General features: G+C 42.2%; 1 protein-coding gene and 1 pseudogene across 3 annotated transcripts; both read right to left on the bottom strand.

The window, feature by feature from the left end:
* Positions 1-62,107: 62,107 nt before the first annotated feature.
* On the bottom strand, positions 62,108-236,237 carry LOC137331560 (SPRY domain-containing SOCS box protein 1-like). Of its 3 annotated transcripts, none has more exons than XM_067995435.1 (3): positions 235,927-236,237; positions 165,357-166,195; positions 62,108-63,343 (listed from the first exon to the last, which is right to left on the bottom strand). In XM_067995435.1, the coding sequence occupies exons 2-3, from the start codon at positions 166,048-166,050 to the stop codon at positions 63,216-63,218; spliced, it is 822 nt and encodes a 273-aa protein (XP_067851536.1). In that variant the 5' UTR covers positions 166,051-166,195; positions 235,927-236,237; the 3' UTR covers positions 62,108-63,215. The 3 variants fall into 3 exon arrangements, with proteins under 3 accessions (XP_067851536.1, XP_067851538.1, XP_067851537.1); XM_067995437.1 differs by having other exon boundaries at positions 236,045-236,237; XM_067995436.1 differs by lacking the exon at positions 235,927-236,237 and adding an exon at positions 174,766-174,926.
* A 22,083-nt stretch (positions 236,238-258,320) lies between these two features.
* Positions 258,321-258,450, bottom strand: LOC137331786 (U1 spliceosomal RNA; annotated as a pseudogene).
* Between the last annotated feature and the right edge of the window lie 24,201 nt (positions 258,451-282,651).

Genomic DNA, 282,651 nt, shown 5'->3' with positions numbered 1-282,651 from the left:
TATCTTTGAAGAGTAAATGAGCAATAGGAGGGCATCAGTGATTAAGCCTCTGAGGTGCACTGCAGGAAAAGCCATTACAGGGGAACCGCTGCCTACAGTGAACAGATAGGAGTTGAAACAAGTGACGATGGTCCAACAAAGGAAGAGACGGTGGAACAGGATAGTCAACCACATCAAACATTGCTGAGAGATTGAGAAGGACAGCAAAGGATCTTGTTAATAACCTTGACTACGGCAATCTCAAACTGAAGAGATTCAAACACAGAGTGGTATGAGAGGTAAGCACATGACCATCTTTATCTAGTTTTCTTTGAGGGCACATACCTGATTTTAACAACAGCTTGTATGTGTATTGTTAGCACAGCCAGGTGTCCCAGGGCACTTTATAAAGGGGGTGGGGGTATACTCATGCCCTCTACTTCAGCGATCACAAGCTATGTTCTTTATTTTAGCCTTTTTCAGTTTTCTTTTTTGCCCAACAGTAGACTCTTGTTGAGTATGTTATAAGGTGGATCCTCACATCCAGGAATTGGCCTCCTCTCTGCTCCGAACCCTCTGCAAGGTATTGATGCCCTTTCTGATGAGGTGGAGATGCCGGTGATGGACTGGGGTGGACAAATGTAAGGAGTCTTACAACACCAGGTTATAGTCCAACAGCTTTATTTGAAATCACAAGCTTTCGGAGGCTTCCTCCTTCGACCATCACCTGGTGTTGTAAGACTCCTTACTTTCTGATGAGGAAATTAGAAGGATGGTAAGGGGAGAGAGAAGCAAAGGCAAGGTTGAAGAGGTAGGTTCTGATGAGGCTTTAGATCAGATGATAGGAGAATTCAGAGTGTTGTGTGATTACCTAAGGCTCTGCTGCTGCTTGGGTTTGTGGATCAAGTTAGAGTCAACAACAACTTGCATTTATATTGCATCCCAAGACGCTGCACAGGAGCATTATCAAACAAAATTTGACATCAAGCCACATAAGGAGATATTAGGACATGTAAGCTATAGCTTGCTCAAAGAGGTAGGTTTTAAGGAGCATCTTAAAGGAGGATACAGAGGTACAGAAGTGGAGAGGTTTGGGAGAGAATACCAGAGCTTAGGGCCTAGGCACCTGAAGGTACGGCCTCCAATGGTGGAGCGACTAAAATCAGGGATGCGCAAGGGACAAGAATTGGAGGAGTGCAGAGATCTCTGAGGGTTGTAGGGCTGAGGAGGTTACAGAGATAGGGAGGAGCGAGGTCATGGAGGGATTTGAAAACAAGAATGAGAATTTTAAAATCGATGCGTTGCCAAACCGGGAGCCACTGTAGGTCAGCGAGCACAGAGGTGATGGGTGAACGGGACTTGGTGCAAGTTAGAATATGGGCAGCAGAGTTGTGGATGAGCTCGTTTATGGAGGGTGGAAGATGGGAGGCCGGCCAGGAGAGAATTGGAATAGTCAAGTCTAGAGGTAACAAAGGCGTGGATGAAGGTTTCAGCAGTAGTCAAGTGCAAGCACTGACATAGGGCTGAAAGCAGTTGAGTGTAGGGGCAAAGGTATGAAGAGACTTCGAGATAGGGATGAGGATTTCCCCTCTTTCTTTTCCCTCACCCCCATGTGTTTTGATACAGGCCATTTGTGTTTGCACTAGAAAGGTTGGGAGAGAGCCATGTGAATTGGAAATGCCTGTGTTTTTTTCCTCTCCCTTTTGCTCCCCCACAGGGGGGATGCAGGCTTGATGTTGACTCTGTGTTTCCCTGCATAATGTGGGGGAGACTGAGAAATCATTTTAGTGAGCGAGATTCAAACATGCCCTTCTAATCTGGGTCATTGCACATTAGTGCTCCAATGCTTCAGAGCACCTGGATTTAGTTTGTTTTTTGGAAGTGTCCTTTTCAAATGGCTCAGGATGGAAGCAATATATGAATGCTCTTTGCTAATCAAGCCCAGTACCATTACATAAGCTGGTAAGAAGCCACATGACAGTACTTGCTGGACAAAAAAAGTGATTTTATACTCATGTCCTCTGGTTCTGCGGTCACAAGCCAAGTTCTTTATTTTAGCTTTTTTCAGTTTTCTCTCTTGCCCCAACTGTAGACGCTTGTTGAGTATGTTATACACTGGATCCCCACATCCAGGAACTAGCCTCATCTCTGCTTTGAACCCTCTCCAAGGTATTGATGTCCTTTTGATAATAGTGTGCCACAAATGTGGGCTCACCAAAAATCTATAGAGTTAAACTTTCTTGTTTTAGCTTAATAATTTACATCACAATTAATATATTACATGTACAAAACTTTTCCAGTTACTTTCCTTGTTTTTGATTCCCGACTTCTTCAGCTCCAATTTGCTGCTATTTTACACTGAGCCTATCAACAATGGGCCAGAATTTGCTGTCAAAAATAACGGTGAGGCTAATGGTGCTCACCATTATTTGTGCGTAAATGACCCATCAACTTCAGGTGTGATTAAATGTGAATATCCAAAAGTTGCTGTCCGAGTTGCACCACTCCACCGTTAGCTGCGCGAAACCAGCATTTCGCAGCTGCCTCACCATTGACATGCATTGAAGTTATGTCATGAAGTTGCTGTATTTGTGCGGTGGATACGAACTAACTAGCAGTGCACATACCCTTTTAACGATGCGATAATTGTTAATTACGGCCAATCAACCTCTCTGGCACTGAAAATTAACTCTTACAAATTTGGAGTCTCATTCCTTCAGCTTTTGAATTTTTCAGGGCGATTTTAGAAATGTCAAATTTTTAATTTAAACATTTTTTTTCTTACTTTTCCTTTCTGTCTCATTTTCTCTCTCATTCCAATCTTTTGTTCTCTCTTTATTTCTCTTTCTTTACCTGATTTGACATTGAATTCATCCACTCAAATCACCCTCCTTCTCAGTCGTTCCCGTGTTTGTTTCCCAATCCATAAATCTCATTGGTTAAGGAGATACCCTGTTGGTTGCCCTGTTCACTCAGGTCCCAGATGCCCTGTTTCCCTCACTGTACCATTATCAGGGGCAATTCTAATAACAGCAGATGCTGTTCGATGCCCTGTTACATCAAGATGTGGAGATGCCGGTGATGGACTGGGGTTGACAATTGTAAACAATTTTACAACACCAAGTTATAGTCCAGCAATTTTATTTTAAATTCACAAGCTTTCGGAGGCTTCCCCCTTCCTCAGGTGAACGATGTTTCACATCGTTCACCTGAGGAAGGGGGAAGCCTCCGAAAGCTTGTGAATTTAAAATAAAATTGCTGGACTATAACTTGGTGTTGTAAAATTGTTTACAACTGTTACATCAAATTATGGCCCAGTATGCGACAGGAAAAGTGTTACGTGAAGTAAGTGCAACACTGACAGGAAATGCATGCTTTTCCATGACACCTTTAATATATTACTAGCAAATCTCATGGTGAGTCAGAAGATATACTGAAGAATTACATCCGAAGTGTGACAGGAAGTACGTGTGATGCTTGTGGAAGTGCAAGTCCTATGCAAGACTTTTAAATAGCATAAATCATAGAATCATAGAAATTTACAGCAGAGACGGAGGCCATTCGGCCCATCGTGTTTGTGCCGGCTGTAAAAGGGCTATCCAGCCGAACCCCACTTTCCAGCACTTGGTCCGTAGCCCTGTAGATTATGGCACTTCAAGTACACATCCAAGTACTTTTTAAATGCGATGAGGGTTTCTGCCTCTACCACCCTTTCAGGCAGTGCATTCCAGACCCCCACCACCCTCTGGGTGAAAAAATTTCTCCTCAGCTCTGCTCTAATCTTTCTATCAATTACTTTAAATCTATGCCCCCTGGTCACTGACCCCTCTGCTAGGTCCTTCCTATCCACTCTACCTAGGCCCCTCATAATTTTATACTCCTCAATTAAATCTCCACTCACCCTCCTCTGTTCCAAAGAAAACAACCCCAGCCTATCCAATCTTTCCTCATAGATAAAATTCTCCAGTCCTGGCAACATACTCGTAAATCTCCTCTGTATCCTCTCTAGTGCAATCACATCTTTCCTGTAATATGATGACCAGAACTATACACAGTACTCAAGCCTAACTAGTGTTCTATACAGTTCCAGCATAACCTCCCTGCTCTTATATTTTATGCCTCAGCTAATAAAGGAAAGTATCCTGTGTGCCTTCTTAACCATCTTATCTACCTGTCCTGCTACCTTCAGGGATCTATGGACATTCACTCCAAGGTCCTTCTTCCTCTACACCTCTCAGTATCCTCCCATTTATTGTGTATTCCCTTGCCTTGTTTGGCCTCCCCAAATACATTACCTCACACTTCTCTGGATTGAATTCCATTTGACACTTTTCTGCCCACCTGACCAGTCCATTGATATCTTCCTGCAGTCTACAGCTTTCCTCCTCACTATCCGGCAGAAAATGCTGGAAGTGGGCGGGGGGGGGGGGTTGGCAGAGTGGCTTTTTTTGGAAAGTAAAACTGGGCGGTTTAATTAGTTCCCTCACACGGCCAATTTTCTTAGTCATGACCCCTACATTTAAGTCTAAATCATTAATATATACCAAAAGCAAGGGACCTAGTACTGAGCCCTGTGGAACCCTACTGGAAACAGCCTTCCGGTCACAAAAACACCCGTCGACCATTACCCTTTGCTTCCTGTCACTGAGCCAATTTTGGATCCAATTTGCCACTTTCCTTTGGATCCCATGGGCTTTTACTTTTCTCAACAGTCTGCCATGTGGAACCTTATCAAAAGCCTTGCTAAAATCCATGTAGACTACATCAAACGCACTACCCTCATCGACCCTACTTGTCACCTCCTCAAAAAATTCAATCAAGTTAGTCAGACATGACCTTCCCTTAACAAATCCATACTGACTGTCCTTGATTAATCTGTGCCTTTCCAAGTAACAATTAATACTGTCCCTCAGAATTGTTTCCAATAATTTGCCCACCACAGAGGTTAGACTGACTGGCCTATAATTACTCGGTCTATCCCTTTCTCCCTGTTTAAACAACGGTGCAATGTTAGCAGTCCTCCAATCCTCCGGCACCACAACTGCAGCCAGGGAGGATTGGAAAATGATGGTCAGAGCCTCCGCTATTTCCTCCCTTGCTTCTCTTAACAGCCTGGCGATTTATCTACTTTTAAAGATGCTATTCCTCTTAATATTTCCTCCCACACTATGTTTATCCCATCCAATATACTCCTCCTCCTTAACTACAATGTCTGCATCGTCCCCCCCCCCCCCCCCTTTTGTGAAGACAGACGCAGAGTATTCATTAAGAACCATACCCACACCTTCCACCTTCACACATAGTTTACCTTTTTGGTCTCTAATAGGCCCTACTCTTTCCTTAGTTATCCTCTTGCTCTTCAGGTTTTAATACAACATCTTTGGGTTTTCCTTGATTTTACTTGCCAGTATTCTTTCATGCCTTTTCTTTTTGCTTTCTTAATTTCCTTTTTAATTTCACCCCTGCACTTTCTATATTCCACTAGGCTTTCGGCAGTATTGAGTTCTTAGTGTCTGACATAAGCTTCCCTTTTTGCCATATCGTACCCTGTATGCTCCTTGTCATCTAGGAGGCTCTAGGTTTGGCAGTCCCACCCTTTCTCTTTGTGGGAACATATTTGCTCTGTTATCGAAAAGAAATCTGAGATTCTTACAAAGGTTTAATCTTTGCATTGGAAACCGAAAATAATTCTTTGGTTATTAACCAAAAATTGCCTAAATTTATTTATTTATATATAGAAAAAAAAAACTGAAGATTTTTAAAAATTTGGAAAAGTTAAAAAGTGCTGGGCAAATTTGCAAAAATTGAAATAATTCCACCTTATGCCATAGCCCAAAAGTCCCAAATCCTCAAAAATTCTGGCAGATAATCAATAGTGCACATAATCAGATTGGTGATAATCGAGATACAAAACTTTAATATTACAAGTAAAATGAAGTAAAAATATAAAGAACTTGCATTTATATAGCGCCTTTCACAACCTCAGGATGTTCCAAAGCGCTTTCTAGCCAATTAAGTACTTTTGAAGCATAGTCATTGTTGTAATGTAGGAAATGTGGCAGCCAATTTGCACACAGCAAGCTCCCACAAACAGCAATGAGACAATGACCAGATAATCTGTTTTTTAGTGGATGTTGTTTGAAGGATAAATATTGGTCAGGACTCTGGGGAGAACTTCCCTACTCCTCGAAATAGTGCCATGGTACTTTTTTACGTCCCCCTGAGAGGGCAGACCAGGTTTAACATCTCATCCAAAAGACAGCACAGTACTCGCTCAGAAATGTCAGTCTAGATTATGTGCTTAAGTCTCTGGAGTGGGACTTGACTCAGAGGCGGGAATGCAAAACACTGAGCCATGGCTGACACCTGAAAATGAACAAGCATAGGTTGATGTAATCTTCCAAGACAGTAAAGCAGAAATTGCTTGAATCAGATATTTCAAGGACCACCTCATGATACATGTGATCAATAAAGATTATTGTTAACCGTAAAAGTTACAATACATAAACCCAAGCCACTTAAAAATACTTTCAAACATCATTTATCATTTGGTTTCATCCGATCAGCAATCGAATAGCTTAAAAGTTTTTTTGAACAGCCAGTTTATCTTCCTCGGTCGATTCAATAAGATAAGGACTGGTCCCCTTACAACTTAATGGTCCTTAGCAACAACCTGTCAAATTCAGGAAAATCAATATTAGCAAATTGTGCAGTTTTATAAAAAAAATCTGCAGGCTATGTGCAAAATTCCATTTTTACAAGACAATTCTCCAATAAATACATATACAGAAAAAAATAAATAGTGTGTAGAAGATTCAGCAACAGTTTAATTTTGTTAATTGCTGGGTTTTTGGGTATACTGGTCCACAGGTAAATACTACGATTATAACAGCTATCTAAAATATATTAAAGGGTTATGTGTGTACTGCCTTTACATCCAGGAAATGTCATGTCACTTTATTTTTGTCATGACTAGCTGTCATGCTTAAACTATATATAACCTGCCATACAGAAGTCAGCCAACGATAGTGGTCAGATCCCTCTCCACCATCCATGACCCACCAACCATCACCCACCCACGTGAAAATGCAAAAGAAAAGACAGAAGAGACGAATAACAAACAGACAGAAGCAGAAGAGGAGAGAACCAGAACAAGGCAGAGACAAAAAAAACAGAAGTGGAAATAAAAGCCCCAACAATTCAAACCTTCCATTACATTCTCACCATAATGAGACAGAAGCTGCCGAGATTAGACTGGAATCCAGATTATGCTGGATCCCTATCTACAATGCCACTTGAATTAGCTGATCTCAGAGGGGCAGGCACAGGGGACTGCATTTGGCCTGAATTGGGGAGGGAAAATTGACCAGGGTTCCTCCTTCTGGTCATATCCAGCAACCTATGCTGGAAGCATCAGGTGAGAACAGGATAAAATAACCTGCCGACACTGAATGTGATGTGCTACACGTGAGCGACAGGGTATCAGAGGGCAATCAGCATCTGTGGAACTGTACTCCAACAAGTCAGGACGGGAGGAAAGGGGAAAAAAAGGGTGAAAAAAGCAGTCCTTCCTGGAAGTTTTAATTCATTTTGACTAAATTGGCAGTGTGACAAACATTAGGCTTGCTATTATCTGTCATCCAATTAATCTGGAGAGGATTTACTCTTAATAGAAACATGAAACAATTAAATAAATAACTTTTTCAAGACCCTCATTTTTTTTCCAAAAAATAATCTACTGCTCCTTTGAGTCTGCACTGAATTAAATAGACATATGTATTCAATATGAATATAGCTAAGTCTGAGTGAATCAGCCAAATAAAATGTTATGAATATTATGACACCGGGGCTAAAACGGTAAAATTATAAGCACGTGTTGCATAGACTAGGTTTGTATTCCCTCGAATATAGAAGATTAAGGCGTGATCTAATTGGGGTGTTTAAGATGATTAAAGGATTGAGAGGGTAGATAGAGAGAAACTGTTTCCTCTGGTGGGAGAGTCCAGAACAAAGGGGCATAACCTTAAAATTAGAGCTAAACTAGGGGTGATGTCAGGACACACTTCTTCACACAAAGGGTAGTGGAAATCTGGAACTCTCTCTCCCAAAAAATCGTTGAGGCTAGGTCAGTTGAAAATTTCAAAACTGAGATTGATAGATTTTGTTAGGCAAGGGTATTAAGGGTTACGGAACCAAGATAGGTAAATGGAGTTAAGGTGCAGATCAGCCATGATCTAATTGAATGTCGGAACAGGCTCAAGGGGCTGAATGGCCTAGTCCCGTTCCTCTGTTTCTAATGGGAGTAGCATGCAGATGGTGGGATACAGTGTCAGGGATACCGGTTGCCCTCTGCTACCTTGCCTAAATCACTTTCTGTTTCGTTCCCACTCTAAGCTCTGCTGAGTGGAAAGGCACTGAATAGAAGCTGCAATGTCTCCCAAAGGGGTCAACGAGAAGTCAAGAGGGGAAAATCATGCCTGGGCAATCCCATAGAGGACAATGGTGGCTCCCAATCCTCCACTGCCATCACTGTTTTGGCAGTGGAGGATTCAGACCTACCAAATAGTAAAAGGAATAAAATCTACAGAAAAAAATGTAGGGGGTTGGAAGAGTGGGGGGGTGACAGTGCTGCTGGCGAGAAATCCACAAGATCCATTATGAGACCTATTTAAGTAAAATTTAAACATATTATCAGCCTCACTGGTCACTAATGCAGTCTTGAGAATCCCAGCAAAATATGGCATGCTGCAAATTTGGCGAGCTAGCCTGCGAATCTGATTTTGAGGCCTGTACTTGTCCTCAGTAAGGCTCCATGCCATCAGTGGAACTTCACTAAATCGGAGCCTATATTTCAATGTCCAGGGTAGTAAATGGCACCCAATTAGAAGGCTAGGCAATGAAAGTTAGGATTTATTTCCTCTCCAATTCTCTCTCCTTGCCTCTCTGTTCCTGATGGTGTCAAATTTTGCTGGGCATGTTCCATCTGCAGTCCTCCAGCAGCCATTTTTCAAATATGAAAATGGGTAGGTTATTTAACCATGGAGGCCATCACAGATAAACCTAATCTTGTCGTCATCTGGGGTCTACACTTGCACTTCGACTAGTAGGGTTCAGAGGTGAGGGGGGAGGGGTAGCCCTGACAGGTTTTCCCCTGTCCAGCACAAGGACAGAGGTCATCTGTAGCATCCCAACAGCTCCCCAGCACTGACCAGGGTTTGAACCCAAGAACTTCCTTGTCTGAATGGCTCAATAACACAGATGCAGGGCATTAATCCACTGAACTAAGGGGATGGGCGAGCGTAAATAGTTTTAAGAAATGGAGGGAATCTTTTTTCCACAAATGCTGAAAGAAAACACCATCGCAGGCACAAAAACCTGCAGTACTTTAACTACTGAGTAAAATCATGCAACCATACTTACTTTGTAAGGATAGCTCCAATTACTTTCTCCAATGGCATTAACTGCACGGACCCTAAAGAGGGCCTCAGAATTGACATTCAAAGCAGCAGTCTCAAAAGAGGAGGCATCTATTCCAGAAAACGTCACACCTACTTGCTGAGGGGTAGGTAGTCCATGATTGCTACTAATCTCTTGCAATTGTACATCAAAAGAATCCACTAGGTCATATTCTGGAACCATCCAAAAAATCTGGAAGAATTAAGATGCACATTGTTTTATATCCTGCAACAGATTTCTGGAGTTTACCATTATACTTCGTTCAGAATGAAGTCCCATAATTTAATAGATAAATTAAATTGTGATTACAATCTTAAAGTGAATCCTCAAATAAATAGCACATTTAAATTTAAAATGTGACAAATGAACTACGTATGGCCCTTATTAAATTTTACAATGTTCAAAAGTTCAAATCCTGAATATGTATGTCACCCACTTTCTGGCACTTGAATTGCTACGACCTACATTATTCTGGGAAACATTAATTGGATATTGTTGAGAAAAACAAAAACAATCAGAGCTTATCTGAATAAACTACAATGAAAATAACCATTTCAAATTATGAAATGGTAACACTGCAGATGATGGGTGAATTATTAAGGTGCGATAGGTCAGTGCTGAGGAATGGAACAATTCTCAACATATTTTTAAACCAGGGTCAACATGAAGCATCCCAGGTCAACTATACCATGCAGTAAGTGTATGGTCATATTCCTCGACCATTTCCTTTACTCCAACCCCAAAAACAGGGCTGGTGCAGGACATGGCAACTTTCCATTGCTGTAGCACAGGCATGGACTATCAAGAAACTCCAAAGGTTTAGACAATGTGCTTTGATAGCCAGATATGAACATATCGGAACATGATATGAGCAAGGATTGATAACAGAAAATCTAATCCATCAAATCCATACTTTCCACAGAGCATTCATTCAATAAGCACACAGCAGAACTAACAAGAACCATCTCAAATTATATACCATATTACAAAGAAACGGGTGGCCCTAATATCAGTGAGGAAAAAGTGTTATCCTAAGACATGCAAATAAAAGGAAAGTATAAATCTACTGAACTCCATGGGGTCGATTTTCAGATGGCCGAGCGGGTGCATTCGTGGCGGGGGGAGCTGCTAAAATTCGGGATTCCCGGGGCGGGTCCGGAGCCCGGCTCCAACCCGCCCACTTCCAGGTTCCCCAATGACGCGCTTAGATACGCGCGCAGCCCCCGCATGCGGGACTCCCACCGGCAATTAAAGCTGGCGGGATCCCACTTAAACCAATTAATTAGATAGTTCAGGTCATTTGCAGACCTGATTGTGAGAATGTTTTAGGAGGGGTGGGATTTTCAACTCAATTGAGCGTGTTTCCCGTACTGGGGGAAACACTCCCAGTTGAAATGGACGTGTTGCAGCCACCAGCCTGTGGGAGCTGCAAAGATCCATTTGGGGGTGGGGGGGGGGGGGGGGGAGACCCTCACTCATTGCAGGAGGCCTCTCTGTCACTTTGGACAAAGTTTGGCCTCCACCACCCTCCTCCTAACACAAAAATTCACAAACTTGGAACCTCAACTCCAGTGTGCAGACACATTTACCTACCTTGCGGACCCCCTCAAAACGTACATCTTGAAGATGGGGGCCGCCATAGCTGCAGTCATGACCTCATCGGAGGATGAACATCATCACCAGCCTCCCTGGCCACGCCGTCCACCTCTGACACGTGTAGCTCCACAACACAGTGCTGTGACACATCCACCTACACAGCAGGAGGGAGGGCAACCGCAGAGAGAGATGCGTCGCAGAATGCACTACCCTCGCCATAGGGTCTACAGACCGAGGGTCAGCTGGGCCTCTCTGAGGAGCAGTGCACACGGAAGCTCAGAGTCATTCAACACGTAGTCGTGGACATCTGCCGAGCTGCTCCCGGCTGGCCGGAGCACCATCTTCTTACCTGTCGCTGTCAAAGTCACCACTGCCTTCAACAACTTCTCCTCTGGATCCTTCCAGGGTGCCACCGGGGACATCACCAGCGTCTCTCAGTCGTCTGCACAAAAGAGCCCTGCAAATACACCTACACCCACTCTGCAGTGACACAATGGGTGGCATCAGGTGTGGGTCTTCATGGTGATCCTCAGGAAAGGGAATTATTGCACAAACCAGACAAGATTTGCAAAGACGTGACAGTAGTGGTGATAACAAATTTTAATGTGCTTGGCAAAACAAACAAAACTAAATGAAAAACATGACATTCTCTCATACACCCTTGTGCATTCCCTTTGTGCTCACAAAACCTTAGCCTTACGTTTATGGGAACCCCTACGTGGTGCTACCCGTGTGGCTTCAGCAGAGGTAGTGGCAGGTTGCTCTTGTCCATGCCCTGACCGATGAGGTGCTTTGTGCGGACGCCCTCTGGGTTTCGGTGCCCGTGAGGGCCCCTCCAAAGACTGCTCCACCTGCACCTGTGCAGGGGCAGACTCGGCCACCTGGAGAGGAGGCAGCATTGCGGGTACTGGTTGAGAGGGGGGGGCAACGGGTGAGACGTGGAAGCGCTTTGAGTGGCGTCTCCACTTCCATGTCCCATTTCGCCATCATCCCTCTCCTGGCCCAGGCCCACATCACTCCTTCCACCCTGCTGGACGACAGTTTGGAGGATTTGTGTGAAGCCTTGGAAGGCCAGTTGTAATATATCTGTCGGCCTGTTTAAGGCAGCAGAATGTTGTTCACCCTGAAACTATTTGAAGAAGAGCAGTGAGTTTTCCTAGTCCTAGCCAACATTCTTCCCTCAACCAACACCACCAAAAGCACAGATTAACTGGTCATTCATCTCATTGCTGTTTGAGGGACATTTCTGCGCACAAAATGGTTGTTACAATCAGACATAATAAAAATGACTGCAATTCATTGTATGTGAAGTATTTGGGATGTCTTTAAGTGGAAGTTATTTCTTTCTTATAAATGGACTTGCCTACCATTCCTTTCTGGGTCTGATGAAGGATCTGCTCCCCTTGCGTTAACCTATCTTTTCAGTTGATCAGAAGCAGTCTGAAAGGCGTACCTTGCTAATCTGTGCCCTTTAATTGAACTCCTGCCTGATCTGTCATTACCTAGCAACCCTGGATGCCTGGTTTCCTCAGTGTGGGTTACATTTGACATCTGGGATGCTCATACATCAGGAAATTGTGGGCAAAATATCCCCACCCCCCAATTGTATACATTAATGAAATTCCCAAATGTTTCAATGGGAGCTTTGGACAACATTTCAAAGCCAGCCTGGAAATCCAATTTGGACACACAAGGGAAGGAAATCAGGCAGAACCAGACTTCTGCCCAATTTATCACCCCATTGCACCCTTTTGGTACTCTTTGTGGAGCATAATGGAGGGCACAACAGCAATCAGTGTCAGTTCCAGAAACTGAAACTGCGTTGAAAACTGTGCTAAAATTGATTAGCTATAGCAGTACCTTTATGCCAAAAGAAGCTTTCATGTCACAGATGTTGATGTTGAGATTTTAATTATCTTCCTCTCAAGTATATTCCCTGTGGGTCCCACCACTGGTAATAATAATTGTCTGCTTCCCCAATCTGCATACATGTAAATTTGCATACATGGAAATTTCAAAGGGTTGCCCAGCCACCAAATTCAATTTGATTTAATCAGCTTCAGAATGCAGACAGCACTAATGACAAAGGCTGGCCACCTGTCATTGAAACTATGACTACCTCTGAACAATTTATGTATTGGTTATCCTGTCAGAGACAGGTTGTGCAACTACAGCTATCCAAAGTCAATTTTTAATTCACATTTTTCCTGTCTAACTCAAATTATTTATAAAAATAAATCATATTGAGAATTTCAGTATTTTAAGTTCTGTTTTTGTCACAATTTCTGTCTCCCATTTAGGCCTTGCACTAAACTGATTGGGTATATATGTTTTACAGATACTTTGCTGGCCTTTACCTGAGCCGTGCTTGATATTCATATGTTAGATTTGATTTCAGCATCTCATAACTTTAGAAACATTGCATCGTGCCTCCGTAAACTTGAGCTCATCCAAAACTCTCCAGCTTGAATCCTAACTCACACCAAGCCCCGTTCACCCATCACCCCTGTGCTCGCTGACCTACTTTGGCTCCCGGTCCACCAATGCTTTAAATTTAAAATTTTCATCCATGGGTTCAAATCCCTCTATGGCTTCATCCCTTCCTATCTCTGCAACCTCCTCCAGTCCTACAACCCTCCAAGAACTCTACGTTCCTCCAATTCAGGCCTCTTGTGCATCCCAGACTTCCTGTGTCCCACCCCTTGGGGGCTGTGCCTTCAGCTGTCTAGGCCCTAAGCTCTGGAATTCCCTCCCTAAATCTCTCTGTCTCTCCACCTCTCTTCCCCTTTAAAACATTCCTAAAAACCTACCTCTTTGACCAAGCTTTTGGTGACCTGACCTAATTTCTCCTTGTTTGGCTCAGTGTCAAATTTTGTCTGATAACGCTCCTGTGAAACGCCTTGGGACGTTTTACTATGTTAAAGGCGCTATATAAATGCAAGTTGTTGTATGGTCATGTTAAATGGAGAAAGTTATTTTGTATATGATGCAGAACTTAGCATTTGGCATTAAATACAAATTGTTGATGTTAGTCTTAACAAGGTGAGAGAAAAAAACACTGTGGCCCTGCATGGCAGACTTTACAGGTCATTTGTCAGGTGTTTCTTGCAACTGAACAGCTGCACTACCACTAACTGTCACTAGAAGAAAAAGAACAGAAAAGGGGGTCCACAGGGACATACCTTCATACAGTCCAGGAAGGCAAATATCACTTAATTGTGCTGAGATGCCTTAGTGGTTAAATGCATCCTGTGGTTGCTTTGAGCAATACTATGCAGAATTAGCTCAATTCTGCTGTGGCAGTGACAGAGGCATAACAATTTGTACCCCAAGTCCAGTAAGACAAACACTCAATTACTTGGGATCAGGCTTGGGCTGTGATTCACCCACAGTCAAATATCCTTGTCTACACTTATCGGTCAAGAATTGCCACTGAAGAGCTGGCAACGACTGTAGAACTATGTACCAGCATGAATCACTAGCTTCAGTGAAGGAGGGGTGAAAATTAGAAAGTGGTGTAATCAATTGCTTGACCGAGACACTAACAACATCAGTGTGTTTCTTGGCTGTGTAGCTATATAACACAAAATTAGTGAGCGTCTTGTTTCATCACTGTCATTGGCTGATGATGATAATTGATCATTTCCAATTGATTGATGCTTTTTAGCAATCAATAGTGCTATTGTGACATTTGAAATCTTAGTATCTTTTAAGCAATCTCTCTGCAACTAATCATATGACCAACCTGGTTGCTTTGTGTTTGATTGACAGAGCTTTGGATCAATGTCTCTAAAGGCACATTAAGTGGGGTCAGGGATTCATTGGGTTTCTGCTTAAACAATAATGACTCATTAGTTAACTATGTGACTGTTTTAGTGGTAACTGCTGTTCATTGGATTTGAGGGCTGTCATTAGCCTGGAGAGAAAATATGACTGAAAAATAAATCACAAGGTAGATTTTCAACTTGATGCTTGACGCCTGTTGTAGAAACCCCTTGATTTTCCTTTCCAAAATCGGGCGTTTTTTTTAATAACAGGCGTCCGTCCAGCTAGCAAGTTGAAAATCCAGCTCCACATGTCATAGTTTCATGGTAGCTGTGTTCATTGGTCCCCGGTATCCATGTGACCATAACAAAGAATGGCATCAAAATGCCCCAAGATTAATTTCAACTGATATTTCTTGGGCTACAAAAACTTCCCTTTGAAAATGTTAACAGAATATAAATTGGGAGCGGAGAGTTCAGCACTTTCCCTTTATTATGAAATTAATAGGGATATTGTAGCTAAGCAATGGTATAGCAGAAATATAGTAAGTATTCCTTTTAAAATTTATATCCATGAGCAATACCACAGATAAACTAATTTTTATTTAAATGCTGCAAAAGTAGCATTTGAATGGGCCACTTTTAAACAAAAAGCTGCCACTGTAGATATTTTGAAGATCCCAACTGAAGATACTTTTTGACTCATTTGAAATCCAAAGTGTACTGCACAACTGAGGTTGTGAATTCTACTTCAGGAACATGAGGGCCAATATTCCAAGGCTCTGCTGGAAGCAGGAGCTTTGGAGCTCGATGTGCCTGGCTTCCCGACCAGTGTTTTGTGGGCACAAATAAAACTGACATACTGACATGTACTGTTGTTTTGTCGGCAAACAAGGCAACCAATTTGCATAAACACCAATGAGATAAATGACCAGTTAATCTATTTTGCTGGTGTTGGCAGAGGGTTGAATATTGGTGAGGGCGTGGCCTTGGTTTGATGTTTCATTTGAAGTATGACACCACCGAAGATGCAGCACTCCCTCACTACTGTACTGAAGTGTCAGCCTAGATTACGTGCTCAAGTCCTGGAGTGAGGCTTGAATCTGCAACCTCCTGACTCAGAAGCAAGAGTGCTACCACTGAGCCAAGCTCCTCTCGGCAACAGGAGTAAGCATTCCTGGCTCTTGACATTTGCCTGTGGTCCCCTTCCCTCCCACCCCACCCTCCCCTCCCCCTTGCTTTGTTCAGTTCTATAAAGGGGTTAATGTTCTTCTAGTTTTGGTTATGACAAAGGGACTGCATCCAAAATGTTAAACCTGTCTTGTCTTTACAGGTGCTGAATAGTCTCTCATGTATTTCCAGCATTTTCTGTTCTTATTTCAGAATTCCATCATTTGCAATTTTTTCACATTTTATTTGTGAGTTTTGATTTTAAGTTTATGAATATTATTCTTTATACTGTAGAGGATTACCCTTTCTATTAAGAAGCTTCTGAAAAATGCATTTGCAGCTTACCTTGATTGTACTTCCCTGCACAATATGATGGTAAATAGTAGGTGGCATTGGTGCTTCAAGATTCGTACAGTCTCCTTGGCTACTCTTTATGCTCTTTATGATGTTTGCTTCTACACTTTTCCCATTTTCAAGGCTTGCAGCACTTTCTTCATTCTCTGGGAGATTTTCACTATTGTTTTCCTGAGAATATTCTGATGGAGTTGTGGATACTTCTGCTTCCTTATTTTCTGGTTGCTTTTCCACAGGATCATCTGTTTCCATGTTCTTGGTGAGCAATGAATTCTGGCCTTTCATTGATTCAAATTTTTTTGTAATTGGTGAAAAAATCTGGTTCACTTGAGCTGAAATGTTTTCGAAGTCCAAATCATAGTCCGTGGAAGGTCTTGTCATTAGTTCTTTTGCTGATATATTAATATCTGCCACTTTGTCCCTCAACCTTTCTATCAACTGGTTAACAGTTTGCAAAAGCACAAACTCATTCATTTCCTTTACTGCTTCCTTGGCATACTGAATCAAACCTTCTGTATTTAACAAATGTTTAGATGTTGTTTCCATAAAGTTGTTTATGTTCCCTGTCTTCATAATCAGCTCATTCTCATATAACTCTCTAACCTGTCTCTCTTTCTCCTTGAGTTGATCATGTAGAAGCATGAATCCATCATCTACCTGCTTCTGAAACTTGATTTTACTCGCTTGAAGGCTGGATTTAAAAATACTCAGCCTCAGCAAATCATTATCACTTTCATCCTTAGCTGAAAGACAACAAGAAATAAATTTGAAAAATAAGAAGTTTTAAAAATGTTTAAATTCAGCCACAGCGGGAGCTATAAAACTCTCCCTCTCCGAGAGCTGCTTAGGTATGTGAATGTAAATCTATAGCCAAATTTCCAATAACAGTACACAAAGTAAATCATAATATGTAAATTATTGTTAAATGTATCCAAATTTATTGCCTTGAAAATCTTGTCAAACAGAAGCAACAGTTTGGCAGAAGTTTTTTTGCCCAAGGAGCATCAGAACCAATATGGCAACAGATATGCTTCCAGCATTTCAAGCCTGGGATGTTGCGCTGCTAAATTGATCATTTTTACCCCATTTTATGTCTGAATAACAAGCGAAACAGGGCCCAACTCTCCTCCAATTACTCTAACGCTCTCCTAACCTGCCTTCCATCTTCCACCCTCCATAAAACTTAACTCATCCAAAACTGTGCTGCCCATATCCTATCTCGGCCGGTCTCACTTGCCCATCATCCCTATCCTCGCTGACTTACATTGGCTCTCTATCTCCCAGTATCTCGGATTTAAAACTCTCAACCTTGTGTTTAAATCTCTCCATAGCCTCACCCTCCGTGTCTCCATAGCCTCCTTCACCCCTCCAAGAACTTTCCATTCCTGACTCTGGCCTCTTATGGATCCCATCTCCATTCACCACCCACGATTAGCAGTTGTGCTTTCAGCCACCTAGGACCCAATCTCTGTAATTTCTCATTATACTCTTGTATCTCTCCACCTCATCCCTCTCCTTTAAGACCCTCCTTGAAGGCCACCCCTTTGACCAAACTTTTGGTCACTCCTCCTAAGCTCTCCTTCTTTGGCTCAGTATCCATTTTTCATTATGTCGCTGTGAAGCACCTTAGAATATTTTTCTATGTTAAAGGTGTTTTCTATAACGCAAGTTGTTGTAAGTAATGGCCACTTGGAAAAGGTACTGACTACCAATGCCCATGGACCTGTACTCCAGCAACATTCGCTTTACTGACAAGGGAAACAGAGGAAAAGTTGTGCCATTTCTTTTAAAAATACAGCCTGTTTTGATGTCTTTAAAGTAATAGTAAAAGAAAGCTAATTGTGTCAAAAATACATCATTATTCTATTGATGATTATTCTGGGCACCGCACCTTCGGAAGGACATACCGGCCTTGGAGGGAGTGCAGCGTAGGTTTACTAGAATGATACCCGGACTTCAAGGATTAAGTTACGAGGAGAGATTACACAAATTGGGGTTGTATTCTCTAGAGTTTGGAAGGTTAAGGGGTGATCTGATCGAAGTTTATAAGATATTAAGGGGAACGGATAGGGTGGATAGAGAGAAACTATTTCTGCTGGTTGGGGATTCTAGGAGCAGGGGGCACAGTCTAAAAATTAGAGCCAGACCTTTCAGGAGTGAGATTAGAAAACATTTCTACACACAAAGGGTGGTAGAAGTTTGGAACTCTCTTCCACAAATGGCAATTGATACTAGCTCAATTGCTAAATTTAAATGTGAGATAGATAGCTTTTTGGCAACCAAAGGTATAAAGGGATATGGACCAAAGGCAGGTATATGGAGCTAGATCACAGATCAGCCATGATCTTATCAAATGGCGGAGCAGGCACGAGGGGCTGAATGGCCTACTCCTGTTTCTATGTTCCTATATAAGGATATTGTAGTTTATAGTATATAAGGTTAATTAGATTTCATATTTCAAGTATTGTACCAATAAATTATTAAGGAAAAACATTGGATGAATGTTGATTCTTTCACCCCAAACAACAATCAGTGGGGGAAAACCTTGAAAATAGGATCAACTACAATTAGTGAAAATTGTTTTTTCTTAACCAAATACATCTTTAGAAATTACACAGCACCTACCTTTACCATATTTTGCAATAATATGAAACAGATGAATTGATTGATCCTTGAAAGCATCTACTAAGGAACTTGTTGGGTGATCTTTGTGTTTTTCTTTACTACAATCCTCACATATGGGAACCTTGTCAGCCATGCAAAACATTGTCAGGTTTGAATTAGGATGTTGGAAACACTTCATTTGATTCTCCCCATCTGTAGGTTCAGTAAAATTATGGTCTGTGTAGGTTTTGTTGTGTTTCTTTAGGCACTCCTTGCAAAAATTTAGATCACAGGTTTCACATTTCTTGACTGCCATCTGTTTAGTTTTGTTCTCACAAAGTTGGCAATAAGTTTGCCTTTTGATTGATTTATTCTTTGACAGTTTCTTGGCCCGGTGTTCCAACCTATTTATCACCTCGCTGAGCATAAAGTTCTCTGGGAATTTGACTTTTTCAGAGCTTGTAAAATAATGTTTTTCTTCACAGACTGGGCACGTGACAATGATGTGTTTTTTTTCACCCTGTTTGGATATCTTCTTCTGCTTTGCAATACAGTGCTCACACATGTTGTGATTGCATGGGAGTAATTGAGGTTTAACATACAGCTTCTTACAGACTGGGCAAGTAAGTTCCTCATATATTGGAGGTCTTCCATTTTTCCCTTTTGGATCCTGATTGGCTGATCCCGGAGAACTATTTGGGGTGGAAATAAAAAACACATTTCATTTAGAACATTCTTTAAATTGATTACTGCATCTTAGACTAAAGACTGCAATAAACCTCTTTTTCCTTTGGGCCTGAAGTCTGTACATTCATGATCCATAGAATAAACAGTTTACCTTGTTTATGAATTGTAGGAAAGTAAAGCTTTATGTTTGTAAGGTAAATTAACCATAATAAAGTCCTCACTTGTAGCCAAGGAAACTATGTTCAACCTAAATTCTTTCTAAAAAATGTAAATGACAACTGAAATGGCACAATGGATTCAGCAAGCTGTCCATCCACTTCTGAAACCAACAAGATGAAAGTTTCTTCTTCCTGCCAGCTGTAAGGGTCCTAAGTGAAATGAGCTGTGTCAATCTCAACCCAGTTTCTAATGGGATGAATCCACCTCACATAACTGACCATGATGCAGCTTAATTTGCTAATTACACTCAGAAGGGCCTTTAGAGTAACTAGTGTAGGATGTGGAAAAATTCATATCGGTACAATTGGGAGTACTCTTCTGAGGTTGGCGTCAAGACACATCGGCAGGCCAGGGTAATCTGAGCTTAACACTAACCGTGCAGTATTACTTCCAATTAGTTTTATCAGTTTTGCTCTTCTCAGCATGTATGTTATAGAAAGAAGGAGGAACTGGAATTTACATTGCACCTTTTATGACCTCAGGATGTCCCAAAGCATTTTACAGCCAACAAAGTTTTTTTTTTAAGTGTAGTCATTGCTGTAATGTAAGGGAAACACAGCAGCCATTTGCACACAGCAAGGTCCCGCAAACAGCAGACATAAATGACCAAATAATCTGTTTTTAATGGTGTTGGTTGAGGGATAAATGGCACCAGGAGAAATTCCCTGCTCTTTTGCAAATAGCACCATGGGATATTTTACATCCATCTGAGCAAGCAAGCAGGGCTTCAGTTTAAAATCTCATTCGAAAGACAGCACCTCCAAAAGGTCAGCTCTCCTCTCAGTACTGCACTGAAGTGATAATGTACTCAAGTCTCTGGAATGGGGTTTGAACCCACAACTGTCTGACTCAGAGGTGAGAGTGCTACCACTAAGCAATTGACAAATGGGTGTGCTATTCGTTTAATCCATCCCTGCAAAGCGATAAAAAATAAATGTGACTATCAAAATAAAAAAATAGGATAACACACCGCTTTAGTGTACTAATACATTGCATTATATAGTTGTAGGATGTGCATAAGAACATAAGAAATAGGAATAGGAGTAGGTCATATGGCCCCTCGAGCCTGTTCTGCCATTCAATAAGATCATGGATGATCTTCCACCTCAACTCCACTTTCCCGCCCGATCCCCATATCCCTTGATTCCCTTAGCAACCACAGCCCTCTGGGGTAGAGAATTCCAAAGATTCACAACCCTTTGAATGAAGAAATTTGTCCTCATCTCGGTCCTAAATAGTAGACCCCTAATCTTGAAACTATGACCCCTAGTTCTAGGCTCTCCAGCTAGGGGAAATAGTCTTTCAGCATTTACCTTGTCAAGCCCCCTAAGAATTTTATTAGTTTCAATGAAATCACCACTCATTCTTCAAAACTCCAGAGAGTATAGGCCCATTCTACACAAACTCTCCTCATAGGACAACCCTCTTATCCTAGGAATCAATCTAGTGAACCTTTGTTGCACCCCCTCTAAGGCAAGTATATTCTTCCTCTGGCAAGGAGACCAAAACTGTACACAGTACTCCAGAAGTGGTTTCACCAAAGCCCTGTACAATTGTAGCAAGACTTCCTTACTCTTGTACTCCAACCCCCTTGCAATAAAGGCTAACATACCATTTGCCTTCCTAATTGCCTGCTGTACCTGCATTTTAACTTCTTGTGAATCATGTACAAGGACATCCAAATCCTTCTGACTACCAACATTGCTTAGTCTCTCACCTTTTAAAAAATATTCGGTTTTTCTATTTTTCCTACCAAAGTGGATAATTTCACATTTCCCCACATTATACTCCATCTGCCACCTTCTCGCCCACTCACTTAACCTGTCTATATCCCTTTGCAGCCTCTTTTTATCCTCCTCACAGCTTAGTTTCCCACCTAGCTTTGTATCGTCAGCAAACTTGGATAACTTACACTCGGTCCCCTCGTCTAAGTCATTGATATATATTGTAAACAGCTGAGGCCCAAGCACTGATTCTTGCGGAACCTCACTAGTTACAACCTGCAAACCTGAAAATGGCCCGTTTATTCCTACTCTCTGTTTTCTGTCCATTAACCAATCCTCAATTCATGCTAATATATTACTCCCAATCCCATGAGCCCCTGTAACAACCTCTTTTGTGGCATCTTATCGAATGCCCTTTAGAAATCCAAATATACTACATTGACTGGTTCCCCCTTATCTACCCTGCTAGTTACACCCTCAAAAACTTCTAATAGATTTGTCAAACACGATTTCCCTTTCATAAAACCGTGCTGACTCTGTCTAATCATATTATAATTTTGCAAGTACCCTATTACTATCTCCTTAATAATAGATTCTAGCATTTTCCCGATTACTGATGTCAGGCTAACTGGCCTATAGTTCCCTGCTTTCTCCCTCCTTTCTTGAATAGCGGGGTTACATCTGCTACCTTCCAACCCACAGGGACCATTCTAGAATCCAGGGAATTTTGGAAGATCACAACCAAAGCATCCACTTTCTCTGCAGCCACCTCTTTTTAAACCCTAAGATGTAGGGCATCGGGTCTAGGGGATTTGTCACTTTTAGTCCCATTAATTTCTCCAGTACTTTTTCTTTACTAATCTTAATTACTTTAAGTTCCTCACTCTCATTAGACCTTTGGTTCCCCACTATTTCCGGTATGTTTTTAGTGTCTTCTACTGTGAAGACAGATACAAAATATTTGTTTAACATCTCTGCCATTTCCTTATTTCCCATTATAATTTCTCCTGTCCCTGCCTCTAAAGGATCCATGTTTACTTTGACTAATCTCTTCCTTTTAACATACTTGTACAAGCTCTTACAATTTGTTTTTATATTTCTTGTTGGTTTACTCTCATTTTATTTTCTCTCTCTTTATCAATTTCTTGGTCATCCTTTGCTGATTTCTAAAACCCTCCCAATCCTCAGGCTTACTAATCTTTTTGACAACATTGTAAGCCTCTTCTTTTAATCTAATACGATGCTTAACTTCTCTAGTTAACCACGGTTAGGTCACTTTTCCTGTGGAGTTTTTATTCCTCAAGGGAATGTATATTCGTTCAGAATTATGAATTATTTCTTTAAATGTTCGCCATTGCTTATCTACCGTCATATCTTTTAATCTAATTTCCTAATCTACCATAGCCAACTTGCCCCTCATACCTATGTAATTGGCTTTGTTTAAATTGAAGATCCTAGTTTTGGATTTAACTATATCACTCTCGAACTCAATATAAAATTCTATTATATTGTGATCACTCTGCCCCAGAGGATCCTTAACTATAATTAACCCTGTCTCATTGTACAATACTAGATCTAAAATAGCCTGTTCCCAATTGGTTCCTTGACATATTATTCTAGAAAACTGTTTTGAATGCATTCCATGAACTCATCTCCAAACTACTTTTTCCAATTTGGTTTGCCCAGTCTATGTGAAGATTAAAGTCCCCCCCCCACCCCGATTATTGCATTACCGTTGTTATATGCTCCCCTAAATTCCTGATTTATACTCTGTCTAACTCCATAACTACTTCTCGGGGACCTATAATCTATTCCCACGATTGTTTTCTGCCCCTTGTTATTTCTTAGCTCCATCCATACTGATTCTATATCCTGATTTTCTGAGCTAAGATCCTTTCTCACTACTGTCTTTATCTCATCCTTTATTATCAGGGCTACCCCTCTCCCCTCCTTTTCCATTTTGTCTGTCTTTTCTAAAAGTCAAGTACCCTGGGATATTTAATTCCCAAACTTGGTCACCCTGCAACCATGGGCTCGATTTTGCCAGGCCTGCGGGTTTCCGGCGGGTTGGGTTTCGGGAGCGTGGTCAACACGCTCGGTGAAATTAGTGGGTTGCCCGCGCGATCGTAGCAGGCAACACACTAATAGGAATCAATTACCTGCTCCTCCGGGGTCCACGCTGTTGGTCTGCGCGTCGGGCGGGCTGCGCATGCGCAGTACGATCTGTCAGCTGGAGGCGCTCTATTTAAAGGGGCAGTCCTCCACTGACAGATGCTGCAAACAATGGAACAAATTACAGCATGGAGCAGCCCAGGGGGAAGGCTGCTCCCAGTTTAATGATGCCTCACCCCAGGTATCATCAGATGGGGTGAGGAGGAGGGCGAACACAGAGATCTTCCACCCGGCGGGCGGGAGGACGCGGCCAGCCTCTGCCACCAAGAAGGCCTGGCTCGAGGTGGCAGAGGGGGTCACCTGCGCAACCAACATATCGCCCACCTGCATACAGTGCAGGAGGCGCTGCAATGACCTCAGTAGGTCAGCCACAGTGAGAACACGAAGTCTTTCCCCTACACTCCATCTGCCACAACACTGCCCCAACCCCACATCTCCTTCGGCACCGCCAACACTACTCTGTCACATCACCCCTCATACCCACTCAAACCCCATCCTCATCTTACCTCCACCTACTCACCTCGCCAGTACTCATCCTGCCACTAACACGCGACCCAATCCTCATACAATCTCATGGCTCTATCCCATACTCACCCTCTCGTGCATCTCCCTCACGGCCAGCCTCACTCAACCTGCCACCACCTGTGCTGCAGCCACAGGGCATGCATCACATATGTGCAGTAGGCAGCATAAGGCAAATGTTTCGTGAGCATGAAGGGGGTGCACAAGGGTGTCGGAGGGTTTGCCATGGGTGTTACCTATATTGAATTTCAGAGCAACAAACAGCACACATTATATTGGCACCACCACTGCCATGTCTCCGCGAATCCTGTCTGTTGTGTCCAATAATGCCCGCTCCTGGGTATCACTATGAGGACCCACCACTGATGCCACCCATCGTGTTACTGCAGAGTAGGTGCAGGTGTATTTGCAGGGCTTTTCCGCGCAGACGACTGAGAGACATCGGCGGTGTAGCCGGCTGCACCCTGGAAGGATGCGGAGGAGAAGTTGTGGAGGGCAGTGGTGACTTTGACAGCGACAGGTAAGCAGTTGGTGCTGGGGCCAGCCGGGAGCTGCTCGGCATGAAAGAGCCTGCAGATCTCCACGACTACATGTCGAGCGGATCTGCGCCTCCGTGTGCACTGCTGCTCGGAGAGGTCCGGGGAGCTGCGCCTCGGTCTGTGGACCCTGTGGTGAGGGTAGTGCCCTCTGCGATGCGTCTCTCTCTGCGGTAGCCCTCCCTCCTGCTGTGCAGGTGGGCGTGCAACAACACCGTGTTGGGGGGCTCCACGTCTCTGCGGCGGACGGCGTGGACTGCGAGGCTGCTGGGGCTGGTCATGCTGTTCGTCCTCCGAGGGTGTCCACGCACCACCCATCTGGCAGGTGTTGGTCTGAGGGGTTGTGCAGGGTAGTTGGGTGGTTCCTCGGACTGGGGCTGCAGTTTCGTGTCGGTCTGTCCTCTGGCTTGGCGGGGGGTGGTGGGGGGCAGGGGTTGCCCTATGTGACGCGGTGGCCTCCTGCGTGGGTGAGGGCTCTCCCCCGTGGGGTGCACCTTGGCACCTGCCACAGGCTGCTGGCTGCAACACGCCTGGTTGGAGAGAGACTGTTTCCCCCAGTGTGGGAAACACTCTGCGATGCAGGTGAAATCCCACACTTCCTCTTTTGACAGCTGATTCAGCTCATTAACTGACCTCAACAAGCAAGGTAAGTACTCTCAAGTGGAACCCCGCTGGCTTTAATTGCCTGCGGGATTCCCACCAGCGGGGGCCACGCACGCAGCCCCGCACGTCATCGGGGAACCCGGAAGTGGTCGGGATCGCGGCGCGATCCGGTCACGTGACCGCATATCGGGATTTTCGGGGCCCCCCCCGCTGGAAACCCGACCCTAAAATCGAGCCCCATGTCTCAGTAATGCCTGCTAGATCAAACCCATTAATCTCTATTTGTGCCATTAATTCATTTATCTCATTACACATGCTTCATGCATTCAGATATAGCACCTTTAATTTTAAGTTTTTACTATTTTTCCCTGATGTGACCTTAGTCACTAATGCCCTATTACCTTTGTTAAAATCTCTGTCCCTTCCTGACACACTCTGCTAGTTTTTACCCAAATCGCTACTCTGCACTACAGCCTTGACTTTTCTCTTTAGACTTATAAATTTACCCTTACCTGAACCCTCCTCCCATCTTATTAGTTTAAAGCCCTATCTACTGCCCTGGTTATTCGATTCACCAGGACACTAGTTCCAGCCCAATTTCAGTGGAGCCCGTCCCAATGCAACAGCTCCCTCTTTCCCCAGTACTGGTGCCAGTGCCCCATGAATTGAAACCCCTGCTTCCCACACCACTCTTTGAGCCATGCATTTAACCATCTAATCTGTTTGTCCCTATGCCAATTTGCATGTGGCTCATGTAGTAATCCAGTGATTATTACCTTTGAGGTTCTGCTTTTTAATTTGGATCCTAGCTCCTCAAGCTCCCTCCGCAGCACCTCATTCCTAGTTCTACCTATTTCGTTGTTTCCTACGTGGACCATGACAACTGGATCCTTCCCCTCTTTCTCCAAGTTCTTCTCCAGCTGCAAGGAGATGTCCTTAACCCTGGCACCAGGCAAGCAACACAGCCTCTGGGACTCTCAGTCGCGGCTGCAGAGAACAGTATCTATCCCCTGACTATACTATCCCCTAACACTAACACATTCCTTTTCACTCCCCGCACTTGAATGGCCTCCTGTACCACGGTGTTGTGGTCAATTTGCCCATCCTCCCGACAGTCTTTGTTCTCATCCTCACAGGTAGCAAGTACCTTTCTTCTTTATTCATTCATGTGATGTGGGCGTCGCTGGCAAAGCCAGCATTTATTGCCCATCCCTAATTGCCCTTGAGAAGGTGGTGGTGAGCCGTCTTCTTGAATCGCTGCAGTCCGTGTGGTGAAGGTTCTCACACAGTGCTGTTATAGGAAGGAAGTTCCAGGATTTTGACCCAGCGACGATGAAGGAATGGCGATATATTTCCAATTCAGGATGGTGTGTGACTTGGAGGGGAACGTGCAGGTGGTGGTGTTCCTATGCGCCTGCTGCCCTTCTCCTTCTAGGTTGTAGAGGTCGCGGGTTTGGGAGGTGCTGTCAAAGAAGTCTTGGTGAGTTGCTGCAGTGCATCCTGTAGGTGGTACACACTGCAGCCATAGTGCGCCGGTGGTGAAGGGAGTAAATGTTTAGGGTGGTGGATGGGGTGCCAATCAAGTGGGCTGCTTTGTACTGGATGTTGTTGAGCTTCTTGAGTGTTGTTGGAGCTGCACTCATCCAGACAAGTGGAGAGTATTCCATCAGACTCCTGACTTGTACCTTGTTGATGGTGGAAAGGCTCTGGGGAGCCAGGAGGTGAGTCACTCACCGTAGAATACCCAGTCTCTGATCTGCTCTTGTAGCCATGGTATTTATGTGTCAATGGTGACTCCCAGGATGTTGATGGTGGGGGATTCGGCGATGGTAATGCCGTTGAATATCAAGAGAAGGTGGTTAGGCCCTCTCTTGTTGGAGATGGTCATTGCCTAGCACTTGTCTGGCGCGAATGCTACTTGCCACTTATCAGTCCAAGCCTTGATGTTGTCCAGGTCTTGCTGCATGTGGGCACGGACTGCTTCTTTGTCTGAGGGGTTGCGAATGGAACTGAACACTGTGCAATCATCAGCGAACATCCCCACGTCTGACCTTATGATGGAGGGAAGGTGGGCCTAGAACACTACCCTGAGGATCTCCTGCAGCGATGTCCTGGGGCTGAGATGATTGGTCTCCAACAAACACTTCCTTTGTGCTAGGTATGACTTCAGCCACTGGAGAGTTTTCCCCCTGATTCCCATTGACTTCAATTTTACTAGGGTTCCTTGATGCCACACTCGGTCAAATGCTGCCTTGATGTCCAGGGCAGTCACCTCACCTCACCTCTGGAATTCAGCTTTTTTGTCCATGTTTGGACCAAGGTTGTAATGAGGTCTGGAGCCGAGTGGTCCTGGCAGAACCCAAACTGAGCATCGGTGAGCAGGTCATTGGTGAGTAAGTACCGCTTGATAACACTGTCGACGACACCTTCCATCACTTTTTTGATGATTGAGAGTAGACTGATGGTGCGGTAATTGGCCGGATTGGATTTGTCCTGCTTTTTGTGGACAGGACATACCTGGGTAATTTTCCACTTTGTCGGGTAGATGCCAGTGTTGTAGCTGTGCTGGAACAGTTTGACTAGAGGCGCAGCTAGTTCTGGAGCACAAGCCTTCAGCACTACAGCCGGGATGTTGTCGGACCTGTTAGACAAGGGCAAAGGCTGAGGCTCCTCCACCACTGCATCTGTGGTCCCCTTACCTGCCCGACTCACAGACACATCCTCCTGTCCCTGACCACTAACCAAATCTAAACCACTACCTAACCTAAGGGGTGTGACTGCCTCCTGGGTCAAAGTGTCAAGGTAACTCTCCCCCTCCCTGATACATCGCAATGTCTGCACCTCAGACTCCAGCTCAACAACTCTAAGCAGAATTTCCTCGAGTCGGAGACACTTACTGCAGATGTGATTGCCTGGGATCTCGCTGCTCTCCACAAACTGCCACATGCTGCAGTTAAGGCACGCCATCTGCACCGCCATCTCTACCTAACCTTGTTTTATTTAATTAATTAATCAAAGTTTTTATGTAATTAATTGTTTTGGTTTATTCTCCCTTTTTATTTAAACTAATTAATTTATCTACTTTAAACTAATTTCCCGCTCTTTTCAACTGTTTATTTTTAAAGTTTTTTAACTAACACTATCAGACTAACCACTAAAAACAGTAACCGCCACTAAAGACAATAACCATTAAACACAATAACCATTAAAAACACTTATTGTTAATAAGCTAGATACTTACACTGACTTACCCTCGGCGCTCCTCTGTGATGCCACGTTTTGTCTTTCTCTTGATTTGTTTGGATTTCATCGCTCAGGTCCGCTCTCCCCGCTCCATTTATTGATCGCTCAGGTCCGCTCTCCCCGCTCCATTTATTGATCGCTCAGGTCCGCTCTCCCCGCTCCATTTATTGATCGCTCAGGTCCGCTCTCCCCGCTCCATTTATTGATCGCTCAGGTCCGCTCTCCCCGCTCCATTTATTGATCATTCAGGTCCGCTCTCCCCGCTCCATTTATTGATCGCTCAGGTCCGCTCTCCCCGCTCCATTTATTGATCGCTCAGGTCCGCTCTCCCCGCTCCATTTATTGATCGCTCAGGTCCGCTCTCCCCGCTCCATTTATTGATCATTCAGGTCCGCTCTCCCCGCTCCATTTATTGATCGCTCAGGTCCGCTCTCCCCGCTCCATTTATTGATCATTCAGGTCCGCTCTCCCCGCTCCATTTATTGATCGCTCAGGTCCGCTCTCGTCGCTCCATTTATTGATCGCTCAGGTCCGCTCTCGTCGCTCCTTTTATTGATCGCTCAGGTCCACTCTCCCCGCTCCATTTATTGATCGCTCCGGTCCGCTCTCCCCGCTCCATTTATTGATCGCTCCGGTCCGCTCTCGTCGCTCCTTTTATTGATCGCTCAGGTCCGCTCTCGTCGCTCCATTTATTGATCGCTCCGGTCCGCTCTCGTCGCTCCTTTTATTGATCGCTCAGGTCCGCTCTCCCCGCTCCATTTATTGATCGCTCCGGTCCGCTCTCGTCGCTCCTTTTATTGATCGCTCAGGTCCGCTCTCGTCGCTCCATTTATTGATCGCTCCGGTCCGCTCTCGTCGCTCCTTTTATTGATCGCTCAGGTCCGCTCTCCCCGCTCCATTTATTGATCGCTCAGGTCCGCTCTCCCCGCTCCATTTATTGATCGCTCAGGTCCGCTCTCCCCGCTCCATTTATTGATCGCTCCGGTCCGCTCTCCCCGCTCCATTTATTGATCGCTCAGGTCCGCTCTCCCCGCTCCATTTATTGATCGCTCCGGTCCGCTCTCCCCGCTCCATTTATTGATCGCTCAGGTCCGCTCTCCCCGCTCCATTTATTGATCGCTCCGGTCCGCTCTCCCCGCTCCATTTATTGATCGCTCAGGTCCGCTCTCCCCGTTCGATTTATTCATCGCTCCGGTCCGCTCTCGTCGCTCATTTTATTGATCGCTCCGGTCCACTCTCCCCACTCCTTTTATTGATACACATCTGTGCCATTGATTCTCACAGTACAAGTTCCTAATCTCATCCTGGCCCTTAGAGTTGGCACAGAATATAATCATTTGTCACTAGTAGAATGAGTTACCAAGATTCCTGGTGCATTTTAGGTGTTCCTCACAGTTTTTGTTAAGCACACAAGTCTCTTCTAATTTTTTTGCTCAGAGCCTGATAGTTAATGTACAATTGGCCTCATTCCAAGTAATCTGATACAATGTACACAGAACAGTAACAATGTCCAACTATCCACCGGATCATCGTATGTACTTTATAGAAGCCAAGAACCAAATCAATTAACAAATCAATGCTACAAAGACCAATACCATAGTATTTTTTGCGGTATTGGGTACCACATTACTACAGAAAAATGCTATTAAAGGGATCATGCAAAATTTGACTGCTGAATGCAAGGGACTTGAGTCTTAGCAGACTCCTGTACATACATGCTTTGAAGCTTTCAAAGTATTACTTAAAGGTGCATAATTAGTTATCAAGTTCAAAAGGAGGAATCCCAAAATTAAACAGGTTCCAAATCAAGGTGAAGGAACTTGAAAGGGTACAGCAGCATAAGTATAACATTGATTCACTTTAGAATTGAATTTCAGCAAAACCTTCTGTTCATAGAGCACAATGGATGCACGGTCATGATTGAAACAAAAAAGTTCCTCCCAAACAAATGGCAATGCTCATCCAAATCTTAGTCCAGTTGTCTGTCCATGAAATTTGTTAGCATTAATGAAGGATTTAAATCTTCATAAAAATCCAAATCGCAATCATACACTGCTGGATATGATCAGTTCTCATGACATCTACATAGCCTAACATTAAACAAGGAAAATTGTGACATTTGAGAGAGGTTCATTTATTTCAGATCTAGAAATGCTTCTCAGATACCCCATGCAACATAAATAAGTACTGTGAAATTTAATCGCAGTACCTTTCAGTTTAAAAAAAACTTGGCAAAATTGAGCATAGAAAAATGTGCTCAATATAATAATTACTGTTTCATTTTTTTTGCTGAATATGGTCTATAGAATCTAAGACAAGATTTTCATAGAAAGAAAGACGTGCATTTATATAACACCTTTCTTGACCTCAGGATGTCCCAAAGCGCTTAACAGCCAATGAAGTACTTTTTGAAGTGCAGTCACTGTTGTAATGTAGGAAACGTGGCAGCCATTTTGCGCACAGCAAGGTCCCACAAATATCAATGAGATAATGATCAGATAATCACATACACAAATCACTAAAAGTAGCGATACAGTTTAATAAGGCCATAAAAAAAAGCAAACCAGGCACTGGGGTTCATTTCTAGAGGGAGAGAATTGAAAAGCAGACAAGTTATGTTAAACTTGTATAGAACCTTGGTTAGACCACACTTGGAGTATGATGAACAGTTCTGGTTTCCATATTATAAAAAGGATATAGAGTCACTGAAGAAGGTGCAAAAAAGATTTACTAGGATGATACTGAGAGGTTATACCTATCAGGAAAGATTGAGCAAGCTGGAGTTCTTTTCTCTTGAAAAGAGAAGACTGAGGGGCGACCTGATGGAGGTCTTTAACATTATGATGGAGTTTGATAGGGTAGACGTAGAGAAGATGTTTCCACTTGCGGGGGAGACCAGAACTAGGGCCATAAATATAAGATAGTCACTAATAAATTCAATAGGGAATTCAGGAGAAACTTCTTTACCCAGAGAGTGTTAGAATGTGGAACTCACTACCACAGGGAGTAGTTGAGATGACTAGCATAGATGCATTTAAGGGGAAGCTAGATAAACACATGAGGGAGAAAGGAATAGAAGGATATGCTGATTGGGTTAAATGAAGTAGGTTCGTGTGGCATAGATCTGTTGGGTCGAATGGCCTGTTTCTGTGCTGTACATTCTATGTAATTCTATGTAATCTGTTTTGTTAGCAATGTTGGTTGAAGGATAAATATTGGCCAGGACAAGCAAAAGTAAATATGGTCATTACTGCTGGAAGTTTGAAAACAATTAGGCAAAGTGAAAGATAAAATCATAATCAATGGCCTGTGGCATAGACAGACACAGCCTGTACACTCCCATTGCATTTTCACAAGGGACTAATTGGTCTTATTTCCACCTGGGAAAAGATATTCTTGAGCAAATTGTCAGTGAACACTCCAGGGGGTAATTTCAACCTATCCCGCTGGGCGGGAGTCGGGCGAGTTCAGGTCAGCCGCCCATTTTTAAAATTGGGCGGGGTGTAAAACGGGATGCCAACCTGATGCCACCATTTCCCAGTCCGGTGGGCTATGTCAAAGTGACCGCGTCCATATCTCCAACGTCCGACGCAAGACTCAGTCTTTTTCTGCAGCAGCCCTTCACTGCGAAATGTCTCCACCTACTTTAATGCTGAGGATATGGAGACCACTTGAGGTCTTCTTCCTTCAAGTGAAGAAGTAAGTATCTCTTTGTTCCTTGTGTATTTCCACAATCATGTTTCTAAACTGTATTTTCACCATTACTATTTGTACACTACTATTGAAAAAGAACACATTGATTCCATAAATCAACAGGACAATTCTTACCACCTCATTTTGAGCTTTTGAAACAAAAAGCATATTTACAACTAGCATTTATGATGATTGAATATGTCAAATTTAATTTTTATTACCGAAGTTCTTGGATTTTTCCTGTTATTTGGGGAATTGCATTACTTAGTTTCATACAGTTTTCTACGGAAACTATATATCAGTTGTTTTGAAAATGATCAGTGTAATGTGCAATTACTTACTGAATGTAACAATATTGTGTCAGAGCGAATCATGCAACAAACTATGCAGACCTACTTAAATTGGAATTAAACATTCATTTTATCAAACTAAATTCTATTTTTCCAACTGATCAACATGAGGTACTACTTACTAGCAAATTTCTTTCTCCTCATATGGAGATTTCCAGCAGATATAGTTGGTAATGCTGTCCCTGCGTAGCCCTGGCCCTTTAATACTACCAATTAACCAATCTGTTTCTTCTGCCACTTCTTCATTACTTCCCAGTGAACCCTTGATCTCTTTTAAAGACTCCTTGCTACTTTCTAATAGCCTCCTATCCGCAAATGCCTCTTTGTTAAATGACTTGCTTCCTGCGGCTTCAATTATCTCCTTTTCATTTCTCTTTACTTCTCTCCTGCTACTTCCCTTGATTTCTCTCAAAGACTCCTCACTATCAGCCCCGTGTATCCTCCTGGATTTCCTTTTGGTATCTGGTGAGTCCTGCTTGATAACTTCTTTCCTATTTTCATCTGTTGCTTTTTTTTCTCTCTCCTGATTCCTCTGCCATTGATTCATCTGCCATTGATTCATCTCCGTTGAAACAGAGACAGACTATAGAAGAAGTGAGGAAACACTGCACAAAATAGCAGTCAGTTATAAATATCAACTCTCCTCTTAATGCCAATAATCCTTAAGCTGCTGACTGCAAAGAAGAAATGAAATGTAATATACTAAAATTACAGATGAGTTATCAGCAATCTAACCAGTATCACAATCGATCAATGATCCCTCAAAATTTAAACCCCCTTGAGTCCACAATGTTCTAAACCTTACTTATCTGGACCTCCAATCCCCTGCTCCTGAGACTAGACCATGAGACTGATGTGGACCTGAGACTGTGACATCACAGACTGACCACTCGGTTGCAAACATCACAGAATGTGCAACATCACAAACTGGTCACAAGACTGAAACATACATCACAGAATGTGCAACATCACAAACTGGTCACAAGACTGAAACATACATCACAGAATGTGCAACATCACAAACTGGTCACAAGACTGAAACATACATCACAGAATGTGCAACATCACAAACTGGTCACAAGACTGAAACATACATCACAGAATGTGCAACATCACAAACTGGTCACAAGACTGAAACATACATCACAGAATGTGCAACATCACAAACTGGTCACAAGACTGAAACATACATCACAGAATGTGCAACATCACAAACTGGTCACAAGACTGAAACATACATCACAGAATGTGCAACATCATAAACTGAGCACAGGGCATCAAGGAGACTGGAAAGCCAGACCAGAAGGCTGAAACATTGCACAGACCAATCACCTGGATGACGCAGATTACAAAATAAACATGAATGAAGGAGGCCATTCAGCCCACCTTAGTTCATCCACCCACTGCAGCATCCAATTGTTTCTTAAGCAAAATCCAGGGTTTTCCTCTGAACTACTCCACCCAGAAGTCCATTCCACGTATTGATCACTCTTTGTATGAAGAAGAACTTTCTGATGTCAGTCCTAAATTTGATTTTCACTAGTTTAAACATGTCTCGTTGTCCTATCTCACAATTTAGCCTGAAGTAATTTTCCAGATCTACCTTTTTGTGCCATTGACTATCTTATGTACCTTAATAAAATCACCTCTCAGATGCCTCCATTCAAGGCTGAAAAGTTCAAATTTCACCAGTCTTCTTCATACCTTAGACCTCTGACACAAGGGATCAGCCTCATGGTTCGTCCCAGAGCTGTGTTCAGTGCTTGAAAGTTTTATTTGTGTCTTGGTGAGCAGAACGGGACGTAATACTTCAGATGGTCTGAACAGAGCAATATACAGTTTGAGTATGACTTTTATTCTACTATTTTGGCTAAATAGTTCAGCATTTTATTTGCTTTGTTCATTGCTGCTTTGCAATGGTTGGACATCTAAGCCCCGAAATTCCACACTGCTAATTATGTCGGCCGATGCTTTGCAGAGCTGAATCTACCATCGTTTGCAGGCTCAGCTCAATCAAATCCTGTGCAAAATGGGAGTTTTGAGCTGGGGGTGCTCGGAAATTAGAATGCAGTCTTTCAAAAACCAAAACTGGCAGAATATTTTTGCAAAGGGCTGGGGAAGCAGCAGGTAAGTAGGAAAGTCCTTGGCTCACTGAGTTGACATGTCATGTAGCTGCACTGGATGGCTCGTGTGGGATTTTATCTCACTTTTCACTGGGGCAACCCAGTGTCACTCTTATCGGTCAAACAAAAGTAGGCAACAAAAGCCATTTAAGGAATCATTAAGGAGCCAAGTGCCACACCACGTTAACTAGTTCTGAAATAAAAGCTGAAATTTAGAAAGGCATTGATAAAGAATGGGATATTATCAATGCTGATATTATTAGATACAATGAGAAAAGTACTGTGCAAAGCACGAAAACTGTGCTGTGAAAGAAAACCTCCTATTTGTTTAACTTGGAAAATAATAATGAGTAACAAATCTGTAAATTATTTGTCATCCCAGATGCTTTCCCACAGGTTGAGTCGACTGAGGCAGAATGTAGCTGAGCCATAAAGACCAGGAAGGGGCCAAATCCAAACCCTGCTGGAAGTGCTCTTGTGGATATTGAACAAGGACTTGATTGTGAAATTGCGACATCATCCGAAAACATGACGTCAGGTTCCACATGTACGCTGTCGACTCCCAGCTCTACCTCACCACCACCTCTCTCAACCCTTCCGCTGTCTCTCATTTGTCACACTGCTTGTCCGACGAGCAAAAATTTCCTCCAATTAAATGTTGGGAAGACCGAAGCCATTGAGGTAAATTTTAACCCCCAAGAACGGGTGGGTTGGGAGTGAAAATCCTCTGTTTTCAGAGCGGGATCGCATCCTGGCTCCAAAACGCTTGCTTCTGGGTTTAACCCAGGCAGGATTGTCTGCGTGTGGAGAGCAGACACCGGGAAGTCCAGCCCCCACTTAAAGCCAGCAGGCCGATATTTAAAAGGGCAATGTACCTCATTGAGATACTTGAGGTACATAATATTTTGTGTATTGGAAAACTTAAATGAATCTGTTTGGGTTTCCCATCACTTCCGATTCACGTCAGGTGAAAGCAGGCGGGAAGGGCCGGATCCATGAGGCGAGTGCCTTTATTGCACTGCTGGTGGGCCAAGAGGAGCGGGAGTGCTTCCAACAAGTTCACCTGGCCAACAAGACCCCTGTGATCGGTTGACAACCCCCCCCCCGACCCCCGATGATGCCCCTCCCCCGATGGTGGACCACCACCTACCTCCGACTCTTCACCCGACCTCCAGTGACCTCCGCTCTTCTTCTCAGCCCCCCCGATCTCTTCCCCAGCCTCCTGATCTGCTTCTCATCTCCTCGATCTTTTCCTCAGCCCCCCCAATCTCTTCCTCAGCAGCCCCCGATCTTTTCCCTGTCACGCCCCCCCCCCCCCCGCCGCAATCTTCTTCCTGGCCCCCCCCTCTGATCTCCTCACCAGTCCCCCACCCCGATCTTCTCCCCGGCCACCCCCCATTGATTTTCTCCCTGGTCAACCCTCGTTCTTCTTCACCAGCCCCTCTCCAAACCGATCTTCTCTCTGTTCCCCTCCCCCCGATCTTCTCCCCGCCCTCCCTCCCTCTGATCCCCAGCTACAGCCGGAAGTGTGATTGATGGGCCTTTGATACGGTCGCGACCTGCCGCCCACTTACATTCCAGGCTTCACACCTGAAAATCTTCACCCCCCCCAACCCGCTCCCTTCCATGCGGTTACCATAACCTGGCCACCGATTCCATCCCTCTCCCTGGCCACTGTCTGAGGCCAAACCAAACCATTCGCAACCTTGCTGTCCTATTTGACCCAGAGATGAACTTCCAAACACATATCCGTTCCATCACCAAGATCGCCTACTTCCACCTCCGTAACATCGCCCATCTCCACCCCTTCCTCAGCTTGTCTGCTGCTGAAACCCTCAGTCATGCCTTTGTCACTTCTAGACTCAACTATTCCAATGCTGTCCTGGCCGGCCTCCCATCTTCCACCCTCCATAACCTTGAGCTCATCTAAAACTCTGCTGCCCGTATCCTAACTCGCACCAAGTCCTGTTCACCCATCACCCCTGTGCTCGCTGACCTACATTGGTTCCCGGTCCGGGAACGCCTCAATTTTAAAATTCTCATCCTTGTTTTGAAATCCCTCCATATCCTCGCCCCTCCCTATCTCTGTAACCTCCTCCAGCCCTACAATCCTCCGAGATCTCTGCACTCCTCCAATTTTTGCCTCTTGTAAATCCCTAATTTTAATTACTCCATCATTGGCAGCCATGCCATCAGCTGCCTAGGCCCTAAGCTCTGGAATTCCCTCCCTAAACCTCTCCGCCTCTCTACCTCTCTTCTCCTTTAAGATGCTCCTTAAAATCTACCTCTTTGACCAAGCTTTTGTCCTAATATCTCCTATGTGGCTCAGTGTCAAATTATGTTTAATAACACTCCTGAGAAGCGCCTTGGGACGTTTTACTACACTAAAGGCGCTATATAAATGCAAGTTGTTATTATTAGGCGTTATTTTAGCCTGGAGCCGGGAAGAGGGCGGGGTGGGGGGGGTCGAATCACGGATGGGAAACCTGGAAGTACGGGTTTCCCGGACGTCCTTATGATTTTGATGTAAGGACATTTTTTTTTGTCGGTTTCCCGTCTGACAGGCTGGTTTCAGTCAGACGGGAGAAGAGCAAGGAAGAGGTAAGTGAACAGGTAAGTGTTAGATTGTATGGATGGTGGGGGGGGGGGGGTCATGGGTGGGCATGGGGAGCACCGGGAGGGCAGTCATCGGGGGGAGGGGTCAGTCATCGGTGGGGGGGGGTTGGGATGGGGGTCATCGCAGGGGTTGTGAATAGTTGTGGGGTCACGATCATCGGGGAGGTCGCGATCGTTGGGGAGGTCGCGATCGTTGGGGGGGGGTCACGATCATTGTGGGGGGGGTCACGATCATTGTGGGGGGGGTCACGATCATTGTGGGGGGGGTCACGATCATTGTGGGGGGGGGGTCACGATCATTGTGGGGGGGGGGTCACGATCATTGTGGGGGGGGGGGTCACGATCATTGTGGGGGGGGGGTCACGATCATTGTGGGGGGGGGTCACGATCATTGTGGGGGGGGGGGGGTCGCTGCAGACAGGCTTGATGGGCCTGGGGAAAGCACTCCTGCTGCTCTGGGCCCACAAGCTGTGCTATAAAGGCACTTACCTGCAGCTTCGGGTCTTCTCACCTCCTCTCGTGGTGTGAAGAAGGCCCTGAAATCCAGGCCCCAGGGGTTGAAATCGCAAAACCTTTCAAAATGGAGGCCTGCAGCCTCCTTGAAAGGTTTTAGTGACCAACCCACCTCCTGAAAGCGGGTTGGTTGCCTGCACTTCGTCCCGCCCCGGTGAAAACTGGAAATAGGCGGGTTGGAGGTGGGTCTGAAACTGTTGCAATTTTTAAAGCCCCCCCCGCTGCCAACCCACCCGTTTTTCCCATTTAAGATCCTGCCCATCGTCGTTGAAGCTCCCTGAAGTCAATAGTCTGCTGACACCCACTATCCTCATTCACACGTGAAGAAATGCTACTTGGACAAGATACAAGGTGGCGACAGGCGTCTGTGGAGCAATATCTTAGCAAAGAGTCAGCACCTTCAAAATAGGAGGAGACGAGGAGAGAAAATTGGTGAAAATTGGAAGAGAATAAAAATATAAATATATCATCCTGACATTCATTTACTGATTTTTCATGTTTGGCCACTTGATGGCGACTGTGACCAACTCTATGAGTTTTGTGTATGAAAGTATTTTGATATTAGTTTTACTCCAGGTCAGTTTATGACAACAGTATCTATGTTTGACGTATTGGGGATAACCTGCCTGAATGCTGCCATAGAGATAGGGTTTCCAGCAGAATGGTAGATAATGGGCAGAAGTTGTCGACTTCACCAAATCTTGATCCATCCATACAAATGGACCACAGGCATCATGTGTGGAGATAGCTAAGTGCACCTGACAATTCTAGATTTCAACCCTATGTAATTCATATCTGACATACACATTTTAAAATTCTTTAAGTATTCTCTATTCACTGGAGGATCCTGCCTCATACTGGGATATGTTTGCACAGGCAGCAGCTTCTCGCCAATATCTCACCCAAATAGTCATTCTTCATGTGATTCCAGACAGTGAATGACAGCAGACTATTCAACTGTAGGGGCATCAAAGTCGATCCTCATCCTGTCTTCAACTGGCATTCACATTTTCCAGCAGGGGGGTCACTTGATAGTGATCAGGAGCAGGCACTCTAGTTGATTCAGCAATTGTGCCCTGGAATGGAAAATTGCAAATTGCACTCCATTATTTAAGAAGGAAGGGAGGGAGAAGCCAAGAAAGTACAGACCTATCAGTTGTGGGGAAGTTAGTAGAATCTATCATCAGGGACAGAGTGACTGAGCACTTGAACAAGTATGAGCTCATCAAAGAGAGTCAGCATGGATTTCTGAATGATAGGTCATGTCTGACTAATCGAGATGAATTTTTTTATTCATGGTAGATAAGGGACTGTCTATGGATGTTGTCTATATGGGCTTCCAGAAGGTATTTGATAAGATTCCACACAAGAGATTATTAGCAAAATTAGAAGTGCATGGAATTGGAGGTAACCTGTGACATGGGTTAGTAATTGGTTTAGAGATAGGAGACAGAGAGTAGGGATTAAGGAAATGTAATCTGATTAGTGGGATGTGACAAATGGTGTTCCCCAGGGATCTGTACTGGGGCCTCAACTTTTCACCATATTTATTAATAACTTGGATGAAAGAATTGAGAGTTGTATATCCAAGTTTGCAGATGACACCAAGTTAGGAGGCACAGTATGTTATGGAAATGGGAATAGGATGTTGCAAAGGAACTGAGTCAAATTAAGGTAGTGGGCAAAACCATGATAAATGGAGTTCAATGTGGGGAAGGATGAGGTCATCCACTCTGAATCGAAGAATGAAAATCGGTATTTTTTCTAAATGGTGAGAGACTCAGAACTGTAAAAGTGCTGTGTGTGAGTTTAGGCAACATTTCCTATGGTGTTAGTTCGAGTGATCCAGGTAAAGGTGCAGATGGAGGATGAGAGCACAAGAAGTGAAGAGGATACATAAAATGTCAGATCATGTACCAATTGCTGTAATGTTTTAATGAGTCTCGGTTGCAACATCATAAATATGGAATTTTACCCATTGCCGCATAATTTCCCAGACAATTTCCTTCCCTATTAAAGGGAATGAGAACTTGTATCACATACTTAGTTGCAGGAACAATATTCTGCCTGGTGTGGACACATTAATTTAAACATAAGGTGAGAGAGAGATTATGGCAATTTCTCTAAGCCTTCTGTGCTCAAGCATTTTACTTGAATCTTAGGTATTCATTAAAAATAAAAGATATTGCATGAATATTCTGTTGGATCACTTTAGGGTTTCAAATTATATTAATGAGGAGCGTTATTACTTCATGTCTTTCAATTTAGAGCTTTCTAATATATAATTGAACGCTTTAAACCTACAATTTACTTAAGTGATTTAAATTTTGTTTCTTAAATCATGCAATTTTTCATGCAATGAAATTTTTTTTTATTCGTTCTTGGGATGTGGGCGTCGCTGGCGAGGCCGGCATTTATTGCCAATCCCTAATTGCCCTTGAGAAGGTGGTGATGAGCCGCCTTCTTGAACCGCTGCAGTCCATGTGGTGAAGGTTCTCCGACAGTGTTGTGAGGTAGAGAGTACCAGGATTTTGACCCAGCGACGATAAAGGAACGGCGATATATTTCCAAGTCGGGATGGTGTGTGAATTGAAGGGGAACGTGCAGGTGGTGTTGGTCCCATGTGCCTGCTGCCCTTTTCCTTCTAGGTGGTGGAGGTTGTGGGTTTGGGAGGTGCTGTCGAACAAGCCTTGGCAAGTTGCTACAGTGCATCCTGTGGATGGTACACACTGCAGCCACTGTGCGCCAATGGTGAAGGGAGTGAATGTTTAGGGTGGTGGATGGGATGACAATCAAGCGGGCTGCTTTGTCCTGGATGGTGTCAAGCTTCTTGAGTGTTGTTGGAGCTGCACTCATCCAGGCAAGTGGAGAGTGTTCCATTACACTCCTGACTTGTGCCTTGTAGATGGTGGAAAGGCTTTGGGGAGTCAGGAGGTGAGTCACTCGCTGCAGAATACCCAGCCTCTGACCTGCTCTTGTAGCCACGGTATTTATGTGGCTGGTCCAGTTCAGTTTCTGGTCAATGGTGACCCCCAGGATGTTGATGGTGGGGGATTCGGCGATGATAATGCCGTTGAATGTCAAGGGGAGATGGTTAGACTCTCTCTTGTTGGAGATGGTCATTGCCTGGCACTCGTCTGGCGCCAATGTTACTTGCCACTTACCAGCCCAAGCCTGAATGTTGTCCAGGTCTTGCTGCATGCGGGCTCGGACTGCTTCATTATCTGAGGGGTTCGAATGGAACTGAACACTGTGCAATCATCAGTGAACATCCCCATTTCTGACCTTATGATGGAGGGACGGTCATTGATGAAGCAGCTGAAGATGGTTGGGCCTAGGGCACTGCCCTGAGGAACTCCTGCAGCAATGTCCTGGGGCTGAGATGATTGGCCTCCAACAACCACTACCATCTTCCTTTGTGCTAGGTATGACTCCAGCCACTGGAGAGTTTTCCCCCTGATTCCCATTGACTTCAATTTTACTAGGGCTCCTTGGTACCATACTTGGTCAAATGCTGCCTTGATGTCAAGGGCAGTCTCTCACCTCACCTCTGGAATTCAGCTCTTTTGTCCATGTTTGGACCTCGGCTGTAATGAGGTCTGGAGCCGAGTGGTCCTGGCGGAACCCAAACTGAGCATCGATGAGCAGGTTATTGGTGAGTAAGTGCTGCTTAATAGCACTGTCAACGACACCTTCCATCACTTTGCTGATGATTGAGAGTAGACTGATGGGGCGGTAATTGGTTGGATTGGATTAGTCCTGCTTTTTGTGGACAGGACATACCTGGGCAATTTTACACATTGTCGGGTAGATGCCAGTGTTGTAGCTGTACTGGAACAGTTTGGCTAGAGGCACGGCTAGTTCTGGAGCACAAGTCTTCAGCACTACAGCTGGGATGTTGTCGGGGCCCATAGCCTTTGTTTTATCCAGTGCACTCAGCCATTTCTTGATATCATGTGGAGTGAATCGAATTGACTGAAGACTGGCTTCTGTGATGGTGGGGATATCGGGAGGAGGCTGAGATGGATCATCCACTCAACACTTCTGGCTGAAGATTGTTGCAAATTGCTTCAGCCTTGTCTTTTGCACTCACGTGCTGGACTCTGCCATCATTGAGCATGGGGATGTTTACAGAGCCTCCTCCTCCCATTAGTTGTTTAATTGTCCACCACCATTCACGACTGGATGTGGCAGGACTGCAGAGCTTTGATCTGATCCGTAGTTGTGGAATTGCTTAGCTCTGTCTATGGCATGTTGCTTCCACTGTTTAGCATGCATGTAGTCCTGTGTTGAGGCCTCACCATGTTGGCACCTCATTTTTAGGTACGGCTGGTGCTGCTCCTGGCGTGGTTGTGGTTGTCAGAAGAAAGCTATCTTGCTGGGCAATGAGATACTTTCCTACTTTTTGAACTGTATGATCAACTCTACTCTCACCATCCTTCTCTCCTTTCTCTCTTCTTCTACCGTACAGAGCTGTCCACTTAAGGCTACAGAGCAGAAGAGGGAACTGGGGGGTCGTAGTTAATGAAACATTGAAGGTGTCGCAAGGCATAAAGAAATTGAATAGTGCGTTAGAATGTTCAGCTAGGTCAGTTAAATAAAAACCTAGAAATGCAATACTTATTCTATACAGGGCCTTGTTATGACTGCATCCAGAATACTGTGTCCAATTTTGGGCCCATCTAATAATGGGGGATATCAAAGCCCTGGAGAAGGTCCAGAGGAGCCTCATTAGAATTTATACTTAATCTTAGGGCTCTTAGTTATCAAGATAGGCTCGGAAAACGAGGGATTTTTTCACTGGAGAGATGTAGACATCAAGGTCTTTAAAATGATGAAGAGAGTAGATTCTGTTTGGGTGGTCAGGTTACTTGAGCTAAGTAGAGAAGGGGATTAGGGGCATCAGTACAAAATAAGAAAACATAGAGTTAGGTTAGATATCAGGAAATACTTCTGTTCACAAATAATCATTGATCCCTGGAATAGATTGCTGTATGGATTCACTGCAGGCCTTCAAAAGGACGCATTCCTTCGAGTGGAAGATATCTAGAGTTACAGAAGGTCAGATGAGGGTCAGCTGTAATTAGTGATATCAGTTACTGCAGTCTCCTGCAGCTTGCTTCATTGCCTTTGGGACTGGGAGAGGGATTTCCCAGAGTTTTTTCCTATATTAGCCTAAGGATTTTTCTCTTGTTTTTCCTTTGCCTCTCCCAGGAGAATGCGTAACCGGGTTGGGTTGATAATGAATGTAGGTTTTACCATGTCTGCATGTAACAAGCTACATGGATCAGTCGGTCTTTTTTTGACAATTTTCATATGTTTGCATGCTTGGTTGCGATGCCCTCCATAGTCAAATAGCCTGCTTACACTCACCATTTAGGGTCTTTTGAGGGCTTCTAGAATACCACAATCTTATTTGAACTCTGGAGATTAATCTTCTGTGATTTTGTTTCCTAATCCATGTTTTGTTCTGTAGAAAATGGCAATTTCTTCCACGAGCAGACATTACCGTTATCATAAATAAAAACAGAAAATGCTGGAAAACACTCAGCAGGTCAGGCAACATCTGTGGAGAGAGGAACAGAGTTAACATTTCAGGTCGATGACCTTTCATCAGAACTCATTACCATTATCACGATGATTGAAAAGTCATCAGTACAAGCTGGCACGGGCATGGGCTCGATGGGCCGAACGGCCTCCTTCTGTGCAGTAACCATTCTATGATTCTATGAATCATAAGTGTTAGCTAATTGTGTGTCACGGGTGAAAGTAATTGTTAGTGCAATTATTGATATAAGAAAGAACATAAGTACGAAAGGCAAATGTGACATCAAGCAACAGTGACAAGTTATCAAATGCAGCTGCAAAACAGCCTGTAAGAAGGGTCTGATGATTTCTTATTTGTTTTGCTGGACCCTTTCCAAGCACAGTATAAATAAAAGATATCCTTAATCCATACCTTAAAAATTAGGGCTTTTTCCATATTTTAGAGCAAAGAAAAAAGATATAATGTACATATTAAAAGCTTCTACACAGTACAATGAAAGGGAGGGTTTCATCTAAGCTGTGAACATCTTATGGTTGCAAAGTTACATTGGGTTTGAATTTCGGTGGAGGTTCTCCCAAATGTCTGTTGTAAGTTCAGTAGAAGATCCACAGAAAACCTGGAGAAACCGTTTCTTTGGTCTTTCTGCAGATCTTCCGCCAGAGTTACAGTGGAAATTCAACCCCATTATATCTAGTTTAGTTTCTAATCAGTAATCATTTTCTCTCAATTTTCTCCCTTTCTCTCCATAGTTCTATGGATGGTGCCAGGTCTATGCTACATCACCCCATGCTGCCCAAACTGTGAATGTGGTCAGTCTATTCAACTCAGGGAGGACTCACAGCTATTCCAAATCTGTCCTATCCACACGTTCACACATGCACACTTTCCCGGGGGGGAGGAGTCACTGAATAGCATTCAGGAGGTTTAGCTGAGATCTCAGCGCAAACCAGGGATCAAACCTGGGACCTTCCTGGTCCAAATGGATCAGTTCCACACTGGGCCATCAGGGAAAACTCAATTGTGTTTATTCACAAACATGTGTGAAGCATCACTGCTTAACAAACTGTCAGCTTGGCTCATTGGTAGTACTTGTACCCGAGTCAGAAGGTTGTGAATTCCAGTACCATTCTCGGATTTGAGCATATAATCTAAGCAGAGACTTCAGGTCCTGTTCAGGTAGACATCAAAGATCCCATGTCATGATTTGAAGAAGAGCAGCGTGTGCTCCAGGTATCCTGGTCAATATTTATCCCTCAACCAACACTGCCAAAAATTAAATGTAAACAATTTTACAACACCAAGTTATAGTCCAACGATTTTATTTGAAATCTACAAGCTTTCGGAGGCTTCCTCCTTCCTCAGACATTTACCTGAAGAAGGAGGAAGCCTCCGAAAGCTTGTAGATTTCAAATAAAATAGTTGGACTATAACTTGGCGTTGTAAAATTGTTTACAATTGTCAACCCCAGTCCATCACTGGCATCTCCACAAAAATTAAATGGTTATTTATCTCAATTGTTAATTTGGGACCTTACTGTGCACAAGTTAGCTGTTTTGTTTATCTACAAAACAACATTGACACTTCAAAAGTATTGGTTGTGCAGTACTTTGGAACACCTTGAGGATGTGCAAGGCAATATATAAATGCAAGTTCTTTCTTTACGTGTGATGTCGCAGCGATGCTGTATCAATTCTTGCAATTGATTTGTAACATCCAGCAATCTTCCCAGATTGCCTACTCCCAAAGTCAATGTAATCGTGGGATAAATTTACAGCCCCATTTAGAACACAAGTACTAATTGGGTTCTGAGTTGAACGTACAGTTGTTTTTGCATTAAGGTATACTACCACACAGCTCCACATGGTGGTAGTGCTGCATTCAAATATTTATTCCTCACACAGTGACTTGCATATCTGAAGCAGGCTGTTTGGAAAGGTGATAAACAGAGGCCAAACTAGCATGTCACAAGAAGGAGGGAGTTAAAATTGGAAGACAAGTCAAAGCTGTACTATTATTATATGCCTGCTATTGGATGGCTCAAAATCAGTCTTTGTAAAGATCTGGGAACAAGCCATCTCAATTCAGGACCAGAAGACTAAAGGCGAGAAAATAACTTGCAAAATGGAATACAAATAAATTAATGTTCTGAACAATTGTTGCAAGTTTATTTAACTCTCATCTTCACATCTGTGAAAAATGTATAGGTAAATGCTGTCAGTTTAAGCAGCTGTAATTGATAGTAATTTGAAATAGGCCAGTCCATCCCCCGCTGGGTTTCTATCTCCTTATACAACACAGAGCATGCCATAGACCGTCATTTGATACAATCTGACCTTTGTCCTGCTTTGAGGTCAAGGTGCTGTGTAAACAGGGTTCAGGATTACATTTCTGAAGTGAACTCCATCTGCCATGTAGACAGGGTAAAGGTTAGAAGTATGGTTGAACTGAAAGGGCTTACTGTTCTGGCTGGTGTTTGTTTCCGTTAAACTGGGATGCTGCTGGTGCCAGAATTTGTGTGCAAACCACCTGGGTATTGCAGGACAAGGCCTTCACCACCTGATGCTCTCTTTATTTTGGAGGCGATGCAGTCAGAATAACAGCAGACAGGAAGTTCCTCTAATAAGCATTTTCTGCACTGCATCTTTTATTTTTTCTCACATATGGCTACATATCTACAATCTATACTATGAGAGAATTTGTGTCTTGTCTGGTGTTGGCATGTGTCTGCCTATCTTGTGCAATCTAACAGGTCTGTCTATCCTAGATTCTTTCCATCTCACTGGTCCAAGGTATCTCATTGACAGGGCAATTGATCCATGAAGTGGGAGATGTGACCGAGCTCCAACAGATGGGGATGGGGGGCCAGGTAATTTCCTGGGAGAAATGACAAAACAGATAAAAACCCAGATCACTTAGGGGGGAAAAAATTTAGACAATTCCTCTCCTTAGGCAATAAAAACTAGTCCAGGAGATCACATTGACCCTGGTTTATATTACACGGTACCTACCTCTTGTATAAGGTGATCTGTGCCCTAGTCAGAAACAGTTCCAGCTCTCTCTTGAAGGAATACAGTGAATTAGTGTTCACCACATGAACCGACAACCTGTTCCATAGGCTCATTATTCTTTAAGAGAAGAACTGTCTAACATTCAACCCAGCTGTGAGTGTGACCTGCGGCCCTCCCTAACCTATCCAGGTGAAATAATTGGTCCACACAAACACAATCTGGTCCCTTCATTATTTTATAAATCTTGATCAAATCACCCCAGAATCTGCACTTTTCTAAAGTATACAGAAACAGCTAGTTAAGCTTATCTAGATAACTATGGTGTTTTAAATTAGGAATTAATCTTGCAGAACTCCTCTGCACCCTTTCCAAAGCCTCAATATCCTCCAGCATGTGAGAAGGTCAAAGCTGGACACAATATTCTAACAGAGGCTTAACCAAGGACAAAATGGTATGGTTTGTTTTGTAGTGAATTGTCCTGTGAATACAACCTAGAACCTTGTTTGCTTTAGCTATAGCGTCACAGCGTTGGTTGTGAACCTTTAGAGATTGATGCACTATGACGCCCAGATCTTTTGCTTTCACCACTGGCTTCAATTCTGTTCCCTGTAGGGTGCATGTATATTTAGCATTAAACCTGCCCACATGCAGGTTTAATGCTAAATATACATTAGATGTGGGAGTGGTGCTTGAGGACTGGAGGACTGCAAATGTTACACCCCTGTTCAAAAAAGGGGAGAGGAATAAACCTGGCAGTTACAGGCCAGTCAGCCTAACGGCAGTGGTGGATAAACTTTTAGAGACAATAATCCAGGACAAAATTAATTGGCACTTTGAAGAATATGGGTTAATAAATGAAAGCCAGCATAGATTTGTTAAAGGCAAATCATGTTTGACTTGATTGAGTTCTTTGATGAAGTAACGGAGAGGGTTGATGAGGGTAGCGTGATTGATGCTGTATATATGGACTTTCAAAAGGCATTTGATAAACTACCACATTATAAGCTTGTTAGCAAAATTGAAGTTCATGGGATTAAAGGGGCAATGGCTGCGTGGATATGAAATTGGCTAAGGGACAGAAAGCAGAGAGTAATGGTGAACGGTTGTTTTTTGGATTGGAGAGAAGTATACATTGGTGCCCCACAGGGATCGGTATTAGGACCACTGCTCTTTTTGATATATTTTAATGACATGGTATACAGGGCATAATTTTAAAATGTGCAGGTGACACGAAACTCGGAAATGTAGTAAACAACGTGGAGGATAGTGACAGACTTCAGGAGGACATAGAAGACTGGTGAAATGGGCAGACACATGGCAAATTAAATTTAACATGGAGAAGTGTGAAGTGGTTTATTGTGGTAGGAAGAATGAGGAGAGGTAGTATAAACTAAACGGTACAATTTTAAAGGGGGTGCAAGAATAGAGAGACCGGGGAGTACACATACACAAATCTTTGTGGGTGGCAGGATAAGTTGAGAAGACTGTTAAAATCACGGAAGGAGGCCATTCGGCCCATCGAGTCCGCGCCGGCTCTATCCAAGAGCAATCCAGCTGGTCCTATTCCCCCGCCCTTTCCCCGTAGCCCTGCAATTTTTTTCCTTTCAAGTACTTATTCAGTTCCCTTTTGAAGGCCATGATTGAATCTGCCTCCACCACTCCCTCAGGCACTGCATTCCAGATCCTAACCACTCGCTGTATAAAAAAGTTTTTCCTCATGTCACCTTTGATTCTTTTGCCAATCAACTTAAATCTATGTCCTCTGGCCCTTGACTCTTCTGCCAATGGGAACAGTTTCTCTCTATCTGCTCTGTCTAGACCCTTAATGATTTTGAATACCTCTATCAAATCTCCTCGCAACCATCTCTGTTCCAAGGACAACCACCCCAGCTTCTCCAGTCTATCCATGTAACTAAGGTCCCTCATTCCTGGAATCATTCTAGTAAATCTCTTCTGCGCCCTCTCTAAGGCCTTCACATCTTTCCTAAAGTGCGGTGCCCAGAACTGGACACAATACTTTACTTGTGGCCGAACCAGTATTTTATAAAGGTTCATAATGACTTCCATACTTTTGAACTCTATGCCACTATTTATAAAGCCTAGGATCCCAAATGCTTTTTTAACCACTTTCTCAACCTGCCCTGCCACCTTCAACGATTTGTGCACATATACCCCCAGATTTCACTGTTCCTGTACCTCTATTAGAGTTGTACCCTCTAGTTTATATTGCATCCCCTCGTTCTTCCTACCGAAATGTATCACTTCGCATTTTTCTGCTTTAAATTTTATCTGCCACGTGTCCGCCTATGCCACCAGCCTGTCTATATCCTCTTGAAGTCTATCATTATCCTCCTCACTGTTTACTACCCTTCCAAGTTTTGTGTCATCGGCAAATTTTGAAATTGTGCCCTATACACCCAAGTCCAAGTCATTAATAGATATCAAGAAAAGCAGTGGTCCCAGCACCGACCCCTGGGGAACATCACTGTACACCTCCCTCCAGTCCAGAAAACAACCGCTCACCACTACTCTCTGTTTCCTGTCCCTTAGCCAATTCTGTATCCATGTTGCTCCTGCCCCAGTTATTCCATGGGCAGCAATCTTGATGATAAGCCTACCGTGCAGCACTTTATGAAACGCCTTTTGAAAGTCCATATACACCACATCAACTGCAGTGCCCTCATCTACCCTTTCTGTTACCTCATCAAAAAGCTCTATCAGGTTAGTTAAACACAATTTGCCTTTAACAAATCCATGTTGGCTTTCCCTAATTAATCCACACTCGTCCAAGTGACTGTTAATTCTGTCTCGGATTATTGTTTCTACAAGTTTCCCCACCACTGAGGTTAAACTGACTGGCCTATAGTTTTTGGGTTTATCCTTACACCCTTTTTTTTAAACAAGGGTGTAACATTTACAATTCTCCAGTTCTCTGGAACCACCCCCATATCTACGGATGTTTGAAAGGTTATGGCCAGAGCCTCTGCAATTTCCACCCTTACTTCCCTCAGTGACCTAGGATGCATCCCATCCAGACTTAAGTACAGCTAGCCTTTCTAGTATCTCTTCTTTATCAATTTTTAGCTCATCTAGTATCTCAACTGTATCTTCCTTTACTAAGACTCTGGCAGCATCTTCTTCCTTGGTAAAGCAGATGCAAAGTACTCATTTAGTACCTCGGCTATCCCCTCTGCCTCCATGAGTAGATCTCCTTTATGGTCCCTAATCGTGTTTCCCCTCCCCCGTTTACTGTTTACACGCCTATAGAAAACTTTTGGGTTCTCTTTTATGTTGGCCGCCAGTCTATTCTCATACTCTCTCTTTGCCCCTCTTATTTTCTTTTTCACTTCCCCCCTGAACTTTCTATATTCAGCCTGGTTCTCACTTGTGTTATCAACCTGACATCTGTCTTTTTTCCGTTTCATCTTACTCACTATCTCTTTTGTCATCCAGGGCTTTTCTTGCCCTACCTTTCTGCCTTGTGGGAATGTGCCTAGACTGTACCCAAACCATCTCCTCTTTAAAGGCCACCCACTGTTCAATTACAGTTTTGCCTGCCAATCTTTGATTCCAACTTACCCGGGCCAGATCTGTTCTCATACAATTGAAATTGGTCCTCCTCCAATTGAGCATTTTTACTTTAGAGTGGTCCATGTCCTTTTCCATAGCTATTCTGAACATTATGATACTATGATCACTATTCCCTAAATGCTCCCCCACTGACACTTGCTCCACTTGGCCCACCTCATTCCCTAGAACCAAGTCCAGCAAAGCCTCCTTCCTCATTGGACCAGAAATGTACTGATTAAGAAAATTATCCTGAACACATTTCAAAAATTCCTCCCTCTTTTTGCCCCTTATATTATTATTGTTATCCCAGTCTATATTAGGATAGTTGAAGTCCCCCGTTATCACTACTCTATAGCTTTTGCACCTCTCAGAAATTTCCCTGCAATTTTGCTCCTCTATATCCTTCCCATTAGTTGGTGGCCTATAGAATGTAGTGTAATGACACCTCTTCTATTTCTTAACTCCTCCGGGACATCCTCTCTCTCCAGTACTGCAATATTCTCCTTAATCAATACTGCCACCCACCCCCCACCTCCTTTCTTTCTTTCCCTATATTTCCTGAACACCTTGTACCCAAGAATATTTAGTACCCAATCTTGCCCTTTTTTGAGCCTGGTCTCCTTTATCGCCATGACATCGTATTCCCCTATGGCTATTTGTGCCTGCAGCTCACCAACCTTGTTTACCACGCCCCGTCTGTTTACGCACATGCACTGCAAACCAGTCATAGACTTTCTTGTACTCCCTCTTAGTCTGCTCCCACCTAATACTGTACTATTACTTGCTCTAGTTCTATCTGTCTCCCCCGATCATTTGAGCCCTTTGTTTCTCCTTTCCATTGCTACATCCTGGTGCCCATCCCCCTGCCAAACTATTTTAAACCCCACCCCCCCCCCCCCCCCCTCCACCGCACAGCACTAGCGAACCTCCCACCTGTACAGGTCCCACCTTCTCCAGAACTGGTCCCAATGCCCCAGGAATTGAAAGCCCTCCCTCCTGCCACAAAGGCATACGGGATCCTTGGCTTTATAAATAGAAGCATAGAGTACAAAAGCAAGGAAGTCACGCTAAACCTTACAAAACACTGGTTAGGCCCAGCTGGAGTATTGTGTTCAATTCTTTCTGGGCACCACACTTTAGGAAGGATGTCAAGGCCTTGGAAAGGGTGCAGAGGAGATTTACTAGAATGGTACCAGGGATGCGGGACTTCAGTTACGTGGAGAGACTGGAGGAGCTGGAATTGTTCCCCTTAGAGCAGAGAAGGATAATGGGAGATTTGAGTGGGGTTTCAAAATCATGAAGCATTTTGATAGAGTAAATAAGGAGAAACTGTTTCCGGTGGCAAAAGGGTCAGTAAACAGAGGACACAGATTTAAAGCAATTGGCAAAAGAACCAAAGGCGACATGAGGGGGAAAAAAAATTATGCAGCGAGTTGTTATGATCTGGTATGTACTGTCTGAGAGGGTGGTGGAAGCAGATTCAATTGTAACTTTCAAAAGGGAATTAGATAAATACTTGAAGGGGAAAAATTTGCAGGGCTTTAGGGGAAAGAGCAGGGGAGTGGGACAAATTGGATAGCTCTTTCAAACAGCCAGCACAGGCACAATGGCATCCTTCTGTGCTGTATCATTCTATGATTTTTCCAAGTTAAACATCAGTTGCCGAACACAGGCTCATTCTCCCAAATCATCGAGATCTGTTTGGAAAAGAGGAAATAATCTTCTACAGTCCTAACACTCGCACGTATTTTGGAATCATCTGCAAACTTGTGGATCATTCCCCCAACACCTACATCCAGGCCTTTAGTGAGCATAGTGAAGAGCAAAGGTCTTAGCACCGATCTCTGCGAGACACCACTGGTAACCGCTGTCCAAGCAGATCCAAATCCACGGACGACATTATCACCTTAATGCTCCAGCAGAAAGCACTACAACAGTGACGTGCATGTACATGATTGGCTAGTGGTACCAACACAATAGCAGAAATACTGATTATTAACCTTTTCGCTCATAAATAATTCTAACATAGGTTTAGATGCTCTTTAATGGCGGCTAATAAGAAATCTGATTTAACTGTCCTCTAAGACCAATTTAGCTTTTGCTGTTGCAGGCAACCATCCAGCTGCACCAATTGTGTTGAACAGGCTCTTTATAGTAACTTTACAAAAACTTTTTCTTTTTAATCTCATGGATCATATAATAATGTTCTGAGGGAAAGAATCAAATTTGAGAAAGATTACTTCTGGCGATTAATGCACTGAAATTGACTTTAGATGAATCAATAGAAACAGATGGGGGCAGGATATTACCAGATACAAATTACATATTGTATTTGTGACAGCTGATCTAAAAACAATGGTATCTCTGGGCCATTAAGTAATTCAATTTTATTCGAATACTCATTGACCCTTCTGTGATGCCACTAATGCATAAATTACAAGCAGCATAACAGCTCTTTTCAATTACAAATGTGTGAATCTCTTTACTAAGAAAATGAATTGGAATTTGTCATGAAATTAAAGTTTTGATTTTTTTTCTGTGTCTGGTCAATTTTGTCAATTGATAGTAATTCAGTCCTGATATTAATCCTAAATTTGCCTTTAACTAATTTGAACTTTTGTCCCTTTGTTCAATTCTTGCAATTTAATTTAGAGTAATTTTCCAGGTTTAACTTTTCCACATTGTTTGCTTTCCTACTTATTTCTCTGTAAGGTCACACATCAGACCCCTCCTTTCAAGGTTGAAAAACCCATGTTTCTCCAGTATTTCCTTGTAACTCAGACCTCTCAACACTGGGGATCAGCCTTGAGCCTCTTCTCTGCACTGCCTCCACTGCCTGAATGTCTCACTTGTGTCATGGTGACTAGGCAGGTAACTTGGCGGATGTAGAAGTAAACAGTGTTGGCGATGTATAGGATCCAGAATTTAAAGCTCAGCACAGGTCGAACAGGACACGATTATGGATGATACGAAAACAGAAAATACTGAAAACACTCAGCGGGTCAGACAGCATCTGTGGAGAGAGGCAGGGTTTAATGCTTCAGGTCGAGTTGCTGCTGTGTTAGTTGTTCTCAGTAGGGTTGACAATAGGGGTGTTTCAATTGGTCTCTGCCCAAAGGTAGGGAGGGGAAATTAGCCAGAGTTCCTGTTCCTAATCATTATCCAGCAACTCCTGGTGCAAGTGTGCTGTGAGGATAGGATCAGGTTCAGCTGCCATGCTTCTGCAGTCAAACAATCGGCTAACACTCATTGTCTCAGGTCACATCAGACAAATGAGCACTTGGGCAAGATGCTGGAGGGCAGTCGGTGCCTGTGGAGCCATGCCCCGGCAAGAGTCAACACCTTAAGAAGAGGAGAGGAGAAAATAGTAACAGGAAAATAATATTATTTAAAAATCACAGGTTTCACTCCAGTAAGAAGTGGCTGCCCTCAAAGAAACATTCAAGGGCAACAATTTTAGAATAGATTCTGTATAAAGGAAGTTAGATCCTTTTCACAGTAACAATAATTACAATCCTTCAGATATTTTTGTTGTACTGCCTATTTAGAGAGATCTGCGAATGACTAAATCGGAGTGGTATGGCCAAATAATGTGCCTGGTGTATTCACTGGTTTGTAAAATAAAAAAGTGACAATAGGAATTTTATAATAAAATAGCATTATAACATCATCATATTTTATTTAAGTGGGCATCAATTGAAAATGTGACAAGGTGGTAGCAGCAAGATAAAATTATTCTAGTGAGTCATAAACAAATCATTGGCAAAACTGATTTTATACAGATATTATGAAGCATAATATATGGTGTGATATTGTTGTGTCTGATTACTGCCAACAAAGAAATTCATTTCTCATGTTCCATAGAACATAAAAATTCACTGAGGCATTTTCAATAAAATACATATAAAAATACAATAGGGCTTATCCTCCGTTTCCCCAATATTAAAACAATCAGCAATTTGCACTGCTTCTATTCAATGATGCATGCATAATAAGAGGTTAAAAGCAACAAAAGAGAAAGAGACCATATTACATTACAGTTTGTCTGTGGATGAGCTGCAGCATTTGAAAATGGATGTCATAGTTAATTCCCAACGATCTATATCAACTACAAAATATCAGTTACCATAATGAGGCGATGCCGGCAAGCAGGGGCAGAACTGAGCAATGAATATCTGCCTCTTCCTCCTTTATTTTTTAAATAATCTGTAAATAACAGTTATGAAGTCTGCAAAATGACTTGGATAGGATGATCATCAGAAAGCTGATAAGAAAACAAAATTAAAAAGTAAAGCAGACATGCAGCTGGAAATTAGACACAAACACACACACATACAGTTCACTCACACTATCAAAATCTACCCAAACTGGAAACAAGAGGAATCATCCTATAATTTGAAATAACATATTAAACTATCTTCTTCTCCCTAAAGGCTTATAGGTAAATGCACTACCTATTGTAGTTCAAAACCATTGCGACAAGGCTCACTTTTCCATTCACTTAATTAGTTGATAAAACAAAAACTCAATTTATATAGCACCGTTAACAAAGTGAGATATCCTCAGATGCTTCACAGGTGGGAGTCAGACATAGAGCAGGAATTGAGAGAAGACTTAGTGAGATGACTGATGGCATGGTCAAAGAGGTAGGTTTTGAGCAGGCTTTGAGGAGATAAATAGCAAGTGGAGGGATTTAAGAAGAAAATTCCAGAAAACGGGACATGAAGGCTGATGGTGGAGCTGGAAGGGAGAAGCACTGTAGACCGGTCCTGGAGTAGTGGAGAGTGTGAGCTGGGACGTAGGACAGGAAGATGTTGCAGAGGTATGGTGGGTGAAACAAAAAGGATTGTAAATGAGGACAAGGATTTGGAAATCAACAAGAAGGGAGATGGTGAGCCAGTGGAAGTTAGCAATGCAGAGGTTATTGGTAAGTGATGAAATTCTGGATGAGTTGGGCTGGGAATTTCCTCCAAACTACTCCTGTTCCACTGTCACAACTTTGAGAAGTTATGGCGGCAGAGCGGGAGCACCTCCGAGGAAATTTGCAGCTTTGGAGTTTGCATGAAGTGAAGCTCAGCAAAGCAGCAAGGGGAACATTGGAGAAGTAGAATGAGGACAAATTCTCCAGGGTTGCCACTCCCTGTTGTTAACCAATGGCTCTTGCAGTAAAGTGCATCTGTGTGGACGAGGACCAAATTATGCAGATTTATCATTACTCCTCCTTGAGATATATATTGAGCAGCAGATCTTTTATTTCAGCTCAGCACAATGGAGAGTTTAATGGGGGTGGGATGAGACTTAAAAAAAAGGAAAAACTTGCAATTATATCACGCCTTTCGTGATCTCAGGATGTCCCAAAGCACTTTACAACCAATGAAGAACTTTTGAAGTGTAGTCACACATATGTTGTAATATAGGAAACAAGGCAGCCAATTTGCACAGCAAGGTCCCACATACAGCAATGAAATGGTCTGTTTCAGGTGTTGGCTGAGGGATAAATGCTGTCCAGGACACAGGCAGAACTCCTCTGCTCTTCTTTGACTAGTACCATTGGATCTTATACATGCATCTGAGAGGGCAGACGGGGCCTCGGTTTAAAGTCTCATCTGAAAGATAGCACTTCCAACAGCAGCACTGCAGTGAAAACTACCATGGTATAAGTGGTGGGAATCATACTAAATGTTCCCTGTCTCATCCCCCCCCCCCATCAACTCTCCATTGTGCTGAGCTGAAATAAAAGATCTGCTGCTCAATATATATCCCAAGGACAAATAATGATAAATCTGAGTAATTTGGTCCTAGGCACTTTATTTATGATAATGAATGCACTGTAGTCTTCAGCCACAACTGTGATTAACTTTATTACAATGGTTGAATATTTTGTTTATATTTAAGATGAGAAAAGCAATCAATGCTAGAACTACTCAGACATCGACCTTCTTGGCACCAACTGAGCTAGTATATTTTGAAAATGTTTCTAATTCCTCAAATGTAGATACTTCTCTGGAATCTCCACCTTAATTTTGACAACAGTGCTCAAAATTCCTTACAGAGCAGCAGATGGCTGCATTACCTCAACAAGTATGATCATTTCTAATAGTATCTAACAGATATCTGAAGTTGGCACAAGTCATTGTAAAAACTCTGAGATCATTGGAATCTAGAAGCCAGGCAAAGGTCATTATAAAGCAGAGTTAATTTGTTTTCTAATTAAACTAAATTAAGCTTCTAATTAAGTAATTGCTCTCCTGAGATTGGAAATCACTTTCTAAACCTTTTATCATCTGCAGATTCAAAACCTTGGCAACTAAAAAGCACACAAAATGGAGATATAAAGTGGAACATCTTAATTTCAGTAGATGAAGAATAAAGGGAACAAACTGTTATGTTTTATATTGTTGTAGTACAATACAGTAAATAACATTTACTGGGGTTATTATGGTCGGAAACAGTTGATAGTAAGAGATAGTCAAAGAAAAGTATAGTTAGATGATGTGAAAGAATGGAAGTATGGAGTTTACTGGTCATCTACCTCAGGAAAGTGGTGGGGGGGGGGGGTAGAAAGGAAGAGACGAAGAAAACTAAATGGCAAGAAAAGCTATTGTGAGGCCTCTGTTCTAATCTTGTATTGTACTGAGAAATTTCTCATTGCTAGGCTCATGGAAGTTATAACACTTAAATGAAAAAAGGTATTAGAGTGTATAATAGAAAAGGGAGGATATAAGCATTACTAGGATGTAATCAAAAGTCATACCAATAATTTTTATTGCATGAAACCATTATGGATGTGATACGTGTGGGCAGATTATCAAGGACACTATTGTCAAGCAGGTACAGTAGTTTAGTAGCTATGCTAGTAGACTAGCAACCCAAATCTCACCATGGCAAACCTCCAAGAATACTGGGTGATAGAGTGGAAGCAATTGTTCCCTTCTCTCCTGAGCTGATCTGAAGCAGAATTATTGTGCTAGTTTTTCCCACCTGGTTAAGAATGCACAGCATTTTTAAGATATTTATTTACTTAAAGCAACTTAGAGGATCAGGAGTTTGTGTTTTCCTTCAATAGGTAAAAGCTCTACAGCAAATGATTTAAAACCCTGTGTACTAGTACTTAGCATATTTGACCAGTGATTATTGCCAGTTGCTCTCACCCCTGCTTTCTTCATTTTGATCAGTCCTATAAAGTGGCTGGTTTACTTTCTTTTCTAGTTCTCATGAAGAACCTCTGGGCAAAAAGGTTAAGCTACCCTTTCTTATTTCAGATGCTGATGGACCTACAGTGCATTTCCAGCATTTTCTGCTTTCATAAAAGTTTATACTGTTGGGCTCTCAATAAACCTTGGTTTATTATGAACCACATTTACCCTGGAGCCTGCTTCACAAGTTCAGACTGGAGTAAAATAATGGGTATTAAATTTACCAACAAATCACTGAAGGCTGTATCACTAACTGGGAATGTGGTACACTGCTGCTGTTACTTGTGACCCCCCAGTAGCTTTGCTTCAAATTAAATGCAGCCCAACTCGAGCTAGATTTTCATTTCATACTCAACTCTAAAGAACGAACTATTAAAGCAAAGTCAATATAAACGTGATGAATACTAGTCATTTCAAAATATTGTTTTTATTCACAATATATATCAATGAGGGAACCAAATGTAATATTTCCAAGTTTGCTGATGACACAAAACTAGAATTGCGAGTTGTGAGGAGGATGCAAAGAGTCTTCAAGGCGATTTAGACAAGTTGAGTGATTGGGCAAATACTTGGCAGATGCAGTATAATGTGGATAAATGTGAAGTTATCCACTTCGGAAGGAAAAACAGAAAGGCAGACTATTATTTAAATGGTGATAGATTGGGAAATGTTGATGTACAAAGGGACCTGGGTGTCCTTGTACATCAGTCACTGAAAGCAAACATGCAGGTGCAGCAAGCAGTTAGGAAGGCAAATGGTATGTTGACCTTCATTGTAAGAGGATTTGAGTTCAGGAGCAAGGATGTCTTACTGCAGTTATACAGGGCCTTGGTGAGACCACACGGATTATTGTGTGCAGTTTTGGTCTCCTTACCTAAGAAAGGATATATATATTAGCCATAGAGGGAGTGCAGCGAAGGTTCACCAGGCTGATTCCTAGGATGGCAGGACTGTCGTATGAGGAGAGATTGGGGCGACTCGGCCTGTATTCACTCGAGTTTAGAAGAATGAGAGGGGATCTCATTGAAACACATAAAATTCTGACAGGGCTAGGCAGACTGGATGCAGGGAGGATGTTTGCCCTGGCTGGGGAGTCTTGAACTAAGGAGGGGTCAGTCTCAGGATACGGAGTTGGACATTTAGGACTGAGGTAAGGAGAAATTTCTTCCCTCAGAGGGTGGTGAACCTGTGGAATTCTCTACCACAGAAGGCTGTGGCGGCCAAGTCACTGAATATATTTAAGAATGAGATAGATAGATTTCTAAACACAGAAGGCATCAAGGGATATGGGGAGAGAGCGGGAATATGGTATTGAGATAGAGGATCAGCCGTGATCATACTGAATGGCGGAGCAGGCTCGAAGGGCCGTCTCCTGCTCGTATTTTCTATGTTTCTATGCAGAGTGAGTCAATACTGTGGGAACCTCAGTTTGACACATTCTGAAATGTGGAATAGAGGCAACTACAGCAGATTAATTGAATAACTTAGAAGTGTTTTCTAGAGAGGAAGCAAAAGTGTAGTTTTCATTTAAAACACAATCTTGAAAGGAAAATTGAGTGAATAAGAATGAAATGAGGTTATCACATAGATTTGGACCATGGCATTTAGAATTTATATACAAATCCATTAGCTTGGGCAAGATTCAGGTTTAAATGGATTTGATTTGTTACTTAATAAAAATGTAGACAAGTGAATAATGACAAATTCACAGATGAATGTTTGAAATTGAACAAATCTCAGTATAATTGAACTAATGATTCACAAATTACATTTTAATACAATATGTGTGTGCTAACAGATGAGTAACAAGTCTATTCTATTCCAGCAAATTGAGATTAGGTGGCACTCACATATGTTAAGCATTCCATTCAAGGGAAGGACAAGTCTTTGATGGTGAGAGGGACAGTAGAGTAGTACCAGGGAGGCAGGGCTCCCTGATATTAGCCACCTTGTCTGTGGTCAGAGGCAGCATCAGAGAGAACAGGCAGCTGGCAAGGATTCCTCAGATCAACAGTGGGGATGGTGGACACAGACGGTTGCTTCCACTCATTACCCAGCATTCTCAGAAATCTGATGTTAGTATTTGTCACCAACTTGATATTCTAAGATTCAATGTCACTTTGTGTCATTACTAATTGGCAGTCGCAGCAGCAGCACCACTACCTGTGCGATGCGTAGTTGATAAGTGTATCACCCAATGTGGTATTGAGAGATGCATAGGTCTGTTCCTCACTTCAGAAAACCTCAATGTCCTGGGGACAGACTCAGCCAGGGTTCCGCTCCCCATCCAATGGCAGCTGCTGAGTGTGTATATGTATGGACATGTGGTGGTGACAGAATCAATAGTAACTTTCAAAAGGGAATTGGATGTATACATGAATAGGAAAAATTTGTAGGGCCATGGGGAAACAGCAGGGGAGTTAAAAGTGTATATGTATGGACATGTGGTGGTGACAGGATCAGCATGATTTCCTCTACAGTCAAAGAGCCTCACTACCTGTTTGGCTTTACATATCAAAAATCCCCACTTGCTTGAAGCACTGGACGGTTGCCATCACCTAAGGAACGGGATCCCAACAGAACCTCTAAGAGGGCAGGAGAGAAAACTGGAAACATTTCCAGATACAAACACTGGCTGATGACAGGAAGCAATTTAATCTCAGTTTATTTTAATGCCCTTGATTGAATTTCTGCTTTGTAGTGCACCTCCACTCATCCAGTGTCCTGCATGTATATACATATTATTTTCTGGTCAACTACAAATCACTTAATAAATTTGCAGAAATTAAATCACAGTCATTGATCTTTCTTTGTAATTTATGGTCACGAAGGCATGCAATGGCCTGCAGAGATAAAGAATAAATTGAAGTATAGCACTGCCATCAACTCCACATATGTATACATTTAGAGATATATGGGATTCATTCCAGAGATCAGTTATAGATCATTTAAACTTTGCTTTCTTGAATTAATTCAAGAATTATCTTGAAGCATTTAAAATCCAAAAGAAGATTACTATTTTGTAATCACTTCTGGGTATGTATTAAATTTCCATGAAAAACTTTCAAACGGGCAAAAGGCAAGTTTAGATTCAACAAGTTGCTTTTATAAAGCGTCCTTAACGTAGAAAAACATGTCAAAGTGCATCAGATAAAAATGGACACCGGCCGAATAGGAATGCCAACTCTGGTTAAAGGCATTCCAGGAGGTTTGATCATGTGACATCTGCAAATGTTATTTATTTAATAAAGGTTGGGTCTCCTGTAGTGAGCATCTTTGCTGATGGTTACACGCCAGCAGTTGTGCGAGATATTCCAAGAACTGAGAACTTTCGACCACCTGAGAGGGTGGTGGAAGCAGAATCAATAGTAACTTTCAAAAGGGAATTGGATATATACATGAATAGGAAAAATTTGCAGGGCCATGGGGAAACAGCAGGGGAGTGGGACTAATTCGAAAGCTCTTTCAACGAGCTGGCTCAGGAATGATGGTCCAAATAGCCTCCTTCTGTGCTGTAAGATTCTATGATAACCATGAGGCCACCTGCGAGCAGGTGAAGAAGGGAAACAGAGGGTGGGGGAGCAATTTGTGGAGGGGAAACCAGAGATGGGATGAACTTTGATTCCACCAGTATCGGATAGTAACTTACTGAAATTGTACCAATAACTAATGGTAATACTGGTAACACTCAAATTCCCTTAACCAACAGGAGTAGCGTTGATAGTAATAGGTGTAATGCCCCGATATCCAACCTGTAACTTGTAGTAATCCTATAACCTGCTGATATTCACCCTGAAAGTACAGCCAGAATCCCCCTGCACTGCACAAGGTGCAGTCAGGCTCCCCAGTCAATGCCACTTTTAACAGGCCCTATCTCTCTCCCTATCTTCTTTGACTTTAATTTGGGATCAGGTTCCGTGTGAAGGTGACAATTCTGGGCTGGAAGCCTCAGTCAGAACCGATCTGTACTTGGACTTCCCATGTCAAAATCAGCTGGCACAGACCAACCTAAACCGAGATATTGCACAAAAAGCAGTGGGCTCGCTGTTTGGGGCACTTCTCACAGGGCACATCGTCCTAAACTCAGCTCATCACCAACTCCCTGGGCTTGGAATCAATAAAGGAAAGTTTTCATAGAATGATAGAAATTACTGCATAGGAGGGGGCTATTTGGCGGGAAAGTTAAAGCGGAAGATCTGCGACCAGCAGAGTGCAGGAGACCCATGCACAATTCTGGGAGATTCCCAGGCAATTCAGGAGGATTGACAACCTTACGGCCCAAAGGAGGAGATATTAAGAGGGATAACCAAAAGCTTGGGCCAAGATGTAGATTTTAAGGTGGGTCTTCAAGGAGGAAAGGGCGTTCGAGAGGCAGAAGGATTGAGAGAGGGGACCCCAGAGTGTAGGGCCTAGATGGCTGAACACACAACCGCCAATGGTGAGGCAAAGCAATGCAGAAGAGGCCAGAGTCAGAGACATGCAGACTTCTTGGGGGGATGTATGGCTTGAGGAAGTTACAGAGATAGGGAGGGGCGAGGCCATGAGGGGATTTAAACAGGGTCCTGATCACAAAAAGATTGATCAATAAGTGGACTGGAGATCCAAGTAGAATAGTAAAGGAAAATTCCTTGAAGCCATTTAAGAGACAATTAGATGTTGTGGTGGGAAAGGTCTTTCTGTAGGTTTTTTCTAGGTGGATGGGTAGAATGACCATACTTATGCATATTTATCTTGTGACCCTTATGGCCAGCTAATCCACAGTAACATTTTCTACCAGTCTTGAATTGACTTGCTTTCTTATTGGCAGCCTTGTTATATACACACACACTTATTCTGCAAAGCATGGATTAGAAATAATTAATTCTAATTTGGACAGTAAACTTTATTAGAAACTTCTTCATTCAGTTAATTCACATTTAAAACTCCGAAGGCAGCACCGTCCTTACATTCGACACCCTGCAACTGCAACAATTTCCAGTTTAAAAACTAAATAAATTGATCAGGCAGACAACTTTAAAATAGATCTAAGAAAATTAAGCAGCAGCATCTTAAAAAGATCTGGTCTGAGCAGAAGTGAAAATGACTCAACTCCACCAGTGAAGGGGCTGGTATGGAGCAGAGTTACAATATAGCCTCACATATTCTGCACAGGTAAACTATTCCACACACATACCAGTACATTGCAGTGAACAAAGTTTTTAAGTTGAATGAAGTAAAACAGTTTTTGTAAAACTTTGTTCAAATTATAAAAAAAGTGACTTGAGCTTTGTAAGAGTGAATATTGTGTGATCTCTCAGTAGTGTTTTTCACAATTCATGCAGAACTTCTCAGGGAATTTTGCAATAAGTAGAAGCTTTTACATATAGGCTTCAAGGCATATATTTACTTTTCACCTGTTAAGAGCCAGATCTCAATCAGCCTAATATGACAGTCATGCTAAAATTACTAGCACAGTAAAAGTATTCAAGCCAATACCGCTGCATTTAAAAACAACTACTGTAATAGCCCCAGTGATGGCATGAGGCCTCTATCAGCTGATCAGTGAATTAAAGAATCTCTTCAAACTGCACGTTCAGTTTTAAATAGGGAAAAAAATACAAAATGATTACAAGGAAATATCCTCAAGCTACTACCTGCTGAATATTACAGGATGTATTTGAACAATGTAGGCTTGTAGGGACAACAGGCTAAAATTACAAATGTATATAAAGAGGTTTCTTGGATTAAGAGGATTTCATAACGAGGTACTGTTTTACTGTTAAAATAGGAATACTTTTAACACTGATTGCAAATAATCCTGTTAATTCAAATAGAATTTCCTCCAATTCCCATCTGGTTCTGCTAAGCATTGGTCTATTTGAAAGTCATAATATTTCAAACAACTGTGGTGTCCTCCACAGATTAAAATAAGATGTAAACTGTAGCTTTCCATCTCTTTGCATTGATTTTCCAGCTTAGTCCCAATTTAATCATTGGTACTGTAAATAATTCTTCAGAGAAACAGGCAACGGTAGGGTCTCTATTTCATGCAGTCGTTCCCTGCCAAGAGAAAGGCGAATGGATCTTCGGCACAGGTCCATTAAAGGCAGTGGCTCCGCTGAAATAAAAAATAAATCAGAATGTTACGAGCTGAATATGAAAATCAGAAATTACAGCATAGAAAAAAGCCATTTGGCACATTGCATTTGTAGTGCTAATTCTTGAACGGAAGCAATCTCTAATCCCATTTCCCTGTACCCTTCTATATTCTTCCTTTTCTAATTCCCTTTTAAATTATGTAATAGTCTCTGCCTCAAGTCACTCTTCTAACCCTCTGAAAACATTACTTCCAACTTCCCCCTTCATTCTTCCAGTGAGAATCCCTAGTTTATGCTCATTACTAATACTCAAAGTGTTCATAATTTTGAAAACTTCCATTAGATCCTCCCTTAACCTTTTCTGTTCCAGTGAAAAAAAGCCCCAGTTGTTCAAACCTTTCCCCATAACTGTAATTGCTCATTCCTGGTATCATTCATCTCTCTGCTTCCCTTTCTCCTGAAGGCATTGACTTATGTTGAGTATAGTTCTATGGTCACTAACTAACAAAGATTCCAGTACTTCAGTCAAATGGCCATTCTTCATGTTTGGCCCTGGTCAGTGAGTGCCCGTGGACTATTCAGCTGTGGGAGTGCTGCATCTGAGCCTCAGTGACATCCATACAACATGCACCTTCCAGTGGGGTCATTCATAAGCAGAATCTGATCTATTATTTCCCTCCCTAGCTAGGCATCCTGATGTCAAATGTAACATCCCTACTGCCATGCCAGGTGAGATTAGCTAAGAGCACAGGATTGAACATGGGCCTTCTTACCACACCAAGTGGTTCAGTTATCTAATGAGCCAGGGGGAGGAGTTCAGTTTTTACCATGGCTAGTTGCTTCGAATTCATTGACAATCTTTCCTAGAATTTTCTCATGATTTTGTTCCCATCAGCAAGGCAGTAAAATCCCATAAATGAGCTGCCAGAATCAATTTCTGTGCAGTGAACATGTGGCATTAGGTGGCTTTTGCATGAAAGCACGTGAGCAGAACCTAACCTTAGGACAAACCTAGTTCCACAAGTGTGCATTAAGACTTAGCTCATAATATTGCCACATTGACATCAAGAGCATCAGAGAGCAAATTCAAAACATTCATTGAAATTCTCTATACTTGATAAACAAAAATTAAGCCAAAAATAAACTTATTACAATGCTCTTATATAGTCCACTCTTTTTGTCTTTGATAAAACAATTTGTGGAATGGGAAATGGCCATGGGCCTCCTGAGCTTATGCCAATCAAATAGTCAGGACTGGAGTCAATATACATTAGATAATCTCTCACCCCCACCCCTATATTCAAAGATGCCAAACCAGCTGGTGTTACAATTAGCTGCAGTATATGCACATTAGTGAAAGGAAAGTTGACCGGGGTTCCTACTCCTGATTATTATACAGTGATCCCTATTGGATATGTGCACAGCGGGTGAGAAAGGGATCAGGGTTGGCTGTGATATCCTCCAGAGTCAGGTAGACTGCTGCCGCTCACCTTCGAGATTTACACATGAATAATGTCATTTGGGCAAGGCAGCAGAGGGTAACTGTTTCAGATTAAACTAATGTCTGCAGAAAAGGAGTAGTGAGGGGGAAGGAGGACATTTGGTAAGAGAGCAGCCAAAACTCTCAAGCAGCAACCAAATACTTATAATTCCAACAAATATTCCCAGTGCCTTGGAAATATGCTCAGTTTGCCATATATCATGCATTGTATCATGTATAAAATCATTGTATTCTATTAATGTCTTCTAATCTTGAAAATCCTTTACACCATTCACAATCTGGAGATGTTTTACATTTGTAGTCGCAAATGTGATTGAGGAGAAGAAATATGGAGACTCAAAGCTCACTTCTACAATCACAGTCTTCGCTAAAGAAACACAATATTGAAACAACAGTTTTCAAAAATGGAAAAAAAGTGAATCCCCAAGCTTAACAACTTAAGATTTCTGAGACCACAATTGGAAGTCATGAATTAATAACACCAAATGAATGTATGTGATTGCTCTGTAAAGTTGCTACTGTAAGGGTTTTTTTTAAAAACCAGACAATCCAGTTTTTGAGCAGGCCATACAGAAATTTCTAACTCTGCATTCAAACTTGAGATTAGTGTTGACGTAAAGCCGAAACTACGCAGCACCAATGCTAAACTTGGAGTTTGAAATGACTTTGAAGTGAAACTGAATGTGACTGCCTTTTCCAGGGAGGCTCGTTCTGATGTTAGGTCAGGCCCTGACTGGGTTCAGGCTACATCTTCTGTATGTTATAACTGCAGCTTTGGTGCTAAGTGAGACTACTTGGCACCAATGCCAAAGTATAGTATGATTGCATCTTAAAAAATACTAGTTATGTAAGGTCAGTTTTCTAAATTAGAAGTCCATTTTCCCCCACTTCTCTCATTGATGAGATGGTATCAATATACTACTTAATGTACTTTTGTCATTATCCACATAAAAAATTATAAATGATACATTTAACAACATGCAAAATAGAATGTCAAAGAACGTAAAGTAATATGATCATGCAAGTGCAAACAAAAACAGTTCCTTCACTGTTGACATATAAAAAAAAATACTGATTTCCTCAAAAAAATTCAATTAGTCAGGCATGACCTGCCTTTTACAATCCATGCTCACTGTAATTGATCAACTCACATCTTTCTAAATGTTCACTGGTTTCCCAGGGCTGGGTTATTGCCCTATACAACTCTGTTGAGCAGAAAAAAATCCTTTATAACTTGTGACAGACAAAGCCCCTAAAACAGTGACAGCTCAAGAATGGCCCTGACGTGTGAAAACACAGGTGTTGTAACTACGCCCTCAGTTAAGCCATTCTTACTATCATGTGTAACAGGCTGGTTGGAGAAGGTTTCCAGGAAAAGATTCCAGACTGCCTGGTGCTTTGACAACTCCAGGAGGAAGGAGGAAGTCTCCGAAAGCTTGTGAATTTAAAATAAAATTGCTGGACTATAACTTGGTGTTGTAAAATTGTTTACAACTCCAGGAGAAGTCAACCTATTACCTGCTCCAATTGGCATATGTCCCCAAAGTGTTTCACCCACATTTGTTGTGGGGAGGATAGCACCTTGCCACGAGAAACAGGGTGGGGAAGAATGAATCTTTTTGCAGCTACTAGGGTCAGTTTCAATAGCTTATGAACTGCAGGGTTGGGGGGGGGGGGCGGAGGAGGAGGAGGAGGGAGGAGAAGAGGACAAAGAGACAGGCCTGTGTCTGCAGTCACAGTTACCCAGGTAAGAGTTCTGTACATGAATACAGACAGCATAAGAAATAAAACAAGAAGCACAAATTCAGCTTAAAGGGTATGATGTAGTAACCACATACAAGAGCAAGGAAGTCTTGCTACAATTGTACAGGGCTTTGGTGAGACCATACCTGGAGTACGGGGTACAGTTTTGGTCTCCTTATCTAAGGAAGGATATACTTGCATTGGAGGCGGTGCAATGAAGATTCACTAGATTGATTCCTTTGGATGAGAGGATTGTGCTATGAGGAGAGATTGAGTAGAATGGGCTTGTACTCTCTGGAGTTTAGATGAATGAGAGGTGATCTCATTGAAACATAAGATTCTGAGAGGGCTTGACAGGAGATGCTGAGAGGTTGTTTCCCCTGGCCAGAGAGTCTAGAACTAGAGGGCATAGTCTCAGGATAAGGGGCCGGCCATTTGAGACTGAGATGAGGAGGAATTTCTTCACAGAGGGTTCTGAATCTTTGGAATTCTCTACCCGAGGGCTCTGGATGCTGAGTCGTTGAATATGTTCAAGGCTGAGATAGATTTTTGGACTCTAGGGGAATCAAGGGATATGGGGATCGGGCAGGAAAGTGGAGTTGAGGTTGAAGATCAACCATGATCTGATTGAATGGCGGAGCAGGCTCGAGGAGCCGTATGGCCTACTCCTGCTTCTATTTCTTATATTCTTAATTCCAGAAACTTCTTACTTGCTCAGTGATGTCCAGAACCTTGGCACCTGGGAGCAACTTACAATTTGGGAGTCTGGATCATGTCTACAAAAGAAACTATCTACTCCCCCGACAATAGAATCCCCCACAACCACCACTCACCTAGTCTTACTATCTGTACTGTTTCCCACATGGGTAAACACCTGCTCCCCAATGCCTTGTAGTCACTCATGGTAACTCTCCTCTGGATCACCCTTTTTGTTCACATCACTGGTACCTAAACAGGTATACCTATTAGACAAATCCAGCATCACAGATGATCCACATTTTATCCTCACCTGTGGCTTCCTGCCCTGTCTGCCGATGGGAACCTGGTGACAATGGACCTATTAGAGCTGCTTCTGGTGCATATCATAGCAACCGATTACTGTTGCACCAGATGTAGCTCCGATAGGTCCAATGTGCACTTCTAGAAATCAGCCAGGATTTAAACATCCCATGCTGTGTTGAGGTCGCCCCATAATGCATATCCTCTGTGTATGTGAGGCTATATCTGTCGCTCACATTCTTGGCTATCCTGTCCTCCTTGTCCTCCTGCGATAAGCTCAGCACCTCCCCCACCCGCCCATCCCGTTGCAGTTTAGGAACTTCTGATATAGATACAGTAGTCCATCCTACTCCCCATCCTTTCACAGAGATGCTCTATTCTCCTCCGATCCTCCTAGTTCATAATGTCACTCATCCCTTTCTTCTCCCCACACTTTCAACCTAGCACCAGCCCTCCCCATTCCCTCAATTAATGTTGGAATTCTCCTTGCCCAACCTCAAAGCGCCATTCTCTGCTTCTGCTCCTTTATTACCATCCATTCCTCCCTTTCCTCAATTCAAGTTGAACTTGTCCCCTTCATCCCATCCCTGATTTCATGTCAGCACTTTCCCTTCCCATTCCTAATTAATGCTGACACTCTCCTTCCCTCAAAGCACCGATCCCAACTTCTCTCCCTTCCATACCGTAGCATCTTCATTGCGATCTATTTCCCCCTTTCATTGCCATCCATATGCCCCATTGAATTGTCAACCACACCACTCCTATCCAAGTCCAATTGCTAATGTACCAGAAAGCAAAACACTGCAGATCTGCTAATGTACCAGAATGAGTTGCGATCTCCTCTCCATACTGTTACTAAACTTATGGCAGGGCTACGGTCTCTATAGAGGAGCTCCTGTTCTCACGAGGCCACGATCCCGATCTACTACTAGCATCAGCATTGAAAGGAGCGTGCGACCCAGTCCACATTAGCAGCCGAACTCAGGTTGAAGGTAGACGTGGCCTGGTTTACACTGATTTTTGTAAGAAAATGCTAACTGGGCCCCCAAAATGCTGACTGTGTACATGAAATGCTTTTGGTGGGCACGTATGGGAACTTCAGTTGGGGCTGTAAATGGTAGCTTTAGGTAAACCAATGCTCGAGAGAATCACTAATCGCAGCATCTTGACTGTAACTTCCCCCTTTCAAACCATTTGTTCATCTAGTCACCTTTAAGTGTTGCTCTTCAATTAAAAACAGGATAAGATGCTGCAATTTGATAAAATCTGGCAAAATACTTCAAATTGGCATGGCCATTTATAATCCAAATGATCACACAGTATTGCATTGCATTGCTCATTTCAAATAGCTTTTACATTTTCTCATCTGATACAGGGAATTGTTTGTCAGCCAAGACAAGTATTAGCATCTAATATGATCAAGTGTTCCTTCTGCGAAGCATTCAAATTGAGACATTTACAACTTTCCACCTAATGTATTGTTTATGGTGATTTTCGCAGCTTTGTGCAAATTTTGATAACACTGCTCATTTACGAGCTGGAAGCATCTACCAACAAAAAGTAAAGTATGTTTGAAACCCGACTTAGCTAACAGGGAGCAATTGGGATCCTACAACCTTGGGGCTTCAGTGCATCTTGGCCAGAGAGGAGGAAGAAAAACAGGAAATCAACCAGGGTTCCCACTCTTGACCACTATTCACTGACTTCAGCTAGAAAGAGTACTGGTGTGGAAGTTGGTGGAGGACAGGATCAGGCACAGCTGTGATGTCCTCTGCAGCCATATAGCCCAGCAACACGCACATAACAAATGCTCATTGGGCAAGGTACCAGACAGCTGCCAGTAACCATGGAACTATAGCCCAGTCAGAGTCAGCACCCTTCAGGAGGAGGGAAAAAATGGGGGGAAAAAAGAGAACAGAAGAAACACGGCCCGAGAGAGCAGGAGGATAAGAGGGGCGGTCGGAGGCGAGTCAGCATGCGGCCCGAGAGTGCGAGAGGATAAGAGGGGCGGTCGGAGGCGAGTCAGCATACGGGCCGAGAGAGCAGGAGGATAAGAGGGGCGGTCGGAGGCGAGTCAGCATGCGGCCCGAGAGAGCAGGAGGATAAGATGGGCGGTCGGAGGCGAGTCAGCATACGGGCCGAGAGAGCAGGAGGATAAGAGGGGCGGTCGGAGGCGAGTCAGCATGCGGCCCGAGAGTGCGAGAGGATAAGAGGGGCGGTCGGAGGCGAGTCAGCATACGGCCCGAGAGAGCAGGAGGATAAGATGGGCGGTCGGAGGCGAGTCAGCATACGGCCCGAGAGAGCAGGAGGATAAGAGGGACGGTCGGAGGCGAGTCAGCATACGGCCCGAGAGAGCAGGAGGATAAGATGGGCGGTCGGAGGCGAGTCAGCATACGGCCCGAGAGAGCAGGAGGATAAGAGGGACGGTCGGAGGCGAGTCAGCATACGGCCCGAGAGAGCAGGAGGATAAGAGGGCCGGTCGGAGGCGAGTCAGCATACGGCAAGTCAACTCATCACAGGCAGATACTGAAAAATTGAAGTCACACGTCAGCAGGTAGGTGATTGGTTGGAGAGTATCACTTGTTGATAGAGAATTAATTTCACACCATACATCCCTGGGTAATGCTGGGTTAAGCTACTAACCAGTGAGGATAGGAAACGAGCTGATGTGGTATCAGCCAGGTCCCTAGACTATAAATCACTGTGGTTGATTTTAACCTGGAACTGGCTTCGGGCACGAGGTGGGGGTTGCGAAATTGCGAAACGCGCTTGCTGGCCTAAGGTGCTTTAACACCTGGGCCTCATTTATATGCTGGTGGTTCACTTCCCACCTGGAATGGGCAGGAAGAGGGCGCAAAGTGATTTGCTGGCAGGTTAAGATCTGGTGGTCACTGGCTGCCCGCTGGCTTCCAGCTAAGTGGCAGGGAGGGGGTTTTGGGAGGGAAGTGGGGTGAGTCCAGGGCAAGGGAGGCCAAGACTTCCCCTGTGGGGCCCGGAGAAACACTCCTGCTCCACTTTGTCCTTCCCACCAGCTGCTGACCTGCTTCAGCCTGGTGGGTAAGTCGTGGTGACTTCCCCACTCAGACCCCAGTTAAAACGCCTATTGACGATGTAGGACCCCAATTAGCATTTGTACACGAGGCTGCCACCAGAGTCCAACGGGTGCCTCAACCGCCACCAAAAGCAACAGCATTAAATCAGAGATCGGCTGGAACAGAGTGGGAAATGGAGCCACTCCATTTTAGCTGCTTGCCTGCTCTGTTCCTGTCCAGTTTGGGGGGGGGGGGGGGGTGGAGAAGGGTAGTTAAAATTCCTCCCAGTGTCTGAACCAAACAGAACTAGATTGTGTTCAGTACTATTCTGTTTGGTGGGGGAGGGAGGGGAATTGGAGAACGGCAGACACACAAAACAATACACTGTGAACAAGTAATCCAATTTAAATACCAACAGCTGCAATTCATATCGAGATGAGATAACAGCTAACAGATGGCGGAGAGTCTGGTCATCAGCTGTAGTGCAGGAAAACAAATGGACAAAGGCCACTCGCAATCGTTTTTACGGACAATTACTAAACCTGTTCTGAATAAAGGTACTAATTAAAATAAACTGAAATCTAGAATTTAAATTGTATGCCATCTGTGAAAAAAATTTCATCAGTTAATATATTATTGGACTGAGATGGTTAATGGGAGTTGCAAAGCAGCAATATGCAAGCAAGTATTTGTACTATAGCACATTAATGGACATCAGGGACATGGATGTCAACTGTAGTGCCACACTGCCAAAGAATAATTATAAGCAAAGTTGAGAGATTAAATATTGAACTTCCCTGGTTTGTGCCAAACACTGCCTTTACCCACCAGGCTATCTGACAGCCTAAAAGTTCAAGTTTTAATCAGGAACACGTGTCATTTATATTTACCGTTTGGCAGAATTTTAAGAGCACCAGAATTAGCTGATGCCTTAGTAACCTTGACATGTAATACACTGAAGAAATGCCAGCACCACACTCAAAATCACCAAATAAAAAGTGTGGGGACAAATATCCCTCTTAAATAATAGTCAACTAGAAGCAAACCATTTCCATCTACTTTCTGTGGGACACATTTTATCCAAAAGTAGACCTATCGCTGGTACTTCAGTGTACAATCGACGTGTTACCATCTGGCATTATAAATGATTAATGTCACATTGCTTGTAGTAGCCTAGTATTTATACAAAAGGTCAAAATTATCATTGGATTTGCTTTCTACTTCACTTTGACATAAAATCTTAATCTCCATAATTCATAAGCGCCATTCAGCCTTTCAGCATAGTCAATCCATTCCCACTTACCAGCAGCTAATTTGAGAGCTAATGACCAAATCTGCCTCAGTGTCTGAGCACAGTATGAATTCTTTGGTCAATATGAAATGAAATTGCTGTTTTTGCATTACAACTGATTTTTTTTATTGTTGGCAGCTTGCTAGAGATGTGTTTGCAAAAGCACAGCATTTAAAAGTAGTTATTTTTATGGCACACTACAATGTGGAAATAAAATAGTAATAGATTCAACAGATTGCAATACTTGATATTTAAGTGTAATAATGAGATTGTTTTTATTTGCTAAATCTCCCAACTCTTAACCAAAATATTAATTGCTGCAGTTAACATGCATTAATTATTGCTAACAGCTGTTGTCAGTATCATGTAGGTCATAAGCCCAGTGGATGTGTGCATACATCCATTATTCATTATAGGGGAAAAGCAATAGAACATGGTCACCACTCACTAGGCATACTTTAGCCCCAGGAGGGGAGCTGCTGAAACGCCTCATTAACAAATGAACAACAAGCAATGGGATTACAATTTCATCACATCTTATGTAAACACTTTTATGGTTCTCCCCAGCACACTGTCCTGGCTGAGATGCAGGGTCCCCACTTACCTTTCATTTTTTTCCCCTGGGAGAAAGAGAGTGGAAGGAAAGCATATGAAAAATGATGAATGCAACTTAGGTGTGCCAAGTATAGGATATTTTATTTTAGAGTTTTAAAATGGTGCCACTAAAAAGAGACCAGTGTACAACGGTGTAACACTCAAGTAAAATATCCTAGTGTTATGAACATCAATCCTAGCAAATTTCACCTCATGAATGGATTTAAGATGGTTGACTCCTGTCTCTGATTTATGAAAATATAATATTGTAAAGAAAATGGCCAAATATTTGTAATATGGAATCATTTGTCTCCTTAAAAGCTCACAGATACCAGCCCCCCCAGATTCCAAACTAAACAAGGGCCAGTGTAAAAACTGCTATTCATGCCCACTTGAGCCATTTTACACTCCCCTAACAATCCAATTCTGGAACTCTTCAGTACATGGAAATGGACTGAATGTTACCATTATAGTAGGTTAATATGATGTTCAAAATTAAAATGTTCAACACTTTATCAAGCAGAGAAGGACAATTAAACATTTATTATAACATCTAAGTACTGTAACAGTTAACATTTCAGATTTGGCTGAAAATATACTGCACTTTCTGATTTAAATAATCCCTCTACAGTTACAGGTGCATTAAAATATTTAAAGCAGAATTTGCTCTTCTTGCTAATTACAAATCAGATTGAGTTAAAATGGCATGTACAGACAAATCAGTGCTACTGGTTGTTATTCATTCTGTAATTACAAGATTAAAGATCTATGGGCAATTAACTGGCCAAATGTTACTAATGCAATTTCCTATAAGTATCAATCCCTGCTGTGCTGCAGACAGATTTCAAGATGCAGTGATACATTGTGACTGACTCGTCCTCAAACAGAACTAAATCACTTTCAAGCTGCATTGTTAGAAACTACTCGAGGGTGTTGGTGATTAAATCAATCCCAGAATTAAGGGGGAAAAATGGCTTGTCTTAACAACACTACACAGAATTCCATTTGGATTGTAATTATTTTTGGTTCCAGAAATCAGAGATACTTCATTCAAACCACAGTTGTAACTTAAATAATCAGGTAACTCTCGATGATAGGTGATTCCTTATTTTGGCTGAAGGGAATACTTTTGGCGAAGGCTCACAAAAATCACATTTAAACACTCTGCTGATTCAAAAAGTCACACTGATGCAACAAAGGGTGCTCTAACCAACATTACTAAAACAGATTATCTGGTCATTATCTCATTGCTGTTTATGGGACCTTGCTGAGCGCAAATTAGCTACAGTGATCCCTATATTACAACGGTAACTACACTTCAAAAGTACCTCAGGAAGTCGCTTTGGGACATCCTGAGGTTGTGAAAGGCGCTCTTTAAATGCAAGCTGTCTTTCTTTCTAATGTTGCAGCATTAAATTGCAGCTGGTCATGTCTGAGATTACCAAACACAATCAGTGAATGTCAAAAGTGGGATTACATATTCATTCCCCAGCAACACCATTCGTCACATAAAAATGGCAGAATAATACATTAAAAAAAACATATCTTGATCTGGAACAAATCTTTTTCCTTGGGCTTGTTTTGTGAAGATGTGGAGATGCCGGTGATGGACTGGGGTTGACAATTGTAAACAATTTTACAACACCAAGTTATAGTCCAGCAATTTTATTTTAAATTCACAAGCTTTCGGAGATTTCCTCCTTCCTCAGGCAAATGTTTCAAGAGCTCCTTGAAGCCTACGCATTTATACATATAGAACAATACATGGTGTTTACAGACTGCCCCTGCAACTGCCCGTTGCCAAGGCAATCACCGTGTTCAGACAGAGAGGTGTCACCTGCAGAACCCCCGAATACACATTCAACAAAAAAACAAACAGGGAAAAAAAAAGAGAAAAAAAAGAGAGAGGCAGAAACATCCGGAAGGCAGAGAGAGCCAGCAAATGACCCATTATATTAAAAACAGATAACATTTGTTCGCTGGTGGGGTAACGTGTAGCGTGACATGAACCCAAGATCCCGGTTGAGGCCGTCCTCATGGGTGCGGAACTTGGCTATCAATTTCTGCTCGACGATTTTGCGTTGTCGTGTGTCTCGAAGGCCGCCTTGGAGTACGCTTACCCGAAGGTCGGTGGATGAATGTCCATGACTGCTGAAGTGTTCCCCGACTGGGAGGGAACCCTCCTGTTTGGCGATTGTTGCGCGGTGTCCGTTCATCCGTTGTCGCAGCGTCTGCATGGTCTCGCCAATGTACCATGCTCTGGGGCATCGCTGCGACAGCATCAATACTCAACACCAACAACAGCCAATCTCCGGAAGCCATCCTACAACTCATCCGCTTCATCCTGGATCACAATGTCTTCACCTTCGATAACCAGTTCTTTACCCAAACACACGGAACAGCCATGGGGACCAAATTCGCACCCCAATACGCCAACATTTTCATGCACAAGTTCGAGCAGGACTTCTTCACTGCACAAGACCTCCAACCAACACTATACACCAGATACATCGACGACATTTTCTTTCTATGGACCCACGGCAAGGAATCACTAAAGAGACTACACGATAACATCAACAAGTTCCATCCCACCATCAAGCTCACCATGGACTACTCCTCAGAATCAGTTTCTTTCTTGGACACACGAATCTCCATCAAAGACGGGCACCTCAGCACCTCACTCTACCGCAAGCCCACGGACAACCTCACGATGCTCCACTTTTCCAGCTTCCACCCTAACCACGTCAAAGAGGCCATCCCCTATGGACAGGCCCTGCGAATACACAGGGTCTGCTCAGACGAGGAGGAACGCGATGGACACCTACAGACGCTGAAAGACGCCCTAGTAAGAACGGGATATGACGCTCGACTCATCGATCGACAGTTCCGACGGGCCACAGCAAAAAATCGCATAGACCTCCTCAGGAGACTAACACGGGACGCAACCAACAGAGTACCCTTTGTCGTCCAGTACTTCCCCGGAGCGGAGAAACTACGCCATGTTCTCCGCAGCCTTCAACATGTCATCAATGAGGACAAACACCTCGCTATGGCCATCCCCACACCTCCACTACTCGCCTTTAAACAGCCACCCAACCTCAAACAGACCATCGTTCGCAGCAAACTACCTAGCTTTCAAGAGAACAGCGTCCACGACGCCACACAACCCTGCCACGGTAACCTCTGCAAGACATGCCAGATCATCGACACAGATACCACCATCACACGAGAGGACACCACCCACCAGGTGCATGGTTCATACTCCTGTGACTCGGCCAACGTTGTCTACCTCATACATTGCAGGAAAGGATGCCCCAGAGCATGGTACATTGGCGAGACCATGCAGACGCTGCGACAACGGATGAACGGACACCGCGCAACAATCGCCAAACAGGAGGGTTCCCTCCCAGTCGGGGAACACTTCAGCAGTCATGGACATTCATCCACCGACCTTCGGGTAAGCGTACTCCAAGGCGGCCTTCGAGACACACGACAACGCAAAATCGTCGAGCAGAAATTGATAGCCAAGTTCCGCACCCATGAGGACGGCCTCAACCGGGATCTTGGGTTCATGTCACGCTACACGTTACCCCAACAGCGAACAAATGTTATCTGTTTTTAATATAATGGGTCATTTGCTGGCTCTCTCTGCCTTCCGGATGTTTCTGCCTCTCTCTGTTTTTTTTCTCTGTTTTTTTTTCCCTGTTTGTTTTTTTGTTGAATGTGTATTCGGGGGTTCTGCAGGTGACACCTCTCTGTCTGAACACGGTGATTGCCTTGGCAACGGGCAGTTGCAGGGGCAGTCTGTAAACACCATGTATTGTTCTATATGTATAAATGCGTAGGCTTCAAGGAGCTCTTGAAACATTTGCCTGAGGAAGGAGGAAATCTCCGAAAGCTTGTGAATTTAAAATAAAATTGCTGGACTATAACTTGGTGTTGTAAAATTGTTTACAATTGTTTTGTGAAGGTACTGAAGAGAAGAACTAGTATAAGGGATCTGATGAAGCAGATTTTTAGTATGTTAAGGGGACATTTACCTGCACGAGTGGGAGCAGGTTCAAGTTAAGTAGATGACATCGAGTGCCTTGAAGACTAACATACTTTAAGCGAACACTCCTTTCTCGTTAATAAGCTCCTCTGGCTTCAAATCAGTTTTGGATCTTCTGCAAGATTGGTGCACTCCAGAGTTGTGATGACAATCTATGCAAGTGTTGAACCCATGATTCTGCATAAATTTAACTTGGATTGTAAAGGTAGAAAAATGAACCAAAACCTCTGCTCACAGACAAACATTATTTAGAATTCTGTCACCAATTCCCTATTAGAAATACTACAGATGGTTCAATTTCCATAGTAATCATGGTGACATCAGACAATTATCCAGAATGGATGCAGACTGCAGCAAATGAATCACAGTAGGATATAGTAAAGCTGTTAAAATAGTATGGTCTATCAAGTAGCTCTTATGAGAGAAAAACTCATCACATGACAGTGGATGGATTTCTGTGTCAATCACTACTACTTCTTGACTCTATGATCACAACAATGAGAAGCAGGTTCTAATTATTTTGAGCAATTTGCTGCTCCGTCAGAGTATTTTTGCTGTGTTTTTTAAAAAGGAATATTCTATAGTAAAACTGTTATTTCATCTGACTAAATGCATTTCAAATGACAAATACACAAATATTTTGTTAAGAATTTGAAGTGCTATTTCAACTATTTATTGTGCTAACTGTATGGTGCTCATTTAAAAATAAAACATTTTATTCACACTGCATTTATATTTAAGGTGTAGTGCAGATCTCCCACATCCAGTGACTACATTCAAGGTTAGGCTGCTGGAATATCTTTAGACCAGGGTAAGAAAGATTCATTTTTCTACTATCTTCTTGGCTGTTGAAGCTCTTAATGGTGTTAATAAATGGAACTTTGTGGTGGCACAACAGCACGTTTCTGTGGTGGCAATGAGTATACTATCTTCATATTGATGTCATGATGCAACCACTGAATACTTGAGAACTGGCAGCAAAGAGGAAGCACAAGCACAGGCTGGCTGAAATGTCGCAACCAATTAGCACACGCACATTCCCTTCGCCACTGGTTTACAGGGGGACCGATGGCATAATTTCATTGTAAATTCATGAGAGGTGCAAGGCCCTTTATAACGGTCTTAAATCAATCTCATTTATACAGGACCAACATACATCCCAACTGTCAGTGTTTCAAATATTGCGTTAACTTGTCGCTGTCTCGCAAGGAAAATCAACTTTTTCCTCCACTGAGATTGGAGGCAGACTGAAGAGCATCAGAAATCATCGATAACACTTCACTTTCTCCTATTATTTGGGCACAAACTTAAGGAAGAAAAAATTAAAATAGGTTGTCGATTTCTGAGAGCTGCAGTTACAGGTATGTCTATCATGTGTTTGTCTCCAAAGAACAAACTTGTATTTATATAGAGCTTATCATCCTTAGGATGGCTCAAAGTGTTTCAGTTACAGGGAGAGTGCGGGTAAGACCGAAATTGGCCAAAGAACCCGGTATAGCCGGGGATGCGGTGGCCCTGCCTATAATGGTAGGGCCTCATTTGTGTCCTGTAGGTCCACCTCCCACCCGGCAGCCGGCCAAATGGGCAGCCAGACCAAAGGCTTCCTTGAGGGGCTCGGGGTGAGCAGCTCCCACCTCCATTTCACTGCCGAGTTTCCTGAGCAGCATCAGTTAATTTCAAATTGGGCTCCCAATTGCACTGTAGGAGCCTGAATTAAATATGTTAATAAGCATTCCACCTCTTCACGGTGGAACACTCAGATGACCCGATATCTGCTGCTGTAAAAATGCCGGCAGGCACGTGAGAGGCGTGTTGTGGTCAGGTTATGCAGATTTCACATTTTCAGCCCCCACCCTCATCATGGGGCGGGGGGTTAATATCGAGGCTAATGTGTTACTTTTGAAGTGCAGTCATTGCTGGCAAACCCAGCATTCAATTTATTCACAGCAAGATTGTAAACAGTCAATCTGCTGGAATTTTTTGTAGTTTTAGTTGAGGGAGGATATTTGGCCAAGACATCAGGAGAACTTCCTGCTCTTCTTTGAATAGTACCGTAGGATCTCATGCATTTATCAGTAAAGGCCTCAGTTTAACGTCTCATCTCCGACAAGGCAACACACTCTCAGTACTGCACAAGTGCCTACTTTGTATCCTCAAGTGTAGAATAGGGTTTGAGCTCACAACCTTCCAACTAAGCAAATTTTAAAATCTTTTCATTTTCCTCAATGTAATATTTTGGGCTTTCCTGGCTGTTGTCTTGTGTGAAGGCTGATTTTCCTCCAGACTGCTTGCGACCACTCTTTTGAAATGATGTACACTGGTGAACATGTATTAAATAGTGCTATTAGAATATTCATCTCACTGCACTTGCATAATTTCCAGTATTTGGAAATAAAATGGGAGTAGTATTAGAATGGTGACGAGTTTTACTTAATTTTAAGAACTGCACAGATTTACAATACTCAGAATTATAGTCATACGAAGTTACATGGAAAGTTACAGCACAGAAGGCAGCCATTCAGCCCATCAAAATGTCAGAAAATGCACTAAATCAGGTGCAAAAAGTTAGTCTACTGGAGCAAGGCATGTCCCATTCAACCCTAGACAACAAATCTAATTCCTTCAGCACTCACATCCATTTCAGTAATTTTTAAATCCATCACTGCTGCAAACTCCACTTTCATTGCAGTACACAAAAGTAATCAAAGTAATAAGGCTGCACTTGCAACTTAAGTTATGATAAGCCCATGTCCCATTGCAATTTTTTCTTCCTTCAACAACTTGCATTTGTTTAGCACCTTTAATATAGAAAAACATCCCAAGTTGCTTCATAGAGGTGTGAGGAAAACATACACTGAGCGAGAGAGAGAGATTAGGGAGGTTTCATGGAGGGTCTAGGAGATGGAGAGGTTTAAGGAGGAATTTCAGAGACCTAGGTGGCTGAAGGCATGGCCACCAATGGCAAGTCAATGGAAGGGATGCACAAGAGGTCCAAGTCAGAGGAACAGAAAAGGTGAGGGCATGGTTTTGTAGGGCAGGAGGAGATTGTGGAGGTAGGGAGGGGTGAGATCATGCAACAATTTGAAGACAAGGACAAGTATTTTAAATTTGAGGACCAGGATCCAACATAGGTCAATAGGTGATGCTGAACAAGTGAGCTTTGGATAGGATATGAGCAGCAGAGCTTTGGAAAATCTGGACCAACATATTTCCTCATTTATATGGGGTGTCCAATTGGGGTCTGCTGGCAAGGATATTTTAAATGAGTCGGAATTTTCTGAGAAAATAACAGCATGTGAACAATGCACACCGTTAATGTACAAATCATCCGGCAATTTGTGGCAAGGAAGAGATACTGATTCGCTACAAGTTGCTGGACCATTTGCACGGCTCTGCTGTTAGCTTCACGAAAACGGCATCCCTCCCTTAACCTTCCTGTGAGTTTCATGAAGTTGCTGCATTTGCACATTAATTGCCCATTAAAACTCGCTGCAGAAAGTTACGTCTAGTAATTAATAGCATAATTACCCTTTTGACGATGTGATAATTATTAATGACTACCAACCAACCTTGCTGGCCCAGAAAGTGAACAATTAAAAGTATGGAGTTTCTTTCTTTCAGGTAGTGAATTGTTGTTGGATACTTAAAAAAAAGTCAAATTTTTAATTTAAAATATTTTTTCTTTCTTTTCCTTTTCCTCTTTCTTAATCCAATCTTTCTTTCCCTCTCTATTTCTCTTTCTGTCCCTGATTTGACATTGAATTCACCCACTCTAATTCACCCTTCTCAGTCCTGCCTGTTTATTTCTCAATCCATAAATCACATTGGTTAAGGAGATACCCTATTGGTCCCATTGTTCACTCAGGTCCCAGATGCTACGTTGCCTGTTATCAGGTCACACTTCTAACAAGTTGTAGGACAACATTTTTTTGAGCTGAAGGGTGCCTGGAAAAAGTCTAACTAACCGGGCATGCCCCGCTCCATCAATTTACATGTTTATAGTGCCTTGTTTTTTTTTTACATCAAAAGGCCTTGAAAGCACTTTACTCAATTAATTACTTTTAAATCTATTGACTGATATAGGCAAATGCGGAAGCCATCTCAAGCAATGTTTTGAAATTATTTTTCATAAATCCACATCGGAATCTGTCCCAACAATTTCATTAACTTTCAGTTTCTCCAAAACTATATGAAATCTTATTGTCCTTGCACTGTCTTCTATAGTTATTGAAATGATAAATTGCTTTCACAGTAGTTTTCAACCTTCAGACCACATCTTGCTGCTTACTACATTATGGTTTTATTCCCTACTCTTCACAACACGCAAAGATCTAAAGTGGCCCCCTGATGGGTGTCTGGTTTGAGATCGCTTCAGACTCGCATAAAGGCTTGACCCTGAGCTCGAGTATCCAGCTAACTATAACCTACCAATGAACTCTGCTGTTGTCCATCCCAACTCTTAAACACAATGCTAAATTATTTCTAAATCCCACATTGACCCTCCTCCACTGTGCACTCCGTGCAAAGACGCTCCAATTCCACCCATGAACGACAACTCAATCATTTAAACTGCGGCTAGTCATTCTTGAAACCGACATGAAATAGGAGCATGTGAACCAAAATCAGTGACATCTGAAACCATTGGTCCTTTAGTCTTAAGGCTTGTAATAAATTTAAAATGGGGTTGCATTGTGGAGGCAAATGCTACAATAGCAGTATTGATTTATATCCAAGCTCAAATTGTTCTCGTTTTGAAGCTTATGATATTTTTTGAACAGTGCTTGTTTCCAGTACTTCATTTATTTATACTTAGCAATCTTTTATCTTCCTTCAACTGGAACAGCTGTACTTTTTTTGAATCATGCGTGTAATCTAGATGCTTGTCGAAGCTAAATTTCATTCTCTTCTCCTCCGAACAAGTTTTTAAACAAAGATTTAGCTACCCATATTCAAAACTGTACCCTTCACTAGTGAATCATCAAGCCTTTGCAAATTCTGTGTGCCATGGCTGGTGGAACAAGCAGGAAAACCACATACATGTTTTTTTTGGAAACGTTTGTTGCAAACTCTTCTTTCCAAAAATATCCTCTAAGGTATGTATGTAACATGCAATCATTCTTATGGAATGCTGCAGCCAGAGAACATCCGGCTCCCCCTTTGCAGCTGCACAAAAGGCACCAAAGGCACATAGCCAGCTAGAAAACTCCTTGCAAAGTACAGGATTGTAGAATGGAGCTGTTTTTAGAACTTTACATGGAAAGGTTATGTCACTCATCAGGCAGAGTCCATATATCATAGACTTCTCTTCACCCATCCCTGATTTTACATGGTATACTACATTCCTTCCCTTGGGGGAAAAAGGACTGCTGATTTATTTTAAATTTTGATCCACAAAGGAGGAGTGACTCTGCTGTCTGAAGGTGAGGTAAGAAGCAAATCAGCAGCATGTAAGTTCAACTTGAAGGAGTCCAGCCTATGAGATTGGTGATAGGAGGATGACAAAAATCTCAAATGCCTTTCCTCAAAAAAGGCTCAACATGGTCCAAAGGGAAATATTTGATGCTTCTGGTCACAAGAGAGCAGTATCTGTGCTCAGCATTCCGAGGTTAACATCGCTGAAATTGGCTCCCATATCTCAAGGGCAGAACTCTGGACCTACATTTTGAGTAGTCTTAATGTAAACTCAGAGCTGGCGGACGGTACAGTGGGCCAAGATTTGCAACCTAACCTATTTGCTCCTATTTCTTATGTTCTTAACCATTAGGGGAAAGTGACCACCTTCCAGGGCTTGAGCAGAAGCTGGAAGACCTCAGCCTCCAAAACATTTCAAACTTTAGCAAATTTCCCAAGAACTTGGACATATAAGAACGGTGGACTAACAGGAGGAATTGACCATGTTTGTGTTAAGTTTGAGCCATAAGTGGCCTTTCTTTACCATGCTACTGGCTAAAGGTGAAAAATTGAAGTTAATAGTTTAGGCATATTTAGTCCTAAAAAACTGACTGGGCACAGGGCAAGCCCAAAGGCTAGCTAAGTGTTTAAACTGTCCTACAACAAATAAAGGCCGCATTTGCTAGCAATGACATTTCACCTAGTGTTGAACTGTTTCAACAACAGGGAAGTGAGAGGTGTATTTGCACACCACTCATCCAGCACTCTGCCTGGAATGTACAGAAAGGAGAGAGCGTCAGCATTAACTGTTGTGAATGTTGAGGCAATAAAGAGGGTACGGCACAGATTCATTCAGATGCTGCCCGGCATGAGGAAATACAAATACAAAAAGACTGCTTTTGTTATAGCAGAGAAGATTACAGGGTGATTTGACAAAGGAGTTTCTTCAGAGCTGCTCCTGCTCTGCCAACGTGTCTTCGCCGCAGGTGTGGCATTTCCACACGTGAATGAGATTCTACCACACTTCGGACGAAGTTGCAGTAGTGAGTGGGGGCAGCTCTGAGGAAATTCCCCATCACTGCTTTCACTGATTGAGCAGGTTTATAACGAGTAGATACAAATGTAAGATTAAATGTAAGAGATTTAGGACAGAGAACAGGAGAAACTTTTATTTTTAAAAAAGGGTTGAGAAACTGTGCAATGTTAATGACTGAAGCAGAGACCATGTCAACATTTAATAATAGGTTAGATAGGTGGCTGAAGGAAAGGGGGATAAAGGGATATTGAATATATCAAGCACATGGGATTAGGACTACTGCTCGCGTGCAGGTTGAACACCAGTTTCTGTGTAGTAATTCTATGCAAATTCTATATGCGTTTGCTTTATGTGAAAAGTCAGTTTATTTTTCTTTACTCCCTTATCCCAGCAGTGATTTATGCTGGGATACAGTTCAAAGTGTCAGTAGCCCTTGGGAAACTTGTCCAGATGGCCAATCACAGAGGGTGTCACAGATAAGATGGATGTTGTTTTCATTGACATTCAGACACGTGCACTTTCAGCAGGGAGTTATTGAATAGAAAATTTGATAATCCTGGATAAAGTTTCCTCCTCTTCCAGCCCACTAACATTGAATCCAACTGCAGCAACAAAACTGCTGCTTTCCTACCTGAGATCGGCTCCAGGAAATCAAACCTGGAACCCTTGCAGGTCTGTACCAATCACGGAATAAACTCAATGAATGAATAAACACTGAATGAGTCCGTCTTCTGGCTTTTGATTGTAAAAAGATGGTCCCTTTTCACCTTTTAAAAAAAAAGTTGCTCCTACATCGAGAACAGAGAGTGGAAGCCAAGAGGAAGAAAAGAGGAGCTCAACAATTATATATTTACAAAAGATGGGTGAGATAAGGTGGAAAACAGAAAAATTAAAGTTAAAATAAAACCAGGATAAATGAAACAACAGGATAAACAGATTCAAATAGTTTAAAATTTATATTTAATTTTTAAAAATGTGAGCTTTTATTTTTGTACTTAAGGATTGATGCAGTAGTAAAGCTAGCCTGACAGCTGTTTAGCTTTATTACTGTAGTATCAGCATCACAGTGCACAGGCAAAACATGCAAACCTAGGGAGGTGGTCATTTCCACGGGCATGCTAGCAGTTTAAAGAAATTAAATGCACCTTCATATATTCAAAATGAGTTGGCAACCGATATCACCCTGTTGGGATTCTAATGTTTGGTGAGGTGAAGTTCTCTTTGCTAAAAAAAAATTCCTAATGTATCATTAACACCAACATTGCAGCAAATTATCTGCAAACAGGTTTCTGAACGCTCATGAGAATATAGATCCAAAAGGGTTTTGAAATATAATAGCTGATGCATTGTGCTACCTGTAGTCAAAAGCAAGGCACTGTTCAAATAAGCAGCTGTGCATCCAAGTCAGATGGATAGCTGCTAGTCATTTAATATTTATAATGTGGTACAGTAAAGATTAAATTACCATTTATGCCGACACTGAACACAATTTAGCAAAGGCAGCTAATTTACCTTGGGCGCAGTGGTGCCTGTTCTTCATAACTAGGTTATCTATATACCATCTGAATTTGGTGATTGTAACAGATCAAAAAAGGTAAAATAGGGTACTTTTAAACAATGGGACAGTAATACTGGAGGCAATAAAGACTACAAAAAAAATGCAAAAAAGAGATCAAAATCATGTTGTCAAGTACTGACTTACAGCTGTTTCCTTCTCTACATCTCTCAATTTCTATCTTCCACATACCATGCGCAGCTCAGGCAACCACATCAAGGAATGTCCATGGTGTGCCAGTCCCTTCAAATTGGGCTTCTCCTTCCTCTGTATTACAAGCAGGTTTCACACTTTTTTGATCAAGAAAGTCAACCTGTAAACTAAAATATCTAACTAGTTTTTGAAGGGAGAGAAGTGAAAGATTAATACACTCACAGCAAACTTCAAGTAAAAGGAGGGAAGTCTAGTGAGTGCTTTCAGTACAAGATTCCCCTATTTGCATTTAAAAAGACACTTTGGGCTTGATATTGCAATGGTGGCAGGTTGGCAGCGGGGGGGCGGGGGTGGAGGTGCACGTGGCATATCCGCATGAACAAAACTTACTTCACAGGCTGGCTACCGTCAGGACCTGCAATGCGGGGGGAGGGAGCGAAGAGGGGGGAGGGAGCGAAGAGTGGGAAGGTCGGGGGGGAGGGGGAGGGAGCGAAGAGGGGGAAGCTCGGAGGGGGGAGTGAGTGAAGAGGGGGGAGGGAGCGAAGAGTGGGAAGGTCGGGGGGGAGGGGGAGGGAGCGAAGAGGGGGAAGCTCGGAGGGGGGAGTGAGTGAAGAGGGGGGAAGCTCGGGGGGGAGTGAGTGAAGAGGGGGGAAGCTCGGGGGGACGTCGGGGGTGGTGAAGAGGGGGAGATCGGAAGGACGTTGGGGTGGGGTTAAGAGGGGGAGATCGGAGAGGGAGACATCGGAGCAGGGTACAAAGGTAGGTTCATTTTGTGTTTTAACGTCCTTCTCTGGTGTTTTATGTAATTTATTTAGTTTCTTTTTCCCTGATCTGGCCCTTCACACCTTGATGCGTTGGGCAAGCCACCCAGGTAAGTTAAAAATCGTTACAATTACTTCATCTGTCACAGGTAAAGTACCTTAATTACCTCAATGAGGTACATTTGGCTCGTTCATAGAATCATAGAAAACTTACGGCATTGAAGGAGGCCATTCGGCCCATCGTGTCCGCGCTGGCTGAGAAACGAGCCACCCAGCCGAATCCCACTTTCCCACATTTGGTCCCTAGCCCTGCAGGTTACTGCTCTTCAGGTGCACATCCAGATTTTTTTTTAAATGAGTTGAGGGTTTCTGCCTCTACCACCCTCTCAGGCAGTGAGTTCCAGATCCCCACCACTCTGGGTGAAAAAAAAATTCCTAATTTCTACTCTAATCCTTCTACCAATCACTTTAAATCTATGCCCCCTGGTTATTGACCCTTCCGCTAAGGGAAATAGGTCCTTCCTATCCACTCTATCATAATTTTGTACACCTCAATCAAATCACCCCTCAGCCTCCTCCGTTCCAAGGAAAACAACCCCAGCCTATCCAATCTGCCATCATAGCTAAAATTCTCCAGTCCTAGCAACATCCTCGTAAACCTCCTCTGCACCTTCTCGAGTGCAATTGCATCCTTCCTGTAATGTGGTGACCAGAACTGTGTGCAGTACTCAAGCTGTGGCCTAACTAGTGTTTTATACAGTTCCAGCATTGCATCCCTGCTTTTATATTGCATGCCTCGGCTAATAAAGGAAAGCATTCCATATGCCTTCTTAACCACCTTATCTACCTGTCCTGCTACCTTCAGGGATCTGTGGACATGCACTCCAAGGTCCCTCACTTCTTCTACACCTCTCAGTATCCTTCCATTTATTGTGTATTCCCTTGCCTTGATTGCCCTCCCCAAATGCATTACCTCACACATCTCCAGACTGAACTCCATTTGCCACTTTTCTGCCCATCTGACCAGTCCATTGATATCTTCCTGCAGTATACAGCTTTCCTCCTCACTAACAACCACACAGCCTATCTTTCTGTCATTCGCAAATTTATTAATCATGTCCCCTACGTTTAAGTCCAAATCGTTAATGTATACCTCAAAAAGCAAAGGACCTAGTACCGAGCCCTGCGGCACCCCACTGGAAACAGCCTTCCAGTCGCAAAAACACCAGTCGACCATTACCCTTTACTTCCTGCCACTGAGCCAATTTTGGATCCAATTTGCCACATTCCCTTGGATCCCATAGGCCTTTACTTTTTTGACCAATCTGCCACGTGGGACCTTTTCAAAAGCCTTGCTAAAATCCACGTAGACTACATCAATTGCACTACCCTCATCGATCCTCCTTGTCACCTCCTCAAAAAATTCAATCAAGTTAGTCAGACACAACCTCCCCTTAACTTACTTCCTCTCTCACTATGTTTATCCCATCCAATATTTCACACCCCTCCTCTTTAACTTCAATTATTCATTAAGTATTAAGCAAAGTATTCATTAAAAACCATACCCACGTCTTCCACCTCCACACATAGTTTACCTTTTTGGTCTCTAATAGGCCCTGCTCTTTCCTTAGTTATCCTCTTGCTCTTTATGTATTTATAAAACATCTTTGGGTTTTCTTTGATTTTACCTGCTAATATTTTTTCATGCCCTCTCTCTGCTTTCCTAATTTCCTTTTTAACTTCACCCCTGCACTTTGTATACTCCTCTAAGCTTTCAGTAGTATTGAGTTCCTGGTGTCTATCATAGGCTTTCTTTTTCTGCCTTATCTTACCCTGAATGGGTCTCGACATCCAGTGGGCTCTAGATTTGGCAGCCCCTCCCTTTTTCTTTCCGGGAACATGTTTACCTTGAACCCCTTGAATCACCCCTTTGCATGTCCCCACTGCTCTGACACTGATTTACCTTCAAGTAGCTGTTTCCAGTTTACTTCTGCTAAATCACTTCTCAGTTTAGTAAAATTGGCCTTTACCCAATTGAAAACTTTAACTCCTGCTCTGTCTTTGTCCTTTTCCATAACTATGCTAAAACTAACTGTATTATGGTCACTACCACCAAAATGCTCTCTCACTGCTACTTTTTCCACCTGCCCCTCTTCATTTCCTAGAACTAAATCCAGAACTGCACCCCCTCTCATTGGGCTTGCTATATACTGGCTAAAGAAATTCTCCTGTATGCAATTTAAGAATTCTGCGCCGTCAATACCATTCACACTGTGTGCATCCCAGTTAATATTAGGGTAGTTGAAATCCCCTATTACTTCCCCAATTGTTTTTGCAATTCTCAGAAATTTGCCTACATATCTGCTCCTCTATCTCCCTCTGACAGTTTGGGGGTCTATAGTACACTCCCAGTAGTGTGACTTCCCCTTTGACTGTCATCCCACCGGCTTTAATTGCCGGCGGGACTTCCGTTTTTGGGTCGCCCGCTTGCACACAGGTGGGTCCCTGGGGAACTCGGAAGTTGGCGGGTTGGAGCCGGCTTCCGAACCCGAACGGGATTTCTTGAGCCCCCCTGCCCCCGACGCAACCGCAATTGCCCCCTTTGTTTCCCTCCTTTCTTCCTCTCCTGAATTATTGACTGGTGGGATATGGTTTAACTGACACCCTCCAGTCCTTTACATGTAATTCTTGACAGTTAGGGGTGGTCGAATATTGAACTACAGAGGGATATGACAGTAGAGCCTGATCTTGTCCTCAGCTGATAACATACTCCCACTTCCAGCAGGGGTTGCTGGACAGCATTCAGAATGGGATCCCTGTGCCATTTTTCCATGAAAGTCTACTGTAGTGCCTTAGTGCCAGCTAATTCAGCACAGACTGGGATGTTTGCTGATCTCAGCTACTCACCGTCTTAAAAATCAGCTGAACCATTGGGAAAAGCTATGCAAGTCATCCCTTACTTAGGAGATGAAGAATTAAAATGAACATATTTTCCAAGCTGTTCTTTTTCTTCGATGAAAGAACAGCAGTTGTCGAACCACATTGGTTAAAAGAGGAGGAGGATATGAAAAGGTACAATATGGAGGATGCGAAGGATGATGCACCATTTGGGAGTAAGGTAACTTGTCAATTTACTATTCTCTGTGCCAAAAGTAATCCAAAGCAGTACATTGAGAAGGGGAAGGGAGGACATGAGTACACGTAACAAATACTTTAGTTGTTCTGGATTAGCTAATGCACTCAATAATTCATTTGAAGGCGCAAATTGGGAGTGTGATGGAATATTGACCACTCGCCTGGATGGGTGCAGTTGCAACACTACTCAAGCAGCTCAATACCATCTAGGACAAAGCATTTCACTTGATCAGGACCCTTGCCATTGGACTCGATATTCACTCTCGTTACTGTGGCTGCAGTATGTACAACCTACAGGATGTAATTCACCAAGCATATTTCAACAGTAACTCCCTACCTGAAGTATGATATTATAGCAATTACTGAAACATGACAAAGGAGGGCAGGAATGGCAGCTCAACATTCCTGGTTACAGGGTTTTCAGACGAGATAGAGAGGGGGATAACAAAGGAGGGGGGGGGTCGCAATATTGGTTAAAGAAACAATTACAGCTGTGAGGAGGAATATGTTAGAAGGATCATCAAATGAGGCCATATGGGTTGAACTGAAGAATGAAAAAGGGGCAGTCATAATGCTGGGAGTGTACCCTAGACCCCCAAACAGTCAGAGGGAGATAGAAGAGCAAATTTCTGAGAATTGCAAAAATAGGGCAGTAGTGGTAGGGGATTTCAACTATCATAATATTAACTGAGATAGAATCAGTGTAAAAGGTATAAAGGGCGCAGAATTCTTAAAATACATTCAGTTGAAATGGAAGTGTTGCAGCCATCAGCCTGTGGCAGCTGAAAAATCTATTTGAGGGGGGGGGGGGGGGGGGGGAGACCCTCACTCATTGCAGGAGGCCACTCTGTCACTTGGGACAAAGTTTGGCCTCCACCACCCTCCTCCTAACAATAAAATTCACCAACTTGCACACTTACCCCGGTGTCCAGACACATGTACCTACCTTGCGGACCTCCTCAGATGTACATCTTCTGGATGGGGGCCGCCGTAGCTGCAGTCACGACCTCCTCGGAGGGCGAACAGCATCACCAGCCTCACCATCCACCTCTGACATGTGGAGCTCCACAACACAGTGCTGTGACACATCCACCTGCACAGCAGGAGGGAGGGCAACCTGAGACAGAGATGCGTCGCAGAAGGCACTACCCTCGCCACAGGGTCCACAGACCGAGGCTCAGCTTCCTGGACCTCTGAGCAGCAGTGCACATGGAGGCTCAGAGTCACTCGACATGTAGTCGTGGACATCTGCAGCCTCCTTCATGCCGAGCTGCTCCCGGCTGGCCCGAGCACCATCTTCTTACCTGTCACTGTCAAAGTCACCACTGCCCTCAACAACTTCTCCTCCGCATCCTTCCAGGGTGGCACCTGGGACATCGCCGACGTCTCTCAGTCGTCTGTACAAAAGAGCCCTGCAAATACACCTACACCCACTCTGCAGTGACACAATGGGTGGGTCTTCATCGTGATCCTCAGGAAAGGGCATTATTGCACAAACCAGACAAGATTCGCAAAGACGTGGCGGTAGTGGTGACAATATAATGTGATGTAAGTTGATCAAAAATTAAATATAAGTAAAAACCATGACAAACCCTCAAACACCCTTGTGCATTCCCTTCATGCTCATGACACATTTGCCTTACGCTTCCTACTGCACATATGTGATGCATGCCCTACTTAGGTCATTGCAGCGCCTCCTGCACTGTATGCAGGTGCGTGATATGTTGGTGGTGCAGGTGACCTCCTCTGCTACCTCGAGCCAGGCCTTCTTGGTGGCAGAGGCAGGCCACTTCCTCCTGCCCGCCGGGGGGAAGATCTCTGTCCTCCCCCCTCCTCCTCACCCCATCCAATAAGACCTGGAGTGAGGCATCGTTAAACCTGGGAGCAGCCTTCCCCCTGGGCTGCTCCATGCTGTAATTTTTCCTATTTTCTGCAGCGTCAGTGGAGGACTGCCCCTTTAAATAGGGCTGCTCCAGCTGACAGACTTTGCTGCGCATGCGCAGTCCACCCTCTGCGCAGCTTTCCAGCACGAAACCCGGAAGCAAACGTAAGTGGCTCCAATTAGCCTGCAATTGCGTGCGGAGCACCCCGATTTCACTGGGCGCGTTACCCACGCGCCCAGTCGACCCCCCACTGCGAACCCGCCGCCCTCCTAATATCGGGCCCTTTGAGACTGTCTTCACAAGAGGGGGACAATGCAGACAATGTAGACAATGTAGTTGACGAGGAATTTGAAATATTGGATGGGATAAATATAGTGAGAGAGGAAATATTAAGGATTTTAGCATCGTTGAAAGTAGATAAATTGCCAGGCCTGGATGAAATGTATCCCAGGCTGTAAAGAGAAACAAGGGAGGAAATAGCGGAGGCTCTGACCATCATTTTCGAATCCTCTCTGGCTATAAGCGTGGTGCCGGAGGACTGCTAACATTGTACCGTTGTTTAAAAAGGGAGAAAAGGATAGACCGAGTAATTACAGGCCAGGCAACCTAACCTCGGTGGCTGGCAAACTATTGGAAAAAAATTCTGAGGGATCCAGTCAGCATGGATTTGTTAAGGGAAGGTCACGTCTAACTAACTTGATTGAATTTTTTGAGGACATAACAAGGAGGGTCGATGAAGGTAGCGTGTTTGATGTAGTCTACAGCTGGTATGTTGTGGGAAAACCATCGCCTTCAAGTTCCCCATCAGATTCACACACCATCATGACTTACGGAAATACAGCCATTCTTTCATCATCATGGGGTCAATGTTGTTGGATTCCCTACTTAACACCATTGTGGGAGCACCATCAGAACAAGGACTGCAGCAGCCCACTACCACCTTCTTAGCACAACTAGGGATAGGCATTAAATGCAGGTTTGCCAGTGTTGCCCAGGTCCCAAGAATAAAATTTTTAAAAATCATGGTTGAAGCTTGAATTTATTAAAATGATAAAATTTGTTATATGAAAGATTAACTTGTCACTACAATGCTGATGGCATTGTCTTCTTTTCTTGAACTTTTGCAAGAGGCTTGTGAGCATTACTATAAATTAAGAATTTAAAACCATGCAGAAAATATTTAGTTAAAAAAACATACAGGAAAGGTGATCTTCCACAATGAGCTATTTAATTACCATGCATAATTAAGAGAAAAATTCATGCAAATAATGAATTAAATCAGTTGTGACATGGGAATGCATTTCTATACTGGCAAAGTCAGAGCTATTAATGAGTACATAATGGAAGTTAAAAATAAACTTAATGTTAAATGCAACTGAAATTTACGTGGCCCTTTTTCTGTGTGCAAGTCAATTTGTGACGGTTATTTAGTTATTTTATTAGCTACATTTGAGCAGCCTGGACTACAAAATTATTAAAATAGAATCTATCATCTTTCTCATTTGTTTAATATAGTATTATGCATTTTTCACTCAACATTCCTTAACCTTAATATTTGTTCTGTACCTGTGTATTTTTTTTGCTTCAGACTTCATCAGTCAACTATCGTCAGAGCTTCTCTGGCTGTCCTCCACACCTCTTACTCATCATGCATGACGGTAATTCTTCTGAGAATTTCTGTACCCCGCACAAGTTGAATATTGTACTTAATTCTAGGCTGACTTCCCTTTTTGTTTCCATGTTCTGCTTCCCAGAATAATAATTCTGGAACCAGTTCCTCTTTTGCTCGGAAGGAGGCCAGTAGGTTTCGGCCTTCTCTGCTTTAGTATTGTTGCTTCAAACTTACTACCTTTCTGATCTATTCTTTTTTTCTACCTTCCAGCTGTTCTATTAATTCTTTCCTTCTTTGTTACACAAGGATTCTCACATTTCTTTTACATTTAACAAGACCTGTGCTAGTGCTGCCAGTCTTAGTAAATCTGGCAAGATTACTTTGGGTTGCCACCAACTGCATGAGATCCACATGACAAGAGCCGCAGTACTAAACAATGGCGCAAAAGCAGCTTTACATTCAACATGTCATGTAGGTTCCCCTTAACTACTTCTTGCTCACCCCTTTTAATCTAGATAATTTTATACCGCATAATGTCCCCTGGTGGCTACTATTGCCAATAGCCAAAAAGATGACTGTGAATTCCATGCCTCCAGTGGAATTCAGACCTGACTTTTGCAATGCTTGAGAGCATTGGAAACCATGTGTCTACTTCTTATTGACCATGCAAGCTCCAAAATCACTCAACAGACATTGGTAAATTAAAAAAAGATGACACCAGCATTTGGAGGTTTCTGGTCTCTACTTTAGTGCTATCCACCACAAACAAAAATGCCTTTAAGTTCTACACCTTCTAAGGTTCTAGCTTCCTTAATTGTGTGTATTCCAGACCTCATGTAGCAGAAAGCCAGTCAACATTAATCAAATTCATGTAGCATTACCTCTAGATGTGAGCATGAGTCATCTGCTTCCACACTCCTAACTTATTACTTACTAAAATTTTACAGCAAACTATTAACAGTAAGTAGTCTACAAAAATTTCAATAAACAGACAATTGTTAAATGCGAGATGGGATCCCCGAGTGATGATAGTGAGTTAGTAGAGGATAAATGGAAATTGCCAGGGATAGAAGTTCTTCATATCAGTGTTCACAAAAAAAAAGAGAAGGATATTGGAGAGGAGGTAAATCTGAATTGATTAAAAGTGAGAGTGGTAATATAATAATAAATAAAAGGAAAGTACTGGAGATGTTAGTTAAGCTAAAGGACAAAGTGCCAGGATCTGATGGGATACATCCAAGGATCCCAAGGGAAATTGGGAAAGAATTAGAGGAGGCCCCAGAGATTATATTTCAGGGCTCTATCGAGTGTGGATGTATGCCAGAGGAGTGGAGAGTGCCCAATGTAACATCAAGTTTTGAAAAGGGAAACAGAGTTAACCTGGCTAATTACAGTTAGTTTAACATCTGTGATAGGAAGAATTCTGGAATCTTTAATTAAAAATTAAATTATCAAATGTCTAGATGAAGAGAAAATAATTAGAAGCAGCTAACACGTATATTAGACAGGATAATCGTGCTCGAGAATCTGATTGGGTACTTTGAGGAGGTGACAGATATTTTGATTTCCATGTGCCAGAAGCATGGTTTAAAATACAAAAAAAAGTGGAGCAACAGAAACAAAAAACATAGAATTACACAGCATGCATGTCTGTCCGCATCCAAAAAAGAAAAAAAAACAGGTAATGGTTTGAGATCCTCTCTCAGTATTCATGCTGACGGACCTGCTATATATGTCTGGCATTTTCTGCTTTTATTTCAGATCTCCAGTACTTACAGCTTTTCTTATTTTCTGTAATGCGGCAGTTTGCTGTACTGTCAGTTCGCCATTAAAATTGTAACATCTCCTTCTCCAAAGATTCCTAATCCATTGGACTCTTCCTCACTTCATTGGCTCTAGAGGGGTGCATGTGCCACCTTTCCTGTGTCTCCCCAGCATGGTTGACATTTTTTAAAAAAAGGCTCCACCCCCTTTTACATATCTCTATCACCCCCAGAATTAATTACTCTAAATACTCTCCTTGCTGCCCTCCCACCCTCCATAAACTCTAATTTCTGCCACATGTATCCTGTCTTGCTTGCCATCACCCCTCATCCGAGCAGATATACTTTGGTTCCTAATCCTGGTCTATAAATTCTATGGCCTGCTGAACCATAATTCTACAGCTTTCTTCAGCCTTATACCCTCACCCGAATGTTCTGCTCCTCTGACTCCTGCCTTCTATTCCTCCCCATCCTTTTGCCCCTCAATTGATGGAAGAGATGTCAGTTGCCTCAGGCCTACATTTTGGAACTCCCTTCACCTCTCATCTAAAAAATCTCCTCAAAACTCATCGCTTTAACCAAGCTTTTGGTCATTCCTTACTAATCTCTCTCTTCTGTAAGGATTTTTGGACATTGGGTCAGACCCCATTTTAGTCTTTTGAACTGCTGGATGATTCAACATAAAGGGTTAACGAGTCCCTTTAAGGATTTGGACATTCACTTGGACAGTACATTTAAAAGCAAGGATTAACTAGCCCTTGACACTACCTTTGGACATTTGGACAGTAGAAATGCACAACCGCAAAGTGCAGTCAGTTTAAACTGGACATTTGGACATCAGTTTAAACTGCAAAAACAGCAAAAGTACAGAAACATCAATAAGCTGTGGTTTTCAATAACAACTGATAAGAATGAAAGACAGAAGCTTTCGTCAATGCTCGCAACAAATGTGAAGGACAAACAACTGATAAGGCACCTGGCTTGATATGGAGATGATGATACAATGGATTCACACAGTTCTTGAGTGGTCCAACCAACTATCCACCTTAATGCTATGATGGGCGAGTGGACAAATTGGGCCTTCTCGCAACTTGGAGCGCACCCTATCAGCTAAAAAAATATAAAGATACGACATTGTAGGAGCTTCAACAGTCAACAGTTGCAGGAGCAACAATTGAACAATTAATGCAGCATGAACTCCTCCAACAATAAACACTCCGATACTTTGCTTCTGAACATTGATAAAAAGAATTCACTTCTGAACTTCGACGAACAGACTACTTCTGAACTTTGACAAAAAGCCTTTGCTTCTGCATTTCGACAAAAAGACAAGCCTTGATGAGAAAACGCAGAACTTCAATACTTTACTACTGAACTGGAATGAAGAGGCAAGCTTTGATGAGACAAAGAACCCTGATGCATCATTCGAGACATCACCAGTTACCGCAGCGATGGACACCCTTTGTCTAGACCCAGACAGCTGCCTTGATGCTTTATAAAGGTTGTATGTGCTACTTGCTTGCTTTGCTTCATGCTTGCTTATGTACTCCTTTTTAAACTCATTAAATTAAGTACATCGCGAACCACCAATTGTATTATCGGGTAGAGTAATCCACGTATTGAGTGCGTTGCTTCATGTTATGTGCTCTTTTTGACTCATTAAATAATCACTTTGATTAACTATGTCAGGGTGGCTTTCTTTGTCTGGACTATTGTCCAGGTCCACGAATCTGTGGGAACGACCCAAATTTCCCTACACTTCCTAGAGCAGCACCAATTTTCCTTATGTCTATTTATGAAGCACCTTAGGACGTTTGTCAAAGGAGGTATATAAATACCAGTTATTATTGCAAGAATGAATATCACCCTATTGCATCCTCAGGATGTCCCACAACACTTCACAATCTGAGTTACTTTTGACTTTAGTCACTGTTATATAGGCAAACATGGCAGCCAAATTGCACACATACAGGAAATGAGGGAATAAGCAGATGATCTGTTTTTGGTGGTGCTGGTTGAAGAAAAGATATTGGCCAAGCTATGGGGAGAATCATAAAATTATAGAATCGTTACAGCACAGAAGGAGGCCCATCGAGCCTGTGCCGGTTCTTTGCAAGAGCAATACAGTCAGTCCTATTCCCCTGCTCTTTCCTGTAGCCCTGCAAATTCTTTCCCTTAAGGAATTTATCCAATTCCATTTTGAAAGCCATGATTGAATCTGCTTCCACCACCCTTTCAGGCAGGACATTCCAGATCATAACTACTCGCTGCATAAAAAAGTTTTTCCTCATGTTGCCTTTGGTTCTTCTGCCAATCACCTTAAATCTGTTTCCTCTGGTTCTCGACCCTTCTGCCAATGGGAACAGTCTCTCTTCATTTACTTTATCTAAACCTTTCCTGATTTTGACACTTCTATCAAATCTCCTCCTAACCTTCTCTGTTCTAAGGAGAACAACCCCAGCTTCTCAAGTCTAACCACCTAACTGAAGTCCCTCATCCCTGGAACCATTCTATTAAATTTCTACACTTCTTTGAAGAATGCCATGGAATTTTATGGCAGACAGGACTCCAGTTTAATGCCTCATCTGAAAGACAGTGCCCGAGACACTTCAGCACATCCTCAATACGGTGCTAGGTGAGGACAGGCTTAGGCCCAGATAGCCTTGCTATTAAGGATTATGCATGAATAAAGTAGACTTGAGCCTGGTACAGGAGAACCTGGCATCAGTGGAACTGAACCTCTGAGGAGTTGAGTTTCATGAAAAGGAGGGAAGGACACAAATTGGTACAAAAAAGGGAGGGAAAAGAATTGTTGCAGGAAGTATACTAACCAGCAACTTCCACAGCATATTCAATCATTCCACTTTTCTGTATTATAAGTTTAGCAGTCTTGTCCAGACATGAATGGAAGAGTTCACCTCTTTCAGGAAGAGGGAGCAACACTACAGCTGTGGACTTTAGCAGCTTAAAGTGCCACCTTCCAAGGAATGCTTAGTAGGAAAAAAGTGGAACGGAGACATTAATGTGCATGTGGCTGACTTACAACTTCACTTGAAATATGTCAGCTGCAACATAGCTGGTGTTAGAGATAAAGTCAGTTGCAATCAGACTGCATTAACTATTATGAGCAATTTGCTGGCCTCAAGATGCTCATATAAAGCAACTATAACAGCTCATTAACTTTCAAATCATTAAGAACAGTTCCCCCACGTGACAAACACCAAATGATCGAACTTCCTGTCCTCACAGTCAAAAATACACACACGCACACACTAGATTAAATCTTGGGGAAATAAATGCCAACAGCCTTTACACGGGTGTGAAAGACAGATCATTTTGCATTTTATCAGTGCAGTCAAAGTAACTAGAGATTTGTGTTTGGCAGGACAACACATTATTCAGCACAATGAACTAAAAAGCTTTATTTTACAAAAGGATGAAAGATTTAAAAAATAGAAATACCAGATTTGTAAATAAGTGTGTTAATAGTTTAAAGGAACACTGCAATTCAGGTTTGTAAACCATACCACATTATGACAAGACCAATTACACCAGCACCTCAGCTTTGTTTTAAATTAAATACATTCTAAAAAATACACTGCAGCATTTAATGTCTACCACAGGAATCATCACAACTGCACTGAAGCAAGGTTCTTGCAGCCTGTCTGAACACTCCCCAATATAGTTACAGTATACCTTTTAAGATAGTGAGTGGCTGGTTCATGCCAACTAGGGAGGTTCCAGCTAGTTCCAGTCATCCATACAGACCAGGCCTGTATGGATGACTGGAACAGTCAGGGCTGCGAACTGAATATACCAGGTTATAAGGTCTATAGGAAGGATAAGGAAACCGGAAGAGGAGGAGAAGTAGCCTTAGTGATTAAGGATGAAATTACTTCAATGATAAGAGAGGATGTAACGACAGGTAAGCAGGCAGTGGAGACTATGGGTAGAATTAAGAAATAGAAAAGGATTTATGACTGTAGTGGGAGTTGTGTATAGGTCCCCTGGTAGGAGCAGTGAAGTGGTAGAATGTATAAATGCAGAGATTAGACAAGTATGTAGCAACAGCAGAGTGGTTTTCATGGGGGATTTTTAACTTTCATATAGATTGGGATAAGCAGACAAGCTCATGTCAGAAAAATAGCACATTTCTTGAGTATGTTCAGGACAGCTTTCTGTAACAATATGTCCTCGAACCAACAAGGGGGCAGGCCATGTGATAGAGTTCAAAGTTGTGTTTAAAAGGGAGAAACCCGTATCAGCTACTAAGATTCTAAATTTAGGTGAGGCCATCTTCAATGGGATGAGATGGAGACTGTCCACAGTAAACTGGGCAAATCCGTTAATGGGTAAAACGACATAAGATCAGTGGGAGATGTTCAAAAATGTATTTAACGTGAACCAGTTTATACCCCTAAGGGGCAAGAGCTCTACTTGCCAAAAAAAAAATAGCCATGGACGACAAAAGAAGTAAGGGACAAAATGAAAAAGAAAAAGCATACAAAAATGCAAAAAATAGCACAGATGCTGGCAACTGGGAGAGATACAAAGAACAGCAAAGGGTAACAAAACAGATAGATAGTAAGAGCTACAAAAAGGGAGTATGAAAAGAAACTTGTACGGTGTTAATGTATCCATGTGATTTATATTAATTAGTGTTAATTGTATTCAGGTGATGTGTATCAATTGGGGCTCTTGTATCCATATACAAGGCAGCTTATCAAGGGTGTGGTGTGTGTAATGTGGAGCTCTGTGAATAAAGAATTGGAAACAAAAAAAATAAACATGCTTTATACATACACAAAGCATATCAAAATCAACAAATTTTTTTTACAATTATAATAGGAGAAAAGGGTGGTCAAAAGCAACGTGGGACCCTTAAAACATGATAATAGTGATGTTGAAAATAAAAATAAGGAAACGGTGGACATGTTAAATTATTACTTTGCATCAGTTTTTACAGAAGAGGAAGAGGATAGCATGCCGGACACCCCAAGGAAACAAATTTTGAATCAGGGACGAGGACTCACTATAATTGACGTATGCAAATTAACAGTAATGAAGAAAATAATGGCACTAAAGAGTGACAAATCCCCAAGACCAGATGGTTTCCATCCCAGGGTTTTAAAGGAAATAGTTGAGAACATTGCGGAGGCCCTAACTATAATCTTCCAAAGTTCTCTCGATTCAGGAACCGTTCCTTTAGATTGGAAAATTGGACGTCACTCCGCTATTTAAAAGAAAGGTGAGAGGGGGAAACCAGGGAATTATAGGTCAGTTAGCCCAACATCTGTTGTTAGGAAATTACTAGTCTATAATTAATAATAGAGTGACTGAACACCTTGAAAATTTTCAGCTGATCAGAGAGAGTCAGAATGGATTTGTAAAGGGTAGGTCATGCCTGATGAACGTGATGGAATTTTTTGAAGAGGTGACTAAAATAGTGAACAGGGGAATGTCTATTGATATTGTTTATATCGACTTTCAGAAGGCATTCAATAAAGTCCCTCATAAGAGACTGTTAGCTAAAATTGAAGCTCATGGAATTGAGGGCAAATTATTGACCAGGTTAGGAAATTGGCTGAGCAGCAGGAAACAGAGTGTAGGGATTATGGACAGGTACTCAAATTGGCAATATGTGACTAGCGGTGTCCCACATGGGCCTCAACTATTCACTGTATTTATTAACAACTTAGATGACAGGATAGACAGCCACATATCCAAGTTTGCCGACGTACGCAATGTAGATGGAAGCATAAAATTACAGAGCGATTAAGTGAATGGGCAAAACTGTGGCAAATGGATTTCAATGTGGGCAAATGTGAGGTCATCCATTTTGGACCTAAAAAGGATAGATCAGAGTACTTTTTAAAATGGTGAAAAGCTCAAAACAGTGGATGTCCAAAGAGACTTAGGGATCCATGCATACAGATCATTAAAATGTCATGAACAGGTACGGAAAATAATCAAAAAGGCTAATGGAATGCTGGCCTTATTATCTAGCGGGCTAGAAAAAAGGGGTAGACGTTATGCTACAGCTATACAAAGCCCTAGTTAGACCACACCTGGAGTACTGTGTTCAGTTCTGGGCACCAAACCTTAGAAAGGATACATTGGCCTTGGAGAGGGTGCACCGTAGATTTACTAAAATGATACCTGGTCTCCAAGGGTTAAATTACAAGGAAAGTTTACACAAAGTAGGGTTATATTCCATAGAATTTAGAAGATTTAAGGGTGATTTGATCGAAGTTTTCAAGATATTAAGAGGAACTGATAGGGTAGATAGAGAGAAACTATTTCCGCTGGTTGGGAAGTCTAGGACTAGGGGGTCACAGCCTAAAAATTAGAGCCAGTACTTTCAGGAGTGAAATTAGGAAACACTTCTATACGCTAAAGGGTGGTAGAAGTTTGGAACTCTCTTCCGCAAATGGCAGTTGATGCTAGTTCAATTGTTAATTTTAAATCGGAGATTGATAGATTTTTGTTAACCAAAGGTATTAAGGGATATGGGGGCTAAGGTGGGTATATGGCGTTCGATCACAGATCAGTCATGATCTTACTGAATGGCGGAACAGGCTTGAGGGGCTAAATGGCCTACTCCCAGTCCTATGTTCCTATGTGTGGAGTTAACTGATGTTATCTAGAGTGGTAGTAGTGTTAGAATTGGGCTCAGTGCCTCTGGGTTAAGGAGGCAGAAAAATGCTAGAGTTCCTACTCCTGTTTGCTATTCAGCAATCCATGCTGAAAACGTGTACATGTGCATATCAGGTGCAGACAGAATCAGGCTTGGTGTTGATGCTTGAATAGTAGAATGGTTACAGCACAGAAGGAGGCCATTCAGCCAGTCAAGCCCATGCCTGCTCTCTGCAAGAGCAATCCAGTTAGTCCCGCTCCCCTGCCCTTTCCCCGTAGCCCTGCAGATCTTTTCCCTGCAAGTACTTATCCAATTCCCTTTTGAAAGCCACGATTGAATCTGCCTCCACCACCCTTTCAGGCAGTGCATTCCAGATATAATCACTCGCTGCGTAAAAAAGATTTTCCACATGTCGCCTTTCGTTTTTTTGCCAATCACCTTAAACCTGTGGTCCTCTGGTTCTCGACCCTTTCGCCAATGGGAAGACCAAAAAGCCCGCCACAGTACTTACCGTCTAAGCTCACATCTCCTTTTTTACCCATGGTACAATCCACAAGTTGATTTTTACACTCCCTTCTTGCATTCCTTTTTTCTGGTCTCCTTTTATCGCTTTGTATAAATCTCCTGGTCCTCATTCACTCTTATATAAGCCTTTTCCCTTCGCTGAATACTAGTCCTAACGATGCTCTGGCCCTTGGTTGCATCATCCCTTTCGCCTTTCAGGGTATATACTTATTTTGCAATCTTCTTCATTGGAAACCATTGTTGGTTCATAGATTTACTAACTCATAACTTTTCCCACCCTATTTTGCCAACTTCTTCCAACTTCTTCTTTGAGGCCATCCCTTCAAAGGTAGCCTCATGAATATCCAAGATGTTGGTTTGTGACCCGCTTGTCTCCTCTAAGTGACTTTAGCTAAATAATGTCAAATACTTAAAAGAAAAAAAGTTTAGGCGTTTCCTTTGGCTGTATGCACATGGATACAGTAACCCTGTAGTGATCATTCTTACACAGCAGCTCACAACACAGTGATGTAATGGTTTTGGATTCTCTGGCTCTTTTTCAGAACTAAATGAGATGCAGCTAAGACAAGCCAAAGCTTTGTTAACAGCCTAAAGTTTTGTGCTAAGCTGTTTTCAAACTATTGCAAGAAAGAATTTCTGTTGGGTTTTTCCACAGGCTTACAGGACTCAACAGTAAATTCAGATGACAGCCGGTTTATGAGACTGTTAACTCAAAAAGTGTGTTCTCTGTACACAGCATAAACTTTCCATTTATAGGGCATCCAGATCAGTCAGTAAAACCGCCTTTTGTATATATCCCCACTCAGTTCAGACAGACAGCATACATTTTTGCATCAGTGATCAAGGACAAATGTGTAGTGGACAAGTAAATGGATTAAGACCAACATTTTTGCGGTTGAGTTAAATGAAGTAGAAATACTATCGGACCCAGGGGCCAAGAGTTTAATGTTAAAAATATCAAGTTTTAAGATCTCACAAAATGCTCTTATTTTACATTGGACCCTTATTTTGAAGGAACACAAAATCTGTACTTTTAACAGATAGTTGCGAAGTTCATATTTAATAAATTAGGTCACTGATCTGGAAGCCTTGGCAGCTAATTTCCTAATGTGATAGTACTAGATTTAGACGGGTTTTATCAACGACAAAACAATAAGGCAATAGTGAACATAATTTTGTTTAAAAAATGGTTTAAATAAACCAATACAGTACCACTCAGATTCAATGCTTTGTGTTTAAGTACACCACATGACCACTGTATGTGATATTGAGTCTGTAGCATACGCACTATTAGAGAAATGAGTCAGGCTGGAGGGCGAGGGGCAGATCACGTAGCCTGGGTCCATGAGTTTGGACAATCTAAAGATGAGATTATACGGGTACTCATTTAGCTCCAATTCTGGGAGATCATAATCCATAATTTGACACCCTTATCCCAGCAACAGAATCGTAAACCCAGATAGATAATTGGGGGATTATGATTCTACTGCCAAGATAAAGACAGACATATTTATAATAGAACTGGGAGAGTCAGTCTCACAGAAATCCAACAAAATCAAGCACCAGCATAAAAAGCAGCTTAAAACTGCAAGCTGGCCGGCAGAAGTGTTCCTTCGTGTTTAAAAAAAAGCCAGAATAGCACTATTCCAGTGAATTCAGGCCTCCATTTCTACAAACACTATTACTATAAATCATATTTTTTCAATATGAGGTCAGCGGAATTTTGAAATTTTCCATATTTGTTTACTTCCTATTACATTATGGCTCTGTGTTGTATCGTAATAAAACACACTGTGACGATAGCACTGTTTGTTTTGGGCAGCAGGTGATGTCTTTCAGAAGTTGGGACAATATCAATGTTTGGGGGGCAGCTGTCCTCAGGGAAAAGTTATCCACTGCAGTAAATTCAATAGTTTTCACCAATTTGACTCAGATTATAACAAAACCACCCTGAAAGTGTCCTCAAAATGGTGCTTGCAACAATCCAGCTGAATTCTGGGAAAACAGATTTAATGCAAAGGTACTTCAGCGTATCACTGTGAAAACAAAGTAACTTTCATTGTTAACATCTGCTTCTAATTAGTGACCAGAGATAGGTAAACCCAGGCTTGTTAAGGTTGAATGGAAGGCCATGTTTTTGTTGACAGGACAAAGCACTGAAAGATAAAGCACTGAAAGGAGAGATAACTCTTATCCGTCCTGTCTCCTTGTTGTTATTCCAAAAATGAAAAGATGCAAGAACTTTCACAGCTAAGAAAGAAAGACTTTCATTTATATAGCATCTTTCACAACCTCATGACGTGCCAAAGCGCTTTACAGCCATTGAAGTACCTTTGAAGTGTTGTCACTGTTGTAATGTAGGAAACGTGAACACCAATTTGCGCACAGCAAGGGCCTACAAACAGTAATGCGATAATGATCAAATAATTGGTTTGTGATAAACATAGGCTAGGACATCAGGGAGAACTTTCCTGATCTTTGAAATAGTTCCATGGGATATTTTGCGTCTACCTGAGAGGGCAGACAGGGCCTCAGTTTAATGTCTTATCCAAAAGCCAGCACCTCCAACAGTGCAGCACTACCTCAGTACTGCACTGGAGCATCAGCCTAGATTGTGTGTTCAAGTCTCTGTAGTGGGACTTGAACCAACAGCCTTCTAACTCAAAGGTGAGAGCGCCACCACTGAGCCACAGCTACCACCACTGAGGAACAGATCTGGCTTTTATTAAGTAATTAAAAATGTGCTTATTATAAGTGCTTGGCAGGTCTAAGGTAAGGACATTGAGCATAGTATACACTTATAATAAGTAACACTCAGCTGATGCAGAGTTGCTATGATGTACTTGAACTGCCTTTGTAACTGTAGATACTAATTCTGTCATTTAACAATATCTATCTATGTACCTTACTTATAATATTAATGCTAAGTGTATTATCATGAGTATTAATAAAGATATGTTGGTTCACAATTTTGTTGTCCGACTTCCTCTTTAATGATTTTGGCAAGAAGAGGTTAACTCATTCACTCAATAGTATCCTGGACCTCTTAAGAGTGGTTGGTTGTGTAAAAGGTTAATATAATTTGGACCAGTTAATGCAAGATGGTTCAAGTGTGCCAAATTCAGGCATCAAGTAATCCCCTATTATCATATTCATATATTAACATTATTACAATGTACTGCAAGAACGAGGTGAGCCAAATGGACATTAATAAAGCTGGAAGAATCAACAGTCCCATTGAAATATTGAGAGCTGGCATCATTCCTTTAAGACTAACAGAAATAAAGATTCCAAATAAACAATCTATTTTTTAAAAAAAATATCAGAGTACCGCTAGTCCATACAAGCAGGGTAATTTTAACCTTACCTGCTCGGCAAGAAGCTGATGGGATCAGGTCAGCCACCCGTTTTACATCCCGTCTGATTTAACTCTCCGTTGACTTGAACATACAACATGTACCTAACCCGAACCTGTTTGTTTCCCATTGGGTGGGTTAAGTTAAAATTATCTCCGTTTATTTCAAGTGGAGCCACCAAAACTAATATTGTGGTAACATTAGATCTCACTTTCACTGGCCTGTACATACTGTAATATTCACCAAGGTACCAGTTTAGGAGATATAATCTGTAAACTACTTGGTGAGCTGGGGATAGAGAGTTGGGTGAAATCAGCAACACAGAAGCATAAAATGAGTATGCTTAGAGTTAGCCCAAAAACATGGCCACACTTCAGATTACACAGTACCAACAAACTAACAAGTACTATAAAATCCTAATTGCTGGATGGGAATTTTTTCATTGCAATGTTACATTCTAGAATAAAAAGTTAGAGATTTGCTGGAACACAACGATACCTGTGGGATGCATTGCTGATATCCAATGGGCAGAACCAAGTAATTGTAAATACATGCATGAACACAAGGACTTAATTAATCAAACATACTGAAGATATGATACCAGACAAAATTTCTCAATTCCCTATTTCCAAGCAAAGCTTCTGAAGTATGTACTATGATGGGAAACCAAGGTACTGACACTAAACGATACAGAGCTGGGACCACTAACACATCTGGAATAACCTGACATTTTGTTTAAGGTACCAAAAACTTTAGCTTTTGAACTGTACACCAGAACTAAAGTAGGCCTGTTGGTGTGCTGAGATGCAAAATATGGTAGAAGAATCAGTTCATCCGCAGTTGAATTGAAGTAACATGTTACTAGATAGTGAAAATACGCTTGGTTACAGTAATATCTGTTTGGAAATATCACAAAAAAGTCAATGGAATAGTTTGTTGGGAGAGTTGTCTTTTTTTTAAAAAAACGTTACGCACAAGCACACAAACTGGAGTTGTGCGAATGCATAATTCAATGAATCTACGAGAACTGTTTACTAATGGTTTACTGAGATTTGACCTGACAGAGATGAAACTGATAGCAGGAGAGACAAAGGTGGCAGGGCAGGAACAAGTAGATTTTTTTTATTCTTCTTCGGAATGTGGGCATTGCTGGCTAGGCCGGCATTAATTGTCCCTCCTTAGTTGCCCCTGAGATGGTGGTGGTGGGCCTACTATGAACCCGTGTTCCGTGGATTATTAGTCCGGTAACATAACGACTAAGTTACTGTACCCATGGATGTAGATGTTCAATATTGTTCACCTGAGCAATGTTTACTTTTACACAGAACTGTTCTCAGATGTTCTCATAGGCTGAGCATTGTCCCCCATTTTGCCATGTAATGTCTCTATCAAGAGCTCTCAGGTCAGTTACGCCATGTGTTAGATCTAGGGCAGAACTCCCTCTATACTGCCACAATCTCAGAATAGCTTTTACTACCAATGTGAATTCTCTGTTTCCTACTCCCAACTTTCCTCCATATTAAATGTCAATTTTGTACCATGGACTCGTGTTCACCTGGGCCCAAGTCCATTACCTGGTTAAACCTCATCACAAGACAGCAGTGCTTCTGATGTACAAAGGAAGTGTGTAAGCATCCAGCTGAACTAGATAGGAGGTTCTGCTTAAGTATTTAAAGTCATTGGCATACAAAACTCAACCAAGTTGAATCTGAACATTAAAAAGCTTAGATTCACATGGTCTGAAAGAAGAACTTGCTGACATCTTAAAAAAAGAGTCCTTTTCTCAGGAGCTTGGATTTGTTAATCTAAATGCAAGAATGTTTCTCATGCCAATAAATATTTACTTGTCCAACATTATTGTTTTGCTTTAATGTTTAAAGCACTGTGATCATCAATAGAACCATACATTAACTAGTTTACAGTTTATGTACAAATAGACTGCAGCAGAGTTTGTATACAAGGTAAAAACACATTTTCTGCGCAAATTATTTATTCAATTGATCCAAATTCAACAACATTTACCAACATTTGTGCAAACTCTACACAAATCACTAAAATGTAGTGGTCAGGTACAAAATATAATCAGAAAGACTAATGGAATGTTAGCCTTTATATCTTGAGGGCTAGAATATAAAGTGGAGGAAGTTTTGCTACAGCTATACAGTTGGACCATATGTGGAGTACTGTGTAGTTCTGGCCACCACACCTTAGAAAGGATATACTGGCCTTGGAAGGAGTGCAGCGCAGATTCATCAGAATGTTACCAGGGTTAAATTATATGAGAAGAGATTACATAAACTAGGCTCACATTCCCTGGAATTTAGAAGGTTAAGGGGTGATTTGATTGAAGTTTTTAGGATTTTGAAAGGAATTGATAGGGTAGATAGAGAGAAACTTTTTCCGCTGGTGGGGGATGTCTAGGACAAGGGGGCCTAACATTAAAATCAGAGCCAGGCCATTCAGGAGAAAAGTTAGAAACACCTCTTCGCACAAAGAGTGGTAAAAGTGTGGAACACTCTCCCACAAAAAGCAGTAGATTCTAGCTCAATTAACAATTTTAAATCAGAGATTGGTAGATTTTTTGCCAGTCAAAGATGTTAAAGGATGTGGAACCAAGGCGGGTAAATGGAGTTTGGATACAGATCAGCCATGATCACATTGAATGGTGGAACAGGCTCAATGGGCTGAATGGCCGACTCCTGTTCCTACAGTAACAACTGGGTCACTATATATGAATCAGCTTCAAACCACAGACACAAAGATAATATAGGTTAGGATTCTTTCGACTGACAGCTCATTAATTACCTTATATGTGCTGTAGGTTTTTAATAAAAGTCTAAATTTCAGTATAGATGAGTGACTTATCCATTAATGTAGAGATGGCTTAAAAATATGGTTGCGATTAATAATTCAGAAACAATTTATGCATCAGACCTTGACAAGTACTGTATTACATTCCTCCAAAAAACGACACTGCATCTTCATTTTAGACAATTTGTGCCCACACCAATATCTACACTCATTAATCATTTACGTGGCACAAAAAAAACTATCGGTAGAATCAGTAAGGGTGGAGCTAAGAAATAAAGGGCAGGAAACACTGGTGGGACTAGTATATAAGCCCCCTAACAGTAGTTATAGTATTGGACAGAGTATAAACTAGGAAATTAGAGGAGCATGTAACAAGGGTAATGCAATAATCGTGGGGGACTTTAATCTTTATATAGACTGGGCAAACCAAATGGGCAAAAGTAGTTTGGAGGACGAGTTCATGGAATGCATGCAAGACAGTTTTCTGGAACAATATGTGGAGGAACTAACTAGGGAACACGCTATTTTAGATCTAGTATTGTGTAACGAGACAGAGTTAATTAGTGATCTTATAGTTAAGGATCCTCTGGGGCAGAGTGATCATAATATAACAGAATTTCATATTGAGTTTGAGAGTGATGTCTGAAACTAGGGTCTTAAAAATTTAAACAAAGCCAATTACATAGGTATAAGGGGCAAGTTGGCTACGGTAGATTAGGAAACTAGATTAAAAGATATGACGGTAGATAAGCAATGGCGAACATTTAAAGAAATAATTCATAATTCTCAAATATACATTCCCTTGAGGAATACAAACTCCACGGGAAAAGTGATCCAACCGTGGCTAACTAAAGAAGTTAAGGATAGTATTAGATTAAAACAGGAGGCTTATAATGTTGCCAAAAAGTAGTAAGCTTAAGGATTGAGAGAGTTTTAGAAATCAGCAAAGGATGACCAAGAAATTAATAGAGAGAGAAAATTGAATATGAGTAAACCAGCAAGAAATATAAAAAGATTGTAAGAGCTTCTACAAGTATGTAAAAAGGAAGAGATTAGAGAAAGTAAATATAGGTCCCTTAGAAGCAGAGGCAGGAGAAATTATAATGGGGAATAAGGAAATGGCAGAGACGTTAAACAAATATTTTGTATCCATCTTCACAGTAGAAGACACAAAAAAATACCAGAAATAGTAGGGAACCATGGTCTAATAAGAGTGGGGAACATAATGTAATTAATATTAGTAAAGAAAAAGTACCGGAGAAATTAATGGGACTAAAAGCTAACAAATCCCCTGGACCTATCGGCCTACATCCTCAGGTTTTAAAAAGAGGTGGCTGCAGAGATAGTGCATACATTGGTTTTGATCTTGAAAAATTCTCTAGATTCTAAAATGGTCTCAGTGGATTGGAAGGTAGCAAATGCATATTCACGAAAGGAGGGAGAGAGAAAACAGGGAACTATATGCCAGTTAGCCTGACATCAGTAGTAAGGAAAATGCTAGAATCTATTATTAAGGACGTAGTGACAGGGTACTTAGAAAATCATATGATTAGGCAAGAAATCGTGTTTGACAAATCTGATTTTTTTTAAAGCGTGTAAATAGCAGGGGGGGGGGGGGAAGGATAAGGGGGAAAACAGTGGTTGAAGTATATTTGGATTTTCAAAAGGCATTTGATAAGGTGCCACATAAGGGGTTGTTACACAAGATTAGACCATTAGACCATAAGAGATAGGAGCAGGAGTAGGCCATTCGGCCCCTCGAGCCTGCTCCGCCATTTAATGAGATCATGGCTGATCTGATTTTTACCTCAACTCCACTTTCCTGCCCTCTCCCCATATCCTTTGAGTCCTTTGCTGATCAAAAATTTGTCAAACTCAGCCTTGAATGCATTCAATGACTCAGCCTCCACAGATTTTTGGGGTAAAGAATTCCAAAGATTCATGACCCTCTGGGAAAAGAAATTCCTCCTCATTTCTGTCTTAAACGGGCGACCCCTTATTCTGAGACTTTGCCCCCTAGATTTAGATTCCCCCATGAGGGGTAACATCCTCTCAGCATCTACCCTATTGAGTCCCCTCAGAACCTTGTATGTTTCAATAAGATCTCCTCTCATTCTTCTAAACTCCAATGAGTATAGACCCAACCTGTTCAATCTTTCCTCATAAGATAACCCTTCCATACCCAGAATCAACCTAGTGAACCTTCTCTGAACTGCCTCCAAAGCAAGTATGTCCTTCCTTAAATAAGGGCACCAGAACTGTATGCAGTACTCCAGATGTGGTCTCACCAGCACCCAGTACAGTTGTAGCACGACTTCCCTGCTTTTATACTCCATCCCCCTAGAAACAAAGGCCAATATTCCATTTGCTTTCCGGATTACCTGCTGCATCTGTATGTTGACTTTTTGTGTTTCATGTACGAGGACACCCAGATCCCTCTGTACCGCAGCATTTTGTAGTATTTCTCCATTCAAATAATATTTTGCTTTTTTATTTTTCCTCCCAAATTGGATGACTTCACAATTTCCCACATTATATTCCATCTACCAAATTTTTGCCCATTTGCTTAACCTGTCAATATCCCTTTGCAGACACTTTGTATCCTCATCGCAACTTGCTTTTCCACCTATCTTTGTATCAGCAGCAAATTTGGTCACAAGACACTCTGTTCCTTCATCCAAGTCATCGATATATATTGTAAATAGTTGAGGCCCCAGCACTGATCCCTGCGGCATCCCACGAGTTACAGATTGCCATTTTGAAAATGACCCTTTTATCCCGACTCTTTGTTTTCTGTTAGTTAGCCAATCCTCTATCCATGCCAATATACTACCCCCAACACCATGAGCTCTTATCTTGTGCAGTAACCTTTTATGTGGCACCTTATCGAATGCCTTTTGGAAATCCAAATATACCGCATCCATTGGTTCCCCTTTATCCACCCTGCCCGTTACGTCCTCAAAGAACTCTAATAAATTTGTCAGACGCGATTTTCCCTTCATAAAACCATGAGTCTCCAAATGTCCTGCTACTACATCCTCAATAATGGATTCTAGCATTTTCCCAATGACAGATATTAGGCTAACTGGTCTATAGTTACCTGCTTTCTGTCTCACTCCCTTCTCAAATAGGGGTGTTACGTTTGCGGTTTTCCAATCCGCTGGGATCTTTCCAGAATCTAGTGAATTCTGGAAGATTACAACCAATGCATCCACTATCTCTGTAGCCACTTCCTTTAAGACCCTAAGATGCAAGCCATTAGGTCCAGGGGACTTGTCAACCTTTAGACCCATTAGTTTACCTAGTACTTTTTCTCTAGTGATCGTGATTGTTTTTAGTTCCTCCCTCCCCTTTGCCCCTTGATTTTCTACTATTATTGGTATGTTATTAATGTCTTCTACTATGAAGACAGATACAAAATATCTGTTCAATTCCTCTGCCATTTCCTTGTTTTCCATGATTATTTCCCCAGTCTCATCGTCTCAGGGACCAATGTTTACTTTAGCTACCCCCTTCCTTTTTATATACTTGTAGAAGCTTTTATTGTCAGTTTTTATATTTCTTGCTAGTTTACTCTCAATTTATTTTCTCCCTCTTTATTATTCTTTTAGTCATCCTTTGCTGGTTTTTAAAGTTTTCCCAATCTTTGGGCTTACCACTAATCTTTGCCATGTTGTATGCTTTTTCTTTTAATCTGATACCATCCTTGACTTCCTTAGTTAGCCATGGTTGGTTCACCCTTTTTGTGGAGTTTTTCCTCCTCACAGGGATATATTTTTGTTGCGAGTCATAAAATATCTTTTTAAATGTTTGCCACTGCTTATCCACCATCATACCATCTAATCTGTTTACCCAGTCCACTTTAGCCAATTCCACCCTCGTTCCTTTATAATCGCCCTTATTTAAGTTTAAGTTTATTACAGTAGTTTCAGACCCAAGGTCCTCGCTCTCAAACTGGATGTGAAATTCTATCATGTTACGATCACTGCTTCCCATGGGACCCTGTTTCGTTACCCATTACCAGATCCAAAATGGCCTGTTCCCTGACGGATTGGTCTAAGAAATGGTCCCTAATATACTCTTATGAACTCCTCCTCAGAGCTATTTTTGCCAATTTGATTTGTCCAATCTATGTGAAAGTTAAAATCGCCCATGATTATTCCAGTACCTTTTTTACAAGTCCCCCTTATTTCCTGATTAATATTTTGCCCTACAGTTAGCTACTGTTAGGGGGCCTATATACTACTCCACCAGTGATTTCTTTCCCTTGCTATTTCTTACCTCCACCCAAATTGATTCGATGTCTTGATCTTCTGAGCCAAGATCATTTCTCACTATTGTACCAATTTCATCCTTTATTAACAGAGCTACCACACCACCTTTACCTTTTTTCCTATCCTTCCAAAGTGTTAAATAACCCTGAATATTTAGCTGCCAACCTTGGTCACCTTGCAACCATGTCTCTGTAATGGCCACGAGATCATACCCATTTGTTTCTATTTGTGCCGTCAATTCATCTATTTTATTACGAATGCTGTGCGCATTCAAATAAAGAACCTTTAATTTTGTCTTTTTACCATTCTTTCCTACCCTGGCCCCATTTGCTAGTGCACTCTTACGTTTGTATGCTCTGTCCCTTCCTGACACACTCTGTTTATCATTACCCCCATCACTTTCCTGTACTACTTCCTTGTCTTTTCTCTTTATCAAACTAAACTTTGCCCCACCTGAGCCTGAGATTAGGGGGTAATATATTAACATGGATTGAGGATTGGTTAATAAACAGAAAACGGAGAGTAGGAATAAAGTAGGGTGCTGCAAAGATCAGTGCTTGGGCCTCAGCTGTTTAGAATATATGTCAATGACTTAGATGAAGAGATCAAGTGTAATCCAAGTTTGATGATGATACAAAGTTAGGTGGGAAAGTAAGCTCTGAGGAGGACATAAAGAGGCTGCAAAGGGATAGACAGGTTAAGTGAGTGGGTGAAAAGGTAGCAGATGGAGTATAATGTGGGGAAATGTGAAATTTAGGAAGAATAGAAAATCAGAATATTTTTTTAAAATGGTAAGACACTAAGAAATGTTGGTAGGCAGAGGGATATGGGTGTCCTTGTACACGAATCACAGAAAGTTAACATGCAGGTACAGCAAGCAGTTGGGAAGGCAAATGGTATATTAGCCTTTATTGGTTGGAGTATAAGAGTAAGGAGGTCTTGCTACAATTATATCGGGCTCTGGTGACACCATCCCTGGAAAACTATGTACAGTTTTGGTCTCCTTACCTAAGGAAAGATATACTTGACCTAGAGGGGGTACGATAAATGTTCACTAGATTGATCCCTGGGATGAGAGGGTTGTCCTATGAGGAGAGATTGTGTAAAATGGGCCTCTACTCTCTGGAGTTTAGAAGACTGAGAGGTGATCTCATTAAAACGTATAAGATTCTGAGATGGCTTGACATGGTAGATGCTGACAGGATGTTTCCCCTGGCTGGGGCATCTGGAACTAGGGATCATAGTCTCAAGATAAGCGGTCGGCCAGTTAGGACCGAGATGAGGAAAAATTTCTTCAGAGGGTTGTGAATTTTTGGAATTCTCTACCCCAGAGGGCTGTGGAAACTGAGTCGTTCAGCACATTCAAAATTGAGAGTGGTAGATTTTGGGACACTATGGGAATAAAGGTATACTGGGGTAGGGCAGGAAAGTGGAGTCAAGGTAGATCAGCCATGGTCATATTGAATGGCGGAGCAGGCTCGAGGCGCCGTATGGCCTACTCCTGCACCTATTTCTTATGTTCTTACATCACTAGTCTCACTAGCCACAATATTCCATTTTTCTTTTTGGAACTGATGGGACACATCTACACTTGAGAACAAATAGGATTTTTTTTTCCAACAAAACTGGTGATGGTAACGAATGACAATGACTGGCACAGCTTGGGGTACACTGTGTGAAGTTGCTTAGCATTGCTCCACTCAAACTATGCAATAAAAAGAATTATTACATCATAATTATGCTGGAATGCACTGCCTGAAAGGGTGGTGGAAGCAGATTCAATACTAACTTTCAAGAGGGAATTGGATAAATACTTGAAGGGAAAAAACTTACAGGGCTATGGGGAAAGAGCAGGGGAATGGGACTAATTGGATAGCTCTTCCAATGAGCTGGTACAGGCACAATGCGCCGAATGGCCTCCTCCTATGTTGTACTTACTATGATAATATTCTGTCTGTTAACACACCAGTTTTAGTTTGAATCCGTCCAAATAGAAAATAAACATGTATATAAGTAAGGGTAGGAAGAGTCCATTGCATCACAGTATGAATCTCAGTATCGGACAGATATAATCGGCAGTAGTGGGCACTGGCGGGGGGGGGGGTGGGGGGAGCACGTACCTTGGGTTTAATAAAGATTGAGCATATTGCAGAATTTCGGGTGGGACAATCCAAGGAGCTGTTCATGAAGTATGTACACCAGTAAAGGATGGGAGGGAGACAAGAGGGGGAGAAGAGAGTGTTTTCCCGTGTTATTTTTAATCTACCAAGCAGTTGCTTAGCTGGTAATTGTTATTACCCATTCATAATGTTAATTAATTTATAAATGTTTTATTAAATCCCCACTTGCTCCGAATTGAAATTTTAAAAAAGTTATTCAAATTGAGCTCTGTATTAATTTTTTTGGGGGAGGGAATGTTCAAGACTGTATATATGTCGGGGGTGGAAAGCAAGCAGTTGGCAACAGGAAGCAGGGGCAGGAAAGAGAGAAAAATTGTGATTTTTGCTTTTTACGGACGTGCTTCATAGATGGCTCCACAAATTGCCAATTTCAGCCATGCTGATCCAAAAAAGAATAATCATAGAAAATTTATGGCACAGAGGGAGGCCATTTGGCCAATCATGTCTACGCCGGCTGAAAATGAGCCACACAGCCTAATCCCACTTTCCAGCATTTGGTCCGTAGCCTTGTAGGCCACGGCACTTCAAGTGCACATCCAGGTGCTTTTTAAATATGATGAGGGTTTCTGCCTCTATCACCCTTTCAGGCAGTGAGTTCCAGACCCCTACTATCCTCCAAGTGAAAAAATTTTTCTTCAGCTCCCCTCTAATCCTTCTACCAAATACATCAAATCTATGCCCCCTGGTTATTGACTGCTCTGCTAAGGGAAATAGGTCATTCCTATCCATTCTATTTAGGCCCCTCATAATTTTGTACACCTCAATTAAATCAGCCCTCAGCCTCCTCTGTTCCAAAGAGAACAACCCCAGCCTATCCAATCTTTCCTCATAGCTAAAATTCTCCAGTCCTGGCAACATCCTCATAAATCTCCTCTGTACCCTCTCTCTAAGAGTAAACTGTTTTCCAATGGGAGGGAGAAATCGCATCATCCGGCTACTTTGCATACCTTGAGCAGTGCTACACAGGCAGAGGCTTAGAAGGTGGTTGGTGTATGGCCCAGGGAAACCAGGAGGACAATAGGTAACCAGAAGGAGGCACTTAAAAGCCCCCAAAAAACAAAATATATATTACTGCTAAATTTGATATTTTCTTTATAATATGCTAATCTGTAGAAATTCAATAAAGAGATCATATTTATAGGACAAATATAAGGAATCTTACAACACCAGGTTATAGTCCAACAGTTTTATTTGAAAATCACAAGCTTTCGGAGATTATCTCCTTCGTCAGGTGAGTGAGTGAAAGGTTCTCAAATCGCAAATAAGATATATATATATCTTATTTGCGATTTGAGAACCTTTCACTCACTCACCTGACGAAGGAGATAATCTCCGAAAGCTTGTGATTTTCAAATAAAACTGTTGGACTATAACCTGGTGTTGTAAGATTCCTTACATTTGTCCACCCCAGTCCATCACCGGCATCTCCACGTCATATTTATAGGAGGACAAGTTCAATTAACACACATCAATTGGAGACACAAATTCTATTCTAAAGTTGTATGACTCAAGTCAAGATCCTGATATCCTGACAGGCACGCTTCTCTCAAAAAGATATTTTGAGTCATCAGTTATTACTGATTTGGCTTAAAACAAAGAAAATGATCTTGCTACGAACAAGGGTACTATAACCGAAAATTTCAAACTATTAATGATTCTGACGACATCCAGGCAAATTACATTTTACTCTTGCGGAATCAGCATCCGAAGAGAATTCTGTACCCCTGGGCTGGACATTTCCATTTCATCTCACAAATCATCATCACAGTAATATTAGCGGCTTTATTGCAGTACTGTACGATACAAGTTGAATCCTCAATTAAAAAGCTATAACGTTACTTAGGTTATGCTCGGTCTTTCCTTATTCTCAATTCAATATACATAATGCACATAATAAATATGTACATGTATATTTTCTCGTTTAAGTTTCAATTATTCAACTTCCCACAACTTTCTCCCCTCCTGAAGGTCAACTTCTGACGGCACAGAGTTTCACAAGTCCAGGAGATTTGGTACTTTACCATTTTCAGGCGCAGCCTAGATATTGAATGATGACAGGCTGCTCCAACTCTTTGGGAGGGGGTAGGGGGTGGAAGGAGGGCTAAAGGGTTAGCTTGAGCATCACAACTGAGTCTGATCCAGTCCTCATCAAACATCCACACATGCACTTTGCAGCAGGAATCTCTGGATCCCTCTCAAGAGTGCAAAGCCCTTGTTGATTTTCCCCTCTCTAGCTCAGGTGCGCTGATGCCAACTGTAGCACCCTTTGCAGCACCCAAGCTGAGATTGGTTAACTTAGGACAGATTGGGGATTGAACCAGTGACCTTCTGATCTATATAGTTCAGTAACACAATTCCTTTATCAGAGTGGATCTCAGGAATTGCAAAACCAATGGTTGCTGGGGGTGGGTCTCCTGATCTATGGGGGTCCCCACAACCTGCAAGTAAGTGGTTCTAGCTTGGAGGAGAATGATGCAAGAGCTCTGAAAAAGCTTTGGGTCAAACAAAACCAACAGATTAGAGAAAACATAAATAAAGAAAACAATACTGGGGAGCAAGTATAAAGGGAATAGAATGGTTACAGCACAGAAGGAGGCCATTCGGCCTGTCGAGCCCGTGCCAGCTCTCTGCAAGAGCAATCCAGCCAGTCCCACTCCCCCGCCCTTTCCCCATAGTCCTGCAAATGTTTTTTCTTCAAGTACTTATCCAATTCCCTTTTGAAAGCCACAACTGAATCGGCCTCCACCATTCTTTCAGGCAGTGCACGCCAGATCATAACCACTCGCTGCGTAAAAAAGCTTTTCCTCATGTCACCTTTGGTTCTTTTGCCAATTATTACAATAAACATTAAAACAGAGCAGTAGAACAATAGAGTCAATTGTAAAATTAAATCAAACTCAGTCAAATATTCATAGTAGAAATAGCAAAATGGTGAAGATACAGCAGTACATTAGATTATTACAGTGTGAAGAGTAACAGTAAGAATTTACAGGTGTCACACATGTGACTAGTCAATTTGAACTTATAATTTCTTTGTAAAAGGTACAGAGGCGGGCCACAAGATTGAATCCAAGTTTAAAAACACCTTAGCTACCCAGGTAGGTTTAAAGAGCTAGGCCTGTATACTTGAGATGCATAGACTCGGGATGGGAGGCTATTTGATCGAGGTTTATAAAATAACTAAGGGACTTGATTGTGTTTACATGCACATATGACGTCACCTGGATAGGTTGGGGAGGACCAAGGGTCACGCTTACAAGTTATGTTAAGGGCAGAACTAGGCTGGATGTTCGGTGGTTCTTGTTTCCTCAGAGAATAGGAGATCTGTGGAACAGGTTTCTGACTCGCGTGGCTTTTTTTTATTCGTTCATGGGATGTGGGCGCCGCTGGCGAGGCCAGCATTTATTGCCCATCCCTAATTGCCCTTCAGAAGGTGGTGGTGAGCCGCCTTCTTGAACCGCTGCAGTCCGTGTGGTGAAGGTACTGTTAGGTCGGGAGTTCCAGGATTTTGACCCAGCGACGATGAAGGAAAGGCGATATATTTCCAAATGTAAGGAATCTTACAACACCAGGTTATCGTCCAACAATTTTATTTTAAAATCACAAGCTTTCGGAGTTTATCCCCTTCGTCAGGTGAATGTATTTCCAAGTCAGGATGGTGTGTGACTTGGAGGGGAACGTTAGGGTGGTGTCATTCCCTGTGCCAGCTGCCCTTGTCCTTGTCCTTCTAGGTGGTAGAGGTCACGAGTTTGGGAGGTGCTGTTGAAGAAGCCTTGGCGAGTTGCTGCAGTGCATCCTGTGGATGGACACACTACAGCCACAGTTCGCCAGTGGTGAAGGGAGTGAATGTTTAAAGTGGTGAATGGGGTGCCAATCAAGCAGGCTGCTTTGTCCTGGATGGTGTCGAGCTTCTCGAGTGTTGTTGGAGCTGCACTCATCCAGGCAAGTGGAGAGTATTCCATCACACTCCTGACTCGTGCCTTGTAGATGGTGGAAAGGCTTTGGGGAGTCAGGAGGTGAGTCACTCACTGCACAATACCCAGCCTCTGACCTGCTCTTGTAGCCACAGTATTTATATGGCTGGTCCAGTTAAGTTTCTGGTCAATGGTGACCCCCAGGATGTTGATGGTGGGAGATTCGGCGATGGTAATGCCGTTGAATGTCAAGGGGAGGTGGTTAGACTCTCTCTTGTTGGAGATGGTCATTGCCTGGCACTTGTCTGGCACGAATGTTACTTGCCACTTATCAGCCCAAGCCTGGATGTTGTCCAGGTCTTGTTGCATGCGGGCTCGGACTGCTTCATTATTTGAGGAGTTGCGAATGGAACTGAACACTGTGCAATCATCAGTGAACATCCCCATTTCTGACCTTATGATGGAGGGAAGGTCATTGATGAAGCAACTGAAATGGTTGGGCCAAGGACACTGCCCTGAGGAACTCCTGCAGCAATGTTCTGGGGCTGAGATGATTGGCTTTCAACAACCACTACCATCTTCCTTTGTGCTAGATATGACTAGCCACTGGAGAGTTTTCCCCCTGATTCCCATTGACTTCAATTTTACTAGGGCTCCCTGGTGCCACACTCGGTCAAATGCTGCCTTGATGTCAAGGGCAGTTACTCTCACCTCACCGCTGGAATTCAGCTCTTTTGTCCATGTTTGGACCAAGGCTGTAATGAGGTCTGGAGCCAAGTGGTCCTGGCGGAACCCAAACTGAGCATGGGTGAGCAGGATATTGGTTAGTACATGCCACTTGATAGCACTGTCGACGACACTTTCCATCACTTTGCTGATGATTGAGAGTAGACTGATGGAGCGGTAATTGGCCGGATTGGATTTGGCCTACTTTTTTTTGGGGCCAGGACATACCTGGGCAATTTTCCACATTGTCGGGTAGATGCCAGTGTTGTAGCTGCACTGGAACAGTTTGGCTAGAGGTGCGGCTAGTTCTGGAGCACAAGTCTTCAGCACTACAGCCGGGATGTTGTCGGGGCCTATAGCCTTTGCTGTATCCAGTGCACTCAGCCGTTTCTTGATATCACGTGGAGTGAATCGAATTGGCTGAAGACTGGCTTCTGTGATGGTGGGGATATCGGGAGGAGGCCGAGATGGATCATCCACTCGGCACTTCTGGCTGAAGATGGTTGCAAACGCTTCAGCCTTGTCTTTTGCACTCACGTGCTGAACTCCGCCATCATTGAGGATGCAGAGGATGAGCACATTATGTTAAACCCTTTTCTGAGTCTTCCCCCTGTTGATAGGAAATAACTGGTGCTTGTTACCTATATACTTTCATGAAAGAACTGCTCTTTATGTGCTAAAATGCATCCAACACTAACCAGAACAGGAGTCAATAGGGAGTTTCAATAAATCATAAATCTTGTTGATGCATTCCATCAGAATATAACACTTAATCTCTTTTCCTTCAATCTCTCCCCCCTCCCCGCCACTGCCCAACCTCAACTCAAAAGATTACAACAGAATTTTACAATATGTTACTGTTTCCGGCTCTGGCCTTGTGAAGCACTCTTGCATATATCTTACACTGCTAGGCAAATCAATTCTAAGGAGCACCTCATTCTGCATTATTAATATGGTTATGATATACAATATCCACAATCCCATTAGTTGACCTCCAACAGAAATTGGAAGTATCTGAAATCCAGTAATTTAACTGTACTGCCAATTCTGAAAGCAGGTTTCAAAAAGGCAGCCAAAGGGCACATGCTTGACAACAGCTGCTAATAAGCCAACTGTGAGCAGACCCCTTCATACATTATTCAGGGCTGAGATGGGCTTTGTGGGCCTAATGCCTCTGTTGGCTCCAATGCACATCATCTAGTCAACCATGCAAATCCTTTCGCATTCAGGCTAGTGCACAACATATGTCTCTGAAAAGCCTTAGCAGTTCCTTCCCAACCAGCGACTAGAGCCCAATGAATAGCTGGTGGAATTATTTCTACCAGCAATTGAGTACAGCTAAAGCTGATCATAAATCCTAGCTCCTGTTGTGGAGTTTAAACACTTCTATTTAAAAGCTTTCCGCATACATAACACAAGCCAAAAGTAATTGGCAGTATAAAATTCAGACAAATAAATAAACAGGTCATTTGTTTTTCTCTCAAGAACCCAATGATATAGAAATAGGGCACAAAACAGATGTCTTAGATATTTAGCTTCCATTTTAGTCACAGGAATCATAAAAAGGTAACAGCAAGGAAGGAGGGCATTCGGCCCATCGAGTCCGGACCGGCTCTATGCAAGAGCAATCCAGCTAGTCCCACTCCCCTGCCCTTTCCCCATAGCACGCAATTTTTTTCCTTTCAGGTACTATCCAGTTCCCTTTTGAAGGCCATGATTGAATCTGCCTCCACCACCCCATCGGGCAGTGCTTTTATATTTTATGCCTCGGCTAATAAAGGAAAGCATTCCATATGCCTTCTTAACCACCTTATCGACCTGTACTGCTAACTTCAGGGATCTGTGGACATGCACTCCAAGGTCCCTCACCATTTATTGTGTATTCCCTTGGCTTGTTTGTTCTACCAAATGCATTATCTCACACTTCTCTGGATTGAACTCCATTTGCCACTTCTCCGCCCATCTGACCAGTCCGTTGATATCTTCCTGCAGTCTACAGCATTCCTCCTCACTATCAACCATACGTCCTATCATTGTTATCTGCAAATTTCTTAATCATGCCCCCTACGTTTTAAGTCCAATTCATTATTGTATACCACAAAAAGTAAAAGGACCTAGTACCGAGCCCTGCGGCACCCCACTGGAAACAGCCTTCCAAGTCGCAAAAACACCCGTCGACCATTACCCTTTGCTTCTTGCAACTGAGCCAATTTTGGATCCAATTTGCCACATTCCCTTGGATCCCATAGGCCTTTACTTTTTTGACCAATCTGCCACGTGGGACCTTGTCAAAAGCCTTGCTAAAAGCCATGTACACTACATCAATTATGCTACCCTCATCGATCCTCCTTGTCATCTCCTCGAAAAATTCAATCAAGTTAGTCAGACACAAACTCCCCTTAACAAATCCATGTGGACTGTCCTTGATTAGTCTGTGCCTTTCTGAGTGACAGTTTATCCTGTCCCTCAGAATTGATTCCAATAATTTGCCCACCACCGAGGTTAGGCTGACTGGCCTGTAATTACTCGGTCTATCCTTTACTCCCTTTTTAAACAACGGTACAATGTTAGCAGTCCTCCAATCCTCCGGCACTACACCTGTATCCAGCGAAGTTTGGAAAATTATTGTTAAAGCCTCCGCTACTTCATCCCTGGCTTCTTTTAAAAGCCTGGGATACATTTAATCCGGCCCTGGTAATTTATCCACTTTCAAAGCTGCTAATCCCCTTAATACTTCCTCTCTCACTATGTTTATCCCATACAATATTTCACACTCCTCCTCCTTAACTTCAATCCCTGTATCATCCCTCTCCTTTGTGAAGACAGAAGCAAACTATTCATTAAGAAGCATACCCACATCTTCCGCCTCCACACATAGTTTACCTTTTTGGTCTCTAATAGGCCCTACTCTTTCCTTAGTTATCCTCTTGCTCTTAATGTATTTATAAAACATCTTTGGGTTTTCTTTGATTTTCCCTAATATTTTTTCATGCCCTCTCTTTGCTTTCCTAATTTCCTTTTTAACTTCACCCCTGCACTTTGTATACTCCTCTAAGCTTTCAGTAGTATTAAGTTCCCGTTGTCTATCATAGGCTTTCTTTTTCTGCCTCATCTTACCCCTGAATGCTTCTGTCAAATCTCCTCTCAACCTTCTCTGTTCTAAGCAGCACAGCTTCTCCAGTCTATCCACGTAACTAAAGTCCCTCATCCCTAGAATCATTCGAGTAAATGTCTTCTGCACTCTAAGGCCTTCACATCTTTCCTAAAGTGCAGTGCCCAGAACTGGACACAATATTCCAGTTGTGGCTGAAACAGGGTTCATAATGACTTCCTTACTTTTGCACTCTATGCCTCTATTTATAAAGCCCAAGATCCCGAATGCTTTTTTAACCGCTTTCTCAACCTGCCCTGCCACCTCCAATGATTTGTGCACATATACCCCCAGATTTCTCTGCTCCTGTACCCCTCAGAGTTGTGCCCTCTAGTTTATATTGCCTCTCCTCGTTTTTCCTACTGAAATGTATCACTTCGCATTTTTCTGTGTTAAATTACAACTGCTACATGTCCGCCCATGCCACCAGCCTGTCTATATCCTCTTGAAGTCTATCACTATCCTCCTCACTGTTTACTACCCTTCCAAGTTTTGTGTCATCTGCAAATTTTAAAATTGTGCCCTGTGTACCCAAATCCAAGTCATTAATATATAATCAAGAAAAGCAGTGGTCCCAGCACTGACCCCTGGAGAACACAACTGTACACCTCCCTCCAGTCCGAAAAACAACCATTCACCACTATTCTCCATTTCTTGTCCCTTAGCCAATTCTGTATCCATGTTGCTACTGCCCCCTTTATTCTATGGGCCGCAATCTTGATGATAAGCCTACAGTGCAGCATATTATCAAATGCCTTTTGAAAGTCAATATACACCACATCAACTGCATTGCCCCCATCTACCCTCTCTGTCACCTCATCAAAAAGCTCTATCAGGTTAGTTAAACACAATTTGCCTTTAAAAAATCCATGCTGACTTTCCCCAATTAATCCACACTCGTCCAAGTGACTGTTAATTCTGTCCTGGATTATTGTTTCTAGAAGTTTCCCCACCACTGAGGTTAAACTGACTGGCGTATAGTTGCTGGCTTTATCCTTACACCCCTTTTTTTTTAAAAACAAGGGTGTAACATTTGCAATTCTCCAGTCCCCGTATCTATGGATGTTTGGAAGATTATGGCCAGTACCTCCGCAATTTCCACCCTTACTTCCCTCAGCAACCCATCCGGACAGGATGAATTATCTACTTTAAGTACAGCTAGCCTTTCTAGCACCTCAATCAATTTTTAACCCATCCAGTATTTCAACTATATCTTCCTTTACGGAGACTCTGGCAGCATCTTCTCCTTGGTAAAGACAGATGCAAAGTATTCATTTAGTACCTCGGCCTTCCCCTCTGCCTCCATGAGTAGATCTCTTTTATGGTCCCTAATTGGTCCCACCCCTCCTCTTACTACCCGTTTACTATTTACATGCCAGTGGAAGACTTTTGGATTCCCTTTTATGTTGGTCGCCAGTCTATTCTCATACTCTCTCTTTGATCCTCTTATTTCCTTTTTCACTTCCCCTCTGAACTTTCTATATTCTGCCTGGTTCTCACTTGTGTTATCAACCTGACATCTGCCATACGCCCCGTTTACCGTTTCATCTTCTCAATCTCTTTGGTCATCCAGGGAGCTCTGGCTTTAGTTGCCCTACTTTTCTACCTCGTGAGAATGTGCCTAGACTGTACCCGAACCATCTCCTCCTTAAAGACTGCCCACTGTTCAGTTACAGTTTTGCCTGCCAATCCTTGATTCCAACTTACCTGGGCCAGATCTGTTCTCATCCCACTGAAATTGGCCTTCCTCCAATTGAGTATTTTTACTTTAGAGCGGTCCATGTCCTTTTCCATAGCTATTCTAAAGCTTATGATACTATGATTGCTGCTTCCTAAATGCTCCCCCACTGACACTTGCTCCACCTCATTCCCTAAAACCCAATCCAGCAACGCCTCCTTCCTCATTGGGCTGGAAACGTACTGGTTAAGAAAGTTATCCTGAACACATTTCAAAAATTCCTCCCCCTCTGTGCCTCTTATATTATTATTGTTATCCCAGTCTCTATTAGGATAGTTGAAGTCCCCAGTTATCGCTACTCAGAAATTTCCCTACAATTTTGCTCCTCAATATCCTTCCCACTAGTTAGTGGAACTATAGAATGCACTCAGTATTGTAATGGCACCTCTTTTATTTCTTAACTCTAACCAAATAGATTCTGTCCTTGACCCCTCCGGGACATCCTCTCTCTCCAGTACTGCAATATTCTCCTTAATCAATACTACCGCCACCCCACCGGCCCCACCTTTCTTTCCTTCCCTATATTTCCTGAACACCTTGTATCCAGGAACATTTAGTACCCAATCCTGCCCTTTTTTGAGCCTGGTCTCCTTTATCGCCACAACATCATATTCCCATGTGGCTATTTGTGCCTGCAGCTCACCAACCTTGTTTACCACGCTTTGTGTGTTTACACACGTGCACTGCAAACCAGTCTTAGACTTTCTTGTACTCTCTCTTAATCTGATCCCATCTAATACTGTACTATTACTTGCTCTAGTGTTATCTTTCTCCCCGATCCTTTGAGCCCTGTGTTTCTCCTCTCCATTGCTACATCCTGGTGCCCATCCCCCTGCCAAATTAGTTTAAACCCTCCCCCACAGCACCAGCAAACTTCCCCCGAGGACATTGGTCCCAGCTCTGTTGAGGTGGAACCTGTCCGGCCTGTATAGGTCTCACCTTCCCCAGAACTGGTCCCAATGCCCCAGGAATCTAAAGCCCTCCCTCCTGCACCATCTCTCCAGCCACGCATTCATCTGCTCTATCCTCCCATTTCTATGCTCACTAGCTCTAATGCTATCTTTCTCCCCCAATCCTTTGTGACCCTTGTTTCTCCTTCTCATCTAATTGAGAGGACAGTATAAATCAGGCTGATTTCTTCCCGATAAATAAAGCAAAAAACTGCAAATGAAACCTGAAACAAAAATAGAAAATGCTGCATTGTCCATCATCCCCATCCTCATTGACCTACACTAGTTTCTCATCTTCAAATGCATCAATTTTAAAATCCGCATCTACAAATCCCTCCTTCGCCTTGCCCCATTTTATCTCTGCAGCCTTCTTCAATGTTACATCCCCTTCTGTATCCTTCACTCCTCTGAATTGGCCTCTAGTCAAACTGCTCACATACAGCCACTTGTCACATTCTATGTTCTGAAACGGTCTTCTGCATGAAGTGAATTTACTTCAGAGATAGGTTTTGGGTTGAAACCAATTTGGTGACCATCTATGCAGGCAGTGTAAATTGAGAGGTGCCAACCCTACTAAGCTTGGATTTTAAAAAGTGGCATTTAGGTGCTACACTAATAACTAGCTTACATTAACAAATGTAACGATAATTCTAAAACATTGTTAGCAGTCATAATTTTAAAGATGTATTTTCAATATCATTCCAGTCAATGTATGGCATACCAATTATGCAACACATCATAAATATATTACTGATTTCTTAAAGTATTTAATGTTCAACAGGTCCCTATTCAGTACTACCCATTAGATTTTTTTCCCCATTTACCAAAGTGGGGTGTTCACAATATTAAGAGGCCATATCAAATTTACACAATCCTCTTGCATGCTTCCATTGTCCATCAATGGAACTAGATTTCTACATTATAGTTTCCCATATATGTAGTAAGCTAAATTTCTTTTATTGGTTAAGTTCAAATCTGACTTTTTGAAAATGCATAATACGCAACTTACCAACATAGATTAATGTCCCCGGACATATTGATTTTAGGTCTAAAATAGCATCGATAAGATATTACTTTGCAGCTGAGGGCATGTCTATATACTTCATGCGTCATTCTCTACTGCAGCCATAAGTACTGGCTTTGCTCAAATACCTGAAGTACGGTGTCAATTTGTCAGATTACGCTTCTGAGATGTGCCTTAGTACATTTTCCTACATTAAAGACGCTATACAAGTGCAAGTTATTGTGGTTAGTTTCAACAGAGTAGCAAAAATGTGTTGTCTTGCAAAAAAGTCTTGAAGCAACCAAGCTTCTCAGCGTGGTGCGCGCAAATTATATCCCTCTCCTTAGCCCCTCACAACTTGCAATTATATAGCATCTTTAGTGTAGAAAATGTTCCCTCTCCTTAGCCCCTCACAACTTGCAATTATATAGCATCTTTAATATAGCAAAATGTTCCAAGGCACTCTCAAAAAGGAGGAAGGAAAACAGACAGATCAGTAGTTGGAAGATTTGGGAGAGATAGATAGCAGGGACATAATCACCAATAGTGGAACAATATGGGAAAGTACAGTATGCCAGAGTTGATAGAGCTGGGGGCTTGAGCTAGGACACAGTGCTGGCGGAGGTTGGATAGGTAGGGTAGGGTGAGGCCATGGAGGGATTTTTCAAATAAGGACATTATGTAATGGGTTAACGTGGCATTAGTCATGCCATCCATTTTTAAGCTAGCTTTTGAAATGAAGATTAATTTCAAATCATGTTTGGATTATATATTCATTATCTGCTTCACTCGTTTCCTCTTGGTTTCTTGCCAGAATGCCGGAAAGAAGAGATCAGTGGCACAAATGATATGATACAGTTCTCAATCTCCACTGCAAAAAAATCCACTCAGGGCACAAGAGATCGCTCCTCCTCCATTTTTCAAGGAAAAGGCTGGTCTCTTCAGCTCTAAGTTATGCGTAAAGAGTGATTTCAATTACAGAACTGTGGGCCACCACTTTAAACACTGAGCAATTATGATGGGGAAAATTCAGCAGTAATGATGTATAACACAGCAGGTAAAAAAGGTACAAACTTTCCCCATTGATAATCACAATAGCTTCATAATGCAGGTTATTACTGTCAGAAACCAAGCATGACCCCATCTCCAACACACAATTTTATTATTAAATGAATCATTAGTAAAAACATTTTGGAAAGAAAATTCCCCATTTGAATCTTTAAGCTGATAAAGGAGGCATGCCCACTCTCAGGTAAGAACATCTGCCCACTATTTGCACTCAGTGTCGACATCAAGGCCTCATAGGTCATGCAGATTTTGTGGAGGGCAAAGCTCCCACAACAATGTGCAGTGACCACAAAACCTCAGGAGCGCACACTGCTGCACCAGTCATCCTGTGATCCCTGTATAACCGGGTCAATTTAGTACCAGTTTATGCTATGGATGGAGGGAGGTATGGTAGTATGCCCTTGAGAAACTGGGGTGAAACTCTAAACTCATTTCATTACAGCCAGATGGAGAAGAATTTCAACAGGAGTACACCATTCTGTTCGCCATGTCAACTCCATCATTTTAATTCCAATTCCTCATTTTTTCTGGTCTCTTAATACCCTTACTTTCCAAGTAGCTATGTCCCTTTCTCAATTGATTTGGCACCTTTAGCCTTCTAGCTCAGTGCATTCCACATTTTCACAACCAATTGAAGAACTTTTCTGGATCTTATTTTAACCATCTCAGTTTGAATTTTTAAAGATTATGGCACTTTGGACTAGATCCCTCTCAGAGAAGAAAGAATTGTTCCTACCACCCTTGTCAGCTCCCTTTGTTATTTTAAGCACTTCAAATAGATCATCCCTTAGCCTCCCTACCCCCAGGGAATATAACCCAAATTTACCCAGTCTACCATCCATACTTCATGCCAGGTATCCACCTGGTGAATCATTGCTGGACATTCTTGAAGGCAATATAACTTTCTAAGCTGGGGCACCCAAACCCAAACAAAATATTCCAGAGTAGGGTTGACCAGCACTTTTTCAATAACATACCACTTACTAGCTTTTATATTTTATATCTTTTATGATCAATCGCAGCATATCATTATTCTTAGATTATTTTTTGCACTTGCCTACCAGCTATCAAGATATATACCCATTCCCACAAACTCTACTCATTTATCCCCAAAATACTTCTCCATGACTGTATTGCCATCCATCATACTTCAGCTAAAGTGTGCTATTGCACATTTTGTTAGGTGAAATTGCATTTGTCATCGTTCCACCCACAATTTGTACGATGGGTAACTGAATTTTGTTCCAATGCTGTCGAGGGATAAATTGAACCTCTACTTACTGCTGTAAAGTCACATCTATGAACATAAATACCCCGCCGCAAAGTCTTCCTCACTAACATCTGGGGACTTGTGCCAAAATTGGGAGAGCTGTCCCATAGGCTAGTCAAGCAACAGCTTAACATTGCCATACTCACACTCACAGAATCATACCTTTCAACCAACATCCCAGACTCTTCCATCACCATCCCTGGGTATGTCCAGTCCCACCGGCAAGACAGACCCACCAGAAGTGGCGGTATAGTGGTATACAGTCAGGAGGGAGTGACCCTGGGAGTCCTCAACATTGACTCTGGACCTAATCAGGTCAAGCATGGTCATGGAAACAGTCTGATTACGACCTAGCGTCCTCTCTCAGCTGATGAATCAGTCCTCCTGCACGTTGAGCACCACTTGGAGGAAGCACTGAGGGTAGCAAGGGCACAGAATGTACACTGGTGGGGGACTTCAATGTCTATCACCAAGAGTGGCTCGGTATCACCACTACTGACCAAGTTGGCAGAATCCAGAAGGACATAACTGCCAGACTGGGCCTGTGGCATGTGGTGAGCGAACCAACACGAGGGGAAAAATCTACTTGATCTCATCCTCATAAATTTACCTGTCGCAGATGCATCTGACCATGACAGTATTGGTAGGAGTGGCCACCGTTACAGTCCTTGAGGATATGAAGTCCTGTCTTCACACTAAGGACACCATCCAACATGTTGCGTGGCACAACCACCGTGCTAAATGGGATAGATTCAGAACAGATCCGGCAGCTCAAAACTGGACATCCATGAGGCGCTGTGGGCCAACAGCAGCAGAATTGTATTCTAGCACAATCTGTAACCTCATGGCTCGGCATATTCCTCATTCTACCATTACGAACAAGCCAGGGGTTCAACCCTGGTTCAATGATGAGTGTAGAAGAACATGCCCGGAGTAGCACCAGGCGCAACCAAAAATGAGGTGCCAACCTGGTGAAGCTACAACACAGGACTACATGCATGCTAAACAGCAGAAGCAACATGCTATAGACAGAGCTAAGTGATTCCACAAAACGGATCAGATCAAAGTTCTGCACTCCTGCCACATTCAGTCGTGAATGGTGGTGGACAATTAAACAACTAACGGGAGGAGGAGGCTCCGTGAACATCCCCATCCTTAATGATGGCAGAGTCCAGCATGTGAGTGCAAAACACAAGGCTGAAGTGTTTGCAACCATCTTCAGCCAGAAGTGCCGAGTGGATGATCTATCTCGGCCTCCTCCCAATATCACCACCATCATGGGAGCCAGTCTTCAGCCAATTCGATTCACTCCACATGACATCAAGGAAAGGCAGAGTGCACTGGATACAGAAAGGGATATGGGTCCCGACAACATCCCGGCTGTAGTGCTGAAGACTTGTGCTCCAGAACTAGCTGCGCCTCTAGCCAAGCTGTTCCAATACAGCTACAACACTGACAACCACCCAACAATGTGGAAAACTTCCCAGGTATGTCCCGTCCACAAAAAGCAGAACAAATCCAAACCAAACATTTACCGCCCCATCAGTCTACTCTCAATCATCAGCAAAGTGATGGAAGGTGTCGATAGCGGCACTTGCTCACCAATAACCTGCTCACCGATGCACAGTTTGGGTTCCGCCAGGACCACGCGGCTCCAAACCTCATTACAGCCTTGGTCCAATCATGAACAATAGAGCTGAATTCCAGAGGTGAGGTGAGAGTAACTGCCCTTGACATCAAGGCTGCATTTGACCGAGTGTGGCACCAAGGAGCCCCAGTAAAATTGAAGTCAATGGGAAATCGGGGAAAACTCTCCAGTGGCTGGAGTCATACCTAGCACAGAAGAAGATGGTAGTGATTGTTGGTGGCTAATCATCTCAGCTCCAGGACATTGCTGCAAGAGTTCTTCAGGGCAGTGTCCGAGGCCCAACCATCTGCAGCTGCTTTATCAGTGAACTTCCCTCCATCATAAGGTCAGAAATGGGGATGTTCGCTGATGATTGCACAGTGTTCAGTTCCATTCACAACCCCTCAGGTGATGAAGCAGTCCATGCCCGCATGCAGCAAGACCTGGACAACATCCAGGCTTGGGCTGATAAGTGGCAAGAACATTCGCACCAGACAAGTGCCAGACAATGATCATCTCCAACAAGAGAAAGTCTAACCACCTCCCCTTGATATTCAATGGCATTACCATCGCCGAATCCCCCACCATCAACATCCTGGGGGTCACCATTGACCAGAAACTTAACTGGACTAGCCACATAAATACAATGCCTACAAGAGCAGGTCAGGGGCTGGGTATTCTGCAGTGAGTGACTCACCTCCTGACTCCCCAAAGCCTTTCCACTATCTACAAGGCACAATTCAGGACTGTGATGGAACACTCTCCAATTGCCTGGATGAGTGCAGCTCCACAACACTCAAGAAGCTCGACACCATTCAGGACAAAGCAGCCCGCTTGATTGGCACCCCATCCACCACCCTAAACGAACATTCACTCCCTTCACCACCAGCGCACCGTGGCTGCAGTGTGTACCACTTACAGGATGCACTGCAGCAACTCGCCAAGGCTTCTTCAACAGAATCTCCCAAACCTGCGACCATGTCCATGTGCCTGCTGCCCTTGTCCATCTAGAAGGACAAGGGCAGAAGGCACATTGGAACACCACCACCTGCACGTTCCCCTCCAAGTCACACACCATCCCGACTTGGAAATATATTACCGTTCCTTCATCATCGCTGGGTCAAAATCCTGGAACTCCCTTCCTAACAGCATTGGGGGAGAACCTTCACCACACGGACTGCATCGGTTCAAGAAGGCGGCTCACCACCACCTTCTGAAGGGCAATTAGGGATAGTCAATAAACGTTGGCCTTGCCAGCGATGCTCACATCCCATGAATGAATTTTTTAAAAAGCACGAAACTGGATTTCATATTGCAGCCCCATGTGAATATGTAATACCAATTTAAGTGCACAGTTCTTTTAGCATTCCAATGTAGGATACTGGTAATGTATAACTAATAACAAATGTTCTCTCCTCATCTCCCCCACAAAGTTGCATCAGTTTAATGAAAAACATTAAGGAACTTTCAAAACGGTTTCTTTCGAAAATGGTTTTACGCTTCTATTTCATGACAGAATGTTATAGTTTATGCACTACACCTCTTGGTGGTCTAGACACTGAAGCCTTGCAGTGTCATAACTTCCAAATTTCAATATGTTCCTTCCTCCTCCTCTTCCCTCTACACCCACACCACCCCACCCCGCCACCGCCCCAGGAGAACAGGAGTGTTAAGCCACAGTTGATAAACCACAACCATAATACAATGTTATTTATGCCACCCATTGTGGCAGAGGATTTTTTCCCCCAGTCAGAAAAATAAAATTGTTCCCTTTAATTGAAATAATGCAAAACTCAATTGCAAAATTCAGAGATTTAAACTAATTTAGAATTATCACATTGTTTTTTTGTCTGTCAAGAACATGGTTTCAACTATTGATGCATTTGTTGTTCATCAAAATTAGAGTACTCTAACAAGATGACAATTAAATCACATCTAGCAAGATACAAAGCAATTATATTTATCTAGCATGCCGCTATAACACATCAATTCTCCTTTATACAGTTTTCTTTGAAATAGTATCACATTCAGATACTAATCCTTAGGAAGCTAAGAATTTAGCCTAAGGGGCTTCTGATCGTACTCTGAAAAGTAACTTCAAATTTTAATTCATCAGTAAACTATTTAATAACGAAAGTCCCACAGGAGCATTTATACTTGTCAGTGGGTATTTTACCAAAGCCCACTTCAATTCTTGGTTGCTGTATATTTTTCTTTGGACGCAAAATATAAAATCAATACTGGGAAATACAGCATTTCCACTTTAGTACCTATCGTTACCATTGAACACTCCCAATTCAGGTACAGCACAGGTCAGGTAAAGTTACAATACTAACTATACAAGTGCCTTAATCATATCGCCTGCAGCGATGTCGTGGGACTAAAAAGATTGGCCTCCAACAACCACAACCATCTTCCTTTGTGCCAGGTATGTTCCAGCCATTGGAAAGTTTTCCCTCTGATCACCATTGACTTCAGTTTTATTAGAGTTCCTTGTTGCCACACTTAGTCGAATGCTGCCTTGATGTCAAAGGCAGTCACTCTCAACTCACCTCTCAAATTCAGCTCTTGTCAAATTCTAAAAGCCCTTCAAGTTCCACTTGCACCATTTCAGTAAACAGACAACTTCTGCTGAACATATAGCTTATGATGAGCAATGCCAACTTTCCTGTCATGTCTGATCTGCTAGGTGGGAAAGTAAGCTTAGGAGGACACAATGAGTCTGCAAAGGGATATAGACAGGTTAGGTGAGTGGGCAAGAAGGTAGCCGATGGAGTATAATGTGGGGAAATGTGAGGTTATTCACTTTGGTAGGAAGAATGGATAAACAGAATATTTTTTAAATGGTGAGAAACTATTAAATGTTGGGGTTCATAGAGATTTGGGTGTCATCATACTAGAAACACAAAGTTAACATGCAGGTACAGCAAGCAATTAGGAAGGCAAATGGCATGTTGGCCTTTATTGCAAGGGGGTTGGAGTACAAGAGTAAGGAAGTCTTGCTGCAATTATATGGGGCTTTGGTGAGACCACACCTGGAGCAGAGTGTACAATTTGGTCTCCTTACTTAAGGAAATATATACTTGCCTTAGAGGCAGTGCAATGAAGGTTCACTAGATTGATTCCTGGGATAAGAGGGTTGTCCTATACTCTCTGGAGTTTAGAAGATTGAGAGGTGATCTCATTGAAACATAAGATTCTGAGAGGGCTTGACAGAGTAGATGCTGAGAGGTTGTTTCCCCTGGCTGGAGAGTCCAGAACTAGGGGGCATAGTCTCAGGATAAGGGGTCGGCCATTTAAGACTGAGATGAGGAGGAACTTCTTCACTCAGAGGGTTGTGAATCTTTGGCATTCTCTCTCCCAGAGGGCTGTGGATGTTGAGTCGTTGAATATATTCAAGGCTGAGATCGATAGATTTTTGGACTCCAGGGGAATCAAGGGATATGGGGATCAGGAGGGAAAGTGGAATTGAGGTCGAAGATCAGCCATGATCTTATTGAATGGCAGAGCAGGCTCGAGGGGCCGTATGGCCTACTCCTGCTCCTATTTCTTAAGTCCTTATTTCTATCACACTACTTCCTGCCAGCATTAAGCTTAGAATAACCGTTCAGCTTTAATCTATGTCTAGTGATTAACTAAAACATAAACCTGCACCATCTTCAGCTTATTCCTTGCACATCTTTTGGTCTAGACATCTGCATTCCAGTTTTTTTGGCTGTTGAATTTCTCAATAGATTCTATTAGAAGATGGCTTCTATTGAGGGGGGGGGGGGGGCGGGGGGAGGGAGAGAGGAGAGACATGGTTGCTCACTACTGCTCTCCGAGCCGATCTCCCATCTTCCACCCTCCATAAACTTCAGCTCATCCAAAATTCTGTTGCCTTTATCCTAACTCGCACCAAGTCTCATTTGCCCATCACCCCTGTGCTCACTGACCTACATTGGCTCCCGGTCCGGCAATGCCTTGTTTTTAAAATTCTCATCCTGGTTTTCAAATCCCTCCATGGCCTCACCCCTCTCTATCTCTAACTTCCTCCAGCCCTATAACCCCATGAGAACTCTGCGTTCCTCCAATTCATGCGCATCCCCGATTTTAATTGCTCCACCAATGGCAACCGTGCCATCAGCTGCTTTGGCGCGAAGCTCTGTAATTCCCTCCTGAAACCTCTCTTCCTCTCCCTCCTCCTTTAAAACGCTCCTTAAAACCTACCTCTTTGACCAAGCTTTTGGTCACCGGTCCCAAAATCTCCTTATGTGACTTGGTGTCAAATTTTGTTTGATAACACTCCTGTGAAGCAACTTGGGACGTCTTACTTGGTTAAAAGGTGCTATATAAATGCAAGTTGTTGTAATATACCAAATTCTATTGGTTAGACCAGTATATGTCTTATCTTGTTCCACAGAAGTAAAATGTTCTTTCCTTCAAAATAACTGTACTGCACTGAACCTTATGTATGCTAAACCAAACCATAAAGAAACAAGCTAATGTAAATCAACACATTTCTCACTTTATAAATGAATATGAAACATTACCAACAAAATAATTGCATGCCTACTTGTCCATTCGGAACTTGTTTCGGAGTTATTGAGATACTGTGTTCAGTGGCTAATTCAAGGACTATGCTGCCCAAACAGTTCTAAATACAGTGATATGCAGACATTGCTGGTTTTTAAAACAAGCACCTGAAAAATCTTCTACCATTTAGGCAAGCTGATTTTCCAAATAATGAACGATCAAAAGTGTTTGTAGGTTTTGTTTGTGGAGCAGTAAAATTTTCCGAGCAGGAGACTGAAGATATATTTCTATGTCTCCAATATATTTGTTGATCTCCTGTAATATCGCACAGGGTAAGTCGGAAAATATGGTCTCTCTGTTACCTGTCCCTAATGTCTGTGTTATGGTCGCTCATCTTCTGCTTCTGTCTCTTCTGGTTTTCTCCCCTCAACTCTTTTTGGTTCTCTGTCCTCCGCTGCTTAGTCTTTCTCCTCTTTCCTTTCAGATGGGAGGCAGTGGGTGATGTGGCAGGGAAAGGGGTCACCAATGGCTACAGGCTGCATTTCAGGAGGGGCTGTGGGGGGTAAACATGGCCTTCAGCCAATCGCTCGTGCTACCATTATCCCTTCACCATCCCATTGCCCCTTCTTCTTCTTACACCCATATTATCTCTTCTGTTTCCTTTCTGAACTATCCCCTCAACACCTGTATCTTGTCCTTCAAACTTGTTCTACTGTTGCTCACCGCACATTAACCGGTAATCGTGGCAAAAGATTTGCTTGCGAGGTCGGGGGGTACACTCCTGCTCCTCCTGGCCCACAAGCAGTGCTCTAAAAAGCACTTAACTGTTGGATCCGTCTGCTCCAGCCTCCCTTTAGCTGCCGGGTTTCCAGAGTCCTGGGAAACCCAGCCGGCCAACATTAAATTCAAATGGCTGCCAAAATCTGAGGAACGGAGCCTCATTAGCATATTCTAATCTCTGACCCGCTGCTGTTAAAAGAGGTAGGTACATTCGCAGCGGGTTGGGGGTCAGATTTTGCATATTTGCCGGTTTAACCACCTCCCCAACCCTCTCCTGCCCGTCGTGGAGGGGTGTTAAATTTCCCCAATTATTTGGTTTCATCATTCTAGACTTTTTTTTTGAAAAATAAACTATTAAAGGCTATCTCCCCTCTCCATCTCCATATGTTCTGACCAATGAAACCAAGCATGCTGAATGCCTTCTTCACCACCCTATCCACCTGTGACTCCACTTTCAAGGAGCTATGAACCTGTACTCCTAGATCTCTTTGTTCTATAACTCTCCCCAACGCCCTACCATTAACAGAGTAGGTCCTGGCCCGATTCGATCGACCAAAATGCATCACCTCACATTTATCTAAATTAAACTCCATCTGCCATTCATCGGCCCACTGGCCCAATTTATCAAGATCCCGTTGCAATCCCAGATAACCTTCTTCACTGTCCACAATGCCACCAATCTTGGTGTCATCTGCAAACTTACTAACCATGCCTCCTAAATTCTCATCCAAATCATTAATATAAATAACAAACAACAGCGGACCCAGCACCGATCCCTGAGGCACACCGCTGGTCACAGGCCTCCAGTTTGAAAAACAACCCTCTACAACCACCCTCTGTCTTCTGTCGTCAATCCAATTTTGTATCCAATTGGCGACTTCACCTTGGATCCCATGAGATCTAACCTTATGTAACAACCTACCATGCGGTACCTTGTCAAAGGCTTTGCTAAAGTCCATGTCGACCACGTCTACTGCACAGCCCTCATCTATGTGACAGAAATAGAAATATGTTTCAATGCTGCACTGGGCATTCCTTTTGCCCATTAAGCCACTGGGGAAGCACAATGCTGCAGATCAATGTCACCTCAGCTTCTCCAACTTGAAATATGCACACAAGCTTAAAATGAGATTTTAGAAGAGGAAGTTATAAGTCACCATAAACCTGCTTGAAATCACACTAATAACCACAGCACAACTTTGAAGTGCTTAGTGAAGCTTGGACTGGTGAAACATTTGAAGTGTCAAAGACAACATGAAATGGATTTTAAAAAGCTGGATTTAATAAGTTAAATTCATCCACTAAACAAGCTTCTCTACATCAAATCAAGCTTTGATTTCAATAGTTTTTCTTAAATCAGCAGTGCTCATACTGCACAGTCTTCGTTAGAAGGCACAAAAACGCTTACATTTCCTGAATGTACAAAAATGCTCAAATTAGCTGTCTCCACAAAATAAAAAATGTTGCAACCCTATGAGCAAATAAAATTATACCACATACATTCCTACAATCATTTCACTGGATCCAATAGTAGACTTTAAAATCAATACTATACACACAATAAAAAAGTTTGTCCCAAAATAAAAACCACAACAACAGACCTTCTTCCCCCTCCTTTCCAATGTAGGCTTTATTGACACTGACCACTCTTACCTCCAGTATGTAGGGAACACAGAATTAAGGAAAGAGCAAAAGAGCTGAAGGGTGCTTGAACATTTGTGCTTAGTTGTTATCACTGTTTCTGATTTGTAAATGCACTGGACATTTTTTTTTCCCCAACATTTTCATTCAAAAAAAGAAAATTGGTTGTGTGTGTTCAGTTCTTTTTAGTAGCAATAATGCTATTTATCAGATATTGATTACACCAGTCTGGAGCACAGTAAAGTGACCTTCATCAGTACATCACGTGTGAGGGGTTTTAATAGAGTCGATGGGGAGAAGCTGTTTCCATTGGCATGAGAGTCGGTAACCAGAGGACGCAGATTTAAAATAATTAGCAAAAAAGCCAGGGGGGAAATGAGAATTTTTTTTTAAACTGAGTTATGATCTGGAAAGCATTGTCTGAAAAGGTGGTGGAAGCAGAGTCAATGGTAACTTTCAAAAGGGAATTGGATTTCTACTCAGAAAGGAAAGATTTGCAGGGCTATGGGGAAAAAGCAGGGGTGTGGGACTAATTTTTAGCTCTTTGAGAGCCGACTCGGGTACGATGGGCCAAATAGCTGCCTCCTGTGCTGTATGGTTCTATGATTCTTTGTGCTGCTTAATTCAAATTTGTCACTAGTGCTTAATATAGAATCAGAATGATACAGGTCAGAAGGAGGCCATTCGGCCCATCGTGCCAGTGCTGGGGCTCTATATAATTAGTCCCTTTCCTCTGCTCTTTCTCCATAGCCCTGCAAATTTTTACCCTTCCACGGTGCTATATAAATGCAAGTTCTTTCTTTCTCATTGCAACTTAAAAATTAAAATAAACAACACTGATGCAGAAACCATGATGGCTACAGCAGCAGCTGTGGAGTGAGAGAGATGTGGCAGGTGGAACTAGTTCAACTCAGAAATTCCACAATGCAATCATTTACAACCATTAAGTATAACTCCGATGAAAAATATATCAGATTATTTAATGCAAGATTTGCTAATTTTGGTTCAATGTAACCTGTTCAGATGGATCAAATTCCAAAGAACAAATGTCCATATATTTAAATCTTGGTCATATCTTGCTTCTAACTGTTTTTTCTAGGCAGAACCATTACACTTAAAACAGTAGTTAAGACTGTATCTTTCTGTGATCTATGCAATCATTGCCATTTTGGGTGACAAGAGGGGCAAAGGCATGATGGAAATCAGTAAAATTGTTTCATCTCACTTCTCTGAAGTCCCTTCCAGCTGGTTTCATAAAATTGTCAGAGGTATACCACATGTTTGGTATTTGTGCAACACACAAAAAAAAAATCACCTCATGCCAACAACCAAGCTTGCAGAATAATCTTGACATTAAATTCCACCATTGATCAATATATTTTGAAGCCTATAATTACACACTTGCTATATGAGAAAAAAGTGTACCGTAAGATTTTATTGCACAAATCAGGACAATTGCACACAGAAGTACTGATGACACACACATATAGTTGTAGCAATATTTTTTTTTTTAGTTCTTTTTAAACAAATGACTAATTTTTCCACCCAGAAGTTCACTTCAATATATAAGTCAATGCTTGCCTTCTTTGAGGCCATTTACAATAAAATTGTACCTTTCACTGGATAATTGGATTCAGTTCAGAACATCTGCAGTGAACTGTTAGCATAATTGGATTGTGATAATGAAAGACAATTTCTACAATGCTTTGAAGTTTTTCCATGCTCTCATACCTGCTAAATTTAAAGACATTGCAGGAATTAACAATGTATTTTAAATAATCATCCGGTTACAGCATAGCTACTTCATTTCAGTTGTAGGCTGCAATATTAAACAGATGCTGAATAGCCACAGAACACCAGCTCCACTTAATACTACTTATTAAAATGGGACATGGGGCGGAAGTTGGGAGTGTAAGTACATATTTTCTCAGCATTCCAGATTTGAATTTTTTGTTGATTCAAGTTTCTCAATCGAAGGTGCCAACTCTTACTGGAGTACAATTCATGGTACCAGCAGCCCTCGAGTATCTTACCAAAATGGTCATTATTCACTTGGGAGCTGAGGCAGTGAGTGACAGCAGGCAATTCTCCTCCCACACCATGCTGGGCACCTGACCTCACACATGCAGACAACCCAGCAGGAGTAACAGGAGCCTTGACTGATCTTTTTGCCACCCATATGCAAGTGCACTGAACCACTTTCAGCACCCACTCTACTATCCTGAACACCAAGTTATAGTCCAGCAATTTTATTTTAAATTCACAAGCTTTCGGAGACTTCCTCCTTCCTCAGGTAAATGTTTCAGGAGCTCCTTGAAGCCTACGCATTTATACATAAAGGCTTCAAGGAGCTCCTGAAACATTTACCTGAGGAAGGAGGAAGTCTCCGAAAGCTTGTGAATTTAAAATAAAATTGCTGGACTATAACTTGGTGTTGTAAAATTGTTTACAATTGTCAACCCCAGTCCATCACCGGCATCTCCACATCATGTCTACTATCCTGAGCTGAGATCAGCTAGTTCAGCACAGACTGGCTAATCATAATTTTTTAAAGAGGTTGTAACAGATCTCTTGAAGCTCAAGGGAAGAAACTATTCCCTCTGATTAATTCGCAGTTTAAAACACTTTAGTAACCCAGATAGGCTCAAAGAGCTGGGTTTGAACACTTTGGAAAAACAGACCTGGGGCAATTTGATCGAGGTTTATAAAATAATGAAGGGACCAGATTGTGTTTATGTGGATCAATTATTTCAACTGGATAGGCTAAGGAGGACCAGGAATCACACTTAAAAGTTATGTAAGGGTAGAACAAGGTTGGGTGTTAGACAATTCTTCTTTTCCCAGGGAATAGTAGACCTATGGAACAGGTTACTGGCTCGTGCATTGAACACTGATTCGCTATATTCCTTGAAGAAAAAGCTGCACCGGTTTCTGGCTAGGCCAGAGATTACCTCGTACAAGGAGGTAGACATCCTATAAAATGGGTATTGAGATCACATGCCTAACGATGGTGTCTATTACTCATTTTATATTTACTAATCAAAAATGCAATCAGCATCATCTGGATTCCTAATTAGCCATATGTATGGTTAATGTATTGAACAACACTGCTCTAACATACTGTGCCCCTAAGATTTTTTTTGAAAAACTAAGGTTATGGGATAACATTTATAGTCTACTCGCATTTTTGTTTTGGTCTTTGCTTCACAGTAGTTTTTCCGCACAATTTTCCTCCTTAGGGTTGCTGCGTTTAAATGTTTAGTTTACATAACCTCTTCTCTGTTCTTTGTTTTTTCTGAGTCCCTGCTACCTGGACCTACACAAGCAGTAAACACTGGAACAAGAAAAGCAAATATCCAGAGAAGTAGTTTTGTGCATTTTTGCAGAGACTCTCAGCAGTCGTTTTTGTAATTTCCATGAGCACCATAAATCTTGTAGACTAAGATCTCCCAAAACTCTTGTCTGTATATCTGTATGCATAATGGACCTTACATAAAATACAATAATTCCTATGGTAGTGGGAATCGGAACATTGGTATTAGAATTAGTGCTGGTGTGAAACAAACATGCAAGCTGAGTTTATATCAACTGCCCATTTTTGGTGGGTAACAGTAAAGGGTAAATTGTGGATGATTTTAGACTTGAGCTTATTTATGCATCAGTGGAATTAGACATTGGTGGAAACATCTCATATATGAGCAGTATATTGTCTAAGTGGGGTGGTTTTAACTATAACAACAAGTTGCATTTATATAGCACCTTTAACATAGTAAAATGTCCCATGATGCTTCACAGGAGCGTAATCAGACAAAAATTGACACGGAGCCGAAGGAGGAGATATTAGGAGAGGTGACCAAAAGCGTGGTCGAAGAGGTAGGTTTTAAGGAGCATCTTAAAAAGGAGAGGGGCGAAGAGGTTTCAAGATGGAATTCCAGAGCTTAGGGCCTAGGTGGCTGAAGGTACAGCCACCTATGGTGGAGCGAAGGAAGTGGGGGATGCACAAGAGGCCAGAGTTGGAGGAACGCAGAATTCTTGGAGGGTTGTAGGAGGTTACAGAGATAGGGAGTGGCAAAGCCATGTAGGGATTTGAACATGAGGATGAGAATTTTAAAATCAAGGCATATACAGCAAAAATCAACCATTAGAAACAGACATGGATTTTTTTTTAAATATTCTGAATCTAATCCTTAAAATATTCACAATTGTGCCAATTAGTACACTGGACTTAAAGAATCATTTGGAAAAACAACTACTGCTGAGTTTTAACTTGACCGCTACATCTCAACACAAAAATGGAAACATTAGTATTGAGTCTCCAGCTAGAACACCAGCCAATGAACCAGAGACAAATTATTACTTGGTGCCAGGACAACAGCCACACAGAAAACTATGACCAACTTGGTTTTGACATACAAAAAATCAGATGAAATTAAAGTTCAAATATGTAATGCAGGGTAAGAAATAAGTTTCAGGTTCTACAGTAAATACGAGAGAGAAAATGAGACAGCGAACGAGCAAATGTGTATGAGAGACCACAAGTAATTACGAAAGAATGAGATCAAGCAATGCAACCACAAGAATGCAAAAAAAAAGCAAGCAAAAACAGGGATCCGGGGGGGGGGGGGGGGGCACAGCAGAAGCTCTGTTAAGATTTGAAATTTATATTACATTCTGAACGGGGGAGTAGGACAAATTCAATAGCTCTTTCAAAGAGGTGGCACTGGCACGGTGTGTCTAATGGACACCTTCCATGCTGTAAGATTCTAGATCAAAATTGGAGAGAAAAGGTTAATGTATAGTTTTACCATAGAGTAGTTATTTCATATACAGTTTGCAGCTAATTTTCCTACATTTCCAGAAACTACAGTCAACTTAAGTAAAGAAATGTTCAGACAGATATTCCTATCCAACCTCACCAATGAAACGCGCACTCCTTATAATGAATGCATTTCCTTTGGAAAACTTTTTGCCCCATTTCTCAGATGGTACAGACAAATTACATCCAATTAATAGGGGAATCTTCTACCTCATGGTGCGTGAGCTGAAACCTTAAAAGAAAAAATGGCCAGCACAGGGATTGCAGAATTTCACAACGCTGCCAGCAGTACAACCCAAAAAAGTGACAGTACCCATTAATGTGACAGAAAGAAAAAGACTAGTGCATGCCCAAAAACAAGACGAATAGCTTTCATTAGCAGTGCCAGAACACCGCTTGCACAAAGGCCAGGTTGCAGGTTCATTTGAATAGAATCAATTCAAAATTAAAAAACACACCCATGAAAAGCTGAACACTTCTCCAACTTCCCATCACAACTGGTTTTAGAACCAGTGAATAGATAGCGTACTAATATTTAAATCAAAAATAGGCTAACAGAAATAGAATATGCAAAGCTTTGCGTTCAGGGAGCAGAAGGTCAAAGGTTACAAACGTTGCTCATTCCTGAAACAGCACAGAGCTTCTACAGTCAAAAACAAATTATTCTCTTTTCAGGTCACCTAAATGCTCGATTTTTAACTAAAGGAACTTCAAGTAACCTTATCAAAATAGCCTTTTGACCCAAGGGGACATTGCACCAGATGAAAAGAATCTGGAATTCGCACTTCTCTACTGGAGGCCATAAAAAAGCCTGACAGATGAGATCATCCCTTTTCATGGTGTTGCTTCGCAGACAGCTCCAAATGTAAATAAACCCACTGAAGGAACAGACCCTCTGTCTGCTGCACAGTTTGCACTTTCTATATGCGCTGGTACCTTTTTGCAATGTGTAATTTGTCATTCTAGACAGAGGTTACATAATGTAACACTGACATATATTTAAAGCATGCAAACATAAAATTAAAAGATTAAGAAAAAATAGCATATGTTTTAGATGTTTCCAGCCCAAAATGTTCTCAAAATTTCCATAAGAAAATCTGCTGATTAGTTTCTAGCTCACCATTCACAGCTTAGCACGTGGAATAAATAACCTTTATTCAGATTTTAACTGTTTTTAGATTTAAAACAACATGAAGTCGGCTGCAAGCAAATAAGTTTTATTGGGTCAAAAATAAAACATTCATAATCATAATCAGATTTCAACAGCAAAACAATTTTGGAAGGAACATACAAAATACTAAGTAATAAATGCCAAATCAAAAAGCAAAATACTGCAGATGCTGGAAATCTGAAATAAAAACAGAAAATGCTGGAGAAGCTCAGCAAGTGAGGCAGCATCTGTGGAGAAAGAAAGAGTTAAAGTTTTTAAGCAAATACAGAGGGGCAGGGAAGGGAGGGGAGGGGAGGAAAGAAGGAAAGAATAAATGACAAAAGGGATGATGGTGCAAGGCAAGGAGGGTGGTAATAGGATAAGTTAAGAAACAAAAGATGGGTCCAGAGGAGCTGTAAATGACAACAGCAGAACCATAACCAGCAGCTGCAGTCCAACAAAAAAAAGTTAAAATATTGAAATCAATGTTGAGTCCAGAAGGTTGTAAAGTGCCTCAATGAAAGATGAGGTGCTGTTCCTCGAGCTTCTGTTGAGCTTCACTGGAACAGGGTAGGAGGCTGAGGACAGAGGGGTCAGAGTGGGAGTGGAACAGGGAATTAAAACGGCAAGTGCCCAGAAGGTCAGAATCACACTTGCGGACTGAAAGAAGGTGTTCAGCAAAGCGACCACCCAATCTGCGTTTGGTCTCCCCAAGGTAAAGGAGACCACATTATGAGCAGCGAATACAGTATATTAAATTGAAAGTAGTACAAGTGAACCGCTGTTTCACCTGAATGGATTGTTTGGGGGCCTGGATGGTGGGAAGGGAGGAGGTGAAAGGGCAGGTTTTGAATCTCCTGTGCTTGCACAGGAAGGTGCCGTGGGGAGGAGAGCGGGTGTTGGGGCTGATAGAAGAATGGAGCAGGGTGTTGTGGAGGGAGCGGTCCCTTCGGAATGCTGAAAGGGGAGGGGAAGATGTGTTTGGTGGTGGGATCACGCTAGAGGTGGCAGAAATGGCGGAGGATGATACGTTGAATATGGAGTCTGGTGGGGTGGACGGTGAGGACAAGGGGGACCCCATCATGGTTCAGGGGAGAGGAAGGGGTGAGGGCAGAAGTGCGGGAAATAGGACGGACATGGTCGAGGGCCATGTCAACTACAGTGGAGGAGGATCCTCGGTTGAGGAAAAAGTAAGACATATCAGAAGCATTGCTGTGGAAGGTGGCATAGTCAGAATAGATGCGACAGAGACGGAGAAACTGGGAGGAGAAGGGAAGAGAGTCCTTACAGGAAGTGGGATGGGAGGGAGTGCAATCAAGGTTGCTATGGGAGTCAGTGGGCTTATAATAGATATTGGTTGACAGCCTATCCCCAGAAATGGAGAGAGAAACGTTGAGGAAGGGAAGGGGTTGGAGATGGACCATGTGAAGGCAAGGGAAGGGTGGAAATTGGAAGTAAAAAGTGAATGAAATTTTCCAGTTTGGGGCGAGAGCAAGAAGCAGCACTGATACAGTCATCAATGTACCGGAAAAAAAGGTGAGGAAGGGGACCTAAGTAGGACTGGAACAAGGAATGGTCCTCATATCCCACAAAAAGGCAAGCATAGCTGGGACCCATGCGGGTTCCCTTAGCAACATCTTTTATTTGGAGGAAGTGAGTGGAGTCAAAGGAGAAGTTGTTCAACTTAAGAACAAGTCCAGCCAGGCAGAAGAGGGCGGTGGTGTATGGGGAATGGCTGGGCCTCCGTTCAAGAAGCAGGCCGTCCTGGTGGGGGATGGCGGTAGAGACTGACTAGAAGTCCCACCCCGCTTCCAGCAAGGTTAAAAACAGTTATGCAGAATTATGCCAATTATCTGCAGATCTTTACTAATTTAAACAATCCGTATCTGGAGCCTAAAAACAAACTGGAATATTGAAGCTTCCATTATCTATCCTCCAATTATCCTAAACAATTTTGCAGGACAAAGCCCTGCACAAGACATCAGCTGTTGCACAACCTGTTAATACCAATCTTCTCCAATCTGACAAATCAACCTCAGCCCAAGATTAAAAATTAATTTTAGGTTTTCGCATTCTACAATCTACTACTATTAATTTCAAGTCACTTTTTCAAATGGTTCAGTCATTCGAATTAAGGAATTTTAATAAAACAGTGCAGCAAGATTTTTTCCATAATTTCAATTCCCAAATGAACAGATAATTCAAAATTGCTTAATTTGAACTAAGAGGAGGATCTAGTTGACTTCATTCAGACCCACAGCAATATGGTTGATGCTTAAGCACCCTCTGAAATGGCCTAGCAAGCCAGTTATACAATCTCGCTACAGAAAGTCACAATAAGAATAAAATCAGACGGACTTGGACCACAAGGCACCGGATACGACAAAGGCAAACCAAGCCCAGACGAACCTGCAAGGTCCTCCTCACTAACATCGGGACTTGTGCTAAAATTGGGAGAGCTGTCCCACAGACTAGTCAAGCAACAGCCTGATTTAGCCACACTCAGAATCATACCTTTCAGCCAACGTCCCAGACTCTTCCATCACCATCCCTGGGTATGTCCTGTCCCAACAGCAGGACAGACCCACCAGAGGTGGCTGAACAGTGGTATACCATCAGGAGGGAGTGGCCCTGAGTGTACTTAACATTGACTTCGGACCCCATGAAATCTCATGGCATCAGGTCAAACATGGGCAAGGATACCTCCTGCTGATTACCAGCTACCACCTTCCCTAGCTGATGAATCAGTCCTCCTCCATGTTGAGCACCACTTGGAGGAAGCACTGAGGGTAGCAAGGGCACAGAATGTACTCTGGGTGGGGGACTTCAATGTCCATCACCAAGAGTAGCTCGGTGGCACCATTACTGACCGAGATGGCCGACTCACGGAGGATATAGCTGTCATTCTGGCCCTGCAGAAGGTGGTGAGCAAACCAACACGAGGGGAAAAATCTACTTGATCTTGTCTTCACCAATCCACCTGTCGCAGATACATCTTTCCAGGACAGTATTGGTAGGAGTGACCACAGTCCTGGTCGAGACGAAGTCCCGTCTTCACACTGATGACACCATCCAACGTGTTTATGTGACACTACCACTGCGCTAAATGGGATAGATTCAGAACAGATCCAGTAGCTCAAAACTGGGCATCCATGAGGAGCTGTGGGCCATCAGCAGCAGAATTGTATTCCAACACAATCTGTAACCTCATGGCCCGGCATATTCCTCAGTCTACCTTTACCAACAAGCCAGGGGATCAAAACTGGTTCGATGAGGAGTGTGGAAAAACATGCCATTAGTAGCACCAGGCGTACCTAAAAATGAGGTGCCAAACTGGTGAAGCTACAATACAGGACTACATGCAAGCTAAACAGCGGAAGCAACAAGCTATAGACAGAGCTAAGCGATTCCACAACCAACGGATCAGATCAAAGCTCTGCAGTCCTGCCACATCCAGTCGTGAATGGTGGTGGGCAATTGAACAACTAACAGCAGGAGGAGGCTCCGTGAACATCCCCATCCTCAATGATGGCAGAGTCCAGCACATGAGTGCAAAAGACAAGGCTGAAGCGTTTGCAACCATCTTCAGCCAGAAGTGCCGAGTGGATGATCCATCTCAACTCTTCCCGATATCCCCACCATCACAGAAGCCAGTCTTCAGCCAATTCGATTCACTCCACGTGATATCAAGAAATGGCTGAGTGCACTGGATACAGCAAAGGCTATGAGGCCCAACAACATCCCAGCTGTAGGGCTGAAGACTTGTGCTCCAGAACTAGCTGCGCCTCTAGCCAAGCTGTTCCAGTACAGCTACAACACTGGCATCTACCAGACAATGTGGAAAATTGCCCAAGTATGTCCTGTCCACAAAAAGCAGGACAAATCCAATCCAGCCAATTACCGCCCCATCTGTCTACTCTCAATCAGCAGCAAAGTGATAGAAGGTGTCGTCGACAGTGCTATCAAGTGACACTTACTCACGAATAACCTACTCACCGATGTTCAGTTTGGGTTCCGCCAGGACCACTCGGCTTCAGACCTCATTACAGCCTTGGTCCAAACATGGACAAAAGAGCTGAATTCCAGAGGTGAGGTGAGAGTGACATCAAGGCAGCATTTGACAGAGTATGGCACCAAGGAGCCCTAGTAAAATTGAAGTCAATGGGAATCGGGGGGAAAACTCTCCAGTGGCTGGAGTCATACCTAGCACAAAGGAAGATGGTAGTGGTTGTTGGAGGCCAATCATCTCAGCCCAGGGACATTGCTGCAGGAGTTCCTCAGGGCTGTGTCCGAGGCCCTACCATCTTCAGCTGCTTCATCAATGACCTTCCCACCATCATAAGGTTAGAAATGGGGATGTTCACTGATGATTGCGCAGTGTTCAGTTCCATTCGCAACCCCTCAGATAATGAAGCAGTCCGTGTCCACATGGAGCAAGACCTGGACAACATCCAGGCTTTGGCTCATAAGTGGCAAGTAACATTTGTGCCAGACAAGTGCCAGGCAATGACCTTCTCCAAAAAGAGAGAGTCTAACCACCTCCTCTTGACATTTAATGGCATTACCATCGCCAAATCCCCCACCATCAACATCCTGGGGGTCACCATTGACCAGAAACTTAACTGGACTAGCCACATAAATACTGTGGCAGCAAGAGCAGGTCAAAGGCTGGGTATCCTGCAGCGAGTGACTCACCTCCTGACTCCCCAAAACCTTTCCACCATCTACAAGGCACAAGTCAGGAGTGTGATGGAATACTCTCCACTTGCCTGGATGAGTGCAGCTCCAACAGCACTCAAGAAGCTCGACACCATCCAGGACAAAGCAGCCCGCTTGATTGACACCCCATTCACCAACCTAAACATTCACTCCCTTCACCACTGGCGCACCGTGGCTGCAGTGTGTACCATCCACAGGATGCACTGCAGCAACTTGCCAAGGCTTCTTCGACAGCATCTCCCAAACCCGCAACCTCTACCACCTAGAAGGACAAGGGCAGCAGGCACATGGAAACACCACCACCTGCACGTTCCCCTCCAAGTCACACACCATCCCGACTTGGATTTATATTGCCGTTCCTTCGTTGTCGCTGGGTCAATATCCTGGTACTCCCTATCTAACAGCACTGTGGGAGAGCCTTCACCACGCAGACTGCAGCGGTTCAAGGCGGCGGCTCACCACCACCTTCTCAAGGGCAATTAGGGATGGGCAATAAATGCTGGCCTTGCCAGTGATGCCCACGTCCCATTAACGAATAATAAAAAAAAATTCCTGTGCATGGGGTATTATTGTACCACGTGTGCAAGACCCAAATTTGGAGCCTCCCAAGTAGCTGCTTATTTGCATTATTCACAAGGCGAGGGACCAGGTAATGAAGGCTCCACTGTACTATGAGTGGTAGTACCATTGCAATCCCATCCCAGATTCCAGCCAATTGCCTGTCTTAGAATGAAGAATAATTTACAAACCATCGTCTGGCTCTCTCTCTCTCTCGGTCATTAAACAGAATGACATGGCATTCACTACCAGGGTTAAAGTGACTAGCAAAGAGTCCATTGCAAAACTGCTGCTGCGTTTATCTACTTTTCTGGAATATCCTGGGGCTCCTGTGCCCTTTACCTTGCAGCGTAGATCAGAACAACACTAACAACTGCTCATGCATAAGCACAACTGCTTGAAATCTCAATTTCTAATGTTATTTCCTGGCTGCTAAACCTTGTGGGTGACTGGGGAAGGTCCATACAAGCCAGAAACTGCATGTGATATAGGCAGGTGGAGCCAATCAGGCTGCCTGTGGCCAGCAAGATGGTTGCTAGTCTTTACTTTGCTGCCATGCTACAACTGGATCTGAAAGCACCAAAAACTTCCTGAGGCAGCAATGCAAAATTGCAGAGATTGCAAGTTCACATGAAAAGAGCAGCATATCACATTGATTATTGCAGTAGAAAAGTAGGCTGCAAACTTAAGAAAAAGAAAATGATTGAATAGGTTTCCCTGCATACATAACCAACAAACTGGATGCTTGCAACCTTAACTGGCAGAATTAAATTATACGATAGGAAGTAAGGAAAGAGAGCAAAGTCCCGTACCTCATTACAGCCTCACACAGATTTAAATCAAAGATTTATTTTCATTAAACCCTTGATGGTGGGTTTTAATGTGGTTTATTCATGACATCTCTCAATGACAATTTACAGGGGAGTTCAATCAGTTTCAATCAGTCTGCAAAGAGGACACAAGGGCACTCATATCAAAACCATGCAATAGGACTGCAAATTTAAATAGAACAGAGCACAAATCATTTACAGATCTAGTGGAGTAAATTCTTTAAATTATTTAATTTTTCAGCTTATAAAAAACTTGCAACAGTTATCCTGTTCTCATGTAGTTACCACTTGTGCGCATGGTGTAAAGTCATCTCAAAATTCAATCTTCTTTTTTAAAAAAATGTAAAACTAAAGGAATAAAGGATACAAAAGGGCACCATTAAAAAAAAGTTGAGGGATACAGTTTAGGTTCAGACACTGGAAAACAGGACACAAATTTTGTAAGCACTGTGTCGCTGGCAAATATTTCCAAAGAAACATTTTACTAAACAAACGCTGAGATTAATGCTTACCCATTCTTAGTGCACTATGAATCCCATAAAATTGCACTTTGAATCCCATAAAGTGTGCTAAGTGTTCATGTATTACAGGCTTCATTTTATTTTGTTACTTTCTGAATGTAGCCATAGTGGACAATGTTGCAAATATAGGTCAGAGGACATACATTACAGAAATTTGACTTGAGGACGAAGGGGTGGGGGAGATACTGTGGGAAAGGACAATTTTTAAAAATCATTCCTAGTAAGGAGCAACAAAACAAATCTAATTCACATCTTCAAACGTTTTTGTCTCTCATTTACCAATAAATGAAAACTTGCTACTTTTTTTTTAAAAACTGCTTTTCCAAAAATGAGGAAAACCTGAAGATAAAAAATGTTTTCTTTCTCCTTTATGAGTGAAAGGTTTGGTTTGAAAATTAAATTTTATATTAGAAATTGAAAAATGCAAGTGTAGGGCTAAGGCTCATGGCCCATAATGCAGGATAGGAAGGTCGAAGAGAATAAGAGGCAATAAAGGTAAATCAGATTTTAAATGCCAAAAGATTGTATAGGAAAGACTGGTGGAGGTAAGGAATTCTAGTTTTGAGGCTTAGGAAAGGATTGAATTATGAATAGCAGATTACACAAGTCTCAATTTTAACATGGTGGGAATGTAGGGAAAGGGGAAGAATGTGTCGGACAGCGTACTTGGAGCTTAGAAGGAAGAGAATCACAGAGGAATAGTGGCCATCTACCAACAAGCTTTTTCTTGTACCTCATTCAGGAGTGCAAGAGTAGATAAAGAGCTTCTCCAGATACGAGATCAGTATTAACATTTTTGGAAAGACTTGGGCTTTATATTGAGTTTAAAGCTGTTGAGGGAAAATAGTGAAATAATGAAAGAGAAGACAGCTTCTTGGAGGCAGCTTTGGTAATGGAGAAGATCTGAGTGTTCCATTTAAGGTCAGAGAGATAGTGAGACCAGGAATGTTGACAGATGAAGAAGGATTAATGCTGGAGTCAAAGACAGCAGGTGATGGCTGTTGGTTACATTGCTGAGACACAAAGAAACCAAAGAATTGAAAGTAGTAAGATTTTCACTGAAAAGGTATTGGAATAAAGACACAGTGATTCAGCCTTTGCTTATAACCTTCAGTTCTCTAGCATTACACTAAAGGCATGAAGGAAAGCAGTGAATGTAGAATGAAATCAAGAGTGGATAGAGTTGGATGATTAGTGAAGGACGTTAGTGATGTAGATAAACATTTGCCTGAGGAAGGAGAAAATCTCCGAAAGCTTGTGAATTTAAAATAAAATTGCTGGACTATAACTTGGTGTTGTAAAATTGTTTACAATTGTCAACCCCAGTCCATCACCGGCATCTCCACATCATGTAGATAAGAGGGAGAAAGAGGAACTAGAGTTAATGGAAAGTGTCAGACGATGAGCAATCAACTACGGCACAGGTTTGAGGGGAAACTTGACAGCTGTCAGCATAGCTGAGGTGAGATTCCCTCGTGTTAAGTTGCTCACAAGTACACAGCGCCAAAGTCTTCAACAAGATCTGGTAATGTATAAGCAAATGATTCACCCAAGTTTTTAACAGCAGAGCTCTAGAAATTTGAAATATAGGTGACAAGATCACCAGTGGAACAGTCAGTGAAAACTATTCTGGCAATTATGAATTGGGGCAAACTCTCACACTGATGAGAGCAACTTCAATAACTTTAGAAAGTTCTGATGCAATGGGCAGAGCATGGTAGTTTGAAGGGAAAGAGGGCTCACCTTTCTTATAGGTACAGTGAACCTGAGCAAACATTTCAAAAAAGAAAAAAAAGTGTGGACTGAGAAAGTTTGAAAAGACATCATAAGACCAGGTTTATACTTGAAGCCACGCATTTTGAGGCTGACGGGATGGAGACATGACAGGGGTAAATCTTAACAGTGGTCATTATAGTCGATCAAAGTAGAGCAATGGGGGGGGGGGGGGGGGCGGGGGGGGAGGAGAAGGCGGTGCTTTACCAGGATCATCACGACGAGGGTTGGAGTAAAAGTGAACTACCGAGATCAATTTTGTTCTTGGGCGAGCTAGCAATTGTACGATCAGAATAGAATCATAGAAGTTTACAACATGGAAACAGGCCCTTCGGCCCAACATGTCCATGTCGCCCAGTTTATACCACTAAGCTAGTCCCAATTGCCTTCACTTGGCCCATATCCCTCTATACCCATCTTACCCATGTAACTGTCCAAATGCTTTTTAAAAGACAAAATTGTACCCGCCTCTACTACTGCCTCTGGCAGCTCGTTCCAGACACTCACCACCCTTTGAGTGAAAAAATTGCCCCTCTGGACCCTTTTGTATCTCTCCCCTCTCACCTTAAATCTATGCCCCCTTGTTATAGACTCCCCTACCTTTGGGAAAAGATTGAGACTATCTACCTTATCTATGCCCCTCATTATTTTATAGACTTCTATAAGATCACCCCTAAACCTCCTACTCTCCAGGGAAAAAAGTCTCAGTCTATCCAACTTCTCCCTATAAGTCAAACCATCAAGTCCCGGTAGCATCCGAGTGAATCTTTTCTGCACTCTTTCTAGTTTAATAATATCCTTTCTATAATAGGGTGACCAGAACTGTACACAGCATTCCAAGTGTGGCCTTACTAATGTCTTGTACAACTTCAACAAGACATCCCAACTCCTGTATTCAATGTTCTTACCAATGGGAGGAGTGAAAGAGATGATTATCAGACAGCTTCGGGTAGCAGTGCCTGGAGAGGTAGCAAAGTAGCAGTTGACTCCTTTCAATGAAACTGCATTAACCATTTCATTTACAGAAGCTACAAGCATAGATAAAGTTGATTTGGGATACTTCAGATTGATCAAGATGCCAGGCATGATGGGCAAAACAATTGAGACGCAGCATAATGATAAACATCATTGTACCTCTAGATGCACCACCAGAATTAATAGGAGAGGAAGAGTGAGATTATGAAATCTCCTATGCCAGCTAGAATAACATCAGTTACTTCAAAAGTTGAATAGGGCATGTGTGCAAGACAGGCTTGGCTGGCATACAATGAAGAATGAAAAACAGGCAGAGAACAAAATGGATTGTGATGAGAATGTATTTCCATTTGGAATGTTTACTATTTACTCAAGCAGTTGCTAGACACTTTTGGCATGAGTGTGTTACATGTTACCAGAAGTAAAGTCGAAGTGGTGTTTAGTTCTTGTATAAATAAGTCCTGGCTTAATCATATGACATGAGTCAGAAGTAAACCAAACTGCAACTATTCATAGAAAACAGAATTCGTCAGCATATCTAAATTCGGCCCACCAGGAAGTTTTAACTACAGTCAACCATCGCTATGGTCAGGCCTGCGACCAAGCTTCAGAGGGAGGGTGGTGATGTACAGGTTATAGTATGGGCCAGAAGCAAAGTACATTGGGCCAGATTTTGTTGAAAACATAACAGCGTCTGTATGACGCACACCATTATGAATGCGTAAATCAGCCAGCAACTTGTAGTGAGGAAGAGATACCCCGTGAATTGCAAATCGCTACAAGTTGCTGGCCAATTTGCACCACTCCGTCAGCTTCGTGGAAACGGCATCTCGCGCTTAACCTACCTGTGATTTTCATGAAGTTGCTGCATTTGCACACTAATTACCCATTAAACTCGCTGCAGAATGTTAAGTCTTGTAATTAACAGCGCAAGTACCCTTAACAATGTGATAATTGTTAATGACCGCAAATCAAGCTCTCTTGCCCAGAAAGTAAACAAGTATGGAGTTACAAGTATGGAGTCTAAAGAATTCAGACTGAACTGTTTGAGATTTTTAAAATGTCAAATTTTTAATTTTAAATTTTTTCTTCTTACTTTTCTTTTGTCTCTTTTCTCTCTGTCCAATTATTTTTCCTCTCTTTATTTCTCTTTCTATACCTGATTTGACTGACTCCAAATCACCCTCCTTCTCCGTTCTTCCTCTATTTATTTCTCAACCTTTAAATCTCATTGGTTAAGGAGAGACACTGTTGGTCCAGTTGTTCACAAAGGTCCCAAATGCCCCATGGCCTTTGCTGCCCCGTTATCAGCTCGCACTTCCAGCAACTTTGTGGGCAAAAAAAAGTTAAAACCTAAACGTGCATGAGCATGTCTAACGGCCCACGCCACTAGATGCCCCGCTCCAGAAAAATATGGCCCACTGATAAAGCTTTCACATTTGATTAGCAAGATCAGATAAATAATTATAATAGAAATCTGACAACTACTTTGTTCCAAAACACAATTTATAGAAAGGCACTATCCCACTGGGCCAGTCAGAAAGTGGAAGAAACTACAATTATTTGAACTGCCTGAAGGTTGTGAATTTGAATCACAGAAAAATGAGCACATTCAGGCCAGAATAAAGAACAATAATTGCATTTATATAGTACCTCATCAATTATGAGAAAACATCAAGGCACATCACAAAGTACTTTTTGAAGTGCAGTGATAAATATGGCAGCCAATCGGCCACACAGCAAGGCTCCACAAACAACAATGACTTGAACAAACTGTTAAATTGGTTTTCTTTTCTGATGTTGGCTGAAGGCCGAATGTTGATAGGATACTGGGAGAATGCTCTGTTCCTCTAAGTGTTATTGGATCTTTAATGTCCATTTGAACAGACAGGTGTGGCCTCATTTTAACATTTCAACTGAAAATACGGCATTTCTGACAATGCTGTACTTCTTCAGTACTGCAATGGAGTGTCAGTGCTCAAGACCTGGAGTCGGGTTTGAAACTAAATATGACTGACTTTGCAGACAAAGACCATAACAGAAGCTGCAAATGAAATCAATGCTGATGCTTGATGCAGCTGTCCAAGTGGCTTATCACTCAGTAGTGATGAAAAGATGGGTCAAAGGCCAACAAAAGAGCTAGATGAGGCAAAAGTCAGTTTAGACATAAGATAGGAAGGAAATGGAATAATCTTGACAAGGAGCACTGTTGCCATGCCAAGATTACAATTTATACAGTAAAGTGGTTTGGGGTGTTAATAATAGAGCAATATCAAAATGACACCAGATGTCATCTAACTGCAAGAGCAAAACTCAAGCAAAGGTGGTCATCTGAGCCCTGAACTGAGATTACAGCCTTTAAAATCACTCCTGCAACTATGTATATTATTAAGTTTGTGGAGAAGGTTTCACTGCATTCTCTCCGCTCGAATCATGGTAGATACCCAGTACTCAGAGAATGCTGTACTGGGAATATCCAACAGGGAATTCAGGAGAAATTTCTTCACCCAGAGATTGGTTACAACGTGGAACTTGCTACCACGACAAGTAGTTGAGGTGAATAGCATAGATGCTTTTAAGGCGAATGCTAAATAAACACGAGAGAGAAAGGAATAGAAGATTTTTTAAAAATTCATTCATGGGATGTGGGCGTAGCTGGCAGGGCCAGCATTTATTGCCCATCCCTAATTGCCCTTCAGAAGGTGGTGGTGACCCGCCTTCTTGAACCACTGCAGTCCGTGTGGTGAAGGTTCTCCCACAGTGCTGTTATGTAGGGAGTTCCAGGATTTTGACCCAGCGAAGATGAAAGAACGGCGATATATTTGGAAGTCAGGATGGTGTGTGGCTTGGAGGGGAATGTGTAAGTGGTGGTGTTCCCATGCGCCTGCTGCTCTTGTCCTTCTAGGTGGCAGAGGTCGCGGGTTTGGGAGGTGCTGTCAAAGAAGCCTTGGCGAGTTGCTGCAGTGCATCTTGTAGATGGTACACACTGCAGCCACGGCACACCGGTGATGGAGGGAGTGCCAATCAAGCGGGCTGCTTTGTCCTGGATGGTATCGAGCTTCTTGAGTGTTGTTGGAGCTGCACTCATCCAGGCAAGTGGAGAGTATTCCATCACACTCCTGACTTGTGCCTTGTAGATGGTGGAAAGGCTTTGGGGAGTCAGGAGGTGGGCCGAATGGCCTCCTTCCATGCTGTAACTTTTCTACGATTCTACATGTTAGTTCACTAAAGTCCCTTTTACACTGGTGGTTTTTTAGATCAGATCCTGGGAGACCAGTGTCCTTGAGCCAGCTCTACTACTAAGCCCAACAGCCTTATCTTAGCCACAGTATGCCAGATGTACTCTTCTGTGGGTAAATGATTCTGCCACCAGGTTAAATGCACTGGATTTATTATAAGCCTTCCAGAATCCAATCTAAATAGGCAGCAGGAATAACAGTGGCTTAACTCGCACATTGCTGCTAATTACTCAGGTTAATTACCTTGATTGACAGAAATAGCAGCATTGTGAATATAAACACTGCAACATCTTCATTTGGGAAGTACATGAGCTACACTCAGCAATTACGTTACTTTGATCATTCTAGCCAGCACCTATCCTACAGGGACGAAGTTGGATTAGTTTGATTCTACATAATTCATCTCAATTTATTAACTGCTGAGATGACTTTTTGCCCCATTACTTTCAATCACATCATTTTTAAAGAATTATTCAGTGCATAGCACTTTCATCTGGAATCAAATTAACCCCAGCAACCCACTGGGCCTTCCCGGTTCATATTTCAATATGACTCCACCTGGCTGTTTGTAATCACTGTGCCAACAATCCCTTTTAAAATCACATCTTCACCAGCAACAGATTTTGGAAATTACTGAAATCTGCCAGATGTCATTCTTTTGAATTTACGTTGCTAAGGAATCATACCCAAACAGTGCACCCCGAGGCCCAGCAATAAGGAAAACAATTTCTACTTCAATTCACATTTAATAAACGCTCGAGAACTACAGTTCACAATCTACATAAAATGCATCATTAAGTATATTGACCAAAGCAGAATAAAGCACTGAAATGGAAATTATGTATTATAAACGGATTGTTGAACATTATTCTTAATTTTTTTTAAAAGGCTTTATAATAGCCAAACCAAACGAGACTCAATAATATTTTTGGAAATTTGTTCCTCCATCAGTGAGAGGACTAACTAAATTCAATGGTTTTATTAAAAGGAGCACTATTCCATGCAGAGTATTCTTCATTATGCTATTAGGTGCTAAATAGATGATTGCAAAATGACATCATCTTTCTCAATTTTCTCCCTCTACTCTTCACCTGACTAACCGGGATGTGGTTGCACAGGTGATGGTCACCCTCAGGTACCTCGTCCAAGTGTCCATTCATGATGCATGAACCCTGACGGCGAGTGTCAGCAGCCTATCTGACTGTAGAGAGCATCACAGTCAAGCCCAATCCTTCTCTTAGTAGTGCACTTCCATTAGGGGCTGCTGTAGAGTAATCAACAGTGGGAATACTGGTGGACTTAGCTTTCACTAATCAGATACACTGCCCCAGCTGAGATTGGCTAATTTAACAGGTCGGATAGAATCTGGAGGCTTCTGGCTTGCGTGATTCACAGACATAGCTTTAACTCCGAGGTAATGGGATGTCTTCATAATATATCTGCAGCATCCTATTTTACTGGGCTTCAGATCACAGAGGCCAGAAGTGCACATTATACTTGTGATGCAATTAAACCAATATTATTTTATTCCATAGATATGGATTGCAATGGAATGCAAATTGTCCATCAATACATTGCTATACACAATTGCAGAATGCATTGTTCAGTACAGAACCTAGAAACCAAAATCAACTTGCACTTGTATTGTAGCAACATGATGGATGTATTCGGCTGAACCCAGCACAGTGGCCGGTTTAGTAGTAAGCCTGTGTCCTTACACTTATTTTTGGAGCTGTTCCTGTTTCAAAAGTAAAGGTCAAGTCTAGTTCTCCTGAATTCTCCTAAAATTAATACCCCAGTTATACTCACCAATAACTTGCTCATCGATTCTCAGTTTGGGTTCCACCAGACCACTCGGCTCCAGACCTCATTACAGCCTTGGTCCAAATATGGACAAAAGAGCTGAATTCCAGAGGTGAGCTGAGTGCGACTGCCCTCGACATCAAGGCAGCGTTCAACCGAGTGCGGCACCAAGAAGCCAGAATAAAATTGAAGTCAATGGGAATCAGGGGGAAAACTCTCCAGTGGCTGAAGTCATACCTAGCACAAAGGAAGATGGTAGTGGTTGTTGGAGGCCAAATCATCTCAGCCCCAGGACATTGCTGCAAGAGTTCCTCAGGGCAGTGTCCTTGGCCCAACCATCTTCAATTGCTTCATCAATTACCTTCCCTCCATCATAAGGTCAGAAATGGGGATGTTCGCTGATGATTGCACAGTGTTCAGTTCCATTCACAACCCCTAAGGTGATGAAGCAGTCCGTGCCCACATGCAGCAAGACCTGGACAACATCCAGGCTTGGGCTCATAAGTGGAAAGTAACATTTGCGCCAGACAAGTGCCAGGCAATGACCATCTCCAACAAGAGAGAGTCTAACCACCTCCTCTTGACATTCAACGGTATTACCATCACCGAATCCCCCACCATCAACATCGTGGGGTTCACCATTGACCAGAAACTTAACTGGACTAGCCACATAAATACAGTGGCTATAAAAGCAGTTCAGAGGCTGGGTATTCTGCGGCGAGTGACTCACCTCCTGACTCCCTAAAGCCTTTCCACCATCTACAAGGCACAAGTCAGGAGTGTGATGGAATGCTCTCCACTTGCCTGGATGAGTGCAGCTTCAACAGCACTCAAGAAGCTCGACACCATCCAGGACAAAGCAGCCCGCTTGATTGGCACCCCATCCACCACCCTAAACATTTACTCCCTTCATCACCGGTGCACTGTGGCTGCAGTGTGTACCATCCACAGGATGCACTGCAGCAACTCGCCAAGGCTTTTTCAACAGCACTTCCCAAACCCGCGACCTCTACCACCTAGAAGGACAAGGGCAGCAGGCACATGGAAACAACACCACCTGCACGTTCCCCTCCAAGTCCCCTTCAATGTTTCTATGTTAAGTCACACACCATTCTGACTTCCAAATATATCGCCGTTCCTTCATCGTCGCTGGGTCAAAATCCTGGAACTCCCTACCTAACAGCACTATGGGAGTACTTTCACCACACGAACTGCAGCGGTTCAAGGCGGCGGCTCATCTCCACCTTCTCAAGGGCAATAAATGCTGGCCTTGCCAGCGAGGCCCACATCCCATGAATGAATAAAAAAAAACTCTGCTTTTCAAAAAAGAGTACAGCTAGGTTATTAACTTTAGGAGAATTTTCCTATTGGGCAATTGAAATGAGTCAGCTTGCCTGAAAACGCCAATATGAGGCAAACACTCTTTGAAAGGATAGTACTGTACACTGGCCGTAAGCAACAGTCTTGCACAAAAAAATATGGAATACTGCTGGGCTACCCTCACCCAAAGGGAAAACACTGTTTTGTGAAATAAATTTCCGTTTCCTAATTAAAATGCCAACATTAAAAAAATTTAATTTCCATTGTCCAGTTTCCCAATTATTCGCCTTCCCAATTATACACCTGAATTTATGCAAGATAAAACCTCGTGCGAGATACTCTTCATTGTACAGCAAATCAACACCAATCTCCTCCCAACTGACACAAGTCAACCTCACAGCCAAGAGAGACTAAATTTAGTTTCCATTACTTGTATTCATTCCGCTGCCTAGGGTATTGCTGTACCATATACCTGAGGCCAGCATTTGGAGAGTCACAATTACCCAACAATTTTCATTATCCACCAGGAGTCCCTTCCATTATGGTGGGTAATGGAGGTTCCCATGTACATTTTTATTTAGACTACTTCATTAAGACTAATGCTAACTGATAGATTGCCAGCACTTCAACATTTGGAGGATGTCCACAAATAAGACTCGCATGGTACCAATGAGACTTTTACTACAAGAGGTGAAACAATTTCAAGTATATTTGGACACTGAAATTTTCTTCTGCTTTACAGCAGAATTAAAGTAACTGGGTTCCATTTAACAAGTATTTAAAATATATGATTTGTTACTTAAAATTACTTCAGAAATTTAAAGCATAAATTGGTGCTTTTTAGATAATATGCAATTTAGTAATTAAAATAGTTGAGTCACAATTTGAAACAAAATCTATCATTCTTTAATATCTATCTACGAGACGTGCCTGGTCACTTTAATTTTGATGTGGAGATGCCGGTGATGGACTGGGGTTGACAAATGTAAAGAATCTTACAACACCAGGTTATAGTCCAACAATTTTATTTGAAAATCACAAGCTTTCGGAGGCTTTCTCCTTCATCAGGTGAATTCGTCACCTGACGAAGGAGAAAGCCTCCGAAAGCTTGTGATTTTCAAATAAAATTGTTGGACTATAACCTGGTGTTGTAAGATTCTTTACTTTAATTTTGGTTACTGATTGCTTGTTTTCCCTAGGCTCCAGTGAATGCATATTACAGTCTGGTATCTGAAAGATAACTTCAAAGGCATTATTTGTACGTAAATTCATTTTGATTGCAAAGCAATTAGAAATCAATTACCACAGACTGCTGGGTTTGTTCTGAAATTTGTTTGATGACACATGCAAGTCTGTTAGTCTCGATTTCCTGAGCTCCCTTCAGACATATCATTTTAAGTTAATAAACTTGCAGTGAAAATACTTTTTTTCCCCCGCTATCTCAAGTTTTAACTTCAAAAAGAGTACAAGAGTATACCCCTGGCCAGCAAACACCCCCTATACAGTAAATGCTGCAGAAATTTGACATGTTAATACAAGAGATACATATTTAATTTCCTTAGTTTCTGGTCAAACTTGAAAAGATGATAAAAAATTAATCTCAGACAGCCTGCAGCAATTCTTCTGAGGCCATTGATGTAACGATGGAGACACTCTGTGGGTCCACTGAAACCCTATATATCAGTTACACTATGGACACTGGTCCAGGGTTTGTATTGCTGAGAGAATGTGTGAAAGGTAGCGATGTTAGTTACTTTTGTATCTAAGAGACGTAGATAAAATTCTGAAAACAACGGTGATCTGCTGTATTGTCTGCCACCATTGCTTACTGGTTTCTTTTAATAAACCTGTTCCATAGTTTTTAAGCCTAAATCACCATCTGATTGAATGTTCATTCTCCTGTTTTCTGAAGTCTAGAAGGTCACGAGAAGACCTGTGATGTATCCAGTAAGCTAATTACAGTATTAGGATTTTTGTTCGACCTTGAACTCAACAGAATACTTGATATCGTGCATAGAATGTCACACTCCAATTCATAGGAAGCCAAGACTTCCTTACGGGAATAATCTTTGGCTCTGAACATGAGAAATATTACATAGAATTACTCAGTCTACATCAAAGAAACAGGCAATTTGGCCCAACTGGTCTATGCCAGTGTTTATGCTCCAGACGAGCCTCCTTTCACCCCACTTCATCTCACCCTATCAACATATCCTTCTATTCCTTTTCCCTCATGTACTTATCTAGCTTCCCCTTAAATGCATCTATGCTATTTGCCTCAACCACTCTATGTGGTAGCAAGTTCCACATTCTTACCACTCTTTGGGTAAAGAAGTTTCTCCTGAATTCCTTATTGGCTTTATTGGTGACTACTTTATATTTATGGCTCCGAGTTTGAACTTCCCCAACCCCCCGCCCCAAGTGGAAACATCTATGTCTACCCTATCAAACCCTTTCATAATCTTGAAGACTTCTGTTAGATCACCCCTCAATCTTCTCTTTTCTAGAGAAAAGAGTATATACAATATGTGGATTATATAAATTGATAGGGATGAGATGGTGGATTGGAAACAATAAGGTTTTTCCAAATGATTGAACTGTGTTGGGTCTTCGTCCGTATCTATCTTGCGATTCATTTCTCGAAGACACTGTACTGCCCCATCGGCAATGGGCAAGGATCCTCTGGCTGGATTACCCCGCTCTAACAAACAACTTGCAACGCCATAGATGCATTCATTGGGCCTCTTGGGTGTAGAAAGGCATGTGTTTTGGAGGGAGACTTTTTTACTACATGAAAGGCGATATATAAATGTGCAGTTGCGGTTGTTCTTTTATACGTGGCATCTTACCAGATTGGTCAGATAATGTTTTGGCCAAGAGCTTTGCTTTCTGCAGGTAGGCATGATGACGGCCATTTTGTTGGGCGGACGAAGCAGCCACCTTTTCACATAGCAAGATCCCACGAGCAGCGAACGAGGCCAGCCAACCTCGGTTCATGGGAACGATGGAGGCGAACCCTTTTTTCCCTAATGCATCCCGGCATCATTGAAGTGATGGTTGATGAGAGGGGATTGAGTTGGGGGGTTTTGAGGTATTTCTCAATTAATGAGCTAAAGTAGTCTATTTTCCTCCATATTTATCTTCTGTTCTTTTGGCTAGAAGCTTCTTCACCCAAGGTGGTTCCTTCTTGAATAAAACTAAGTGACTCTCAGCCATTTATAACGTTGGCTAACTGACTTTGTAATTTTAAATCCATTTGCTGCCCATCCATAATGGCTTTCCCCGCCCAAATAAAATGGTCGTCTGTGCCCCTACCCCCCCAAACCTTGCGCGCTGTCATTTGCTACAGTAAAAATCAAAAAGGCAACACTTCTAATATCTGAAAAATGAACTATAATTTCTATTAATAAGGTTTAAAATACTTAACTACAAGTCACTCAGATTTAGAATTTGAATTGGTACATTTACTAACGATGATGCAATCTTGCACCAGACTTACTAATAGGAGAGAAACAGGTAATCCTTTCGAGGAGTTGTGAAATACAAGTTTCCATTTTACTACTGAAAGATACTTCTCAAAGACAGAAATGCTGAATGTTGCAAGACAACAAAAGCAAGGAAAGGGTTGCTTTTGGTGAAACATTGAATACACAAAAAGGGTGCATTTACACTATAAATGACGCTAACATGTTAGTGTAAATCTAGAGTCAGAAATGACTCGTCTAAATGTATCCTAAAGTTAGCGTTTCCATTTCTGCAAACGTGGAGCAAAATTACTAATATTGTCAAAGAATAGCAATGAATTGTCAATGTGGTTCAGATAATCAAACATGTACTAACCCTGCCTACTTCACAAGGATTTGTGACTAATGGTTTGGCATGGAATCTGTATGGATTGTACATGAACATAACCTTTTTTTGAGAATTAACTTTTTGTGTCAAGTTGGGTACTTAAAGAACAAATTCTTTCACACAGTTAAATTCAGTTACAGCACCATCTCCGAGGGAGAAAGCAGGTGTTGGTTTAGCCGTATATTTGCACTGATATGCACTTCCCTCCAAAAAGCACAAGTCATTTGCTCCATTCCATAATAACATTTACATATATTTTTAATTTGTTAAATTCTAGGTTTTTTCTACACTTAAGAGCTCTTCAATAAATGTCATTCAAGGCAATGAGGAGTGAATTAGTTTTGAAAAAAAACTACAAAACCAAGCAAAAGAAATAAAGTATAAAAATGTTCATTTATTTATGGCAATAGTAAATGGATAATTAATTATATGAAGCTTTCCCTGGTCTTGTGTGTAAAGACAGTCACTGGTCCTTGTGGGCCAAAAGTTCCAGGTTCAAACCCCAGTCTGTGCCAAGCACTCTGCTTTTAAATTGTCGTACCTCTCGCACACTCCGCACACAGACATTTAAATTGATGAAAATAGTTGGAAATGAAAATCATATTGGTCAACAAAAATGAAAAGTGGGACTCAATTTTTAATGACACGAACTCAAACAAGACGAAGATCCAAAGTAAAAAAGACAAGACTAAAATTACTTCTAAAATTTCATCACTGGCCACAAGTTAGCTGATATTACCCAAGGTGACACCTGAAGTGTTGTAACTAGCCTCAATGCACCAGGGCTAGGAAGGAGCAAAAAAACACCATCCCAGTTCCTGCTCTTGATCCCCATCCAGTAACCTCTATCAGGAAGTGTGCGCAGAAGTAAGGGATGTCAGAAAAGACAGCACTGAGTGCAACTGCAATGCCCTCCACAGTCAAATAGCTTGCTAACACTCATTAATGTATGAAGAATGGCTATCTGGGTGAAGTGGCCATGGAAATATGTCCCAGCAAGGAATAGATACCTTCAAGGGAGGAGGGGTAAAATAGATTTTTTTAAAAAGAGAATGGGGAAGGAGGAGGAAAATTGCTTTTGTAATCATCAACTTCAAGTAAAAAGGCATTGATTAGAATGTCCTTGACTATTAGTAATTGTATCAACCTCCACCCCAGTTAAGTCTTCAGATATTATGCTTACAGTAGATTCATAGTCACACTACAGCACATACTGCTCCTGGGATTTATGATATCTACAGCATCGACTTTCCTCGAAATCAATTCCAGACCTCATCAGGAAACAATCATAAATCAGTGTGAATTTATCACAGAGGACAGTCAACATTCTGCCAGCTAGTGCCAACATCAATGATCATCAGTCAGCATTTAAAAAACTGATCAAAAACAGTAAAAAGCAATGCACCTCTTGGGTAAGGGAGGGGGCAGAAAAAGACTTAAAATAAAGGTACACCCATTCATCAGGCTGAAGTGACTATTATAAATCATGAGTTTGTCCTTGCAGTTTATTCATTTAAATCCTGTGATTGAATTACTTCATTGTAGCCACTCACTACTATGCATTATTCTATGTACAGTATCTGCATTATAACATCTCTACCATTTCACCTCTTCATCCTTACAAGAGACTGGAGTTAGAGGAAAGTTCATCTTGCACTCCATCTAGTCTGCAGGTGCAAGTGAGATCCAATAGCACATTTATTAATTAGTCCTTTTCAGTTAGCACCTCAACATTTTCTTTTGACCATTTTGTAATTGCCTCTGTTCTGGAACACTTTTTCTCCTCTCCCCTCCCCCAAGCTTAAAGGGTGAAAAAAATATTATGCTTATGGATACACATTAGTCAGGGGGAGAGGTGATGTATGTATAATAATCAGATGCAGACAGCACTGTAGCCAAATGCTGAATGAGCAGAGCAGTAGTTAAATGAAACCACAATCACATGGAATATGAGAAAAGCAGTTCTAATAAAAAGGGTTATAGGATTTCTAAAAGGGCCCATTTCTAAAAATGTTACTGATGATATGCAGGCAAGTGACAATTAAAGAGAAACAAACAGCATTCAAGGATTTCTGGACCACTTAGATGGGCTAAGGAATGGCAGATCAATTTTAATACAGATAATTGTATGGTAATGTGTACGACAGCAGAAAAAAAATAGCAAACTGTTGCCGGGGGGGGGGGGGGGGAATGGTAGAGGTAACAATCGGGGATGGGGGTTGGGGCAGCAGTGGCCGGTAGAAGTCCACATTTTTGAATGTGGGGTTGGGAGTTACCCACAGTATAAGATACTTATTTTAGGTGGTGGCACTCTCACCTCTGAGGCAGAAGACTGTGGGTTCAAGCCCCACTCCAGAGACTTGAGCACAAAATCTAGGCTGATATTCCAGTGCAGTACTGAGGGAGCGCTGCACTGTTGGAGGTGCGGTCTTTCAGATGAGAAGTTAAACCAAGGCCCCATCTGCCCTCTCAGGTGAATGCAACAGATCCCATGGCACTATTTCGAAGAAGCAGGGGAGTTCTCCCCAATGTCCTTGCCAACACTTAGCCCTCATCACTAAAACAGATTATCTGGTCATTATCACATTGCTACGCGCAAATTGGCTGCCACGTTTCCTATATTACAACGGTGATTACATTTCAAAAGGACTTCATTGGCTGTAAAATGTTTTGGGGCGTCCAGAGGTCATGAAAAGCACTATATAAATGCAATTTTTTTTGGCAAGTGAGCTAAACTTTTGTTTCTACTCGCCACTAAAAATGGGGTATAAGTGGTCTGTATTAAATTGGTATTTGGGTTGGATGCTTCCTGTAAATACAACCTTAATACAGGGAAGTCATAATGTACACTTAAAGCATAAAATCTTTTAGAAAAACAAATATATACAAAAAGTGATCCTTAAATAATCTGACCTAGTTTTTGTGAGTATGCGTATGATGTTAAGTGCAAAAGCCTCTGTACCACATTCAACATTGCACACAGCTCTTGAATTTATCCAGTGACTGGCTAGGCCATACAGACCTACAGGGTCCCAAGTTCAATCCCCAGTCTAAGATGGATTAGTTGACTAAAGTCAGGATGGCAATTGAGGGAGGGGGGGGAGGGGGTAAGAGGAATGTCAGGAATCTTGCTCCCAGCAACTCCAGGATCAGACTTGGCTGTGATGCCCACACGAAAGTGATTTTCGACAGGCTGTTCTGTCAAGATTCACACAAATAATCCCTCTTCAGTGAGATAAAGATGGGCTCAAACATCTATGGAACTATGTCCCATCAATGAGTGAAATACCCTTTTGGAGGGTTGGGGACGGGGGGTGCAGGGGCCATACCCCACACATGTGGTTCTGTTTTAAGAACAGGTATAAAAAGATATCCAAACTCGGGTAAATATCTTTAGCATGAAACAGAGGGTGGAGTTGGAAGACATTGGAAAACGGAGTAGTTCAAAAATTTATTCCAACAATAAGTCAACTTTAAAAAATAACATTGACTTCTGTTGTAAAATGTTTGAAAGTTGTGCATTACAATCGGGAGCTGAACCTTTGGCTTGGAATGAAGACATTTCCTTGCACAGTATGTTTCAGACACAAGGAAGTAGGCTCCTCCCTCCTCCACCATAGGACATGCACACAACCTCAATCCACATTCTACTATTTTCTGTTTTGCAAACCTACACAATACTATCATTTTGAAATTCAATATTTCCTTGACAGAGATTGTGAAAAAGGCTAATACCATATTCTCTACAAACCATAAAATGCATTTGATTTTTTTTTAATATAAAAGGTAAAAGATGTTAAACGTCACTTACGATCAAGTCCATTGATGTATCTCATTGTTATCTCGCAGTGCCCCCAGACTGCACTGACTATTGGGTACAGTTTTTTCCCTTTCAGGCCTCTGAAGGCTACACCTAGATATTGTCCATCCACTATGAAACTCAGTGTTCCTTCATCCATGTCTAAAACCACCATGAAACTATCTGGCAACACAAAAGATTCATCTGGCTCCAAAAACACCGGATAGGTTGGTCCTGGCTGATTTTTACTATTGTGATATAGTTTGTTGCGACCCAAGTCCCAACCCCATGATTCACTGTTGCTGCCAACTAACGAGGTGTATCCCACAGAATGCAATGGAGCTTCTGCTGCTGCTATGCCAACCACTGCATGTGTTCCTCTTTGTCTTGTGGGCCAGTGAATCTGCCAGACGTGAAGCCCTCGTGTGTACCCAACTTTACCACGGATACAATCCGTGCTCTGGGCTACTGGATGTCTGTGAAAGGTTACCTTGTCATCTTCTTTTACAAAAATGTTGAGAGAACGGTCTTCGTTGTTCCAGGCATGTTTGAGCTGGACCTCTAGAGGAGCCGACGGCATGTCCAGTAGCATATCAAGCCGAGTTGGTTTGCAGAAGTCAGGACCCCGCAACTCTCGCTTAACTGGCCTGTAGGCTGGTTCCCTCACATCCACAGGCTTTATATTCCCTGAGATTTTCTGGCCCATTTCTTGGCTCAAAAACCACTGAGAAGGTTGTTTTGGCCTATTGTTACCTCATGTAAGCACTTCACAGTGAGCCAACAGTATGACAAGCAGACTGATTTATTTCCTCCTTTTGCAATCAGAGAACAGCTTCCTTCAGGGAGAACTCCTGAAAATGAAAAAAAAATCAAGTAAGCTCCAACAAGACTTTTCCCATAAATATTTTTTTTCCCTCTTTTCTTCACTAACATTTCATTGACAATCTCCTGTTTTAGGAAATGGGAAACAAAATGATATACTGTACACGCTTAACTAAATCACAGAGCTCCTACTAGATTGTAACTAGCAAAAGAGCTGAAGCAGGATGCAATTTTCCCAAGTTACTGTAAGTTCAGACAAAACTTCCTCTGATGCATAATGGGATACAGGCATTCTCCACCTTTGCATCTTCAAGCCCTCTCCACTTTATACAATGATGAGTCACTGTGCAGAGAACCACTTTTTAAAAAATTCTTGCCAGACAGCTCAGTTTAAATTTCCATTCATATTGTAATATTTCTTTTTCTGTGCCAAAAACCTGTATTGTTTGTTTTCAGGTCCTTTTACATTGAGTCATGTTTTAGGGAAATTTACACATAATCACACTGAAATTTATAATGTAAATAATAAAATAAACTTTAGTGTATGGGAAAATGCCATACTCATTTGAAATTCAAACAGATTATCCGAAACGTCCACACATTTTCAATGTGCACTTGAACTTACTACACTTAAGACTAAATGGACCCACAAATAAGCAAGCCAAATTTAGGCATATGCTCATTGGTACAACTGTCAGGAAAGACTGAACAGACTGGGGCTCTTTCTCTAGAAAAAAGACTGAGAGGTGACCTGATAAAGGTTTTTAAAGTTATGAAGGGGTTCAATAGGGTAGATATAGAAAAGCTGTTTCCACTTGTAGGGGGAGTCCAAAACTAGGGGCTATAAATATAAGATAGTCATTAATAAATCTAATAAAGACATGATCATACAATCACTGTATGTGCAGTGCCCACGTTGCACACGCGCATCACTCAGAATGGATTCTGTATCGTGACTTGTAGTGTAAATAAGAGAAAGGCACTCTTAAGAGGATTAGTTGAATCAGAGGAGGCAACCCAGAAACTACAGTATGAGTTAGGCACAATATGTAAACGATGGAGCAGTGGCAGATGAAGTTTAATACAAAAAAAATGTAAAGTACTGAACATAGAATAGATACATTGCCCAATTCTTTTTCTTCCAGTGAATGGTGAAGTTGAAAAAAAGATCGATAGGTGTTAGAAGACTCTGCACTAGACATGTCAAATCACTAAAAACAATAAACAACAACAGAATACTGAACCTTTTAAACAATATAAATTGGAGCGAGTTATGTGATACTGCTATTCTGGCTACGATTTTACCCATAGCTTTAAAAGAAATAGCAAGTCAGTGCTTCAAAATGGAACCAGTACCTTCTCAGGCTTCACAACTGGCAAGCTAGCATCATCTAGAATATAAAAACAGGGAGTATTGCTGCAGTTATATAAGGTATTGGTGAGAACGCACCTGGAATACTGCATACAGTTTTAGTGTCCACACTTAAGAAAAGACATACTTGCTCTCGAGGCAGTACAAAGAAGGTTCACTCGGTTAATCCCAGGGATGAGGGGGTGGACATATGAGGAGAGGTTGAGTAGATTGGGACTCTACTCATTGGAGTTCAGAAGAATGAGAGGCGATCTTATTGAAACATATAAGATTGTGAAGGGGCTTGATCGGGTGGATGCAGTAAGGATGTTCCCAAGGATGGGTGAAACTAGAACTAGGGGGCATAATCTTAGAATAAGGGGCTGCTCCCTCAAAACTGAGATGAGGAGAAACTTCTTCACTCAGAGGGTGGTAGGTCTGTGGAATTTGCTGCCCCAGGAAGCTGTGGAAGCTACATCATTAGATAAATTTAAAACAGAAATAGATAGTTTCCTAGAAGTAAAGGGAATTAGGGGTTATGGGGAGCGGGCAGGAAATTGGACATGAAGCTGAGCTCGGATCGGTCAATGCCCTGTGGGTGGCGGAGAGGGCCCAGGGGCTGAGTGGCCGGGTCCTGCTCCTACTTCTTGTGTTCTTTAGATTTGTGGTTGGGATCAGATCAGCCATGATCTTATTGAATGGCGGAGGGGCCAATTGGCCTACTCCTGCTCCTATTTCTTATGTTCTTATCTGCTGTAGAACAAAGTCCGCTTGTCTTTGAACAGAAATCAATTACGTTAAATGGTGCTTTAAATCCATGGTGATTTCCACATCCATCTCAGCTCCCCTGAATTTATTGCCCTTCTGTGTTCTCTAAACCTCTCCCTCCATATAAAAACTCTCCTACCCATAGTCAAGGTCACCCTGTTGTACCTACCATCTTCTACAGGTCTCAATCACTGACAAGGCCATTCCTGGTATTCCTCACCGCCCACATCCACCTGCCTCCTTCAAACTCCACTTTACTTTGTCCAGCAAGCTTTTCACAATTGTAAGCAACTTATCAAAAGTTAGGAAGTGTCATTATATCCAGCTCCCAGACTACACTTCTTGGGGAAAAAAAATGTCATTGCAACATCGAAACAATTATATTTTATAAAAGATTAATAAGTTAATTTTTGTATTTATGGAACTATGATCAAGTAGTTATTAAATCCTAATGGTTGGTTTCAAGGGCGAAGACAAAATGTGCACAAGCATAGGATGGGGGAGGAGGGGGAAGTACCCCATAACAAATTTCACTTTCGCCATTGACAGGTTTATGTTGAAAAGGTAAATCGACATTTTTTTCATGCATAAGCCCAGATGCCGAGTGTTCAGCCAGTTATTCTATTGTTTTTGGCAGGGGAGCAAAGGAGTGAGGGAAAAAGGGAAATGACAGCTGAATCTCATCCTGTCCTCACTTCTGCACTTTCCAACACAGGCATGAAAGAGCAATCAGGAATGGGAATCCTAGCCAATTCTACCCCAGCCAAAATCAATTAACTCAGCAATGACCATGGATCAAATCTGGGATCTTTCAAAACCTGCATGGTTCAATGTCACACTGTGAAGTGTATTCGCTTACTGAGTCTTAGGATAAATCATGTACAGAAATTAAAAGGTTTTGCTGAAATTGAGTTTTAAAATATATTTGAAATGTTTCCTGAAAGATAAAGAAAAATGAGCTTGCATTTATAAGGTGCCTTTGACGATCTCAAGATGACCCAAAGCGCTTTACAGCTGATGGAATTACTTTTGAAGTGCAGTCACTGTTGTAATGTAGGGAAATGCAGCAGCGAGTTTGCGCACTGCAAGGTCCCACACACAGCAATTAAACTTTTAGTGATGTTGGTTGAGGAATAAATATTAGCCTGGACTGTCCAGGCCCTAAGCTCTGGAATTCCCTCCCTAAACCTCTCTGCCTCTCTCTTCTCCTTTAAAGACATTCCTTAAAACCTACCTCTTTGACCAAGCTTTTGGTCACCTGTCCCAATATCTCATGTGGCTCGATGTCAAATTTTATAACGCTCCTGTGAAGCACCTAGGGACGTTCTACTACGTTAAAGGCAAGTTGTTGTTGTTGGACACTGAGAACTCTCCTGCTCTTCTTTGAATGGTGCCATGGGATCTTTACATCCACCAGAGAAGGCAGACAGGACCTTGGTTTAACATCTCATCTGAAAGACAGCACTTTAACACAGCAGCACTCCTTCAATAATGCACTCAAGTGTCAGCCCAGATTATGTGCTCAAATCCTAGAGTGGGTCTTAAACCAATGACCTTCTGACTCAGAGCTGAGAGTGCTACCACTGAACCAAGGCTGACATCGAATAGCTGTCAAAAGACACCAGAATTTTTATTAAAACTCTGCTTACACACAGTTTAAAGTAAGATCTGTAGCTCTCAGGCAAGCACTTAAAGGTTGTGCTTTAAAAATATTTCTAACTCAAGTGATTTGGATATGTTCATGAATACTAAACCCCAGATCAAATTGGATCTTTTTTGGTTCAGGTTCTCTTACAGCATTTTATTTAAAAAGATTTCTAAGGTGTCTTTCTCAGGTTCATCACTCAGTGTGATGAGCAGCGGTGGCCCTGTGCGGCAGGAATTACAACAAAGTAAATGGCCATGCCTTTTCTATCTCTATCAGTGCATGTTCCATATCCTTCCATAGATTTGGCTCATTTGATGTATCCATACTTCTTCAGGTATTTGTGCCAGAAATTACGTCTATAGTGAATCAACAACCCCGATGACCTATTCTTTGTTTTCTCCCTGTGCTGCTCTGGTTGGCTGCTAAGTAGTGTAGGAGAATGGTCATGGCAGCCTTTCCCTCAGATGTTTCATTCCCAAAGTTTTTGACCTTCACTTGGTACATTCCTTCCCCATCCCACCCCAATTCCCATTGTATTAGAATTGGAAATTTACCTCCAGTGATTTTACAAGGGCACCCAACTCCCCCCGATCTACTAAACAACCACTAATCTTGTGCCATTGGTATATGGTTTGGATCTGGGTGGTCTAACAGCGATATAGTATAAATCTATAAATTTTTGAAAATTCAAAATTCTTCAGGCCCCGCTTAAGAGATTTTGAAAATCTACTTAATTTTTTGATTTGACAAATGCCTCGGACAGTTTCTTTGTGTCAGACTTTTCAACGGATATAAGATCTGTGATATTTATGAAAGGAATCTTGATCTAACTCCAAATGAATTTCATGCCCCTTGCAAAGACGCTCAACAGATTGGGAAACCTTTACACTGAGGTTTTTTAAAAAATTAGCAAATTATATATCTTAATGACCAGTACAAATCAAAATAAATATTTTTAAGTGCCTTGTAATCACTGAGGGAACAAGTAGGCCTGGAGTTTCCAGACTAACAGATCGTTGAAATTTGGGCATAAATGAGTTATGCTCATAATTACAATAGGCCCAAGTACCCGTGATCTTTTAATTGCGTCCATTGACCTAAATGAGTCCCCACCCACAAAACTGGCCACGTCCCCAGCACCGAAAAGCTGGTTTCCTCCAACTGTGCTAGTTCGGGACCAGGGGTGGGGGTTCATTACATTGCGCCTAGATTCTCAGGCGCACAGGCACTCTTGGTCAGTTGAATCCAGCGCAAAACAGCTGATCAGCAGTGAATTAAAGCCTCAGGCTTGCCCCGTTGCTGCAGAAATCATACATCTTTAAAATAACAAAGGTTCATTTTCTGGCTATTCCTCTGCAGGGTGGGAAAAGTTAAAAATACATCAGATCTGTACAGAGCGATTTAAAATAATTACTTTAAAAGTTGGCAGGCCAGAGAGATAAGTGCTGCTTACCTTGTCGTCTCCAGCCTCCCTCTGAAGGGGATTTCCCCCCCCTCCCACCACCTCAATTATATTGGTTGATTGTAAAATCTCCCATGCATCAGTGCAGTCAGGTTTATGTTAGTTTGGGTGAAAAATTGGGCACAACTTTGCCTCAGTTTGTCTATATCCTCCTGAAGTCTGCTACTATCCTCCTCGCTGTTTACTACATTTCCAACCTTTGGGTCATCTGCAAACTTTGGAAATTATACCCCTGATACCCAGGTCATTAATTTATATCAAAAAGAGCAGTGGTCCTAATGCTGATCCCTGGGGGACACCACTGTATACTTCCCTCCAGTCTGATAAACAACCATTCACCATTACTCCCTGCTTTCTGTCTCTTAGCCAATTTCATATCCACGCTGCCACTGCCTCTTTAATCCCATGAGCTTCAATTATGCCAACAAGTTTATTATATGGTACTCCATCAGATGTCTTTTGAAAGTCCATATGCACAACATCAACCGCACTACCCTCATCAACCCTCTCCAGAAGAGCTCAAATCAAGTTTGTCAGACACGATTTGCCTTTAATAAATCCATGTTGCCAATTCCAATTTTATCAGCTTAATATAGTAAATGTCGATAAATTAATGCCACAACTCTGTTGGCTCCAGGTGCAATCATTGCAGAAGAATTCCAGTTCTCTGTTACACCTGAAGCAGGCTGCATGATTTACTCTAGTTGTACTGCTAATAAACAGCAAGAAAAAAATATCATTCTCGCCAGATCTCATTGGTGCAATATTCCACACCTGGCAGGGTTCTGTAAAATATTCCTAACTGTGAACACACATGGTCTTAAAAATGTATACAATAGTACAACCTACATCTAACAACTTACAAAATAGGGAACTTTCTCAAACTCAGTAAAATTGAACAGCTCAATACCAGACTAATCAATTAAGCTTTGAAAGGAACTTATCACCATGACAGTTTTTGGGGAAAAAAAGCAAACATTTTTGCAACAAATCTAGCACAGCTGACTGCTGGAATGAGAGGATACTTCAGAAAATACATTGAGCTCTTTCACAAGTTTCAGGAATTTTGAAGATTGATAGTAAGCACAAACCATTAATGAGAAACAGGCTCACAATTTTACTCCAATCAATCAGTTTTGATAAAACTTAGGAATGGAGATCTGCTAGAAATTGGCTTCGACTACGTCAAGAGTTCGAGCTGTATTTTTGTTAACCAGATTGTGCAAGAAACAGGGGAACCTTTTGGTTCTGAATAGTAATAGCAGCCAGAAAGATTCCCTTTTCTCCAATTGTCTCCCCTCTTCTCCTGAAGGTGTTGATTCCTTGTTGGAGGATGGTTCCATGGATGCCAGTTACTTACGATAGCTCGCCCACGTGACCATTATTCATGTGTGAGCCTCAACAGTGTGTGTTAGTGGGTTATTTGACAACTGAGAAAGTGCAGGGGTGTCCAGAATATGGCCCGTAAGCCATGTTATAAGTTGGATAACCTGGTGAAGGATAGAAAACTAGAGCCTGGTCTTCAGTTGATTCCAAGACTTTATTCACAGAGCGCCACATTACACACATACACCGCACCCTAGATCAGCTCTCAAGTGGATACAAGAGCCCCAATTGATACACACCACCTGAATACAATTGATATAAATCACATGGATACAATTAACAAGCCGGATCACAAAGCCAAGACAACTCAGTTCTACTTACGCCTTTATTTCTTACCCACTGTTTTTTTTCCCCTCGAATGTTGCAGGTCTGGAGGTTTAGAAAGGGCTGTTCTTAGCACTACTGCCTCATTGGTGTAAAATCCTACATTAAAACACCAGTCCGTTGGTGTCAGTAGCTTAAGATATATGGAAATTAACACAAACACAGATTTAACTGTGGGGTGTGAAGCTCCCTGATGTGCACCAATGAAAACAAAAAGCTTGGACACTCGGCCTTATCCAATTCTATCTTCATTCAATGCCCAGCTGGGGTCATTCAATAACAATCAGGAACAGGACATCTGGCAGAATTTCCCCTCCCAACCTCAAGCGTGACAAAGCTAAACTGTAGCACACATCACTCTCTCGGCTGTCTCGCAAATTTACCGCAAACTGAGGATCAAACGCACGACCTTCTGTACGGGTCAACTAGTCACTACCTAAATTCAAGGAGCCATCCGAGGCGTTCAGCTTCATGTTTTCTTAACTGTGTTTGAAGAAGGGCCTAACTTTTTCTGTAATTTAGTATAACAGCTAAATATGAAAAATGCAGAAAACAATTAGATCATTTTTTCCCTGAAATATCCAATATCAGTTATAACAACCACTGCAGTAACCATTTTGTCCCCCCTCTATAGCTCAGTATACTTGGCAAGAAACCCATATATTTGAGCCAAAGCAGTTAGTTCTTTATTTTAGAATAAGTTTAAATATATTAAACATACAGGCTTTGAATCACTTTCAAATTTGCCGCCCAGTTTTGCTGTAAACGCTTACGTGAAGTTAAAGTTTGTGCATATTTAACCTCTAATGGAGCCCTCACGATCAATGCAGATCAAACAGTGGAGATACAAATAACTTCCTTTCTGCACATGTACACTGCTGCACCAATCATATATCAAGTCCTTGTAATCTGTGTAACCTTCAAAAGCTAGAGCTAACAAAATGAATCTTACAAAACTCATTTTAACAAAGATAAATACTGTGTTTGATTCATGAACGTTTGACATTAGTGCCCTGCAGGACGGTTTTGGATTGCCACCCAGCTCACTGATTAGGGCTGACATGAAACTGGCTTCATCTTTTGGCATTCACTAGGACTTTTGTTTAAAAATATAGTCATTACAGTTTATTTTGAGCAATGGCTCAAATTAACCTATATTTCTAAAACAAATGTAAATGCATATGAATGACCAGCATTACCTTTTGGGAGGTTAACATTAGCACAAGAGATAATTATAAAAACATCCAGCTATTTTTGAACAGAATTAGAAGGTTTATGTACAGCCCTGTCCTCGGAAATAGACCCAACTCATTAACATGCTGCTATCCTGTTGATGAAGCTTTTGTAAACCTAATGGGCGCGCGCGCGCGCGAGAACGAGACAGCGAGCGCGCGCGAGAGAGACAGCACGAGCACGAGAGAGCGTGCACGAGCGAGCGAGCAAAAAAAAGAGTTCTGAACCAACTTAACTTGCAGTGCAGAAGCTGTGAGAAACGTACATCTGTGTAGTGATCAGCAGCAAACAAACAGGGCAGAAGTACTTCCTTGCTCAGTGGGAAGCCAGGCAGGCAGATACAGACAGGACTGTTTAAAAAAAAGCTTGCAAGCTCAACATAGCCATCAGGGTTAATGTCACAGATCACTTTTGATAAAGCCTGTACCTTCCATCACAGTAAAAGGAACCTTCATGTATTAAAAAGCCTTGCTTTCAGTTACAGAGAGAATGACGGCCCAGATGGAGAAGTCTCCAGATGAAGCAAGTACGGTGCCCTGTCGTGAAAGCTGATCCAGCTGATCTCATCACATAGGGCTACTGATTCACTGATCTGGGACTGAAGAACAGATGGTGACGCCCCTTTCTCCAACAACCACACACAGGCTTGCCGCCCAGGTCCACAGACAAGCTTTAAAATAAATTGGTGGCAGAACATTTTTCTTTATGTCATGCACACCCTGGAAACCAATATGCTCACAGAAGTCTACATGTGCACTACACTGATTACTAAAACGGAGACCAAATGGTGTTCTGAAAACTGGGACAAAGATCTTGCAACACCGAAGCCCCACTGCAGGAAGCCATCTGGAGCTGTCTGCACCACAGCAGATTGGCAAGGGTATGAATTGCCACCTTGAGGCCACGTTGATGTGCAGCACAAAAGCCGCCCATTGTTTATACTTTGAGGGGAGCCACAGGCATCTCATTACAGAAGTGCACATTAGGGGAGGGCTCTCAGCCAGCAGACGTCAGGACAGATGGCAAACAATAAAATGAAAACAGAATGTGCACGATGTATTCCAAGTAGCAATATATTATATTCGGAAACAAAAACCTTCTAATTAATTTGGTAAACATATGTTTAAGAATGAACATTAGCCAGCAGTTAAAATAAACTGACCTACCATCTCCCCACTGCCCCCAAAAAGCAAAATTTTGTATTAACTTCAGCCTTTAAAGAGACGACCTTACCTAAAGCTACAGGTTTTAAGAAGACTGGCCTTTTAAAACCTGAAGTACATGATCTTACCTTTAAAAGCTCTTGAAAGAAAGTTGTTTGCAGTTAAATGTGAATTTTATTAATTACTTTGAAGTCAAACAAAGATCATGTGTGATGAGATAGAAAGAAAGTGGAAAAGGGAGAAGAAACAAACATTGTTTACAGTCAATATTTATTAAAAATTAAATGAAGCTGGAAAATCCTCAGTATAGATTCTCTGCAATTTATAACCACATATCTTCAACAAACAAAAGAAATCTTTGCAATAAATGTTTTTTAAACCAGGGTGCTCTGTTAGAAATTATTGTTTTATGTTCCTACACTCACTCCAAATGTTTTGTTACAGTACAAATTTTAAACACAAGAATAGATAACATTTCTGATGTTAATGCCATATAACAAATAGACATTTCTTAGATAATGTATTTTGTTGGGCCACTTATCAAATTCAACTTGGGAAGAACGAGGAGGAAGAGGAAGAGTCAGAGACAAATTATACAGCACATATGGTGCATCACAAATCAGTTAAACTCAATGCCATGTGCAGCTAATCTTTGGAGTGATGCCAAAGCACCTGCAAGGATAGGACAGAGTCATAATTTCATGGGTCAAAGGTTAGGTATCAAATCTATAGCAAATAGTGGGTCACCAGGTGGACTGTATCACATCCCAACCAATGTGCATGACACATGGATAATCAGCATTAATTACACGTTCAACAAATCATCAACTCCACTAATACTTGAATTCACAACACAAGATTTTTAAATTCTTAAGCCAGATGTTTTGAGGCCAACATAAAAGCATGAGAGCTACACTCCAATAATAAACACAGGATTCAATTCAACTGCAAAATAAATGCTATGAAAATGCCCTAAAACCACTCAGGATTCAGTCTTGTGAGTCATATAACTGGATTGAAAGGAATCAGCAAGCTTTGGAAAACTTCAGTGTGCTGACTTGACATCACAGCCCATATTTGCTGCAGGCCCATTTGTCTGGGTCGCTTTTCAAAAATATATTAAAAGTAGCAGCTCAACTGAAAGAGTGAAGCAATTTACAAGGCTTACTGTGAGGTTTTTGTTAGCATAAAATATATTTAATGCATTAAAATTAATATGACTCCATCACTTTCATTACGTAGAATTTAAAATTCTTTTCAATCCTGCATCTTCATCGCCCCCTGATGGTTCAGTCCATTTGGGAATTGAGCCATGTAGAACTGAGCCATATAGACCAGGAAATCTCTCATCTATACTCAACTGATCAGGGAAGCAATGGGGCACTACAGTTGATCAATCTTCCAGACTGTTGGGCAGGGGGAGGAGAAAAATTCTAGTGGTGCTCCCATTGATCACCATCCAGCAACCCCTGCTGCAATGTGTGCATGTTAGGCTATTCAACTCTGATGCCTCTGTAGTTGGTCCTTTATCTTATTGATGTTTGTGGGTCCTTGCTGTGTGCAAATTGGCTGCCTACATTACCACAGTGACACCACTTCAAAAGTACTCAATTGGTTGTAAAGCGCTTTGGGTCATCCTGAGGTTGCGAAAGACGCAATATAAATGCAAGTTCATTCTTTTATCTAGGCCGACACATGAAACATGGCCATTTGAGAGGTTTCTCACAGCATGGCTTGTCTCTGTGGAACTGTACCTCTGCATCAGCCTATCCCTTCAGAAAAGGGAATTGAAAATGGGGGAAACTTAGATAATTTCAACAGGATTAGTGCCCCTTTAAATGTAAATATGTCTAAAGATAGTCTTATTCACTTCCTTCGTGAAAAGTCTAGAAAGAGTTCAGATTCCCACTGAAATGAATGAGAAGCAATGTAGCATGGACTTCAGAGCACTGATGGCTTATGTTCTAGAAAAGAAAAGCTCATTTGTCCAAATAATTTTCTATTAACACTGCAGCAGTATTACGTTTAGATGGATGCTATGCATGACTGAGTTAGAACTGCTAAAATCTCCAATATCATAATATCATGAAGGGTTTGGATAGAGTAAATAAGGAGAAACTATTTCTACTGGCAGAGGGGTTGGTAAGCAGATTTAAGGTAATTGGCAAAAAGAGCCAGGTGAGATGAGGAGAATTTTTTTTAATGCAGCGTGTTATGATGATCTGGAATGCACTGCCTGAAAAAGTGGTTGAAGCATATTCAATAGTAACTTTAAAAAGGGAATTAGATAAATATTTGAAAGGAGAGAAAATTGCAGGGTTATGGGTCTAATTGGATAGCTGTTTGGAAGAGCCTGCACGGGCATGATGGGCCAAATGGCCTCCTTCTGTGCTGTAATATTCTATGATTTAACACTTTAATGAAGATTAGGTATTACACTTTCCAATATGGCATTAGCCTGCTTTTAATTCAGATTGCAGGAGACCAGTATCTATGATTATTACTATGTAGCTGGTGGCTGTATCATAGCTTTTTGCAGGCCAGCAAATGTAAAACAACTTTTCTGGGTGAGCTGGGCAGTAGAAAACATGGCCACCTCCAGCAGTATTACAGAAAAGCATTCTAAAGAGGTTGTGCAATTTAAATAGGCATTAATTCTTAACTGCCTTGATCCAGCATAGAAAACGGCAGGATTTAAATATGTTACTTTTATTCATACATGCACAACCGTTTGCTTTTCATTAGAAAACTAACAGAAGGAGAAAACCTGCTCCTTTGTAAGTAGAAAGGGGAAAGGGAGAGGAGGAGAAAAGCCAAAATGATCACATTCATTATCCACACCAGATAATTTACATAATTGAGCTTTACTAGACAATGTTTTTATTTGTTTACATAGTCATCCATAGAGTACATGACAGCTCCTTTCACAGTTCACAATTATTGACTTTTAATCTAGTTACACTCAGTTAACACCATCCAAACAGACTTTGCTTTTCTATAGCACAAATATATATTATGTGCTTCACAACTTATACACAATGTTCATTTAACACTTCACAATCTCTACAAGCTGAAGATATTTTTTCCCTTAACCACAAAGACACACACAATTTCAGCTGGTCATGAAACACTACAATCTCACTTTGTTTAAAGAGACTTCTTACTTCTTTTATCTCGAGGAAGCCAAGTCTTAGTTGCATTATAACTGAAAGAATCTCCATAAGCCAAGAATCGAATGCAGCCATGATTCTTTCTGTTTAGTGATCCAAATTATAAAATCAGCAATTGTGTTAGTGGAAGGACTACAATGTCTTCCGGGAGTAAATAGGAACTGGAATAGTTTTGGTCATCAATAAAAAGTAGAAGCCAATCCGGGGTCTGTAAAATTTGTAGGACACTTGTGTGAATCACTTCACAAAACATCATATAACAATCTGAATTCCAAATGTACAGTTTAGGGAGGTCACAAGGATGGTTAGTTTTGGAAACGGTAAACACTGGTATAGTAGGAATGTTTTTTCTGAAGTCAAAAATAAGGTAGAATGGAGCAGCTACCTCTCACTATATCTGACCAATAGTGAGCTTACAGTTGACATTGGATGCCAAAAAAGTGGAAAATGTGTTCCATTCTCAAACACGAACATTGCTCAACCTGATGAACATAATGCACAAAAGGAAAATCACAAAATTTGGAAGTGACAAGTTTTAAAGGCGGGCAGCAAAAATAACTCACCTTGAACTTTCACAGCTAAGTTCTTGTATTAAAAAAACGTCCACATCCTCTCCTCCTCTCCTGAAGGCACTGACTGTTGCTGGGGTACAGTTCCAGTTATCCTCTGGTACCTCATTTAAGTGAGGAATTATTCATGAATAAGCCTCGACAGTAAGTGCTGACAGGCTATTCAAGTGATTTCAGCATGACCATTGAGCCCGATCCTCTTCGCACATGCCCACTTCCATCAGGGATTGGTGAATAATAATGTGTAGGACCTCTGGTTGATATTTTTCTCTCCCCTAACCCAGCTGCTGATGAGAAATGTAGCTTCCCTGCAACCAGCCCAAATGAAAATCAGTTTCCTCAGCACAGATTAGGACCTTCATGGTTCAGCTACATGCTGGGTAAATTCACTCAGCCATTGGGGAAAGGGCAGTTTCAACAAACAAGTTCACTTAGAAACAGGTCAGTTAACATTAAAACTGAGCCTATAAAACACAGAACATAAAGGGGAAAGCATTATTAAAACCAGCCTCTTGTTAGTGGGTCTGCCTATAGAAAACATGAAAAAGACACAGCTATCACATGACAATTACAGTCCTGATAAAGGTGGTGTGTGTGTGTAGGGGGGGGGGGTAAAAATCAAGGAAAAACCCCAAATATATTTGAAACAAACAGAAAATGTTGGAAACACTCAAGTTGGTCAGTATCAGAGGAAAAGAACAGAAAAGTTAATGTTTCAGGTGTAGACCCTTCATAAGTTGTGAAAAATGACTTCGCAGCAACCAAAGAGGGGGGTTAACAATAAAATCCATATCCACAGTGGCTTATACTGACAATTGTGTAGAGTTTTCTGAAACATTTTAGATATGTACGATTTAGGTATTTGACCTCCCTCTTCTTTTCTTTCCTTTCCAATTTAAAAGGCTGTTTTTTTAGTTCCATATGGCATTTGATGCTGTGTTTGCATTAAGAACGGATTCAAAACTGGGCATGTGCAAGTTCACATGTACAATTCCAAAAATTTTTATCCATAAATTAATTTTTAGCTGCTGGTTGTTGGCTGGTGGCTGTGAGTGCCGCACAGCCCAGCGACAGGAAACCCACAAACCCACAATATGTTATGGTGCCCATGTATGAGCAAGCTGAGCTGTTTGGCCAGACAGTGGCCAGACAGTAGCCAGAAAAAATGACAGCTAGCAACATGAAGGAACATTCGGTGTGCTTCAATCCTTCCAGAAGCAGAAGTATCACTTCGCTTTAATCTTACAGAGCTGCTGTCAAGTGATATAAATGTCTTGTTGGTAAATGCAACGCAAGATCTTTAAAGGCATCACTGGGGCAACCCAGGCAATTTCTGGTGAATGCACCCATACCCGCAGCTCTTCAAAGCGAGCATTTACGCGTGGCAGACGACGGGAGGTCAAAACTCAAGCTACATTAACACGCTACATTACTAATTTAGCTGTCGAAGGGCTTTTTAAATGCTACCACTTTGGAAACCAACAGGTGTTTGTATCCATAATTTTTAGAAAAACGCATGCATTAGCATCTACTCCAAATATTGCCTTTTCCACATATATACATAAGAAGTGACTGTTACTGCATGATGGAGTGGGTAATAATGACTGGCAGTAGCAAAGCTCACCTATTCCTGCTCTCTTATAAATGAGTTCCACGTGCATTACACCTTGTAACTCTTGAAATGATTTAAGTGCTATAAACTACTCCAAAGTGTCTAATTTTTCCTCAGAATACATTCTGTGAAATAGATGCTCCAATTACTTTTTGCATAGGATCGCCAGATTCTCATCTCAGTTCTGTAGAAAATGTCCACCAACCAATTCCATTTATGACTTCAATACTGTAGTTTGAAACTGCATCATCTCTTCTTCCCCTCCCCCATCAGTTTTTTTTAAACCCAATTCATCTCCCTTAGTCCGTTAATGGCTCACAAACTTAAGACTGCGCCATCCAGGTGGATCTTCTTGAACCCTTTACAGAATGTCAATAACACTTTGGCAAAATCTGAGCTGCATGGATCTTCTTTCATGTGCAACCTCATATTTGATTGGCCTTGGCAATGGCTGCTATACAGTCTGATTACATTTGGTCACTGAATCTGTAAAAATACACTGAAATTGCTGTATAAAAATTTATATCCCACTTACATTAATGGAAATTTTTATACTTGTACAACAAGATCAGAATAGCAGTTTTATTTCTACACAAGTGCATTCCGACAGGCAACTGGTTGGTACAGTGGTTTAAGACACTGGCCTTTCACTTCTTGGATCTAAGTTTAAATTCAGCCCAATCTGATTGGATGAAAGTCTGTTTGGCTATAAGGGTCCTATGTAAGATGAGGAAGTCTCAATGCAGTTGTTACTGGGGCACGAACTGCTAATTTAGCACAACTGGCAATCTCTCAGATAGGCTACATGATAGTCAGTTAGCAAAAAAAAATGGGTGCTCTTGGGATAGAATGCAGGACACTTTACTTTGCAATACATGACCTAGAAAAGTTTGATATTGATGTGGGTGTCTGAAAATGGAAAATTCTCCAACACTAACATCCCTCAACTTGAGGGATATGAATTTCACAGAACAAGGCATATTATAATGCACAACATTCAATAAATTTAACAATTAGTGAGAATAGAGGAAGAGAAAGAAGGATATGAGCTCATACCTAGACATCCAGTCCAGTGTTAAAGCTATTAAGGGAGACAGTGGCACTTTGGATGAGAAGCCGAGATCAGTCTGCCTGACCTAGTGGAGAAGTGTGTACTTAGGGAGGATCAAATGGATCTGGCAAATACTCACCCCCAAAATCCAGCTGGAGCAGTAATTTTAAACACCAGTTTAAGTGGTTTTACATTAAAGGGGTGCCATCAATGAGAGATGCATGGTTATCTCACCATGAAAGGAACAGCAACAATTTGCATTCATATAGAACCTTTCAAGTAGAAATAACCTGAGTACTTTAGATGGGACAAAGTAAAAAGGAACAAATCGTGAGCCATGGCAGGAGAAATGAGAAAGCTGACTGAAAGCTTGATTAAAGAAAAGAGTTTTAAGATGATTTTGTAAAAAGGTGGCGAGAAGTAGAGAAGTTTGGGCAGGGAGTTGCAGGGAGTTGCAGAGAGTGGGGCTCAGGAAGCTGTAGGCCCTGACACCAATGATGGGGGGGAAGGATGGGGATGTTTAAGAATGGACAGGTCGAGGAAGACTTGAGCAAGAGCCCAAGAAGATATGGTGTATATATAATTTTAAATTACGCTACCTGGCAATTAAACAGTTAAAACTAAAATGCTGTAGTCCGAGGTTATGTCGTTAAAAGAATTTAGTAAGAATGCTTTGTTGAAATAAGCTGCTCATGATCAACCAACCTTATCTTAATTACTGTAGCTCTGGTCAATGTCCTGTCTCTTAAAGAAATTAGCCTGCTGCGATAAGCTGCTCTTGGCTGATCGGCCTCATCTCCCTCCAGTCTAAACTCATCAAGCTGACAATAACCAAATCAACCGTATCTTCCCTGACTTTGTTATGTTGGAAAAACAACGCCACCTCAAGGCTCCAGGTGCAAGGGTCAGGCTTGTGCCAATTACAAGACCAATATAAGCACAGGTGATTACTACAGACCTCAGAGAAGAAAATACTGGTCAGGTTATGACTCTACTCAAGACCAGTAACGTGGTAATATTGTTCTGTTCTTATAACTATGACCCGAGCATTGTAACTGTCTTAATTTGTGCTTAGTTTGACCACCTCAATAAAGAATCGCTTCATTACCCATAAAGTGTCAAAGTCAGATTTATTACAGATGGATAAAAGGCCAGAATTGGAGGACCGACTGGTATGGGAGCAGGACTTGAATATGGGACAGGACACAAGGGACTGGCATTTGGACAGGTTGGAGTTTATGGAAGATGAAGGATGGTGTTGGAGAAATCAAGTCTCGAGGTGATCAGGGTTTCAGCGGCAGTGGGGGCAAGATAGAGGAAGAGGTGATCAATGGTGCAGAGGGGAGATTAAACAGTCTTGATGCTGGAAAGGATTTAAAAGTTAGAAGCTCAGATCAGCTCTGGGGCAAACAGGACATTAAGGTTGCAAATGGCAAGATGCAGCCTGAGTAAGTCGGCAGTGAGTAGATGGATTCAGTGGCTGGGGAGTGATGTTTATGATGGAAACCTAAAATTATGGGCTCAGTCTTCCCACTATTCAGCAGGAGAAAATGTTGACTCAGCCCAACTGGCAAAATATGAGAACACAGGAAGTCTTTTGCTTAGACTGATACACAAGTCATAGTCCAGTTATGCAGGGAAGAAAAACAAAAGTACAAATAGCCCGGCATGAAGGTGCAAATTATGCATTAGAATTGATAATAGGCATTACAATCATTCACAAATAATCAATAAGTATGGTATGAACACATGCCACACCACCACTAAAAACAGTATATACCTAATGCATATCTACGTTTGCTGACAACACTAAAGTTAGGTGGCACAATAAGCAGTGTAGATGGGAGTGGAAAGCTGCAAAGGGACGTTGATAGATGAAGTGAATGGGCAAAATTGTGGTAGATAGAGTTCAATATGGGAAAGTGTGAGGTCATCCACTTTGGACCCAAGAAAGATAGATCAGAGTATTTTATAAATGGCGAGAAGCTAGGAATTGTGGATATGCAGAGACATTTCCAGGTCCATGTACAGAAATCATTAAAAGCTAGTGGACAGGTACAAAAATAATTTAAAAGGCTAATGGAATGTTGGCCTTTATCTCAAGAAGGCTGTAATACAAAGGGGTGGAAGTTATGTTACAGCTGTAGAGCTCTGGTTCGACCCCATCTGGTGTACTGCACTCAGTTCTGGGCACCGCACTTCAGGAATGATATATTGGCCTTTGAGGGGTGCAATGCAGATTCACCAGAATAATACCAGGGCTAAAAGGGTTAAATTACGAGGACAGGTTGCATAGACTAGGCGTGTGTTTCCTTGAATATACACAATTAAGCGGTGATCTAATTGAAGTGTTTAAGATGATTAAAGGATTGGACAGGGTAGAGAGAAAGAGAGACTATTTCCTCTGGTGGGGGAGTCCAGAACAAACGGACATAACCTTAAAATTAGAGCTAGGCCGTTCAGGGTGATGTCAGAAAGCACTTCACACAAAGGGTAGTAGAAATCTGGAACTCTCTCCCCCAAAACGTTGTTGAGGCTAGGTCAATTGAAAATTTCAAAACTGAGATTGCCAAATTTTTTGTTAGGCAAGGGTATTAAGGGTTTCAGAACCAAGGCAGGTAGATGGAATTAAGATACAGATTAGCCATGATTTAATTGAATGGCGGAACAGACTCAAGGGGCTGAATGGCCTACTCCTGTCCCTATGTAAATTTCATAAGTCATTGTCAATATAACAAGATATAATGAGGTGAGATTACTTCACTCCTCTGACCTATTGCACCCTACAGTTTAAAGCAAAGCAGACCAGTTTTCTGCTCCAGCATATCAATGTATATTCAAATCAAGCCTATCACAAAGCACAGCAATCCAGAAAAAAATTAGATGACCATATTCCATCTTTACATTTCAAGTTAGAAAGCTAAAATGTGGGGAAAATAGGAATTTTTCCATTTACAAATATACTTTGGTACATAATGGGAGGTCCATCAAGGAGCTTGGTGGTAGACAACATGGGATACTCTGTTTTTTGTAATAAAAAGTAACAAAATTATAGGCGTGGAATTAGAACTCTATATAACAGGTTCAATACTGCTTTAATACCCAACTAGATTTCACAGCATTACAACTGAATATTAAGATTTTGGAAGGTGCTACATTAATATTTGTGACAATCACAGCAAACTCACTTTTGCTGCATACATCTAGTTAAAAAGGAACAGTGTGCCTTCATTAAAAATCATTGAACCTTTAGTGATTTAATGGTTCGTTACTCCAGAACAATCCTACAATTAAATTATGCCATTATTTTGGTTCAAAATACAACCCATGATATTTAGCTCCTATGCAGTTAATCAGTTGCTGTTATTTGCAATAACAGTACCACCACAGCTTAGCTGGTACTGTTATTGCAAATTGTGCATCCCTGACTTGGTCTTCTAGGCTTTATTTTCAAAATTTTGTTACTTCAATTTTTTCAGTTTTCAAAGTTAAAATGTTCATTTCTCAACCTCTTGCACTCTCTGCCTGCTGCCTCTTCTGCCTCCTTTTTAATTTTTAACCTTTTTATTTTTGGACCTACATGCCTCTACTGGGTCTGTCCATCTCCTAGGCTCTCCTCCATCCACCCTTCTACTTGCTTTCCCCCTCCACTAGGCTGCCGTCCTTCCCTTAGCCTACAGCCCTCTGCCCCTGTACCTGCTCCGTCACGTTACTGCATCCTTCCCAGTAGTTGCTGACGGACCTTCGCCAGTTTCACATGCACTTCAGTATTTGGAGTACTATGAGTGCTTATAATGTATTTGCTAACTTTTACAGTTGGAAAATACATTGCAAGTATGCATGTCGCCTTTAAGTGCAACTTTCCAACCCACTGAGGATTAGTGGGGGGGTGGGGGGGGGTGAGGGGTGAGGGAAAATATCACTGCCAGAAATGTTTGGGTGGGGGGTTTGCTGGGGAGGAGATGAGCCAACATAGATATCTCGAGAACTCATCTGTTATCTGACTGGTGGATATACATCACTAGATCAGTTGATATTTTCATGCAAAGAAGAAATATGATTGTATGAATATCGACATGCCAGTGGGAACAGACCTGTGAAAAAGTATACAATCATTTTCTAGAAGGAATAATATCCAACCCAAAATGTCCAAACACTTATGTTTAAGTTAATTTTTGAAATCTGCCCAGATTCTTTTAAGAGCAATCTGCTACTTGCAACAAAAACCACAGCATCATTCATCTGAAATATCAGGAAGGTTTTGTTTAGTTGTAAGAAAACAATGCTGATAATAAATGTGCCTCCTCCAAGGCCTCTATCCATGTAGCTTTCAAAGTAAAAATCACAGCTTGAATACTGATGCTCAATTTAATGTCCACATTAAAAAACTGCACATGGCTAGCTTTTTCCTCATCCACTATATTGGCCCCAAGGGACCAAACAAGTGATCTGTTCTTGGGCCTCAGCCATCACCACTCATCAGCCATTCAGATGCTGCATCCATTTCAACTCCTCCCTTGCAGAGAAGCTCTAGGTGTCGATTTGTCTGACGACGCTTCTGTGAAGTGCTTGGCGATGTTTTTTTTTAAAAAAACGTTAAAAGGTGCTACACAAATACAAGTTATTGTCATAAAACATTTCTAATAGTTTTTGGCTATGACACTACGCAAGTATAGAAACTCAAATGTATGGGTCCGTTAAGGGCAGAAGTATAATTTCAGCAGAAAAATTGTAATCTTGTCACACCTTGACAGACTGAAATTTAAACACTGGATTTTGTTCTGCTCTATACAATCACTGGGACTTTCAGTTCCATATGTTGCTGTTCAAAACCTGTAATTTAAAAAAAATTGTTTTCAGGATGTGGGTGATGCTGGCAAGGCCAGTTTTACTGCCCATCCCTAACAGACTTAAGAAGGTGGTAGTGGTGGGCCTTCTCCTTGAACCACTGTAGTACTTGGGGTAATGATGCTTCCATGATGGTGTTAGCTAGGGAATTCCAGATTTTAACCTAGCGATGAAGACAGAACAACAGTCAGAGCTGTATGCAACTTGGAGGGGAACTTGCAGTTGATGGTGTTCCCATAAAATTGTTGCTCTTGCCTTTCTCAGTGGTAGAGATCATGGTGCAAGGAGGTGCTGTTGAAGGAAGTCTTTAGTAAGCCAAGTTCGACGGCTGGCTAGCAAGCCATTTTTTTTTGCAAAATACAAAACTCACAACTAGCTAGTCTCCAAGGTTCAGCTGCCTCCTTAACAACACTTAAGACCAAATTTGCTGGGTTAACCAAGATCCAGCCAAAAAAATGGATTTTTTTGACCTTACTGGACCTTAGACTGCTATATAAAAGTAACTTTAAAGCTTTATGTCAAAAAGAGTTACACTGTGTGTAGAAAGGCATCACTTACATAGAACGTACAGCACAGAAACAGGCCGTTCGGCCCAACAGGTCCATGCTGGTGTTTATACTCTACACTTGTAGACGAGATTAGAAAAATCTTAATTTTGGATTTGTTTTTAAAAAACATAAACCTAAAATAGGTGAGACAAAACTGAGTATTCTCACTTGAAATGCCTGGCCATTCTCCTTATTGCTTACCCTTAGGAGCAAGAAGTACTTCTGTAAGTTCAAAAGAAAAACACAAATTAAATACCAAATAATTCTAAGCTTTCAGTTGAATTAAAACCATGTGTTTCAATAGTTATTCATAATTCAACTAATATTAGATTATGGAATAGGTTTATACCATACATAAAAGCACACAATGTACCCTCTTTAAGCAAGCACTGGAGCAAAGAATTTCAGCTATGATCACCTTAAACCTCGATGAAGTAGATTCGAAGCAGAAGTAAACACATATATTCATGAATCAAGGCACAAGCCCATTGCTTTTCTATTATTAATGATAAACAAGTACTTGCATTGGCCAGCAAGGCAATACTTATTTCAGGATTTCTATGAACTGCAGATAGTTTCAAGATCAAGAAGAGGAAAAATAGTCTATCAGAACAAATTGGTTACTGCAGCAAAGGATTCAGATACCAGAGGATAAGTTAGCAATATGTTTGTGGTGGGTTGTTGCTTAAGGTAGGGACTCTCCATTAGAACGCCATGTTGGCAAGGTGTTCTGCACCTTTGGTGTCGACCTGCTATTTTCTTCTCTCATGGTCCAGGGCCACAGGACCCTGTCCCCTTTGCCAGTTTTTCATGCTTCCCTTTCTATCTACCTACCCCACACCTCTAAACTATTCACACATTCTCTGTCCTATGTATGTGTTTTATTTCATTGATTTTTATCATTACTCCTCCTACCGTCATTTGCAAATATCACTTCTGCTTTTTAATCATCTCCTGTTTTCCACTTAAAGAAATATAATGATCTGTAAGTGCTTATGTACATCCATGTGCACTCCCTTTGCTCGGTCCCTTTTTAAAAGCTGTTCATTGATAATATATTTCAGTTTTGACAACAGATTTTACCCAAAACATCGACTTATCTCTTCTCTCCACAGATGCTGCCCGACTTGCTGAGTGTTTCCAAAATTCTCTTTGTTTTAGCAGTAACCTAATTTATTCATCCAAAGGGTGATGGATTTGTAGAATAATTTACCAATTTCACAGACAGCATTAAATGGGTCCAAGAAGCAGCTAGAGATGTTTCTGGAGAGGTGATTGAAGAACTGAAACCAATTTTAAAAAGTGATCTTGTTGGGTCAATGGCCTTTATCTAAAAATTCTTGTGATCTTAGTTTCAAAGACATGCTGACAGATTAAATTTGGTCCCTGTACCAGCATACTGAGAGCACTGAGCATGAACACAAAGTAATTCAATAATTTATGCTTGGATCAAGATCTTGAATTTAAATATTATCCTCAGTTCAGAAATAATGTAATAGAGAGTAAATTAAACTGCTCTGCACACTGGAATTCTATCCTCAGATTAGTCCTGGACGTTCTTAATCTAGCTCTCGTTTTCCAGTTCATTGTTTTTCCTATTGGCAATAATGCATTTTAGTTTATGAATTATTTTGGTGCAGTAACAAAGGTTTTATAACATGCAAATTAATATTTCTTATTCACATCAAGTATTGGCTTTGTAAAAAGAATCTACACCAAGCACAAATAAGGACTAATTCTGAAATCAATCATAATATAGAACATTCACCATTTTGAGGTTAGGTCTCTGCTAGTTAAAAAGGGCACCAGCCATCCCTCTTCTAAAGTAGTGAATGCCACTGGCAACAGCCCTCCGGTGCCTTGCTTATGCGGCCATTCTTCAGATGCAAGCCTTGACAATGAGTTTTGGCTATTCAGTCGAGGGAGGGTACCACAGTTGAACCCAAACCTGTTGTCCGGCTTCCACAGCGACACTTTTTCCAGCAGGATTCACTGGACAATTATCAAGGACTCCGACCAATACCCAGTTACCGGCTCTCAAAGAAGATTCCAATCACTAATGATGCCCTTTTAAAAGTACTCAATTAGTACAAATGTGGCATTTTGTGCTTATTACAGTGCCAAAGTATGGTGTCATGGACTGATGTGGGTTCATATCTACTATCCTTTACACTACTAACTGCCCATCTCAGCCATACTGTTGTGGAGAAATGCTTTACAAGAGGCCAAATCACTTCCCCAAAAGGGAGGGAAAAATATTGGGCTTGTGAATCCTAGCCTGCTCTTGCACAACTCCCAATTGCCTGGCTCTATTGTAGGTTTACCTATTTATACCTTCTTTACAATGGCAAACAGGAAGCAAATAAACACATTTCAAGGCAGCAAAGAACAAGCCACTCATTCACCCAGTTGACTGCAGTTTCTGGGGTGGTGGTGGGGGGGTAGCGGAGAAATTGGGAGAAAATCTCTCAAAAACTACATAATAGATTAGCCTAAAAAAAAATCATTTGATGAAATTAGGCTTGCTAGCTTTGGTCCAGCCCAAGACGAGACAGGGCAATGCTTACTCATAGAATTGGCTGGATTAAAGAAAGACAGTTTGGGTCTGAAATCAGACATAGGCGGGGAGGTAAAACAGGAGGAATCGCATTGGCCGCCCATTATACCACACCCCCGGTAATCAGTCCTATTGAAGTCAACGGGTGTGAATATTGGATGAAGCGTAGAACAGGCGATCGATGTGATACAGCCTGTGGTGCGTCCCCACCCATGTCCAATTTCACCTCCGATGTGCGTGTATGAACGGAACTGTTTCACACTATCCAAGTTCTGAAATAGGTCCACTTGCACAGGAACAAATGAGAAATGGGCCCAATGCTAGTGGTACAAATTGGCGTGCAGTAATTGAAAGGCACACTTTTGCTGTTGGGTTTTCTGGTCATCAAAATTCCTGGGCAGCCACCCACAGAACCAGACTATCTGATTCAAAACAGAACAAATGGCCATCCCAAATGAACTAACATTTTGCAGCACTATCTCAGTTCACTTTTACATGCCATGAACATTTCTTTGAGAGGACGGGACCTCGTGCTGTGGATTGAGTGATCATTGCCAACTCTGTTTAGCATAAACACTGGAGTGATCAAACCAATGGGGCATTTACACTGCAGACTGTGCAGCTTAGCCATGAAAAATGAAGATTCATTATTGAATCTGCAGCATGATTGGGTTGAACAGAAGCAATGCAAGGCCACCTCGAGATAATCTCAGATTTGGCTTCATGCCAACTGCAACAATGCAAAGTGAACTTTTAAAACTTATCTTAAATCCCCAACCAATCCACTGGACCATTTCTCATAGCAACATCATTGCACTCAGCTAACAAAATGTTACTGTCATTTGGACATGTCTATGCACACAGAGGTCTTCTTTCCCAAATCAGAGATTGGAACAGAGCCAGCAGTGCAGCTCACATAAGAACATAACAAATAGGAGCAGGAGTAGGCCATACGGCCCCTCGAGCCTGCTCCGCCATTCAATAAGATCATGGCTGATCTTTGACCTCAACTCCACTTTCTTGCCCAATCTCCAGATCCCTTGATTCCCTTAGAGTCCAAAAATCTATCAATCTCAGCCTTGAATATACTCAACGACTGAGTATCCACAGCCCTCTGGGGTAGTGAATTCCAAAAATTCACAACCCTCAGAGAAGAAATTCCTCCTCATCTCAGTCCTAAATGGCTGACCCCTCATCCTGAGACAATGCCCCCTGGTTCTAGACTCTCTAGCCAGGGGAAACAACCTCTCAGCATCTACCCTGTCAAGCCCTCTCAGAATCTTATATGTTTCAATGAGATCACCTCTCATTCTTCTAAAACCCAGACAGTATAGGCCCATTCTACTCAATCTCTCCTCATAGGACAACCCTCTCATTCCAGGAATCATTCCAGTGAACCTTCGTTGTACCGCCTCTAAGTATGTCCTTCCTTAGATAAGGAGACCAAAACTGTACACAGTACTCCAGGTGTGGCTCACCAAACCCCTGTACAATTGCAGCAGGACTTCTTTACTCTTGTACTCCAACCCCCTTACAACAAAGACCAACATTCCATTTGCCTTCCTAATTGCGTGCAGTACCTGCATATTAACTTTCTGTGTTTCGTATACAAGGACACCCAAATCTCTCTGAACACCAACATTTAATAGTTTCTCAGCATTTACAAAATATTCTGTTTTTCTATTCTTCCTACCAAAGTGAATAACCTTACATTTCCCCACATTATATTCCATCTATCGCCTTCTTGTCCCCTCACTTAACCTGTCTATATCCCTTTTCAGACTCTGTGTCCTCCTCACAGCTTATTTTCCCACCTAGCTTTGTATAGTCAACAAACTTGGATACATTACACTCGGTCTCCTCATCTAAGTCATTAATATAATTGTAAATAGCTGAGTGCCAAGCACTGATCCTTGCAGCACCCGACCAGTTACAGCCTGCCAACCTGAAAATGACCCATTTATTCCTACTTTCTGACCATTATACAATCCTCTATCCATGCTAATATATTACCTCCAACCCCATGAGCCCTTACCTTGTATAACACCTTATCGAATGCCTTTTGAAAATCCAAATATACTACATCCACTGATTCCCCTTTATCTACCCTGCTAGTTACATCCTCAAAAAACTCCAATAAATTTGTCAAACACGATTTCCCTTTCATAAAATCACATTGACTCTGCTCACTCACGTTAAGATTTTCTAAGTGCCCCGTTACTACGTCCTTAATAATGGATTCCAGCATTTTCTCGACTACTGATGTCAGGCTAACTGGCCTGTAGTTCCCCGTTTTCTCTCTCCCTCCTTTCTTGAATAGGGGGGTTACATTTGCTACCTTCCAGTCCACTGGGACCATTCTAGAATCTAGGGAATTCTGGAAGATCACAACCAATGCATCCACTATCTCTGCAGCCACCTGTTTTAGAACCCTAGGATGTAGGCCATCAGATCCAGGGGATTTGTCGGCTTTTAGTCCCATTAATTTCTCCAGTACTTTTTCTTGACTAATATTAATTCCTTTAAATTCCTCACTGTCATTAGACCCTTGGTTCCCCACTATTTCTGGTATGTTTTTTGTGTCCTCCACTGTGAAGACAGATACAAAATATTTGTTTAACTTCTCTGCCATTTCTTTATTCCCCATTATAATTTCTCCTGTCTCAGCCTCTAAGGGACCCAGGTTTACTTTCACTAATCGCTTCCTTTTTACATACTTGTAGAAGCTCTTGCAATCTGTTTTTATATTTCTTGCTTGTTTACACTTATATTCTATTTTCTCCCTCTATCAATTTTTTGGTCATCCTTGTTATTTCTTATCTCCACCCACACTGATTTTACTTCCTGATCTTCCAAGCCACAGTCCTTTCTCACTATTGTTGTTATGTAATCCTTTATCAGGGCTACCCCCACTACTCTTTTGTCTGTCTTTTTGAAAAGTCAAGTGTCCTGGAATATTTAGTTCCCAACCTTGGTCACCTTGCAACCAGGTCTCACTACTGCTCGTCTGGAATTACGGATATTAAATTGATGTCCGTCTGGGGCATGAGACAGTTTCTTCCTTCTCCCTTACTTTGTAGTACTATAAAGCCACCCAAATCAAGGATACACACTTCCACAAAAGCAAAATACTGCGGATGCTGGAAATCTGAATAAACACAGAAAATGCTGGAAGCACTCAGCAGGTCAGTTCTGATGAAAGGTCATCGACCTGAAACAAGAACTCTGTTTCTCTCGCCACAGATGCTGCCCGACCTTCGGAGTGTTACCAGTATTTTCTGTTTTTATACACGCTTCCATTGTGAAAAGGTATATAAAAGCAAAAAGAAGCCAGGAGCATTAATCTACTGCCATCTGGTTGGGAGGTAAAATGCTCATCTGTCTAGTTGCCCAATTTACTTTATTTCTGTGGACAGCATTCTCACAGATGCCTGACCAGCAGTTTAACAATAGATAATGGAATTAGCCACTCAGCAACTTTCCACTTGCTTGGCAGCAGTAATAGTGGAATATGCAAGTGTTCTAGAAACTAGTTGATCTCCTGTGGCAAGCTTTCCATTAAAACAGCGCCCTCCTCAATGACAGGATCACAAACATTTGTTGGGACATGGCCCTAGCTTTGCCATATCTACTCTGGTTCAGTGGCGTTGGTTTCTTCTTTAAGCAGTCGGGCAGCGGGAGTAGAAGTAGGCGATTATATATCTACTAGCACAGTAGTGGGATGCTGAGCTGTAACAATGAAACTCCCTTGCATTCTGGACGGGATCTCAATGTCTTACACACCACTCTTTCAAGCTCTGGTGGGCCAAGATGACTTTTGGTTCAATTCCTAAGCTGCTCTTTCCCACAAGAGGCAGGACGTACGGAACACAGGAGTACGATGAGAAACACTTGGCATAAATCAGTAAAACTTACGATCGTGCATTATTACAAAAACAAATTTAAAATAACATGTGTACACTAGCCCACAAAAACACTCCCTGATCAGGGCAAAGGTTTTCCCTTTGCAGCCTGCTACTACCTAACCTTTTGGTGTCTGTCCTGATTATTAAATGCCTCCCACACGGAGCTCAAAAGAGTTTGTCGACACCAAAGTTCTAGGCGTCTTTCTGAATGACCAGACTTTGGTAATAAATTAAAAACAGAAATTGCTGGAGAACACTTAGGTCAGGCTGCATCTGTGGAGAGAGAAACAGTTAATGTTTAAGGTCGATGTCCATTAATCTCTAACATTTTCCAGTTCTGATGAACAGTTTTTAAGCAAGTACTGAGCCAGGGAAAAGGGGAAGAGAGGGGAAATGAATTGCCTATTGTTTGGTCTCTGAAAGAAACCACTTCCCATTTTGGCATATTAATTACCATTCACCTGCTTACAGAATGACATCTTAGCATGGAGCAGTCCCAAAACACACCCTTTAGGCAGCCTTTGCTCACCACATTTTAAAATCACTTGTGTCCCAAGTCATTTCCATGGAGAAATGGCCAAAGAAACCCGAGCCGTGACAGTAGGTTTTCAGATTTCAAAGTCACCAGATGCAGCTGTGATTAAACTTTCCCACCAATATAAACAACCATGACGGATGGCAAAATCAAAGTTGGTGACAGCTATAAATCCTACTGGTTCCTCATCGTCTAATGTACTAAATGGTAATGGGACATGTATCAAAACTGCAGTAGTGAGGGGATGAAAAAATTAAAATTTTAAACTACTCACGCGCAAATGTTGACAAATTTACCACATTAATGCCCTTATAGAATAGCCTACCTATACCAGCATATACAAATTATTCATTTTGTTGATATTTTACTAATATTTTTATAATCATGTAGCTTTCACTAATAAATGTTAAAATTTCCATAAAGGATGAAATAAATGAAATAATTTCAACATACATCTGATTAGTGTCGTAATTTACTACAAGCAGCAGTTTAAGATTCTAGGTATTGGAACATGGCATACTCCAGTCCTAAAGGCAACCACATTCAGTTACCATTGTATAGCTGTCTGAAGTGCCTTAACGACCAACAACCCGAGAATAGTTTTTTTTTTAAATATAAAAGATGCTGTCATGTTGCAGCTAGATTCCATAAACTGATACCACATAATGGGCCGGATTTTACTCTAAAAATAACGGCGAGCCTAACAGCACTCACCGTTATTTCAGATTGGTAGAGGAACTTCCGGTGACTGCCCATGCGCAGTTAAATGCAGAAATCTGCAAGTTCCTCTGCCAGATGCCCTGCTCCTCCAGAAGCTTCACGGGAAGATGATCTCGCCGGCTGATTCAACGTTGAAATTAATGCAACAGTGTGAAGTTCCTCTTCTGCCCTGATGGAAACTAAGTAATTTGGCCAGAAAAAGATAAGTCAAGTTCTTTTTTTAAAGTGCAACCAAAATTTTAACGGCATGTTAAGTCTTAATGACTACCAAAAAACCCCTCTGGCACTGAAAATTTAATTTTACAAGTGTGGAATCTCATCTCTTCACATTTTAATTGTTGTTGGAGATTTTATTAAAAAATTTTTTTTTTTTTACTTTTCCTTCTGTCTCTGTTATCTCCGTCTTTTAATTCAATATTTCTTACCCACTTTATTTTGCTTTCTGTAACTGATTTTACATTGAATTCACTATTCTAACTTACACTTTCTGGTTCTGTGTCTGCGCTGCTTATTAACATGCTTCAATCTGATTGGTTAAGAGGATACACAGCAGCTTGCCCCATTCACACAGGTCCCAGATGGCCGGGAGAGGGCGTCGCGCTGGATTGAGGACCTGATAAGAGGAACTTGCCATGCAAAAGCTCATGAAAAGTCTATGGGCAAGTCCAATTCTAACTAGCGGCGGGCGCCATTCGTTCATCGCTCAAAGCAATATCCTGCTCACTGTAATTTTCCACAGTGCAACAAGTTTTACGTTGAGCTGAAATGGCCAAAATAATTAATCTCTCAACGTATTAACGATGTTGGGTTCTCACACTAGCATCATAACCCAACAAGCATTGATGTGCTTATAATAGCCTTATTAGCAATCAAAGAGTTCCCCGTGGAGTATCCTTAATATGCACCATGTATTGGCACATCTGGATGCTAGCTCCCATTTAATTGTCCTAACTATGCACTACAACTTGATAGAAAAATGACAGCCTGCAACAGAAGTGAGCTAAGTGCTTTTCAGTCATCCCACCTTCATCAGAAATCAAACGTGATCCAGAGGCAATTAAAACAAGGGTCTTAGCTAGGAGAACTTATCTAGTGGTTTACAGGCCCCCAAATTTTAATAGATAGCTAATGGAACTATTTCCCAATATTCCAATTTCTGTCAATGCTAACACTTCTATAAAAAAGAGGGGTAAGAGAGGGCTACTGACAAATCCCTTTAATTACTTAGCATGGATCATTTTTTATAAGGAGGTCTGAAAGCAAAAGGGTTTGCAGCCAGAGGTAGGAAGTCTAATTGGGACAGGACAGTAAGGATGCTGGATTTTATTAAAAGTTTAAAAACATTTCAGCCTTGTCGGAAGTTTTTTTTCTTAAAAAAGGTTTAAAGTTAGAATTTGATTCCACATTTGATCAATTACTGTTGAATCATATGAGAATTGATGTTCAAGGCAATATCTTACATCATTGTAAATAGCAGAGCCATTTTGTACGAGTTAATCTGGAAGGTACTGGCTTCTCTTTCTAAATTATTTACACAGATTAAGTGCAAAGAGGTTGCTAATACATAAGAAAAGGTTCCAGAAAGATCAAAACAAGCCTCTGCTAGACAACTGCATGTTATTGATTTTATCTGGTGGGAGCACAGTCGGTACAATGAATAATTCATCCAGCAGAAGCTAAATCAATCGTATCACCATTTTTTCCAAATTTAAGTCTGAGAACAGATTGGTATATTGAGTGAGAAGTACACCTTACAGATCTATCATTTATGAAGCTTCACTTACAAATTTGACATAGCTATAATAAACAAAATTGTTCCACAACCCAGGGATGCTGAGACAAACATCTGTGCCGAGTCAGTAGAGATTGGCAAACTCATGGCATGCTACAGATTTGACCTAGGGCTTTCCCAGGGCACAAATCCAGCTGCATTATGGAGCAGTTAAGAAAAAGGAAAATCAGCCTCATAATTCTACACTCAGATCATGAGTTAATGCTCCTACGTGGTGGGAAAGGCAAGAAGTGCACAGAAGTTATAACTAATTTCCAAAGAAATGGAAATATTATACTAAACTAGCAAAAAGCATTCTTTGGAGATAAGCATTAAAAAAGTCAAACTCCAAAAACTCACTTCCTGCCTTCAAATAAAAGGTACCACTATGGGAGCCCACGTGGATTCCAACAATGCTGGTCTTTCTGTAGGATATGCGAAACACTATGTTCCAATCCTACTCAGGGCCCCCTCTGAAATTTTGACTTTTGATGTTGCTTTCTGTTCTCACTCTGATCGAGAATTTCATTAACTATGCTTCCAATTTCCATCCTTTCCTCTCCATTACATGGTCTCTCTCAGATTGCTCCCCTCCCTCGACATCTATTACAATTCCACTGACTCCCACAACTACCTGGATTATGCATCTTCTCACTCAGCTTCCTGTAAAGGCTTCATGTCTCCATCACCATCGCATTTTCTGCAATGACTGCACTTTCCGTACCAGAGTTTTTGAAATGTCGTCCATTTTCATCAGCCAACATTCCCCCTCCGTAGTGATTGACAGGACCATTGACTTTATCTGGTCCATTTTCTGGGCATCTGTTTTCACCCCAAAGAAAATCACAACAATCACCCAGTTTGCCAGCTCATTTCCTCCTTCCATAACCTGATCTTACCAAGTACATCACCCCCTTCCCTTCCTCCTCTCTACCTCCAACCTTTCTGGAGTGGACAAGGATGTCTTTTCCATGACATCCTAGTCCACTACTCCCAACTTCCAGCTGCTTTTCCCAGCACCTATCTGTTCAACTACAGGAGATGCACCATTCTGTCCATTCACCTCCTCACACATCATTGTCCAGGGACCCCAAACACTCCTTTCATGCAAGACAGCAATTCATATATACTCCTTCTGCCGTCTCCTCTATATTGGGAGACTAAACACAGATTAAGTGACCACTTTGCAAAACACCTCTATTCTGTTCATAAGTGTGGCCCTTAGCGCCCTGCAGCTCACAACTTTAATGTATTACTGCATCGCGGAGATGATGTTTCAGATCATATTGAGTAGTTCGCAGGTCATTTATAGAATCATAGAAAAAGGAGCAGGAGTAGGCCATTCGGCCCTGCTCCGCCATTCAAAATGATCACGGCTGATCGTCCAACTCAGTACCCCGTTCCCGCTTTTTCCCCATATCCCTTGATCCCTTTAGCATTAAGAAATATATCGATCTCCTTCTTGAATCTAATGATTTGGCCTCCATTGCCTTCTGTGGTAGAGAATTCCACAGGTTCACCATCCTGAGTGAAGAAATTTCTCATCTCGGTTCTGAATGGCATACCACATATCCTGAGACTGTGACCCCTGGTGCTGAACTCCCAGCCATTGGAAACATCCTCCCTGCATCTAGTCTGTCTAGTCTTGTTAGAATTTTATATGTTTCGATGAGATCACCTCTCATTCTTCTAGACTCTAGTGAATATATGCCTAGTCGACCCAATCTCTCCTCATACGTCAGTCCTGCCATCCCAGGAATCAGTCTGGTAAACCTTCATTGCACTCCCTCCATGGCAAGGACATCCTTCCTCAGATAAGGAGACCAAAACTGCACACAATATTCCAGATGTGGTCTCACCAAGGCCCTGTATAACTGCAGTAAGACATCCCTGCTCCTGTACTCAAATCCTTTTGCAATGAAAGCCAACATACCATTCGCCTTCTGAACTGCTTGCTGCACCTGAATGCTCGCTTCCAGCTTCTGGTGTACAAGGACACCCAGGTCTCGTTGCACCTCCCCTTTTCCCAATCTATCACCATTCAGATAATAATCTGCCTTTCTGTTTTTACAACCAAAGTGGATAACCTCACATTTATCCACGTTATACTGCATCTGCCCTGTTTTTGCCCACTCACCCAACTTGTCTAAATCACATTGGAACCTCTTTGCATCCTCCTCACAGCTCACATTCCACCCTAGTTTTGTATCGTCTGCAAACTTGGAAATGTTACATTCCGTTCCCTCATCCAAATCATTGATATATATTGTGAATAGCTGGGGCCCAAGCACTGATCCCTGCGGTACCCCACTAGTCACTGCCTGCCACCCGGAAAAAGACCTGTTTATTCCTACTCTCTGTTTCCTGTCTGTCAACCAATTCTCAATCCATGCCAGTATATTCCCCCCAATCCCATGTGCTTTAATTTTGCACAATAACCTCGTTTGGGACCTTATGAAAAACCTTCTGAAAATCCAAATACACCACATCCACTGGTTCTTCTATTATTTTTCCCCCAGTTTGAGTGGACGCCACTGACAAGGCCAACATTTATTGCCGACCCCTAGTTGGCCTGAAAAGGTGGTGGTTAGTTGCCTTGTTGAACCGCTGCAGTCTATGTGTTGAAGGTGCTATCACAATGCTATTGGGTAGAGAGTTTTTTATTCTTCGTAGGGTTTGATACAACTGAATGGCTTGCTAGGCCACTTCAGAGTGGCAGTTAAGCATCAACTTCATTGGTGTGGGATTGGAGTCACATATAGGCCACACCGGGTAAGGGCTGGTTGTTTTATTCCCTAAAAGGACACCAGTGAACCAGTTGGATTTTTAAATGACAACCCAATCCAATGGTCACTTTTTTTTTTAAGACAAAAAACTGAAAAAATTTGGGAAATAAGAAGTTGGTAACTTAATTCAAGTTCTCAAACTGTCATGGTGGAGTTTGAACTCACGTTCTTTGGATCATCAGACCAGGCATCTGGATTACTAGTGCAGTAACATAGGTACAGAATTCCCTCGAATCTCGAATGGTCCCTGGAGATTGAAAGGTAGCAAATGTAACCCCGCTATTCAAGAAAGGAAGGAGAGAGAAATCAGGGAACTATAGGCCAGTTAACCTGACAACAGTAGTAGGGAAAATGCTAGAATCTATTAAGGATGTAATAACAGGGTACTTAGAAAATCATCATATGATTAAGAAAAGTCTAAAAAGGTTTTATGAAAGGGAAAAAGTGTTTGACAAATCTATTAGAGTTTTTTTGAGGGTGTAACTTGCAGGGTAGATGAGGGGGAAACCAGTGGATGTAATATATTTGGATTTTCAAAAGGCATTCAATAAAGGTGAATGCACAAAAGGTGTTACACAAGATTGGGGGTAATATATTAGCATGGATTGGTTAATGGACAGAAAACAGAGAGTAGGAACAAACGGGTCATTTTCGGGTTGGCAGATTGTAACTAGTGGGTGCCGCATGGATCAGTGCTTGGGCCTCAGCTGTTTACAATCTATATCAATGACTTAGATGAGGGGATTGTGAGTAATGTATCCAAGTTTGCTGATGATATGAAGCTAGGTGGGAAAGTAAGCTGTGAGGAGGTCACAAAAAGTCTGCAAAGGGATATAGACAGGTTAAATGAGTGGGCAAGAAGGTGGCAGATGGAGTATAATGTGGGGAATGTGAAATTATCCACTTTGGTAGGAAGAATAGAAAACCAGAATATGTTTTAAAAGGTGAGAGACTAAGAAATGTTGGTAGTCAGAGGGACTTGGGAGTCCTCGTACATGAATCACAGAAAGCTGACATGCAGGTACAGCAAGCAATTAGGAAGGCAAATGGTATGTTAGCCTTTATTGCAAGGGGGTTGGAGGACAAGAGTAAGGAGGTCTTGCTGCAATTATATAGGGCTGTGGTGAGACCATCAGAGTACTATGTATAGTTTTGGTCTCCTTACCTAAGGAAGGATATACTTGCCTTAAAGGGAGTGCAACAAAGGTTCATTAGATTGATTCCTGGGATGAGATGGTTGTCCCATGAGGAGAGATTGAGTAAAATGGGCCTATATTTTCTGGGGTTTAGACGAATAAGAAGTGCTCTCATTGAAACACATAAAATACTTAGAGGGCTAGACAGGGTAGATGCTGAGAGGCTGTTTCCCCTGGCTGGAAAGTCTAGAACTAGGGGATAGTCTCAAGATAAGGGGTCAGCCATTTAGGACAGAGATAAGGAAAAATTTCTTCACTCAGAGGGTAGTGAATCTTTGGAATTTTCCACCCCAGAGAGCTGTGGATGCTCAATCGTTAAGTATATTCAAGATTGAAATCGATAGATTTTGGGACGCTAAGGGAATCAAGGGATATTGGGAGAGGGCAGGAAAGTGGAGTCGAGGTAGATGATCAGCCATGATCTTATTGAATGGCGGAGCAGGCTCGAGAAACCGTATGGCTTACTCCTGCTCTTCTTATGTTCTACTACACTATTATATGCGTTAGTGTAGTGAATATGTTACTGGACGAGTAATCCAGATTCCTGAACTAATATTTATTCCTTCTATGTGATTAGAATATCTTATTTCTTGTCCTCATCCCTTTTTAAATCTTGCCAAAATGCTTGCTTATATTTATGGTTCTCAGTTTTGATGAACCATCTGCATCCAAAACATTAACTTGCCTTTTCGCTTTACTAGGTACTGACTGACCCACCGGGGATTTCCACCATTTCCACCTTTTATTTTTAAAAAAAGCTTAATGTGTTAACATGGGCGATGTTAGAGGGATGAGCTATGAGGAATAATTAGATACCAGGGTTCTTCAATCTCAAAAATAGAGGCATCACAGATTGAACCTTAAAAAGTTTAAGATACTTAACAGGATACATGAAGTAAAACCCGAACAATCTTTCCGATATGTCCAGGCAGCATGCCATGGGAGCACAGCTTCAGTGCTGTGAAGAGCAGGTTTAGGGCAGACAAGTGCAACTACTTCTTTATAGGCTGGGTTATCAACACTGGAATGGGTTACCAGGGAAAGCAGCTGAGGTACAGATTGATGTTACAATGGGAAGATGGCAGATCTGGTAATTTGGAAGGATGAGATCAAATGGGCCACAGGGTTTTCCTTGTCCAAACCCACCTCACTATGTGTGCTCATCGACCTGGCAAGAAAGTGTTCTCACGGGCAGGAGGGTCAGTAGCCAGAAGACACAGATTTAAAATAATTGACAAAAAATCCAGGGGGGGAAAAATGAGGAGAATGCTTTTACGCAGTGAGTTATGATGATCTAGAATGCATTGCCTGAAAAGTTGGTAGAAGCAGATTCTATAGTAACTTGCAAAAAGGGAATTGTATACTTGAAAAAGGAGAAATTTGCAGGGCTATGGGGAAAAAGCAGGGGAGATGGTCTAATTGGATAAGCTCTTTCAAAGAGCTGGCACATACACGATAGGCCGAATGTCCCCCTTCTATGATTCGATACTTGACCTGGAGGAAAGTGGTGCAAAAACATTTTTAAAAAGTTAATTCTGAGTACAAGCCAACCAAGGGAAAAAATTGGCTGTGTACAAGTTGTTCTCCTACTTTCTTAAAAGAGGTTGTTAACTGTCATCATCTTACTTCATTTCATTAGTGACATGCTGGAAGGCATTGTAAGTAACATGATTGGATTGTCTGTTCAGAGTATTTCTTAAAGGAATTGTGATGCTCTTTTTCACAGATAATAGTTTGCTGCTGGCGTACTTACCTGACAATCTAGTGCATTCTATTTGCCATCTTCAAGAATGGGCTAACCAGTAATATATGATAGTCATACTGTTCAAAAAGGGATTGCAAGATACAAGGATTATCTACTCCAAATTGTTTTTTTTTAGGGGGGGGGGGGGGGGGTCCAAAGAGAAGGAAGAGGGAAAAGGGTAAAGGGTCTCAGTGTTGAGGTAGTTCCAAGATCACACACCTGATATTGCAAGTATGGAACTAAGTCAACTGCTTGCAGCAGATTCAGTAATTTAAAACTAGAGCCAGGCACATACTCAGTATTTCAGGGCACTGTTGATGAGCCAGGCTGGCTAGGTCAACTAATGTCTACCCCTCCAATTTCCTTGTGACTGGGGAATCGGATTCTTATTGTTCAGCTCCAGATAACTCTCCAATCACAAACCCCAACAGCTTCTTAGTGCTCTGTACTTGGTGATAGCATAGCTTCAGATGGTTAATCTTCAACAGTATCCCCTCACGTTGGTTCTGTTAACCAGCGCTAAAGTTCTTCAGACTTTCGCAAGTGAGGATTTGTCCCTAAAAGGAAGTGTTTGTGTACTCCACATTGGGCAAACAGAATCTTTTCCTGCATGTATTTCTCAGTTGATATTTTTTTATTCGTTCACGGGATGTGAGCGTCGCTGGCGAGGCCAGCATTTATTGCCCATCCCTAATTGCACTTGAGAAGGTGGTGATGAGCCGCCGCCTTGAACCGCTGCAGTCCGTGTGGTGACGGTTCTCCCACAGTGCTGTTAGGAAGGGAGTTCCAGGATTTTGACCCGACGACGATGAAGGAACGGCGATATATTTCCAAGTCGGGATGGTGTGTGACTTGGAAGGGTACAACACCGCCTGCTGCTCTTGTCCTTCTAGGTGGTAGAGGTCGCGGGTTTGGGAGGTGCTATCGAAGAAGCCTTGGCGAGTTGCTGCAATGCATCTTGTGGATGGTACACACTGCAGTCACTGCGCCAGTGGTGAAGGGAGTGAATGTTTAGGGTGGTGGATGGGGTGCCAATCAAGCGGGCTGCTTTGTCCTGGATGGTGTCGAGCTTCTTGAGTGTTGTTGGAGCTGCACTCATCCAGGCAAGTGGAGAGTATTCCATCACACTCCTGACTTGTGCCTTGTAGATGGTGGAAAGGCTTTGGGGAGTCAGAAGGTGAGTCACTCGCTGCAGAATACCCAGCCTCTGACCTGCTCTCGTAGCCACAGTATTTATATGGCTGATCCAGTTAAGTTTCTGGTCATTGGTGACCCCCAGGATGTTGATGGTGGGGGATTCGGCGATGGTAATGATGTTGAACGTCAAGGGGAGGCGGTTACACGCTCTCTTGTTGGAGATGGTCATTGCCTGGCACTTGTCTGGCACAAATGTTACTTGCCACTTATGAGCCCAAGCCTGGATGTTGTCCAGGTCTTGCTGCATGCGGGCTCGGACTGCTTCATTATTTGAGGGGTTGTGAATGGAACTGAACACTGTGCAATCATCAGCGAACATCCCCATTTCTGAACTTATGATGGAGGGAAGGTCATTGATGAAGCAGCTGAAGATGGTCGGGCCTAGGACACTGCCCTGACCAACTCCTGCAGCAATGTCCTGGAGCTGAGATGATTGGCCTCCAACAACCACAACCATCTTCCTTTGTGCTAGGTGTAACTCCGGCCACTGGAGAGTTTTCCCTGATTACCATTGACTTCAATTTTACTCGGGCTCCTTGGTGCCACACTCGGTCAAATGCTGCCTTGATGTCAAGGGCAGTCACTCTCACCTCACCTCTGGAAATCAGCTCTTTTGTCCATGTTTGGACCAAGGCTGTAATGAGGTCTGGAGCCGAGTGGTCCTGGCGGAACCCAAACTGAGCATCGGTGAGCAGGTTATTGGTGAGTAAGTGCCGCTTGATAGCACTGTCGACGAAAACTTCCATCATTTTGCTGATGATTGAGTGTAGTGGGGTGGTAATTGGCTGGATTGGATTTGTCCTGCTTTTTGTGGACAGGACATACCTGGGCAATTTTCCACATTGTCGGGTAGATGCCAGTGTTTAGCCAAGCTGTTCCAGTACAGCTACGAGGCACAGCTAGTTCTGGAGCACAAGTCTTCAGCACTACAGCTGGGATGTTCTCAGGGCCCATAGCCTTTGCTGTATCCAGTGCACTCAGCCGTTTCTTGATATCACGTGGAGTGAATCGAATTGGCTGAAGACTAGCTTCTGTGATGGTGGGGATATTGGGAGGAGGCCGAGATGGATCATCCACTCGACACTTCTGGCTGAGGATGGTTGCAAACGCTTCAGCCTTGTCTTTTGCACTCACGTGCTGGACTCCACCATCATTGAAGATGGGGATGTTTGCAGAGCCTCCTCCTCCAGTTAGTTGTTTAATTGTCCACCACCATTCACGACTGGATGTGGCAGGACTGCGGAGCTTTGATCTGATCCATTGGTTGTGGAATCACTTAGCTCTGTCTGTAGCATGTTGCTTCCGCTGTTGAGCATGCATGTACTCCCGAGTTGTAGCTTCACCAGGTTGGCACCTCATTTTTAGGTACACCTGGTGCTGCTCCTGGCATGCTCTTCTACACTCCTCATTGAACCAGGGTTGATCCCCTGGCTTGTTGGTAATGGTAGAGTGAGGAATATGCCAGGCCATGAGGTTACAGATTGTGCTGGAATACAATTCTGCTGCTAATGATGGCCTACAGCGCCTCATGGATGCCCAGTTTGGAGCGGCTAGATCTGTTCTGAATCTATCCCATTTAGCATGTTGGTAGTGCCACACAACACATTGGATGGTGTCCTCAGTGCAAAGACGGGACTTCAGCTCCACAAGGACTGTGCGGTGGTCACTCCTACCAATGCTGTCATGGACAGATGCATTTGCGACAGGTAGATTGGTGAGGACGAGGTCAAGTACGTTTTTCCCCCTCGTGTTGGTTCACTCACCACCTGCCGCAGGCCCAGTCTGGCAGCTATGTCCTTCAGGACTCGGCCAGCTCGGTCAGTAGTGGTGCTACCGAGCCACTCTTGGTGATGGACATTGAAGTCCCCCACCCAGAGTACATTCTGTGCCCTTGCTACCCTCAGTGCTTCCTCAAAGTGGTGCTCAACATGGAGGAGGACTGATTCATCAGCAGAGAGAGGACGGTAGGTGGTAATCAGCAGGAGGTTTCCTTGCCCAAGTCTGACCAGATGCCACGAGATTTCATGGGGTCCGGAGTCAATGTTGAGGACTCCCAGAACCACTCCCTCCTGACTGTATATCACTGTACCGCCACCTCTGGTGGGTCTGTCATGCTGGTGGGACAGGACATACCCAGGGATGGTGATGGAAGAGTCTTTGACGTTGGCTGAAAGGTATGATTCTGTGAGTATGGCTATGTCAGGCTGTTGCTTGACTAGTCTGTGGGACAGCTCTCCCAATTTTGGCACAAGTCCCCAGATGTTAGTGAGGAGGACTTTGCAGGGTCGATTGGGCTTGGTTTGCCGTTGTCGTGTCCGGTGCCTAGTGGCCCGATGCCGGGTGGTCTGTCCGGTTTTATTCTTATGATGATTTTTTGTAGTGAGAATTTACAACTGAGTGGCTTGCTAGGCCATTTCAGAGGGCGATTAAGAATCAACCATATTGCTGTGGGTCTGGAGTCACTTATAGGCCAGACTGGGTAAGGACAGCAGATTTCCTCCCCTAAAGGACATCAGTGAACCAGATGGGTTTTTACGACAATCCGGTAGTTTCATGGCCACCATTACTGATACTAGTATTTTAATTCCAGATTTTGTTTTATTTAACTGAATTTTTTAATTAATTGAATTTAAATTCGCCAGCTGCCGTGGCGGGATTTGAACTCATGACTCCGGATTATTATTCCAGGCCTCTGGATTATTAGTCCAGTAACAACCACTATGCTACCGTACCTTGGTTTGTGTAATCTTGGAGTGTATTCACATATCAACTTTGGTGCCTCAAATTGGTTCCGAAGGGACATGATTAGCCATCAACTTTAACAACATCTACTCATGGAGGCAGAGGGGATGGCCGAGGTACGAAACGAGTACTTTGCATCTGTCTTTACCAAGGAACAAGTTGCTGCCAGAGTTTCAGTAAAGGAAGATGTAGTTGAGATACTGGATGGGCTAATAATTGATAAAGAGGAGGTACTTGAAAGGCTAGCTGTACTTAAAGTAGATAATTGACTCAGTCCGGATGGGATGTATCCGAGGTTGCTGAGGGAAGTAAAGGTGGAAATTGCGGAGGCACTGGCCATTATCTTCCATACCTCCGTAGATATGGCTTGGTGCCAGAGGACTGGAGAATTGTAAATGTTACACCCTTGTTCAAAAAAGGGTGTAAGGATAAACCCAGAAACTATAGGCCAGTCAGTTTAACCTCAGTGGTGGGGAAACTTGTAGAAACAATAATCTGGGACAGAATTAGCAGTCACTTGGACAAGTGTGGATTGATGAGGGAAAGCCAGCACAGATTTGTTAAAGGCAAATTGTGTTTAACTAACCTGATAGAGCTTTTTGATGAGGTAACAGAATGGGTAGATGAGGGCAAAGCAGTTGATGTGGTGTATATTGACTTTCAAAAGGCATTTCATAAAGTGCCACATGGTAGGCTTGTCATCAAGATTGTGGCCCATGGAATAAAGTGGGCAGTAGCAACATGGATACAGAATTGGCTAAGTAACAGGAAACAGTAGTGGTGAACAATTGTTTTTTGGAATGGAGGGAAGCGTACAGTGGTGTTCCCCAGGGGTCAGTGCTGGGACCACTGCTTTTCTTGATATATATTAATGACTTGGACTTGGGTGTACAGGGCACAATTTCAAAATCTGGAGATGACACAAAACTTGGAAGGGTAGTGAACAGTGAGGAGGATAATGATAGACTTCAAGAGGATACAGACAGGCTGGTGGCATGGGCGGATACGTGGCAGATGAAATTTAACGCAAAATAATGCGAGGTGATGCATTTCGGTAGCAGGAATGATGAGAGGCAATATAAATTAAAGGGCACAATTCTAAAAGGTATAAATGAACAGAGATCTGGGGGTATATGTACACAAATCGTTGAAGGTGGCAGGGTAGGTTGAAAAAGTGGTTAAAAAAGCATACGGGATTCTGGGCTTTATAAGTAGAGGTATAGAATACAAAAGTAAGGAATGATGAACCTTTATAAAACAATGGTTTAGCCACAGCTGGAGTATTACGTCCAGTTCTAGGCACCGCACTTCAGGAAAGATGTGAAGGCCTTAGAGAGGGTGCAGAAGGGATTTACTAGAATGATTCCAGGGATGAGGGACTTTAATTACGTGGATAGACTGGAGAAGCTGAAGTTATTCTCCTTGGAACAGAGAAAGTTGAGAGGAGATTTGATAGAGGTATTCAAAATCATGAAGGGTCTAGACAGTAGATAAGAGAGAAACTGTTCCCATTGGCAGAGGGCATAGATTTAAGGTAATTGGCAAAAGAACCAAAGGTAATATGAGGAAAAACTTTCTTACACAGCGAGTGACTGGGATCTGGAATGCATTCCCTGTAGGGGTGGTGGAGGCAGATTCAATCATGATTTTCAAAAGGGAACTGGATAAATACTTGAAAGGAAAAAATTTGCAGGGCTATGGGGATAGGGACCAGCTGGATTGCTCTTGCATGGAGCAGGTTGCTCCAGACTTCGCTTTAGTTTGGGAGAGCTGATTTGCACTGCTTCCTTCAAAATCCGGTTTCAAATTCCAGTTTTGAATCAGTTTGAAAACCTCTGGCTGTTGTAACACGACGATGCACGAGTGATGACACTGACACTCAATACATGTGCTCAGGGCAACAAGTCTGCAGTGTAAAAGCAAACAAATGAAGTGGTTCCCACTTTGCTGCAACCCAAAAGCTGGTGTAAACGAAGATTGACACCAGGATTGCAGTGCAGCAGCTAAAACGGAATGCCCAGAAAGTGATGCTGTCACATCGAACTACAAATGCCAGATCACAGTGCAAACACAGTCAGCTGTAATTCTGAAGTGTGCAGTGGAGAGGGGGAACGGCTGGTACATCATGACATAACGGCCGGTTAACGGTTACATTCCACTCACTTGGATGCTGGAAGCTGTCTTGTCTTTTTTTTAAATTGAGCTCTGCAGGTTTCCATCAGATGAGATATTTCTGGCTATTAGCCAATTCCTCATCCATTTGCCCTAGCAACTTACAAATAACTTAATACAACTGGCAGCACAGTTTTAAACTGCAGACTTTTGCTTCCCTAAGTGCATATATTCCAAACATCATGACGTTATGTAACATCAAGGTTTCCGATCGATTTGAAACTGGAAGTCGAAAATCGGGCTTTGGAGGAGCCAGTGTAAATCAGATCTAAAAAGCTAAAGTGAACATCGGAATGATTCATTCAGTGCGGTATAAATGCACCTCTAAACATGGTAATGGATTCCCACACCTCGTACACCCGTAGATATAAGTATATACAGTCTCAATGCAAACTGAAATAAAAGCAGAAAATGCTGGAAACACTCAGCAGGTCAGGCAATATCTGCGGAGAGAAGAAGCTAGAGTTAACAGTTTAGGTCGATGACTGACAGAATTCAGTGCAAACTGACCATTTACGAAGATGCTGTTTACAGGAGCAGGGTCCCAACAACTCAAACTACAGTGACACTAGTCAGAAGGGAGATTGTGATCAGCATTCCATTAAAAATAATTGAAATCAAATTATTGTGAATGTTAAATTATCCAGTAAATTCTTGGTGTAATCTACATGACAGAGATCCCAGTGCTGATGAAATAGAATGTTTCCTTTTACATCCAGATCAGTTAGAACATTGATTAAATTTGCAAGTTTAAAAGAGCATCCACTAATGTACTATTCTCAGACCAGCTATCCTTATGGCCTCAGTGTAGCTGCCAATTTAGGATGCTACATGCCAAATGTAAAACTGCATCAATGGGGTGAATTTTGGATATTAAGTCCAATGAGGTGAAGGAGCAGCATTTATGTGTACAGTCGGCGCTGAATTGAAGTATCAACTCCCTATATTTTGTTCAGCTCAATAATTCCTTGCAGTCAGTTATTTCTTTCCCTTCCCTCCTGATCTCCCAATGAAGTTATCACAACTATTTATGGTTTAAACAAAATGAATTTTTAACTTGCAACAGCTTGCTTTTTGAAAAAAAACTGTCAATTCAAATAAATGTTTAATGCTTCGACAACAGAAAATCTGCCTTCAGTCAAAACTGTGCAAGCACAACTTCCGCAGCTTCCCCATTTCTTTATTCCTGATATTTCAAGTACAGGATTAAGATACTGTTAATACAGTATGTAATCTTCTGAAGTGGTACTGTTAATCCATAATGAAACAGAGGTCATTCAATCATTGGTACTTACAAAGGTTTAAGATGACTAATTTATATATAAAATGGGGGAGGGATTAAACTAAAAAAAGAATTTTAGGTCCACATAATTAGAAAAGGTCCAAGATAAATCCTATGTACTTTGTTTTGGGTAGAGGAGGAGGAGTTGTCTTTAATCCTAGATTTAAAGGGTTGATGCAAAACTGATTTTATGCCAATGACTTTCACTGGTTCAATGCTGTGAAGAATTAAGATAAATTAATCAGTATATTATCAGTAAAAAAAGGGATGAGGTCCTGCAAGCAGAATATAGGGAGTTAGGAAATGAATTAAAAAGCAGGACCTCTAAGGTAGTAATCTCAGGATTACTCCCAGTGCCAAGTGCTAGCGAGAGCAGCAATAGGAGAATAGACCAGATCAATGTGTGGCTTGAGAGATGGTGTAGGAGGGAGGAGTTTAAATTCCTGAGGCATTGGGACCGATTCTGGGAAAGGCAGGACCTTACAAGCTGGACGGGTTGCACCCAAGCAGAACCACGACCAATATCCTCGCAGGGGCATTTGCTAGTTCTGTTGGGGAGGGTTTAAAGGGCAGGTACAGATAGGACAAATTCAGACCAGGAAACGGGAAGTAGAAAAGCAGTTAGTGATGTAGTTAGCGACTCAGAAAGGCAAAAGAAGCAAAGGTTAAATAGTGTTCAGCACAGGAATTTGACGGGGTTAAAGGGTATATACTTCAATGCAAGGAGTATTACAAACAAAGCAGATGAGCTAAGGGCACATGATATCATTGCTATAACAGAAACCTGGCTTAAAGAGGGGGATAATTGGCAGCTCAATATCCCTGGATATAGAGTTTTCAGGCAGGATAGAGTGGGTGATAAAAAAGGAGGGGGGTGGGGGTTAGCATTATTGGTTAAAGAATCAATTACAATTGAGAAGGGATGCTATGCTAAATGGATCATCAATCGAGGCCATATGGATTGAGCTAAGAAATAAAAAAAGGGGCAGTCACACAACTAGGAGTGTACTATAGACCCCCGAATAGCAAAAGGGAGAGAGAAGAACAAATATGTAGGCAAATTTCTGAGTGCAAAAATAAGAGGGCAATAATAGTAGGGGACTTCAACTACCCTATCAACAACTGGGATTCAAACAGTGTGAGGGGCACAGAGGGCACAAAATTCTTGATCGGTGTCCAGGAGAACTTTTTTAGCCAGTATGTGACAAGCCCAACAAGAGGGGAAGCAATTCTAGATTTAGTCCTGGAAAATGAAGATGGGCAAGTGGGTGAAGTGACTCTGGGTGAGTATAATCGGGGATAGTGACCACAATTCAGTTAGTTTTAGCATTATTATGGAAAAGGACAGAGTTAAATCAGGGGTAGATGTTTTAAATTGGGGGAAGGCAAATTTTACAGAACTAAGGTAATTTGGCAGAAGTGGACATCAGTGGCAAGCCAGCGAGAGGCACTAAAAAGTGAAATTCTAAAGGGTACAATGCAGACACGTCCCCTCGAAGAAAAAGGTGGCACTGCCAAATTTAGAGCCCCATGGTTGCCTAGAAGTATACGAGGCAAGATAAAGTAGAAAAAGAAAGCTTATGACTGTCACAGAAAACTAAATACTGCAGAAAGCCTAGGAGGAGTATAGAAAGTACAGGGATGATGTAAAAAAAGGAAATAAGGAAAGCAAAGAGAGGGCATGAAGAAATATTAGCTAGTAAGATTAAAGAAAATCCAAAGATGTTTTATCAGTACATTAAGAACAAGAGGATAGCTAAGGAAAAGGTGGAACCTATCAGGGATGATAAGAGTAACTTGTGTAGAAGCAGAGGATGTGGGTAGGATTTTAAAATGAATATTTTGTCTCTGTATTCACAAAGGAAAGGGATGATCCGGACGTAGTAGTTAAAGAGGAGAGGTGTGAAATATTGGATAAGGTAAACGTAACTAGGTAGGAAGTACTAGAGGGACTGGTATCCTTGAAAGTTGGTAAGTCACCAGGGCTGGATGGATTGTTTCCTTGGCTATTGAAGGAAGCCAGGGAGTAAATAGTGGATGCTCTGAGGATCATTTTCCAATCTTCACTAGATACAGGCCTTGGCGAGTTGCTGCAGTGCATCCTGTGGATGGTGCACACTGCAGCCACAGTGCGCCGGTGGTGAAGGGAGTGAATGTTTAGGGTGGTGGATGGGGTGCCAATCAAGCGGGCTGCTTTATCTTGGATGGTGTCGAGCTTCTTGAGTGTTGTTGGAGCTGCACTCATCCAAGCAAGTGGAGAGTATTCCATCACACTCATGACTTGTGCCTTGTAGATGGTGGAAAGGCTTTGGGGAGTCAGAAGGTGAGTCACTCGCCGCAGAATACCCAGCCTCTGACCTGCTCTCGTAGCCACAGTATTTATATGGCTGGTCCAGTTAAGTTTCTGGTCATTGGTGACCCCCAGGATGTTGATGGTGGGGGATTCGGCGATGGTAATGCCGTTGAATGTCAAGGGGTGGTGGTTAGACTCCCTCTTTTTGGAGATGGTCATTGCCTAGCACTTATCTGGCGCGAATGTTACTTGCCACTTATGAGCCCAAGCCTGGATGTTGTCCAGGTCTTGCTGCATGCGGGCTCGGACAGCTTCATTATTTGAGGGGTTGCGAATGGAACTGAATACTGTGCAATCATCAACGAACATCCCCATTTCTGACCTTATGATGGAGGGAAGGTCATTGATGAAGCAGCTGAAGATGGTTGGGCCTCGGACACTGCCGAGGAACTCCTGCAGCAATGTCCTGGGGCTGAGATGATTGGCCTCCAACAACCACTACCATCTTCCTTTGTGCTAGGTATGACTCCAGCCACTGGAGAGTTTCCCCCCTGATTCCCAATGACTTCAATTTTACTAGGGCTCCTCGGTGCCACACTCGGTCAAATGCTGCCTTGATGTCAAGGGCAGTCACTCTCACCTCACCTCTGGAATTCAGCTCTTTTGTCCATGTTTGGACCAAGGCTGTAATGAGGTTTGGAGCCGAGTGGTCCTGGCGGAACCCAAACTGAGCATCGGTGAGCAGGTTATTGGTGAGTAAGTGCCGCTTGATAGCACTGTCGACGACATCTTCCATCACTTTGCTGATGATTGAGAGTAGACTGATGGGGCGGTAATTGGCCGGATTGGATTTGTCCTGCTTTTTGTGGACAGGACATACCTGGGCAATTTTCCACATTGTCGGGTAGATGCCAGTGTTGTAGCTGTACTGGAACAGCTTGGCTGGAGGCGCAGCTAGTTCTGGAGCACAAGTCTTCAGCACTACAGCTGGGATGTCGTCGGGGCCCATAGCCTTTGCTGTATCCAGTGCACTCAGCCGTTTCTTGATATCACGTGGAGTGAATCGAATTGGCTGAAGACTGGCTTCCGTGATGGTGGGGATATCGGGAGGAGGCCGAGATGGATCATCCACTCGACACTTCTGGCTGAAGATGGTTGTGGTATATATATTAATGATTTGGACTTGAATGTAGGGGGCATGATTGGCAAGTTTGCAGATGACACAAAAATTGGCCGTGTAGTTGATAGTGAAGAGGATAGCTGTAGATTCCAAGAAGGTATCAATGGGTTGGTGGAGTGGGCGGAAAAGTGGCAAATGGAGTTCAACCCGGAGAAGTGAGGGGTAATGCACTTAGGGAGGGCAAACAGTAAAAGGGAATACGCAGTAAACGGGAATATATTGAGAGGGGTAGAGGAAGTGAGAGACCTTGGCGTGCATGTGCACAGGTCCCTTAAGGTGGCAGTACGGGTAGATAAGGTTGTGAAGAAGGCATACGGAATGCTCTCCCTTATTAGCCAAGGTATGGACTACAAAAGCAGGGATGTAATGATGGAACTGTATAAAACGCTGGTAAGGCCACAGCTGGAGTATTGTGCGCAGTTCTGGCCACCACATTACAGGAAGGACGTAATTGCTCTGGAGAGAGTGCAGAGAAGATTTACAGGAATGTTGCCAGGGCTTGAAAATTGCAGCTACAAGGAGAGATTGGATAGGCTGGGGTTGTTTTCCTTGGAGCAGAGGGGGCTGAGAGGAGACGTGTTTGAGGTGTACAAAATTATGAGGGGCCCAGATAGAGTAGACAGGAAGTACCTGTTTCCCCTAGCGGAGAGTTCAAGAACTAGAGGACATAGATTTAAGCTGATTGGCGGAAGGATTAGAGGGAACACGAGGAAAACCTTTTTTACCCAGAGGGTGGTGGGTGTATGGAATTCGCTACCCGAATTGGTGGTAGAGGCAAGGACCCTCAATTCTTTTAAAAAGTACCTGGACCTGCACCTAAAGTGCTGTAAGCTGCAGGGCTACGGACTGGGTGCTGGAAGGTGGGATTAGAATGGGCACCTGGTTGTTCTTTGAGCCGGCGCGGACACGATGGGCCTAACGGCCCCCTTCTGTGCTGTATCTTTTCTATGGTTCTATTTGATAGCTCTGCACACACACCTTTACCAATTGCAGTTTACTCCTGCTAATTCAGCCATTGTTTTTTGCAAAGACAATTTTTAGCACTGCAAGAAATTAAAATATCTAGTAATGCGAATTAAGCAACTTTGAATTCACAGAAATAGGCTGTATACTATGTCAATAAGGTATTACTATCAAGCTATCAACTTTTAACACCACTCAATAGTAGTACAAAGAAAATTCTACACTACTGTTTTGACCACTTGATTGACTGGATTCAAATTTTCAGCTGCTCACAGTTAAGAAGCTATACTACCATGTGAGAAAAATAAAAATAAATTGTTTACAATCTTATGTCTCCAGTATTGCCGTAGTTTACTTTACAGGATTGCCTTCAATGCTGCTGTTGCCATCTGAGGTGTAGAGTGCGCCACGATAGTTATGAGCATCTTGCCAATGCTGGGCATGTAAAGGCACTTGTGGGATCTTGCCATTTAAAGTAACAGCTGCCATATTTTCCCAGATAACAGGCACAATGTAATTCATTCTATGTGGAGTACTTGAGGATGTTTGTGAGAAAGATACTGAATTGTAGAAAAGTAAATTCTACGAAAATGGTTTCTTTGTAGAAAGAACAGTAAGACAACATCTTGCTATAACTTAGATCCATTCATTGTCCATTACATGATTAAGAATAAAAGTAATTATTTTGAGCACGTACATTCCGGGTTGAGACTAACAATTATCAAAGGGCACGGTTTGGACGTAGTCTCACACCACTTCAGTTTGATACTACATGGAGTAAATTCCATTCCAGTATTAAATTGGATGCACAAGTGATCATGAGGTCCCTTGGACCTTCTAGATTACTTTTAAATTGACATGCACTTAATTTAAAGAACAAACTTGCATTTATATAGCGCCTTTCATGACCTCAGGATGTCCCGAAGCAGATTATAGCCAATTAAGTACTTTTGAAGTGTAGTCACTGTTGTAATGTAGGAAACATGGAAGCCAATTTGCACACAGCAAGGTCCCACAAACAGCGATGGGATAATAACCAGATTACCTGCTTTTTAGTAATGTTGGTTGAGAGATAAATATTGGCCAGGACACCGGGGAGAACATCCCTGCTCTTCTTCGAATAGTGCCATGGGATCTTTTACGTCCACCTGAGGGGGCAGACAGGGAATTGGTCTGACATGTCATTCAAAAGACGGGACCTCCGACAGTACAGAACTGGAGTGTCAGCCTGGATTATGGGCTCAAGTCTTTGGAGTGGGGCTAAATAGTCCAACAGTTGCTGCCCATATTGTCCAAACATTTAAAATTCAGCTGCTGAATGAGCTGCTCAGTACACGAGTGCAAACACCCTGCGCAGCACTATTAGCAGCGAAACATCAGCCAGGTTGAAACCCAAACTGCAGCTGGTCTAAATGCATCCCAAGTGATCATTTGACAGCAATTGCAGTGTGAATAAACACGATTACCTTTTACCGATTTAAAAAAAAGACCTGATAATTAATCTCTGCCAATTATTTAATAGCTCACCATTGGGAATTATGCCCATTAACACAATATCACTGGGCTGCGACTTTTTTGCTAACTTACATCCGAACATTGAATGAAAACTCAACAACTTGCATTTATATAGTGCCTTTAACAGAAAAATGTCCTAAGGTGCTTCACAGAGACATAAATCAGACAAAAATGGATACCAAGCCAATGAAAGACAAAAGCTTGGTCAAAGAAGTGGGTTTTAAGGAAGGTCTTAAAAGGAGGAAAGGAAGGTAGAGCAGCAGAAGCTGAATGCACAGCCGCCAATGATAGGGCGAAAGGAGGAGGGAGTGGGGGAGTGATGCAAGAGACGAAAGTTGGAGGAACGCAGAGTTCTAGTGGGGTGGTACGGCTGGAGGAATGTGCAATAAATGTTGGCTTGTCCTCATTGCCCATATCCCAAGAACAAATTCTAAAAAACCAAAATTATAAAGTTTATCATGGACGGGACAATCCTTAGCCCTTACTGAGGATTTATTTGCCTGTATATCAATTTTCCCACACTCCCCAAAATACTATTGATAGTTATATTTGATATTTAATTCAGAAAGAAAAGAAAGCCTTGCATTTGTATAGCACCTTTCATGACCTCAGGATGTCCCAAAGCACTTTACAGCCAATTAATTACTTTTGAAGCATAGTCACTGTTGTAATGCAGGAAATAGAATCATACAGCTCAGAAGCAGGCCATTCGGCCCATCGTGCCTGTACCGACTCTTTGAAAGAGCTATCCTATTATTCCGACTCTAGTGTTCTTTCTCCGTAGTCCCGCAAATTTCTTTTCAAGTATATATCCAATTCCCTTTTGAAAATTACTATTGAATCTTATTCTACCACCATTTCAGGCAATGCATTCCAGATCATAACTAGCTGCACAAAAAAAAAATCTTCTCATCTTCCCTCTGGTTCGTTTGCCAATCACCTTAAATCTGTGTCCTCTGGTTACCGACCCTCCTGCCAGTGGAAATAGTTTCTCTATACATACTCTATCAAAACCCTTCATAATTTTGAACACCTCTAATAAATCTCCTCTTAATCTTCCCTGCTTTAAGGAGAACAATGCCAGTTTATCTAGTCTCCCTACATAACTGACTGCTGGTGCCATTCTAGTAAATCTTCTCTGCACCCTCTCCTTGACATCCTTCCCAAAGTGTGGTGCCCAGAATTGGACATAATACTCCAGCTGAGGCCTAACCAGTGATTTAATCATAACTTCCTTGCGGCAGCCAATTTACACACAGCAAGATCCCACAAACAGCGATGAAATAAATGACCAGATCATCTGTTTTAGGTGTTGATTGAGAGACAAATGCTGATCAGAACACCGGGATAACTCCTCTGCTCTTCTGTGGGACCTTTAATGCCCACCTGAAGGCAAACAGGGCCTCGGTTTAATGTCTCATCTGAAAAATGGAACCTCCAGCAGTGTTGCACTCCCTCAGTACGTACTGAAGTGCCAGCCTAGATTATGTGCTCAAGTCTCTGGAGGGGGACTTGAACCTACAACCTTCTAACTCAGAGGTGAGAGTGTTACCATGAACCGAGGTCAACACTTCAGAAGAAATTAAATTGTCAAACATTAGATTAAGACCCGTTCTACTTTAATAATCACATATCTAGCATTTCCTAGAATGAAATTTGGCCAAATGCCTAAAAATAAAATCACGATTTTTTTTAATGCTTGCCACATACAAAAGCCTATCACCCTTTTACCCTAAGAAAACCTTGCTGATTCTAATCTATAAGAACACATTGCTCGAAACAAGGAATATAATTATGTAGTACAAAAAAGGTTTTATTCCTGTGCAAGTACAGAATAGTTCCCTAGGTGTCAAATAGATATCCATAAACCCCATCCCCCCACCCCTCACAATCATGAGAAACCCAGGACACCCTTACAGTTATTTCTCAAATCTAAGAATTAAAGGATCTAATCATCATAATGGAACCTTGCTGCTGCACTCAGTGTCTTCCCTACAGTTTTAAATATAGTGTTTGTTGGAAATGTGTTCCATTTCAGTGGGCAGGCAGATGCCAATTTGGCAGTTTTATTCTCTCCGACGTGGCAAATTAGTATACATAAGCAATAAACTCTGAAGAGCAAGGCATATAGCAGCTTATCTATATTATCTGATATTTTTAAACTGCAGCTGTTCAAAGCCACAAATTATACAGAAGTTATTTATAGAATATTGCCAGGTGCTGATATAAAGTTGTCTAGTTTTAAACTAGTCACTCCAGAATTATCTATTCTTTCCTGCAGTTTTATGATGTCAAAAGTACGCAATTGGAATAGCTTCTCTTTTTATCATTAACACTGCATTCTGCAGTAGAAGGTCTTTTGTTTAGGCAATAGGCTAGATATTACTGCTGGCATTGGATTAAAATAAATGAAACGCTTTAATACCTTTATTAAAATATTGTAAACAATTTTACAACACCAAGTTATAGTCCAACAAATTTATTTTAAATTCCACAAGCTTTCGGAGGCTTCCTCCTTCGTCAGGTGAACGGTGTGGAAATGTTGTTTGTGGGTGGGCTGTGTAGACTGCAGCTGCACATTCCCTCCTACAGACAGCACATTGTGCAGTGACAGTCCCACTATAATCCTACTAACCCAGAGACACAACTACAAAAAGGACTGGGATATACACAGACACAACTTTGGTCTTGCAACAGTAAAGAAGAAAAATGTTGAAGAAATTTTGATTTTAATTAAATTCCTTTTCATGTTCTTAAAATTGCTATCCAGTAAAAAAAAACTAAGTTGCAAGTCTCCAAGTTTATGAAAGCCTTACAGAAGTTACTATGCAAAGGAAAGAGTCTCACATCAGCTACTGCAATGTTGCCATTAGTCTTATTGAATGTATTGGTACTGATATACTTTAAGAAAAATAGTACTCAAACCGAGGCACTTTCTATGAGGCTTTAAATCTGTAATCTCAAATTGTTTCTACCACAACCAACAATAATTTGCACTGTTCTTGTATAGCTTAAATGCTCAAAGGTCATGGAAGAATTCAAACACAAGGATTGGAATTTTAAATTTGAAACACTGGGGGACTAGGAACCAATGTAGGTCAGTGAGGACAGGTGTGTTGGATGAGCAGAACTTGAGAAGGATAGGATCTGCAATGCACTGCCTGAAAGGGTGTTGGAAGCAGATTCAATAACAACTTTCAAAAGGCAATTGGATAAATGCTTAAAAAAGGGAAAATTTTGCAGGGCTATGGAGAAAGAGCAAGGGAGGGGGACTAATTGGATAAGTCATCATCTTTACTGAATTGTGCAAGTGTCATTTTTAAAAAAGAGAATTAATTTATAAGATCAACATTTTGCAGACCATGAATGAGTGCTGTGGATAGGGAACACACAAGGAATTCATTGCGCAGACTAGATAGGACAAATAGCTCTTTGTGTGATGGCTATAATATTCTAGGATTCTAAATAGTTGCCTAGGACACTGTACTATAAGATTATGACACTTTTGAAGAGTTTTTAAACCAAGGTTAGTTTTTTTTTTGCATGGTTCTTGCTGCAACATTACTGCATCCCCACAATTGGACATGCTGCGTACATAAAATTTTCATGCGTCCAGTACAATTTGGAGCACCGAGTTTTTGCATTGAATGGCATAAAGCATAAGGATACTTTCAAGCTCCCATTGTAACATGTTTTTATGCTGCTCCCATATTAATGTCATTTTAGACTATTGCCCTGCCAAATAGATGTTGTCATTAATTAGTTAGAATTGCTGTAGCCTACTGGTTTACTAACTATAAATGTTAGTAGAAAACAGTATGAAATAGGCAATTACAAATTAGAAGTTACCATTTATTCTGAATAGCTAGTTACAGCACATTAACACTTGATGCACGGTAGAATATTTATATTATAGTTTATGTCACTTCGTTCTTCAATCAATTACAAAAGTTTTTGTTTCTAAAAATCTCATTAGTAGGATGCAGATGAACTAGATGAGAAATATCCAGTCAATAACATAGGGCTCATGTCTTTTGAAATCATTTGGTGAGGCTCAACATCTGAAGCTTTTATAGCACATGGAGTTAGTGGAAGATTAGCTGGCTGGATTCAAACTTAGCTTAGCAATAGAAAGTAAATAAGCAATGAAAATAAACAGCCTTTGGTGGAGGGGGCTCTGCTTTGGGTCCACTGCTGTTTGCACACATTCTGAACAATGTGAAGGAAGGTACTTCCAGTTTGCTGATGCCACTCAGCTAAATCTGCAGATGCCAAGTGGAGAGGAGGCAAAAAAATGTAGATACATGTAACATGACAAAAGAAATGTGTACAGAACAGAAACGCCGTACACATTGACAAAGGAAACATATTCATAGAATCACAGAAAGGTTACAGCAAGGAAGGAGGCCATTCGGCCCATCAAGTCCATACCGGCTCTATGCAAGAGCAATCCAGCTAGTCCCCCTCCCCTGCCCGATCCCTGCAAATTCTTTCCTTTCCAGTACTTATCCAGTTCCCATTTGAAAGCCATTATTGAATCTGCCTCTAACCACCCCCACCCCCTGCAGTACATTTCAGATCATAACCACTCGCTGCGTAAAAGAGTTGTTCCTCATGTCACCTTTGGTTTTTTTGCCAATCACCTTAAATCTATGTCCTCTGGTTCTTGACCCCAGTCAATGGGAACAGTTTCTCTATCTAGCCTGTCTAGGCCCTTTGTGATTTTAAATACCTCTATGAAATCTCCTCTCAATCTTCTCTGTTCCAAGGAGAACAACCCCAGCTTCTCTAGTCTATCCACGTAACTAAAGTCCCTCATCCCTAAATAAACATTTATTTGTCATTTATTGACTATTCACCGATAGCAGCTAGTCAACTCGTGGAAGTTTAAGGATATTCAAGTACAGTACCATCCAATTACAAATCAAAGGCTATTTTTAAAACCTTTATCAGCAAGGTCACATTTGAAGTATTGTTTGCAATTTTGGGCACTTTACATGCAAAAGAATTCTGGACATACTGAATATAGTTTAGAGAAGTCTAACAAAAATGTAACTGCCTATTAGCCTCAGTACCCCAGGGCATGGGGAGGAGGGGAGGGTGGACAGGGGAAATCAGACATGGCTCCGGTTCCCAATGGTTATGCTGCGATCCATGTAGGAAAGTGAGAGCTTGGACACGATTGGATCATGGCTCAAGATACATTAAGTCGTCCTGGCCTTCTTTTCTCCCCCTAGTTTTGGTCAGAGCAGAACTGAAAACATTTTCTTTTCTCTCTCCAAATGTGGGTTACCAGCATGTATTTGCTAGCAATTCATGCTTTAATGCCAGATTTCCAGCTGTTAATAAAGTATTAACCTCTCAACAGAGACTACTGCTACACACAAGAGGCCCATCAAGACATTCAAATATACTTTTGGTGGGGGGTGGGGGGAGGGAAAAGGAACACTACAATCCAAGAACAGCCAACTTGAGTAAAAATAAAGCTTAAAGGGTCAATTATATGTCAATCTGTATTTCTAATCTAGTAGAAATACATTACTGGTCACCTTATTCCTGTGTGTAATATTGGTTTATAAATCCCCTTAATGCCATATTCCGAGATGCTGTACTCAAATGTAACTGAATTACCCCACCTGACCCACAGTACTGAACAGAAAGCAATTGATGACAAGCAAGGCCGTCATGCAACAGAATCCTGACTAATAAATTGCCACGGCATTTTGTGCTCAGATCAGAATTGCTATAACTATTTAAAATGGTAACCAACTTTTAATTTCTGTACCTAAGCCCATTTAGTAGCAACAACGGAATCAAAATTAATATGCTTTAATATTCAAGGTATAGACACAGACTGATATATACAGCATGATGAGATGTGAAAGCACTTTATGCCTAAATCAGGAATTCAGGCTCATGGAAAGTGATTTTGAACAGATTGGTGCTTAATTCCTTCTGTGTGCTATTTTTATTTTCAATGAGTTAACAACTGCATTAAAATTGCAGAAACAAGTAGTTAAAATAAGTATTAACCAATGCACTGAAAATAGTGCAGAGTGAATTAAAAGCAAAGGAAGGACTTGCATTTATATAACACATTGCATGACCCCAGGATGTCCCAAAGAGCTTCACAGCCGATGAAGTACTTTTGAAGTGTAGTCACTGTTGTAATGTAGAAAAATGCGGCAGTCAACAGGAGCACAGCCAGGTCCCACAAACAGCAATGAGATACATGATTGGATAATCTGTTTTTAGTGATGCTGCTTGAGGGATAAATATCAGCCAGCTCTTCTTCGAATAGTATCATGGGCTCTTTTACATAGTCTACTCCTTTTAATTCAAAGGTGTTTAATTCAAATTATCTGATAATTCAGTCATATTTTTAGGCTATATAAAAAAACTGAATTATCAGTACATAGTACAGCAAAAAGCCTAAAACCAAAGGTCTATTATGAAAGTGACTTGGAGGGAGTAAAGTTCAGCTTACAATTGCAACTGTTCAGTCTTACAGCCCAAGTTTCAACACCTCCCCCGCCTTTCAAAGTAGTGACTCCTGTTGGGGTAGTTCCACTAGGGCCAACAGGGTTCTAGTACCTCATCCAAGTGTGGCCATTTTTCATCTGCAAGCCGAGACAGCAATTCCCAGAAAGCTATTTCAACCAGACAGGGGATCACAGCCGAACCCGATTTCACCCAAATTCCGCACATCACACTTTCCAGCAGGATCACTGGATAATGATCAGAAATGGAAACACTAGCTGCTTTTTCTGCTCCGCTTAGCCTGGGGATACAGTGGTCAATTGAGTAACTCCATCACTGCGTTGGTTGAGATCAGCTGACCCAGAGACTGGGGATCAAAACTCAGACATTCTGCTTTCAAAGGCTCAATATCTCAGGCGGCTCATTTATCCATTCAGACACTGAAAAAAAATCTGATTTTTTTTTTTAATACAAAAAGGAACAGCATCTAAATCACATCTTACACTAAAAAAATTTATGGAAACATGCAAGTTGCCAGCTAACATCCATCCACCCAACAGATTAAAAGGAAAGGACTTGCATTTTTATAGAAAGATCCCACAACTAACAATGAAATACTTGACCAGATAATCTGTTTTACTGATATTGGTTGAGGGATAAATATTGGCCCGGATGTTGTGCACTTCTTTGAATAGTGTCATGGGATCTACCCAAGAGGACAGACCTAAGTTTGACATCTCATCCGAAAGATGGCACCTCCGACAGTGGAACTGCATTGAAATGTCAGCCTGGATTATGTGCTGAAGTCTCTTTAGTGGGGCTCTGGGCATTGTTCCCCATTTGTAGTAAAAATGAAATGAAAGTATAATACTGAAAGTTGGATTCTGACAACATTCCCATTTATATAATATCTTTAATAAACACACAAGAAAATATTCCAACCCATTTCACCAATAGATGCAAGGAAACTAATGCTGAGCCAGAAGAAAGAAATGAGGTGACTGAAAGCATAGTCAAAGGGGAGATTTTTGAAGAAGTTTTTAAAAAGAGGTTGCAATATAGACAGAGTTTTAGGAATGGAGTTCCAAAGAGTAGGACTGAAAGAACCAAGCACTTTTCCATCACTGGTGGAGTAAAGGGAGGGGAGGATGCACAGAAGGTCAGTCAAAAGAATGGAGCGTTCAGGAGGTGATATAGGGATAGTAGAGATAATCTCTCCCTTCTGGCTTAGCATCTGTTCAGGACTGGGAGTTAGTGTAGGCCAGGAAGAATGCGGATGGGCAAGCAGGACAGTATGTACATGCTGCAGAGACAATTAGGGGCTAATGTAGGGGTGGAGGCAGGCAATGTTGCAATGGTAGCAGTCTTCGTGATGGATAGGATGTGGAGGAGCTTAAACTTCAGCTCAGGGTCGAACAGGATGCCAAAGAAGCCAGGATTGCCACTCCTAACCAGTGACCTCTGCAAGAAAGTGCTGTGCGGATGTTAGCAGAGCATAGGATCAAGGCAGGTTTGGATGTCTTAGTAACAATGGGTTATTTGATTGCAATCAAGGTTCACATATGAGGAGTCACCATTTGGGTTACGTACTGGACAGTTACTGGCAAACATAAAACCATATTCCAGCATAAAGTCATCAATCGTAGGAGTGGAGAGGGTTGGAAGAGAGAATAAACACACATAAATCCAAGATTGATCAGGGGTGACATACAGTACTTAATGCCTTTATTGAATCAACCAGTCTCCTGCGCTTCAGGTCAAATGATGAGCAAGGTCATCGATCAAAGTAACAAAAGGCTGCAGTACAACACACTAGAAAGGCTTACGTTGCCCTGGAGGCATTTTGCTCAAATCCAATTACAGTGGAAGGTTTTGGTTGTTGTGGATTCCTATTTTGGTTACAATTTTAATTTAAATTTATCCCTACATTCAAGTCATAAAACATTGTCCCTCTTTGAGCTAAACAACATTGCCTGAGGAAATAGGTGTGTCCTGTCGCTGTTAAACTTTGTATTATGCCCCATCTCATCAATATAATCATAAATAAAGTTATAAAAACATTTCATCTTCATCAATGTGCATCATCTACTGCAACCTGAGTTACTGAATTTCTCTTTGTCTACCCTTTGGTGCTGACAGTATTTATTACAATACTTTAAAAAGGTCAGATGACAAAATTACATTTTAACTGATAGTTTTTGTATTTAAATGACAAACTTAAATTGAGTCATCCCCCACCAAAATACATTAACATTTATTTTTTAAAAAGAGCACTTTGATACATAAAACACATGAAATGAAAATCTTGCATAAATTTAAACAAAATTACATAAATTTTCAAAGCTATCAAGCACAATAATAACAAGACAATATAAAATAAAATTAATTTTCACTTAAAAGTGGAAATGGGAATATAAGCAGGGAATGCATTTTACCAGCAAAGCGAAAGGCCTGGTTATTGGAGCTTCCATATATTCTCTAAACATGAGTTAACAATAGCTCGTGTCCCTTCGGAATACAACCTTTTCTCTGGCAAATATGACCTACAAGACTCTATTCACTAAGGCATTAGTTGTGAGCTACCATTCTGTCCACCCATTTTGCACCATATTACACAAAAAATCCAATCCATTGTACAATGACTAATAGCATGTAATGAATATTGTAGTTTTTATTTTAATTAAGTAATGTATGTGAAGCTCAGAACTACAGCCTACTGCTAGCCTTAAAATGGTTCATCACATCTAAACCCCTCAAATTTAAAAAAAAATGCCACTTCTTCAAATTCCAGATGATGCACTTGAGTAAAAATGTTGTATGCTGCTGGAATAGTGTCCTAATATTTTGTGCCTGTGAATCACTTGCTGAGCTCAGTGTCCAAAAAAGTACTAGCTATCATTTCTTTGTTGCACCATAAAGATTTTAAAATGACTGCCATTACATTTGTTTCACTCAAAAATATTGGACCAGACAGGTGTCACATTCATGGTAATCATTAACACATCAGAAACTGACAAGCAGACCAGTAAATGACAGGTAACCCTATAACATTATCCCTTTTTAAACCAATGTTGTCAAATTTGTGTGAGAAAAGAGGGCTTGAAACTGATTTCTTTGCAGAATCATGGGAAAATTGCTTATTCATTTTCTGAAACTGATATGGTGGCCAGCTTGTAAAAGGGAAACTGCATCTTTGAGCAGTCCTATCTGTACTCTGTGCTACAAAGTGACTATTGCAACTTTGATCTCTATCCTATTATGCTTTCTAACATGGACACTTTATCCTTTTGAATTATATGATCCTGCTTAAGTATACATCTATACTTCAACTTTAGTATCACAATGATCTGGCTTCCACTTTGCAGCAATGCTAAAGTTGTAATACAAATTCAGAGTCTAGGCTTGACCTAATTCCAGACAGAAGTAGAGAGATCTCCTGGAGGCCGTAGCCTCTCACCATTTGGGTTTGACACCACGTGCACTATAAGTCCAGTGCATCGTCAAGCTGAGTTTAAAAAGTGTTCAAGGGGTTTCTTGTACTGTACCTTCAAACCCATCTGCAGTTAATTTAAATGTTTAGACAGTGCAGGACTTAATATTTAACTGCTGGGAGAGAAGCTCTATGCACACGTGCAAGGGAGGTACAGCCTGGCTGAAATCCACAGTACGGCAATCAGCCTCAAACCAGGAGCCACAGTATAAAAGGCAATAGTCCCAGTAAAATGATTTGTCAATTCACTGGAATGACATACGAGTTATTTCATTTGACTTGTACACAAAGGTACAAATGATGCCACGGTGTCACCAACAGCATGTGCTCTGTAAAGTGTAATGAAGTAGAAAAATTAAGGACATCCCCACTGAAAACAATAAGCCACATGGAGCAGAAGATATTACATCTGCAGCAACACAAACACTCCTCTGACAGTGAACATGGCAGCTGTGAAAGTAAATTAAGAACAGATTGTTCCATATTCTGAAATTCCCTAAAAACACAACAATGCCCTTTTAAATGTTACTGTCCTACAATTCTTTTACCCAAGGCACACATTTCAGAGCACAAAGTACAGTTAAGAATTCCATTTTATATTTTCACTGATAGGACATCCAAAAGCAAATAACTTTAAAATACATTTCTACTGTATGGACTCTAGTTTACTATATGCAGACAGTGGAGTAGTTTACTGAAACTAAATAGGAGCAAAGAAGTCTGCTGGTGGAAAGTGGGAAAAAGTAGAGAAAGAAAAAGAAAAGCCATCCAATAGCTCAGTGAGATTAATGATTAGCTGAGCCAGTGAGACCAGAACAAAGCAAGATCTGTGCTGAGTTGACTGAACTCAGTTGGGGCACAATAACTAGTCTCAGTATCCAATGATTAGGGAGAGTTTTTTTTTAAAGTCAGGATCTAGCTCCTGTTCTCTATCATGCATGTCTGGTGAGGACTCCCTTCAGATGAGGATGCTATTTCAGTTGCGATGCCCCTCCCCCTCCCAACTAGTCTGCCAACACAAAGTCAAAGCTCAAACATAAGCAATCGGCCACTTGGGCAAGGTATTGATGGGCAACCAACATCCATGGAACAATACTACAACAAAGAATCAAAGTATTCAGCAGAGGAGGGGCGAGAGAGAAAATGAACAAAAAAAAGATTAGTTTTTCAAAAACTACATACAAGGAATGGGGTGGGGAGGGAAGATGAAGGAAGGAAATTGGCAAGGAAGAAAACTTGCTATAGCAAGTGCTTATGTTGTTTTGATAACCAATTCCTGCCACTACGTGGTAGCACTATACATTCCATCTTCTATACTGAAATACTAGTGTATAATTTTTCTAATAGAAACACTACTAGCGTGCACAGGCCTGCTTGAACACATATCAAGGCAGAAAATAACACACTACTTAATAAGAAGCATCAGGCACTACAGCAATGGCCTTCACAAAGGATTGAATGCTGATCCAAGAAAAGCTGGCAAGTGAAAGCAAGAGACAGACAACAATTGCATTGACATAGCACCTTTAACATAAAAAATCCCACAGTGCTTCACAATTGAAAAAGATAGGCACTAAGCTATGGAGGGAGAGATGAAGAACAGTAGCTAAAAGCTTAGCCAAAAATAAGTTTTGAATTGGTTTTGAGGAAAGAAAGAAAGCAAGAGAGAAAGAGATATTTAGGAAGAGAGCTGCAGAAAGAATGGCTGAGGTGTGAGAAGCCTCGACCACCAAGTGTGGTCAGGGAGGGGATAAGGGAGGCACAAAGGCCAGAGTCAAAGGACCTAAGGGGCTAGAAGGCTGGAGGAGGTTGCTGACTCCCACTGGAGTTACAGCAGGAGACTTGGATTAACCCCATGGAATTTCAGCACCCTTATTTTTAAGCTATTCTCCAGGCTGAGGGCAATTAAAAGTGGACAATTTTTAAAAAAAAATATTTTGAGCGATTTGATGAATTCAGTTTTCATTCATTGTTGGATTTTCATCAGTCTTAATAGTTACTAAGTTCTGATTTATTATGATTGAAACGATTTTGAAAACAAAAACATTGAGTAATTTTATTGGTAAGTTTTTGGTATGCCTCTTAAGTTACTGAGTTTGAATCTCTGATTTACAAATGTGAAATTTAACCAATTTGCATGTAACTGTCCAGTGCCAAATGTTCCAAACTACAACACTGGCAATGCAATGCCTTACATGCAATTGATGGGAAATTATATATGTATTTATTCTCCATCACATATATACACACTGTAAAACTACATAATTCCCAACAGTATTTAGCAATCTCAGCTGATGGCACATTTTAAATTCATAAAGTATACAGTATAAAAATGACTAGTACTCAGAGGCAAGTTGAAAACTCAATGATTAAGTTACTAAACTTAAACTCACTCTTACTTTTAAAAAAACATTTTATATCTTATATTTACCCCTGCATAACACAGCAGCCAGAACTGAAGGCTGCTAATATAGAAGGCAAATTTCAAACTTTGGCAAGTTTATATGCAAATTAATTTAATCAAGTTAGTTTTTAAATGAACAAAGATAAACTGCAAGAGGACATACGAAATAATAGTTTAAAAATGTGATACATTTATAATAGGGCAGTGTGCTTGCATGGCCCACTTCAAGAACCAATACATGCAGATTTTAGCATGTTTGCTGCCAGTTCTTATCCATATCTGCTTATGAAACTTACTAAACTGAAGTGAAAATACAAGTCATGATAAACCTCCAGACAGCATTGTGACGAGCACATAAAGGAATCAGACATCTGTTCAGAAATGAACGAGGATTCAAAGAAAATGCCTGATCAAGTTAAAGCCATCACTTCAAACGCTTTGTTGCTCCTTACATGCCTATACTTCCAACAAAGAATGGTGCAATTTAGTTTAATGGTAGTGCCAAAAAAAAGTATTCCAATGATATTTTCATATAGTTGACAAATCTACATCTAGCAATACTGTTTATATAGAATCAATGGTACAAGACTAAGGGGGAACAATTGGATAGGGACTGTTTTTGGTCCAGAGTAGCATGATCTGTTATTACCCCACGCCCAATGGTCCCTGTGCAGGCAGGACGAGATATTAGTCAGGGCTGAGGACTCACCTGCAATCTGCGTTGGAAATCAATGTTGAACGAGGATTCCATGCAATTTGCACTTTCCACCAGCAGGGGGAACACCAATCTCTTAAAGGCACGCTGTCTGTTAGAAATCTCTTAAAAAGGTAGCTGGTACCTGTTATTTGCTGAATATAACAGCCTGCTGTCTTCACGGAGTCTGAACGGAGATCAGACATCGCACACGTAAAGCACAGATGCAGGTCCCATCCCTATTTTTACATACTGATGAGTTTTGTTAAAACATTGAATAAAGGTTACGCACCACTAAATCCCACATCCTCCAATCTGCATGCCAGACTTCACCAATCTGCTGATCTGAGAATCCGTGCACCAAGGTTCTCTGCTGATGCACCACAGGCCTTGGTGCAAGAGGTGGACAGAAGGAGGGACATCCTATATCCATCAGGGGGGGGGGGGGGGGGGGGGGGGGGGAAGAGGCAGGGGAGGAAGCAAGAGGCTCTCCAGACATATACCTAAAAGGCAGCGGGAGGCAGTAGGGAATGAAGTCAATGCCAGGCACACAGCATCATGAACATGGATGCAGTGCAGGAAGAAGTTCAATGCTTTGACGAGTGGTCAAGGTGAGAGCGAGGTCAACTGTCATGCGGCGTCTCCTAAGAAACTACACCAACTAGCCGCGTCTGCTGCTCCACGCACTACACCCCCCATCACCCACCTACTAACAAACTCTTTTCATCAGTACTCAACCCTCTCACCCTTACACATTACCACTGTTGCAAGCCGCCCACCCACAACTCACAGGCCACACACACTGACAGCTGTTCAACCACGATAGGCACATCACCCAGACACACATCCCACTTTCTTGCAGGAGAAGCTGGCACACATCAGGAGGCAGCAAGTGGCAGTGGCATTTAGCCTCTCAAACCTGTTCCACCATTCAGTCAGATCAGGGTGGACCTGTGACCTGACTCCATATACCCGTCTTAGCCCCATATTCCTTAATACCCTTGGTTCACAGAAATCTATCAATCTCAGATTTAGAATTCTCAATTGAGCTAGCATCAACTGCCGTTTGCAGAAGATCGTTCCAAACGTCTCCCACCCTTTGCATGTAGAAGCATTTCCTAACTTCACTCCTGCACGTCCTGGCTCTAAATGTTATACTATGTCCCCACGCCCTAGTATTGAAGTGCAGCAGACCTCCAAAAACAGTTACAAATGTCTCGGCAGCCAGAAGCAATAATCCAGCCACTAACCTGTAAATCCTGCCTGGTGCCTCTAAATAGCACCGAGGGGTGGGGGGGTCCTCCCGGCACTCTAAGACACGGTCAGATGGTCGGGGTTAAGACTGTGCGTTGAGTTGAGCGTTAGACACCATTTTTGGACTAATCACTTTAAAATCAGCGTTGCACACTGATTGAAGCCATTTTCTCCCTACTTTACATGATTCCAGCGTTCATTATCTGCACCTGCGCTAACTCCTATACCAAGATGGCTACTGGCGCCGAAACAACGGGCGCTACACGGCCCAATTTAGCGCCCCAAGTCTCTTCATATTTTCCCCCAGATCACATGCTGAGGCAGAAAAATGTTGATACATTTGACTTATTATGGCTTTAATGACCAGCACAGCTGGTTATGGCATGCATTTTAAAAATAGCTACAAACCAGAACTCAAAGTTTGTTGGCAAGAAGTCACAACACCTAGAAACCAGACTTCCCGACATGGCTGCAGAACTTTATAAAACTGTGCTGCAACACACATCTGATGTAGAAATCAACCTAGTCACACAACTACTTAGACTGTATAACCACGATAAGTTTCTCTCACTCAGAACTCGCCTTAATCTAGCAATCCCTAATTTTTCAGTTTACAAACTTTTTTTCCTGTTGTGTAAATAGTTGGGCAATATTATTGGCATATTGACATCACTTTTTCTTGACCTATCTGCAGCCAATTTCTGTGACAGTAATCCCACAATGGACACTATCATCAAGTTACAGATTTATGTAACTGGTGTTCTATGATTAGGGCATGTGATTTATGTAACTGGTGTTCGATGATTAGGGCATGTGATTTTGTCTGACGTGATATCCCACGAATTTCTATATTTACTGCAACTAGCATGATTACCACAATTTTGCATAAAATATCCTGGAAGCAATGAATATGATGGCTTCTGAGTGAATCTAAATGACAATAAATCACTTGTCCTTGATGGGTGAGGACTTAGACCCAAATGCTTTAAGTTACAAAATCAACAGGAATCAAAGTTGTTTGTTCCAGGGAAAGGGCAACATTCTTCCTGACCAGATAAAGAAGATGCCATGCTTTCACAAAGACTTCAATTTTTAACTTCCAGCAAAATGATGGAAAATAGTCAGTTAGCAAGGTGGTGTACTCTTGAATAAATGAAGCTTGCTTTTTATATTTAAAAAAAATTAAAAGCGTAAATATGCTAGCTTCTAGAGATCGAGAGAGAAAGAGAGAGCAATTAATCGGATGATTTTTTTCCCCCCCCACCTAGCACAGGGGCGCTGAGGCCAATTGCACTGCTCCACCATCTTCCAAGTTCAGCTAACTCAGCATAGCTTGGGGGTCAAACCCAGGGCACTCCTAGCTAGTTTGAAAGGCTCAGCTAATCACAGGATAAAGTTGCTGAGCTATTAGGAAGCCTCCAATCACAGGTTTAAACTGTGAATATAGTTGGTTCCATGTGAAGCTCACTTGTATTTCACTTTGTACGTCAAGGTAATTTTGCTGATGTCTGTAATGATCTCAGTTTCCCTGGCAACAGAGTCCAATACGTGGTACACAGATTTTAAATGTTAATGCGCTCAACTCATCTTCCATAGTCTACTAACAGCAACGAATCCCAAGCCACATTTGTTTCCAGAGTGCATTACCAGATGAACTCATACAAACAGCTGTACTGCCACAAAACAAATGTAGCCCCTCTTCTGCTTTAAAAACTGTCTGTATCAATCACTATTATTTAGGATGTAAAAAAAAATACGCTGCAAGTTCTTTGTATTAATGATGCATGAACTGCTCTGCAGGCTTACCTTCCACAAACAAGCTACGTGTAACTCATTTATTTCTTGCTTACATGTACAAAAAAAAGTGCACGTTTTGTGCAACAATTTCACAAAATTTAAGTCACAATTAGAGATATCAAATTACTAGCAAGACACCTGCCACTGATTAGTTTTAGTAACTATTGCTCTAATAATGCTTACCAGTTCTTTAAAACACAATGGGGTACAATTTAGTCTGGGCTTGTTTTCAGGTCCAGACTTGACGCTGCAGAGACAGCACGCACAGGAAGAGGCTTGAGAATCGACAGAAAGTGTTCCTCAGGCCTCATCGGCATACCCGCCAGCAGCAGTCCTCGGGTAAGTGCCGGAAGGGGGTTTGGAGCGGGCTATGGGGGTGAGGGAAGAGAAAGAGATTGTGACTTCTGTGGAGTCAGGGGCACACTCCTGCTCTTCCTGGCTCTATAGGAAGGTGTTTCTGAAAAGACTAACAGCGTGGTCAAAGAGATAGGGTTTTAGAGAATGAGAGAAAGGTGAAGCAGCAGAGATGCTTAGAGAGAGAATTCCAGACCTTGAGGCCTAGGTGGCTGAAGGCACAACCACCAATGGTGGGCCAAAGGGAGGGAGGGAGGGAGGGAGGGAGGGGATATACAAAAGGCCAGAGCTGAAGTGACACAGACTTCTCAGAGTGTTAGAGGCTGAAGATGGTTACAGATAGCAGGGGGGGTGAGGCCATGGATTCAAATACAAGGACAAGGATTTTAAATTTGAGGTGTGTGGGACCAAGAGTCAATGTAGGTCAACGAATACAGGGGTAATGGGCGAGGGGGATGTCTTGCAGGATAAGATACAGCAGCAGAGTTTTAGATGAGCTGAAGTTTATAGAGGGTGGAGGCTGGGAGGAGATGACAAAGAAATTGATTTAGCAGCAACCGATGGGTTGAGGCAGGGGTAGAGACAGGCAATGTTATGGAGGTGGAAGTAGACGGTCTTTGTGATTGAGGGGACATGGGGACGGAAGCATGACTTGGAGTGAAAAAGGACACAGACTGCATACAGTCGGCTTGAACTTGACAGTGGCTGGGGAGGGGGATGGCATTGGTAGGGAGGGGGGATGGCAACGGTTCGGAGTTTGTGGTGGGAGCAGAAAGGAGAAGGCTTTAGTCTTTCCAACGTTTCCTGGAGGAAATTGCGGCTCATCCACAACTGGATGTCGGACAAGTAGGCTGATAACACAGAGGCAGTGGCAGGGTCGAGAGAGGTGGTGGAGATGTAGAGCTGGGTGCAGTCAGCATACATGTGGAACCTGACACCATGTCTTCAGATAACTTTGCCATGGTGCAGCATGTAGATAAGGAAGAGGAGGGATCCAATCATCGACCCTTAGGGGACTTCAGAGGGAAGAGAAGCCATTACTGGAGACACTCTGGCTACAGTTGGTTAGGCTAGAGTGGAACCAAGCAAGAGCAGTCCTACTCAGCTGGACAAAAAGAGAGGTACTGGAGGAGGATGAGGTGGTTGACTGTGTCACAGGTTGCAGAGAGGTCAAAGCAGACAAGGAAGGGTAGTGCACCATGGTCATTGTCACAGAGGATTTGTGACATTGATTAGGGCCATTCTGAGTACTTTGGCAGGGGCAAAAACCTGATTGGAGAGATTCAAACATGGAGTTGTGTGAAAGATGGGCATGGTCTTGGGAGAGTACAACACATTCAAGGATTTGGCAGAGGAAAGGAAGGTTGGAGATGGGATGGTAGTTTGCAAGGACAGAGGAGTCGAGGGTGTTTTTTTAAAAAAGGGGGGGGGAGGGTTCATGACCGTGGTTTCGAAAGGTAGGGGGCAGTAGCTGAGGAGAGGGAACCATTTACAATGTCAGCAAGCTGGGAGGCGGGAAGGGAATAGGTAAAATGGTTGGAGTTTCTCTCAATTTGCATTCAGCATTATAATATTGCCCTTTGAAAATAAGTCATCTGTGCTTTCAAATTACTAAGCGTCTAGCAATTTCCTGTGAACCTTTTTTGAGTTGACAGTGGAGTTCCTAGGTCATGGATGCAAATATCAATCTTACAAATTCAGTAACAAATTGGAGTGATTTTGCAATTAAAACAGACAACTTCTCCATCAATGTAGTTTACTGCTGAGTTAAAATCCTCATCCTGAAATCAGTGATAATCCTTTTTATAGTGGATTCAAGCTGAGCAAGAAACTTCAATGTAGATTAAAACTCTACTCCTGATCTGCCCTTAAGGGGAAAAATAGTTTATTCAGAGTTAAAACATGTCACAAGCAATTCACGCAGCTCACCTGATGGTTCAGTGAAGTGACGGCACTGAACAATACAGACTAAATCTCACATCCAGTCTCAAGTAGGTGGCAAGTTAACTCATCTCAGCTGCAGCAACAGTGTGAACACTGAAATTGTAATTTTGGGGGGGGGGATTCAACAGGAAAAGAGTCAAGTTCTTTCAACTGGTTGTTATGTATTGACCCTGGGGATCCTCAGGCAAAAACAAGACCACTGCTGTCATTGTCTTGGCTCATGAAGAATGGCCACTTGAGCAAGGTTGGGGAGGGTTGCCAGTGTGTCAAATTGTATCCAGCACAAGTCTGGGAGGTGAGGAACAGAGAAACAGTTCCCTTGGTCAACATAGAAGTATCTTTAAAAAATTGAGGCCTAAAATAAACTGCTATGTTCGTAACAACGTTTGATTAACCTTTGGCAGGGGTAGAACTACTCTCTCCCTTTCTGCTGCCACCCCCAATCATCATCATCATAGTGAGGAGCGATACCCAGACGGTCCATCTAAGGTTTGCACAATATCAAAACAGAATCGTGATTCGTCTTTAATCATAGATGTAATCTTCATGCCAGTACTACCTATGGGCAGAAGTTAATAACTGAAAATAAACTATTTTCTTTTTAGAAGCTGGTACCCACAGTATTTAATTAGGAACTCAAGGTGACTGTCTAATTTGTTCAAACCTTAGAAAACTGATGGAGTTAATGTATCAGTTATATCAAAAAACACCAAATTAGTTCATCCTAACAAGAAAATACGATGTGTATTCTATTTCATTACGGAGATGTTGTATTAACATCTGAAATGTAGCAAATTGTATTGTAACAGACTCAACTTTTTCCCAATTGCTTACAGAAGTAGCGTAAAACCAATGATGGAATACGCGCAGCTCTATAACGTATCCCGCTGTATCTAAACACTGCATAAACGTACAAGCTGTATATAGGATACAATTGTTTTTTTTTTAATCGAGACAGACACCTACTTTCAGCAACTCTTATTTTACAAGTTTACTCACCATAATGAGCTAGAAATGTTTATATAGAAGCGTGGTGGGGAAAGGGAAAGAAATATTACCATTAAAAGCCTGCAGGGGTCCAGATAGCCGGATCGATTAATTTGAATTTAAATGTCCAACGTGTCTCGGGAATTTCTAACTCAGCAGCTGCGGCTGGCGCCTGGTCAGGTCCCTGGGCGACCCCGGCACCAGCTGAACCCCCTTCACTCAACGTGTCTTCGGGGACTTACTAAACCCCCCAGTCTAGCTCTTAAAAGATAAATGCAGCTCATCCCACCGACTGCAAGTTGTCCTTCAGAGGCTAAGATTAAGACTTCTATCCGCCAGAGAAACTGGAAAGAGCAAGCCAGGCTGAGACAAAGCTCCTTAATACCTCATGGTAATAAATCAGTTAATCGCTCAAAGAATACATTTAAACAGGGTTTCCCTCTTCACTCAAACATGCCAGGAATGTAAAAAAATAAGATTTCATTGATGGAAAAGCACCAGAATTTTCCCAACTTTTGTTTTGCATTAAAATACATAAATCTAAGACACTTCCTCGTAAAAGGAAAGTACATTTTCTAGTAACTAAAGTAATGCATATTAAAATTAAGATACCAAGCAGTGTTTTAAAATAAAGATGCACAATCCACTTCCAGCGTGTTACTCACCGGCCAGGGAGGAAATGGTGAGGTGCTGGCACTCAAGTGATTGCTTTTTTTAAAAAAAATCTTCCCTCCCTCTCTTTTTTTTAATTATTATTTAAAGTGAACTGTGCTGCACTGTTACCCGCTGGAAATCTTCCTCCCTCCGCCTCTGTGCTGTGCTGAGCTCCCGGGTCGCTGCTCCCCAGCTCTCGTGACAAAGCCCCTCGCGCCGAGGCGACAGATTGACAGGCGGGCTCAGCGCGCGTGCACGCGGTGACTGGCGCGCTCCCTCTAACCTGCGCTGGACATGCCCTTTGGGGTTTTTTTTTTGTTTGCAAACCCGCTGCTCCGCCGCCGAGCTGCTGCCGTATTGATCCAGCCGTTCATTCATTCATTCATTCATTCATGCCTCCAGATAAACCCGATTGGATATTGCAAACTGTGGCGATCATGTTAATTTCAGCCGGACAGGGGGCATCCTCCGTGTCCTAACGCCGGTCAGGTTGCAGCAGTTCTTGTGAACGGTGCGGAGACGGTGACCCCTGGAGGATAGCCGAGATGGTCACATATTTCTAAAAGCTTGTTTGAATGTTACAACCATGGGTGTTCTTTAAACACCCATGAAGCTCAACGCAAGCTTGAGGAATAGCGCCTCATCTTTCGATTAGGCACTTTACAGCCTTCTGGCTTCAACATTGAGTTCAACAGCTTTAGATCATAACCACAGCTCCCATTTTCTCGGACAGCAGATACTGGTAATGGTTCTGCTCTTGCCATTTATACCTCCTCTGGACCCATTTTTTGTTTCTTCACTTGTCCCACCTCCAGCCTCTTTTGCCTTGCACAGTTTTGTCATTTAATTACTCCTGCCCACCCCCCTGTTCTCCGGCTCTGTATTTGCTTATAAACTGTTAATTTTTTTTAAAACTTCTTCCAGTTCTGATGAAAGGTCATTGACCTGAAACGTTAACTGTGTTTCTCTCTCCACAGATGCTGCCTGGCCTGCTGAGTGTTTTCAGCATTTTCAGTTTTTATTTCAGACTTCCAGCATCTGTAGTATTTTGCTTTAAAACAGGTTGCTTAGACAGGAGCAGATACTCGACCAAAGTAGATCGAAAGCACATGGTTCCAACACATCAGTATCAACTGAATGCATTAACACAATTATTAAAGTGCCAAAAACAGTGCTGGTACAGAGTTTCACGTCACCCGTGCTAACTCTAAAGGTCTTCTAAGTCAGATGCACACCAACAGAAGTTTCTTTTTATTCCAAAGCAATTTTAGTGAGGATAACTTTTTGTGTATGTTTTATTTTGATGCAAAGGGTGATTTTCTGCCTGTCTGCATTTTTTTTTCCAGACCCCCTCCTAGCTTCTAAAATAATTAATTTGATCATTTCAGATACACTATGTTTCCTTGCACCCGCATATCTTATATGTAAATTCAATTCCCTTCCACTATTAGCCTCAATAATCCTTCCAAGTCATTCACCTGAGGAAGGAGGAAGCCTCCGAAAGCTTGTGGATTTTAAAATAAAATTGTTGGACTATAACTTGGTGTTGTAAAATTGTTTACAATTGTCAACCCCAGTCCATCACTGGCATCTCCACATCATTCCTAATTATGTGAGAGCTCTCACAATTTAAATAAATATATACAAACAAACATCTACAGAAATAGGTAGAGGCTCCACCAATGGTCAAGTTTCTTACCTAAAGGTGCAGAAGAAGAAAGTGCCAAATTCAATTCCTTGTCTGCGACTGATTTAGCTCCTTGATCTGCCTCTTCACCTCCATCTCCTCCTTTAAGACCCTCCTTAAAACCTACCTCCTTGTCCAAGCGATTGGTCACCCCTCCCAATATCTCCTTTGGCTTGGTGTTCATTTTCCTTATGCCTCGATGAAACACAGACAATTTTCAACATTAAAAAGGTGCTATATAAATGCAAATTGTTGTTGTTATGTGGTGAAAATTTCTGCAATCCTTCATGAAGGATTTGTGTATGATTAGGGTAAAAGAAAACCTGCTTTATAGTATTCATGAATGGGATGTAGGCCAAAATATTTAAGCCATTTAAAAATTACATATTTAAAAAGGAGCCCAGCGGCAGCCCAGCCCATCAGCTAAACAAACCCAGGGGAAAATCTCAAAAAGTGGCGGCATAGTCAGCGCAGAGGGAGGAGCAGCGGAGCCCAAGGAAATTAAGCAAAGTGTTTCATTTACTGCACACACTATTTCTAACCAATAGTTAAACAAATATTGAGCATAATTAATTACTAATTTAAAAAATAAATTTATAATCCATCTACTAAAAATAGTCTAGACTTTAAATGTTTTTATTAGTTCTCAAAATAAATTACTGCTAATAAATGAAATAAAAATAAAAACTAGAAATGGCAGTGCTGGCTATGTGTAATATGTGGGAGATTGCGGACAATGAGAATATCCTGGATTGACACATCTACAGGAAATGTCTCTGCCTTGAGTCACTCCAGGTCAGAGTGGTTGAGCTGGAGTGCGAGTTAGGGACACTCCGACACATAAGGGAGGGGGAGGAATATTTTGGATAGTTTTCTCCAGAGTCACACCTCAGAGGAAGGCATAGGTGCAAGAAGGGGAGAGTGTGATTGTTAGTTAGCAGGGTAAGGGAAACCAAGTGGAGGTAGAAAAGGAAGTCCTGGGGTGGGGGTGGGGTGGTGGAGGAGGAGAAGAACAGAAAGGTTACAGTCATAGGGGATTCAATAATTAGATTGTGTCCTCTGCAGTTGCGACCGAGAGTCCAGGGGGGTGTGTTCCCTACTGGTGCAAGGATGGAGGATATCTCGGAGCAACTGGAGAGGAACTTAGAAAGGAAGGGGGAGCATCCAGTTGTTATAGTCCATGTTGGGACCAACATAAGGAAAGGGAGGAGGTAATGCTAAGGGAATATCATAAGTTAGGAACTAAATGAAAAAACAGGACCTCACGGGAAGTAATCTCGGGATTACTAGCCAAGCCGCATGCTAATTGGCAAAGGGATAGACATATCAGGTGGATGAATGCGTGGCTGAAAGACTGGTGTGGGAAGGAGGGGTTCCATTTCATGAGACACCGGCACCAGTACTGGGACAGGAATGAGCTATACAGCTGGGACGGGCTCCACCTGAATTGGAATGGGACCAGTGTCCTAACAGAAAGGATAACTAGGGCTGTGGAAAGGACTTTAAACTAGTAAAACAGGGGGCAGGGGATCTGGTGAAAATAACAATCCTGAAGATAAAAGAAATAGGAGATGAGATTAAAGGTCAGACCAAGGTAAAGAATAAGGGTAATATAAACAGTCACGGAACAGATACAGTTATAGAACAGGAGTATAAAATTATTTTTAAAAAGTGAGTGGAACAATTAATAAAAACAAATTAAATTGCCTCTTCAGCAATGTACATAGCATCTGAAGCAAAACAGGAGAACTGGAGGCAATAATTCATAAGAGGAGCCAGATGTAGTAGGGATAACTGAAACATGGCTTAATAATGAATATGACTGGCAGTTAAATATTGCAGGTTATAAACTATTTAGTAAGGCTAAGGAAAGAAGAAGCAGTAGATGGTGGTTGGTGGGGGGGGGAGGGGGGGAGGGGGGGGAGGGGGGGGAGGGGGGGGAGGGGGGGGAGGGGGGGAGGGGGGGGAGGGGGGGGAGGGGGGTGGTTGGGGAAGGTGGGGGGAGGGGGGAGGAGGGGGGAGGGAGGGGGGAGGGGGGAGGGAGGGGGGGAGGAGGGGGGGAGGGGGGAGGGAGGGGGGGAGGGGGGAGGGAGGGGGGGAGGGGAGGAGGGAGGGGGGGAGGGGGGGAGGGAGGGGGGGAGGGGGGGAGGGAGGGTAGCTGTACTGATTAGGGATAACATGATGGCAGTAGAAAAAGAGGGACATAAGTAACATTAAGATAGAAACAGAATATTTATTAAGACAAAGGTTAAGACAGGACCAAACACATTAATAGGAGTATTCCACAGACCATCTAATAGTGGAAGGAAAGTGGATGAAGAAATATGTAGGCAAATCTATGAAATGAATAAAAGACATAGAATAATAATCATGGGAGATTTCAACTACCCCCAAATAAACTGGGAAGAGATAGGGAAAGGGGAAAACAGAATAGAGTTTTTAAACAGTGTGTTCAGGACTCCTTTCTTACCCAGTATATAAGAAGCCCAAGAGAGGAATCACTACTGGATCTAATAATGGGAAATGAACCAGAGCAGATAAGAGAAGTAAGCATAGGGGAACATCTAGGTAATAGTGATCATAACACAATAAGGATTAAAATAATGACTGAGAAAGACATAAAAGTGAGACAAAGACCAAGGTAATAGATTGGGGAAAGGTCAATTTTGAGGGGATGAGAATGGAACTAGGGAAGGTAAAATGGAAAAAAAATTGAAAGACAAAGAGATAGAACCGCTGTAGAAAATATTTAAAATGGTGTTCAAGAGAGTTCAGGAGAAATATGTTCCACCCAAAAACAAGAACAAACTCACCAATAAAGAGAAAGTTAAAATTGAAACTAAACAAAAGGCATATACTAATTACATAGACAATAAAAGAGAGGAGGACAAAAGGGAATATGAAGAGGTTAGGAAGGATGTCAAAAAAACTAGGAATGCAAAGAGGAACTACAAAATTAAATTATCAAGGAATATTAAAAATAGTAAAGTATTCTACAGACACATAAATAACAAAAGAAAAACCAGGATAGGGATAGGGCCACTAAGGGATGCACAAGATAAACTCACAGGTAATGACAGCAAAATGGCATAAATATTGAATAGTTACTTTGCCCCCATATTTACCAGGGAGACTAACATGGTGGGCAAGACATTAGAAGAAGAGATCAAAAAAGATATAAAGGAGGGGGGACTGGGGGTGGAAGGAGATAATTGATAAACAAAATCAAACTTAGAGAGGATTAAACCCCTGGCCCGGATGTATTAAAAATCAGGGAAGAGATAGCAGAGGCACTATTTTTTTTTAATATATATATATATATATATATATAAAAAGTCACTAGAACAGGGAATAGTGCCAGAGGTCTGGAGGACAGCTAAAGATATTCCTATATTTAAAAAAGGAGATAGAACAAATCCAAGGAACTATAAACCAGTTAGCTTAATGTCGGTGGTAGGAAAGATAATGGAATCTTTACTCAAAGATCTAATAGAAAAAATAATCTAGAAACCGAAAATAAAATAGTCAGCACGGATTTCAAAAGGGAAAGTCATGCTTGACCAACCTTGTTGAATTCTTTGAAGTAACAGAAAGAGTAGAAAAGGGTAATGCAGTAGATGTAATATATTTGGATTTTCAAAAAGCTTTCAATAAGGTACCACATTGTAGACTCTTGATTCAGGTCAGAGCATATGGAGTCAGGGGACATGTAGCAAAATGGATATCAAGCTGGCTACAAAACAGAAAAAAGTGTACGGGTTAAGGATAGCTACTCAGACGGTCAAAAGGGGGGTGTCCAAAACTAGAGGTCATAAATATTGTCACTAATAAATCCAATAGGGAATTCAGCAGAAACTTCTTCACCCAGAATGGCAAGAATGTGGAACCTGCTACCACAAGGAGTAGTTGAGGCAAATAGCATAGATGCATTTAAGGGGAAGCTAGATAAGCACGAGGGAGAAAGGAGTAGAAGGATATGCTGATAGGGTTAGATCAAGAGGGGTGGGAGGAGGCTTGTGTGTAGCATAAATGCCAGAATAGGCAAGTTGGGCTGAATGGCCTGTTTCTTTACTGTAGACTCTATGTTGCAATTATTACATTAGACATTTATGAAATGGTGAGACTATTAACATGAAAATCTATGCAGACATGTCAAGCAAAGTAATGACACATTGTTTAAGCCTGCAGTGACAGGCATTGTATTCTCTTTTCTTGTGTTTGCAAATGATAACTATGACAGAATTTACAACTATAATAAACGATTGGAATCTGACAAGTTTAAATAGTTTCTCTGTCATGTCAAACCTATTCATACCAAGAAAAACATTGAATCGTTATAAGCAGAGTTGATTTATGGGTAAATGCATTGCTTTTTGTAGTGCTGAGGCATACAAATTAGTAACGTTTCATAGCTGATCTCTGGTTTTAGCTGAACGAAGCACAATAGGACTGTGCGTCCCCAGGCTAGGAAGGGGAAAAACAGATAGGATCCATGTTGCTGATTGCTATTCAGTGACATCAGCTAGAAAATGCACATGTTTGGACATGAGGTGGACAGTAGCAGGCTCAGCTGTCATGTCCCACAGTCAAATAGCTTAACAACATTCATTGTCTAGTGTCAGACATGACAAATGGCCACGTGGAAGAGCAATGGGAATGCTGATGCCATGAAGCTACACTTCATCAGTACCAGCACTTGGTGAGGGGGGAAAAAAAAATCAGCCCCTGAAGCTGAAATATAGAAGTTTATTGCACAGAATGCAGCTATTCGACCCACCACGTCTCTGCCATCTTTCTGTTACAGCAATCTAAAATTAATCCCACCGCCCTGCTCACTTCCCATAGCCCTATATCTTGCTTTACACCAGATATTTATACATTCTTCTCAAACAATGCAGTGGTCTCTACCTGAACCATACCCTGTGGCAAATCATTCCATGATCTAACATCTCTCCTCACTTTCTTATTGACAGTACAAAATTGATAACCCCTCACTGCTGACCCCAACCAGAGGAAATAGTCTTTCCCTATTCTTACCAACAAAACCCTACATAATTTAAAACTCTTTTAAAGCCTTTTCTTTTCCAGTGGAAATAGTCCCAGTGTCTCAAGTTTCTCCACATAATTATTTTCTCATCCCCAAAACCATCCTGGTAAATTTATACTAATACTCTATGGCTTTAATGTCCTTTTTATAATAGGCACCCAAAACAGTACACAGCACTCTAACTGTGGCCTAATGGTTGTCTTGTAAAGTTTATTAGTAATTAGTTACTTAAAATTTTCAAGACTCACACCACCCTCCCCCTTAAACAAGCTAACTGCCTGCCTGACAGACATGATTCATGCATTACAAATAGAGGTTTGGCTAACGTTTAATGCTAAGGTTCAACTGCACCAAGTAAAACTGGCTTAAAACAAGCTGCATCATTTTACAAGATGAAATCAAACATGATGCTGGTTATTAGGTCCATCACAGCTTCTATTAGAATGATCATTTTGAAAAGTTTTAACAATATAATCATGGACACCCATGATTGGATTCAAGTGGCTGTTACATTAGATAATGGAAGCTGACAGCAAACACAGGTTCTCCTGTTAGAATCATAGAAAGGTTACAGCACGGAAGGAGGCCATTCAGCCCATCGAGTCCGCGCCAGCTCTATGCAATGTTGTTGAGTGTACTCCTAAATATAAACAATTCTGACCTGCAGCAAACCAGCAATATTATAGACTTACAAAAATGTGGATCTACACAAGAAAAACTGACTTTTGTTAAGCAAGCTAAAGTCAAGAGAGTTTTGCGTGGGTGCACTTCTTTATAATTAGGTCACTTTATTATGCAATGAACCTCAGCAGGTTGATGGAGAATGGCACCTGACAACTAACCGAGGTCTACAGAGACTGGCAGCTAACAGCAAACCTAAGTGGGGGAGAGTGGCAGATAGAAATCACTTTCTTGAGACTGGAACCAAAAGAATGTAGAAAAACATCATAGTGTTAGCTGTGGCTAAGTGGTAGGACTCTCACATCAAGTCAGAAGATTATGGGTTCAAGTCCCACTCCAGAGACTCGAGTGCAAAATCTAGGCTACACTACAGAGCAGTAGTGAGGGAGTGCTGCACAGTCAGAGGTGCTGTCTTTCAGATGAGACGTTAAACCAAGGCCCCGTCTGTCCTCTCAGGTGGATGTAAAAAAATCCCATGGCACTATTTTGAAGAAAAGCAAGGGAGTTCTCCCCAATGTCATGGCCAATATTTATCCCCCAACCAACATCACAAAAACAGATTATCTGATTATTGTCACGTTGCCGTGTGCAAATTGGCTGCCGCGTTTCCTACATTACAACAATGACTACCCTTTAAAAGTACTTCATTGATTGTAAGGTGCTTTGGGATGTCCCGGGGTCATGACAGGTGCTATATAAATGCAAGTCCTTTATTTAGTAGAGATTTTAAGATTGCAAGACAATGTAGCCTTTTAAAATGTAAAGATGTAGAGATAAGGTGCTGCAATTGGTTAGTGCACTAGCATTTCACTTTGGGACTTGCATTTGTATCCAGCTCACACTGATGGAATGAAAATTTCTGCTTTCTGCAGGCTGCATAAATTCTATAGGAAGTAGGTGTGGGCTCCATCAACCTGGTCCGTGTCACAAAACTGCTCAAAATGTGGAACGAATTGGTTATTTCACTCACAGAAGCCGAAAGAAACAGTTATGGAAAATTAAAACAATCAATATCGAGGCACATTGTTGCCACAGACTAGAGGCCTTTTATACCAGCAAATCTTGGAAGAGCAACCCAAGAGCACTATTCTCCTGAATTTACACTGCATTTGTGCTGGAAATCTCCCTGTGAGCTGACAAAGTGCATCGCACATGTGCAGAGCAGCCCTGAGAAATTGGCTATTGCACAATTGCGTCTTGAAGTCATCAAAATAGAATCGGGGGAAAACTCTCCAGTGGCTGGAGTCATACCTAGCACAAAGGAAGATGGTAGTGGTTGTTGGAGGCCAATCCCCCACCATCATCAACATCCTGGGGGTCACCATTGACCAGAAACTTAACTGGACCAGCCACATAAATACTGTGGCTCCAAGAGCCGGTCAAAGGCTGGGTATTCTGCGGTGAGTGACTCACCTCCTGACTCCCCAAAGCCTTTCCACCATCTACAAGACACAAGGCAGGAGTGTGATGGAATACTCTCCACTTGCCTGGATGAGTGCAGCTCCAACAACACTCAAGAAGCTCGACACCATCCAGGACAAAGCAGCCCGCTTGATTGGCACTCCATCCACCACCCTAAACATTCACTCCCTTCACCACCGGTGTACTGTGGCTGCAGTGTGTACCATCCACAAGATGCACTGCAGCAACGTGCCAAGACATCTTCGACAGCACCTCCCAAACCCCGACCTCTACCACCTAGAAGGACAAGCGCAGTAGGCACATGGGAACAACACCACCTGCACGTTCCCCTCCAAGTTACACACCATCCTGACTTGGAAATATATCGCCGTTCCTTCATCATCACTGGGTCAAAATCCTGGAACTCCTTACCTAACAGCATTGTGGGAGAACCTTCACCACACGGACTGCAGCGGTTCAAGACGGCTCATCACCACTTTCTCAAAGGCAATTACGGATGGGTAATAAATGCTGGCTTTGCCAGCAACGCCCACATCCCAAGAACGAATTTTTTTTTAAATCAAAAGATGTCATGCTGAAGTAAATGTCTAGTGCAATAAAATGAGTTAGTTATTGCATGACATCATCATGCTGGTGGTGCATTTCAGTAATATAAAAGAGGTATTGCCTCCTCGTATGCATTACAATGTCATGTTGCATAAATGTACCATTATTCTGCAGTTCGCTGTGTTATGTCTTGCATACAATTTCTTGGCTGCTTTTACAATGGCACTTGTGCAGGTTGGATTCCAGAAAACCAACGTCCATGAGCCAACTTCCAGGGCTCGAATTTAGCAGGCCTGCGGGTTCCCAGCGGGTGGTCCTCCGGGAGCGTGGTCAACACGCTCGGCGAAATTAGTGGGTTGCCCGCGCGATCGTAGCAGGCAACCCACTAATAGGAATCAATTACCTGCTCCTCCGGGGTCCACGGCGCTGGCCTGCGCGTCGGTCGGGCTGCGCATGCACAGTACGATCTGTCAGCTGGAGGCTCTCCAGTTAAAGGGGCAGTCCTCCACTGACAGATGCTGCAACCAATGGGACAAATTGCAGCATGGAGCAGCCCAGGGGGAAGGCTGCTCCCAGTTTAATGATGCCTCACCCCAGGTATCATCAGATGGGGTGAGGAGGAGGGGGAGGACACAGATCTTCCACCCGGCGGGCGGGAGGAAGCGGCCTGCCTCTGCCACCAAGAAGGCCTGGCTCGAGGTGGCAGAGGGGGTCACCTGCGCCACCAACATATGGCCCACCTGCTTACAGTGCAGGAGGCGCTGCAATGACCGCAGTAGGTCAGCCGCAGTGAGAACACGAAGTCTTTCCCCTACACTCCATCTGCCACAACACTGCCCCCACCCCACATCTCCTTCGGCACCGCCAACACTATTCTGTAATATCACCCTTCATACCCACTCACACCCCATCCTCATCTTACCTCCACCTACTCACCTCGCCAGTACTCATCCTGCCACTAACACGCAACCCAATCCTCATACAATCTCATTGCTCCATCCCATACTCACCCTCTCGTGCATCTCCCTCACGGCCAGCCTCACTCAACCTGCCACCACCTGTGCTGCAGCCACAGGGCATGCATCACATATGTGCAGTAGGCAGCGTAAGGCAAACGTCTCGTGAGCATGAAGGGGGTGCACAAGGGTGTCTGAGGGTTTGTCATGGGTGTTACCTATATTGAATTTCAGAGCAACAAACAGCACACATTATATTGACACCACCACTGCCATGTCTCCGCGAATCCTGTCCGTTGTGTCCAATAATGCCCGCTCCTGGGTATCACTATGAGGACCCACCACTGATGCCACCCATCGTGTTACTGCAGAGTAGGTGCAGGTGTATTTGCAGGGCTCTTCCGCGCAGACGACTGAGAGACATCGGCGGTGTAGCCGGCTGCACCCTGGAAGGATGCGGAGGAGAAGGTGTGGAGGGCAGTGGTGACTTTGCCAGCGACAGGTAAGCAGTTGGTGCTGGGGCCAGCCAGGAGCAGCTCGGCATGAAAGAGCCTGCAGATCTCCACGACTACATGTCGAGCGAATCTGCGCCTCCCTGTGCACTGCTGCTCGGAGAGGTCCGGGGAGCTGCGCCTCGGTCTGTGGACCCTGTGGCGAGGGTAGTGCCCTCTGCGATGCGTCTCTCTGCGGTAGCCCTCCCTCCTGCTGTGCAGGTGCGCGTGCAACAACACTGTGTTGGGGGGATCCACGTCTCTGCAGCAGACGGCGTGGACTGCGAGGCTGCTGGGGCTGGTCATGCTCTTCGTCCTCCGAGGGTGTCCACACACCACCCATCTGGCAGGTGTTGGTCTGAGGGGTTGTGCAGGGTAGGTGGGTGGTTCCTCGGACTGGGGCTGCGGTTTCGTGTCGGTCTGTCCTCTGGCTTGGCGGGGGGTGGTGGGGGGCAGGGGTTGCCCTATGTGACGCGGTGGCCTCCTGCGTGGGTAAGGGCTATCCCCCGTGGAGTGCACCTTGGCACCTGCCACAGGCTGCTGGCTGCAACACGCCTGGTTGGAGAGAGACTGTTTCCCCCAGTGTGTGAAGCTCACTGCCTTGAACCTAAAATCCCACACTTCCTCTTTTGACAGCTGATTCAGCTCATTAACTGACCTCAACAAGCAAGGTAAGTACACTCAAGTGGAACCCCGCTGGCTTTAATTGCCTGCGGGATTCCCACCAGCGGGGCTTGCGCGCGCAGCCCCGCACGTCAGCGCGGTACCCAGAAGTGGCCGGGATTTCGTCGCGATCCGGTCACGTGACCGGATATCGGGATTTTCCGGGCCCCCCCGCTGGAAACCCGACGCCAAAATCGAGCCCCCAGTGTTTAAACTACTACACCCAACTTCCTTATCTTCATATGGATCTATGAGTCTGCTGCAAGGATAAGGAAGCTAGATTTAATAATGCAAGAGCTGGGAGCTGGCTTACAGACACCAGTCTCATGGAATCCAAATTAAAACAATGCCAGTGTAAAAGTGGCTCTTGTTTACATTAGGTCCACAAAAGTGGGAGTGTGTCACATTTCCTGGCACTGATATCCCTTACCTTCCTGAGCACAACATAAAGATCACCAAAAATGTGATTTCATATACCAATGATGCACAAATTGTCTGACAACGGGAGCTGGAAGATATCTTTCATGGTGAGGCAGAACATGTAATGAGTTAAATTGCAGGAAAGCCTTTAACAACCCAGGCTACTGTGGTGTCGCTCAATACTATTCCGTTGATGGATTCTCACCCCCTGTGCAAGTGGAGCTTCCCACGTCCCTCATCTGTTGGGATATTCACCTAGTTTCTGATTTACTGGGAGCTCTAGTGAATTGAGTCTAAAGAATAATAAAATAATCCATCACCGACAGGATGAACTGTTCTGCATGGCCTGTGGGGACCACTGGCAGGATGACTAATGAATAATTTAAAAGCGCACTGAGAGCGCAGATCCAGTAGGCCAAGTTCAGCCACAGACATTTTCTTGTGCAACTCTATCATATCTTTGTGACACATTTGCAGTATAGTCTGCCAAAAGCATGGGTTTTTTCAAATTCAGATTGGCACTGCACCCAAAAGTTTCAAAACGAGAAATAGTGAAAAGCGAAAACAAAATTACAACCAAAAAAAAACATTTTTTAGTGCTAATTCAGATTTTCATAAACTTTTTTCAATTTTTATCCCTTCCTCAAGACACCAACTGCTGGCAGCCTATGGTTCTATGGGCACCAGTAGTCTGCCAATATCCAAGTGGCCTTCCTTCTTTTGAGACTTGTGCGAGCCCAGATAACGAGTGTCAGCAAGCTTTTCGTTCACAGAGGGCTTTACATCCGAGCCGGACTCAACCTTCACCCAAAGTCCACATATGCACACTTCTTAGCTGCAGCGTGTTCAGGAGAAGCAACACTGGCTGCTTTTTCTCCTCCCTGGACCAGAACACTGAAGCAATTGTAGTATCCCAACTGAGGTCAGCTCACTCAGTACAGACTAAAGAAACAAACCGGAAATCTTCTGGTTCACTGCTACACCAGGACGATGCCATTGGCAGAGCATCCTAACTTAAACTTTCATAACATGAAAATAATTGGTTGTTGATCAACCAAACCCATTAATATATTTTGGTATTTAAAACAGTAATAATGTAAAATAATTTGCATAATTCTTGCTGTGATGCAGAGTTCCTACCCATTCTAAAGATATTGCAACAACCTGTGTGATGTGGTTCAGAAAATATGATTCATCCTCACCATGGTCAGGCACACTCGTTTAAAATTCTGATGCAACTGTTAATTATCACATAGTTTACCTGCACATTTTGTTATTGTTTTTTCAGTACAGGCTTCCTCTATTAGGATTAGATGGGTGCAATTCTTTCAAGAGTCAACACTGTTTAGCTCAGTACTCTGCATTTCAGTACATTGCCACTATGTATATTTTTTGTATCATCAAACAAGACCACAGAGCAGTTTTCTATTTTTTAATAATTTGTTATTGTAATATGGAGAACTGCACTATTAATTTGTCCATGTTACTCCTTAGTAAACAATGGCTTTTAGCCTTAATACCATTGACCTAATTATATTGCTCAAAGGCTTTTGAGCCAATATCCATGAAATTGGATTTTCACAAATACTATTTATTTTCTGTATATATGGTCATGTTACAGATCGATAGTCTAACAGCTTTTCCAGAAGAATCCACGCATTGCAGACAATTACCTGCAAAAGAAGGAACGTTGTCATGACAATGTCACAGCCACCAATCATTTGTAAAAATAATAGAGTACTGGATAGTGCAAAGATCAGGACACAGTCCTTTAAGGCAAATTCATCTAACTTCATCTCATGACATCTTGTCCAAAACAAAAATCTTGCATTTCTTTACCACCTTTCATGACCTCAGGATGTCCCAAAGTGCTTTACAGCCAATTATGTACTTTTTGAAGTGTAGTTACTGTTGTAATGTAGGAAACGTGGCAGCCAATTTGAACCACAGCAAGGTCCCAGAAACAGAAATGTGACAAATGACCACATAATCTGTGAGTTATGTTGAGGGATAAATGTTGGCCAGGGCACTGGGGAGAACGCCCCTGCTTTTCTTCAAAACGGTACCATGGGATCTTTTACATCCACCTGAGAGGGCAGTTGTGGCCTCGGTTTAATGTCTCATCTGAATGACAGCAGTGCAGCGCACTCTCAGTACTGCACTGGAATGTCAGTCTGGAGTGGGATTTGAACCCACAATATTCTGACTCAGAGGCGAGAGAGCTACCAACTGAGCTATGGCTGAGACCCAAGAATAAAAGTTACATTATCAGAAACCAATTTTGGAAGACAATATGTTAACTCTCTTTTTATCTCTGGAGCTTTAGTCTAAATTTAACCTAAATTCCACCCCTTCTCCCTCTGCAATTTTCTTCCATTCTCTGCTGAAGGTGCCATCTTCTCCTGGCGTATGGTTCCAGGGGCACTGATAGCTCTCGACTACCTTACCCAAGAAAACATTTTTAGTGGAGAAGGGACAAAATACTAACGGTACCAGGGAACCTAAAAATGTCAAGGGAAGGAACTTGGTGGATGTGATATAAATCTAAAAAAATGGTAATGCAGAAAATAATGGGACTTAAGCTAGACAACTCTCCAGGAACTGATGGTTTCCATAGGGTATTAAAAGAAATAGCTGAAGAAATTGTAAAGGCATTAGTCATAATATTCCAATGCTCTCTGGATTCAAGAATTGTGCCTATGGATTGGAAAATTGCAAATGTCACTCCATTATTTAAGAAGGGAGAAACCAGGCAACTACAGACTGGTTAGCTGTGGGGAAGTTACTGGAATCCATCGTTAGAGATTGAGTGACTGAACAGTTGGACAAGTATGAGCTGATCAGAGAATCAGCAGGGATTTGTGAAAGATAGGTCATGTCTGACTAATCTCATTAAATTTTTTTGAGGTCACTGGAAGTATCTTGTCTGTATGAACTTCAGACGGCATTTGATATGGTTCCGCATAAGAGATCATCAAAAATAAAAGTGCAAGGACTTGAAGGTAACCTTGAGACATGGGTTAGGAGGTAGGAGGTGCAGAGTAGGGATAAAAAGGAACGCTCTCTGATCAGGATGTGATAAGTGGTATTCCTCAAGGATCTGTACTGGGATTTTAGCTTTACACCATATATATTAATGACTTGGGTAAGGAATATAGAGTTGTCTATCAAAGTTTGTGGATGACACCAAGTTAGGAGACATGGTAAACTGTGTAGATGGGAGCAGGAAATTACAAAGGGACATAGACAGACTAAGTGAATGGGCAAACTATGGTAGATGGAGTTCAATGTGGGGAAGTATCAGGTCATCCACTTTGGTCCAAGAAATACAAATTGGAATATTTTCTTAAATGTTGAGAAACTAGCAGCTAAGGAGGATCAAAAAGGTTTTAAGTGTTCATCTACACAAATCACTAAAAGCACTGATCTGGACAGTGACCTTTTCCCAGATATGCCTTGCTGCAGTCTTCAGAGGAGGGTGTCCCTCTCAGATCCAAATTGGACAACCTTGCTTTGTTGCACCTGCCACAGTGTCACTTGCTGTGCCCACTCTGTAAAGGGAGCAATCTTCCTTCTGTCCTAGTTGGTTGCACTTCCTTCAACCATATGTGTGTGTTTTGTTCCAAGTTTGGCATCTCACCAATTTTCTTTTTGAAAAAAAAAAGGTACAGCACCAACCATATGTTCAAGACTGAGATCGATAAATATTTGGACAGTAAGGGAATCAAGGGATAGGGGGATCGGGCGGGAAAGTGGAGTTGAGGTAGATCAGCCATGATCTGATTGAATGGCGGAGCAGGCTTGAGGAGCCGTATGACCTACTCCTATTTCTTATGTTCATCTGTTTAATTGTGCGGCAGTACTGGATAACCATAATTGAAATTATGTTCCCTGCAACGTCCAACCTTCACAGTGAATGCAAGAATAATATTTAAATGAACAGATCTAACAAGATATTATAAGATCCACTCTGTCAGCAGTCTCAATGCCACTATAATGAGACAAAAAAATATTAAATCTTGTACACTAACCTAATAGGTAGATTCTGGTAAAAATATTCGACTATTCTTAGAAAATGTAGGATGGAAATAAATTACATGAAATTGCCTTAAACAATAACATTCAACTGTGCCTGTAGGGGAGCCCTAAGGATTTAAAAGACAAAATTGGAGCTATTATTTGGATAGTGAAGATTGTTCTATAGATGACATTTATTTTTAATGGCTGGTTGAACACTGATGGAGCAGAAAATGTATATATTTTTACAATGTAAAATCTGATGATTTAATAATCTTCTATGGCAGTCAAGTTCAGATACTTATTAATTCATTCACAGAGGACTACGTGAGGAGTACCATTGATAATTGGGATGTTCCACCAATACATAGAATTTCCGAGAGTTCTGTGACATGGAAAGGTGTAGAGATATATATAGCCACATGAATTATTTCATTATGAAAAGGAGTAATGTTGGTCAGTGGTATACCCTAATGAAGTCCATTTTGGATACAACACTCTTGGCAGAGGAATCTAATCATTAAGTCAGGATAATACTGTATAAGGCATGAGGCTAGATAAGAATTTAAATGACGGGCATTATCTTTCAGTATTTTGGCTTTAAAAGGAATAGTGACCGAGTTTGTAGATGCACACTAGTGTGGAACGGAGTCATATAGGCCCCAGGTTCAACCTCTGGTCTGTACTAAATTAGCTGATCTCAGATGGAGTGGTTATAAAGGGAATGGGGCTAATTGGATAGCTCTTTCAAAGAGAAGGCACAGGCACGATGGGCCGAATGGGCTTCTCCTGTGCTGCACCTACTATGATAAGATCACTCCATTTAGTCTCAGAACCAATGGAATAGACAAAAGGCTATAAGCCAGGGTTTCTGCAACTGATAGTTATCCAGTTACTTCTGCTGGAAATCACATGTTGGGTTGGGATCAGGCTCAACTGCAAGACTCCCTACAGTTGGATTGGCTGCTGACCTCTCTCGTAAAACAAATCATAACTTTATAATGAGTTGCAATATCTTCAATTGTTACTCTTGAAACCTCTCAGTTTCTGTGATAAAACCAAAGATATTTTGTCCATTTTTTTTCTAAGTTTAAAATATTTTTTTTTTAAAAACACAAAAATTGTATTATGCATATTGGCTTAAATAAGAGATGGAATCAAAATATATTAAAGATACAAAGTAATTAAGTTTGAATGAACCACTATAAATATTTATTTAATCGAAATCAAAAGGGCTGCTTGCTTTGAACGAGTTATCAGAATGGATCAATAACCTAAACTGCAGCTCATGCACATTTATAGTTCTTATCAAGCACTACAGGTTGCCATCTTTGGACCCTTTTTGTTTATAAATGGAGGGCATTGTGTAGCAATTACTTTTGTCGCAGATTGACTTCAAACCAGTGTTCATCATAGAATCTTACAGCACAGAAGGAAGCCAACTGGCCCAACGTGCCTGTGCCGACTCTTTGAAAGCTGTCCAATTTAGTCCTACACTCCAGCTTTCTTCCCCCCCATAACCCTGCAAATTAGTCCTCTTCAAGTACATGTCCAATTGCCATTTGAAAGTTCCTATGGAATCAGATTCCACCACCCTTTCAGGTAGTATGTTCCAGATCTTAAACAAACCAAATTTCTCATTACCCCTCTAGTTCTTTTACCAATTATTTTAAATCTATGATCTCTGGTTACTGACCCACTTGCCAGAGGAAACAATTTCTCCCTACTTGCTCTATCAAAACCCTTCATAATTTTGAATACCTCTATTAATTCTCCCCTTAACCTTCTCTGCTTTAAGGAGAACCATCCCAGCTTCTTCAATCTCTCCACATAAAGAAGTCCCTCATCCCTGGTATCATCCTGGTATCATCCTGGTAAACCTCCTCTGTACCCTCTCCAAGGCCTTTACATCCTTCCTAACGTGTGGTGCCCAGAATTGTACACAATACACCATCTGAGGCCTAACCAGTGATTTGTAAAGGTTTAGCATGACTTCCTTGTTTTTGTATTCAATGCCCCTATTTACAAAGCCAAGTATCCCCTACGCTTTCTTAACCGCCTTATCAACTTGCCCTGCCACCTTCAAAGATTTGTAACTATGCACACCAAGATCCCTCTGCTTTTGCACCCCCCTCAAAATGGTACCATTTAGATTATATTGCTTCTCCATGTGGTTCCTCCCATAGTGCATCACTTCACACTTTCCCGCATTAAATTGCATTTGCCATGTGTCTGCCCATTTCACCAGTCTGTATGCCCTCCTCAAGTCTCCTACTATTCTGCTCACTATTTATTACATTGCCAAGTTTTGTGTCATCTGTGAACTTCAAAATTGTACTCCGTATACCCAAATCCAGATATATATTAAAAAAAGAAAAGCAATGGTCCGAATACCCATCCCTGGGGGACCCCACTGCATACTCTCCAGTCAGGAACACCCTTGTTCACCACTACTCTCTGCCTCCTATCCTTTAGCCAATTACAAACCCAAGTTACCACCGTCCCTTTAATCCCATGTGTTTCTATTTTCCAAATAAGTATGTGGTTATGTAGTACTTTATCAAATGCCTTTTGAAAGTCCATATAGACATCTACTGCACTACCTTCATCTTCAAGGAGGTGTTTTAAGTATGAAGGACCCGAATATCTTATGAGCTGGAATTTTAGCTTAGTTGCTCTATCCGTGGGATGTAGAGATCCTTAGATATATGCCTATGTCAATACGCAAAGACTGTATATCATTAGTTCACTAAGGAATCAAACTACTATCTGTCAGAATAACACTTGTGTATTCCAAGTTGTGCAATGACTCCCTCTGGCTGGTTTATCAGATCAACCCTTCTTGAACTGGCTCCACACTTTTTTTTAAAAAAGAGATTGATTTCAATATCTCTTTTACTGCTTGCTTCTTTAAATAGTCTATTCGTTAATAAACCTGTCGCATTTAGCTTATCATAAAAGTGTCTGAAGTGGCTTATATTAACCAATTTCTAAAGTGACGCAAGACATACTGGAAGTCCTAAGGTTTATCGGATAACAACAAAAAGATTAATTGATCACCCAGGGCTACAAGAGATGACCATGTATTAGGTCACTGTTTGATTTATAGGGAGCAAGGGCTCACCTATGGGAGCAGACTTTTTATACAGAGCACAAGAAAAGGAACTGAAGTGAACACAAACTGTAAGGGTTCATATAGCAACTGGATTCTACTCACTGGGCAAAAGATACTTTAAGGTAGGGCAGACAGCACGCACCCCAACCAGAAGGTCCAAGCCTCACCCAAATAGGCCCTCATTTCAATAATTTGTACAAGCTGACAGCACCAGTTATGCCTCCAGAGGCAGCTCGCCCATTGCCACTGGATCAATTCCGAGCCACTTGCCTTGCCAGCAGCAGCCCTCAGATAAGTCCCGGGGAAAGCGGAGAACAAGAGGGAGCCAATTGTGGGCTGGCAGCGGCCCCCGAGTGCGCTGTGGAGCGGGAGGGGCACTTACCTTTTTGACAGCAGCCGCTTGCTCGGCTGCACCCACGCCTGGACAACCATTGTGGAATTGGCCCGGTGCCTGCACCACTCAGGTCAGTCCAATTTGATAGGGGCCTAATGCAGGCTTTAAACCCCTCTCATTAGAATATGCAGGGGCCTACACCTGCTTTAGGCGGCCTCATGGGATGCCATAAAAAATAGCATCCTTGTGGCGTGGGATGTTGGTCCCTGAAATTGGCCCTCATTGCACCCATTTTACACCCATAAAACGGGCGCCATGAAGACTAGTAAAACACCTTCATTGGTCTGCAAAGGCTGAAGTATTTTTGTCTCATGTTTCACTTTTATCAGTGAATGTCATGCTCACTGTATGAGATATGTGTCATTTTTCTTTGCATGTATAGAAATGCATGTAAGGAATTGTTTTGTTCTTGTTCTCTTGTAGAGATAGGAAGAGAAATAAATCAGTCAGGGACTGTATGAACAGAAATAACAGCACATGGAGCTAGTTACCTGCAGGGATTTACTGCTCAGTTATTAAATGATGTAATTATTTCCAAGGCACCTTCTGCTAGTTGAGTAATGGAATTATCAATTAACATTCAAAAATTGGAAGTACTGCACTCTCACAATTGCATTGCAGTGCCACCAGCAAAGATGTTATGGCTTAGTACTCCTGTGAATTGTAATGTTGTATTAATTAATTCTGTACCCCAGCAGGGTCAGCAATAAATCATCAAAACCCATTAATAGTGCAGGGTTTTATGGGTATCACAGAGAGTGAGTGTAGATTCCACCTAATAAGCCATTCTCTGCTGTAGTGACAAATTATATGCTCTCCTTTACCATTGTTCGATCGTTTCTGCAATTTTCCAACATCTTTGGTCACCCGTATGTTTTATCTTCAATTTTCCATCTTATTTTCCAGATGGTTTCTGAAAGGGTGTGGTTGATTTGATTATGCAAAAAAAGAGAAAAAAATTGCAATCGTCATGTCCTCAGGACGTCCCAAAGCACATCACAGCCAATAGATTATTTTTGAATTCAGTTCCCATTATGTAGACAAATGTGCACACAAGGTTCCACAAACAGAACATGAACGAATGACTAGATAATCTGTGTTTTTTTTTTAAAAATGGTGTTAGTTGAAGGATGATATTGGCCTAGACATCAGGGGATCTTTCTGCTCTGTGTCAAATAGTGCCATATGTATTCCACATTCTGCAAGGACTCCCTCTGGCTGGTTTGTCTGTTTAAGCTTAATGAACTGTCAGCCACCTGAATAGGTGGATAGGACCTCGCTTTAACATTGCATTCGAAAGACGGTGCCTCTAACAATGCTCTCAGCATCATTCTTAAGTGTCAGCCCAGATTACGTGCTCAAATATCCCATGGCCTTCTAAAGAAGTGAGAGTGCTATCACAAGAGCCAAATTGACACTAAGGAATAAGCCTTACAACAGAGGGAATATTTGGCATAATGAGACATATTTTTCTTATTTAAAAGAAGTTGGAACGGAAGCAGAGAGAGATGCGGAGGATTTATCTATAACGATACATTCTATAAGAAGTCAAAGCCTAAATTGAGATTGATATTATGGAGAATGAGCCTATGGTATGCATGTGACATCCTCAAAGCATCTTGACGGTATATGCTTATATGAAATGCAACAAATTTGGGCTTAGGGGTGAACTAGTTACACTGCACGCTATCTGGGTTAAATTGGATTAGGCCAATAACTGGGCGCGGGTACTGCGATCCATGATTAAACTGCACCTGGTGCTTCCTTCGTAGGCAGGACAGGACATTCTTCCGGCGTCAGTACTTATCTGAAAGCAGCGTTGCAAATCAGCGTTGACATGAGGATTCAAGGACATTTGCACTTTTCACCAACAGGGAGTGCCCCAATCTCTCAAAGGCAAGATGTCTCTCTGGCAGCCTGCCAAAATCTCAAAAAGGTAGCCGGTACCTGTAATTTGCTAAAAATAACACAGTCTGTTGTCTGCACGGACAGCAGACATTGCGCACGTAAAACACAGATGCAGCTCCCGTCCCTATGTTTACAAACTGATGAGTTATGTTAAAACATTGAATAAAGGTTGTGCACCACTCAATCCCACATCCTCCAATCTGCATGCCAGACCTCACCAATCTGCCGATCCAAGTTGGTACCAGGCCTGCGAGAGTGCGTGCACCAAGGTTCCCTGCTGATGCAAGAGGTGGAATGAAGGAGGGGCATCAGATATCCACAGCAGGAGATGGGGGGGGGTGGGGGGCGGTAGTGTGGGGCAAGAGGCCCTCCAGGCATATGCTCAAAAGGCAGTGGGAGGCAGTAGGGGATGCAGTCAATGCCAGGAGCATAGCACCACGAACATGGATGCAGTGCAGGAAGTTGTTCAATGCTTTGATACGAGTGGTCAAGGTGAGTGAGGTTAACTGTCAAGTGGCATCACCTACCAACTGCACGACTACCCCATCCACTGTTCCATGCATTACACCCCCCCCCCACCCATCACCCACATACCAACAAACTCTTTCAATCAGATGCTTCCTCTCAACCTTACACATTACCGCTGTTGCAAGCCACACACACTGGCAGTTATTCATAGAAACATAGAAAATAGGAGCAAGAGTAGGCCATTCGGCCCTGCTCCGCCATTCATAATGATCACGGCTGATCGTCTAACTCAGTACCTTGTTCCCGCTTTATCCCCCATATCCCTTGATCCCTTTAGCATTAAGAAATATATCTCTCTCCTTCTTGAATACATCTAATGACTTGGCCTCCACTGCCTTCTGTGGTAGAGAATTCCACAGGTTATCTGAGTGAAAAAATTTCTCCTCATCTCGGTTCTAAATGGCACACCCCATATCCTGAGACTGTGACCTCTGGTTTTGGACTCCCCAAAGTGTAACCTCCCCGTCGGGGAATTGAACCCCGGTCTCCCGCGTGATAGACGAGGATACTCACCACTTTAACAAGGAACCGGTAGTGCAGTTGAGTATCCTGCATTTGGAGACATCGCAGGCGTCAGCGCACACCCAGAGTACAATGGGCTAGCCTCGTCCTGGGCAATCCGCCTTTGGGATCACAGATTCTCCCCTGCCAGGTAAGTATATTCAACCATGACAGGCACATCACCAAAACACACATCCCGCTTTCTTGCAGGAGAAGGTAGTGCATAACAGGAGGCAGCAAGTGGCAGTGGCATTTATCCCCTGAGCCTGTTCTGCCATTCAATATAATGGTTGATCTCTGACCTAACTCCATATACCCTTTGCCCTATATCCCGTAATATTCTTGGTTCACAGAAATCTATCAATCTCAGACTTAAAATTCACAATTGAGCTAGCATCAACTGTCGTCTGCAGAAGAGTGTTCCAAACTTCTCCCACTCTTCGTGTGTAGATACGTTGCCTAACATCACTCCTGCACGTCCTGGCTCTAAATGTTAGTCTATGTCCCCTCGTCCTAGTATTCAAGTATAGAAGGCCTCCAAAAACAGTTACAAATGCATCAGCAGCCAGAAGCAATAATCCAGCAACTAACCTGTAAATCCTGCATTGTCCCTTTAAATAGCTCTGGTAGGGGAGGGTCCTCTGGGCACACTCTAAGACATGTTCAGATGGTCATGGTTATGACAGTGCTTTGAGTGGAGCGTTAGATGCCATTTTGGGACTTATCACTTTAAATCTGCGTTGCACACTGATCGAACGCATATTCTCCTTACTTTACATGCTGCCAGCGTTCATTATTTGCACATGCGCTAAACCCTTTACCAAGTTGGCGTCCGGCGCACGTCATGCTAGAAGCATGTGGGCGCATCCAAGACACCATCTTGGATGTTTGGGAGGTCACGTAGTGCCAAAACAACGGTATCAGGAAGTAATCCCAGGGCGTGTACAAAAGTGTAGGGAGAGACAAAGGGAACCTATAGAACTAGAGTTGTCCAACATATTTTCAGCATTGGATCTGGCCAAGGTAGGGATTGGTAACCATGAGCAGTCCAATTGCAAAGGGTAGCAAATGGTAGCTCAAAGGGAACAGTGTATGGTAGTTGTACGGAACTCCAGGTTACAGATTTTGACCAGGTGCTAGGGTTTGGGACTTGACTGAGTTGGTGGAAAAGATCTTACAGTGGGAAAGAGAGGAAGAGGTCATGTTCTGAAGGGAACCAACAACATAGGTAGGTGTAGAAAGGAGGCCCTGAAACCCCCACCCCCATGTAGTAATCTCAGCATTGATTCTGGTGCCATGTACTAGACCTATTAAGGGAGTGACAGATTATGCAGATCAATTCATGGTACAACACATGGTGTAGAAGGGAGGGGTTCAATATTTTGGCCCATTGGGACATTTCTGGAGAAAGGGAAGGCTGTACCACCAAGACTACACATAGGATAAATAAAACTGTTGAAACTAGAAAAGTTGGGGGGGGGGGGAAACAGAAGAGATAACAGTTGGCTTAATTATTAGAAAGGAATCACATGAATACAGCAAGATGGATAAGAAGTGATCCAGATGTTGGTACATAAATGCCAGGATCAGAAGAAATAAAATGAGTGTGTTAGAAATGATAGTGAATAAAGACCCAAAATTAATATTGTAGCGGTTACTGAAGCCTCGCTAAAGGAAGAGGATGATTGGCAAGCAGTTCTGCAGGCTGTATGTTTCAGGAAGGATAGAGGGTAAAAAGGAGGTTGGTACTGTTTATCAGGGAAGGTTTATATGTTGCCGAGAGAAAGGAACTGGGAAATGGCACAGTCTGTTTGGGTGGATCTGGAAGATAGATAAATGGGGGGAGAAAATGTTAGTGACAGGAACATTTTACAGGCCATCACAAAGTTAAACAAAAAAGTGGATGCACTGCTGTGGGAGGCCATACAAAAAATTAGTGTAAAGGCCTCAGTTGTAATCATGGAGAATTTTAACTACCTGACATAGACTGGGACTTACAGTGGGAACAATGTGAGGAAGTTTATTGAATTATTTCAAGAATCCTTTTCCTAAGCAGCAGGTGAAGGAACCCACAAGGAGGAAGGCAATATTAGATCTGCTCCAACACGAGGAAGCAGTTACAAAGTTGAAGTAAAGCAACATTTGGGTCGAGCGATCATAAAGTTGTCAAATTTAAGGTTGAATTGAGAACAGAAAATAAAAAAAGTGTTAAGAAATTAGATTTCAGGAGAACAGATTTTGAGACTGTGAAATGCTGCATGAAAGCACAAAATGAGAAGAAATATTTAAAAGGGAAAGACACAGAGGGAAAACTGGACTGTTTTAAAAAAGGAGATTTTTTTAAAATTGCAAAGACAGAGAGAGAGAACGCACAGATACACTAATCACAAAATATGGATATGTTAAATGACCTGCAAATGCACTCAAAATGTCATAACCTACCTTTTGTCCACTGACCTCCTGTGTATTTCAAACATTGATTGTTTTTATTGCCGATCATTGTGTTTGTTGTCTCCACTTAACGCACAAAATGCTTTTGCAATTTGAAAGCCATGTCTGTAACCTTTATCTTTCAGAAACACACCATATTCTTATTCCTTTTTGAATTCATGCTATTTGTAGTGCAAAGAGCAGCTATATGATCCATTCATTCAGCAGTAAAGCCCGCACCAAAATTAACTGCAAGGCGGCAACATTACCTACATAATGGAAACCAGCTGGGGTTTTTGTGAATGTTTTTAAAGTGAGGAATGCTAGTGCCGGGGAATGGAACATTTTGCATTCTGGGCACTAACGCCTCCATTTTCCAATGCTTTAAGCAAGAAGTGGCAGTATGAAGTCAGGGCTGGGAGACAGGAAGTATGGTTGGAAATCAGGAATACGGATTCCCCTGCCCATTTTATGTTGTTTGACCACTTAAGGTCAGGTGTAGAATGTGCTAATATTTATTATGAGCAGTACAAGTACTTCTATGCTTTTTATAGGAAATACATTTTTGAGAACGAGTGGCTAAAATCAAGTATAAAAGAGAATGTAGACTGTGGTAAAGCTGCACTCTTCATTTCTTTCCACTTTGCTTTCAAGTACCATCATGGGGTTCCACATGAGCATCCCACTGTACTTAAGTTTCCTGCAGAAAGAGGATGAATGAAGGAGGAATGCCAAGTAGGTCATGTTACACCACAGGAGAATTTACCACACTGTCAACTCCCCTCCAAGCCATAAAATAAAAACAGAGGCAATCGTACCTCAGCTTGTTTGAGGAACAGTACGTCAGGGCCCCGATATTAGAGTGGAGGTGGGATGGCAGCTGGTTGGGGGGGGGGTGATTGGGCGCATGGGTAACCTGCCCAATAAAACATGTCCATTTCGCATGTGATCGCAAGTCAATTGGAGCCACTTAATGTGGCTTCCGGGTTTGCCATCCAAAAGCTGCGCAGCGGGCGGACTACATACCCGCATCACAGGCTGTCAGCTGGAGGAGCTCTATTTAAAAAGGGGCAGTCCTTCAATAGCTTATCCTGGAGCAAACACCCACAACACCACAATGGAGCAGCACAGGGGAAAGACTGCTCCAAGATTCAACGATGCCTCACTCCAGGTGCTACTGGATGGAGTGAGGAGGAAGAGGAATGTGTTTTACCCAGCGGACGGGAGGAAGTGGTCTGCCTCTGCCACCAAGGCTTGGCTCGAGGTAGCAGAGGAGGTCACCAGCAGCAGAAACATATCCTGCACCTGGATCCAGTGCAGGAAGCGCTTCAATGACAACTAGGTCAGCCAAAGTGAGTACACTTACTCATTCTCCTACACTCCATCTTCCACATCACTGCCCCCACCCCCCAACTCATTCTGCACTGCCAACACCACTCTAACACATCACTCCTCACACCCACTCAAAGCTCAACCTCAACTTACCTGCACTTCCTCACCTCTTCATTAGTCACGCCACCACTACCACTCAACCCAATCCTCATACAATATTATGGCTCTATCTCATACTCACCCACTGCCCTCTCCATCTGGTTGAGGTCATCCGTGGGGAAGTTGACGTACTGCAAGGCCCTGCGAAACAAGCAGTCGGTGACCTGCCTTATGCACTTGTGTGCAGATGACTCAGAGACCCCGGCGATGTCCCCGGTGGCACCTTGGAATGATCCGGAGGCTAAGCAGTTGAGGGCAGTTGTGACCTTGACAGCAACAGGTAAGGAGATGCTGCTCGGCCCAGCCAGGAGCAGCTCGGCATGAAGGAGGCTGCAGATGTCTGCGACTACCTGGTGACTGACTCTGAGCATCCGTATGCACTGCTCCTCAGAGAGGTCCAGGAAACTGAGCCTCGGTCTGCAGACTGTGGTGAGGGTAGTGCCTCCTGCGACATCGCTCTCTCTGTTGTTGCCCTCTGTGCTCTTGTGCAGGTGCAGCACTGTGTTATGGAGCTCCAGGTGGCGGAGGTGGACACCGTGCCTGGCGAGGCTGGTGATGTTGCTCGTCCTCGGATGAAGTGATGAATGCAGCCATGGCCCCCCCCCACCCCATCCTGACGGTCTGAGTTTGAGGGGGTCCACAAAGTAGTTAAATATGTTTGAACAGAAGAATTTTGAGTGGAAAGTAAGAATTTGCAGTGAAAACACAAAGATCTCGCAGCCAAAACTTTGTCTGAAATAACAATGTCCTGCTGCAATAAGTGACCTTTTCTCCCCATCTGCCAAATAAGCATTTGAATGTCTCACTGGCTGCTGGCTGAAACACGTCTGTTGCAACATGGAGTGTTTCCCACAGCATGGGAAACACGCTGAAGATGCTTCAAAATCGGACCACTGCTTCAAAGTGGAGAAAATTAATCGTTCAACTACTTAAACTCTCTCAACTGTGTAAAGTATCATCACACCGGCTTTAATTGCTGGTGGAACTTCATTCAGGAGTTGCGCGTGCACCCAGACACGTCAGTAGGGAACTGGGAAGTCTGTGGGTTGGAGCCGGGTTCCGAACCCAAAAGGGATTTCTCTGATTTTCGGAGCCCCCCCCCACCCCCGCAATTTCCCGGGAAAGTTGAGCCCCAGGAGTCCGTGCTTCAGTAGACAAACGGTGACAATCGTGCATCTCAGGCAGTTGTGCTCAACCATAGATACAACACCGCCAGCGATGGTGAAGGTCACCTCTGCACTCAATTTTTTTTTAAAATCACGTTAGGATCTTTCCAGTGCCCACAGGAGGAATCATGCACAACTGGTAGTCTGCTGTCCATGGTTGCATTCAAAATCAACTCTAGTCCCAATGCACAAAGTCATTTGCCCCATATATGGCCAACCCCACCATACCAACATTGGCCAGTGCTGAACATGATGTTTCATTTATCCCCTTCCTTCCCTCTGATGAGTTATTACACAAGACAGCATTGGCCCCAGTAACACTCGTGGCCATCTCTTTGCAGTCCTCTGATCTGATCATCTTTTGGGCCTGCTGCCCCGAAAAATAACCCTTTCCCGATCTCACTTCTTTTCAAAGAATTTGGATGTCCCCCTCAGAACTGCACCAATTTTCCAACGTCAGGATGCCTGCTCCTTTAAGCTGCTACAGGACTTCAAATAGGAAAGGATTGAACGGTATTCTCTATCATCTGTTTCTAGCATTATAGTTTCATTTACAAACCCAGTTTTAGCACTGTTGCTCTTTTAGGGTTTAGCCCAGAAACCTAATGGTTCAAATCATGGCATTACATTAGCTACTTCTTTTTTTTAAAATATGGGAATCCTCTTGATGAAAATAGAGATTTTGACAGGTGTAATCTGCAGTACTTACACAGGCAATATATAATCTCAATTATCTTCTATGTTCTGCTAGTTCAAGTCATTTCTCCAGTCAATTATACTTCCAAAGCTGACTGTGAAATCTATGTTTCCTTCCTATTTTATCCCTTATTCTGCCCTCCAGTCTGGAAGGCAGTTACTTGTGCTGGTGTGCAGTTACATGGCAGTGGCAAACTTCCAGTACCTTATCCAAATGGCAGTTGTTGTGTGTGTTTAGATAAGAGTGTCTGCAGAATATGGATGGCAGCTCAGTTGGCTCAAACCTGTCCTTACTTGACATCCACAAGCATGCTCTTTCCAGTACATGCATATCAGTCGGACTTGGAAACCAGAACTTTGGCTAATTTTGCCCTCTTTCATCTGGAGGTGCTGTGCTAATTGAGATCACATTAAAGTACTTTTATGTTTAGAAGCTGCAGCCAATGGTATTGTTCAGTGTGTGAAGTTTTTCCCCCGACAGTGAATTGCCTTTTAAACAGAATATACCGGCAACCTCTTGTCTTGTAGTGCTCCAGATTTACATTTTCTATTCTGCTTAGTATCTTGTATACTTCAATAAGGTCTTCTTTCATTTACCTCCTTTGAATGCTAAAGAGTCAGAGTTTTTCCTCATTTATCCTGATAATTCAGTCTTCCGACAGTAAATTCAGCCTTGTGGGCCTCTATGACTTGGATGTTTCTCGGTGACAAAATTGAATGCAGCAGTAAAGGTATAGATGATCACAACATAACAGCCTTAGGCTTGAATGCTACTGATTTAATGATATAGCTCAATATTCTGTTAACTTTATTGTTAGCTGTGTAGTTAAGCAGCAATGTTTTGAGTTTATTATCACTCTCAAATCTCTAAGATTCTTCCTTCACTAGTTCAACATAATTCAAGGAGTAAGTGTGGCTCCCATATTTAGTTTGAATGTGTAATATCTTGGACTTATTCATATTGAATTTGATAGTTCTGTCTATGTCTATAGTTCCTTGCCTCTTCAGTCTCTACTACCCTTCCCCAGAATTGTGTTTCTGAACCCAGATTGTTTATGTAGATTGGAAAAATTTATGGCCTTCATACCAATCTCCAATAAGTACATCCTGCTAACCTGACATTACTCCCCTAACAAATCCTCACTCCATTCTTTCTTTCAGCCAATTCCATATTCAGATTTACTACGATGCCATTGCCTCTAGAATTAAGTCTTGTGGTTCTCACTTCCCACTTTCCAAGGAGTTCATCCCTTTACCCAGTTAAAAATGGTCACTGCTGGAACTGTACGCCGTTTAGATGACATACTCACTAGCTCATTCACAGGTCTTTATATTTCATGATGTGGAGATGCCGGTGATGGACTGGGGTTGACAAATGTAAACAATCTTACAATACCAAGTTATAGTCCAACAATTTTATTTTAATATCACAAGCTTTCGGAGGCTTCCTCCTTCATCAGGTGAATGTCAGGAAATCCTTGAACCTTTCGCATTTATATTCAGAGAACAATACCTGGTGATTACAGATAATCATTCCAACTGCCCGTTGTCAAGGCAATCAAAGTGTTCAGACAGAGAGGTGTTACCTACAGGACCACCGAATATACAAACGGCCAGAACACAAAACACAGAGAGAGAGAGAAACATCCGGGGCGTCGGTTCCTGCAATGTATGAGGTAGACAACGTCGATCGACAGTTCCGACGGGCCACAGCGAAAAATCACATAGACCTCCTCAGAAGATTAACACCGGACGCAACCAACAGAGTACCCTTCGTCGTCCAGTACTTCCCCGGAGCGGAGAAACTACGCCATGTTCTCCGCAGCCTTCAACATGTCATCGATGACGACGAACACCTCGCTAAGGCCATCCCCACACCTCCACTACTCGCCTTTAAACAGCCACCCAACCTCAAACAGACCATCGTTCGCAGCAAATTACCCAGCTTTCAGGAGAACAGCGTCCACGACACCACACAACCCTGCCACGGCAAACTCTGCAAGACATGCCAGATCATCGACACAAATACCACCATCACACGAGAGGACACCACCCACCAGGTACATGGTTCATACTCCTGTGACTCGGCCAACGTTGTCTACCTCATACGTTGCAGGAAAGGATGCCCCGGAGCATGGTACATTGGCGAGACCATGCAGACGCTGCGACAACGGATGAACGGACACCGCGCAACAATCGCCAGACAGGAGGGTTCCCTCCCAGTCGGGGAACACTTCAGCAGTCAAGGACATTCAGCCACCGATCTTCGGGTAAGCGTACTCCAAGGCAGCCTTCGAGACACACGACAACGCAAAATCGTCGAGCAGAAGTTGATAGCCAAGTTCCACACCCATGAGGACGGCCTCAACCGGGATCTTGGGTTCATGTCGCGCTACACGTAACCCCACCAGCAAATAAAAGTTATCTGTTTTTAATTCAACGGGTCATTTTCAGTCTTTCTCTTCCTTTCGGATGTTTCTCTCTCTCTCTCTCTCTCTCTCTCCCTCTTTTGTGTTCTGGCTGTTTGTATATTCGGTGGTCCTGTAGGTAACACCTCTCTGTCTGATGCTTTATGGTGCTTCTACTGGTCTCTCACCATAACCCCCAGGGAAATGACGCAAACAGCCATTTTCACCCACTTATGCCATTCACCGGGGCTTGTGCCAAAGCTATAGTGGAGGCTGGTAGAACCCCTGCAGAATTTCAGAACTATACCGTATTGTAATTGATAATTATGTGGAGCAAGCTCCATTTTAGGCTGATGCCACTGGTCTCATATTTGGTTACACAATTCAGTAAGTTTAACACAGCAATAAAGACCACAATGTTAGTAACATTTGATGGTAGCATGCTTATTGCACCAGACACTAATTGTAATACCTCCTGGTATTTTTGTGCAACCCAATGTTCTTTCTTTTGATTTGCCAACTTTCTCCCCTCCTTCTCACCTGAAGTTGTTGGCTCCTTCCTGGGATAGATTCCATGAGTGTGAATTTGGTATCTTGTCCATGACGCAATTATTCATTGATGAGCTTTCAGTAGGTTATTTGATTGGGAGGTGCTGGATAGCATTCAGGGATGTGAATTCTTGGCAATTTTCTCCTCCCTAACCCAAGGCATTGAGGACAAATGTAAAAACCTCACCAATGCTCCAGCTGTGGTTAGATATTCTAGCATAGGCATGGAATAGAACCATGGACCTTCCTCGTTCTTGTGACTCAGCTACTCAATGCATGAACTGGCTGAACCATTTTGCTCCTTAATAAACATTTAGCTTATGAAACCACTACTGCACTAGATCACATTTCAATGGCATCACTGAAGATACAAATTACATTCAGCCCACTATCTGCAAGCTGCCTCAACTGAACTTTTACTCACACTTCAGCTGAATAACATTTGTTTAGTCAGGTAATGATTCATATATATTTACCAGAGGAGATGAATGTTCTAGCCTGTTATCTTTTACCCTGTCCTCAGTTTGATAAAACAATACATATCACATCAATCACTTCTTACAAGAAATTAATGTATACTGAGTCTAGTTTATTTAGCATCAAAGCATGTTCTTCCTTGAAGCATTTTCCTGTCAGTTTTGAAGTATTTTTTTCCGCAAATTTTCTCCTTGCTTTTTTTGAAGACATAGACCCTTGCTGTGAGGTTTCATGGGCATCAGGAATCAAATGATACCTCGCTCAATTGGTTATTCTTCATCTGTGAGATTAGATAGCAAGTACAGTCAGGCTATTCAACCATTGAGGCATCACAATAGAGCCCAAACTTGATTTCACCCACGCACATGCACTTTTAACAAGGGTTATAGGATAAGGAATTGAAATGGGCGTGCTGCTTCATTTCTCCTCTTCTACCCTAAGGGCACTAACACAAATTGTAGTACACCTACTTCTGTTGAGGTCAGCCAACCTAGCTCAGAACCTGGGTCCTTCTTGGTCTGCGTAGTGCATGACCACACCAGATGATGCATTTACCAACTGAGCTAGAAAGCTAAAATATTAAGTTAATGGATTTAGATAGGGATTTAAAAAAATTTTCAGAACATAAGCCCATTCACTATCCAGTATACAAGATATATCAGCAATTCTCATTTAGCTTGCATGGCAAGAGGCACTTGTTTTGACTGCAGATCCAGCCATTTATACCCAAGTGTGAAGACAACAGCAGCAGAACCACTTCTCTAATGTAAAATAGTCTTTGGTATCCCAAAGTCCAATGAATTCAACAAATCTTTTTGGAAAATACTGAACAGAAGAGAATGCTGCCCTTCTGTGTCTGAGGTGTAAATTAGGGAATAACTCCAACCTTGTCAAACTAAATATCCACTGTGACTCAGTTTCAGCAGGGGTCACTAGATTGTAATTAGGAGTGGGGGTCCTAGCCAATTTTCCCCATCCATAACCTTAAGGGTGCCAAGTTAGAATAGACAGGGATTGAATTTGTGACCTTCTTGATCTTTATGGATCAGCAACTCACCGATACACTTGCTGAGTCACTGACGCCAAGCGCGTTTCCAAATCTTGCAAAGCCTATTTATTTGTATTTTAAAACATCTCAATTATTTCCTATCCAGTTCTTTGTGTTTACATAATATCCAGCACAAAATGAAGCCATTCAGTCTATCATGTCTGTGCCAGCTCTTTGAAAGAGCTATCCAATTAGTCTCACTCCCCTGCTCTTTCCCTATAGCCCTGTAAACTTTTTCCCCTGCTTCCAGCACATTCCAGATTATAACAACTTACAGCATAAAAATATGCCTCCTCATATCACCTCTGGTTCTTTTACCAATCACCTTAAATCTGTGTCCTCTGGTTACCAACCTTTCTGCCACTGGAAACAGTTTCTCCTTATTTACTCTGTCAAAACCGTTCATGATTTTGAACACCTCTGCCATATCTCCTCCTAACCTTCTCTGTTCTAAGGAGAACAACCCCAGCTTCTCCAAATAACTGAAGTCCCTCATCCCTGGTACCAATCTAGTAAATCTCTTCTGCACCCTCTCTCTAAGGCCTTGACATCCTTCCTAAAGTGTGGTGCCCAGAATTAAACACAAAACTCCAGCTGCAGCCTAATCAGTGTTTTATAAAGGTTTAGCTTTTATACTCTATGCCTCTATTAATAAAGCTAAGGATCCCATGTGCTTTGTTTACAGTCTTCTCAACTTATCCTGCCACCTTCAAAAGATTTGTGTACATACACCCCCAGGTCTGTTCCTGCACCCCCTTTAAAATTGTACCATTTAGTCTATATTGCCTCTCCTCGTTCTTCCTACCAAAATGTATCACTTCACACTTCTCTGCGTTAAATTTCATCTGCCATGTGTCTGACCATTTCACCAGTCTGTTCATGCCCTCCTGAAGTCTGTTACTATCCTCCACATTGTTTACTACATTTTCGAGTTTCGTGTCATCTGCAAATTTTGAAATTATACTCTGTATACCCAAGTCCAGGTCATTAATATATATCAAAAAGAGCAGTGGCCCTAATACTGACACCTGGGGACCACTGTATACTTCCCTCCAGTCTGCAAGACAACCGTTCACACTACACCATTTCTATCTCTAACCAATTTTGTATCCATGCTGCCACTGTCCCTTTAATCGCATGGGCTTTAATTTTGCTAACAAGTCTATTATGTGGTACTTTATCAAATGCCTTTTAAAAGTCCATAAACACATCAACCCTCCCCATTGATTTCTTGGATGAAGTAAGCAAGTTAGTCAAACATGATTTTCCTTTAACAAATCCATGCTGTCATTTATTATAGCCCATACTTTTCCAAGTGCCAATTAATTTTGTCCCAGATTATTGTCTCTAAAGGTTTCCCCACCACCAACGTTAGGCTGACTGGCCTCTAATTGCCAGGTTTAATGCTCTTTCCTTTTTTGATCAGGGGTGCCACATTTGCAATCCTCCAGTCCTCCGACACCGCCCCCATATCTAAGGAAGATTAGAAGATTTTGGCCAGAGCCTCTGCAGTATCTACCCTACTTCCCTCAGCAACCAAGGATGCATCCCATCTGGACCAGGTGACTTTTCTACTTTGAGTACTGCCAACCTTTTAAGTACCTCCTCTTTATCTAATATTGCTACTACCTCCTCCGTTACTGCTACATTGGCAGCATCCTCTTCTCTCGTGAAGACTGATGCAAAGCATTCATTTAGTATCTCAGCCATACCCTCTGCCTCAGCATATAATTGTGTAAATGCTAATTTAATTTGATATAGTTATTCTACATGAAACTAAATGATTTTAAGTTTCTGCCATATTGTGCTTCTGTACTCATACATGAATAGTATTGTAATTTTAATAGCAGTAATATTCCAATCATGTACTGCAAACAGGATGACATCTTTACTGTTTCTTTTCACTTCCTTTAAAATTTAACACTGACTGCACAATAACTTAAAATTTCTCAGTCATTTTACCCCAATTATATAAATTATTGCACAATAAATGATCCCTTTGTACATCAGATCTTCCCTTTATTTTGTTGATTGCAATATTATTTAAATTAATGCTGGATTCTCACTGTTCATTTTTAATTAACTGTGCTAGGTATTTTTACATAGCTCAATGCAAAACCATGCGGATAAGTCAGTTCGATGGTAGGACTGGAGGAATGGAATGAAATGGGCTGTAGGGCCTTCAACTGAACCTATCTTGTGATATTGTATCACAGAAGGACTGATATGACATAGGAGTTGGCAGTCACAGTTGGATAAATGTAACTGAAAGCTTTTCAGTACAGAAGGACACCTCCAGCTAGTACATCCAAATTGCAATGAACAAAGCCTTTAACTTTACATCACAGGAAAAACCTCATCAGTACAGCTGGGATATGAAACTCTCTGAACACATGCCAGAACTGTATTACATTCACATTCAAATTATAGACATCTTCTGGATATTCCAAAGTGCACATCACAGCTTTAGCATTTTCAGGTACTCTCCGATCACATTCAACAGCATTCCTTCCTCTATGGCATAACACCAAAAAACTCCAGAGGGACATATGCCCATTCTACTTTGCAATGGACTCTGTTCATTATTTTAAACTGAATAATATACAATTGTGCTTTCAACCAAGGCTAGGTTGCATCTTTTTATTTTCTATCACTTTCAAATAGATTATCTGGAATGAAGCTTTACTAATGACTCAGCTGGCAAATGCAGCATAGCATCTAGTTGAGCCATACAGACCACGAGTCTCAGATTTTGTTCCTAGTCTGTCTCGAGTTAGCTGATTGAAGTCTTGGTCACAAAGGCCTCAGTGCCAGAGATCGGGAAAGAAAAATTGGCCTGCGTTCCTGTCCATGAAAGCTATCCAAAGACCTCTGCTGGAAAGTCATATGTGTGCATGCCAGGGTACGAGAGACTGTTAGGGAGTTTATCAGTGATGTGCTGCTCGGTTAAATAGCCAGCCCAGACATACCACCCATGAAGAATGGTCATGTGGGTGAGGTACCAGAGGTTAACAGGTATCCATGATAGTGTACCTCAGCAGAAGTTAACACCTTCAGGAAAGGAGGTTAGCATCAAAATTAACAAGTCACCAAAAGTGGAAAAAAGATGAGTTGTAGTGAACTTTTCCCATATTACAGCCATGATTTTTCAGCATTTATATCCTGATGATAGTGAATTTGCACAACAGGAAAATTAAGCCAGTCAACTCTCAAAATGGCAATATTGGGAAAGTAAGGCTTCAGTGAACCCCTAATAAGATAAAATGCTTATTTTGTTTGAGCCATAGAATTTATCATGGGCATAGCTTGTATTTACTGGAATGTTTTTGAATTGTATGTATATGGATCTGCTATAGATTTGGCTCCAGCCTGCAGCTACTGGACTCCTTAATATAACATAATATCGAGATATGTTTAAAATATTTTGAATTGGTCTTTCCTCTTGTCTCATCTCTTTTTTAAAAAAAAGTACCGAAGCTTTGGAGCCAGTACTGCTGCTCATTAAGCAAACTGCATTATAGGGCACTGAAGCCTGTTAGCAATGATGCAGTCATGAATTGCTTGTGGGACTGACAGCCTGAACATCTGCTGTGCACTACGCTCATTACGAGCTTGAATTTTATTTAAATTAGGGAATGGCTCCATAATGTGCTTCGATTGCCTGAATAGTACTTCAGATGCTCAGCACCTGTTTGAAACAGGTGCTACATTGGAAACCCTTCCCATATGTTGGGTCCCTTATCTTAAAGAAAACTGATTTGTTGCCAATAGCTGCTGTGTTTGTTTGCATCTATTTTGTTACTTCTTTGTTGTTTTGTCATTTATCCAGCTACTTTGATATTTTACAAGAAATTAACTTAGGAGGGCTTTTTAAAGCTGGACATTTACCATCTGTGCCTGTTTTCACTGGGATATTTCATCATGCAAGTTCTACATAATAGCTGTAGGTTTTCCTCTGGGCATCCCTTTGTATTTGCAAGTTGTGGAGGAGGAGGAGGCATGCTAGACAAGTACTTTAGTACGTTGGGAGATCACTTAGGATCAATCCTTACATTGCCAGCCATGTGTGTCATCAAACAGTCATACTCGGATAAGTACTTGAAGGGAAAAAATTTGCAGGGCTACGGGGAATGGACGGAGGAGTGGGTCTAGCTGGATTGCTCTTGGAGAGCCGGCATGGACTCGATGAGCTGAAAGGCCTCCTTCCGTGCTGTAACCATTCTATGATTCTACTTGGACATGTACAAAGAAATGCAAGTGGACACTACAATTCCCCAAGGAGGCCATCACAAAATTGTGGTTTCTGCGCCTAGACCTGGAAACCACTTGCACGGTGAAGACAGTTCTCAGTGGCTGTTAAGGCTTTGAATTCTTATGCGACTGAGTCCATTCAAATGGCAGCTGGCAATATGGCCAAATCTCCCAATCTGCAGTGCACAATTGCATTAGGCAGATCACAGATGCCTTGTTGGCCCAAACCAGTCAATTCATCTATTTCCCCATGGAAAGTGGGCAGCAACACAACTTCACCCCATAAAAGAGGTTCAGCCATGGAGCAGCAACACGAGTATTTTTTTTAGTGGGAGGAAGAGAAGTGAAAGGCTGCTGGATGTCATTATCTGCTTTTAGTGGTGGAGGTTGTCTAGTATTCCCTTATGCCGTGTCAGTGGAATACCCTGTAATTACAGGCACCACAGTTATTGGTGTGGTCCTATCTGGCACATCTGCAGTTATATGTGCAGAGTTACTGAGTGTTACACATGTGACATTACCTAGCGAGACATTCCCATCCTTTGTGCCAGCTCTTGCCATTCCCCTACTGCTGGGCATTCCCTCAGAATGGGCAAAGATCTGTGTGAGAGCAGATCTCTGGTTAGCAATGAGCTAATTGAAGCCTTGTGTTATTGCTGTCTTGATCTGACTTCCCAACATGGTGAATCCAGTTAAGATACATTGTAGATTTTATCCAAGGTCTCTAGAATCCCAGTGAAAACATTCATAATGGTAGCTATGACTAAGCTTAGGACCTCTGTAAGGGAGTAGCCACATTCTCCATGATGCTATGCAGTTTGATCAGATTGTCATGCAGCACTGCACAGATGAAGGTTGGAGACTTCTCCATCGATGCCCCCAAATTGTACAGTCACACCCTCAAATGACTGCATGAACAGTCGCACTAAGCTACCAAACTGTATTTGTAGGCAGACCCTGCAAGGTCTGAATCCATAAGCTCAGCAGCTAAATAAGGTGACCACCACCCCTCCCTGCCTAGCAGGTTGAGCTCCTGAAAATCCATTTGTACTTACTCCTCCTCATTCATGCTCTGTGCTTCATTAAGTATTCCCTCCAGCAATGACTAGCTGATGCCATTGGAGTTGATGTATCTGTGCTGGTGCTTGCCTCTGTAGGAGTGGGTGATGCAGAGTGCTGTGGGGTGCACGTTTGAAAAGGCACATTGGGCTCAACCACCTCACCCTCATGGGTACCTAGAGGAGCAGAAAAACATTTCACAATGCTGGCAGTAAGACACCCCTTGAAATAAAGCTTTACATGGCAAGACATTAGCCCAGAAAGTCCAATGATGTTATTGCTCTGCTGGAAGTGTGGCAGGGCAGAACCTTTATCCATTTGTCTGTCCAAACTGTGACCCCCATCCCAAATCTCAGGGATGGGGTTATTTCGATATTGAAGCAACTGCCCACGCCACTACCAGTGCTCTGAGGGTTGCTCACCCATAGGCCCAGTAGAATTTTTGGAGCAGCGTCTTATTAATTGATATTCCCTTGCTGGTGGGCCCATATTTGAACAGCAATCAGAGAGTGACTGATTGTTGTTTGAATATGCCATTGTGGGACCCACATATAGTGCTGTATGCCAAGTATGGTCTACTTCATGCAGGTGTACTTACCATTGGCTGTATAGTGGCGTATCTGGCGGGATTTCTGAGGGAGCCCAGGATCCTCCCAGATACGTTCTAAAAGTGATGTCAGGATAGAGAGGGAAGAAGTGACTGCACTCCCCTTCAATCCAAACTCATCATGGCAGGAAGTAAATCTGGTAGAAATGGATCCTGCCCAATTCCCTTCCCCTCTACTACCACAGTGGTGGATTTCTGCCCCATTAGAGAGTTTCAGCTCTGGGCAATCATGTGTTCTGCTGCAGTGTGTGCCTGTGTATGAAGGGTTGAGTGAATGAGGAGATAAAGAAGGAAAAGCAAAGGACAATACTAACCATGAGCATGATCGGAAGCACTGAAGCCAATTGCATTGCCATTATAAACATCTCCTCCAAGCTTAGCCAACTTAGAACAGGCCTTTTTGGTCTGTATGACTTAAGCCAGTGACTTCAATTCAGGACCATTAGCGAGCACACCTTGATTTTCAAATACTTTATGAAATCACACTACTACATGAAAATGATCTCATCAACAATTCTGAAAAATATGTTGAATAGCTCTTTGGCAATCAATATTAACCATTCTCTCAGGTATGAATAATCACCTGGGCAGCACAGCACATAACAAAACTTCCATAACTTTTAAAACTGGGGCTTTTCCAGTTGATAGAAAGCCTTAGGGGCTGGGTAAAATCATGTGACAGAATGTAAAAGAGCTGTCTAAAGACAAATCTCTCTGACTCAGCTAAGTTATATCTAGTAGGATGTTTGACTTTTTAGTTTTTAAATGGCCTGAAAGATAAATTTGCTTCCAAGAAATGGAACCAGAATTTTGGACCATTTTTTTAAAACTTGCATCATGATACATCTGGTCACACTTTAACAAAGAAATCGTATCAGGGGTTCCATTTTCCCCACATTTGTTTCGGTAATGTCATGATTCATGTGCATTATAATTTTGAATATTTTATAGAATTGTTTCATTCTCATTATCTCCTATGATCCAGAAATGCTCCTTTTCAGTAATCAGCCCTTGCAGAGGTGTTTGACCTGGACAAATATCAATTGCCATATTTGCATTAATCTGTGTAATGGATTAAATGTAGTATCATTTCATGCTACCTCTCCCTACAATTGGGCAAAATATTAATCTCAGACAAGTGTTTGTACAGACTGTAACTTAAACGAATGAGAAACACTAGTAAATAATAATGAATGAAAAGTACAATAAGCAAAGTAAATGGGTTAATGACCATTTTGAGAAATGCCTTTGGAAATTAGCAATGTCTTTCAAATAACAAATTCTACCCATTTTGTGGTCACAATTGAAATTGAATTGTGATGTATGTAATGCAAGTTTTATATCACAGAATCTTTGAGTCTCAGAACTCAAAAACTGTAGCAAGGTTCTGCTGTTATCACTTAATTTTTTTTGAAGCCAGGTATCTGGCCAAACTTAATGTTAAAATTGAGACGCGCTCAGTGAGTGCGCCAGGTGACATCATACTTTTCCAGTTCACTTCTTTTGTTTTTGCCACCAGAATTTGGATGCATAAAAACACTTACTGTCCATACTCACACATGAAGAACTGTCACATGTGCAAGATACCTGAGGGCTGCTAACACCTGTGGACCTGCATCCGAGCAAGCAGCAGCACCTTCTGGAGAGGAGGAGAAGAAAAAGTGGAAGGAAACAGAGAATGAGGCTTCTAGCTGAACCACACAGACTAGGACTGTGTGATGTTAGCTGATCTCAACCAGGTGATAGTAGGGGCATTACAATTGGCCTCAGCACCCCGATTGGGGTGGAAATCAAACAGACATTGTCTGAAATATGTATGTGTGGATATCAGATGAAGATAGGGTCAACTTGTGATGCCCCACTTCTCCCCTCATGCAGTCAAAGTAGCCTGCCGACAACATATTCTTTAAACTCACACATAAATAATGACCAACCAGGTGAGGCACTGCAGAATCGCATCATAGCAAGGAATCAGGACAGGAGGGAAAGGAGATACCCAGAGAATTTTTTTTTTAAATAAGAGAATTCAGCTTTGTTCTTCGAGAGTGGCAGTCACTCTCGAAGAAATTTCCATCCCAGCTCTTGCATGCGGAGGCCAATTGCATAAGCTATTTAACTTGCATGATTACATTATATTCTATTAGATGATTTGATGATTTAATAATCATTGACAGCAAATGACCTTGTGAAAATATAGAAAACATTCTTATGGTCCAGCATTAATGATATGTACTTAGTACATTGTAATTCCTAACTGAGCGTTTATGTCTGTACACAGGATGATTGAGCCTCCAGAGTATAACTGGAAACAGTTTTGAACAAAAGAGGGAGAAATTTGTGATAGCAGTTTCAGTTTGGATCAGTAGTTCTCAGTAAAGAGAGCTTGATTGAGATAATTGAGTTTCTGAATGTCTTGCTATCTACTGCTTCCAGATATGGCAGAGTGTGAAATTCCTCTTAAAAAAGGGTATAACAAATATGTACCTTTGATTAAGTGTGATTTCTGATCTTATTAGTGGTGTTAATTATAAAGAAAAAGAGACATTCTCCTAGTTTCTTTGTTAAGAAGAATTTCAGCCTATTGTTATTAAATGATTGGGTTACACCATACACAATCTGCATTATAAGATAACATTAATTGTGATTAATTTTTTAAAAATCACAACTGCCCTAGTTTTTATTAAAAAAGGAATTTCACCCTGCACCAAAAGAGAATCAGATACAACATATGGTACCTCCTGTAGTTTTGAAGTGAAAGAGACCACAAAAAGCACACAAAACTTCCTTTGGAGTAAGAGAGTACTTACCCCAACAACTTCAACCTCACCCTGACCGGCTCTATTACCATCACTATGCTGCATTGCAGAGATAATAATTATATAAACCAATATAATTTCCAAGAGAAGATCCAATCCTATGAACAACAGCTGATAGAGATACTGGAGAATCAGAATAGACCAAGACCACCTGCAATGGGTATTATAAGTGGACAAGACCAGTAAAAACAGTCTGATTAATGATTGTTTTTCTCCATGAGAATGTGATAAGTTAAGAAAAAGAATGTGGTAAAGTTATCATATTTTACCACACCTCTTGGGATCTTCTAGTGATTCATTGCTTCAATCTGCACTTACATTGTCTTAAATTGAGACAATGAACTAGAAAATAATGACACCCTAAGTAATTATAATGTGAAACATTGCAGGCAATAATTAGACTGAACCAAACTAACTGACTGGGGACAGAGTACTAAGTAACAAGGTGATTGGAGGCAAAACAATCAGCTCATTAACTCTAATTAAACAATCAGAACAAAACAAAACTGTGGACCAAGAGAACCAATCAGCCAGGTTAAAAAAAGAATGGCAGCGATCTGAAACTCATTATAACTCAGAGTTGTCAACAAGAGACAAATATAGAAAGAAAGAACTTGCATCTATATGGTGCCTTTCATGTCCTTAGGATATACTGAAGCACAGCCAATTAAGTACTTTTGAAGTGCAATCACTATTGTAATGTAGGGAAATACAGCAGCCAATTTGCACACAGTGAGGTCCTACAAACAGCAATGAGATAAATAAACAGATAATCTGTTTTGGTGATGTTAGTTGAGTAATAAATGTTGGCCAGGACACCAGGAGAATTTCCCTGCTCTTCTTCATATATTGCCATGGATCTTTTACGTTCACAATATTCCCATTGGTGGGCTCACTTAACTTTTCCTGGTCACCCTTCTGATTCTGACCAGCTCTGGGCTTGAGATGAGCAAGTTTCCCCTTGCAAAGCCAAGCTCCCTTCCCAGACCTAGTTGAATGGCTGACATGCATATCTCTCCCCTTTTCTCTCACTCATTTCACAGGAAGTGGGAGGGTGATGCCTCCAATTCCTTCCTTGTTGACAAATGTAAGGAATCTTACAACACCAGGTTATAGTCCAACTGTTTTATTTGAAAATCACAAGCTTTCGGAGGCTTTCTCCTTCGTCAGGTGAGCAAGTGCTCACCTGACGAAGGAGAAAGCCTCCGAAAGCTTGTGATTTTCAAATAAAACAGTTGGACTATAACCTGGTGTTGTAAGATTCCTTACATTTGTCAATCCCAGTCCATCACCGGCATCTCCACATCATTCCTTGTTGAGGGATTCATCAATATGTCTGTCAATTAAACCGGATATTCCCTTCTCTCAACAGACACCTCATGCTGGGCTCACATGAATAGAATTGTCTCCACCACAATAGATGTGGATATTTTGTTAGGTTCTCGGGCGTTTGTGGAAAATAATAAGAATAGTTGGCTCATTAACATATCAACCCCCCATCTCAGTGGCTGCAGTCCATGGCTTTTTTTAAACCAGCTTGAATTCACTATGTTTTAAAGTACAACACTTAAACATAACTCATTCCCAATTCCTTTCTGTGAAAAAATAAATGATCAAAACCCGCAAACCGTTACAGCTGGGTATGTCACATCATGTTTTAATCAAAGTTTGCTGTCCTATTACCACTGATTGGTAATTAAAAATTATGAAATTAAATTATGAAACTAAAAAGGAAATTAGGAAAGCAAAGAGGGGGCATGAAGAAATGTTAGCAAATAAAATCATGGAAAACCCAAAGATGTTTTATAAACACATAAAGAGCAAGAAGATAACTAAGGAATGAGTAGGGCCTACCAGAGACCAAAAAGGCAACCTGTGTCTGGAGGCAGAAAACGTGGGTATGGTTCTTAATGAATTCTTTGCATCTGTCTTCACGAAAGAGGGAAATGGTGCAGACATTGTAATTAAGGAGGAGGAGTGTGAAATATTGAATGGGATAAACATAGTGAGAGAGGAAATATTAAGGGGTTTAGCATCTTTGAAAGTAGATAAATCGCCAGGCCCGGATAAAATGTATCCCAGGCTGTTAAGAGAAACATAGAAAATAGGAGCAAGAGTAGGCCATTTGGCCCTTCGGGCCTGCTCCGCCATTCAAAATGATCATGGCTGATCGTCTAACTCAATACCCTGTTCCTGCTTTTTCCCCATATCCCTTGATCCCTTTAGCATTAAGAAATATATTGATCTCCTTCTTGAATACATCTAATGACTTGGCCTCCACTGCCTTCTGTGGTAGAGAATTCCACAGGTTTTCTGAGTGAAGAAATTTCTCCTCATCTCAGTTCTAAATGGCATACCCCATATCCTGAGACAGTGACCCCTGGTTCTGGACTCCCCAGCCATTGGGAACATCCTCCTTGCATCTAGTCTGTCTAGTCTTGTTAGAATTTAATATGTTTCGATGAGATCACCTCTCACTCTTCTAAACTCTAGTGAATATAGGCCTAGTCGACCCAATCTCTCCTCATACGTCAGTCCTGCCATCCCAGGAATCAGTCTGGTAAACCTTTGTTGCACTGCCTCCATGGCAAGGACATCCTTCCTCAGATAAGGAGACCAAAACTGCACACAATACTCCAGATGTGGTCTCACCAAGGCCCTGTATAACTGCAGTAAGACATCCCTGCTTCTGTACTCAAATGCTCTTGCAATGAAGGCCAACATACCATTCGCCTTCCTAACTGCTTGCTGCACCTGAATGCTCGCTTTCAGCGACTGGTGTACAAGGACACCCAGGTCTCGTTGCACCTCCCCTTTTCCCAATCTATCACCATTTAGATAATAATCTGCCTTTCTGTTTTTATAACCAAAGTGGATAACCTCACATTTATCCACGTTATACTGCATCTGCCATGTTCTTGCCCACTCACTCAACTTGTCTAAATCACATTGGAGCCTCTTTGCATCCTCCTCACAGCTCACATTCCACTCCAGCTTTGTTTCGGCTGCAAACTTGGAAATGTTACATTTAGTTCCCTCATCCAAATCATTGATATATATTGTGAATAGCTGGGGCCCTAGCACTGATCCCTGCGGTACCCCACTAGTCACTGCCTGCCACCCGGAAAAAGACCCGTTTATTCCTACTCTCTGTTTCCTGTCTGTCAACCAATTCTCAATCCATGCCAGTATATTCCCCCCAATCCCATGTGCTTTAATTTTGCATACTAACCTCTTGTGTGGGACCTTATCAAAAGCCTTCTGAAAATCTGAAAAGCAAGGGAGGAAATAGCAGAGGCTCTGACCATCATTTTCTACGCCTCTCTGGCTACAGGCGTGGTGCCGGAGGACTGGAGGATTGCTAACTAGCACAGCCACAATGGGCTGAATGGCCTTCTCTGTGCTGTAATTTCTATCATCTTTAACATTGTACCATTGTTTAAAAAGGGAGAAAGGGATAGACCAAGTAATTACAGACCAGTCAGCCTAACCTCTGTGGTGGGTAAATTATTGGAAAAAATTCTGAAGGACATTATTAATCATCATTTAGAAAGGCACGGATTAATCAAGGACAGTCAGCATGGATTTGTTAAGAGAAGGTCGTGTCTGACTAACTTGATTGAATTTTTTGAGGAGGTAACAAGGAGGGTCGATGAGGGTAGCGCGTTTGATGTAGTCTACATGGATTTTAGCAAGGTTTTTGACAAGGTCCCACATGGCAGACTGGTCAGAAAAGTAGAAGTCCATGGGATCCAAGGGAAAGTGAAAAGTTGGATCCAAAATTGGCTCAGTGACAGGAAGCAAAGGGCAGTGGTCGACGGGTGTTTTTGGGACTAGAAGGCTGTTTCCAGTGGGGTTCTGCAGGGCTCAGTACTAGGTCCCTTGCTTTTTGTGGTACATAGTAATGATTTAGAGTTAAATGTAGGGGCATGATTAAGAAGTTTGCAGATGATACAAAAATTGGCTGTGTGGTTGATAATGAGGAGGAAAGCTGTAGTCTGCAGGAAGATGTCAATGGACTGGTCAGGTGGGCAGAAAAATGGCAAATGAAATTCATGCCAGAGAAGTGTGAGGTAATGCATTTGGGGAGGGCAAACAAGACAAGGGAGTACACAATAAATGGGAGGATACTGAGAAGTGTAGAGGAAATGAGGGACCTTGAAATGCACATCCACAAATCCCTGAAGGTAGCAGGACAGGTAAATAAGGTGGTTAAGAAAGCATACGAGTTACTTTCCTTTATTAGGCGAGATATAGAATATAAGAGCAGGGAGGTTATGCTAGAACTGTATAAAACAATGGTTAGGCCACAGCTAGCGTACTGCATAGTTCTGGTCACCACATTACAGGAAAGATGTGATTACACTAGAAAGGGTACAAAGGAGATTTATGAGGAAGTTGCCAGGACTGGAGAATTTTACCTATGAGGAAAGATTGGATAACTGGGGTTGTTTTCTTTGAAGAGGCTGAGGGGAGATTTAATTGAGGTGCAGAAAATTATGAGGGGACTAGATAGAGCGGATAGGAAGGACCTATTTCCCTTAGCAGAGAGGTCAAAAACCAGAGGGCATAGATTTAAAGTGTTTAGTAGAAGGATAAGAGGGGAGTTGAGGAGAAATTTTTTTCACCCAGAGGGTGGTGGGGGTATGGAACTCACTACCTGAAAGGGTGGTAGAGGCAGAAGCCCTCATCGCATTTAAAGGGTACTTGGATGTGCACTTAACGTGCCGTAACCTACAGGGCTACGGATCAAGAGCTGGAAAATGGGATTAAGCTGGATAGCTCTTTTTCGGCCGGCACAGACTCGCTGGGCCGAATGGGCTTCTTCTGTGCCGTAAATTTCTATGATTCTACGATGTGGTTGCTTCAAGTCATTGATTTCCTTCAGCTATCATTATAGCAACAAGATCTTTTATTTTAATTCGTTCATGGGATGTGGGCGTCGTTGGCAAGGCCAGCATTTATTGCCCATCCCTAATTGCCCTTGAGAAGGTGGTGGTGAGCCACAAGATCACAGGGACAACTGCTCAATCCTGAACTTCCAAGCACACAGTGAACGTGAGTCAGAGTTAGGACTACAACATTGATTCTCTGACCCATACTCCATGCCAGTGCGGCTCCCTGCTGGGAGCACGGGGTCATGAGATCACCCCTCACATATCCTGTTAACTGTGGGAAGAGGAGTTTCCAGCCAATCATGAATCAGAAATCACCTGGAAGAGGTGGCCTCCCATGGAGAGGGGTGGGCATAAGATGGTAAGCTGAGCCATACAGACCCAGGTGCCAGGTTTGAGTTCTGATCTGTGCTGAGTTAGCTGACCACAGCTAGGGCAACAACATGGCTCTATAAAGGGCATCAGTG

This window comes from Heptranchias perlo, chromosome 13 (assembly GCF_035084215.1).
Source record: "Heptranchias perlo isolate sHepPer1 chromosome 13, sHepPer1.hap1, whole genome shotgun sequence".
Lineage (NCBI taxonomy): Eukaryota > Metazoa > Chordata > Chondrichthyes > Hexanchiformes > Hexanchidae > Heptranchias > Heptranchias perlo.
This window is presented reverse-complemented; position numbering and strand designations above follow the sequence as displayed.

Coding starts and splice junctions, on each gene's coding strand:
- LOC137331560 (XM_067995435.1), bottom strand. CDS start 166,050: ATGGGCCAGAAAATCTCAGGGAATATAAAGCCTGTGGATGTGAGGGAA. Junction 63,344..165,356: donor ATACATCAATGGACTTGATC/GTAAGTGACGTT, acceptor TTTTTATTTCAG/CGGAGCCACTGCCTTTAATG.